At 41.2% G+C, this 288,358-nt stretch overlaps 10 protein-coding genes and 1 long non-coding RNA gene across 33 annotated transcripts; 8 read left to right on the top strand and 3 right to left on the bottom strand.

Annotated features, from left to right (window-relative positions):
• The first annotated feature begins 9,441 nt into the window (after nt 1-9,441).
• Nucleotides 9,442-12,409, top strand: LOC106747968. The gene is made up of 2 exons (XR_001374707.1): nt 9,442-10,491; nt 10,796-12,409. It is a non-coding gene; the product is annotated as an uncharacterized LOC106747968 (long non-coding RNA).
• Nucleotides 12,410-17,431: 5,022 nt separating this feature from the next.
• On the bottom strand, nt 17,432-66,617 carry LOC106747965 (calcium-transporting ATPase sarcoplasmic/endoplasmic reticulum type). 5 transcript variants are annotated; one of them, XM_014626032.1, is made up of 13 exons: nt 58,045-58,162; nt 38,813-38,830; nt 34,403-34,485; nt 33,133-33,519; nt 31,360-31,847; nt 30,212-31,217; nt 29,665-29,885; nt 29,460-29,595; nt 29,235-29,387; nt 28,997-29,130; nt 28,793-28,910; nt 28,236-28,353; nt 17,432-17,617 (listed from the first exon to the last, which is right to left on the bottom strand). In XM_014626032.1, the coding sequence occupies exons 1-13, from the start codon at nt 58,160-58,162 to the stop codon at nt 17,577-17,579; spliced, it is 3,021 nt and encodes a 1,006-aa protein (XP_014481518.1). In that variant the 3' UTR covers nt 17,432-17,576. The 5 variants fall into 5 exon arrangements, with proteins under 5 accessions (XP_014481518.1, XP_014481520.1, XP_014481517.1 ...); XM_014626034.1 differs by lacking the exon at nt 17,432-17,617 and adding an exon at nt 18,116-18,677; XM_014626029.1 differs by lacking the exon at nt 17,432-17,617 and adding an exon at nt 66,338-66,617 and having other exon boundaries at nt 28,153-28,353; nt 58,045-58,236.
• Nucleotides 66,618-66,736: 119 nt separating this feature from the next.
• Nucleotides 66,737-118,923, top strand: LOC106747966 (laccase-4-like). 8 transcript variants are annotated; one of them, XM_014626039.1, is made up of 11 exons: nt 103,845-104,969; nt 106,614-106,774; nt 106,868-107,076; nt 107,629-107,728; nt 110,040-110,160; nt 112,628-112,838; nt 113,915-114,310; nt 114,899-115,264; nt 116,197-116,481; nt 117,936-118,151; nt 118,638-118,923. In XM_014626039.1, exons 3-11 carry the CDS (start codon nt 106,950-106,952, stop codon nt 118,787-118,789), a joined length of 1,974 nt encoding a protein of 657 aa, XP_014481525.1. In that variant the 5' UTR covers nt 103,845-104,969; nt 106,614-106,774; nt 106,868-106,949; the 3' UTR covers nt 118,790-118,923. The 8 variants fall into 8 exon arrangements, with proteins under 8 accessions (XP_014481528.1, XP_014481527.1, XP_014481525.1 ...); XM_014626035.1 differs by having other exon boundaries at nt 103,846-103,954; XM_014626040.1 differs by having other exon boundaries at nt 103,846-103,954; nt 106,614-106,821; nt 106,877-107,076.
• LOC106747967 (poly(A)-specific ribonuclease PARN-like domain-containing protein 1) lies at nt 83,553-92,479 on the bottom strand. Its single transcript, XM_014626044.1, has 12 exons — nt 92,240-92,479; nt 91,914-92,148; nt 91,478-91,762; nt 91,200-91,404; nt 90,978-91,079; nt 90,789-90,914; nt 90,599-90,704; nt 90,111-90,210; nt 89,921-90,007; nt 89,691-89,779; nt 87,388-87,486; nt 83,553-83,777 (listed from the first exon to the last, which is right to left on the bottom strand). Exons 1-12 carry the CDS (start codon nt 92,365-92,367, stop codon nt 83,708-83,710), a joined length of 1,632 nt encoding a protein of 543 aa, XP_014481530.1. The 5' UTR covers nt 92,368-92,479; the 3' UTR covers nt 83,553-83,707.
• Nucleotides 118,924-119,481: 558 nt separating the features above from the next.
• LOC106747962 lies at nt 119,482-121,842 on the top strand. The gene is made up of 5 exons (XM_014626020.1): nt 119,482-119,727; nt 119,788-119,883; nt 120,348-120,601; nt 121,141-121,390; nt 121,747-121,842. The coding sequence occupies exons 1-5, from the start codon at nt 119,482-119,484 to the stop codon at nt 121,840-121,842; spliced, it is 942 nt and encodes a 313-aa protein (XP_014481506.1).
• Nucleotides 121,843-122,724: 882 nt separating this feature from the next.
• On the top strand, nt 122,725-137,213 carry LOC106748005 (sodium- and chloride-dependent GABA transporter 1-like). Of its 2 annotated transcripts, XM_014626133.1 has the most exons (11): nt 122,725-123,090; nt 126,019-126,327; nt 127,205-127,339; nt 127,462-127,590; nt 127,877-128,006; nt 129,356-129,727; nt 130,395-130,611; nt 131,425-131,577; nt 131,679-131,882; nt 132,690-132,860; nt 133,021-133,158. In XM_014626133.1, exons 2-11 carry the CDS (start codon nt 126,024-126,026, stop codon nt 133,156-133,158), a joined length of 1,953 nt encoding a protein of 650 aa, XP_014481619.1. In that variant the 5' UTR covers nt 122,725-123,090; nt 126,019-126,023. The 2 variants fall into 2 exon arrangements, with proteins under 2 accessions (XP_014481619.1, XP_014481620.1); XM_014626134.1 differs by lacking the exon at nt 122,725-123,090 and having other exon boundaries at nt 126,024-126,327; nt 133,021-137,213.
• Nucleotides 137,214-157,774: 20,561 nt separating this feature from the next.
• On the top strand, nt 157,775-267,566 carry LOC106747970 (leucine-rich repeat-containing protein 15). Of its 11 annotated transcripts, none has more exons than XM_014626056.1 (9): nt 157,775-157,935; nt 222,392-222,459; nt 258,673-259,282; nt 260,877-261,099; nt 261,354-261,493; nt 261,765-261,917; nt 262,936-263,116; nt 263,279-263,418; nt 263,804-267,566. In XM_014626056.1, exons 3-9 carry the CDS (start codon nt 258,922-258,924, stop codon nt 264,070-264,072), a joined length of 1,467 nt encoding a protein of 488 aa, XP_014481542.1. In that variant the 5' UTR covers nt 157,775-157,935; nt 222,392-222,459; nt 258,673-258,921; the 3' UTR covers nt 264,073-267,566. The 11 variants fall into 11 exon arrangements, with proteins under 11 accessions (XP_014481542.1, XP_014481540.1, XP_014481541.1 ...); XM_014626055.1 differs by lacking the exon at nt 157,775-157,935 and adding an exon at nt 218,282-218,733; XM_014626049.1 differs by lacking the exons at nt 157,775-157,935; nt 222,392-222,459 and adding exons at nt 257,223-257,269; nt 257,850-257,990.
• LOC106747961 lies at nt 187,292-287,727 on the bottom strand. Its single transcript, XM_014626019.1, has 7 exons — nt 287,656-287,727; nt 287,180-287,288; nt 213,963-214,073; nt 213,731-213,773; nt 212,371-212,603; nt 187,577-187,748; nt 187,292-187,449 (listed from the first exon to the last, which is right to left on the bottom strand). The coding sequence occupies exons 3-7, from the start codon at nt 214,038-214,040 to the stop codon at nt 187,292-187,294; spliced, it is 684 nt and encodes a 227-aa protein (XP_014481505.1). The 5' UTR covers nt 214,041-214,073; nt 287,180-287,288; nt 287,656-287,727.
• LOC106747960 (SLIT and NTRK-like protein 1) lies at nt 270,694-272,748 on the top strand. Its single transcript, XM_014626018.1, has 2 exons — nt 270,694-270,957; nt 271,303-272,748. Exons 1-2 carry the CDS (start codon nt 270,694-270,696, stop codon nt 272,746-272,748), a joined length of 1,710 nt encoding a protein of 569 aa, XP_014481504.1.
• On the top strand, nt 274,643-276,417 carry LOC106747972. Its single transcript, XM_014626061.1, has 5 exons — nt 274,643-274,732; nt 274,989-275,022; nt 275,179-275,322; nt 275,605-275,859; nt 275,945-276,417. Exons 1-5 carry the CDS (start codon nt 274,730-274,732, stop codon nt 275,968-275,970), a joined length of 462 nt encoding a protein of 153 aa, XP_014481547.1. The 5' UTR covers nt 274,643-274,729; the 3' UTR covers nt 275,971-276,417.
• Nucleotides 277,885-282,039, top strand: LOC106747971. The gene is made up of 5 exons (XM_014626060.1): nt 277,885-277,981; nt 278,248-278,275; nt 278,347-278,490; nt 278,630-278,881; nt 280,169-282,039. The coding sequence occupies exons 1-5, from the start codon at nt 277,979-277,981 to the stop codon at nt 280,201-280,203; spliced, it is 462 nt and encodes a 153-aa protein (XP_014481546.1). The 5' UTR covers nt 277,885-277,978; the 3' UTR covers nt 280,204-282,039.
• Nucleotides 287,728-288,358: the final 631 nt, after the last annotated feature.

Here is a 288,358-nt window from a genome sequence, read left to right as displayed (position 1 = left end):
ACGCGTCGAATTATCGTGTCGTTGCATGCAACCAGAGATAATCCATGGCATTCAGAATACCGGAAAATACCGCATGCATATAGTATTCGGAAAAAAAAAAACCGTGCCGGGCAAATCGAAGTATAAATTTTGCAAGATTCACGAAATCTGTGACGAGCGAGATTTAATTAAAGTTAAAACGAAAATTAATAAAATTGTGCCTTAATTCTCGAAAACCGAGACTTAATAATTTTATATTCCCATCTATCCCGTTTTCTCTTCATAGTTTTTTTCCTTTTTCCTCATTTACAAACGAGAAACGAGTTTTACACGCGATTGTTACGCAACCGTAGAGTCGGGGAAAAAAAACCTTTTTCGTTGTCAGCGAAAGCAAGTCTCAATATTAATGACGGCCTCCGGTGGAACTTCATTACGACGCAATAGCACAACGGACGACGTCTAAAATCTTGCGCGATACCGTGTAATCATTCAATCATACTCACATCAGTCGCGCCCGTCGACGCAGATAGATGATTCCAATATCCGTCTACAGACTCGACCGGAAACGCCGGCGGATTAAGATATCCTTCAACGTTAACTCTAGCATGCAAAATCTAATTAATTCCGAGTAGCTCCGAGTTATTTGCTCGGTCGGTGTCTATGGCCGTCGACCGATGATTAATTAACGCTGTTAACGTGCCGTGTCGAATGATACGACGTCGTGGGAGAGAGCGCAGATGATAGAAATTAACTGACATTCAAGTCATCAGCTCTTAGGGGGCCAAGGTGCCAAATTGAGACTCATTTACACCACTGTGATTCCCAGGAAGATGCATCACGAAGTCGCAAACAAGACATTATTTTTTCTCAGTGCGACATTGAAAAATGAATTTGGCTGAATCTACCCTTCGATGAACGATCAAATGCATTTTGCTCGAAGGTAACAGAATTTCTAATTATAAGAATCAAATTTGGTTAATGAGAGCTGGAAATTTTGTTTCTCTCGATCTACGATTACTTTATGAATGCCAATTTTTTTTTTTAAACTTCCTTACCTAATCGGCTATTTATATTTTGTTTTAGTAATTCTCAGGAAATACTAAGAAACCTATTTGGTTGACTAAATACTTATTTGGATATGAGCAAATAAATATTTTGGTCATAAGAACCAAAGTTCGGTTCTCCGAATCAAATTTCTCATAACCAAAACATTTGTTTGCCCATATTCACATAAGAATCTAATTTAAATTAATTAAAAATGGCCTTTCTCACTGTATTTTCCTATTATACGAGATGCGTTGCGAAGTTAAAAAAAAATATGTTGCAGCTTTTAATCTGCCCCTCGCCTCAAGAATTGCCTAGGATGGGAGCGCGTAGTCGCGTAATAAATATACACCGATTTACAGGCTAATCTGACAAGTAGGTAAGTCCGGGGACATCGCGCGCGCAAAAACAAAAGCGACTATCATAAAGCCTTAACAGTGCTTTTTCTCCCGGACGATATCCCCGGGAGCGAAGGACCCACGGCGGTGGGTATCGAGACGCCGGCGGCAAGAAATCCGGACGGAGATGCGCTTCGCGGAGGCAAAGCCGGGGGGCTCGCCGAGAATAATCGTAATGAAGGATCGTGTGAAGAAGCGATATTAATGTCGGGCCGCGACGCGGGGGTGGCGAACGCGAGATCCAGAATCGGCCGGGAGGATCGAGGCAATCCCTATCTCTCTTCCCGCACTTCTCCTTTTCCCTCTCTCTCTCTCTCTCTCTCTATCTCGGTAAAACGACCAGCTGTCGGAAACGTCCGCTGAAGTATCGACTAATGGCACACGAAAGCGAGGACGAAAAGCTCCGGCGAGAATGACGACCCTTCGGCATTCGGGCTCGCCGCCGCCGCCGCCGCCTTTCGTCCTAAATCCCACCCGGATTTCGATGAATTATTCGCGCTGTCCTCCGGATCGCACGTACGTCTCCGAGCCGGCAGCCACCGCGCTGCCATCGGATCCGACTTTGCGCACCGCGGATTTTCGCCCTTTACATCACCTGCCGCCAGCGGGAGCAAATCGGTGAGGGGATCCGCGGCGGCCAAATGAAGGCGGGATCCGTCGATACCGGGAAAAGAGAGAGAGAGAGAGAGAGAGAGACCGCCGCGTGTCACTTTTTGTACAGCAAATATCTCCGCTGCGCGCGCGTTCCTCCTCGAACCCGCGGATTTTTTAATCAATTCCGGAGGAGACGCGGCTCTCGCCCGACAAAAATGCGGCGCCGGTGATCCCCTTGGATTAAAAGCGATCGAAGACGACGTCGCGCGCGCGCGCGTCTAACTGCGCCCGACTCCGAATTATTTATCGTTCGTGTCGCAGTGTGTGTTACATTTACACGGTACATTTCATGGTAATAATTAGATTAAATTAACAATTTTATTGAGCGATGATTTAACAATGACCTAACTTTGTGAAAGCGCACGAAACTGCGTGGTAATTACATTTTCATTAATAATAAAAGCATTTGGGGACCGGTTTATTGCGTCGATGGGTGTTTACTGTTGAACATTAATAATTCTCAGATAACGCTTGTCTGCCATTGACAAAGCGTGTGTACTATGTGAAAATATATATTGGTTAGGTTTCTGTAACACGCGTGATACATTTACCAGTGATCACGCGCACACACGCACAATATTAAACGACGATGATTTGATTGAATACAGTTAACTCTGGCGAAAATGTTGGCAATTTGTAGCAATTTCAACGTGGAGCTAATGCGTAGTTATTACGGTGGGAATTCAATTAGTTTAACGCGCGATACTCGCGGGCGCTTTGACACCGAATGTCTGTCGTCTCGTCGCGTGATTCTAACTTCGAATTCGGCGTGCAATTTCGAACGTTTCACACGTGCAAAACTATGCATGGGCATATTCGTATTGATTCGCATTTCCGATTTAAAGCGGCATCCACACCGATCGATTGCGCCCGACCATTCGTTACGTATAATCCGATTTCGAAATTTGTCAATATTTGAAGAAACTGTGAGAAACAAATTAATACGGAGGACACAACGAAACTATTCCAATAGTCCCTGTATGAAATGTCCCGCACACACGTATACATACACATTTATCAACCTTGCGAAAACAAATATCCCTCGACGGAAATATGCTGTCAAAAAAATATGTCGGATCTCGTAACATTGAAAAAATAATATTCACGATATCGAAACGTAGCGAGGACCCGATCAATCTTTAATTAAATTTCGTCCTTTGGATAACCCTATATTTTCTAGTGTGTGCGTCACGGATATGAAAAAATTATAAGAACGAAACGTATCGATGACGACACGAAAGTCGCCATCGATATGTTTAACGGGCATAATCATTATCGTGAAAATCCCCGTTGATTTTGTGATATTTCGAAAATCTTCCGATACCTCGGAATTATCACGGTCTGATGGTCTGTATACAGCAAGAAACATTTTATTCTTGTGTTAAAGTCGATCCTCGTTAAAAGTTTTGTGTTGAACACCCAACATAGCTATATGTTAATGTAATATATTGTGATTGTGTTACTTGAAGATTTTGTGTTGAATTGATATTCAACATTCTTTTATATTAAAATAACAATTTATATATAAGTATATGTTTAACATAAACATTATATAGCGTTTTATAATTATTTTCCTCGGTAGAAAAAATAGACATCATCTGTTAAACCAACCATGATTTATATGTTAAATATCATAAAGAAATATCGCGCTCTCTCCCATTTTCTGTCTGCCGTCAAAAGCGACACTACTGCGTCAGACCGTGCGCATGTGAAGTGCAAAGCGAAGTTATCAATTGAAGTGTATGAGTGACAAAAAAGACCGGTGTTATTTTGTAAATTAATGAGAATTATGCCTCCTAGGCAACATATTACGCGTCTTAACATCGTCGATATGTTATGTTTATATAAAATTTGCTTAGAAATAGTATCATAGTATCACGTAACTTTTCGTATTAATTTTGGATATACTGTTTGTGTTACATCTTAACATATTCATCTTATGTTAAACCAACACAAAAATTTGGATAGATCATATGGGACATGTGAGATATATTAAATTTAACATAAAATGTTTTACCGTGCAAGTTATAAAATATCACGGGGCTCGCGGCATGTTGCATGAGCAAACAGGCTATTCCCCACTCTATTATCCGTGTTGATGTGCGCACCACTTAAAGGTAAGCTGGCAATATGAAGATATAGGATGTAATTCGGTATGGGCAAGACAACTTCTCCGCATGTTCAGCGTTGTCATATATCACGATTAACTTGACTTAATGCTCCAGCGATGCGTAGCAGCGCACGCGTGTGTGTGAGCCTGAGGTAATGTTATTCGCTACGGCATCGCGGAGGAGGAATTAGTCTCAAAGTCACGCAGTCAATTAAACTATGTTCAACAGTTTTGTGCAAGAGAACGAGCGAGCGAGCGAGAGAGAGAGAGAGGGAGAAAATGTGGGTTACGCGGTGCGTACGACGGAATAGAGTAACACTCCGCCGCGCGGAATATAATCTCGCGAAAATATCCCGACGGAGATTTATAACGCGCGCAATTGGAACGTTTACTTTTTCAGATATCGTCAAGTTAATTAACGGTCCGCGTGCGCGCGTTCAGCACCACGGAGAATCGACTCGAGCAAAGAGTGTCACGCGTTTATTATTATTTATGAATCGTAACGAGTTGTTTTTATGCTCGCATCTCGCTGCCCACGTAGTTGGTGTGAGTCTGCTTTGCGCTTACGTATTGTTTCTCGTTCCACGGATTAGTGCGCTGTTTTCATCCCGTCAACGATCGCATGATTAATTAAACATTAATCTCTGCTTCTTTCGCGGAGAAGCGTGAGGAATGATTTATGACTTGTCGAATAAGTTCTCCGAAAATCTAATTTAATTCACTCTGGCCGCGCGGCCACGGAGCGTCTCGCAAAATTTGTAATTAACATTTTTACCAAACAATCGTACAAACGCGCGTCAGTAATTTAATCAATTCGATTGCGAAGCTCGTTTTCGGCGGGGTCTAAGCTCCTTATTGGAATATTCCGTGATTATTGCCCGCATAGCCGCGCCCACTCAAACATAGTGATGCACTACTGCGGGTGAAAACAAGTAGATATGCACCGGCGCTGTCGAACAAACGCAGATGCCGGTCTATATGCGCAAAGGCGGATTGAATTCTACACACGCGAGGTGATTCGTGACGAATCTGCATAACTCGTGAAAGCGATTTCCCAGCTCTTTGTAATCAGAACCATCCGACTTCGAACGATAACGATAACGGAGTTATGATTATATAATTATGGCGTACACACGATGCTCCCTGTGAAATTCGGAAAATTTGCCAACTCGTGTGCATGTGTGATACGATAATCACTGTAAGCCAAAATCGAGGAAACTGTGCTAATTATCTTATTTATCCTTTATTTGTTTATTTCTCGGCAATTAAACAAGCAGATTTAAGATCACCAAAGATCACCAAAAGATTTAACATTAGAATCGTGTGTTGCGCGAGTCGAGTCGCCGGTAACGTGGGGTGCCCTTTACAGCGCGTTAGAGCGGGAGAAGTCGGTGTAAATAAACTTATTGTTTGTTGGGAAAAACGAACTTGTCTTTATTGCGTTATTACCCAATACACTTTAATGTACGCGTTCGACAGCGGGTCGGTATCCGAGAGTTGGGAGTTAGAGTCGCGTGTTACAATATCGCGTACGCGTCCGACAGCGTGTCGGTACTTGAGAGTTGAGAATTTGAGTCGCACCCGCACCGGTCTTACGTCTCCTTTTATCCTCGTCCTATGATTTAATCGGAGGGGACGGAGTTGATGTGTTAGCGTCATCTAAACGAGGACGCTGACCATCCTGATTTCGATATCTCTATTGCAGGAATGCCAGGTTGCATTTCTGCATAGCGACGTTTGGTAATACGGAGCCGTGACCCCGTTTATAATCTTTGACATTTATCGTTGCGCTTACAACACGTGGTTGGATTATTTTTGACCCACATGTAGATTCTTTCTTTTTATTTCTTTGGATTTTCATCACTGAGAACTGAGCTTTTTACCGTAAAATAATTAAACAATATTATAAAGTTCGAAAAAGTTCGCAGATAATTACAAAAAAAGAAGTAGGTAAAAAATGACCCATTCGCGGTTCTAGTGTTAATTTGCTTATGTTAATTTAAGTGGTTAGCACTTCTATTTAAGCTGCTCGATTCGAGTTGTATATAGGTTTCGATTACAGTTCTAAGAAACTATCGAATCACAATTGTAACGAACGGGCAACACGGAATACATATTTTGGTGTCGCGCAAGAATTGTTAGAAACGGAGAAATTTACGACGCGTTATATCTCAAACGCGAGTAACTACAATGTATTCGCGTTGCAAAGTCTCACGGAGAAGTATAAATATATGCAATGTACATATCTTGCATCTCGTCTTCAGAGTTCGTATCATCACCGTGATTGCTGAAGACAATTTGAATTTATAATGCGCGGGGGCCACCTTACAATGAGCTGCAAACTGTGTCATTTTCATGGTTTACTTTTTCGTGGTTTACTCCGTCGCGAAAATTTATGCGCAAATTCCCACGTCGAATAACCCGCGATTTTAGTATGCGCCGATGTTTGTATGCCGACAATCTAGGAAAGAGAGCACGATTCCTCGAAGCGGTATTGAAGCGAGCGAGATAAGGGGCGCGGTTTTAATTAAACGAAATCAATGAGAATCGCCGGATCCACGAAGGTAAAAAGAGGAAAGAGAGATTTTCCGCGCTAAAGTTCCGAGGGGATTCGAGTAACACGAGTGTTCTAAGAGCAGGCCTAGAAGAGGTACGAAGATTAAAAGTTCTGGAGTTTTAAGGTTGTTGTGTGTGTAAATATTTTATGTTCTTGGCATCCTGAAGAAGATGCGTGCTTGTGGATATCATGGCTCGAAGAAAAAACAAGTTTAAGAAGATTAGCAGACTCGAGAACACGAAACTTTAAAAATCTGGACATCGAGAATAATAGACCCTTAGAAACTGAAAGCTTGGTGGTTCTGAAGCCCGAGGCACTTGAGCTTCGTAGGAATTAATTTACGAAAATGAAGAATATATAAAACGCGCAAATTTGTATTTTCACAGAGACGCAACCCGAGTCGAAATTTTGGTTCTACACGGAAAAAAATAACCTGCTGACATAGAACAAATTTTATACTGTCGCAAAAAATCTGTCAGTTATTGTATGGACAAAAGTCGCGATAGCGATCAAATTTAGTTGTCGTAAACAAATTAGCGAATTATTCGTAATTTAAAGCAGAAACAGTTGCCAGGATAAAAATTCTGAATGAATATGTCCTTGGAAACGTTAATTTGCTGTTAGAACAAAATACTTTCCTACATTTACTCATTTGTTCTTATAGCAAAATAATTTGTATATTCAGCAAAATAATTCAATGAATTAATATTCTTAACGGATCGTTTTGCTGTCCTAATAAATCTTTTTGTTGTTTCAAATAATTGCTGTTTCAAATAATAAAAATATTTTGCTATTTAGTATTAGTGTTTAGTAACTGAGAAATTTGCTGTGCCAGCAAAATATTTTTTCCGTGCAGTAGCAAACAATGTGCGATTTCGCCACAACAGCGAAATTATTTCTCTCCGTGTACATTAGCCCTGCAAATTCCATTAAACTTGAAAGACCAATGAAGAATCTTATAAGATTATATAAACTATTGTCTTATCTTGATGCTGCAAATATCTAATTGCTTATTGTAGTTTCTTTCACATTGAGTCTCGAAGGAGGATTTACTAAAAGTCTCTAGAATTGTTCCAGATCTTGCATTATATATTTCTCAAAAATAAATATTCGGAATCATTCGATATTTGATTATCGTGATATTCTCTACTCGCATTTAATCCATCGCGGCCGCGTGTCGAGATATTTCCGACAACATACTTTTACCATTTTGGACATGTCGTCGACAATGTTCCGACATGCTCGTCGCCGATCGTTTTTTAAAATTCGCGTCGTGTTATATCTTCTGTTATACAGTAAACAGTAAACGCTCATACTCAAAAACATCTCGTCCGATAAGTTTTAACTTTTATTTTTTATTCTAACAAGCTAAAGCTATGATTATTTATTAAATAATAAAAAACAAACTATGAATATCGGCCTAAATTTCGACTCGGGTATTCTCCTTGTTCGCGGTAAGTTCGTTAAACGTCCGTTAAAATTAGAATCGGAAGCAAGCGGCATAATAATTGATTTTTACCTGTAAATATATAATGCATCACCGGGCCGCATTCGGCATCCTGCTTCAGATCCATCTTGCTGCCGGCTGTTCCGTCGTGGCTCCGGATATTTCCGGAACATGGCACTGACAGTGACACTCGCATGGATACGATTCGACCGTAGACATGCACATGTTAATTAACGCGATGCGCGCCGACGAGGGCCCGATTTAATATTTTAAGATCCGATGAAAATGGTTAACACGTCACAGCCGACTGATCGTGAGAGTGAGAATATGTGCTCCATGTCGCGGTATGTGCATCCTTTGTCGACTCGAGACGTAATGACGCGGTCACAGGTAACATACGCACCCCGTGAGAGTATCAAAACAATGGGCAAAAAGAGCTACGTCACCTGCCGCCGATTGCCAGTTGTCCCCTGTTGTCGAATAACACGTATATTCGGCGGTCGAGAAATCAGGACTGCCAACACACGAATTTTTGAAGCGGTTGGAATTATCAGGATTGCAGCAGAGGCGGTGTGCTGTGTGTAGGAAGTGCCCTGCGACGAAATATGGGAATGTAACAGCCTCGCATAAGCGCTAATCTTTTTTTTTTTCACTCCTATTTAGCTTTGTTGTCGTGCCGTATCCAAATTTAAATCTCTATTGATGTGAAAAATTATTGGACCTATATTACTATATACCGTAAAAAGTTTTATGTTGCGAATGGTCCGATATTTGTGTTATTTTAACAAGGTGAATATGTTAAGAAGTAATATGTTAATAAAGTGAATATGTTAATTTAAAGATGCATTGTCCATAACTCTCAGAATAATGGAAAAATTGTGAAAAAATGTCAGATTGATCTGCATTGCGTTTCAAAGTGACACCAAAAGTTTGATAATAATTCACAGCTTGGGTCAAAAGTTATTTCCACTTTAAAAAAGGTTGTAAGGTGAAATGAGTTTCGTAAGAATTCAATGAAACTGCTTGCATCGCGTATACATTAAAATATTATCTAATTCATTACTTGTGCAATTAGAAAAAAGATTGGCCATTCGACGGTTGAAATAATTAAAGTTGATACTTTTTATACGTGTTTCTTGAGATTAACGGGCTGTTTTTATATTCTATTTATAATACCTTCTCAAAACTAAAAGTAAGATTTTCATGAAAAACACTATGGTGTATTAAAGATTAATAAACAGTGAGATGGCAAGAAAACTTGTTGCTTTATTTATCTATCAACCCCATTGATACTGTAACCATATTGATTAGATAAAATCTGCTTGTCCGACATATTCTCTGCGAGTTATCAGACGTATTCGTCCGCGAATCCCGGCACGAAATCTACGGTTTGGTGTGATAGTTAGAATTTAAACGAAGCCAGTAATTAGTAAAACACAATATTCTCTCGGAGGCGCTGTATTCGCTCGAATGCCTTCAAGGTCCACTGATTCTGACACAATGAAAATTCGATTTAACGCTAAAGCCTGAGAAGACGACGCAAGAGCTCGAAAGGCTCCCGACGAACGTGCGGAATTGAAGGACGATGAAGTACAGTACGATGGGGATTCGTCGGAGCTAATCTAATTTGCTAAACGCCCTCCTAATCCCGATGAAGTCTCCGGCGCGCTTCGCATTCGATGCCCCGGTAGTCGAACGCGCACGAACTTTCGGAGCTCCTTCTGCGTGACAAAGACGGACAAAGGACGAGTTACGCCTTTATTAAAAAATAAATAGGAAAGAAAGAGAGGGAAAGAGGAGGGAAAAAGGGGGAAAAAGAAGAAACTGCAGAAATGTATAGCGGGATAGTACACGCTTTGTGCTTCGAGCGAGGCACCGCGACCGCTCGCGATGGCAGCGTTTCCTAGGAAATACGCGTTCCCCCTAATGTACCCGTCGTGCATCTTGCGTTTTATCCTCAAAGACCGCATCATCCCGTGTGGTCGCTGAAAACAATTTAAATTTGCAATGCAAAGCAGTAATAAGTTCTGGCCGGCCCGCGGCGTACGATTTGCGAAGTGTGCCATTTCGGTTTTTACTTTTTAACGGGCGAGACGAAGGCCGCTCCGACTTGGAAATTTACGAGAGCGTACCGTCTGTGCGCCTCTGCGCGAGCGCGAGCGCGCGGCATATTCTAAAATTATACAACGCGACTGGCTGAATGTGCAAAGTAAATAACGCTCCGCCACGGAGCCCGGCGTGTTGCGCGCGTGGCCGCGGGTGAATGAGCAAAGGGTGATACGTTCGTGGAATTTCACGATCGGTGAGTTTAACTCAAACGCGAGGTACACAGCTCGAACACTCCCCCGTATTTGCCTGATTCGGCTCCGTGTGACTTCTGGCTATTTTCAAAACTCAATGCAATGAAACGAAAGCGTTGTATGATGTTATTCGGGACATTCAAAAGGCTTCAATCGCGGTCGGAAAGGCGATTTCGAAAACGGAGTACGGCGAACGCTTCCAAAAAATGTTCAACCGCTTCCACGTCGCATTGACTTAGAAGGAGTGTATTTTGAGTAAAAAAAAAAAAGTAATCGACGTCTTGTATTTTTTGTTTTCGATATCAGTCGCATCAGAGGCTGGACAGAACTGCGTACGGCCGCGGAATTTCACGACCGGTGGATTTAACTCGAACGAAATATACGTATCACCGCGCGCGCTAACTTCTTGAGTGATTTAACACTTCGGCTGCCGCGTCTTAAACGCACGGATGGCTACGCTCCGCGTTTCCTCTCAGGTGCCGCGCAGTATTTGCATATGGGCGCCGACTTTATTGCGATTCGAGTCAGCTACGCCGGAGAGAGAGCGTCTCCTCGTCTAGCAGGCAGAGAAAAAGCGAGTGTTTGACTTGAGGATAACTCCGGCGAGACACGACGAGAGAGCGCGACGTCACCTTGAGAATCCCGATCCCGTGCCGCTCATGATCGAGGACGGTCCGGATCTCGAGATTGAATTGTGAAAAGATCGACGATACGGATTTCGCCCGCTTGACAAATAACGAATAGGCAATAAAAGAACGACACGGCTGTCTCCCTGACGATCTGACGAGTGAAAAATCCTCTTCGGCAAAGTTAGAGAGAAAGAGAGAGGGGGGGGGAGGGAGAGACAGACAAAGAAAGAGAGAGAGAATGGGACGAAGGCACATCACGGCGAGAACACGATTACTTCCAAACCTTTATTCGTACAGAGCTGTCGGCGTACATTAAAAACGTGCTAGGTTTGTCACCGTTTCTCGACGAGAGAGAAAGAAAACGAGAAATAATGAAACATTCGTTCTTACAGAAGTACACATGCTCCAAACGTGTGTGTATGTGTGTGTGGACGAGTCGAGCGAGAACGATTGGAGCGTCAACACGCGGGGCGAGATTGCCTTTATACAAGTACGAACAATACACTCCACGATAAAGTTTGCACATTACATTAAAAATGATGAAGTTTAATTACAGGATGGGCGTGCGACGCGCGGGTACCCACGCGCGCGTCGATCGGCGAACGACGACGCGCGTATCGACACGCGCGCGGTTCGCGCGCGCCGATCGGGATGACGCGAGCGATGGAGCGACACTTTCCGGGGCACGACGTCCCAGAGAGAAGAGGAAATGACGATGACGTCGAAATGACGAGAGAATGAAACTGTGAAACTCACTTTTCCACAATTTTGTTTTCGTCATTTCGACGTCACTTTCACGTCATCGTCATTTCCCGTTCCACCCGGGATGTCGCGCCCCTCGGGTGCGTTTGATTGTTTTTCCTCTTTCTTTTTATATATATATACATATACGTATGTACATAATACGTAACAGATATAATGTACATAATGATATACATATATATACAGACTGTCGTTTATGCTTGACGAATGGCGACAGGCGTTCTCCGGCGGCGCGGGCGCGCGGATGGAACGCTCGCCGATGGAAGCTCGTCGCGAAGGTTCTTACTTAATCTTACTAGCCGAAGTCGGCAAGAAATCCTCGCGTCCCGGCGACGATTCCTTAAACTTTGCGTCGCGGGTCGTTAACTCTTAATTAATCGCTAGTTATGTATTAGTACGAGGGACGAGAGACGACGGTCGGCGAGACGTGACGAACGGACCCGACGTGACGAGAACGGACACTGAAGAAGAAGTGGAAGAAGTAGTAGTAGAAGAAGAACAGCGGTAAAAGAGAGTAACAAGAGAGAGGGGCGGCGGAGACTGTGAAAGGGTGTTGGTAACGTAGTGAGAGAAATAGAAAAATTCTGTGGAGCGCGCGCGAGAGGCGTGTATCACCGGAAGTGTCAACACACGCGATAATAAACCGGCGGCGAGCAGTAGCGAGAAAGGGACGGACGCGTGTCCCGATAACTCGATCGAGTGAAAACTTCCGCGACACCGTACTCTCCGAATAAATCCGAGATGAATCCTCTTCAATCTGCGCGGTGGTACTCGGCGGCGACGTGTTAAGGCGGATGTACGCTCAGCGAACAAACAACGAACGAGCAGCGAATGTGTGTATATTCATCACTCGGAGAAAGAATTAGCTCTAGGGGCCAAAGCTGAACTGCGACAGATAAAATGCGTTTTTGAAATGTTTTCGAAACAGGGCCAGCTAATGCCGTCGCTGTCGAAGCTAAATTTATTCTGAATTTCATGCGCTATAGCGAAAAAGATATTTAATAGAGTACATATAATGATATTAAGATCATGTTCACATTCCCGACGAAAAATTTGTCGCTTTCAACAGAAGCTGTCCTTAAGGTGTTAGTGTATGCTGATTTTGCTTGGAAATTTCGCAAAGTTTAATTGTAATTAAATGCTACATCTGAGAAACGCGTTTAAGCACTGATAGAATCGAATCCGAGAAGTCTGGATCGTGAGTTAATCATCTTGGGTATTGCACGACTTCGTCTGTTGATACAAAAGTGTTTCGTTTGTACGTGCTATAACCGGAAAGAGAGAGCACAAGTAGCCCACCTTAAGTCACTCGTGCTGATAATTTCTGCTAATGAAGCTGTATTTCACAACAAATTGCATTTTATCTCAAACAGTCGACTTTTAGCAATATTAACAAAGTTTAAATTAGCTAACGATATTTAACTGCTATCGCTAAATCGTTTCTCTGAGTGCGCTTATAAACGCGTACGAACTTTTTTTGATAAACCTTACGAGGAGACAAATCAGTCCGAAAAACGTCCAGTTTCGGATTCCAGTTTTCGTGGCGTACACTCAATTGTCACTGGCGTACTTTGTATTGTAACAACAAAAATGTGCACTCGCTATTCGTTCAGTGTGTACGCAGCTTTACCGCTGCGACACCGCAAACGAGTCCAGCTCGCGATATCGAATGATGATCGTTACGCCCGATTTTCCCCGTGACGAAAACTACGAGTCCGAGCGGTAGTTTTTAAGTTGCAAGAGACGCAGAGGAGCGAAGAGGGGAGCTTCCTCCTTCGAGCGAAACTCTAGGAATCCGAATGGATTACGAAGTTCTGTCCTTAATTTTTAAGCGGGGCTTTGCTCCGTGATCAAATTCTGATTTAAAAGTTGCCCGCTGAGTGCGAGCGACGATTTTCTAGGCGAATTTCAATTGGAAAAAAGGAACGCGATTACTACACGTCGCACCGAGCACGCGCGATCACATTTTGGGCGTTTAGCTCTTGTCGTCAAAATTCCGATCGGCGATTGATGCGAAGAGCCGCGTGAGTCGCGAGATGCGCGGAAGATCCGGAAGACGAGACTCTCTTCTTTCTAATCGCCTACTATTAATTATCCTATCGCCACGCAGACTTGCAGGTCCGTGTTAACAATCGTTGTTTGAAACCCGCCCCATGTGAAATACCCAAATCTGAATTTAGAGTTCAGAGAGAGCTGGATTGGAATTTTCCAGTGAAATTTTACAATGCACGTGACATCCTATTTGCAATCGCGATGTCAACTGAAAAATTCAGATCTCATTCTGAATTCAAATCAAAGTGTCCCACTTGAGGTAAGTTTTAAGTAACAACTGTTATATAACACAAGCCCCAAAGTCTTAACCAAAGCGGAGGAGAGTCACCAGGCCGGAGCAGAGATGGCCGTGTTCTCTATTTTCTCTCTCCCTCTCTTCCTAAGTAACAATCAGTTCATCGCGAGGTGGCTAATTCCGCCTCTTTGTTATCACGAAGGATCACGATCAACCGTGCGAATAAATAAAGGTGAAACGTAACGGAAGAAACAAGAAGAAGAAAGCGAAGGGAGAGAACACCACGGCGCAGCCGCGAGCCTCTGCGGTTCGAATCCTTCTCGCTCGAAGCCCGGCTCTCGCGAGGTCGCGTTTCCGCGGCGCGACGATGTGACGTTGCGTGTGTCGGCCCCCCGGTCTGGGTGTGTGACGGTTTTCCTTTTCATTTTCTTCCCCTCGAAACCTCTCCTTTCATTATGTTTTTTCATGGCAACGGTAATACTAACGACAGTAGAGCGATGACGATAATAGTAATAATAATAGTTTATTTTAATCGATAACAATAATTTATTATCGTCCGCAGCGACGACGCGTCCATCTGTGCGCTTCTTCGCGAAAATATATGTAATGTGTGTATATATGTATATGTGACATACCTATATATGTATTTATAGTAATCTCTCCTCCGTGATATCGCCGCGTGCGCGACGGTGTATTTACAATGATTGCTTAACTCCCGCGAGACATTGTTTATATCGGACTCTCCCCGGTGGCGTAAGTTTCGTGCGTGTCCGGAGGCGAACATTTGTTCCGCGATCTCTCGTCGCACGAGCCATCCGTAGCGACCTTGCGCTTTGCGTTATCTCTTCCTCTGTATATTCGAAAGGGTTTCTCTTTTTTTTTCTTCTTTCTTTACTGCCAAAGAACGTCCTTACACGTGTATATGTATATATGCATGTATAGGTGATGGACCGCGAGGTATTGCCAAAGGCAGAACTCGCCGTTGCAGGTGCTGCTATTGGTGCTACCGGATCGGTGGCTCGTGTGAGAGAGGTTTTAGTGATACCACAATGTACTTTTGCGATCGTTCGCGGACACGCCACACTGTGGTACCACTAGGCACGGCAAATCGCGTGAAAGACGCTTCATCACGGCGGCCTCCAGTCGCGAAAGTTACGTCACACTCGCTCGAAGCCGGTCATCGTTCGTTTCTCCCCGCAGAGTCAACACTCGACGACACCCTAACTCCTCGTCGGATTTCCTGCCGGCGGGTCGAACGATTCCTCCGGGCGATCCTCACTCTCTCCGGCTGACCTCCGTGTGTGTGACCTATGTGGCGCACCTTCGGCGCGCGTCGCACGCGGCGATCCCCGAGGGGATCCCGGAACGGCGCTGGTCGGGTTGCTTCGTTCTTCCTTTCGCTCCCCGTGTGCGACCGGATCCTTCCTCCCTGGAGGACGCAAGGACCGTCGAGAGTGTGCTCTCGCCCACCTATCTCCGCCTCTCCCCTCATCATTCTCTCTCGCGACTGTCCGCTGGAGAAACGCGCGCGCGCGGACGGACTGTGGCGTCATTGAGCGTTCCAGGTACGGGTGACCGTCTTTCTTTTTTCCACGTCGAAACGAACCTTCCGGAGCTACGGAGGATTCAGTCGTTCGTGTGGCTGACAGGAGACCGGGTACCTAATCTCTACAGGTGTATCATCGCCGTCTCGGAAGTTGAAGAGGCGCAGGAGGGGAAGATTCCTGATAAAGAGCACGTGATTTCGCGAGGATGACGCAATTTGCGTCTCGACGGAAGATTCGAAAGGAAGACTCGAAGGCGACAACCTTCACACCGCGAAAGAGAAGTCGACTAACCGTGTCGGGGCAATCTGGTGGCCTTCTATTTTTACGAACGCGCTAACGGGACCGGCATTTGCGTGTCGTTCGGGGACGGGGGTTGGCTGTAATGCGGTCAACTTCACTCCGATTGAAAGTGGAGGTCGTTACCGTAACTCGTTCGCGATAGTCAAGGACACGGCCGCCGAGCGAGATCTTCAAGGCAGGCGAGGGCAGATAGAATAAGAAGAAAAGAAGATGTCAGATAAAGAGAAAATATAGAGATAGAGATAGAGAGATTAAGAGAGTAAGAATGTCACATCGATAAAACGAAGAGAGACTCGAGAAGAGACAGAGAAAAAACGGCGAAGAAAAAAAAATAGCGCGAACCTGAGAAAGGAAGAAAGAAAGAGAAAGAGATACAGGAAGACCGGGGAGAGAAAGGGAACACTGAACTGAACGAAAGATTAACGCTCAACTTCTCGCCGCTCTTCTTCGTCCTTCGCGCGAAGAAGATCGTCGAGAGGATCGTTCCTTCGTCATGTCGCGACCACGACTCTCACTTGACGGATCTCGCTCGAAGACCTCGAAGACGATCGTCTTCCGCGCGGATGTTCCCTTCGGGAACGCGAACGACGTCGAATCGATCGGCGGCTAGCTGGACAGGGAGAGGAAAAGGTTGCTGCGTGGCCGTTGCGTTATGCGCGCGCTAACGCGCCATTGTGTACAGAGTTATCGGCGCGTTTAAGGGTTAAAGGACTACAAGGCAGCGGCTCCTCTACTTTCTCGCCATCAGCTACATCGTTCCCCGCTCGGGTAGGAAACTAAGGCTGGGTTGCACCAACGAGTCTCGACTCGGCCAATCCGTCGCCACGATTCCGTCCGGCGCGAGGTATCGAAAGTTAGCGGAGGACGTTCCCGTGGACATACCACCGGGTAACGCGAATGTTTCACGAGAAGATGCTCCATCCGGACGTTAACGTGGAAGTTGAATCGTGCCGCGCGCGAAATCACGACGAGAGAGCGATTCTTCTCTCGCGTTTTCCGCGACGACACCTCGCGCACGGGTGCCGACGTTGGTGCAACCGGCGCCCTGAGAAGGCACAGTCGTTGAGTTAAGAACGTTAATTGCGACTCTAGACACCGAGGACCGAGAGATTTTCCTATCGGGCTATCCCCAAGCTATTCGTTCGCTTCGTTCTCGTCGCTCTCTCGGGCGGCGATCTCGAGTCGAACGAACCCCTCGTCGCAGCGATCTTGCGGAGGGGGAGAAGAGAAAGAGATGATAGAAAAGAAAGGAAGCAGCGGCGGCGAGGCGGTACTGCAGCGCGTTAGCCAGCGACTAAGGGGACCCTGATGGCCGGCGGGTGGTTGGTTCTACGAGTTATCGAGCACGTTGCTACTGGTTGCTGGTTGCTCTACTGCTGTTGTTACTCCGCTGCTGCTGTTGTTGTTGTTGTGACTGTTGTTTTTTTTTTCTGTTGTTATTATAGCGTCTCTAATGTCTGCGCAAGCGCGCCGGTCTATTCGCCACGCTTTGTTCGTTTGTCTTTGCTTTTTCGGGTTGAGCTTGTTTTGCGCGCTCGGTGGCGGCGAGGGCGGATTGGGGTTCAAGCCTGGGGGGCCCACTTGTCGACGACTACCTCATTTACTGCAACATAACACACACAAGAGTTGCGATTAACGACAACGGCCGACAGACGCTGAATGGACGAAACTAAAAAGCGGAAACAAAATTGCTCGGCGTCTCGGTGGCCGCGCTCTCCTGCGCGCGCGGGCTCAACCTCCGGCGTCGTCCTCTCTCCTCTCGACTTCCGGCGGTCTGAAACGATCGGTTCTCGGATCAATCGGGGATGGGAGGGCTGACCGGGCAAACTGACCGGGTTCGTGCGCGGTCGAACGAATGTACGGATCCTCGTGATAGGATGCAGTCACGGGGTCGTCGCGCTCTTCAGAATCGACAGTCTCGCGGAACCGGTCGATCATCCGCGTTACCGCGAACGACATGACTATTTCGCTTGATAAAGAATGAAAAGTGAACGTACACGCTTGTCTCGAGAGAGACGCGACAACGTCGCGTGGTTTCCGATAGTGGATAGTAACGACGAGTGAGATGAAGGTAACCAGCCTCGGAGCAAGTAGAATCAAGTAGAATCAATACCCTTATTCGTTTATCATCACAACCATCACATCATTAGAAACCCGCTAGAGCGCGTACAACGTGTAATAATAAATAAATAACAATATCAGTTATACAGGCAGACGTAGTCGCGTGCGACTGCGATATAATACCCTATACACCATAAAACTACTCGTACATTCGTTCTGTGTTCCTTCTTGTTCGTTTGTGTTTTTTTTTTCTCTATTTTCTTTTTCTTTTCTTTTTCATATCCCGCGCCGGGGGGAAGGTCGGTCTCGAATCACCGTACGCGGACGTGCGTACGTACGCGTGCGTGCATGCATGCATGGTTGGTGGTTGGTTGATGCTTTATTACGGTGCATATGTGCGGGGTACTTTGGTTCAATTGGGATCTCTCGTGATTTTTTTGCTTTTTTTTTTTCGGTTCGGTTATTAAAGACGTCCGGTCCCATCGAGCAGCTCGTGAGTGTCGTGTGAGTGCTGAGTTGCCGATTTCTCGCGGCCGATTTTAGCTGTCTCTCGGATCCTCGCCCTCTCGTTCTTTATTTCAGCGAGGTCACTGGCAGCGCCACTGCAATCATACGAGGGTAACAACGATTATTTCACCACACGCCAAGCCACTCTCGCTGGCTTAGCTCGTAAGCCTCGCCGGTCCACTACGGGCGGGATGCAGCAGCTGCTAGTCGACCAAGCCTGCCAGCGATGGCGATACGGTTGTTAACGCAGCGGTGGATGCGTGTGCGCTTAATCGTGAGGAGAGAAATCGAGTGTCACATCGGAGATATTATTAGGAACAAGTATACTGCGATATATCCTTGAGAAAAAATTCTTAGTGGTCCGTTAATCGTGGAGATCAGAGTGTAATGACGGAAGCAATTGTTATGTAAAAAATGAATCGATAAACACGAGGAGATAGATTATTGTTTTGAATTATACAGAAAATATAGAACACTCGACAAATATTCTAAATACTTCTTTACACGAATGGAATGTCTGTGTGTGTTACATGACCAAGAGATTACGTATTACATGACGGAGAAAATCACAGTCTCTCTCAACATCGGTAAGAAGACACAGCTGTCAAGTAGCTAATGTTCCCATTCGGAATGTATCTCGTGTGGAGTGAGAGTGTGTATGTGTGGGTGTTACGGCATACAGTTAATTAAATGCTATCTCGCGAGTCTTAAAATTGGCAGTTTCAACGTTACCTGTGTCGTCCGGAGCGCCGTAGCCGTTCCCGAAGACCGCTCTTCCATGAGTCCGGTGACTGTACAGTTTGGCACACCAGCAGGCAGGAGTTAGCAAAAGGGGGTGACGAGGTCGCGCGATGTGTCGCGCGGAAAGGGGGGTCTTTTCAACTTCCTCGATATTTTTGGGACTTTGGGTCATTCCGACACGACAGTTATCACATCGGTCTGTTTTCCAGTGAATGCATGCAGAAAAATTCCAAACAACAGATTTCAGATAGAATGAGGAGAGAAGAGGGCGGCGAGACACACAGTAGCCACGATTAATGGAACGGAGACATCGCTGGATTCGCCGAGAGTCGAGAAACAGCATTTCGACGTCACGTACGAGAGAATGGGGGCAGAGTAGTTATTTTCCGAAACCTTGCCTCCACACAGGTGCGACGTGGCAAACTTGTACGACGTGGTGGTCCCCACTGACCAAGTCCTCGTATGAACCTTTCGGTTTGTCACGTTGAAAATTATCAGAGATCCGAGCTACCTCAGTCGTTGAACGAGCGGACCGTATTATTTTATTCAAGTGTGTAATAGGAATTTATATTTTTAATCAGATAATTACAAATTAATGATCCTTGGTAGAAATTTGGATAGGAATAAATTCTCTCTCTATCGTTTGATTATGAATGAAGAGAGAGGTGAAAAGAAGGTTCAATTTTCGTCATAAAATTGCAAATTCAAATCGCTCCGGTCCACCGAGGTCCAAACGTCTCAAGTCAGCTCCGATTACAATGACGGGATGTCGCAGGATGGATAACAGATAATAAGAAAAAGAGACATTAAATTAGAGTGGTTTAGGCGAATCAAACACTTATTACGTCAACGGTGTGTCAAGTGTTCGATCCGCTGTTACACACATACACACACACGACGGCAGCTCAGGACAGATCGAAGCGAAACTCGCTCGATTAGTAGTGAGGCCGAGATCATTGAGAGTCGGTACACGCATTAGTAACACATGATTCTTTTATTATAACAAGTAATGTACTAATCGTACCACCCCGGCATACGTTCGCTCACTTGTTATAATATCGTTCCGTACGAGCTCGTATCGAATACACGACAAGGACGACAAAAATCAGACGATAAATAAAACAAATCGTAAACGGGGACCAGCGTCCAATACAAGGAAATGACGATAATTACATGACGAGATGTAGTTATGCTTATCGTATTATATATAGAACTGCATCGTAACCCGCGTAACGCGGTCGGATTCGTGTTATAATTTCTCTCTGTATTTATACCTCTTTATTTCTCTTTATTTACTTTGTTTGTTTTTTTCTTCGTTTCTGTTCTCGTCTCTACGAATTACCGGAATTATCACCCGGACTCGTGCCGGGCGTCATACGCCGCGAAGCGCGATCTGCGCGGCGGATGTATATATATATATAATATATATATATATATATATTTATTTATTTATTTATATTCGAAATCACTCGATGTTCATAATGCATTCCATAAGTTATTAATATTAACATTATTTTATTATCGTTAGAGATAGGTACTTCCTGCAGGAAACGACGCGATCGTAGTCTCATCGTCGCTGGACACCGCGTTTGTTCGTAAACGACGTCACACAAGGGTCGATGAGAATGTTCACCGAGAGACCAGTTTTCAGAATATAGACTCGTGAGTTGAATTTAACTTGAATTTTTTTCCAGAGACAAGGAGAGGAGGAATTTTTCCCACTCGCCTTTTCCTTCGTTTTGTTTTCTCTCGTCCGAAAAAGTCACGGATTAATAGATTGTACACGTGATATTATGTGAGGTATGCAAAGAGCCGCAGGGAGAACGAATCGTTACCTTCATGGTTCATCGTCGGGAGGTAGCACGATAATAAATAAATTAAGAAAATGTACACGCTAAAATAATTTCACCTTCTGACAAGCGAACACATCGATATTTGCATGACGCCACGCAGTATTCTCTCTTCGTCGAGATGGCACTACTCCGTCATTCTCGATCAACGTAAGATACAATGCACACTCAAGTACTTACAGATACATCGTGGACGAACGCAGAGCGTGACGGGCGATCCGGACGCAACGAGACCTCAAGTCAATACGAATCCCGAAGAAGCCGACGAAAAGCGGACTCCGGACGCGACTTCACGAGCTTGTCGTTTCTCACGAGAACGATTCCGCGGCTACTCATGCTGTTTCGTGTTTGGATTTCCTTCTTTTCTCCTTGTCGTTCCATGGACGACGACAAGACGGAACGGAAAAGCGAAACGGTAAAGATGTAGCGGGAAGTGACCAATCAGAGAGATCGTCAGAAATTCGCACATATGCATCAAAAATAATTAGGATTTACTACTGGAAATATTACACGGGAAAAGAGAATTTTAATTCTTAAACTTATAATAACTTTATAAATTCCTTGTAACTGCATTTAATTTTATAAAACTTTTAGAATTTATTATAGTCATATCTTTCTTATGAGATTATTTTTATTTACCATAAGCAAGCAAATTTGATTTTCCACTTTTACGGATTTCCGTGCACGAGGAACACGGTCATTTAAGATCGGAACAGACTGGTATGATTTATACAGATATCAATAGAACATCTAGACTGCTATTTTGGCTGAAATACATGACTCCAAAAAATATGTGCAAAACCTCATGCATGAGTGTGACAGATGTTTCTGATTGATTGAATGTCATGTCTCTAGGCACATGTAGACATACGTGTGTGTAAGCACACATAGGCATTAACTTTCATACATTTAACTAATAAGACATACGTATCTTTTATTTTACGAATGACGTATATATAATTTCTGGTGCTCATTTTTCTACTTGCAAAGGGTATGCAAATCTAGGTATTATATAGATGGCTGTGTATGAATAAATATGAATGACCACATATACGTTTAATTTTGTGATAATATTGCAATAATCAGGGTTGATTCACAGAAAATGAATTTTGAAATTCCCTGCCTTCCCATGTTTTCCAAACGATAATGGAGAATTTTCCATGAGCAATATGTAATCTTAAACTTTAACGTTTGGAAGCAGGGATTGCCGGAAAGGTAGCTTATATTATTTGAAGAAACATAAACTTAAAAGTCTAATAACATAATATGGCCCTGAATACAAATTCAGGCCAACAAAAAATAAATGAATATTGGAAAAAAGAAGACAGTTGAGGGCATTTAAGAGAATTGTGAGCAAAGTTCAAAATTCCAAGATTTTTTATATCCTTCCCTGACCTTTCCAGGTTTTCTCTGGCGTTTTAAATTTCCACGGATTTGCTCGGTTCGCCAGGTATGTGACAACCCTGAATAATATAATCGATGATAGTGTTTTGATTTGAATTTTTATCAAACGGGGACAAGTATTTCCAGTAGTAAGTCCTAATTTTAGGTATAAATATACGAATTTCTAACAATCGTTCCGACTGGTCATCCCCCACTACATCCTTTCCATTCCGCTTTCTCGTCGTCTACGAGAACGGCACTCTCGGATTTCTCCGAGTTCGATCGAGCGTGGACTCGAAGCCATCTTCGAGCTCCTTCGAGACCCGTCGCTTGCGCCCCGTTGTATCCGAGTGCCCGCGTTTATTTTCGTCGACTTTATTGAGCGTCGCAGAACTGCATTAGACTTTGCACACGGGCGTCGGTTCCGGCGCGCGATACCTGTGCTTCGGTAACCGTGCTTCGTCAATTAACCGACCGCGTCCGAACCGGAAACGCGCACTCGAGAATTCTGCGTCTCGGCAGGGTGAGCGCTTGAAGACTTTCAAAGAAGCTGGCCCGAGAAATTGTCAGATAAGAACGGATCGAGCTCTCGATCTGGCTTTATCTCCTTCACCGACACCCCGGAAGCCTTCGAGTCGGTCCTACGAAGACCGATTAAAGTTAACCGAGTTTTAACAGATTCCCCGCCCGGTTCTCCGTCTCTGCGAAGAGACAGGTAGTCACGTGAAGTCTGGTTAACTTCCACCGGTGTTTACGACGGAAATTCCTTTTATGAGCGGAGATCGCAGTTACTTGGCGCGCGCGTGGAAATCTGGCGCAGCTTGACGCCGCATCTGTCGCCTCCGATACTGTCGTCGCTTCTGCGAGACGCGGAATTCATGCGGCATCCGTGCGGGTATCTCGAGCAAGGATCACGGCGCGTACACACACACACNCACACACACACACACACACACACACACACACACACACACACACAGGTATCAGCAGAAGAACACGTACGCCCGTAGCTTATCTCTCTTTTTCTCTCGCTGGGAAACCAATTGCGTTACTTGCGGAACAAAACACTACTCGAGACACAAGTTCGTTAGTGCGGGGCAGCGCTAACTCGTTCGGTCCGATTAAGTTTAGTTATGCCCATACCAAAAGTATCACGCCTTAACCGTTACTAATTAATTAATTAATTAATTATATTACACTATATCTCTCTCTCGTAACCGCGTGCGACCGCGGCCGACTTCTGAGGTGCCGACACACTACGGCGCAATTAAATAATTATTATTATTATTATTATTATGCGTCGCGCGCCGATAACAGCGGGCGATCCACTCCTCCGCGGAACACATCGTCAGTCTTGTTGCGTTTGCACGTGTTCGAGAAGTGGCGCGCGCTGAATCTCGCGGCGATCTCTACGAAGATCCGGACAGACCCCTGGATCGCGAACTGCTGGTCGAAGGCATCCGCTCTCGCGACGCGACTCCCGATTCGTCCTTCCGCCACCGGCCGATCTCGCTCTCTTTGTCACCGTGCGAGTTTCTCGTCGCTCTTCACGGCGGAGCTCCGGTCGGACGCAGCCAAGAGACGAAGTTCAGAGACACGGCGCGTTCGTGAGACGAGAGCTTCGCGCGTGCCGTTGGGCCGATAGAAAAAGGAACGACTGAAACTGGCACAGCCTGGTGGTGTCTTTCTTTCCTGGCACTTCCTCGATTTCGGTCTTTCCTCCTCGATCGGCCAGCCACGATTACGCTCCCACCAACAGAACACGCTCCGAGGGGGGGTCAACTGACCCGAACGGCCAGGTGCATCGAAGGCCCACGTACTCGTGACGACACCGATATTCGTTTCGAATGTGGCGCGTGTAGCTAAGGCAGTGGCCGAACCCGTGTGCACTCAATCGACAAGTGTCCCCGACCGATCGAAATCACGCGTTCTGCCGGCTCGACGGACGAACTTTCTCGCCTGCCGAGGAACGATTTCAGCCAGACGTCACTCGTTAAAACGGATTTCGTGGCTTGCCGAGACGAAGCTACGGTGTTGAACAATTTATGCGATGGGGAACTCGTTCTTCTCAAATCGGCAATACAATCGTCGAATGTGAGCGAAAAATTCATCCGTCGAGCTGCTTCGTGTATTTGCACAATTTCGTTGAAATCAGATTTCTAAGCGTCTAAGAAGGATGTTTTTTCGTAAGGTTTCGGTTGCGAACAGGTCTGTAACGAACGAATGAATACGAAAAGACTTTCAGGAGAAGAGTGTGTAGAACGCTAAGCGTAAAGTGACTATCGCTGGTATCGGCGGCAAATTTATTAAAAAAATAAAAGAAAAGAGAGAATAACCGTGTCATATTTTCATTAATTCTACGAGGAAAGGATAACAACAACTTGATATCGCTGTCAACACAAAACGGACAATCAATCTCGTTATTGAGTGTTTGCGTGTTCGGGACACTGCTCTGATAATAGCATGAACAAATTTATCAGAAAAACGCATGGACTGCCCCGTCTGTTTCGAGCGCACGAGAAAGGACAAGTCACGACAGTTTCCTCTGTTTGACGGTTGCCTTATTTTTACACTTACGAGCCTTTGCAGTCCATATCCGGAAATTAGCGATACGCAAATCTCTTGCATGGCAATAAATCTTTAGAGAATACATAAAATCACACGTATATGGGGGGACACACATGGGGAGCGGGGTGCGTGGGTGCGTGCGTGCGTGCATGCGTGTACGCAATGGGAGAACTTAGAGAAGATAATCCTGCTGTGCCAGTCACGTTGGCGCTGCGAATAATTTCCAAAAAGAAAACGCATATGTCCTTGCTGAATAACTCCGCGTGACGACTAATTCGTTCACAAGAAGAGGCTAACTTTTTATGTAAAGATATTTACAAAATTTCACTTACACGATTGTCCCGTTTGATTGTGTTCACACAGGATGTGATATGATACGACGCTCATAAACGCGTGACAGAACGCATTACTGCCGCTCCGCGGAAACTTCAACGACGTTGTCGCCTTTCATTCTCGCGGAGGGGCTCGCGAAAGTCGTCGCGCCGGCACAACAGGACTTACAATATGGTAACCGAAGAAAGGCAGATTACAACACAACAAAGTGAGGGTGGATCTTGTAGAACGTGCTGTTAATATCGTACCGTGCATGCATTTAATCACTCCGGGTGGGAGGGAAGGAAGACACGGGTATCGTGGGACACAAAATGAGATCCGTCAATGCGAAGTCCCTGTACTATCATTCTCTTGAAATTTGTCAGGCAGCTTCCAAGTTTTTGACTTCACGCTCGAAGCGGGCACACCAGACACTGAGAAACCAATTAATGCATGATTTATAACAAGCGACACTGAAAGCAACGTAAAATGTGTATAAGCGTAATTTCATGAACAATTATGGATTAATCGCGCGAGTCGAAACGATTATTGCCAATTTGGGCGGCGTGCGTGCATTAGGCTCAGCCTGAAAAGAAAATTAGAAGGGAGACGAGTATAACCACTACTATATAGAGAGAGAGAGAGAGAGAGAGAGAGAGAGAGAGAGAGAGAAAGGGGGGAGAGATTCCATCTATATTTCTGCCGATGGTTACTTATTGTCTTCGTTGTGTAAATGCGCGTATATACTCTAACAAGACCGCCTAGTGACACGAGTCGTGTAGGCGCCATATGTGTGTGTATGTGCGTGCGTGTATGTGTGTATGACCGTCTGCAACTCGCGCGCCGCAGTCGTCGCTTCGCCCGATTAACGAGCAAACTACTTTGTACTTTCCAAATCGATCGGGATCAATCGCACGAGATGTTGCGTCAGCGTACAGGTCAGTACGACCGGGTTGCCTACTCGCTTCTCCAGCAGGCGCACGCGCTCAGACGCAGCACGGTATACTCGTTCGCAAGATATTTTACTAACTTTTTTCTCCAACCAAAAATGTGAAAAGTGTGATACGTTTGAAAAGTTTGTCGACTGAGAAAGCTGGAAAGGACACCGGTCAATGTGACATTACTTGGAAGTTTCGTGCACGGTTGTGTGAAAATGGGTACGATTACTTCTTCTGATTTAAAAAAAAACGAAGTTCATATCAATCTGAATCATTGAAGAGTTTCAGTATCGCTGTGACAAAGTGATCGAATAAGTGATGTGAAAAAATAATCACGATATGTCACTGAATGAAGTTCTTCCTCCTGTATAATGTCACGATCGGATGAACGCTCAATTACGGTGCGTTTACTGAGAAAGGTGAAAAAAAGACCAGCATTGTGACATTACTTAAGAGTTTCGAGCACAGTCGCGTGGAAATGAATACGATTGCTTCTGCCGATTCGAAACCAAGTTCGTATCAATTTGATCATTGGAGAGTTTTAGTATGGCCGTTACAAAGGGTCGTAATCAAAAGGAGCGATATTGAAGATATCGGCGATATCTCGCTGAATGTGACAAATCGTTTTACAAGCGCGCGTACCTCTGAAGTAGTTTCGAGGCCGTGTTTGAGTGCGCGCGCGCGCGCGCGCGCGCCTACCAGTAAAGCGAATAGACAGCCCGTCATATTGGTCCGTACGTCGGCGCAATATCCTGTACGTCGCGAACGTGTGCATGGGGATATAAAAATTTGCGTCGTAAAAACTACGATCCTTCACGGCTCGAGGGCGATCCTCGGCGCGTCCCTTCCCAGCCGTCCGGTCCGCGGTGAATCCGGCCGCTACTTCGACGGCGGACGATATCGCGCGCCGTTCTCGCGGTTCGTCCCGATTCCTTTTCGGCGTCTAACTAACTAACGCAACACATTTACAGTGTGATACATCTATATATGCTAAGCGCGGTACTAATATAAAAAAGATGGTGTTATACACGGGACCCGGCTGGGACGAAACCGCGACGTCGAGCGCTCCGACTCTCGACGTGCAACCGTGAACGACTTCATCGGCGAGAAACACAGATGGAACACGGCATGCGTGGAATCAAGGTAAGTCCTACTGCTTGTTAGTGTCCTACGGAATCGCCACAATTATCATATCGGGTGCTAACTAAGTCAAAGAGTGCGAGAAGAAATGGGAAGAGAAAAGAAATGTATAAATAAGTGCATGGGAGGGAGCGGATTGGGGGAGCCATCGAACATATCTATATATCGGAAAGAACATCTATGAACAAGTTCCGTGTTTGTTGCAGAGGAAATTCAATGTTCAAAAGGCACTCGTAGAAAATAATTTAACGATCACAATCTTTGATTACGACGGGGGTCTCTCTTAGATCACTCGATGCCAGTCGAAACTCGTGATCGTTGAGCGACGTCAGAGGGGGAGGGGGGGGGGTACGGTGTGTATGATGCGGGCATGGTGGGCCTTGGTGGGCGTATTCTTTCTTTCTTTTTTTTCTTTTCTTTTCGTATGGTCGTACTAACACCATGCACAACAGTCAAACTGTGGTTAAAATCTCACTTGAACGCACTCTCTGTTAATAACTTATCTCGCGCCTTCCCGCGTCACGGAGGGAAGAGCTTCGGTTAAATGCAAATTGCAAGTCCAAGGATTTAGTCGCGGATGCTTTTCCATAGGAAAAAAACATCGTCTGCTAGACTAACAATATTATCTCACGGACGTTCTATATGGGACAGATATACAACAGTTCAAAGAACACAGCCCACATTAGAACGATCCAATGCACGGTGTAAATTGGATTCTCACCGTCTGTGATCTTTCTGGCAATGAACTTCAAGGTTTCGTCGAGAAGTACCACTGGAATGGAGAACTTCATAACGGTAACCCATTCTTCACCCGTTAGCGGGGTCACTTGGAATACGGACTGAAACAGAAAGGTTAAAGGTGCTCACGTCCCATAAAGCTTCCGCGTGACGCTCTTTCGCGCTTTGAGTGCCACTTGTCATCGCAGAAATCCGATTGAAAAAAGTGCCGAGCTGCGTTCTTGAAGAGAACGTGCAGATTATGTGCTTGTTCATTCGTTTCTTTTTATATATAAAACAAAAAGAATTGCTGCAAAGATTACGAGAGCAAAAATGTTAGTTTATCGAAAGTTTTTCAAACAGCAACGCCGATGACGCGCTGCGGCAGAATTCAAGCGAACAATTCAGTTGAACCTCATAGGTCGATGTTGCGGCACTTTTCGACAGGGAATTCGAGCTGAGCGATTCGCATTGCGCGGCACTCGAACGGTTAAACTACTACCGGTGGCTGTCAGATCGTTCGCTGCTGAATTTCCGACGCGAGCAGACGCGCACACTTACCGAAAGAACATCGACGTACAGGATGACGAAGTGGAGTGTGAAAGAAAGGGCCATGGAGGCGATGAGCCACATGTTAGACCAAGGCGGCATGGAGATGAGCGACTGATTCTCGGACAAACTGTGTGGAAAATGCAGATTTTGTCGTATCACAAGCGCGGAAAGTCAATTCGAATGCATGGGACACGTCGGGAATCCTCCTCTCACCTGTTCATGGCATTTAACATTTCAATAGTGACCAACACAGAGAGAGCCATCGTCATGGGGTGAGGGTCCGCGAAGATCTTGCAGTTGACACCCTTGAACTCTTCTCCACCGCCAATACACGCTAAGTGATGAGTCTGCGAGGTTCATGCGAATAATCGACAATCGATTAAGTCGGAAAAATTCTTGTCTCAGCGATTCGGCTGAAGTAGCCCCGAATGCGAGCGGTGAACGAACTTACCACTTGGTAGTAGTTCATTTGGGGTCCATTTGGACTGTACATGAACCACCAGGCAGCCGAGCCGACGGTGGCAGCGCCTACGTATCCACCGATAGCCATGTAGCGGAAAAATAGCCATCCAGAAATCAGAGATTCGTCAGCTTTGCGGGGAGGCTGTAAAGACGCACGATAGTTGAGACTTCACATCTGACGACGTGTTTATTTCTTTCATGGCCGATGTCTCACCTTGCTCATGATGTCCAGATCGGGCGGGTTGAAGCCGAGAGCGGTGGCTGGAAGACCATCAGTGACCAGGTTGACCCACAGAAGTTGTACCGGGATCAGAGCTTCGGGAAGACCAAGGGCGGCGGTCAAGAATATACTGCGAAGTAAAAGGCGTCAATGTAGGCGAATGCTCGACGTAAGTCTCCTCGTTATGTCACGTAAATACCTGACGACCTCGCCAATGTTGGAAGAAATGAGATAACGGATGAACTGCTTCATGTTGTTGTAGATGGCACGGCCTTCTTCAACGGCGGCTACGATGGAGGAGAAGTTATCGTCCGCCAACACCATCTCCGAAGCCGACTTCGCGACCGCAGTGCCGGAGCCCATGGCGATACCAATTTCGGCTTTCTTCAACGCGGGAGCGTCATTCACACCGTCGCCGGTCTATAAAGTGCAAACCGTAGAGCAAATATTTTCGGACGATAAAGGAATTGACCGAACGGTCGAGAGATTGAAAGACTGAAGCCACTCATTTATAAGTTTGACGATGACGAAGATGTGAAGAAAAATATGCGAATCTCGTTGAAACGTCAGGATACAAATTTCTTTACTGCTGGAATAAAAAAGCTACCGGAGCGATGGGACAAGTATATAACTGTGAAAAAGTAGGTAAATTGTTACATTGATCGAATAAACTGTTATAAAACTACAACCGTTTGTCTCTTTACTTATATATCGAGTGACCGTCGTAGAACAATTTCAACACTCACCATAGCCGAGATCTCGTTCATGCTCTGCAAGTACTCTACGATCTTGGACTTGTGAGCCGGCTCTACACGGGAGAAGAGACGAGCCCTGGCGCAGGCGGACTTCTGTTCCGACGTCGAGAGGTCGTCGAATTCGCGTCCGGAGTACGACTTGCCGGTGGTGTCCTCGTCTTCACCGAACACTCCGATACGTCGGCAGATAGCCTCGGCGGTGGCTTTGTTGTCGCCAGTGATGACGATTACACGAATACCGGCGGCACGGCACCTCGCGATCGAGTCCAACACTTCCTTGCGAGGCGGATCCAACATGCCTACCACGCCGACGAACGTGAGATCCTTCTCGTAGGTGTAGAATTTGGTGGAGTCGCCCAGATCCATGTCGTCGGGCTTCATCGGGTGGTCGGCGGTGGCGAGCGCGAGGCAGCGCAGCGTGTCCCTACCGGTTCCGTATTGCCTGGTCAAGTCCAAGATGCGGTTCTTCAGGGTCGACGTGAGCGGCACTTTCTGGCCACCGACGCGGCAGTGCGTGCATCTGTCTAGCACACCTTCCGGTGCACCCTTGACAAACAGCTTCGGCCCGGTTCCCAGTTTCGACGGCTTGAGCGGCACGCAGTACGACGACATGGACTTGCGATCGCGGGAGAACTCAAGCGTGAATTCCTTCTTCCACTTGGTCTCCATATCTTGCCTGACCACGATAGCGCCGGCACGGCGGTCCAGACCACTCTTCGGGACGCCGTACGGGTTGATCTTCTCGGCGAGGACGATCAGGGCGGTCTCGGTGGCTTCGCCGACTTTCTCGAACGCCTGCTTGAACTCGTTGAAGTCGATCGCCGAGTCGTTACACATGATGCAGATCGTACTGAGTTCGTGCAGCGTCTCAAAGTCTTGTCCCTTGATCTTTTGTCCCCTCAGGAAGGTCTCACCGATGGGCTCGTAGGTCGAACCAGTGATCTCGAACTCGTGGAAGCTGCTGTCGTTACCCTCGACCTTCTCGAAGATGAACATTCTGCAAACGTTGAAATTTACGTGAGAATTTAGTTAGTCTAAACGGAAGAGAAGAAACTATTTTCGCTTGTCAAATTTGTCGAAATCGATAAGCAAAATCGACAACTACGTGTTAACCAATCCCTCTCGCTCAATCGTCTTACCGGCTAACGGACATCTGATTGGTCGTCAAAGTGCCGGTCTTGTCTGAGCAGATGACGGACGTGCAACCCAGAGTCTCGACAGACGGCAAGGATCGCACAATGGCGTTCTTCTTAGCCATACGCCTGGTGCCCAAGGCCAAACAAGTCGTAATTACAGCGGGCAGACCCTCGGGGATGGCCGCTACGGCGAGAGCGACGGCAATCTTGAAGTAGTAGATAGCACCCTTGATCCAGGATCCACCGTGGGCCGGGTCGTTGAAGTGGCCGATGTTGATGGCCCACACGGCCACGCAGATCACGGAAATCACCTTCGACAGCTGCTCGCCGAACTCGTCCAACTTTTGCTGCAACGGCGTCTTGATCTCCTCGGTCTCCGACATCTCTGTACGGATCTTACCGATGGCCGTGTTCAGGCCGGTTCCGATGACGATACCGCGGGCTTTGCCGGCGGCGACGTTGGTACCAGAAAACAAGATGTTCTTCTTATCCTAAAAAAAAAAAAATAATGTTGCCAAATGAGAGCTTGCAGAAAATATCTTAAAGAGTTTGATATGAGTGTAACGTAAGAAAAATTTTTTTAGACTTTTATTAGGTGTGTAAATTAATTTGGTGCCTTTGATTTTACTACTCACTTCTATGAATATTTCAAATCTAAAATGTTTTTCTGCTTAATTGCGATTTTGCTCTCTGGGTGTATAAAATACCAAAGTGAAACATCGTGAAATGATCAATAATAAAACCTCAGATAACAGTAATGATCTGTATTGCTTGCTATTGATAAAGTGCATATTTGGCATTACATTCGTTTTATATTCAACTGCAAAGTAATGTTGCTGAAACCGTAAAAGTGATTTTGTTCGGCTCTCGGCAAAGACATAATGAGTCATATAACTTGTAAACGATGATATCGGCGATTTCGAGAAGACCTTCACTACAACGTTCGACCTCACGTAGCAAAAGGAATAAAAGACGCTATTTTTAATACAGACTGAGAAGTTATACTGCATCCGGCTTATTCTTCAGACTTTATCCTTTCAGATTTTTACCTGTCTCGATCAAACTCGATCAAACTCGATCAAACTCGGTCAAACTCGGTCGTTGCAATATTTGGTTTGTTCGTGTTGCTTATACTTTTCGCACTCGATCCCCTCTTGCTTCTAGCGAATACGCGTCCGTTCTAAGTACAAAAAGTGCGAAAAATGCAAACAACACGAACATACCTATTATTTTATTGACACATATTAAAACAACTGAGGTCGTTCAAAAATTTATCTTAATCGATTAAAAATTGCCGAGTTTCAATCGCGATGGAATTCGACAGCTGCCCGATGAATAGCATAAATTCATAGGAAATAACGGAAATTATTTCGATAATTAAAATAGTACACCTTCTATTGATAAATAAATCTTGATGTTTAGTAACAAAGGCGTCGAATTAATTTACATATCTAATAATACAATCCCACAGCCTCTAATAACACAGTGTGTTGCATAAATATATGAGATATTCATGATATATTTACAAAATATATATTATTATAGAAAAAAAATAATAATTTGCGTTTTAAAATATCTTTTTCCAAAGAAACTTAAATCGCTTACATTGCTCTTCAAAATTATGTTTCCATTATTACATCGCTCGAGCTTCCGAGCTTTTGTTGCAAAATTCTCTCGGTTACAATTTTGATCTCATATATTACACTGTTGAGACTTGAGAAATGGACGGGTATATGGCGGAGATTATTATTTATATAAATATATAGTTCTACGAACCTGATTGACAGCGCGCGGGTCGGGAATAGGGTCGGTGTGCTTGATTACGGACACCGATTCACCAGTCAGGATAGACTGGTCGATCCTGAGGGTGGTCGAGAAGATCTTGGACAGGCGGATATCAGCCGGGATTTTGTCGCCGACCGATATCTCTACGACGTCACCGGGCACGATCTCTTTGGCCCGGATCCTCTGGACGCCGGACTTGTCCCCTCGTACGACCTTACCCATTTCGGGTTCGTACTCCTTGAGCGCCTCAATCGCGGACTCGGCGTTCCGTTCCTGCCAGACGCCGACCACGGCATTGGCGATAAGGATGAGCAGGATGACGAAGGGCTCAACGAAGGCCGTGAATGCATCCTCGTGCTCTTCAAATAAGGCTAATACCTGGCCAGGGGCGGATAATCGATCAGCGTGACTCGAATAGGAAAGTTGGTAGAAAAAAGAAAGAGGGAGTCTGGAAATTTTTGAGCAGTCCTTTGTTCCTCAGGAGGGAGATGTCGTGAAGAGAACGAACGAACCCCGAAACTTTCGCGAACTCTGCGGAGCTTATATCGCCGCTTTTTTTTCAGACAGATAACAAATGAGATTTCCGGAGAAAGTTAATTTAATTTCCAGGCATCATCGAAGAAACGTCAGCAGTCGATCTTAAATATCGTTAGCAGAGTCCAGCGATGAATTTGAGAAAATCTCGTCTAAAATGTACGATGAGAAAATAGGAAGACCTTTTTCAAAGAGCAACCGTTTTGTTCCCTTTTTGTCAAGGTTTTTTTTATTCGAACTATCATGAAGCCGATTATATACGCGAGCTTGATTGACACGTTCACACATGATGCCCGACGATGCGTAATGATTCACGAGCTCTTGTTTACTTTTGCAATTGATAGATCGAACCCCAGAGAATGAATGTTATACATTTCTCTTATGCGCTGGAAGAAAATCAGATCACCATGGCTACTTGAGATCAATATGCTATTTTTTCACTTCTCGTGGAAGATATATTTAGCCTCATTTACCCTTGAACCCCCGTAAACATATAATTACAGCGCTTTTAGCGGAGCGGCATGCACCGGAAAATTCGACTAGGAAAAAGAATATCCTCCAAGTCACTTCGCGTTATTACATTATTCATGCATATTTTTACAGAAGACGATATGACCTCGATAATTGTACGACAATAAAGTCTGATTTTTTATATAAATTAATGTGCGAATCTTAGGGATGTACTCGTTTTCTCCTTTAGCAACGTTCTGTCGCGTCTTATACTTACAAAAGAAATAATAGCGGCTAATAGAAGAATCTTAACTAGGAGGTCATCGAACTGTTCCAGGACGAGTTGCCAGATGGATTTTCCTGTAAGCGGAAATTATAAACTAAATTAGATACTAGATAATTAAATATGACTTTATTATAATATATATAATCATATATAATTAGATATGATTAGATATTAAATCAGATATATTCAGCATTTTTTTTTCACGAAGAAAGACCTCAATTCGGTATTCTGTCTCGCAACTCGAGAAGAATTCCTGCGACAAATTGGCGGTAAATTTACGTGGGAATGATGAGAGATGCAGAATTATCACGTAAAATTATATATCAGCGTTTACGGAGTGCAGTCTCCTCTCTTCAGCATTCGAAGGAAGCAATCTACTATTTTTAATGCATAGACCACCGTATAATCTATGCAATTGAAAACAATACCTCATTGTTACGCATTCCAGCTACATCGCATGTTATACATGACAGCACGTTCGCGAACGGTACATTTCATCGACACGATTTCGCACGCGCGAAGAAAAACATTTTCCTCGAAGGAGAATCACGCGAAGTCACTGCGACGGGCAAGTTGCCGAATCCAGCAATTTTCTGATCTTTCGTAACAATTTCACGGGACGTTTAACGCGTTCAGTATATTCAACGTAAGCGGCAGAAAAAGAGCAAAGAAGGAAGAAAGACGCGCGTTGCCCGAATGAGAAAGCAGAAATTAAGTAAACCACAAGCGTGCTCGCAATATAATATTTTATTCGCCGTGCCCGTAAGTTCTATTTTAATCCAAAGCAACACGTGTGTTTCGTGACGCGACACACACATACACACAGGGGCACGCGCGCATATATACACGCGAGCACGCTCACGATTTAATTCAGCGTTACAGGGAAGGCACGTTTTCGCGAGCTGGTGGGCACTCTTTTGCGTTTAGGCGCACTTTTGTAGCGTCAGCGATTAACTAACGCGCCGAAAGAAAATTCAGCGTATGCCGTCAGGAAGTAATAGCAGTAGATATTAATTAGGGGCACAAGCCCTGGTCGTCCTTGACGACGAGCGCCTTTTGCCTGCACGCGATTGACGTCACGTCATTGCTCCACGGTTGACGATTTCATTAATTGTAATTTACAGCGGAGCGGCCAGAGACGAGCGAAAATCCGATTGCCCGGCAATTACGAGAGTACGGCTCTCTCTCTCTCTCTCTCTCTCTCTCTCTCTCTCCCCTTCCGTCTTCTCTACTCTTCTCCCGCTTCTCTTCCCTTTACCGCTCCGTGATATAGTTTCCTCCTCGCGTCTTTCCTCTTTTACCGAGACGAGAAGAGCGGCGATACATATAACTTCCACGCGATATTAATACATAATCCATTTTCCTCTCGCGTACGTGTTAAGACCGGCCCTTTCTTCTTTGCGATTTATCGTCGCGTGCGAGTTTCGTCGGTAACACGAATATGTGGCGCACGCGTGTCTTCATTGCGTAAATCGCACGCGTAATACCGCGGTGGTTCACATTCCGCCGCGACTCGGAAATTAATATCGTGGTGTAACGTACCACATCATCATATAGTCGAATACATCCCTCTCTCCCTCCCTCCCTCGTACCTGCGTGCATATAGCAGATGCTTCATTACCGGATTCAACGTGTCACAATAGGTGTTGTCAATCGGTCGATAGAGTATGGGTGTGCACGTAGAGGCACGGGTAGACGTATGTACGACGGATAGAGCGATGGCGGTTACAGGCGGTTGTTACGCGTTTGTAACCGGCCACGCGATTAATTTATGATAGGCATCTCATTAATACGACCTTTATCGCCCGCCGCCGTCGACGTGCGCCAAGATTTCGTCGTATTGAATAAAACGCGGGAATAACGGCGGGATAATTGGAGCGGCGCGGATCTTTCCAGGAAGAGAAATCCTCTCTCGGGATTTCCGTAATGAGAATATTTCGCGAACTTGCATGCTCGTTGGCTATTTCGACCTCCAACATATATGAAATTTGTGCTCTTATACTATCTCGCCGAGCAGCACCGCGGGGTTTATCGAGAATATTCCGCATGCTCCATCGGCTCAATGCCATATTCCTGGCGGCCGAGTCTTCTGAATGCTAATCACGACGAGAAAGAAAAAAAGAGTGAAGGAGAGAGGGATAGAGAGGGGGGGGGGGAGGAAAAGAGAGAGGAGGATCATCAGGCGCAGACAAACGCAATTTCCCGTCGCTATGAGAAAGTCTACTGCTCTCTGTTCGTTTGTGAATAAATTCGGAAATGAATCTCTCTCTCTCTCTCTCTCTCTCTCTCCCTCTCTCTCTATCTATTTCTCTCGAGTTCTCATCGGGAAAATCGCGTTCGTCTTTCGCAAAAGATCGTTACGCGCTCGATAAATAAATGGAAAAGACTAAAAGGGGCAAAGAGAGAGAGAGAGAGAGAGAGAGAGAGCACCTCTCAAAAACCTGATTTCTATATTACCGCGGAAAGCCTGCGACGAAATCTCGTCGCAACTTGAGTATTACTACTGCGTTCGCGAATCGCTATTAATTCAATGACGCCTTCGCCTATCTTATCTCGCCGTCTTCGATAAGGTCGCGGGAATACACACTCCGCGGAAGGGTCATTAGTTTACCGATCGGTGAAATCTACCACGTCTCACGTAACAGGTGCGTTTTAATAACAAGTAATGGGGTCAATTTAATATCCCCGCGATATCATTCGCCGGTGCACGGTGTGTACATGTAGAGCGATGACGCGGCTGTAACACGATATAGATTGAGCGTCAGTCAAACCGACGATCGATCTTGCCGCGTTAACTCGCAGACTCTTAACCCAATTTCGCGGTGACTTAATCTAATTAGGCTCTCGCGGCTCGATCTGCGGGATCGGTCTGCATCTGCGGAGGAAACGCGCGCCAACAGTCGCTCCGCACGGCGGAACCACGTGCGCTGAATTCACTTTCCGCTTCCTCCTTTTTTTTTTTCGCATTTGCACACGACAGCCTCGCGTCGCTCCGAGCGATAATAACGCCGACGGGCAATAGTGAGAGCGGTAACTGCGGTGGGTCGATCCGTCGCCGAAGGTCGGCGCGAGCGAGCGAAGATAGTGCGAGCCTCCACGCGGGTCGAGTGCACCGGGTGCAATGCCGACGCAATTACGGCCGAGTCGAAGGCGACGTACCGGCGGCCCCGCAGTGGCGTCTTGTCGCGAACGGAGAAATGAGTGGGCCCGCACCTCCGAGTTCTACGGGCTTAATCGCGAACAACGGGGAGCTACGATGACGCGCTATTTGTTTCCGCAGTCGTTGCCCATTATCTCGCGGTATTACATTCAAAAGCTCGAGCCGAGCGCCCTTCTTCCCACTATTCGTCTCTGTTCGGTCGCTCTATTACCGGGCGAAATTGTTCCCGAGTAGAAAAAACGGGGAAAGAGAGAGACGACGAGGAAACGCGGACCCGAGAAATCTTCGGCCGGTAAAAAGTTCAGCGAAAACGATTTTAAACGAGAGCACCTTTGTAAATACGAAGGATCTCTCTTTATGATTGTCAGCTAATCTTATTAATATGCGCGTGTTGTTTTTAATATATAATAAGCACACAAATTTGGGAAATTTTGTAATTTGCGTTGAAACGAGCTCGAATAATAGAGATCGAAACGTTTGCATAAACTGGTGGTGTTTATTCTTTCTAGCTAGTCAATATTCGCTTCAATATCAAATTGCTTGCCTTTATACCGGCTTTCTGACTCTTATTCGTCTCTTTCTTTCGTAAGAGAATACCTTTCCCTCGAATTAAGAATTTCTCCGTATTATTACATCCTACTTTCCCGTTGCATTTTCTCGTGCTCCTCCCGCAAATTTATCGGCCTCTCGATTGATGGAGGCCCCTGATCTCGTTAGCAGGGCACCCCGAAACCGCGATGACAACACTGGCGCTCTTGCTTTTATGCGGGCAGCGACGAGATCGGGCCGGCACATCGCACTCACATGTGTATCCACGTACGAGCGTTCGCGAGTGCACGTAATAACGTAGCGCGTGCGACGTTAATGCTCGGCGGCTTATGGAGCTCCAGGAACTGCCTGGCTGGCCTACTTTGATAGCGATGCTTTCGCATGGCGCCTAGTCTTCGCTTCTCCGCGAGAGACGCGAGCTCGTCGACTAGCGCCGGGCGAAGTGAGTTTCGGCAACTCGTAAATTGAAAAACTCGAGACTTCGCACGCAAATCAGCAGTTTACGGCACGATATGAGAGCGAATGGTAAATAGGGAAAAGTTGAGTTTCCAGTTTGCGAGGTTGCCGCGCTCCATCGGGAGCAGACTTGCCACCGCCAAGTACGCCAATTTGTCGCGACCTTACCTGCTCTCTCTCTCTCTCTCTCTCTCTACGTCACGCTACGGCGACAACAGCGGTATGTCGGTACTCACCCTCCTCAGCTGGCAATTCTGCAACAGAGAAAAGGAGGATTCGTTAGAACACGACCATGTCCATTATAAAAATGAATAACGAGAAAATCGTGATGGTGATAAAGGATACACACGTTCGTAAGAAATTAAGTCGGAAAATGACGCCAGTCAGCGAGTATTATCATAAAATACGTTCCGTGATACAGCACTTCAGGCAGCAGTTGAAGAGAAAAAACACTTTTTCAATGACTAATTATAGGTAGCGCGTTTTTTAAACGCTTTACGACATTCACGAACGATCGTGCAAATGATTGTTTACACAGTACTTTGAAAAAAATTCGCCAATCGTTAAACGTCAAACTGAATCGTTTCTAATGTACGCGTAGGAATGGTTTGTCTGATGCGAATCCAATGCAAGAGGTGTTCGAGCGCGTTTTGACGGATCCGCTTTAAGGTGTCCCACTTCAAATTACACGGAGATGTCGGGAATCCCGAATCCCATAATTTCCATGACGCGGACAAATTAGAGGAAACCGCGAAAACGAATTTGGCGTGCAAAATGGGTGTACTCTGGTTGGGCGGAACGTGCAGGTGACAGTCAGTGAAGCGTTAAATCTCCGAAAGGTTCATACAGCAGGCGGCACATCGTGGTGGTGCGCCATAGAACGCCAGACGCGCGCGCGCGCGAGCACCGATTGAATTTGCAGAAACCTACTCGATATTATCGAATCTCGCTCTTGCAATTTCTACATACGTCAACAGACGAGTGTATCGATTACAAAAATGCGCCACGTAGTTACATATTATTTCAAACCAATCGCCTTTTATCTTTTATTTTATGAATTATCAGGTCGCAAATTAATTTTCTCCGATCGTAAAGTAACGGAAGATTAAATTCCCTTATCAGCAATTAGATATATCTATATTTCTATAATATCTATAATTAGATATAACTATATTGAGAATGCAAAGTACGCAGGAAAAGTGGTAGAATCAAGTAAATTGCCTGTTTTCCGGTGTCTCTCATAAATCAAGTAATATTTTTATTGATCTAAGTATATTTTAACAGCTTGTAGTAAATATTTGTTCAAAGTAATATCTTAATTTGTAAATGAATTATTGAATATAAAATAGTTCTAAATTTAAGAGAGTATTTACTAGAATTCTTTTCCATTGGAGAAATCTAGTGGTTTTAAATCTAGATTTCCTGTACAATAAATATTTTCTAAAAATAAATTCTAATCTAATTTAATATTCTCAATATTGTAATTATAATACACAATTATTTTAACACGTACAAATAAATATCTATTTGTACGAAGGGAATATCACACTGTATACAGAATGTTAAAAAATTAAATCGACAAGTTTTGAGGGGAAATAGAGGATTTCAAAATAAACATTTCTTAACCCTTTTAGTGCCGGGCGAAAAAGAGGTGCTTATGCGAAGATAACCGGCCGATTTTACTAGGATTTGGTAAAAGGCTCATAAAAACCAAACGAAAAGCAATATTTAAAAATTATTTATTTTAATTCTCTCGTAATGAAATTAGACTATTTATAACGTATTTTAAATTTATTTTGATAGAGATCTCTCGCAATGCGAATAGTAAAGCGCTACAAGGTGCGGGCCGATATATCGGCTCCCGGCACTAAAAGGGTTAAATACTATTTTACCCTACGACGTTTTATTTTAATATTATACGGCATGAGTAAACTATATAGAAAAATCAAATCCTCCATTAAGACTCGGCTATTTCGTCGCAATTATGTTGGTTTATGATGTTATCATAAGCGATATATAGTAAGTTTTGACATGCAATTTATCACATATTTTTCAGGAAAAACTATAAAATGAAGCTACATGACGCAAGAAACTTACTGTATTTCATTTCTCGTCTATGACGTCATAAACCAATGTAATTGCGGCGAGATAGCCGAATATGAATGGAGGAATTTGATTTATCTGTATTGTCTATTCAGTCTAATTTTTTAGCACCTATATATTCAATAATATTTCTTCTTCTTGTAAATATTTGCCAAGGAATATTAGAGTAACCATTTTGCTTGGATTAAAAAAATATTGCTTAAAGGATAGCACTTTTTTCTCATCGTAGCTTTACGTCGCGTTGATGATTACGCAATCTTTGTATGTAAATGGGAGAATCGCGGATTGCGCGAAGGTGTACGATTTTCCAAGACAAAATGCATCACACGTCCCGTGTTCGACGTGAGTCACGCGACTTCAGCTGAAGGATCGCACCTATATTTTGCCTCAGTTTATCTCCAATTTTATGTCCGACCCAGGGTTACACAACGAGGTCGATTACTCTCCGTCGAGCGTTCATTACCATCTCAAGATTCGGTATGCGCGCGTGCGTGCCCGCGAGTGTATCTGCGAGTGTATCCGCGAGTTTTAACAGACCCGCCATATAAATATTTACACGTACGCAACGTGGAAATATGGATCCTCTCGTAAGACGAGCGTCTCGCTGCCTAATAAAACCGGAAGAACGTGGAGACTGAAATAATCAAGGGTATACATATATGGTGCTCCCCAGGCTAATAATGTGTATCCCTGCGATTCTGCTCCCTCGACTTCACAGCTTTTCCAAATTCCACGATCGACGCGAATTTTTCCCGGGGAGAACTTTTTTCCGGTTGAGAAAATCTCATTAAGCGCGCATCTTGTTTTCCCCTAGGGATGTTTTTATTTTCGAAGAAATTAAATATGCCGGCAATCAAACTTGCATCAAAATTTCATTGCAGGAGAAAATATATTCTTAAAAAAAAAAGAGAAAGAAGCAAAAGATAAACGCGAGACTCCTCGCGAGAAGAATCGAGAGCGAATGCGGGAAAATATCTCTCTCTCGCGCTCGTCGGGAAAACGCTGTCTGTCGACGCGAGCATTTGTGATACGTGCGTAATGACACGTGAGAAAAAACAGAGACACGTGGGACTCATTGATTTGTATACTGGATCCGCATAGATTTTCCGTGAATAGCTGTCGTGCGCGATTGACGTGCGCAACAGAGAGACACGTCGCTTCCCGTGAAACGCACATCAGCGGATTCTGAAAGGCTGCCTGTAATTCTGCAAGTCGCACAAAGGCAGGCGCGAAAGCGTTTGTCGCGTGAATAATGGCTTCAATTTCACGTCGATTTGCGGCGCAAGGCGAACTCGCTAATTTCGCACGCAAACGCTGCGCCAGATTAATATTTATACTGGACAGAAAAGAAAAGAATTATCGATGATATGCGTTATGTCAGAAAGAAAAATTAGTGTCTCTCCAGTTTAGCGGCACCATGATTACATGCAAAATTATTTTTTTTAATAATAATAATAATGATAATAATAGAAAAGAAAATAGTGTTATGGTCCTTTAATTTCTCCACCATTAGGTGGTGTATTCTAGTGATTATTTATAAAATAATTTATTCAGTAACTCGTCGTTACGTAATGACGCTAATATGCTAATATATATTTGTTATAACGCATTTTTACTTTTGAGCATTTCGTAACATTTTCAAGGCATATTTTAGCATTTAATTATACATATTTCCTTATTCTTGTTAAACTTGGGCGTATTATCATGCTAACATATGTACACTTGAATATTTGTTCGTTATTTAACATTCTATTTCGCTATACACATTTTGAATTATGCAAAGTTAAACAGTAGCGTGTCATTTACTAATGTCATTTTGCTAATGTGACCTTCTAAGGATGCTAATAACACAACCTCTTTTTCGAGGTTTTTATATCGAAGTTGTTATATTTGATAAATCGATTCTAATCTACAGTTCATTGCTGCACTTCTGTTTATTATACCGTTGTTCTTTTAACAGATTGTATCTTCTGACAAGTAAGTCAATATCTACATTAAAAATTCATAATTATATTCATTGTTACTCTTTCTAAGTTTATTTTGAATACATATATAATTTTGTAACAAAATACTCTGTGTTACTTTAAACAAAACCAATACTTTAAATTTATTTTAATTGAGGGCCACATTATCGCCCCGTTTCTCTTCAACCCATTATGCAATATCGCCACATTTTTACAAATAATGTCCTAAGTAATAAATATTTCATAACTTTGGGATAATACAAGGATTGTAGATGACAAACATGAATAACGTAACATTATTACATATATTAGCGATGTATAAATTTGAATTAAGCAAAAAAAAAAATAGTTATAAAGTGAAAAATACATAAACTCATGATACATATATAAATTTGCACGCACAACGAAATTAAGGAATTAACGGATTTAAAAGTTGTCAGTAATCTGTGAAAAATATCACATAGTTGAAGAACTAGTTTGATATCATGCACAATCTGCCAATGTGAGAGCTCGCAGTATATAAAGTTCGTGTAACGTAGAATAGAGAATACTGCTTCAAAGGTCTAAGAGAAACATTAGTTTTAATGGATTCAAGTATAAATGAAGAATCGATCAGCTGATTAAATATGCTAAAAACAAATGTAAGATCAAAGATTCATGCTGCGATTCTAAACAGAATTGTAAGACTTGTAACTTGTTCTCGTAAGACTCGTAAGAACTTATAAGTAATTCTGCAATTCTATGCCTTATACGTATTCCATATCGCACAATCATTCGCATAAATATCTATGATTTAAATCGTAGATATTTAAATTTTATGTAAATCATAATTCTTACAGCTGGCAAGAAGCTGTTAATAAAGTTACGGTTTGTGAATTTTACCAACATTTTCAGTCATTATTAACATAATGAATCGAAACATCGATATATTATATGTTGGATGTTTAATTAAGAGAGAATATAATAGAGGTAATATAGGAAACATATAAAATTATTTCAATATTACTGACTACATAATCTACTTTTTAGAAACTACATACATACATAGGTTACATTCTGACTACATAATCTACTTTTTAGAAACTACATACATACATAGGTTACATTTCAAATGAGATATTGTTCAACCTTGCAACTTCTCCTTTAACTCGCAACTTTTAAGTGACAGCTCATTAAGTAAAGATTCACTTGAAGCTACAAATACGTTAGAACACTTAAAGATCAATTCTTATTGGTCTATGTTACACGGAAATATTTTGCAGCATCTAGGACTCTACCTTTAATCAGTAATCGTAACTATGGGTGTGTAATGGTGAACGGTACAGAAAGGTTTATGTAAAATTATAATTCAAATTCTTACGATTGCTTCGTAATCGATTTTACGATTTATTTATATATTTGCTTAAAATTGCAGCATAATTTTTATTGCAATGGCAGTATATTCAATCTGTTTAATATAAATCGATTTTAATAAATATTTTTGACGAAATACACGGAAAAATATTGTAGTAAATTATGAAATTTTGATTTTGTAGATAATTATAAAATTTTGTAATGCTGGGTCATAATTAAGACATAAACATGTACATCACTAAAGACTATAACACACATAATAATTTCAGTCATAGTTTAATCAGAGTAGAAAAGTTTTATAGTAATTTTTACTAAAATATTTTCTCCATATATCCAGTATTAACATCTTATTTTCGGTAATAATAAAATATCATTGCTTATGTGCGTACGTTTGCCGCGTACGATTGACTGAAAAACGCTCAGCACGTGCGTTACACGCTAAACAATTTTATCTTCTCACAAATAATATTAATACTGACAATATCAATATTCTAATTAACATTATAACACCCGAGCTATGTTCTTAATGGTCTATTACATTGATTTGTGGTTGAAAACCATTTTGGAGCTTGTTTGTCTTAATATTTTATTGCTATGTATCATGGTGTTCATCAAACTTGTTTGAAATTTTAATGTCCACATCTGAATAATACCTATTAACGACGTTATTGATAAAAAAAATTTACCGATGCTAAAGTACCATTTTTATAGAATCACCTTAGGTTCTCACCTTAGGCGTCGACACTTAACTAAGATCAAAGGTAAAGAAATTAACGTGGCGGGTAATCAATATCGGTTAGGAAGTATCGGAGCTTCGAACAGTATCGAACAGTATCGAAATATCGCAGGCACCCTTCTGAGTGCACCCCGCGATCTCGTCGGCAGCGAGTGGCATCGATCGTGTTTTACGCACGGACACGAGAAAGAGAGAGAGAGAGAGAGAGAGAACGACGGCGGCGGCGTCGCCGGTACGCCGTACGGAAGCAAATGTGGCTCGCGTCGGACACGATCGAGGACAGGCGGGAAAAAGTGTGGAAAGAGCGAGTTTTCCCGCCGTGCGAGAGCGTCACGGCTACGAATTTATCACGCGACAGTGAACGGCCGCACAAAGCCGATACGCCGTGCGACAAACAAATCCGCCGTCGTGCATTGAACGACGCCGCCTGCACCGTACACGTGCTAACTTTAGCCCGCGAACTTACGTCGGGCCGATTCGCGTGTATTACGAAGTGGTAAATAAGTTCCGACTACGATCCTTCGCACACACGTGTTTTCGGCGGATCCGGAGATATTGGATAACCCACGAAAACGCATTATTTTGGAGCGATGATAAACGAACTCGATTCGGAGAAAGAAATGTTAGTGCGCGGGATTGGAGTAGATGTATCATACATATGTGTGAAAATTGTGTATTCCACTTCCACGTTAAAATATACTTATTATATAAGGTAAGGCAATAGCTACCTTGGCTATATCTTCGAATTATGAGAGCAGGAGAAAAATTTATCTGACGGAAATTGCATTGATATCAACGGTCATCACTTTGATCCTTTCGTAAGTATAAACTCTTTTCACCTTCAACTAGTCGTTAATAAAAGATTTTCTAAGCAACGTAATTTCTATGTATTCGCAACATAATTAGTGAAATTAAAAATCGCTTTCTAATAATAGTTCTAATAACAACGTTAGGGAAAAATGGTTTTTTCATTGGAATGCATTTTAATAACATTACTGGAATTCAAGGATCGGTTTAAGCGTGGAAGATTGACCCATTGCGTACGATTGGCTGAAGAACACTCAGCACGTGCGTTACACGCTGAATAATTTTATCCTGCCACAAGAAAAATATTAATACTATATGGCACTATAACATCCGTGCTTTGTTCTTAGTGGTCTGATTTTACATTTATTCCTGATTGAAAAACCAATTCGGAGTTTGTCTTCCTTAATTTTCTTGATTTTAATTTTAACTAAAATATTTTTATTTTTCGAAAATACGATAATAATAGTTATTGCCTCACTATGTGTATTTAAATTTCCTATTTTGGGAGAAAAGTCATTTCAAAAACAACATAAAATTTTCATGAGTTTTTCGCGGAATTGCATTGGGAAAATGACACTTTACCAGCGACTTCAAGTTCTCGCAGCTCGAACGGTGGTGTTATATTAATGGCGCAACGAATAGATAGCACAATTTACTCGTACTAAGAATGCAACATGCTTCATCCTTGGATCCCTATCTGTCGCATGTACGTGATATATGGAACTTAATTCCGATATCGAGTGTAATATAGTTGACAAATGGAAGTCAAACACGGAGATGGAAGATAAATTCCGCGGTGTGGAATATATGCGCGCGATGCGTTTCCCTCGCCTAAGGTCACCCGTGAGAACTAATCTGCAGCCGCGCTGGTGATAGATGAAACGTCAGTCCACGCGTGAGCAAGCAACGTTAACGCACACGTTAACGTCATGCGATTATTATCCCCGTGTCGTACAACGGTGCTCGAGCGCACGGGAGATAAAGCAACATTGTTTGACTATACTCTCCACCCGGCCACTTATATTATGCGAAAAACTCGCAATTACATTTCACTCAGCCGCTCTCGATCTTAACGTCTCGTTAAATTCATCTCGTGGCTACAATTTGGGCAGGAATTCTTCACGAACTTCGGACATAAACGAGCAAGAAAACCACAATTAACGTTTACGATGCCCGTATGATGTATCGTAAATAAACCGCGTACTTAAAAAATGATATCTCACAATATGAAGGAAACTCTTATTTATTATCTCGTTATTCCCGATGTGGAAGGCGTGACGCATGGTTTCTTTTAGAAAGAGGCGTTCGCGTACGAGAGAAAATAAGAATATTCTTAGAACGATTTGTGTGTGACGTTGCGTAAATAAGCTGAAATAAATATTGAACTTAGCATTGAGGAAAAGGAAACATTTTTGCGCTTCGCGCAAGGCATCCTGCCTACGACGACTATCTCGAGAAGCGAAATTTCAAAAGAGCGATGCATTGAAAGAAATGGATTATAAGCCCATTAATCAAGCGTGCCTTTGTCTAGAGATTATAAAACAACAGAGGGAAAGTTTATCTCAAAGACGTCACAGTGCGCGCGATAAATTATAAGATGTAAAAGAATTTTGTGTAATCGGATTCCTTACCGGGTCCGATGTTTATCTACGCGTTTCAACGCCAATAAGATTTTCTAGACTGCGCACGGTCATATTTCTCTCGTTAGAAACGTAAGAATGAAACTTTTCTACTGTCCGTACAGTTTCTCATATCGATTGGTCGAAGTACTCGGTGATAACGCTCGACGAGACCGGAGTAAACTTTACGGCGTTCGCTAGTTCCCGCTGGAACTTTTAGTCAGCGGCTCGTTCGTTATTTAAGACACGTTTATCCTTGTGGCAAAACGTAATTATATGTTAAGCCCTTTACGCCTATACACGACAATTTAAACTTCCTTTCCTCACAGCTACTGTCGCGTGAAAATAGCTAAACAGAAGCGCGCGTCTCATGGAAAAAAGAATTAGCTTTCGCAGCTAAAAACTGTCTGTATAATCTAAATACAATTTAATTATTTAATTTAGCTAATTTTTTTTAATCACGAGACTTAGTTTTTAGTTTGAAAACTAATTTTTTTCGATATACGACTATAGTCAGTAGCTGTGTATGACTATAGTCATAAGAATTAGCTCCCACAATTAAAAACTAGGTCTGGTAACTAAATTGCAGTTGTATTACATGGATAACTAGTTTTTAGCTGCGTGAGCTAGTTTTTAGTTTTTAGTTGTGAGAGCTAATTCTTCTTTTTTTCCGTGCATGTATTTTATTATACACAGCTGCGCATAAATTGGATTTGTTAGCATCGTCATCCTGAATTTTTATAGAAACTCGAAATTTAGATTCGCGCATAAACGTGTGCGTTCTCGTTCAAAATCACGAAAATACCTCAAGGCAACGCGTCGAAACGCCTGCGTGCCGCGTGTTCCGGGATTTCGGTGTTCTGTCAGTTTTAATGTTAAAGGTTAATTAGCTCTATAATTGAATCTTAAGTCTAAGGAGGACGTCGTTACACTCGAGCGGCGCGTGTCACGCGAGGCGAGAAATCACATCGCGGAGGAATGACATAATAGCAAGAGGAAGGTATCGCCACGTTGAGCAATAATAATTGGACGATAACATTTCACGCGGCGGAGTCCGAACATCGATCGAATAAATTAATTGAATGGACGATAGCGCGTAGCAATACCGAAACGGCCATACGAGTGCGTTCGCAAGTGCGCTAAATATCACGGCACGCCGCGACTTTAAAGAGCGACCTTAAAATGAATTAACCTCACTCAGCCGCGTCAACTCTTAATGCAATTTCACCACACATGTGCGATTTATTAAGCGATTTATTAAGCGTCGAGCGATTTTTGCAGCCTGTCGCTCGCGGCTATTTACGTAGCTCAACTAAGGCTCGACGAGGCGACTCTTTGTGTGATCTAAAATTGGCTTTTAAGAGACACATTATATAACTTTTCTCGCACACACGCATGCGCACAATTCTTGTAATAATGATTCATTGAAATTTTTAACACCTGCCTGCGTAGTAACGTCAAGAGGCGCGGATTAGAACTCAAAAGATGCGAATTTGAGTGGCGCGATAAGAGCGAGAGGGAGAGAGAGTTCTCGAGAGTTAGGAAAGATTAAGACGAAAAGTTGAGACACACTACAATGAATTTAGATGCGAAATAATAGCACGTTAGATACATTGTCAGTGAATTTAAGGGAATGCCACACCTGGAAACTTTATCGATAGAGTACTGAATTTTTTCTGCAATGTTTACGTCTTATTGGTTGCACAGAATTATAAATATTTTTACATAGTGAAAATACGTGCGAAAATAAATTGGAACATTGTTCAGTATATTATTAATTAAAAAATTATTAAAAATCTTGAAGTGACATCTTTAGCGTAAATATTTGCCCGATACAGAAATCTTGAACCTGTACATACCGAATGTGTCAATATCTCAACCAGGAAAATTTCAAAGAACATTTTTATATTTTTTCAATGATATTTAGAGGCTTAAAAAGCTATGAAAAGTTTGCGGAAAAATTTATATATATAGGATGACTCCTAAATAAGTGCAAAAAATTAAAGGAGTATTTCTTGGCTTATTTTATGAAGAAAATACTCTATAAACACATGTCTCAAAGTGCTTTGTTCTCAAAATACATATCAAAGTTGAGAAAAAAATATGAAAACTTTGAAAATCTAGAAAACGCTTAAAGATAGCTTGGTCCGATTTTCCGTTAAATATGGTAAAACAAAATAGCGCATATTCGTCGCATTCGCGTCGCATTCACATTCATCTCGTACTTACATCTACATCAAATCTATATGTATGAGAAATATAAAAAGAATATAATCGTGCTACTGTTTATATAATATAACATTTTGAGAATCGCTTCTACGATATCGACACTTATCAAGTTCATCATTGACTTTGACATCTTTTTAACGGTACGAAAGAGAAGGAAAGAGAGAGAGAAAACAAAGAAAATATTCTATGAGCAATGGAAGTCAAATGAATACAATGACATATTAAATCACTTTCGATTAGAGCGTCGAACTTTTAGCGAAACGCGAGTTTGCAAGAATTGAACAGGATTTTCCTTTGTAAGAATTCGATTTACGATCGGTCGAGGAATATATACGCCCGCAGAGTTTAACAACTTTGTTTAACGTCATTCTTTGCATTTGTCGCAAGACATCTTTCGTACATGATCGCGTGAGCGCAGGTAAGTACTAGTAAAAACCTTTCCTCGTAGAGTCAGCACATTAATAATGAATCGGCCAACGACGTGGTTGCTCTGACGTAGTTGCTTACGCTGAAACTTGTCCACGTCAGTTGTCTTCCGCGTGCGACTCGCAGTACGCTACGCGAAACAAAAGGCCCGGATGTTGAAGAGCGCAATTATCACTGTACAAAGACGAACGCGCGAGGAATATCCTCGCCGCGAAGCGGATTACAGGTAAACAGGATAAAGATTCCGAGCAGCGGAGTTTCTCAATCGGACAACGTCAGTCGTCACTCTTTTTCCCGCTATTCATCGCGCGTCATCGAAACAGAATGATCTCCTATATTATCTATTGTAAAATATATTTCGCAGAATTATCAATTAATTTATCATTAATTTATCTGCGTTCGTTTAAATCCATATATGTGTTATCTATTTGTTTGCGCGTGTGATTTATCTCATCTCTCCCTCTCTCTCTTTATTTTAAAATATTCGCGCGCACGTGAACGATATTTATACGTTAATTTGTCTTCAATTACGTGCACGCGTTACTGCTAAATCGGCAATTAATCCTTGACCCGAAAAGATAAAAATCGCGCAACTCTCTCTCTCTCTTCCTCTCTGTTTCTCTTTTTCTTTTCTCGCTGACGTATCTCGCGGAATCTGTATTCATCAAAAGCATGTGAATGAAGCGCTTGCGATAGATCATCAAAGTGTAACTGCTCGGTACGTTATGCTCGGCGACAATTCAATTCACACGCGTAAATCTAACACAAGGACTAAACTTCTTCGTTGTTTGCACAGCTGATGGTGCGTCAAAACCCATTAATTCACGATAATAGCGCGATTATCGTAATAAGCATTGACTAACAACAAAATAATTGCTTGTTATATCGTAAATTATACTTTTAAACAAATCAGCCTGATAATCAGCTGATACTTATATTTGTGGTGAGTAATTATTTTTCACCTTGCAACCGGTAAAAAATCTCGAAATGGAGTCGAGAACGTCAAACATTGGCAATAAACAATCTCCACTCAAAGGTTGGAAATTATGAGTCGGAAGTTACTTAGCAGTAGAAAAACTTACGCATAAAAATATATATCAATATACTATATTAATAAATATGATATCGATATACCATATTATAATAATAAATATCGTAACACACGCGTCGTGCTGGAAACGAACATTAGCACTAGTTCACACAGTTGAAAACTACCGTCATGCATCAACAATCGACTAACATTTTACAATCGGAAATTCACCCTTGGTATTTATACGACGCGGATGACCGCGTAACGGCCGAGTTTTCCCGGTCTCAAGAAACAGGGGAGCTTCCCCGGGTCTGTTGATGTAATGCAGATTTATGTGGGCGCGACATTTATCGTCGACAATTATCGCCATAGCATGTGCAGTATTCGTCGAGGAGTTCTCAATTTCTCTCTTTGTCTCGGAGCGAAACTCCTTGATAAAAGCGAGTTAGAGGAATCGTAGCTGTGTAACCATCGCGAATTCGTTGTTTACCTTCGAACGGTGGCGAAACACTCGAAGGCGATATACATGTTTAGTGATAAAGGCACACCGAATTATCACGCGCAACGATATCGCCAGAGTCGTCGCTCGCGCTTTTTTTCCGCGAGGCAAATCATAACTCGATACGAATTGACGTCATTGAGTTTCCGAAGATGAGGATTGGAGATCATGCACGGCACATAGATAACGATAATTCTCACTTCGGAGAGCCGATCCCACCGATCGCGCGCAAGTTTCCGTCGCGGCGCGAGGGGGTTTAAGCCTGACCTATGCTCAACCCGTTGTTATACTTCGACGAGCGAATAAAAATACACCGAAGCGATTAAAATCTCGAGATAGCGTGCAGTATCGATTTAGTAATTTTCCGAACGTATTCATAATTGCATCGGTCAACAGAGGGAGAGAGAAAGGAAGAGATAACGATCTCTAAAATTTCAATGAATTTCAACGAGGATACTTTTATACGCGATCGGTCAAAAAAAAAAGCCTCCAAAGAACAAAGAGGAAAGACGCGCGCGAAGCGTATAAAGACCGACTGTTTCGAATTTATAGGTAGCACATTGTAACGGCATATTAATCATTAATTGAGATCGTCGGTTGATAAGTCGGGGAGTGTGTAGCTCCGGTACTGTAATTATCTCGAGGCGGTGGAATATTAGCTACGGTACACAAAGAAATGGTTTCTGACAGATAACGCACGGCACTATGTGTATATTAATAATATGATAACAGTATCGTGCACTCCTAACTTCTTTCCTTCGCATTCGCTTGTAGATTAATATTTCTGCGAAAAGTGCTCAGAAAAGAATTGACGTTAACGGCTCGTCTCAGTCAACACGTGTCGCGTTCTCGATAAATAATCGAACGTGAAAGATTTATAATCGTATTAATTAATGCTTGAATGTACCGAACGATTTGATATATATATATATATATATATATATATATATATATATATATTCGTCAACAATAAATTTTTCACGTATCTCGTTTTTCACGTGACGTTATGTTGACATTATATAATGACGGAAAGTTTCAACCAATATCGGAAGATAAGTGATGCATTAACATCTATAAATACGGAGTTCACTACATAATTCGGATGGCACATCAGTTACGCAATCGCACTCACATATCATAATACACGTCGAGTTCGCCTAGGCTTATTATTCTTATCCGACGAAAATCACGACGGCACATTACATAGGCAAAACAAAAGTCTTCACGAAAAACAGCGTTATCTCGCGGCAGATGTCGGGAGAATTTCCTGCGTGACGCCTGTGTAAACGTATCTTCGACCCACAGATCTGGTAATTTCATCTTTAATCCGTGATCTTTTTAAATCTCCTGCGATTCTAAAATTAGCACAAAACTTTCCAGATCTTCTCCTCCACATATGTACATTCTCTAAATATATTCCTCAGACCTTTTCTATTCTTTGATCAACGTTTGTATTTCTCTTCGACTCAGATTAACACAAAATATCGTAGCCAAAGTTATGCTACTTTTACTTTTAATAACGAAGATTACTAATGAAGACACTCTCTTTTGCTTAAAAAAAAAAAAAGTTTTCTAAAGGCTTCAGTTTTCGAAAATCTGTATTTAATGCGTCATCAAACTGACACGTCAAAATACCCAGTCAGAGAGCGGATCTATTTCGCCTCACGAAACGAGTTTGCCCTAAATTAGATTACATTTTTTGTTCTCTTTAACGCAATTAATGTCGTCCATCAGGCGATTGCATGCAAGCCCTGTCAGATGCAACACACGGCCACATGCAATTGAGTTACACTATCCATCAAACTCGCAACAGTGGCCTGTTCACATTACCGGTTCGATTTGGACCTCACAGTGTTACATTCTCTATTCTATTACTTTTCCAGTTTCTTGCCCGACTAATTGTCCAAACTAGAACGCGAAAACACTTTATATCTTTAAACGTATTAAATTTGTTAATACATTTAAAATTGTTCACTGAATATATGCTAAATACGTCATTCTAACTCTGGGCATATTTATAACTTTATTAATCAAGAGCATTATTAACTACAAATTTAAACGACATGATGCGCTACATAGAATATCTCATGTCTTTATACATATCTTCATATCTTTATTATTCATCTTTCATCGAAGAATTTTTCACTAATTTTCAACCGATGTTGTAATTCTTCTAAAACTTAATTTCATATATCTAATTTATCAAAAATTACAGGTGACTCGATATTCTTGGATGGACATAGTTTTCAAATACGACTTTGGAGACTCGTTAATGAAATAATACATAGTAAATTTCGAACAAGTGAACGAAACGGTGGAATCGAAAAGAGTGAACGATAACGCTCGTAAAATTTTATAGCGTCCTTCGCCAGGCTGCGCAATAAGACGGATAATACTGACGTTATCGTTAGGCACGATTTTTATTATCACTAATATTAGGCAGGATTCGATTACCAATAAAAAGGGGATATAAATTTTGTTGTCGATACACACGTTGATAACGAAGACCGGAATCGAGCGGATAATCAATCGCGTTGATCACTACGTATGAAAATGCTTGGCAACAAGTCGGAAAATGATCGTCGTTGTTTGATTGTCAAGCAGTATCTGTGCAGGACGCGCACTCATGCGAAGATAAACGTCGTGATTATACCCTATACTCCGATGATCAATGCATGTACTGGGTGTCTCAGAACTGCATTTCTTTCGTTGGCAGAATTATCGCATTTTTCTTTTCTTTGCCGAAACATGATGTGCGAAAGTGAAAAATCGAACATCGGCAATTTTTACGTTACGAATTGCAAGCTTTCAGCAAGAAGAATCGAAACATGATCGTATGTTTTGAGATCTCGAGTGGAGAAAATTTTAATTCTAAGAAAATCGTCGAAATAATCTTTCCTCTCTGTGTCTCTCAAAGCCGACGATTTACGATTGCTTACAAATCGCGCTTCCGACAGGATTCTAACCGAGAAAAATTCATGAGTTGAAAGAAAGTGCTATGTGATGTCGGGACACCCCGTGTTATTTAAAACAATCGTGGAATCGCGTCGCGGCGGGCGCGCTTCGGCGGAGTGTCAAAATAGCGACGGAACACGCCAGATAACGTCTAACTATAAGATTCGGCCCGCCGGCGGACTTGTTGCTCGCTGTATTTTATTTTCGTAAACGAAAGACGATACTTCGCCACACACTCGCCTATTTTGTAGCTGTGCCGTAATCCCTCGCGTAATGTTTACCGTGAATACGCACGGGCTCCGAAATTCTGTTCAGATGTCGCGTTCGCGCACGTTTGTGTGCGATGATGCACTTTCACGACGTCCAGAGCAGATAAAATGACAACGGACGCGTGTGGCCGTAATAGATGCAGTTATCACGTTGCATCAAAGGAACCATTCGCAGATTTTATTTATCTCTAACCATTTTCACGAAATCAAGTAAAAGGGAAACAAAAGGCAAACGACCGGGAGCTTTATTTCCGAACGAAATTTGCAATAAAGTCTGTTTTGCTACGGAAAATAAGACTTTTTGATTAAAAATGCAATATCTTCATCGTTTTATCAATTTAAATTACTCTGAATTGGATCAAAGATCTTTGGATAAAGTCTCTTTTAAAATATAACAGATTCGACATATCTTAATCGACAGCTGAATTAAAAATAAAGAAGAAGGAACAAAAATCTGAGAGATAAATTTAATTTCATTGTTTCTCGATCTTTCTTCTACACAAGAAAACGAACGAGATGACGTTCGTGAAAGAGAGAAAGAAAATGTCGGGGTTAAAATTAAAAAGAAATATCAGTAATGCCTCACATTTAATTCAGTTTTGTTTTACACGCAGCATTTTGCGCTTTCAATTGCATTTTTATTACTTCGGACTGCGCGCGAGAGAGAGAGAAAGAGAGAAAGAAACTTCCTACTTTTTACACGGAACTCCGAGAGACGGATAAGCATATCGCGTTAGGTGGTCGTAAGTCATGTCGATTATTTATTATCGGAGCTCCTCGAAATGAGACCGGGGAGAACGTCCGGCATTTCGACCGGCGCTAACTGCCGGCGCGTTATGCAAAAATAAACATGCTCAAGACACGTGCGTGCTCCTCCACCTCTCTCTCTCTCTTTCTCTCTCTCTTTCTATCTCTATCTATCTCTCGGACGATTTGCCGGACAGGATTAACTTCGAAGCCGTTAAACCGATAAAAATTACTATGTGATGCCCGCGCGACGTAACGGTGCGCGTGAATATTTAGCGGGACATCGAACTACAAAAACTACGTTTCATAACGCGGCTTCTTAATTTAATTCCACGGTGGAGAGAATATATGTGCATTTAATATGTGCATTAATAAAAAAAAGTTCAACGAGACTATCGATTATATGTAATTTTGTTGTGCGAAAATAAAAAAAAGTTTATAATGTGACACAGTTACAACTTGCGATTTACATTGCAGCGTAACGCGAGAGAGGCGGAATATATGAAAACTTGAATAATGAAACTCTAATTCGGGCTGATATATAATTATATACTGCGACCTACAAAATTTTTAAACTATTATTTTTAATTTCGAGTCACAATTCGATAATTGACGTTTCGGTGGAAGAAGGAAGGAAGGAAGGAAAACGGAGAGAGTAGAAGCATGCGCGTACTGAAATGGTATCTGATGCATTTTACAACGTGATAACGCGGTGTTGTGTACATCTCGCATAATTTGCTTATCGCGCATGCAAATTGCGGAGATACCATTTCTCTTTCTCTGTCCGAGAACTTTGCAGTGCATATGTCACATTATATCACATGAGAGAGAGGGAGAAAGAGAAAAAAAGAAGAGGGGGTGAAAGGAGGAGAGAGAGGAAGCACGTGAAAATCTAATTTGTATTAAAACGTTGTCCAGAGTTGTCACAGAAAATGAAATTTAAGATTCCCAAACTTTTTCATGTTTTCCAGATGACAGTGGAGAATTTTTTATGATCAATATGTAATCTTAAATTTTAACGTAAAAGAAGTAGGGACTGCAGAAAGGTAGCTAATATTATTAGAAGCATCACAACACTTAGAAATTTAGTAACATGATATAATCCTAAATGGAAATTCAGGCCAATAAAAAATAAACAAGTATTGGAAAAAAGAATGCAATTGTGACGAAAAAGGACGATTAAATAAAAACGCTGAATAAGATTGACCAATCATATTCGATTATTCTCTTTACGGTCGAGGAATGTCATTTTGCCTACTGCTTACGTTTTACTGCTTAAGTTTTTTCCTGTTACACAATCCTAACACGTAATAAACGATAACTGTAAAGTGCGCGATTTTTGAATGTACTTGACTATAAATGTTGATACGTAATTAATTAATAAGTAGTTCGTAAGTATTCTTTAAAATAAAAGCATTTAAGGGAATCCCGAGCGAAGTTCAAAATTCCAGGCTCTTTTATAACTTTCCCTGACTTTTCAGGTTCTCCCCGACCGACTTAAATTTCCATGACTTTTCTCAGTTCTCCCTGTTTTCCAGGCCTGTGGCAATCCTGTGTGTCGCTCATAGCCGGCGGATAAAATGAAAATTGGATCGTGCGTCAGAAGATTAAGGGGATAGACCTTTTATCGCAATATATTTGTCGCGACTCATTGACGCGTTAATCAGTGTCGAGTGCCGAGATTATCGATGAAGAATTACGCGTTGCGTTGCTATCGCGAAGAATTGTTATTCTAAATCTCGGGCGCGCGATTAACTTGCTGACGTCAGCGTGATTCGGAACGCGTTTCCCGAAACACATACGTGGCCAGTACAGGGCGATTCGGCTCGAGGCGGCTCGTCGGAAATTGGAACGTCGATGAGTTAAACGCCCTTCATTATATTATTATAACCTATCGACGGACACACGAAATTACACGTAATAACCGGCGGTCTTTTCGAAACGAAGTGAGATATTAAACATATCGACAGATATCACCGTGCAGTCGACTCGATCGTTCGACCACGAAACAGAGTAGCCGTGAGTGAAAGCCTCCTTGATCGTTCTCGACGAGCGACTACAACGGGAAAGTTCGCTTTATAATTATTATTACGATATTTATGCCGTTTCTATTTCCATCACCTAGATAGATTACGCGTATAAAAAATTTGCCACATGCGCGCGCGTGTGTGTCACCAAGGTGCTTATATGTAAATACGGCGGAATGTCGAGGATAGGTCTTACGGTCGGGATCGAACGATACACGTAATCGTCATCGCGTATGTAGTATGAATACCGCGAACTTCGAACACGTGTATGAGGAAGTGACTGGCGGTGGTAGAGTCGGGGCGTCGTGGTGGTGGGGACGAGTAACACGCGTGGCGTTACACGGCGAACTACCAACCTGATGAAGCCACTTTTACCGCGCTCCTCGACCTCAGCAGGGCGAGCAGGCGCGCGATATTTTCGCGATTTCCGAGCGTGCGTGGGGTACGTAATGACATGTAAATACTCATCATACCACGGAGTGGTTCTTTCTCATCGTCTTTCGAAATAATGAATTGAAATTCGATTCTTCCTCGACGAAAATGAGAAAGGAAGAAGAACGCCAGATTCTCGGCGCGCGACCGAACGCGATTAGTGTTTATCTCAATCGGGCTTTATTTTAACCGAGTGATCAGGGTGGTCCGATATCGCGAAGTCCGCAAATTTATTCGAGGACTCCGAGAGTGTATATGGAAAAAGTACTCACCGTTGAGACCATACTTCTCTTGGTTCCTCTTGACTTGATCAGGACCTAGTCCTTTGTCGGCATCAACGCCGAAATAATTTATTATTTCTTCCACGGATTTACAATGGGCGTCCTCCATGGTTACTGCTTCGTAGATGCTTCACCAATGTTATCCTCTTAGTGATTGTATATGTACATTCACACAAACAGTTTCTGAAAATTAATAAAATTAATATTAGTCTTATATTTATGCATCCCATAGGGCAGACAATTAAATACAGGGTAATTAAAGATATGCCATAAATTGCCAAAAAGAAAAATACCGCAACATAAATAGATCCTTTGCAATTTTGTCGAAGAGATTAATACCCTAAACACTGCATAAAGACCATATGCTTAAATAAGTAAATTAAAGACTACCAGATATTTAATACGTGCAAGATCGTCCTATACGTCATCTTTCTTTTAAAATCCCAAGTTAGTAGATACAAAATTGGTCACAAATCAATTTTTTCCATACAACCTATTCCCTGGTGCCTTCTATTATTAATAGTGAAACATAAACAGACGCGTACACAAGGTTAACTTTCAAATATAAAAATGCTCTCATAATAATCTATGCATATATACAGAATAAAACCTTAAATAACAGTCAACAAAGCCAAAATAACGAAAACACACAGGGATGAACATTTAATTTGCTTTAATTCATGACACTTTTAACTTGTGTGATAGAGAACTAAAACTTGGTAATCCCTAGTTATCCCTTTCCAAATTACATCGTCAGCAACGACGTAGTCAGGTGAGAGGAGTTTAATTTAACCGGGATTTAACGTTATCTGATGTAACGGTCCCTAACAGGATAACAGAGGGTGAAACTTCACTATCGAAGCACTCACTGGGAGCTCGCCACACAAATTTAACACGCACCGCGTACTACTACTACGGAAACGTATGCTACGCGCCAGAGAGAGAGAGAGAGAGAAATAGAGACAGAGAAGAGAGAGAGAAGGGAGAGGGGAGAGAAGAAAGAGAAATAAAATAAATTGCAGTACCAAGGACGCTCTCGCGAGGTGGAGGATCGTCCCACGGTGTTACGTTTCGGTGAGCGCGGAGTTACGAGTCTCGACGGTAGTTTCGCGCGATGAGTCGGCGGCGGCGAAGAGGACGTGGACAGGCACGACGGCGGAAGCGCGGCACGCACTTCACCGCGAGATTTTGACTCACTGCTCGAAGCGCGACGTGTGATCCGCGCAACACACACTCGCGGCTCGTGTTCGCGTTGTCACTGCACGGAGCAGGTCCGTTGCGTTGACGCACGACGACGGCTACGATTGTCCCGTTGATGACGACGTGTCAACCGGGGGAGCGAGAGCGTGTACACGAAAGAGGGAGAGGGAGAGAGAGATACAGAGAGAGGGAGAGAGAGAGAGAGAATAAGAAAAGGACGGACAGAGAAAGAGAGACGGGGAAGGGAAGGTGTGGGACACGAAGAAAGAGAGAGGGGGAGAAAGAGAGAGAGAAAAAATTACGTTACGGCCGCCGAATATTTAGGTTAGCCGCGCGGAGGCGGCGACGGCGACGACTGCGGCGGCGGTGGCAGCGCGCGTGTGCTTCTCCCGCGACGAACTTCACGGTGAACTCCACGTCCTGACGAGCACACGAGTGCACGAGTCTCTGGCGACCGAATGGAAAGCACGAAAGAGCCGTAACACACGGGTGCTGGCTGCTGCAGTGGCGAGTCGCGCGTGAGTTATCACGAGGCGCGGATGCACGAGACGCACGTCATTTTCCACGACGGTGTGACCAACGCGAATGCTAACCTGACCTCCGCTTCCGCGAGACTGGCACGGCCAAACGGGCGAATCATCGCGCGAGCGTCAGCGCCGCCTGCCGGCACGCGGCGGTATCGTGCGGCCGCGAAGCCGCGCAGCGCGAACGATCGCGCCGTCCGTCGCGCAGCAACGAGAACGATTAATCGACGATTAATCGTTGGTTAATCGCACGAGTGAGCCGCAAGGGATGCCGGCGGAAGGTCGGACTCCGCGAACGAGCCGTTTGCGGAGCGACGTGCCGCGAGCGGCGCGCGTTTTCCGCCTATCGGCGTGGCGGCCGCGCGCGTCTCGGCGACACGCGTCGTGGCGTGTCGCGCGGTTAGCGAGCATGTGGAGCGACGCCATTGGCCGAGCACGGCGTGACGTGTACGGCTATTTTCAGGCCTCTGCCAGGCTATTTCCTTGGCGCGTATTTTAAGACCGCGCGCCGGCGGGACCGGCGGCTCCGCGGCGTGTTGTTCTTACGTAACCGCGACGTCGCGGGTGATGAGTCGCCGCCGACTGTTCGTGTGTTGACCGAGGAATGGTGAGAGACTTCGATCCTTCAACTTTTCGCCGAACAATGTCCCTTCGACTGTTCTTCGGCGTTCCCCGTGACGCGCGCATCTCGCAACGCGGAAAAATAACGCGAGCCGGGAATCGGCGCGTTTCGGAATAACACGCGCGAAATTACCGAAAATAAAGTCCGGCTATTTTTTATCTATTTCGAATCTCTTACGCATGCCACCGATACGCGACGTCATCCAGGCTGGGTTTTGACGACGACGAGGGGAGGCAGACAGATTGTTTAAATATCTCACTGTCCGGGGGCGAGACGTGCGTGTATGTGCGTGTATTAGTTCGATCCGAGCGAACGAATTTGTAACTTGAATATTATTATCGCCTGACGCGCGATAAAGCTGGAATTTCTTTTGATAAAGTGAGGTTAGACAAGGACTCACCCCGGTAAATTATAATTCACGGGAAAATGCGAAGGTGTGCCCTTCGCTATCGCGATGCGATATGCATTCTTCCAGCTTTATCGTGGAGTTCCAAACATTCTTTCTCCCATTATTGCATCGGTCACGTCACTGTCGATCGACGTTCAAGATCAGCGCGCGGCACGATCTTAAAATTCGCGTCAAGTTCAAAGGTACCGTATAGGAATTGCACATGTGAGCCAAGGTTACCGTTCGATCACAGCGACTAGAGCGACTTGTCACAGTGTATATCTCGCGATTCCCGAATATCGTCCCGGCGGATATCGGTTCTTGTTTTTCTTTTCTTTTTCTTCTGGCTAAAATTAAGCACATTCGATTTATGCGAGCGATCCCGTTAAACGGGCGTCGCGAACCCCTCGCATTATGTAAGGCCGATCCCGGGGCCGCGCCGCCCGGACACTTCGCGAAATTCCCCCGTCCCACGGAGATTCATATTTCCCACGGGACGTTTATACGACCACGTGCTGCGGCGAGCGGTTAAGTATACACGTCCATAACTCTCGCGACATCCCGTCTACCGGCTCTATAATCATCGGACGTTTACTTTCCGTTACCAAGTTGCAAATTCGAAGCGGAGAAACGGCTCGGAACGAAGAGCACTCGCTTGAAAATCTTGCTAACACGTTGGCAGGGCTCCAAAATGACGTCTATAATGCGTCTAAAAGATGCCGGATATTTCGGACGTCGTTTAGATGTCTTCTGGGTATCCTTCGGACTTTCGTATTGTTTGAGCGGTTAACCACGCGGCTAATACACAACGTGTATGTGTGTGTGCGTGTGTGCAAAATCTTTCTCTCTGCCTTAACTATTTTTGAAAATCTATGATCTATGATCTTGAAAAGTTTCAAGTTTAAGTTAAAGCAATATAAAACACTCGCGAGGTATCCCTCGTATTCATGCGACCTCAACTTTCCGCTCTAATTTGCATAGCTAAAAAAACACCCGTTAATTAAAACGCTCGTTAATTGTTAACAGATCGTTAACTACGTGTATCTGCGATTCTCACGGCATCTCCTTGCAACCGAACGTTAACTCCTGCCTGACTCAGGAATTCAAGGCGAAGCTCATCACGGAAGAGCTCATCGAAATACGGGTGAGTAATTAATTGGACAATTTTAACGACGATTTGTGCGGTTTTCAAATATTCATAATACTACTCGAGTGTCGATAACGATGCAGTCAAAATGAGTGCATTTCAAGATAATTAAACTATAAATAAGAATATTGAAAAAAAGAGTTAATTATCGGATATTAATTATTTGCGTTAATTCAGGAAATCACGCGTTCGGAATAAAAGAGCCCATTGAAATACCGACGAATATAATTTAATTAAACACGGATCATGGTGTCCCACTCTCTCCCTCCCCTCCCCCCCTCTCTCTCTCTCTCTCTCTCTCTCGACGCGTTCTATAATCATCGAGCGACAACTTTCTGCGTTAGATGAGAAGATCGAAGCGAAAGAGAAAAAAAGGGATCGCGGCCGGCGCGCGAAATAATTCCGCTAAAACGCCGAGATAAGTGGTTAATTATACACGTCACACACAATTTCCCGCAAAAGAACCTTTGGTATTCATTCACGAGACTAACACACCGATCCGAAGCAGTACTCCGCGTGAAGAGCCTTAACTCTTCGCCAATATCGGGGTTCGATTTCGTCGATTTTTCTCATCAGTGCACTCACTCGCCGCCAATCCGAGTGCGTTAATCGGACCTCGCGATATATATATATATATATATATATATATATGAACGGGGAGAATTGCGGGATTTTAGCTATTCGTAAAGAACCACTAGGACGACCACAGATCTCGTCACAGATACGTCGACGAGTTGATCCGCGACGAATCTCGCACGCGACCTTCCCCAATCGACTCTACCTTCGTTTCACTACCAACCACTATCATGACTACATCGTCTTTTTCTGGTTAGATTATCGTTAGCGCTACACCGCGAACACGAAACGGGATCTCAAGCCTCCGTTTCGGCTTTCGTCCACCGGAAGTCGGTACTCTGTGTTGGGGTTGGGGGCTCGAAGAGAACTAACCCTCTGGACGCTGGCGCGGCTGGCTATCCCTCTCGACGACGGAGCGCAACCGCTCGCATCAGTTCGGCCTCGAAGGACACGCCGCGCGGTACGGGCTCGGCGACCGGTCGCGCGGTACTGCGGTACCACACTCCGCTACGGACTCCCGAGGACTCTGTCCGGACGACCAGCTCGCTCGAGCGCCCGGGACGCGACTAGCCGGCCAAATCTCGCGCGCGCCCGAGCGAACGTTTTTAGCACGTCTTCGACGACGACTTCCTAATTATTTTGGCAGAGATGCTCGGGTGCCTCGCACCGCTCCGCGGCCGATCGCGCCCGCCGCCTCTCCGCGCGTCCTCCCGAGGACCACGCCGATTTCGAAGTGGTCCTTAGCTCTCGCTGGCTCGTTTTAAAGCGAATTTTGTCTCTCTTTTCTTTTCTTTTTCGAGGAGGAGGTCCCTTGAAAACACGATCCCTTGAAAAAAAACCAGGTGATAATCTATATGGGAAGTCCATACAGAATCCCATGGTTACTCCTGGGGATTTGCACCGAAACTCAGGTGCCAAGTAACAATCCATGCGGATTCCTATACATGGATTTTTAATATCCTGTACAGATTCACCCGAGTTCTCTTGGATTTTCGTGGAAAATCAGCTGGCAATTTTTAACAAAGCTGAATCCGCGAGGCTATCGCGCGGACTAATCCCTTGAACCTCCTGCGTCCGCGGACTTGATTAAATTAAAAACAGGCGCGCTGTGCACTGTTTCGGGCTCGTTTTGACGACGGCCGAGTGTGTTCTGTCGGACAGCTTGGAAAAAACACGACGATTTTGCAAGCCGTCGTTTCTTCCCCGTGGCGATTATAAGAATAAAAGAAATTAGTCGAAATGATTTGTATTTAGTAAATAAAGGTCCGACGCATCACGAGACATTTGCGAATTTGTCGCGAATTCACGGAAACAAATTTAATTAACTTAATTATCTTGGCAGATCGCACAATATCGCGATTATTTAATGGACAAACGGACCGCATTATCGGACTCGACCTTTTCGGCATTCGACGAACCTGTTCCCTGCAATATTAATAGCGCAACGTGTGGATGACCCTGTGTGTTATGCCATTGTGACGTGGTGCCATATGGGCGATTCCCGGCCGTGTTGCGCGGACGGTGCACGCATTAACACGTTTCGTACGCACGACACGGAATCGTCCGTCATGTATTTCCACTGCGGACCAATCGCCAAAGATAACAGAATGCCTTTGAGATTCTTTAAAAATAGTTCCGTATGACAGGCGGTTAGAAATTATCGGAGTACCGAAGAACGTGAGATAAAAAAAAAGATATGAAAAGGCGGGAGGAAGGACCTATCCGCGCGCCTGTGTCGGAACGTTCGACGTTAATCCGCTGAGCTCAAAGTGTCAGAGTTAAAATCCGTTCGACGCTCGACAGCGGAGATTAATAATTAAACTCAATACGCTACGCGCGCGCGCGCCTCCGCCTCGCAATATCGCTCGCGGTTTTCCACCAACGCGCGCGGAGGAAGCAGTTCTGCTGGGACAGCGAATTGTTTGTTAATACAGTGACGGCAAAAAGATTTGTTTGGACAGCAGGAAGACTTGTTGAGAATACCGATTTCTGGTTGTGCCAACGAAATTTGATCGTTTTCGCAACGTTTCATTACAACGGTAAAATTGTTTTTTTTTTTTGCATAAAAAGTCTTTCCGCTGTCGCCACATTAATAAACAATTCGCCGTTCCAGCAAAACCTTTTCCTCCGTGCGTAGAACTACACACGCGTCGTGTCCTTCCTGCGTACAGTTTACGCCGCTTGGCTGGTGTCCTATAGCGCCGTTTAATTATAGTTTAAGATCGCGCGGATTACGCGACGTCGCGCCTGAGATAATTTCCCGGTCCGCGAAAATCGCTCCACGTTGGCGCGCGTCGGTGACCTACAAAAACCAAAATGAATTCTTGGCTCTAGTTATTATAGGTCGAGTAATGCGCGACGGCTGCTACACTTCTCGACGGGGGTGAAGCCGCGGGTTGAATTCACGCGCACGATCGAGGACGCGAAGGGCGATCTCGCGACGGCGTTTTTATTGGCTCGTTCTCTTTTATCGCCGAGCTGTTCGCGAAATCCCCGAGGCGCGCGATGCGCCGGAATATTTTAATTCCGCGCGGAATGAAACGGACACGTGATCCCGTCGCGATCAGCCGCACGAGTGTTCATTATGCAATCGTGTACGTTGCACAATACAACGAAACAGCACGTACATTAATGCAACAGGAGGCCGGAGATTCGTGTGCGTTGCTCCGGCTATTTTGCGATCATATTCAAAAATTCCTTCTCTTTATCCGCATTGAAAAAGATGCTACATTCAAGTAAATAATTACTCCAATAGTTCCGGGCGCAATTTTTACCTGGCTTAAGTCAATTTTAATTGCACCAAGTAAATATATTATTTAATTCAAGTAAAAATTTACTCAGAACTATTGGAGTAATGATGAATGAAATGAATGAGTGAAAATGAAGGGAAAATGAGAATGAACGTAATGAATGTAGCACTTTTTTTCAATGTGAGATAAGACATTCGACAGTGTCCTATAAATAATCGTTCAACTTCCCGATAACGATTCTTTGAATAACAACGTACGTATTTGTACACGATGCAATTTTTTTTCCTATTATCGCTTCATTCCCGATTATTGCGGTTTTCGGCAAATTTTCTATTTCCGGGCATCGATTACTTTCACACTTTCATCGAAACGCGGATCTCACTTCGCAACGCTCTGGAGTGGTTCTCGCCTAGCCAGGCGTTCGAGGGTAGTCGCGCTTCCACTCCGCCGGGCGACAACTTCACAACGGCACGGTTGTTTCCGAATTTCGGAATTTCGCACGGCGTCGGGGCTACGTCGAGAAGTCATGCGAGAGGTCGGCGGTACGCGTGCGACTGTGGAATTCATCATCGAGCAGGGGACGGCGAGCGGAGAGACGCACCTCTCGCGCGGTCGATCAATCTCATTCTGAGAGGAAGCACGTCTCACCACTCTCAAATCAACGGGAGTGATTCCCTACTCGAGTCTCACACGAGGCGCTCCCGAATCTTCCCGATTTGCGATTAACGTCCCGTCGTCGAAATTCCGCCGCGATTAACGGGGCGAACGGAGATTCCAGCACCGCAAATGAGGCGTTTTTCTCCCCAAGCGTCGCGCAGCCCTTGCTCTCAGCGTTCAAACTGGGCGGTTATTCACGCTAACTCAGACGGTTATCTCATGTCATCGGTCACAAACGAGTCTTTCACGGCTAATCCATCTTGGTTTTTCTGTCACTACACTCTTCCGCCTCCCTATCTCCCGGTCGTGTTCTCCACTCCGGAGAGACGGAGGCCGCCGTCGTCACTGATCTCGCGCTTGGTCACACGACGAGCACTATGCCAACTGCACCCCTCATAGTCGCGCGGCAAGTGGACTTACCGGTGCTTCCGTCTTCAACTCTTGCACTCGGAGCTGATGCGGGGGGGCATGGACCACCCCCGGCGAACGTTATCACACCGCTACCTCGGCTGCGTTCTTCTTTTCCTTTCGATCCACTTCGCTCTTGGCTTTTACTCCTCGGTGCGCATCGTCGTCGTACCGTCGACGCGCCGCTCTCGACTCGGAGGACCTTTACGACGTGGAGGCTCGCGACGGCGAAAGGGAAGCGAAACAAACAAACATTCAACAAAGGGAGCAACGCCTGCGCTGCCGAACAAAACGAAGCGCCGAGCGGCCGCGAAATTCTCTTAAATAGTCCGTAAGCGTCGCTACCTGGTGGCCGGACGACGAAAACCAAAGTCTGGCCGGAAGCCAGTGGTCCCGGCGGCTGTCGTGGATGTCGTCGTCGTTTTTTTGTGTTTAACCTTCGAATCCGAGGAGCCGAGGGGGAGGGAGAGGAAGACGAGAGGAGAGACGCGGCCGGTCCGATCTAAGCGCCGCGTGAAGATTCCGTATTTCGAATTTCTCGAGAGCACGACACGTCGAGCTGCCCAGAGGAGGAGGAAGAAGAAAAATGGTTTTTTGTTCGCCACGACCAGGACACACCGTGCATGATGAAGACGAGGTAATCTTCCGAGGTTGTTCGTATCGCGCGGATATATCGCAAGAAACGGGGTTGCTCGGGATGATGGATGGGAAACGTTTTTCTTTCAAGGGTTGCAAAAAACAGCCTAATATGGAAGGAGTGGACGAAAAAAGAAACAAGTAGAGTGAAACGAGTGAATAATTGCCACGATAGAGCGAATAATCGCACGATTTTTTTTCTTTGGGTTGCTGTGTGACCCAGTTTTGTAAATTTTTATTCGCGTGTAGAGAACAAAATAAATGCTCGAGGCGGTCTCGAGGAGTGGCACGTGTCATCCTCCACCTTATATTTTTTTCATCTCGTTGTTAGAATGACGGAGTTGAGAAGACACGCTTCGGTTTATTTTCGGCAGGATTCGGATCCGTCAATTATTCCTGAAAGAATGACGAAGGACAGTGAATTTTCCTCGAGAGATCAACAAGTGGGATATCGCGTAGTCCGTGTTGATTTTTTTAAGTACAATTCTTCCCGAGAGATCACATCATGCGATAGTGATTAAAACTCCTTCGTATTCGCATTACCCTGTTTAGGACGGAATTTTATAAGCAGCACCGGAAAAGTCGAGATCAAAATTGGCAGAACGATGGTATGTCCCGCGGAAATTTAAGCGAGAGATCGCGTTTAAAGGCGATCTATAAATACGCAACTTCGATTCGACCGCGCTCGCGGCATTATTCTTATTAGAATTATACAAGGCACGCGTTTTCTTCGAGAACGAAAATAGGTCTGGCGGATATCCAAATGCGATATCGGGTACAACTCCGGAGACAATTCATCGCGAGCATTCCGCTGAGGAATTTGTTCTCCTCTAAATGTTCCGTCTTTGTCTCTCGTTAATACGATCGAGATTTTCATAACGATCGTTTTAATCCGTTTTAACCCTTCACTGAAAGAAGGATTTGATAACAATTACCAAGATTCAGTTAAATAGTTTCAAGTAAATTGTTTAGTTGTTGCAACCAAAAATTATTTAGTACATACATCGTACTATAGCACTATATGTTACAGTAAAGAAGAACATGATATTATGGTCCTTGATTGTTATCAAATTTCTTTTTAAAGTAGACAACAGACCAGTGCGTGTATTGTCTTTAAATAATGATTCTTATGCTTCTCCTTCTTTACTTATCGTTCTTGTGCAAGATTTTAAATTATTTTTAATAAAATTTGCTCGCGCTGGCTTGTAAGGATGATGTAATTGCAAGTTACGACACTTCGTAATTTCACGTCGAGATAACGCGCTCGTTTCGCGCGTTTACGCACGGGCGGAGGAGGACCTATCATCCTCCCTGCAGCGAGCGACAAACGTTCCAAGTATATGCGCACCTTGCAGCACGTGAAAGAGGGTGCGGGAGAAAGAGCCGGGTCAACGGCCCGTTTCTAGTATTCTAAATACATTTAATGTACCAGTGCCCGCGCGCATGGTCCGTCGTACGTCGGTTTTGCTCGTGAGATATCACTCGTGCCGCGCGCGCCTCGCCGAATTTGCCAAGTCCTCCTCCGGGTTATCTCGCGCACACCACGCCGGGATTGCATCGCGGATTTGCTATTCGAAATGCACTGTAGCATGACAGGGCAGAGTATGGTATAGGATGTCCCAGTTTCGTCGTGCGCAATTCGATTTCGTCGCGCCAGAATCAAACGCGAATCGTTTTGAAGAGTCGCACGGTTTCAACTAACTTCGACGCCGTTTAAAATAGTGAAAAGATATCGTTTAAAAAAAAACTCGTTTTTTTTTCCATTTTTCTGCGAATTTTTCCTTTCCCAAGGATAAAAAAATTCGTTTTGAGAAGATTCGTTCACGTTGACATGTTTGTTCGATATGGCAGTAAAACCTGCCACATTTACTTCTTTCCGTGAAAATAAAGAATTGCTTGCATTTAACTGAAGTTAAATGAAGTTAATATGTTACGTGTTGAGTAATAACATATTATCTGCGAAGAATTACAACCGAATACATTGTGAATATAAATATGTAATATATAATATATAATGATTATTTTTAAACAAATTAATTAACGCATTTTAAACGCGTTTTTCTTGGGAAAGAAACCGAAAAAATCCGCGGAAAGATGAAAAAAGACCGAGTTTTTTCCAAGCCTTCAAAACTGTATGAAAGGATGAATATATGAAAAGATGAATATAAAATATAGTTAGGTTTTCCGATATAATGACGATATATTAACATTGATAAATTCGTGTAATCCTGCGAGAAGTCACTTTTTAATTTCGGAATCGTAGTTGCGATTCCGATGATATTGAATGGAATTGAGATATGAAATGGTAGAGCTACGTAAGTCGATTATTAATAGTAGAACATGAAAGTTTTGCCATATGTGTGATTAACTTGAAATAATTAATAATAAAATATGCAACTGATCTCTTTCTCCGCGATGAAAAAAGAGATTCGTAATCAATAACGGCTTAACACACGCGAATTTCTTGAAACTCCCGTTGCGAAACGAGAAGATGAGAATAGATCGCTTAGGACACCGGAGATAAGTGCGAAAAAGCGTGTCATAAAGGCGGACGTTTTCCAGGAAAACCTCCTCGTCGCAATATACTTCAAAGATGAAGCTACGAGCGGTCTGGACGCTGGATAAACATGTCGGTGCAATATACGTTTTATCGCGAAAGTTGGTGCGCTGAATGCGTTTATTTTCAATACATCAATGGGTGTGCAGTGTTGACGATTACGTCTCGGTAACAGTGTTCTGGAAAAGCTTATTTCCTCGATATCGGAGTGTACGATCGAAGTGATCGACATCAAATCTCGCTACATAAACGAAATTGCTTTCCTTCCGATTCATTCTCTGATTATGAATTATACAGATATGTAGCGAGAAAAATTTACGATAAAATTAATATAATATTATTCTTCGGTATCCAGGATAATGTATTCTCGTTATGAGCCATAATATTGTCTGACATACATGAGATTCCGACTGTACTTCACATATTATGATATGGGCTTTAAATTCTTCATATAATAGATATCTTAGTAGGTAATAAATACCAAATTGCACCTTAGATACAAATATCAGATAAACGATTATTTTCTTAAATTAGATATTAGATAACTTCTTTTGTATCTAGATATGTACCTAAATATAATTATCTAGATATATTCCAACACTGCCCGCCATGAGCTGACAGACAGCAGTCCTTGAATTTGCAACACGACGAAGCACCGTCTCGACTTTCAGATTTCCGAGAGACCGAACTGTCCGAACCAGTCGGACGGACGTCCCCCATGAAATGTCCGTGCTATCAGCATTCTCTCATTATAGCAAACCAAAATAGACGTTGTTACTTCGTCGCTTACTCTGACCGCCGGTTCAAAGCGCGGCGTTATTCTTAGCCGAAACTCAAAGTCTTACGTAAAACGTGGCCCACGTTATAGCGATGTTTTGGAGCATCATTACGTTAGAAACGCTCCTTTCCGTTTCGCCCAGTGCCACGATGTGCCTCGGAGATCTTAAATTCATCAGCTCGGAAGAGGAGCCCCGGCTACGTACGTCTTACAAGTGCAATCTGCTATTCTGAGAGGAGAGCGATATTACGACGGAAGTATCGGTGCGAGATGAATTCAGAACTGATGATTCACGCCGCCTATCGATAACTCGCATGTATCCTGATGTCCGAGGAGAAGCGAGGAAATTCGATGGTTTTAACGACGAATTTCGAAATCGTTGAGACAAAAAGACTTGTAATTATTATTGTGGACCGAACATATGTTTCGCCGAGTTTTATTCGACATTAAAGCGAAATTTCAGAGCGGCTCTCGTACGAATCTAAATACAGACCCTAAATCTAAATGCAGAACTGGAAAACATTGTGGGCACGCGCGTGCGTCGGCGTCGACAAAGAGAACCGTATTTATTTATAACGATTTTTATAAATGAAGTGCTAAACAGTCATGTGACGAGACCACCCAGAACGGGCGGCACGAACGATCAGCATCGTCATCTATCGTAATATACCCTAAAATAAATCCCAAATACCGAGGCGGACCTGTGAAACGCGATGAGACTACTCACGAACATATGTTCCTCTCGATTTGAGATACATGCGAACGAATAATTGCCGCTCGATTTACTCGCGACGAGAAATTTCATTTGTTACACGTCACGTTCAATTTAGATAAGAATCGAGAGAATATCGAGAAGAGCGTTCTTCATATTATCGTCGAAATGGAAGGTTTCATGCTCGATCGATCGTTATCATACAATCAGAGCGGAACCACGATCTCTTCATGATGCAAATTAATGCGCGTTGCTTTTTACAGTAACTTTCACGTTAATTACGGCCATCGCGATGTCTTGTAGAGACACAACCGTGTCGCATGCCATATGTAGCCCCGTTGCATCGATCTTCTCCAAACTGTCACACGATGGCGGATGCTAAATGACCCTTCATACTTCGTCAAAAATTGCTTTCCGGAGGAAGAACACCGCGGTAATTTTAGAACGTCGCCAGTAGGGGACGACATTTGTCGGAATTTATAGGATGCTATCAAAGAGCAATGTCTCATGTCTTCTCTCTATCGCCGAACAGAAGAGCTCTGTTGCTGCTGAAAGCGTCTTCAACGTCTAACAACGTCATCAGTGTCGGGAAATTACCGCCACGACAGTTCGTAAGGGGACGAAATTGGCGAAATTTTACATAAGTTTAAGAAACATTAAAAAATGATGTGTAGGAAGTTAATTTCTGGGTTATTGTGGCGATTAACAAATTTATTTATCATTAGTATTCGGAAAACATAAACATTTCCATAGCGTACGGGATATTCCAAATCTATAGAGCGTCAACAGATTCTTTCATTGATACGATCTTCGTAAATGTTGCGTCGAGAAATGAAAGTTTGTTGATGGTGACGTCTGTTAAATTTTCCCTGAGAAATATCGAGTTTTGAGAGTCTGCAACTGAGATATTCAGCGAGCACGATACACTTTACATACGGCCCTTGTTTCTCTTTCCTCGTCTCTATAATTTGTTTCACGTGCTTCTGCGATCCACGTTTAACAACCACCGATATATATCCGACTAAACTGCAGCGAGGTATTAAACTTTCCTTCTTGCGACAAGATGATTTAGCGTCGTCATAAATCTTCACTGGTCTCTACCATTTCTCCATCGTAGTATAATAACAGTACATTATAATTTTCCGAGCGAATTAGTCGTAATGATACTTAAAATATAACGCGGATATCGCAGTAACAATACCAACGATACACTTGTATGAATTGCCGATACATATTTTTACATTGAACACACAATTCATTTTTATCTAACGTGACACAATTCACGCGATATAAACAGGATAAAAAGATTCTCAATATGACGGCAACAAAGAGTCGATAGGTAAACGCACACGTATCATCGTTAAAAGCGAAATAAATCGCGATACATTTATCTTGCTTCAAGAGTCCTCGAAAATACGCGCGAACTTGTGGACTGTCCTGACATAAAAGCCGTCCGTTTATCTAGAAGAGTTAAAAGTGTCTCAGCGTACATACGGGCGAGCGAATTGAAAGACGTCGCTTCGGAGTGCGGTCTTATTTATATGTGATTCACTACACGGGTCTTTGCCTCGTGACGTGCGTGACATTCCTTCCGGTAGGAAGCCTCCAACACGGTCAGCCGCGTCTGTCAAGCTCGCACGGCCTCTACTGAGCACGAATCAAGAACGTTCGCGAAGCGAACGTAGACGCCGATGATGATGCTATCCGTCGTCGCCTACATGACGTCGATGATTTCTCGCTCGTACGGAATGAGTGAAATGAACGATCAGTTTTTGGTGAACGTGCGATTTCTAGCGAACCTCTATCGGAATGATGACTGGCCAGTCAGTCGATTATTCGTACGGTGAAAACGGGGACAAAAATTGCGCGAGTCTCAAGAAGCAATCGAAGATAAATTTGATCGAGACTAGAGTCTTTATCGGTCGAAGATTAATCAAGAACCAATCAAGAACCACTTAAGGACTAGTCAAGGGCCAGTCAAGAATCAATTTATGCGAGTTTTACATGGACGGAAACGACATTTTTATAAAAATGAAAAAGAAATACGATTTTACACGCGACGATCTCGTAAACATAGAAATGAGAGCGAAATATTTGGAACCGATAGTCGAGGTAGAGTACAGGTTGAGTTCTATCGCACGGCGATCGATCGAAGGGGAGATCGCCGGGCAGAGCGGCAGCCGCGAATACACCCGGCGCACAACGGCGCTTTCAGGGTTAACTCTCCTCTCGCGGAGATCGGTCCTACTTATGTAAAATCTTGAACGAGTAACATTGAGCTAATTATAAACACGGCCAGCTAGCTACGTCCGCGTCTTCGTGAGCCCGCCGCCTCTTCGTTACCTGCCCTGTCTTGCTCTGCTCTGCCCGCGGCCGTGCAATTTGCGATGCAGTCGGTCTTAGGCGGGCCGACACACACGGCTAGCGACCTAACTAAAAATAAGCGGTCGGCCAAGTGGCAGGGGGACGCGGGGGGTCCGATCAACGGCCAACTGGGCCAGTAAAGTAACCGTAGCTCAACGTCCCAAATATAGTCCGACATCTACATAGCTGCCGATTCGTCCTACCTGCTGGCACATCGGTGCGTGTTCTTCGCATGAAAGAGAGCGAGGGAGAGAGAGAGAGAGAGAACATCGATATAATATAATACCGTCTGTCACCGACGGTTCCCGATGACACGCGTTTCCTCGCCGTTGAACCGCCCAAATCGGAGCGAGTTCGCCACGCTAATTCTGGGATGGATTGTGCCGTTGTCGTTGCGGGCGGTATCAATATGGAAAAAAATAATTTTACTAGTACGGCGAATTGTTAGTTACTATGAAGACAACGAAAACATTTGTTAGATGAAAAAAAAGTAATTTTATTGTAGAAAAACGTTATTGCGACAACGATAAAATTTAATTAAGCATAACCAGTTTATTTTGCCGTCTGTATATCCAGCAGAGGCAATTGATACTCTTAACAAATCTCTTTGCTGTCCAAACAAATGTTTTGCCATTCCTGTAGTAACTAACAATTTGCTGTGCCAGCAAGAACTTTTTTCCGTGAACAACGTATGCTATCGTGATGCTTGATTTATTAATTCGGAAGTGACCTCTTATCTCTCTTTCTTCCTTCTTCCGAGAATGGATTTTCACATTTTAAGAACGCGTAGCGCGATGCTGTACTCGCGATCATGTTTAAAAAGTAAATGCGGACGGAGCAGCTCATTTTTATACTTGGCTCTATCAATAATATGTATATATGTATATAACAAAGGAACTTAACGAATCTAATTTGCAAACCAATTCGAACTTTCGATAATGCCGACGTAAGTCGGTCCTTCAAATATCACATTTTATTTTTGACACGTATTTATATATGTATATATACATTTATGTATATATTGATTAAAATATACAGCTAGAAACTTCCGATTGAATTGTATTGACGTGTCGAAAATTAAACGTGATAATCGAAGGACCGACTTACGTGGACATTCTCGAAAATTCGAATTGATTTGCAAATTAGATTCGTTAAGTTCCTCTCTCTTTCTCTCTCTCTCTCTCTCGCGCGCGGAAATACCAGAGATAAAAGCCGGTATAGATTCGAGAAATAATGACTGAGGTATCCCACGTATTCGATATTTCCCAGTCGATTTGCGTTCGATATCGGCGGAAATCGTCATCGATGCGATAATGCTGCCAATGGTAGACGTATATCCCGGTGCCATGCGAGCACAATCGCGGTTTTCATCGAGTCCCCACTCAAGAAGCACCTGTTTGTTCCCCCCGAGCCATTGCAGTACCGATGTACTTAGCCAGCGATGACTCGATGTAATTTCGGCACCTGGTATAATCAACGTAATCGTCAAGACAAAGTGCACTGTTGTACGACTTCGAGTCAAGTGTTACCGCGTTAGCTCCGCATTACTCCCGTTCTCGTCGCTCTATGTATATGGCTGTTCCCTTCTGAAACGAGACTTAAACATCGTCAGCGAACGATTATCCGCGGATAAACGAGACGTTGATTGAGAGGCGTACGTTCTTTAAGTAATTTCCCCTTTGATCTTCGTGGACGACGAAGAGGTTAAAAATAAGGGATGCGCACGGAAAAAAGAATCAGCTTCCACAGCTAAAAATTAGTTGTTCATACAATACAAATGAAATTTAATTACCAGTTTCGTTCATTTAGTTACTAGAATAATTAAAATTAAAGTTAAAATAATTAAAAATTTCAAAGCAACATATCTAGCTGTCAGTGTAAATATTAACCTGATGCAGAAATTCCGCAGCATACCGAATATGTCAAAGCTCCGATCAAGAAAATTGCAAAGAAAATTTTTACACCTTCCCAATAAAATTTAGAGGCCTTGAAGGATACGAAAAGTTTGCCGAAAAATGTTTATATATATCTCGGTTAGATTTTCCGTTGGATATGGTAAAGCAGCGCGCAATCATCGCATTCACATTTACGTAAGATCTATACGTACGAAAAATTCAAAAAGAAGTGTCAGTATTTATATAACATAGTGTTTTGAAAGATCGCCTTTATCGGCGCTTATCAAGTTCGTCAATAGCTATAGCATCTCTTCAAAAGCGAATTTTTACGCGCATCCGATACACACTTGGCCAGTGTCCCCGAAACGCTTGTTTTCGCGTACACGCACGAAATCCTAGCGCTTCATAATCGGAACGTGTGCTAATGAGAGTCGCGCGCTAATAATGCGTAGGCAGCAGGATCATCCCTCAAAGAAAAGCCGTATCAATATAAATAACGGTCGCGACACGTATATTTATCTTGCCTATGTGTCTGCAAAATTGCACACGAACCGTTACAACGGACAGCCCTGTCCTGCTAATGAGCGAACGTTTAACAAAATACGGTGGCGAGTTTTCAGAACTTCGTTTGCTAGTTAGCTTCGTCTTTTGACTTGATAGAAGAGCGTGTGTCAAATTAAATATTTGAGCGATTAAGAGGCACATGCCCATCTTTCTTTGAACGTCGAAGTTAGTTCTAGACGTCTCTTATGCGTAAACGCTACTTAGCTAGAGAGAAAGAGAGAGAGAGAGAGAGAGAGAGCTGCTCAGAGAAAATGAAAATAGAAGACGAATGAAGGCTATACCGAGGTGTGTGTGCTGACATCCCCAGGAACTCTAGTGTACTTGGAGATCGGTCTCCGTCCACTTTGATGAAGGCAGCGCGTCATGGCTCGATGAACGTCGCGGCTGCTGCGTGATACATGACGTCGCAAACAGCCACGTTAGCAACCTTCTGAATTTTCCGAGAGACGAGCGTGGTATAATAAATTAACTCACACAGCGCGCTCGGAACAAAATAATCATAGTTGAAGTGTCTTCAAGTTTCGCAAGTCGCAAATGCGAATGTTCGTCTCAGAAAATTCCGTAAGAATTGAAGAGAAGAAGAAGAAGTGAGGAACGTTCTTCAAACAAATCGCCATAGCAATATTACCACAAATGTTGAACGTAAATTTCGATCAAGAATATGGCTAATAAAATGGCAAACACGAGATGAATTCGTGATTTACTTTTTCGATTGGCCGAAATAAAGGCAAAGGAAAGCTCGATATCCCAATAGTTCTCGGGACTAATTCTAACATCGTATGCAAGTTTTCATGAAGAAGGACATTCTGTCGGCGCCGATGATCACCGACAGCAATCGCGGGAAGCGCACGACATGTATTGCCCGTGATCCTAAATTATTCGCCGCGCTCCACCGCCGAGCCGGGAATCTTTGGCAGGTTCCGCGCGACTCGACGCGACGTCGATGAAACGCAGAAAAGTCTCATCTATCATGTCGAAACGCGTAACGCGAAAATAGTCGCAAGGATACGTTCGGGGCCGGACTTGGCGCGGAGTGTGTGCGACCGACCGTGTCGGCGTGAGTTATCGGGCTTGATTCCGATAACGAGGCTACGTCATAGTTGCAACGTTATCGTAGATATCGGCACTGCTAAATAGATCGCTCAGATAGAGGCGAAGTTTTAGAATACGGAACGCACACGTTGATAGCTCCGCGAGGCTACGAAGAGATTGCCGATTTACTAATTTTATTATACACATTTTTTATTTAATTCTTGCATTCTTGAATTCTTTTTTTATTAACGGGGGTATAGATTCCATAACATACATAGATCGAACAGCACAGAGGACAGAAATAAAAGGAAGAAGCTAAATTGATTAATCAACTATAAAATTGAATATGTGTTCGCAGAAATAATTGGTTTATATATGGAAACGCAAGAATTATAGTGCGCGATGTTACTCATTACGAAAAGCGGGACTTAAATCATCTGAAACTTCTAGAAGGAGCATTAAATTCCACGAGAAGCAATACACCTGGGCAATCAATATAGTAATTATAGTATATCAATATAGTAATTAAGAAGTTTAAACATAAACATCAGATCGCAAATTAATCGTCGCTCTACAAAGGAAAGCATATGTAGTGTATTTCTGATATAGTTAACATAATATTAAATTTAAATTAAATATTATTTTCGTGTATATGCGAGAGAGTAAAAATCCTTATTGAATAATTGGCCATTAACCTTCGTCTTAGACGGACGCGTTTTTCCGCGGGAGAGACCGTACTTCTTGATACTAATAATAAGTACAGGTATCTTACGGACAGTTAACATACGCTGTCGTGCTTCATTGGTTCGTTTTTACTGTGATGCAGAAGGTATCTTAAGCTGCGGAAAAGGGCAAAGTGAGCTCGTCTTAAGGGCGTGCATAAGATGCGCTATTACACAACCGTAAGTAAAGAATTTCGTGATATGATCGTGAGGGTAGAGGTTAATCAGGATATACCGGTTGCTTGAACGCTAAGACCGAGGACGATAAAAATATGCATCGGGAGAGTCAACTTTGACTTCTTCTTATAGTTAATATACGCCGTTTTATTTTCCAGATATAAATCGGAAGATAAATGTCAACTTTTTCTTGAAAAACTTTCCACGGAAAAGCACCATCCTTCAGATTGTTTACTTTCCCCACCTGCATCTTCAATATCGATCGAATTATATTTTTGTTAACGAATCTGTTTAATCACAGACGGGAAATATCAAGACATCCGACGTCTTACTTTGTAGCTTCAATTTTTCATTTACTACGAATTAAACGTTACGCATAATTTCACGTGCACGTGTGAAATGTTTCAGTTTTGACGTCTCCAATCGAGCGGAGCGTTTTCCGCCGTATATAAAACGGAAGACGGAGAAAGTGAGCAAGATGAATTCGCGCAAAGTATTTATAATTCCACGCGCGGCAAGCGCAGGATTATTTTTACGAGCGCGCTCCTCGGAGACGTAATCGTCCGTCGACTATACAATAAAGACGTTACGATTACGACATTGGTACGCGTGATGCCGCGTGTATCATCGCTAGCGTAGAAATGCATCGTACACGTCACAGACAACACGCGGAACAATACTATCTTCGACAGCACTGATGAAACAAGTCAATCGTCAATAAAAAACAATCCATGTGCCAAAGCAGGGAAGTTAAAAAAATCGAAGAAATTGTCTCACATAGGGAAAATATTGCAGTAAAAATTACCACAAAATTTTGTAATGTTGGGCCATATCGGAATTATGACTGAAATTACGATATGTGTGTAATCTTTAGCAACATATATGATACGTACACCACTGAAGATTGCAACACACATAATAATTTCGATAATAATTCCGGTATAATCCAGTATTACAAATTTTTGTAGTAATGTTTACTACAATATTTTCTCCATGCTCGAATTTACAAGTCGATGATTGATTTTTTAGACTATTCGATTTAATAACTGCTAGATTTTGCAAAGGAGAATCGACCTTACATTGACGACAAATTCGCATGACATTTTAATAATATCATGTCAATGTGTAATCGATATCTAGCTATTTGTGATATGTAGGAGACGTCATATACATGTCCAATTATTGACGATCTGGTCGGTACCCAGTCGGTATCCAAGTCAAGTATATCCAAGTCAAATTCTCATATCCAAGTGATATCGTGATGGAATGTTACAAATATTGACTTCAACATAATTTCGGCCGTATTTTTCATCGAATATGTGAACCTGGGTGCATTTCGAGATAAATCATTCCTTGATTTTTCCAAGACAAAATTTTGATTTCCACCAGAGACTACGATGAAAAATATTCTCTACACACGCTTTTATACGACTGGAAAATGATTAAACTCGGCACCTCGCAGCCGATTTCCCTGTTCGTAAAATCTATATAAGAAGTATCTAGATTTCCTGAAATATACTGAATGACACGATGACTTCGGTCATTCTCTTCTCTTCTCTTCACAGCTGTATACTTTTCTTGGTTACTTTAACATACCTTTTTTTTTCAAAGTACCGTTCCGGAAATATAGTCTCGCTTTTTCGGCACGTAGACAAAGCACCTTCTGTCACGCTCTCGATTATGAGGAGAACGTGATCACTTTGCAAGGGATCCTTGAGAAAACCATTATTACGATCGGTTAAGCCTACGCTCTAGGCCAGGGGCTAGGCTAGGCTATTTCCGCGATTCAGCTTATGGACCGAAATAGTCTTAGAGAGCCTCTGTCGGGACTGTCCATGTGGACCTCGGTGTGGTCCGACCGGGGCATGGGATCAATTTTATGTCCTTCCCGCAGAATTTTCATCGTCGTTTGTTTGACACCGAGAACTCGAGCTCTCGCTGTTGCGCGTCTCTGTTTAGTTTTCTAAACTCAAACACCAGCAGTAGGCAGTAATCGGATTATATAACAAGCAGTTTGAAAATAAACAGACAGAGCGGCGAGCATAGATGGGCAGCTTTTGTATAAAGGAGGTCCACCGAGTCGGTGTTGATTGCCGCTGTTGATTACCTCGCCCCGGGAACGTTTTCGGCAGAACTCGCGCGTCTTGAAAATATTAACGATCCAAAACGCGATGGTGAAATCATTGGCGAACCAACGCCGACGGCGTTTTCCATATTTTTTCGCGCGCGCTCAACAGACATCTCCACTTGGATTTTTTTAGAACTTCACTCACGAAAATATGTGGGAAACGGGGAGCGAGGGAGGGAAAATTAATTCGCAAAAGGCAAGTTTCCTCCCCCTTTTTCTCGAACCGTTAAGGCAAACGGTGAGAATATCTCAGCGCGCCCACGCTCCTTCGCGTTCCTCTCGGTGTGGTTGCGCGCGGCTCCGCTTCTCCTCGGTCTGTGTACAACGGCTATTTCCACTGTCGTCGGCGACGGTGCGACAGGTGCTAAGCCATGCCAGGCGGCGCGATGCCGCATCGGCGAGGCGAGGATTTCGAAATTCGTCGACGAGAGAAGCCCGCGACGGAGTATTTTCAATCGTCTCCACCGGTGCTGGGCGATTCCTCGTCGTCCTGGGGAAGCGGCACCGGACCGATAGGTGAAGGCGAACGGATAGGTGGCTTCGCAGAGCATATTTCTGGCAGTCACGAGATACGATTTTACGGGCGGCGAGCGAGCAGTAACGAGCTCGTCATGAGAGAGCAAGAGAAAGAGAAAGAAGGAGAGAGAGAGAGAGAGAGAGAAAGAGAGACTCACACTCGCGCGAGTTCAACGAAGATGAGGGGAGATAGAGGGAGGTTGGTACTTGAAGAGAACGGACTCGCGCCACTCTCTCAGTGGAGTCGACATTGTCGGGCAGCGGCCAATTTTCAGGGAAATTCCATTAATACTCGCGGCTTTGTCCCACTTCGAATGTTGATACGCCGTCGTCCCGCATTTTGGTATAGTCGGGCGGATCGTTTTGCGCGAGGTGTCCCCGCTTTGTCTTCTTTTATTTCAAATATGTGGTACCTCCTCGATGAGCTATTCCACTTTTCGGCGTTGAATATCGCGACAGATTGAGACTCTGTTAAAATACATCGCTTTGCAACCAACCCGAAGATAAGTCTCGCCGTTAGATTCATGATTCCGCAGTTAAAGTCGGCGAAGACCTTCAGTGTTCAATCGAGAAAATGGACGATTCGAAAATGCACCGAGACGGGCTTGTTCGCTTATTTCGTTTTCGCATCGGTTTTTACATTTTTACTCCGTCATTTGTTTTATCGCGATCCAATATCTCTCGTTGGAAGCAAGATGGCATTCCGTGGAGGACGGAAGTTCCCGCCGTACCTGGCCGTTAAAATTGATCGACAATGTATAGGGACACGAGGAAGGATCGCAACAACGAAATAAATTTCACGAGATATGTTTCTACGATGATACGTGACCGTAGATTCGCGTCTCGCCGCGTGTCGAAAATTACGAACTCGTCTTTTAGGAGGACTTTAACTTCCCGATGGATACGCGTCGGCGTGCGCGTACATGTGCGACGCATACGACTGCCAGACGTATTTGCATGCTGATCTGAGCACCGTTTTATAAGTTTGAAAAATGTCGTCCGCCCACGTAGATATTATACTTTCTGTATTTGTGCACGTTGACCGCTCGCCAGGATTGCACCTGTGCGATCGCGGGAGACTGACATCTCAATGCGATTTTGCCGACTTGTTACATTGCTAGACGATATTGAGTCCGATGAACAAGAATATCAAATTGAATCGAATTTCATTAATTATGCCAAGCGTTTCATCAGCGCACCCTTGCACGTCTCTCACGTAGCCCAGGTCTAGCTATCAAACGTCTAATATTAGAGAACGATGAAGAGGAGAGCCTGCATTTTTCATCACGGAAAGATCGCCCGCAAATGAAGACAATTGTATCGCAGAGTGCCGTGTTTTAAGTAACGCATCGAAGGGGCCACTCATCAATTTAGTATTTATCAATCAAAATTAATCTGGTAGACATGTATGTAGCTTTCCTGGACACCCCATCTAGTTACTGTCTGATATTAACACACTCCGCTTAGAAAACGGATAAGAACTCAAAGAACGCGTTTTTGAAATTCAACGCGACACTCCGTCTAAAATGTCAAGTATCAAAGTCTCAGAACGAAAGCGGATGATCTTCCGCTGAGCTTTCAGTGGGGCAAAATCGCTCCCGCGACGAATCCACGTGCGGAAAAGACATCCGGCGGTTTCGCACGAGCAATCTCATTTCATCATTCGCTGATCCTCGTCGGAGACTTTGAGAGTTCGGGTCAAGTATGATTGCGGCGCATCAGTGCGAGGCAGGCTTGCGCGCGAACGCGTCGCAATCGACGCGAAGAACGAACGAACGAACTAACTTACTTACTTCGACAAAGTAAATGGATTAGCGTCTGCGGAAACTTCGCAGTTTGATTAACCCAATTCCATAGCCCTGGGTGCAAGCCCACGCGGCCGACCTTTACCTCGTCTCTTCTGCGGAGGGTACGAGGCAAAGGGTCCAATTCGCCAGAGTCCACCTGCCATCGGACACCAGCGCGAGCGACCAAGCTGACTGTCCGGCCGCACGCCCACACGAATTGCTACTGCATTATTTCGAGTGCTTTGGCCTTGGGTAGTGGCCAGAGAAAACTTCGGCGAGATATCGCGGAACGCGCCGGGCTTCTTCTTCCTCCTCCTCGGGAACGAGATAAGTACGGGGGAGCGCTTCGACCGAAAGTTACAAATCGTCTGATGGCGCTACATGGTGTATAAATGCGAACGTAGACGGTAATAAAGCCATGACGACCGGAGTAAAATGTATTCGTCATACTTACCGTATGTTTCTGTTCCCACCTTCGGGCGTGAAACCGAAGGAAAGATACGACTCGTGAGATTTTCGATGACACCGAAAGCGAGAAGATCTCGTTCTTTTCTCTCTCTTCAGGCTCTCACGGACTTGAACTCCGAGGTGCGAATTTTACAGGCGGCATTCAAAGCTGCCCGTCGTTGTTTCATCGCGCTTATAACGCGGCGCGCCTCGCCCGAGGAAAGTGTCGCTTTCGCCGGCCGGCGAACGGAGAACGCGTGCGGAATTTAAGCGTGACGCATAGCGTGGCGTATATGATTATTCGGGATGGACGGGCCGTGACGAAAGGGAAGAGGCCGACGAAAGGAAGAAGAGAGGAGCGGAGCAAGTAGAGAAAGATGATATATGACGGATGGACGTGCGTGGCGATCGACGGCTCGCGATCTCGCGAGGTGGGGATAATTGGATTTTTCGAGGGAGGAGAGAACGGTCTCTTTGGCAAGCGAGCGCGGAGAGCACTTCCTGCTAGGCCACGAAAAGCGAGCTTCGAGTCTGGCCGACTTAGAACAGCCGAGCCGAGCTCGCGCGCGAGTCATAATAATAACAACTCCCGCGAAGATTTCGCCCGCGAGCTGAATCTTAAATTTAAACAGAATGGCGACAGGCATTGCGGCGGAGCGTAAAACGCCTGTCGTTTCTGCAACGCGGACTACCACCGTGTGCCGTCCCTACGTTCCGCACGCCTAATTTTACAGGGTGCGCGCGAGTTACCTGCGTCGGGACGTGACGTCTCGCACGCGTAGGGCGGTACTCCTGGAACCGTCGATCCGTCGTTAATTTTAACGACGGATTCCTTCGTCAACGCTGAGGCATTTTTCGCGCTGGGACCTTGCCTGCGGCTTTAAGTTGACAAGAGATGGATCACGAAGAGGCTAGAATTTCATATCGTTTCTATTGTTATAAACTTTTTTTTACAGTTTTTTGTGTTTCATCCCAACTCTCACACATACAGGTCTGGATCTCTTATGTTACTCTAGAGATATTTACAGTCATACAGTCGCAGGTCATACACTTAGGAATTACATTTTCTAAGAAGTCTTCTGGAACTTCTGATGCAGTATCCACGCTAAGATCCCACCAGAAACTATCACACCGCTCCTATGGACAGATTAGACGATGCAAAATTATACGATTACACACAAATAAAAAAAATAGCTAACGGACAGTTATAGAGGGTGTAAAGCGGTATGAATTTGATTTAAAAATTCAATGAAACTTGCACTACGTATACGTTGAAATGTTATCTAATTGCTCGTGCAATTAGAGAAAGTTTGACCGTTCGAGAAATGAGGTATTTGCGGCTAAAGTTGACATTTTTTATAAGTGTTCCTTGTGATCAGTGTGCTATTTTTAATTTCTATTTTTAATATATTTTAAACAAGAAATAAAATTTTGACGGAAAACAACTATAATATTGAACACAAATATACATACATTAAGAAACTGGGGCCAGAATTCGCACGGGTTGTTGTCACAAAGCTTATATCTCGGTAAATAAATAAAGAAGCATGTTGTCCTCTACAATGTAGGTTGATGATATTGTGTTAGTTGGGTGTACAAAATAATTCATAGCTAACGCCTTGCATGTGGTACTTATGAACACTATTTTTAAAATTGGACGTTAGTCCGATTTTTATTCCAATTAGTGAGTACATTTTTTCCTGTCTCTATTTTGATTGTTCCGTTACTATTGAAATTATTGGTCGCAACTTCTCTGTATTTATAATAAATATTATAATTTAGATAATTTTTCTTGTAGTTAGTTAACCGTTAATGCAACATTGTTTAGAAATATAATTTCTTCTATTCAAAATTTTGTTCGGGATAAATTGGCTCAAATGAGATGGCTGTGACAAAACTTACGTATGTGCACGGAAGCATATGCATAGATCATCAAATCTTGTTAGAATTAAGTTATCCAGTTAGATTAAAAAATTATGTTTATAGATGTAAAAGTTTTAGGTAGATTTTAGTTATTTTTTTGGTTATTATGGTTCGAAAGCGTGACGTAAAAATAGATAAAAGTAAAACTGCAACTAAAACTTGGACTACATGATATTATTTGTATTATATGGTATTCACTTTAATAATATATTTTAAAAAATGTTGAAAAAAAATGTGTAAATCCCGTTTTTTTTTTTTTATAAAGGAATGTGACAGCTAAACCGGGATATGAGGTGAGTTATCCAATTTATATGATGTTGTTTTGAACTTAATAACTTTTTTATGTATGAATATATATAAGGCTATTATTTCTTTTTTAAGCGAAAAGTTGCAGCTACATAAAAATGTACACGATATTATGAAATATAATATATTTTTTAAATTTTAATTCGAGCGTAAAAAGTGTGACTTCTGGTCCCGGTCTCCCCTACATATAAATTTCATAAATATTGACTATTGTTTATTATTATTATTATATTGATTAACTTTTGTTTTGAAAATATAACAGTGTCAAATTCATAATTTATAATAATAAATCGAAATACACGTATATATGCAAATATTTAAACATTTATATATCTCTTCTTATTATTTGTACATTTCTATTAGATCGACTGATGTATAAATATAGCATCAATAGGAAAAATAAAAAATAATATTTTCTTATTTATAATAATTTGTACATATGTTTATCTCAACTTCGTTTCAAATTAACATTTATTATTTAGGCAGTAAGATAAATATATAGAAACGCAATTTTGCTCGATAAATATTAAGTTTATGAGTGGCTGTCGCTGAAAATACGATACTGAGCCTGACAACCTCTTTAACTAAAAAAAGAGAAAAAACGTGAGTATCATTCTTGTCGAGTATCATTGTCTCGTAATGTCAATATCGCTCGGATTTTACGGAGACAAAAGCGACATTTAAATATCTCCTATCATGCGAGCTGTAAGATATTTGTATTTTTTAAACGACATTTCCGCGACTAAAAAGCAACCGTTTTAAAAAGACTCTACGTCAATGGTACTCCTTCCCTCGTCAAAAGTAGAGCCGTGTCGACAGATCTGAGAAAAAAGTTGCGCGAGCGTTTTCACACGAGGAAAGGTCTAAAACTGGACGGATTCTAAAAACGGAGATCGAGAAAAATCGCGTAAGTCACCGATGCCGGAGAGATAGATAGATAGATAGATCGATAGAGAGAGAGAGAGAGAGAGTGAAAGTGAGTCGCGAATTCACGGTTATACGGGGCGTGCACACATACGTATGCAATATGCAACGCATGTAGACGGGCGACCTAATTATAGCATTTTCATCGCGTTCGAGACGAGCGGGCGGATTGATATATCGATGTATGAATCAAGACAGCCGAGGAAAGATGGCTAGAATCGACGGGCGGCGGGAGGAGGACGGACATGTCTCCGAGTCTTGAGTCTTTCACCCGAATGTTAGATAATGCAACGGCCGGCCGTACGTCGTCATAATGCCTTCGCAACAATTGGCAACGTGATTCGTGGCTTCTGCATCTACGGCAATGTCGGCGCTAATTAGAGACTTTGCGAACACGGCTTCGGCTCGTCCAGAGTCATTAATTTGCCTGACGTAATGCGCTCGGCGACAACCGCTAATACGGATTGGATCGGCCGCATCAACCGCCGATTAAAACCTCGATTACGACACCGCAAGGTGCTTCGAAATCGGTGGTAACCGCACCACATGAGACCGCCCAGAACTGTTGCGCGCCGCTGCACCTGCGGATCCTTCGATCGATTTCGCTCCGACGAATATCCGATTGCACGCCAACTTTTTGCCCGTGATGTTGGACGTCTAGGTGGTTGATTGAAGGACCTTCCACATGAAATCATGTGTTAGGAGAAAGGGTGAAACATTATATCTTAACACTGTTGCCCGAATAGAAATGCATTCAGTCGGCCTGAGTCAAAAGTAAGCACCGACTAAAAGTAACATTACATCAATGTTATAATTTCTCTCTCAACAATATAATTGCAATATAACATACATTGAATATAATAGTAGTAATGTTGAATGGGAAATTATATAATAACATTATTGTAATGTTACTGTTAGTTGATGTTTACCGGATAGCTAGCTAATACAGGCTAAATTTTCTTCTCGTTGCTAATTCGTTACTGATTAAGAATTCATTAAAATCAAATGTAAAGTAAAATATAGAATCGATCTAGCCATTATAAATCAAATATGATAGAATAAATGGCGCTGTCTATTATAAAATATATAATCTAGCTGCTGTACACTCGCCATTAGCATTTAAAAATGAGATAGCAAATCAAAATTGAGCATATATTATGCTAGCAATGTTATTTGAATGAATATGAAAATCCTAACGGAGACGGGAATGAAGAAATATCCTTGAAAATATTGATTAAGAGAAAATGGAGTTTAAGTGAACCGAGGAATTCGCAGATGAAAGAAGTTCCGAGACTTTCTCTCTCTTTCTCTCTCTATAACAATGGTGCAATTGACGAAGGCAGAACCGTGAGACAATGTAAGAGGCAACAATTGAATCTCTCTTCCGAACTCAAGTGCTGCGGTTTACAAATAGCGGGACAGAAATAAATCAGTGAGTTATTTCGGACAAGTTTAAACGAACTGGGGCGTTCCTTTCGCGAATTTAATTTCGGTGAACGATTTGCTCCGGAAACCCGTGCCAGATTACCGATAAGCGATCGTCGTTGATCATTTGCAAATAAATTGTTACTTTTTCCCTTTATTTTATACGTACCATAGAGCAAGTTGAACGGAAGGTGAGTGACGTATCGCACTGTAAGGGGCTACGTACAGTCCCTTATTTTGTTTGAAGCAATGCAATATGTCCCGGGCACTGCAAAAAAACGAAGGGAAATCGTTGATTATTGCGTCGCATGCAGACGAAGACGCACCATCCGACGATCTCAATCGTTCCGCTCGACGAGATAAACGTAATAAAGCGTTAAGCCAATTTCGCGTGACAAAAGTTGCACACGTGTGGTCACCACTGGCGGGTGTAATAATAGATTGTTAATAATAATGTACACACGCCGGTGTGTAGACTGCGGCGATCTTTTAATAAGCTCTGTAAATATATCCGCAAAAGTTCGTTGGTAAAAGCGACACGGAGATGGGAACGGTGCCAATGACGGAGAAAATCTTACGCGTACAATGTGACGGCACGAGTTGTGCGATTATCTGGCATACGGATATATTCGGAAAATCTCCGTCATGGAAATGTATCAGCAGCATCCATATATGCGAGAGATCTATCTGCCGATTTAAGTATATACGCACGGATGAGTCTTCCAAGTGACTCGTTTCTCGCTTCTTCTTTTCTTATTTTCGGATATGCAGGAGTGGGGAAGATATCTCAGTGATTTAGAAAATGATCACGGAGCAAGAATGCTGTTTTTGATAGTTTCATGCACAAACAAGCAGTATTTTGTGTTTTCCGTACTAACATATTCTTATCAAATGTACATCTGTGTGTAAATAATCTGATCTTTCAGGAAGAAAGGAAAATATTTATGGTCCTTCGGGGATATTAAAGTTTTAAGTGTTTTCACTTTTGTTTTTTTGTTCTTTATATAAAAAATGTTCCATTATATATCAGAATCTAGTCGCTAAAACAGTAACGTAATAAATGAAAATGCTGTAAACTTGTAAGGTACGATGGTATGAAATATAAAGATTTAGATCGTACCACATCCGTTACACCTTAAATTACTTACTGGAAAATTGGCCGTAATTTATCGAGTGAGTTACCATCAGATTGGATCACTTTCATCTTTTTACGGGACACCAAGTATCATCCCGCCTCATCAATGAGAACTGGCAATACAAGATGCGTTTTACGCGGGACACCCGCGGCGTTGAAATTACCGCGGTATACGAGGCACTTAACGCGTTCGTCATCTCAGCACGACATGCCAGTGCACGCTCTCCGAAAAACAAGCGAATTCAGTGAATTGCGATATTCGACGGGCGGCGGTTTATGTTTTTAGATCATCTGTACCAGACAAACGCAGTCGATCGATCGCTTGCAGCGGATCGGAGAAATAAACTACAGGCGGACGTGTGTGTTACGCGATTCGCCGGGACCGACGTGTCGCGACGTGACGCGCCCGGAACACAATGTAATCGTAAACTGTGTGGGTAAAAACGCACGTAACTAATGTCGCGATTTGTGCGACACGTCGGCGAGTATGCCGCGGCTGCCCTTGGAAGTGTCCAAAATAGTTCCGCCACCTTGCACCGAAGTAGCTTCATACTATTATAAATTACCAGCCACGCACTCGATATCTAATTGCATTTGCTCGGTGTGGTAGATCGCGGTATCGAGGAAGAGGATGAAATTGTTCCGCGGCTTGTTACGCGACCGTTTGATTTGCGTAACCGCGTGATGTCGCGACCGCGTCGATGCACAAAACGCGGTTATGGTATTTCACAGACGTCTCACAAAAGCGCGGACGCAGTTGGCAGCAATCGCTTTCTCAACATATAAGATCGCGTCCTACTTATCGTGTGCATGAAGTTTGTGTAATCGTGATGTTTAGCAATTCCTCGTTATTTCGAAGTCATCGCGGTTGTTAATGGGAAAATTATGTGTCACGATACTTTCGATGTAACCAATCAGCCGTCGTCTCCCTCATCGCGTATCGCTACTATTGTTTTCTATCCAGAAACTACCGCTCATCAGTTCTCGAATTAAAAGAAACAATTGCTTGGAAAAGTTCGCGTCCGATTAAGATCGAGTTTGTCAATATCGTTTATACTGAATATCTTCGTTGTTGCGGTGGTCAGTTCAATAATGATTGCTCTAAAGAATGAAACGCGAAAGCATTTGTTCTCTGAGTATACTCGCTGTCAATGTATACCCGCGTGTGACGCAGATAGAAATGTTAAACCGCAGTTAATTTCCACTTTAAATTTGCACTGTATATAGTGTCGTTGATTGTATGCTAAATATATTGTAGATATCGATATAGAATGTGCGAGGATGTCGATGAGACTGAATAAGGAAAGGATTCGATAAGACAGATATAGATTACTAACCTTCCGTAATTTCCTACCGCGACTAACATGCGCTTCGATGCGAGTCTCTTCACGTCAATGGCGCCGAATTTCGACATTTGTTCATATATCTGCACAAAAATTTCATGGGAATACAGGGACTGATTAAACATTATTTGTTATACACATGTGTCGCGTTGATATATGTAAATGCTTTACTTTCCGATACTATCGTATATTAAAGTGTTGACTACGATAATTAAATATAATACCTGCGTTTCGGTTATCACTTCCGAAGTCAACGCTTTCACATAAAGCCACTCTGGTCGAGTCGATACAGGCTCGGGTCTGTCAAGTCTCTGGGAAATACATATTTTTATTTTTACAAAAAACACAGCGTACCTTCGATTATGTAATACGTTTAATTTGATGTTAAGATTATATGTCTCGTATTCTTCTTACCAAATGTGAGGTGTTGCCACGAACGATATTTATGCAATTTGCAAAACTTTTAATATCATTCATTAATTCTGTGTGCGTATAGTACTTCAATAAGAAGTTGCTAGAATCCAAAGATGAAGTGTTTTTTCATATTATCATCGTTACGACTATAAGCGTTATATAGATTACAACATATACACTTATGTATGTTAACCTTCAGATAACAAAATTGATCAGATCCAATCGAATCCATATTCTAATGCTTTCACGAACACACTTGTAAAGCGTTACAGTCAGGTATTTTATATATTTTACGATATATTTTATTTACTTTTAAATATTTCCTAACTTATCGCGAGAATAAAAAGTGCCTGATCGAAAAAATTTGTTGAATTTACAAAATGCTTCTATAGGTCGGATTCGATCCATATAAACCTTGTTATTTGAAGGTTAACTAAGATTACAAATAAATAATTATCTTTCGATTGTAAACGTAATGTAGAACTTACCAATTAGAACGCTTTATGGCTATTACATATGCCATTTTTATAAATATGTAACCCGTAACATAAGCATCCCAGCCTGCAGTGTGATATCTTATAGAACTTGCAATAACTGAAAAATGCAAAGTTCTTCAATGCTCTCATGATAACAATAACATTACAAAGTCGACGATACGGATAAGAAAGAAATATTCACCATCCGAGTTATTTGACTCAATTTCATTAAGGAGTTGAATAGAGGGTGAACCCAATATCAAGTTTTTTTTTCCTTGAGGTGTGAAATGATCAAACAGGCCTTCCAGTGAATTAATCTTCCACTTTTCTGAGAAAACAAAGAAATATTTAAAATATTACAAATCATATAAACACATGTATGAGGAATTACCTTCTGGATGAAGAAGCTCCCTCAGTTCAAAGCTTAAAAATTTCGTGTCATAAATTGTTGGAAACAGTTTATGTATGCTATTCTTGAAATCAATATATTTTCCTGGGAAGAGAGTACATTTGCGATTTATCATGGATTTTAACAATTGTTTATTACACATTAAGAATATGAATGTTGAAGTAGCAAAGAATTGTTTTTTTATTTCTATATAATTATACATACGTGGTAAAGGCCTATAAAATTGTTGATACATAAACATTAAATCAAACAAAGCATTATGCCCCACTATAGGTTTTTTCAGAATAACCAAGAGATTGAACACTTTTGAAAAGCCTATATATGATTCCAGCAATGCATTCTCCAGAATGGGACCTTCTTCCTTTTCCAAAATTGTTCTTACATCTGATTGCACTTTCATCACAGTTATCTGAAAAATTATGAAACTGAAAACTTAAAGAAAACTTGAACTCGCTCGACGGAAAACAGAATCGCTAATGTACCGAATTATTCCCCGAGAGAGTCCAAATATGCGGAAAACGTCGTCTCAATTCCTTATGTATGAGATACTGCAAGCTTGGAGTACAGGTATTGATCTTAAACGAACTAGTTTCTTCACCAGCAGTGTTTAACCATTGTGCTACTTCATTAATGTAATCCTTGAGGTCATCCTCTTCCTTAGAGGATAAATGTTGTTCTATGTTGCGACACAACGAGCCCTGTTGTACTTGTTGCTGTAGGATTTCTTGGTCCTTCTCATCAAGGTAAGAAATACCATGATACACAAGCTGCGGTTTTATGACACATGTAATCAGTTTGTTCCCGATAACATAATGAAACACCGCACGTACTTTGAAATATTTGTACCATTTGATCACTATAACTATATTATGATTCTGCTTCTAAAACGTATATTGATCCATGAGGAATGTGATGTACCTTGTTGAAATCAAACTTATGCGTAGCCAGAAACTCCAATGCCGATACGTTCCATAGAAATTGCCTATTTTTCGATGGAATAAATCTTGGGAACAGAAAGAAATTGAAGATTTTTGCACTATATTCATTTTTATCATGTTGTCGTTGGAATGCAGTAATACCAAACTGCACTATTATGTACGGTTGGATAATATTCTTGTTTTTGTTATATCGTTCCTCAATGGAATCGAACAAACTGCCAACATACGAACAAATTACACAAAGTAACACTGACATTTCTTGTATTACTTGAGTATGTAAAAGCATTTAAGGGAACACAGACTAACCTATTTCTTATATTGTCAGCATCGATACCTGAAAGTTCTGTATCAATCGCTATGAAACTCGCGTCCTTCAATGTACGTTCCAATTGTGGATATATCTCTTTAAAGTTTTCGCTCGTAACTTCATTCATATTAAAAATATTCTTTTAAACGTGCGTCTTCGACTAATCACTATTATATCACCGTACTTTACACAGCGGGTCGCCATCATACTTCTTAACTTCTGATCTTTATAGCTACACGAAGTTGCACTGTCTACACTTAAAATGAGATATATATTTCATACCTATTGAAAAAGAGAACGATATAGAAAGATTGCAAAGTATCTCAGAAGGTAACGAATATTAAATACACATCTTAGGTCTGTTCGTTTTCTCTGCACCACTGAACTAGCAATAAGTTGTAGTGAGAAAACATATACTTGTCTCGTTTCAACTTATTGCACTGGTTCAGCGGTGCAGCGAAAATGAACAGACCTCTTATCATAAGCCTTTCACATGTGTCATGTGACAAAGGAAGATTGATTGGATGGCTAAATTTGAAAATATACGCCAGTCAAAATCTCCAAGTTGTACCAATTGTCAATAATGATTCTGTTGAATGCGACAATTATAATAATCTTTTAACAATGTACAAATGTATGTGTAGAAGATAAATACATGTACAGAATATTTATTCAAATAATTCGCACGATTTTTTGAAACTGCAAAAAAAATATTTCATATATAATTATATATTAACATATATCTATATATAATCAGATATAACTCATTACATATTTATATATATTTGCATATAATAATACATGTAACTGTACCACTTCATATATAATTATATATTTTTATATATTCATATATTCTTTATATGACGCCTTACATATAATTATATATAATTATATATCAGTTTGTTTCTGATGACATAAAGAAGCACCATACGTATTTTGAAATATTTATATCACTCATCATAAATGAACTATACGTATGATTTTGCTTCCAAAGCAGTTTTTACAGGATTTCCAGAAACACTTTCGACTTTTTACTCTCAATAATTGCTCCAAAATTGAAAAGATGCTATTCAAGATTAGACATGATTTCTCAAAAAAAATAATTTTCTATTTGGAGCATGATTGTACCAGATTTTTATAAGTTAGTATATCATTTACTTTCTAATAAGGCCTACTAAAGTGTTGCATGTTTTAATCATGAGTATTTTCTGTCCTAAATCAATATGTGAAAAGTTCGATGTGAATCGAACAACTGCTTTCATGACAACACGGTGAATCACTAAGATTCTTGCAGATTTAGCACCAACATTTATTAAATGGCCAACAAGAGACAATATTCGAGAAGTTTAGGCAGGTTTTGAAGCAATGAATAGCTTTCCAAAAGTTATAGGAGCCAATATACTTGCTGTTTCAGTATCCGATTGTGATTTTATTATCAATAGGAGACGACTGGCAAATATCATATCTGAAAAGATGATGAATAATATACATATATGTTAAAGAAGTCACGAATTAATCATGTTATTTTAAACCGATTTCTTCATTTCACGACATTATTTGTCCTACCTTTACTTGACAACACATACTTGACAACAATTTTTACAAATAGAATATTCACTTAATCTGCATCATTATAATTCTCACCGTTAATATTCACCGTTAATTCAGAATAAGAAAGTTTCGTAGGAAGCGTTGCGTGTTGCAATTATACATTATTCATGCATTGATAAGCATCGGCATATAGATAATATATAGAGAAATTAGGAGAAAAGGTTATACATAAATTTATAACGTTCAAGAACTAGGTAATGCGGGCGAGAGTTGAGATGAGTCGAAGCGGCGCTTCGATGCATTGAAGATAAAAATCGCACTACTTACGGCAATTTCTTAATGTTTATATTACGCACAAAACACAGCGCAATTCTCTCAAGTTTCACTTATTTTTGTCTTACTCATTTATTTTATATATTTTCTACTAAAGATCACGTATATATTCAATAATTGCAGCAAAAAATAACGAGAAGTTCAATCTTTACGATTGATACGAAATTGGAAATTTTCATCCATATTATCGAAGGAGATTTTAATGGGGTCGCAGGATGCACCATTTGCCCGGTGATTAACAGATATCACGAGGAATATTATGCCAGCCCGGGCCGTAAACGGGACACGGCTTCCGCATTCGAAAGATCTTTCTTTTAATCGGGAATCGACTCTCTCCCTGGCAATGAACTTGTTGAGCGGTGCTAGTGTGTTCGCGACTACGACACCGGCCAGTCACTCTCCAAGCCTCGCTTTTCCACGCTCTCGCACCTCGTGATCGTGTTCCGACAACCTCGACTTTCGAACCTGGGAATCTGTCGAGCGACGGACGCGAAGATGCTCTTCAGGTTTGGGATTTTCGTCGGTCTGGGTTCTGTGGTCGCGACCATCATCTACCTCACGCCGGTACCAGGTAAACGAAGCGCGATTGTATCACAGCTATCGAAATGACGTAGAGTAGACTTAGCCGACAGTGGACAATAACAGTGTTTGTGTCTTGAAAGAAGGATGCGAAGCCCGAGAAGATATGACGTTTGGTTTTTTTACCGCGATCGCTCTCGTCTATAACAAATGCAAACAGGTTATGTATATGTCATGTATATGTGTATGTGTGCGCATAATTATCCATATTGTTTTGACTTACTCTACTCCTTTTTACGACATCTCGCTCGCGAGTACGAACGCTTCAGCTCCGAGTAAAAGTGAACATTATATTTTTGTGTGTATTTCCGTGTATGTCGAAATATTCGCTTTGATAAATAAACTAGGAAGTTTATTTCTGGAATAGAAAATATTTATTTTAACCTTAAAATACTAACTCCTCATTCTCTATATTCGGCGCTTATGCTTCTAACTTTGTTTTGGAAAAATGTGTAGTGATTAAAAAAGAAAACTCAAAGATTTTAATGTGACATACATATTAAAAGTAATGTGACATACATTATACAAATTATTTTTTTTTTTTTTTAATATAAGACAAGTCGGAAGGTGGGGTGTAGAAGAAAAGAGAGAGGGGGATTCGCAAAAAATATTTACGTCTCGAAGACGCACGTTTGTATTCTAAGGTTAACATGAGATATCTCGTTGTGTAATTTAATTATAAATTAAACCGGACTTTAAACAACCCGATATACATTGATAATCAATTTTCCAGGAATGGTTGAGACTTTCATTCATCTTTGTCAGTATATCCATGAAAATGTATATTCATTAACTTTCTTTAGATAATGTAATTATATCCTGATAGGCACAAAATTGCTCATGGAAATAGCCACGTCGTCATCCAGGAGATGATAGAGTTCGTATGAGAAGATTACAAAGGTTTATTTCTTCATCACATTGCACATAAGGACCAGATACACTGGTACAAGTTGAAATGGAAAGCTGAAAAGAGCATAACGAGTGAACATATTCTAACATGTCGTATCATCGGCTGCCTCATTTTAAATCATGAGTTTGTGGCGGTTGATATGATCACATTATGCCAAGTGATTTCCTATACTGAAAAACCAATTTGGTTCGATCAATATCTAATTTAAATATCAATCTAAAAATAGACAATCAAACGCGTTTTAGGTGAAGGAAACAGAATTTTTGGTTATAAGAACCAAATAGTTACAGTGCAGCGTAATTGTATTGTTACGATAATATGATCCTTTTCAAAGTTTTGGTCAAGATTAAAAAATGAATATTATAATTCGTGTAAAAAGTTTATATAGATTTGTTTCCGATTTCCTTTGTGGTTTGTGTATTCAGATTTTTTTTTTCGAAACATTGTACGTATTTATTTGATAAATCCTTGAAGGATATAGGAGATAGCAAATTGCGCAGAACGTTGGTACAGATTGAACTTTCTGCAAAAGGCTAATGTCCTTAAATCAAGATGTACAGTTACACGAGTATATCCCTTTGATCATTGTCAAGGATGCTGACCGCTACATTCATCATGAAATATGTCCTGAGGAGTATTGTCTCTGGAAATATGCTACATAAAGGTGACTGTTGCGTTGTCACAGGCAATAAATCATTATTAATCTTAATATTGCCCGGTGGAAAAAGTAGGTAAATGGAAAGCAATTCTTTTCACTTTACTCCACTCCTTCGTATCAGGTAATAATTATTTCCTTAATTATTTCTTTACGGCAATACAAACTCATAAAACAATAATATTATTATATATTCAAAAACAACTTAGAAAAATTCATAATTTTCTATAATAGCTTCAAAGAAGTTGTACAGCATTTTAAAGCTATTAAAATCACATTATTATTATTTTTTGAATTTCTGTATGTAAAGAACGCTGAATTTTTATTCGCATAATTTGATTTCAGCGAAACTATTAGATTGTTTAGTCATCGAACGTTCATTATTAATTGTAAATAAAAACAAATTTAATACGATCTGTTTTTCGTTTTCATGTCGAAATAATTATTTGATAAATCAATAATTCAAGTTAAGTTTAAAAGTCTATTTTTCTTGTAAAAACTGTTCTTTTAACAAGTGTGTATCTACTTTCTGAGAAACAAGTTAGTATCTACATTATAAGTTCACAGTTATATTATTTGCTGTTCTTTCCAACAGTTTATTTTGAATAAATATATACAGTTTTAACAAAACATTGTTTTTTTTAAAACAAAACTAATTTTTTAAATCTATTTTAATTAAGGGCTACATTATCACCGTTGTTTTTATTTGACCCATTTTGCAATATCGCTATATATTTATTATAATGTATAATATTTATTTATAAATAATGTTCAAAATAATAAATATTTTACAACTTTGAGTCTAGAATCGATTGAATAATACTTTGACCAATATAATCCAAATATTTCATGTTAAAATATTGATTATTAACAAAGTTATTGTACAAAATGTAAATAGGGAGCAATAATATCACCTCCTCTTCCTCTAAATAATAATTTTTCTTCCTGACTTGCGTCGATAAATAAAAAATACCATAAGGCACTTTTTTTTATTTTGTGTGATTATAGAAAATATCTTGGCATTAAATATATCTTGTGCCTTTATCGAATAAGATAGCATCAAACACCGCAGGCGTAAATCCGCGCTTGCAATTGCACGGAGAGAAATCGTACATCCCGGTGTGTCACTGCTTTTATTTGCAACCCACCATTATTAAAGACATTCGCTTTCGCTCGTCTACAAACGTGATTTTTTGCAGCACCTATGACCTCTCTCAGTGAGAAAACAAGAGATAGAATTGACTTTCATAATATCTCGAACGTTCCGTTTCATGTTGGAGAGATGATCATTTCACTCGATAACAAGATTTATTTTTCTTTTTGTTACAGGTATTGTCATCGGAGAGAATCTCCATAATAATATCTTTTATTATTATTATTATATATAATTATTATACACTATGCACAACAATCAGGGGAGCACTTGATACTTCCTCAACAAATAGACAAGATGCTTCGTCAAAAGTTATCGAAATACAAATCTAAAAAAAAAGGTTTCAAAGCTTCTTTACTTTCAAACTGCCTCTTTCATTTTTTAGTCCTTTCAATTTTGATAATTTTGAGGTACCGAAAACGATTAGCTGGGTAAAATAGTAAATTTTCTCATCACATTTTAGAGCATCAAAAACGGAAGAAAACGCCTGAGAAAATTGTCTACTTTTCCAAGAAAGTGAAAGATTGAAGTTTTCTCTACGATTTACATTGAAACGAAATTTCTCTATAATTTCTTATTTCCGAGTTATCAAGGGTTAAAGAAGAAATGGACAATTAACTTTGATTACTCATAACTCCGTTAAAAATGATCGTATAGCAATTTAGAAAGTAGATTGTTAAAGTTGAAATTTTGCTCTATCAAATAGTATAATTGCCGGTCTTTCCTAAAGATTATATGTACATATTACAAATAGGTGAAAATATCGTAAAAATTTGCAAATTTTCCACTTTTTCATTTAAACAAAAAAAAAAACAATTGTATAGAGCAGTAATAACATTTTTATTTATACGATTTTTTAAACTTTAAGTATACTGAATCCGAAAAAAATCACCGCACAACTATAACATTTTTTTCATGATGGCCAATATAGTTTTATGGGGCACACACACAAACATATGAAAAATTGTGAAATTATTTAATTTCAGTGAAAATAAAGAAAAAATTAAAAAAAGCGTTTATAATAGACGTTAAAAATTTGTTTTCTATTATACTGGCAATACATTGAACTTGAATAAGTGTTAGCATAAACTAAAATAACTTCTTATCAAAAATAAATGTTTTGTGTTTTCCTTCTTTACTTCTTGGTAATTTGGAAATGAGAAATTGTAGAGAAATTTCGTTCGAATTTAAATCGTAAAAAACTTCAATCTTTCACATGGAAAAATAAAAAATTTTCTCAGATTTTTTCTTGCATTTTTGATATGCTAAAAAGTGACGAGAAAATTTTCCATTTTATTCAGCTGATTGTTTTCAGTATGTCAAAATTACTAAAATTAAAAGTACTAAGAAATAATAAAAGTTATTCGAAAGTAGAGACTTCAAATCTTAAAATCTTTTCTTAGATTTGAATTTAGATAACTTTTGATGAGATTGCAATTGCTTGAATTTTGCCTATTTTTTGAAAAAGTGTCAAGTGCTCTGCTAATCGTCGCGCGTAGTATATTTTAGAGAAAAATGTATTTATTATATTTTACATTCTTATGAAGGTATGCATTGTGCAACCGTGTACTTTCTATCAGATCAGTTGCGACAAGGAAGTGGGAAGTATTTTTTTGAGTTGCATAAATCGCAGATATTACCAAAATATGTCAAATTGAAAATTGAAAGTCGACGTGAAAGCGTGTAGGTTCGCGCGGTAACAACATATGTACACAATTACTTTCGCTTTTCGATGATGTGTCGCTTCCGCCTTAAAGAGATAGAATTTCTTAATTCATATTAATGACAATTCATTAATGTGGATTGTTCTAAATATAAACGACTTTTCTCTGACGTGTTCCTAATTAAATATCTTTTACTTTCTCTCTTCTTTGATTTCGAAGAAGTATCTGACGTTCCAGACACGGAGATTCGCTCTTCGTCTACTTGATTTACTTGATCGTAAATTTTTTAATAGCGGGTCTCGATATCGTTTCGTTTCGATACGGAGATTTTATTCACCTAATAAACTTGTCAGTGAACGGAACGTGTTCGTAAAACGTTGGCTGTTAATGTTTTATACGCTTTCAATTAATAATGGGCATTCGGTGACTAAGCAGTCTAATGTTTTGCTGAAATCTACTTTCGCGAACAAGAAATTCAACGTTTCCCGTGTACAGAAATGGGGACAGTAATAATTTGTCCTTAATTGCTTTAAAACTTAGGCTCCCTTGAAGCTATTGTTAATAAAAAACTAAGATTTGCAACCGAAATTTATTATAATAGTCGAATTTTATGAAACGATTACGTGACTGAGGAACTTCGTTTATTAATTTTTCGAGGTTTGATTATCTCAAATAAAACTTAATTTTGTGCGATGCACTTCGAGAAATAAACGAGATATCTCTTTGATCTTTGGCAATATTTCTCAAAAACATACACAAATAACCTTCATTATATATATATATCAATTTTGAATTATTATTTCCACAATAATTTTAGTTTTGAATGAATAACTATATCGATCGTAAAGAAAAATATAAAATGCTTACGAGAATCATTTCAGTTACTTTCAGATTTCCGATATAACCTGTATATGTTCATTAATTCGATTCATGAAGTACATGGAAAATAATTAACGCGCATACATCAAAGATATATAGGATGATTATATAGGCAAGATGTGACAATTACAGCATGCATACACGGATCTATTGCGTCGTATACGTAATGAGTAAATAAATGGCCATATATAATTCTCGTTGATGACCATTCATGATTATATAATAGTTAGAATATCGCGATATTGTATATGTATATTGCGCAGTTATGAATATTTGGCAATTCAATTAATTGAAACGTTCACGAAGTGCATAAGCATAATCTGTACTGATCCGATCCATATACTTCCTGGAAGATGTGATATCGGTGAAACGATATATGACTACGTTTAGTGACTTATGAAAAATGTAAAAGAAGAGTTACGTCGAAGTAAACAAGTGAAAGCGTCAATTATTGCACGATAAACGCGAAGTATCATTCGAGGCGAGTGTCGTGCAAGTATCCTTTTCCATCTGATCACCGATCGGATCCCAAAATTTGGAATATATCCATTATTCTAATAAGTTTGGACTTTGGCACGAAGTAGAACGTAAAATTTAAATTGCAGATATACTATAAGCAGAAGAACGCAGAGAGAAAACGGATAATAGGGAAGATACAATTTGTAACGTGAAAGAGCAACCAAGTGTGAAACCAGTTTTCGGGTTATTGGCACGTTCGCGTGCACTTCTACGTTTGCTTTGTTTCAAACCGCAGATCTACGTCGTGAGAGAGATAGCGGAAAGAAAATCATTATCGCTCTAATTGAGCGTATCTTGCAGTTTACAGACCTTTTATCATATGCGCGCGCGTCTACGTATCTACATTCATTATTAACCTGATTTCTTCCCAACCTTCCTTTCCATCCTTCGGGCGAGAGAATTGCCATTTGATTACCCGGTAACCCACATGAGATCGTCGAGCCGATAACCGCCACAGGATGCAAATTCGAGCAAAACGTTTCAAGACACGAGGAGCGTTTATACGAGTGCTACTTGGAATCAAGGCAGAAAATCTTTTTATCTAAGAGGAAGTGAGACAATAAAACTTCCACGAATCCGAGCGCTACTTGAAATCAAGGCAGAAAAACCTTTTTATCTAAGAGGAAGTGTGACAATAAAACTTCCACGAATAGAATAGAACGGGATAGGTTTTAAAGAGTTGTGTCTTTCACCTATCCAACTCGTGGATGGCAATTTTTATTAGGTCTTGCTGGACTCACGACCGGCTTTCCACTTTGTGCAACGATAACGCCCGATAGCGTTGAGCGATTGAGTGGCTTTCGAATCAGGCAACTGCATTATCACCGAAACTCTCCCGAACGGGACTTCGTGAGCGAGCGGATGAGACACGGAGAAAGTTTTCGACGTAGGTGAAGAGTCGAGCGTATAATTTCGAAGTATGGTCCGTTCGCGTGATAGGAAACGCCGAAGGGGAGAAGCGTTTTCAAAGTACTGTTCACATAACAAGACGTGTCAATTGGCTCGGTCGTAATTTCGCGCAAAGTCGGGAAGCGACATTCGACGTTTAGCATGATAGTGACAGTCACGATTTAATACAGATTGGGTGACGTGATGTCATTATGAATCTGGGTAATGCAATTTCCTTACTCAATGTGTATCGTTCGTTAGATAATCCGTGACACATGTTACGGGGAATATGGCGGTTTGCAATTCGTATGATGTTTACCCATGTTGTCATAATTATATCGTGCGCTGTCTACGACCAATCATCTCACGGCGCCGAAATTTGTTTATATAATATCCCATGCATCTTTCATTCTCATTAGGAAGCGAGAGATAATGAAACGAACTCGAACGAGGGGAATATCGCCGACGCGTTAATTTCGAGGTGCGATAATAATCGCATCTTGAGATTAAATGCTAATCGTTCTTTCGTTTATATACATCGTATCGTCACCCGTCCATCGTTGGACCATCTTTGGACTTCCGACGCGTTTGCGGAGAAAGCTCGACCTAACGTCATTTCGATGGGAAACATCGAGGGCGCGCTAAGAAAACAATTTTGCTGGAAGAGCGAATCGTTTGTTAATATAGTGCTACTAAAATACTTGTTTGGACGACAAAATGACCTGTTAAGATCAATTGTTGATTATACTAAATTTTATCGCTGTCGCAACAACGATTTGCCGTTCCAGCAAAATTGTCTTCTACGTGCGTTTCTTCCAGCGTCGCACACGATGACTTGCTACTGCACGAGGAGAGCGCGTTTGAAACACGAGGTCACGTTTGTAATTATCGAGTCGTTTAATTTCCAGGTATTTAAGTCGATTGCTCGACTTACCACGACACATAACTTATCTCTCATCGTTTAATATATCCCGTACCGATCTTCACCGTCTTTACCTGTCTTTCAATTCACGCCACTTTATTAAATTAGACCGGAAAAAACGGCACACGATGTGGAGCTTGATAAATAAATAAACACGATAACAGAATACGAATGGGCTATAAGCGAAATTATTTTACTGTGCTCCGTCTTTTCTCTCTTAAATTGAATCAGAGAAAGTGTCACTAATTGAATCAATGAAACATAATATAACCTGCCGATAATTAATGAGTGTTCACTAATTTTTAGTGGGAGCTCTTTCACTTAACTTTTTTGTCTAATATTTCACTGATTTTGGCCAGTGAAAGATTCATTACAAATCACTGTTACACGTCCCGTATTTTTCAAATACAATATAAATTTAATTAATTAAACATAATGATATATAAGAATATCCGAGCGAAATCATTGACGATACCTTAAGAATGGGATTAAGATAATAAAAGAGAAGTAATAAATAACATTTTTTTCACTTTTTCTGCAGTTAGACTTATCCGATGGAAACATTTGCTGCTATTAAAATTTTACTGATTTGCTATATTCGCTAGCTACATATCATCACTAGTGACTGTTAACTGCTTTTCCATAATAACATATTGATCACATTGATCACACTGATTACACTTTAGACAGTTGATGGAAAAAATATCAGTCGACGTGAGATCGAGTCCAGCGTGTATCGGAAACGTTACACGTAGCACGGAGCGTGTTAATGTCTTTGCATTCACGCTCTTATTGCGAATCTAATCTATTCGATTCAACGATCCGAGCAACTTTCCTCCTTTTTCCCCGCTCCGATGAAACGACGATACTCTCGGGCGATCGATGAAACTCAGATTGAAAAACCGCGGGTGTATCATTCAGATACATAGATCCAATAGCCCGTCCTCTTTTCCACGCTAGAAAGCTCCGCTCAAGCAGCAATATAGCAATTACAATGACTGGTAATCGAGGCGTCGAACGCGTTCTCTTCGTTAGCGAAACGGCACTTGCTTTCCAAGAGGCGGGAGTGACCGGCCGCGGGACCGGCTATCATTTCCATCCGCTCACGCTCGAGTAAGAGTCGATTCGGCAGCGAAAGCGAAATCGGCACGCCAGCTGGACCAACGACGAACGAGGAGGAGAAAGGTCGGGAGATGAAAGTATTTGCACGCCGGCTGAGAGATGGAACAGGGTCCAGTCGCTGGTACTGGATGGTGGACATTCGAGGGGCGCGGGGCCTTCCGACTGGAACTTTCACTTACCATTACCATTACGTTACGCCGTCTCTGACACATATTTCGCACAGGTCGTCTCGTGCACCGGGGCGTTCGAGAGACACATAATGTGCGAAGCTCAACGGAATATAATCACGCCCACAAGCCTCATGTAGAAAACGTTATCTGGTGGTCTTTGATCACCAAGCTGGGAACATGCGGGGGATCAGCTGCTGGGTACCTCTGGGTGAGGGAAGATACGTCATGGTTAGTCGTGCTCAGTGGCGAACGAAATCGAAACTGCTCGTCAGTAATCCACGGGGTGCGCGTACGGTACCGTTGCCGGCGACGTCTACGTCGGCTCGCTACACCACGCACGAATCTCGCACGGCTAGTGGCCCGACAGTGGTGCAGTGATTTATATGAGACTTAGCTGTCATCTTTTTCGCCTCGATCGCCGATACCTTCATTATCGTTATCCTCATTATCATTATCATCATCACCATCATGATCATCATCATTATCATTGCGAATTTTTAGATTATTTTTTTAGACCTTCAGATCATTATTTCCGTTCCATTGACCTTAGTCGCGTTGCGTCTCCATCAGCTGCTGATAAACGGGCACGTCTAAGTTCTCAGGGGAGAGAGAAAGAGAGAGAAAGAAAACGCTTCGATACTTACTATTCGAACTCGTCTTTATTCTTATTGCCAATTATCGCGATAAGTTGCGTTACTGCGTGTATATAAGTTGCTGCCCGAACAATCTGACGTGCGATCTCAATTAATTTACTAGCAGTTGTGTGTAACCGTGAAACCAGTCTTTTGCTGGCGATGCAGAAAGGACAATTTATATTCGAACAGAGAGAGAGAGAGAGAGAAAGAGACCCGGCGCGCTATCGATTTGTCACCGCTTTTGTCCCGCGAAACGTTCTTCAATAGCACCGAGTAAGCTGCGAACTGGTTCGCGCGTTTCGAGTTCAACTGCGGAAAATTGCACAGTAATTGCGGCGTAATTGAAGGTGTACCGTGGCAATTTGCAGCCTTAAAAGCTTGGGACGACGAGAACACGCGACACGTGGCGCGAATGTAATAAAAGCTAACTCGAATTTTTTCAACTTAATTTTCACCCATTCGTTTCTGCGATACGTGATCGTATTTCATATCCGGAGAGCCGGTTCGTCTCATTGCAGACGGATCTCGCCAATAAAGAAGCGTGCTCCACCCCTTACGCTGTTGGTACACTCTCTGTACTCGGCAAAAAGAAAGAGAGAAGGAACACGGCTCTGAGAAGCGAAAGAGAACGGGAGAGAAGGCCGTTCCTGGCAACGAATTTCGGACTCGGTATTCTCATCAGTCGTCGTCGGGGAGCGCGACTGTGCCCGCGGTTTTGGTATATCGGCTCTACGTAAATGACCGCAGTGGTGCAGTGACATGAAAATCTATATTCTCTTTAATATAAGTTTTCTCACTTTACGTCTCTTGCTTTCGCGCGCGTTGATCGATTGACGAAATCTTCCTCATGATTACTTCTTCCCGTTCACTTCTCTGTTCTTTGTCGTATTTCGGGATGCTGCTGCTTTTCGGCATATTGTTGTTCGTGTACAACGCATAGTGATTGACCCCGGACAACTAGCGTGAATCTATTTTTGATCGATACGCAAATAAAGATTCATGTTTGATAAAAGAAGAATATATAGTTATAGAAATAATTAAACAGAGTCTGGTATCATATACTAGAAAATTTTATGTTAAATTGAGCAAATTTTATATATCTCAAACGGTCCTCATAAATGTTTACGTTAATTTAACACAAAGGATATGTTGAAAAATAACACAAATATATGTCAAAAATTAGCACAAAATTAATATATTAATCGACAGTGAAGTAAAAAAGTTTGTTATTTTAACAATTACAATTATTTTAATACTTACACATGTTAAATATCGACTCGACACAAAATATTGAGATGACATAAATACAATATATTAAATTAATACACGCGGGTATGTTGAACATTTAATACACAATTTTAACAATGACCGATTTTAACACAAGTGCAAACTGTTTTTTATTGTATTCGTTGGGGAATGAATTGGAAAGAGGACTTTTTTAATTCGGTCATTTTGGAATTTTTCTAAATTTTACATTGTCTGTAGATAAGGATTTCATTTGCGGTTATTATCTGTACACCAGCGCGTTGAAATATTGGAAAGCAAAAACATGAAATCCGTATTGACAAGTGCACTTTGAAATGTTAAAGTTAAAGTTTGTATACAATTCTATTGCGTATGCATATCTGTAACGCAAAAGAATATATTCTGTCTGCATGGAGTGTTGCTTGATGTTGCGTTATTAAATAATCTTTCACAGTGAAATTATTTAATATAAGTCTTAATGTTTTCCATTAAAAGATAATACTGGTTTTTGCTGAAAAAAACTATCGAACGCGATAACTAAGTCTCGCTGATGTAGTCAGACATGTGACCGAATTACGTTCATAAATATATTATATGAAGATTATGCAACTTTTTACGTAATGATACTGACTCTGTGCATCTAACAGAGAACGAAAGTAATAGGCGACCATACTACCGTTGATCCTGACCTTCTTTCGTACAATTTCGATAAGATCTTTCTATTTATTTTATGAGATCATGTAACACCGTCGATCATTTGTAATATAACAATACCTTTCGCAAAATAACTGTAACTCGCTGTATTCATTACGGATGAAAGTTTAACGGGTAATTCATTAACAAATCAACGGTCGCTGCGATAATCGAACATGTGCGAATGATTTAACACTTCGCGCGAGTGACAAAAGTTAGCTCGCGAAGGACAGCGTCCGATGATGATACTATCACTGCCGTAATCGATGATCGCTCGCGATCTTGTCGCATTTCGAATTCATTATTTGCGAATCATCCACTTGGTTCTCGCGAGAACGAGCGTGATCGACGAATGACGTGGCAGCTGCGAAATTAGCCTATCTAATGGGGAACGAGGCGGCCAACTGCTGCACTTTCGGTTTCATTGGTACGAGCGGCGTCTCTTTTACTTTCAGGGTCGGCTTTCTTCTTCGACCCCTCTGTTTCATCACCTTCGACACTGACTTTTTCGGAGGCCTCCGGGCGCAGAAAGTTGTTTCGCACTTCTCTCCGTTGAATATCGCCGTATATCGCTAATCAGTGCTCAAAGTGCACGTCGTGCATCCTAAATAGCAGTGTATGTTCGCAGTTTTCATCGACTTTCTCATGGTCGACTTACTCATGGTAATGTTTCTGTCGAATTTTTATTACTGACGTAAGTTTCATCCAGAGTCCGTAGGTAACTCGAGGGTCTGTCTGGGATGAGAATGCCGTCACCCCTTGTTATCGTCGTATAACAACGTCGGTAGACGATGTATCCTCCTAAGCGCGTCCACCATCACGTGGCGACACCAACCACGTACATCTTACGATGTCTCGTGGTTGTAACGATGATCGCGGCTGCGGCGACATTTTTGCATATTAACAATTACAGACCCAGTAAGTTGAAACAATTATTTGATGAAAATTACAGCGCACCGGGACAAATTTAGGGGGGCTTTATATAAGTCGCATTATAAGTCGGCCGATTCCGGCGATCTCTAATTATCCTTCGTTATAAAAGACGAAACTTGAGAAAAAGATCGATTTATATAATAAGGTGGAAAGTACCTAGGTGCGAAGAAGCGATTTTAATCAATGGTTACGCGGCGGTTCATCGATCGGATAGGATGAAAGACTTCTATTGGCACCGATAATGGTCGTTGCACGGTAATGATAACCGAGAGAAGCGCGTAACTCCGTGTAATTCGTATAATATCGATACGAATGCTATTATGTGCGTACACAACATTAACTTTTCTTTCCCGAACGGTACTTTCTATACAGATTGTAACTTTCATCCTTCCCGCCTGTTGAATCGCAATTTTTCTCACCGTTTAAACCGTACATATAAGGAAACCGTACTTTCATCGTCGCGAGATTCTACGAAGGAAGTTCTTTCTTACTCCTGTCTCTTTCTCTTCAGTCCATTTCTATTTTTCTTCTTTCCAGAACAAACATTCCTCTCCTGCGATAGGCCATGTCATCACTTGGATTGGCCCATGATTTGCCGGGTGAAACTCACCTTAGAAGTCTTTCAATCGCTCAGCAAGTAAGTTAAACCACCACTCAGCTGGAACTTGGCGATTTTAGCGCGTGTTCACGATAGTAATCTGCGAGTAATTCACGAGTAATGGTTTCTCATAACTCATAACTCATATAATTCTTCAATGACTTTGAAGTATACGGTGACTGAGAATCAATGAATGATGAATTTAAAATTATTTAACACATAATCTTCGTCTTTGTGTAATAAAATTATTCTGCACACATAAAGCGCTTCTTTTGCATAATAATATATAAATGTTGAAAGCGAATAAAGATGCGAAAGTTCCTCAAGTAGGACACAAGACAACATTATGTTGCAGTTATGCAGTTATGCAGTGTTACATTGTAACGTTTATGTAACAGAAATCTTGAGAGGTGAGAAACTTAGAGGTAGACTTTCGTACAGCAGTAACATATGCATATCCCCATCGCGCGTTAACGTACATAGCACTGTTTAATGATGATTATATAAGAGATACTCCAACAAGTTTTGTTCTAGTTAATTAACCTTCAGACGTATTTGCGTTGAATTTAGAAAGCATTGCGTTACCATTTTCTCTATTTAATGTAATATGCAATATAAGAAATAGAGAAAACAGCACGGCAGATCAGTGCACGCGTCAACGACGCGTATACGCGTAAAAGAAAGCTTGCAATTATAAACTTAATTACATTATAATGATTTTATCTATGTGTCAAACAAAAATCAAAAGCGTAAAATAACATCTCAGTTTTCATTTCGCTTAGCTCTTATGTAACCTTCATTCACGTTGAGTTTCCGAAACGCTAATATTAACTTTATCCGAATACTGGATTCTGTTCGTTCACGCAGAGAGAAGCGAATACCGAGGACGACGTTTCTCTACAAATACATCGTTAAAATGAAACAGCACTTGTTTCACGTAAAGGAAGCTCAACGTATTTCGCGGCGTTTATGCGGTGTTGCGCGCCTACTAAAATGACTATATTATGGACGGTCAGTTTTTGCGATTGCAACATTGAAACGTTATTCTTAGTGTTACGTTAGCCACGTAATCATTACGAAGCACGACGTTCGGTTTCGGGCTCGTCGATGCAATAGCCGTTATGTAATCCTTAAACGTTAACCGGTGTAATGCGGAAGACTCTCATGATTGATCACACGTTAGTTTATCGAAACTAGCGTGCAAGACGAGAATCATAGCGGTTGTAGGTAGCTGCGGTAGCACCCAGTATTTAGGATCGAGTATTACTGAGAAAACCTAACTAGCATACTATGTCTTTCAGTCACTTCGATCAAGACGGATACTGTTATGCAAGAAATGCACATATCCGTTATCGAATAATATAATTCCGCCTTTTGACGTAATATTTATGCATTCCTGAATCTCGTACGAGTGATTCGATTATATGATTCATCTTCCTGAAATATATTTTCATGTAGCTGAAATTTCGCAGCTATCATTTGTTTTCTTATATTATACAGGATGCATCCCAGAATAACTGCATGCGGAGTGCAAAGATTCTTGGTATAAACTAAGCATTTTTTAAATTGCATTTTTTAAATTATTTGTATGTCGTTTAAGCATATTACTTTATTTTATTGTCGTTCTTTTAGAGTGTGTGGCATCGATAAGAAATTCTTTCGTATCAAATAAGTACTATCTGCATTTACCGCTATTTTGAATGAAACTTATTTGATACGAAAAAATTCTTTACCGATGTCGTTGAAAGAACGATTACAAATGAAGTAATATGTTTAAACGACAAACAAATAATTTATTATACGAAGTAATTCTCCATACGAAGTGTTGTTCCAACGTTTGAAAATATTTGTGATCTTTAAAAGGACTTAAAAAGGAATGGAATATTATTTAAATAACTTATTTATGCAAATAAATTCTATTCAAAATGATATTAAATTCATTCAATATAATAGTGTCAAATTCATGCTTAGCTGTGTAATAAAATCTTTAGCGAGGCAAAAGAAAAATAGCTTACACGACTTACGTGATATTTTGCGGTTCTACGTTTCTATTTCACGATCAGTATAGTACATCGATTCGACAACTTTGAATAGTTCTTATCTAAAAACCATCATTCCAATGAAATTTCAGTAAACGAAAAGTTGCTTTGTTTGGCACCAAGAATCCCCTGGTGCATTCTACATGCAGTTATTCTAGGAAGCCCTGTATAATTAAAAGGGGCTCTTTACATTTTCATTTTTGTGAAAACCGGATGAGAGATCTCTATTTAATGCGAGGAAATAAACTATTATATTCGAAATTGCGTGAGTTTCAGCATTGCGTATTATTCTTTTGCGCTGTTTTCAACAGATCATGCGGGGATTGTCCGCTGAATCAGACGGCCTGCTTGGCAAATCACTGTGTCTCCACGGATGGACAGAGACGGGGCATTCTTACAGCCAATCGTCAGATGCCAGGACCAAGTATTCAGGTATGACCTCGATATGTACCATCGATCAATAGCGCGAGCGCATAACAATTGCAGCTGGGGTTCAATAAATCGTCGCGAGACTTTTCTGATGTCGCTCATTACTTTTCATCACTCGTTTCATATTCAATTAGAACTGTTTCTCTCGCATAAACGATTCGTCGACGCTTCAAGATATTTCCTTATATGATTCTCGAAGTATTCTATATTAAGTTATACGATTTTTGCGTTTTTTGGTGTAGAATTTTATGATGTAGAATTTTACGAGTTGAATTCAATTTGATAAAATATGAAAGATTTCGTGTTCTACATTGAAAATCGAGATATTCTGAAAATAATTCTTTAATATTTTGACGATCTTAGGTATATTTTTGATAATAATTTTCGAGAGCTGTTGCATAGATTTTACATAACCGAATGTGACTCAACTCGACATGGCTTCGTCATTGAAACCCCAGCGTGCTGTTGCAATCGGCAACCTTCAACCGCAACGAAGGTTGAGCATTCTATGTAGCATCAAAATTAATCCTTGCGTGACATGTGATTGAGGAGTGTACACAATATATCCCCTCTGTAATTAATCACTCTGCTTGAATTCACGGAAACAATCTCACGCGCGTGTCTTGTTTAAACCTCGCGAACACTTTGAAGTGAAGGAAGTTATGTCAGGCCTCTGATTGATGTTCCTTGTCTGTGAAGGTTCCGAAGCTCTAGAAACGTTGATCTCGAGACTAGATATTTTATTTCACTTTGTCGAGTTAAAATAGTTAGTCTGTCGAATTATATTCTCTTAAATTTTAGCTGCATATTGATGAAAATATTATTTACACGTCTATAAAGTTAGGAAACGATTGACTATTCAGAAGCTGAGATATTCACAACTAAAGATGATACTTTTTATATATTTTTTTTTTGAGGTTAATGTCCTATTTTGTACTTTTGTATTTTTAATTTCTTCTAAACTACTTTTAAAATTTTAATGACAAACTACTGTGATAGCAAGAACTGATATAGAAACTAATATAGAGGCATTCTATAAAAAGATTTTAAAATTATCTATCATTTTGTTTTGCAAGTAGCCATAGGAAATTTATAATTTATAGTAATACTTCTGCGATGTGTGTGCATGTATATACATATTTACATATTTAAATATTTATATACCATTTTCTATAATTTATGTATCTCTAATAGCTCATAGCGTATAAATAAAGCATTAATAAGAATAATGGATAATAAATAATATCCCTGTGTAATATTGTGTGTATGTTTGTCTTAATGTTGCTTAAATTTAACATTTATTGCTTAGATAGTCAAAAAAGTAGGAAAGTATGTTTTTTTAGTAAATAATAAATTTAAATAGGGATTATCGGTGGCCCATATTGGATTTTTTTTTCAGGCTGCATAACGCATATCTCACATTATTTCTTCGCTTCGTAATAATGATTTTTGTGTGTAGCCTAATAAATATCATAAAGATATATAATAAAAATATATAAAAATGCAGTAATCGTGGATTATTAGTGGTCTACATAATATGAATGGAAAGTCTTGTGAAATGGCGCGGCACTTAACGTGTTAATATCGCCACTGAAAATCCAGTATTTTACGAACCAATTACTTTAACTGTTAATGCCTGCATTTAGCGGAAAGAGCAGCTCAGGCAGCGCTTAGTGATTATCGCTCCTGATTGTTATATACTTTTTATTTATCGAAAAGAATATGAAAGAATGCTCCAGTTGCAGACAATAATCATTGAGCGCTCACTGAGCTGCTTTGCTGAATGCAGTCTATTAGTCGCTTTCAACTATTTCTTATGCTAAATTAGATACGGCGCGCTTGATAAATATTTATCTAAGATCAGTCACTTCAAACGTCAATGATATTGACATATGTTATCAATATTATGATATTGAGTAACTTCCAACGTTTTAGCCGTCGCTCATTATTTATTAAAAAGTTATCAATAAAAATAGTTTGAAAAATATAATAATTATTAGTGCTGAAAACATTTTTGCTAATGTATGTAGGAACAGTACGTGTGTAACATTGATTTCTGGGAGAATTTATCTTACCTACACATTTATCGCGTATATAGACTTGCGAAAAAGTAAATAGCAACTTTCTAATATAGCTTCTATAGTTTACGTGTCTTCATTTATCAACAGATTCCATCGCTTCAATTTATACAACAGCGATCGATTGGGCTTACACGTGCATTAGGAATTTCCTCCACATGATCTTTTAATCCTCATAAAATATTAAAAAATTCACAATAAAGTTTCGGATGGAAGATAATTACTGGGTATACTCGCTCGCGTGTTTCTAAGATTCCAGTTGCGCTTCCCACTTGAGCGGATTAATATCTCAATGAAGGAAAAGTCGCGGGAAGATTTTCAAGAACGGCCGGCAAGTCGCGTTTTCCCTCCGACTAATTGTGAGCCGTCAGACACGCTATGCGCTTTTACAGGTCTGCGAGAACGACATCCTAGTTGTGGATGTGATCAACCGTCTTCCGGGTAAAGCCATGGCGGTACATTGGCGTGGACAAACGCAAGTGGAAATGCCGTACATGGACGGCGCGCCCTTGGTGACACAGTGTCCAATACCGAGTTACACGACTTTCCAATATAAATTTCGAGCCTCCATGCCCGGAACACATCTCTGGCACGCACACGCAGGTTCGTAATCGTTACTCATTACGTAGCTATTCGTGAATTAGTGATGGGCGATTTTTTTGATTTCGAAATTGATTTTTGAATCGGTCTTGAGTCAAAATAATTGAAATCGATCTACCAAAAAGTCGGACTGCAAGAATCGATTTCCTAAAAATCGCGTGCAATGAGCATTTAAACATATTTCTTATTTGATAAATATATCTACTAAATCTATATATAAAGTTAATTGGCCGTACTCATGTACGAAAATGATTCAACCCACACGAAATATATTTCAAGAAGAATAAAGTGGAAAATTTGATATATGATTGAAAGATAGCGCAGAGATTTTTCATCACAACGATTCAAAAAGATAAGTATGGTAAATTTTTTTTTTTACTCTCGATTGCTGCTAAACGAAAGTTGGCAAAAACGGAGGGAATATATGTTTTACCAATGTTGCACATTTTGTCGCATACGTATGCAATAACCGTAATGTGATTCGAAATCAAGCTTCTTACATAAGCTTTTTATGTATTCAATTGTCAACGTGTCGCGTCGCGTGAACGCCGATGACCCACGCAGGAATATCCGCCAACGTCGGATATTTTTGCTGTTGAGAGAAGCGCAATCGCACATTACCGGTGATCCACGCGATGCGAGTGAGAAGTTCGCTGAGATCCGACGATTTAAGATCGCTGAAGCACGGAATAACGTGTACATTCAATAAACTGTTAATTACGACGATTAATTATCACAAACTGTTAATTAAGACGTTATCAATCTATCGACAAGCTAAGTTCGTTTTAGATTTCATCGATCGAAACTTCAGAACGTAGAAGCGTGTACTTTTACTCCGAATGGGGTTTAAACCTGCCGTGGTAATGCGAATTTTGAATGTTATATATAATTTATATATTTATAGAACAAATCATTTAATGTATATATTCGATGTAATGGTATCGGTGAGCTCTGACGATCAAAGAACCCGAGATGCCGATATGCGACCTTTTATCACGAGTCTCACAGATCTTATCCAACGGATTACGCAATAACCAGCATATGTGAGACGGAAATCATTCCTCGACGGAACTTTTCAGGCGCTGACGTCAACAACGGCATTTTCGGCGCGCTTATCGTGAAGCAAGCGGACCTTCGGGAGCCCCATCGCGCTCTTTACGACATCGACGACCCTAATCACGTAGTCCTAGTGACCCAGTGGCAACACTTGCCGGAAAACTCGTTCAATCAGGGTCACATGAAACCGGCGATTCTTCTGATCAATGGAAAGGGTCGTCAGCCTAGCGGACCTACGGTACCCCTCACGACATTCACGGTCGTTCCCGGACGACGTCACAGGTTCCGCGTCGCTAACGCTGGAGGCGCCGGTGCGTGTCCCGTGACGCTGTTCGTCGACGGTCACACGCTTCTCCTGATTGCACTTGACGGACACCCCATAGAGCCGCGGCAAGTCACCTCGATAACGCTGGCCAAAGGTTAAGATCCCGTTAAATCTTTCCTTTCTCTCCCCTTTTTCCCTTCTCTCTCTCTCTCTCTCTCTGTCTGTAATAAAATCTCTCTAGACGCTAATATGACACGCACGATGTTTCTCGGGTTCTACCCAGCGTTGGCGTTAGCGTGACACCCACGTGAAAGTTAAGCACGTACATTCTCTATGAAACTGGTTTTACTTATTTAGCTTAAGTTTTTTTTTTTTTTAATATCAAAGACATAGTTGAAAAGTAGAAATTCTGCGCTGTCTCGTCGGTCGGGAGTCTCTAGTCGTAAATCTATTTCGCGTGTCATCCGGCGGCGCTTCTTCCTTCTCTCGACCGGTCGATTGCACTTTCGAATAGCGAGTCTCAAAAAAAACGTGACCTGCAACTTTTTACTTTCTTGAGGCGCGCCATCAGCCACGACGTGAGATTTATCGCAAGAAACCCGGGGGGATTTGCAGTTCTACGTGTAAAATCGATGACCGCAACGTTGACTTTTCCTAGCGCGCGCGAGATGAAACTTCATGTCCCCGTTTCCCCGCCGCCGCCACGGCGAGAATGACGTGCGGTTCTTGATATTCGTTAAAGGTGAAAGGGCGGACTTCGTGCTGAAAGCGAGCAAACGCATCGCTTCCTACTGGATGAACGTTCATACAGCGAAAGAATGTGGGACGAGCGCGATTAATGGAGCGGCGGTGCTCAACTATAAAGGCAGTTCGGAGATCCCGGCGGCGATGACGGCGGAGCCGTTCGATCAGCGGGATGTCGACGAGATGGAGACGAGCAGGTTGGCCGCGACGACGAATCCCGTGGAGAAATGCGGCAACCGCGAGAACCTGTGCGTCACCGACATGCAAAACGTACGCAAGATGCCGCGCTTCCTGGCCAAGCCCAAGATGGACGTGACTATGTATCTGCCAATTAACTACAGAATGCAGGTGACGGAATTGATAGGTGAGTAACGGTGCAAAAGGAGGGAAGAGAAAAAAAGGGGACGGAGAAGAGCAACAACGTTTCTGATGGGAGTGAAAGTTATTAATTAAGTCGCGGCCCGTCCGTAATTTACCAGCCGTTAGGTATTAATTAGCGCGAGCAGGCATGCAACGATGATTAAACGTGGAATAACAATCGTGCCGCATAAATTTCACCGGTTAGAAATCGCGTTTTCTGTAGGATTTTGTACAACATTCGAGTCCGGGTTATTGAAAATTTCCTCTGTTATGTGATAGTCCACGGATATTCCGGTTAAGAAGACGCGCGCGCGCTTTCACTGCCCTCGAAATCGCTTCTCGTGCTTCTTCTTTTGCAAATTTTCAGACGCGATTAATGTCTTCGCCGAGCGACGGGTAATTGAAGGTGCGCGCGTAACTATGAAATTTCCAAAAGACGAAAACGAATTCTAAAGAAGCTCCATCTGAGGACTTTCTAAAGAACAAAACGATATTCGGAGGATACAGGGAGTTTCTTCAAGAATCGCTCGTTAAAGTAATGAGTGGCGGGAATGAAAAAGTCCGAGTATCGCCGAAAGCAACAAATGTTGATTTCTCATTAAACCTACAGGCATATAAGATCGCGTATAAGCGTTGGAAATGACCAGCTATTCACAAAAGTATCGGAAGTAGGGCAATAGCAGCTTATGCAGTCATCGTCATTATGTATCGGAATCATTACGCGTACGGAAAGAAACTTCGGATGCTCGCGGATCGAAGAAACAACGGTCGCAATTGAACTCGTATCGAAGTGGTCGTGCGCGCTTAGAAACGGCGCGAAAGTAAAGTGCGATTAACTTCCCATCGATGAGACGACAGGCGATTAATGTGAAGTCTACGCGGCAGAACTGGGCCGGACCTCCAATTGCAGAGCGAGTGCCGTTTTTTTCTGTTCAGGTAACAGCGGGACGGAGACACGAGTGCTGAATGTGGACAACGCCACTTTCACGTTTCCGTCGTCGCCGCTGTTGACGCAGGGTGGCGACGTGTCCCCGGGGATGCTGTGCTCCAACAGCGAGCACGACGGCAACGAGGACGAACGCGGTGAGAGCAACGAGACTGTGCCGCGACGTCGATGCCGTGCTGCCGGCGACGCCACCGGCACGAGCGACATGTGCGAATGCGTGCACGTGCGTCACGTGCCGCTCGGAGCGACCGTAGAGATTATTCTCTTAGATCAAGGTAATTAGTCTCATTCCGAAGTAATCGATATGTCTGTTCGCAATGTGACACGATTGTCCCGTATTTTCCCGGATTTCACGTGTGTTTCTCCTCACATGTCCGTTTTTCCCCTCTACCCAACGGCCATGTTTATCGTCTGCGTTTGCTTTGTGCGGGACGTAGAAAGCGGGAAACATTGCAGACGGAGAGTGCAGATTTTTCATCCCCGCGGGCAAACGAAACTCTCGACTCGATTTCGCGAGATCCGCGCAAAAGTCTAGTTCTCTTCGTTCGCTGATCATAAGGTAGATATTAAAGGCTCATGATCGCACGCTGTAGTAGTCTTGTTTGATGATGTCGGAAACGAGAAAACGCATGCCGAGAGTTCTTGCGGTGTGCGTTCAAATAGACAGATATATCCACAAAATAATATTTATGATCGATTCAGCACACTAGCAAAATACTCCGAATACTTTCCTCTTTTTGCTCTAACGATCAATAAGTAACCGTGAAATTAATATGACATGCAAAAATTAATATGACTTTCCTTTCTAATCTTTTGATTTATCTATTACGATATTACGATTTTGTCACATTTGCATACCATAGTAAGATAATTATGCATAGACGTGAAATTCTTATAAAAGTAGCTTGCAGGACAAACATTTCTCTGATTTTTATATTTCCTCTGATTTTAAGTTTTTCTAATAGATTAAATTTCAATACCAGTATCGGTATCAATACTTTCGTTCTGATACTGGTATCATTAATAATATCGATTATCTTGATTGGATACCCGTTTCAATATTAATACCGATATTTTCATTGTATCACAACATCCTTAATCAGGCGAAAGAGTGCTTTCTTCCGTGCAAGGTCGCGCGCGACGGCTCGTTAGATCAATTATTACGTAAGTATTAATCGATCGCTCACACGAGCTTGGGGTAATCTTGTAGCGAGAGGGGCGACGCATGAGATAAGGGAGGACGTTAGCGCACAATAGCATATAGGCTTGACCGAGGGATCTCGATGTCCTTGATCTACATCCAGCATTTGCCGCAAGAGGAATTATTGATCGAAACTTCCTCTACTTTTATAAATCATTCCTCGGCAGAAGATACATTGTACATCACTACTTTCCTTGGGAACGATATTTGGCGTGTCATCGCGATATTTTGCGACACCACGCGACGACACTGGGATTAAAAGAAAGCCCGTGATTCCCAACGACCACGCACGAAACAATTGATCTCCTTTATAAAGCTTCGCAATTAAAGCGTGTGCGAACTGATCGTCGCATCAAGCACCAAGTTTGCAATGTCTCTCGTGAAACCGTATTTCTACTAACCTTCTATCTAATGACAATTTTCAGCCTATTAGACCTACGCATTTATCTTTGTTCCGTATTTTTCTAAATAATCAGGTAATACAATATAATAATAAGTGTATGATAATTCATCGTCATTTTATGATAGGTGGTCTGGACGATTTGGTTTATCACTTGCATGGCTACAGTTTCTATGTGGTGGGTGCCAGACAATTCGGACGAAGTATGTCACTGCAGGATATAAAGAATCTGGACGGGAGAAGGCAACTGTTCTCGCGAAATCTTGACTGTGCACCGGCCAAGGATACCGTAATTGTGCCCAAATTTGGTGCCGTGGCACTGCGATTTAAAGCTGATAATCCGGGTAAATTATTCACAATTAAGTTTCTTTGTAGGTTTCTGTCTTGATACAAATTACATTAGATGACAAGATTACGGGGTGCCTTTATTTTATCAGATTGATTGTTAATGATATATTGGAGCAACAGTTCTAGTTTATAATATAAAGAGCTTTTGTGAGTTATCGAGGGTTGAAAATAAAAATTTCTCGTGCGAGCCAAACTTTGCCGGGTTTCAATGGACGATAAAATATGTCCTTTCAAAAGTGAACTTTACTTTGATAAATTTATATATAACATTTGTTCCAAAGAGATATCCGATATGCATACTTGGAAAGCTGCTAAAAATAACGAGTTCTCCGTCAATAAGTCAATGTTAAGGACGATCAATTGCAAATTCGTCAAACATTTTGATAATGAACGACTGACCTGATAATGTAAAGTAGTTTACATAAGAGCACCGGTTTTGCGGAACAATTTCATGGAATTGCTACTTTCACTTGGTTTTATAGGTTATTGGATGTTACGAGATGAACACGCGGCTGATTGGACTCGCGGTTTAGATGTTATCCTACAAGTCGGGGATCCTAGCGACATGGTAGTTGCGCCGCAGGACTTCCCCAAATGCGGATCCTTCGTTGGACCCGATTACTTCCTTATATAGACTGTTAATCATTTAAGTCGATTATGTATATAGTTGTATATAACAATATCGTTCCGAACACATATCTAATCGAAGGTAGATGCATTTTTACGACCATTTTTTTTACGAATAAATAACTGCTTATATGTTTAATACTTTGCTCGTGAATATCTTTCCTTCTTCTTCCTCTCTCCCTCTTTCTTTCACACACATACACACCCACACGCGCGCGCGCGCGATTTTCTGCATCATCGTAAATTTCTTCTTTGTAAAACTCGATTACGCGCCAATCTTTCTTTACTTCATTTTCAATTTCAATTAACTCGATATAACGGTGAATGAACGATCTATTCCGGAAATTTATGCATAACTGAAGCGCGCAGTTTTGTAACTTTCAACTCAATAATTAATAATTAAAGTCCATTTTAAATGACAGTTGCATCATAGCGATGCGTAGCCAACGCCTGTACTTTGGGCTCGGCGAGTTTTTGGCATATCCTTCGCGTCCATCGCGAAGTTCCCATTCGTGTCATTCGCTTCCTCTTACGAACAGATGACAGACGCCGCTTTCGCGGTTCATTTCAGCGCGCACGTCACGCATTTCCGCGCGCGCTTTGACATGACTGGATGCGGCCGCGACTGTAACCGTGATTCATTTTTTCGCGGTGTCGGAAAACCCCGAAGGATCGAACTGACACGTGGCTACGTCTGTGATGTTCTGCCTGAACGCACTGTATTGGCAGATAACGACCTTGTTCTCGGTGCCTCAGGAGCTACTGCTTCTGCGACATAAGGTCTTCCGCGAGTACGCTAGGATCGCGGTCGGGCCGGATTTCATCCATACGTTGCCCTCCATCGTGATCCTGACGGCAGCGATAGTCGTCCTGTGGAAGCATCCGCCGGCCAGTAAGCGGCTCTCGCACCTTTTAGGCGCGACTTCCGTGTACAGAGGTTTGCAGGTATGGAGACTTGTACGATATGCAGTTAACGATCCTTCACGTACTCGCGTGTCTTTCAAGGTATCGGTCAGCTGGCTCACGATTAATGTGCTTTTATGGCTGTGGCTGATCCTTCAGAGGATACTCTACTGCAGCGTCTGGCATTATTGGAGTTACGTGAGTAGAATCGTTCCACTTATAAGTTGAACCGTTTTCTCTCGCAAGCGACCTAGACTTAGGATCAGTCAACAATTCGCTTTTGTACAAAAGAGACGAAGGGTCTCTCTGGGTAAAGCAAGAAATAGCTTTCTGGAATTATATCACCGGAGGAGAGTGCGTCTCAAAGTCTCGTAAAATAAGAGCGCGAGTAACGGCCCGGCAATTTGACCTGATCTGTTTAATAAAACAACTCTTAACTCAGAGTTTCACTAATTAAAGACGGACGTTACCTATCTTTTATCCCGGCTTCTTAATGGCATTTAGTATTCCAATGTAGAGTACGGTAACATAAATATTTCCGAGACGCGAGAATTTTTTAAAAATATGTTCGACTTAAAATCATCGAGATGCTCGTCTTATTTGACATAAGGCAGTTATTTGTCGAATATGGTATCTTGAAGAGTCTGTTATGATCGACGTAGGAATCTGAGCATCGAGAGATTCTACATCGCGCCTGGTGGCAACGCCTCTGGTCCTCGTATTACCCGGCTCATGTGCAACCATCGGTGGTGTCGACCGAATTTATCAGCTGGATCATCGCAATGTCGATGACGCTGACCGCACTAGGATTTGCGGTTTATATGGATCGCGTGGGAACTTTCATAAAAAATGTCCTGACCAAAGTGGGAAATGCACTCGTGATGATAGCTTGTTACGTGAAATTGCCATGGGAAGAGTTAGTATCGCCTCTGATGGTGGTATGATGGATTGTTGCTTGGAAAATATTTTCTCCTTTCGTTATTTTTATCTTCCTTCACTTTAACAATTTTCGATCGACGTACAGTATCCAAATCGAAATATAAGCGGCCTTCGAATTGAAAAAAATCACAATTTCAACGCTAATGATAGAAACGTAGAGAAATTCTCTGAATGATTATGCTCGAATAACAAGATTCATGCAGTCACGTGTATAACAAGGTGGATCGAATTCAAGTGGTAGAAGCATGTTGTAGTTTTTTCAACTAATTTTTTCGACCAGGCACTTTTTATTCTCAAAATAAATAAATAGAAGATATTTAAAAGTAAATAAAATATGTCGTAATATATGTGAAATATCCGAAATATAACGCTTCACAAGCGCGTGCGAGGAAGCATTAGAATACGAATCCTGCCGGATCCGATCCAATTTTGTTAAAGCTTCAAGAGAGATATTACAGACGGATAATATGTTGATATCACGCAGTGATAGAAGTAAAATTTTCATACGGTTTTCAGGTTCGAAACGGAAGAGGCAATGATAATGGAGGAGAATATGGCAATGGAGGGCAGCGAGATCGGCTCGATTTCCGACGATACCCCCTCGGAGATGTCGGTCGACATGAATTGTCCGGCGTCAGCGGATGTGCGTCCGATCTCCTACAGGACTAACTGGATACCACAGGCGAATTTCGCCACGTTCAAAGAAGCCCACCGAAAGATATCGATGAAGTCCTTTCACACGGTGGCAGGTGTAAACGACATTCAGGTAACGGTAAGCGGACAAAAAGAGGCGAACTTTCTTTCCATCGCTCGAGACACCTCCTTCCTCTCAATGCCCTAAATGACTAACACCGCGACCATTTCTATGTTAAAAACACAACAGTCTGCAGCTTTCGCCGCTTTTCTCCTAGCCGCTTTAAATAACAATATAGTCGTTATGTTATTTTCACGATTGAAACAATAAGCTTCGATTGCGCGAACGTTCGCTGACGTAACCATTCTATATTCGAAGCAAGAAGCCGCTATTCCCTGGGAATTTCGTTCAGATTCCGAAGGAATTCCTGCTTCTGTCGGATAGCCGAAGACGCGGCGCATAACTGTAACGCCGGTTGTCGTTTTCAGGATTCCGATAAGATCGCCGCGAAGCAAGCGCGACATCGGCGCGGCTGTCACACCATAATACCCAGCAATTCCAGCGAACAGTCGAGTGAACACTGAAAGGATCCGTCGGTGCTTGCCGAGTGCTCCTCGTTAAATGTGTCTCTCGATAATTGAATCGTACTTAACGCGAGGCAAATTTATACACGAAAGCAGCTCGTAAACATTTCGGTTCAATTCGCGTAAGAACCGCGACGTGGCTCGTATATCGCCAAGTTCCGTGTAGTCCCCCTCCCTCGATATTTTTTACGCTAAGTTTACACGAAATTTTCGAAGTACTTTGCAGAAGAATACAGAGCGTGTATTTTTATGATCCCGTTTTTCTTTGAGAGAACGATATTGCTCGACCGTGGGTTTCGCGATAATTGCGAGCGCGGTGAAAAATGTCCCACATACGCTCGATGAGCACACAGTGAAGCGCAGTCGTTACGTAAAGGGCGTAACGCAACGTTACGTAACCCCAAGATCGCGTGCCGCCTAATGTCGATTGTATTGATAGAATTATGTATACTTTATACAAACTTTTTATAAATAAACGCGTGCGAAGTTTTAGCGAGCGCAGGCGATCGATACGAAAGTTCGCGACTCTTTCGCGACGTTTCGCCGGTCAGTGCGTACACAGACGCACGGTGACGATATCGCGAGGGAATCATATTTACTGCGGATTCCACGGCAGCGAACGGAGAAATAAATGAAAAGCCAACTATTTTCTCGGTTCAGCATCTTTAAAAGAGCGCTTTACGAAGCGCGGTGATATCGCGCAGCAGCTTTCTCGTCTTCTTTGATTATTTATCGAATAAAAAGTCCTGCGCCTCCGACCGACCTCCAGGACTCCGCTCCGTCGTTTGGTGGGGTGGAACGGCCGAAAGGGCGCATGCGTCCGACGGGGCTAACATACCCCATCTTGAACCAGAGCATTATTCTGTAACTACATCTCTTGTGGGGTAGGTCGCAGGTATTCGTGATAAACACGACGTACGAAACAAACATCGGTCCACGCCGAAAGTGCTCCTTCGCGAACGTCGCCCTCGGAGAAGCGGAGCCGCACGAGTCGCCCCGGGAATCGATTTTCCAGTCTGGAAAACTTGTCCGGGTGGAATTCAGGGAGAGAGATTTGGTGCTGAAGCGAAGAGAGAGAGAGAGAGAGAGAAAGAGTCGGGCGTCAACGATCCTTCGCGGCGTAACGAACGTCCGCTCCGTCGAACGATGTAATTATTACGCGCAATAGCAGATTGTGCGGCCATCATCACGAGACACGGAAATTCGACGGTCACGACTGTTACATCGGAATTCTGCGCGGACTCTTTGGTAAGGAGCTCTTATTTAACTAATTGGAAGACGAGCGTATGTAATACGTAAATATTCACGTTCGCTTCGCTGCCTGAGGATGAAATGCGAAATTTCTAAACTTCAAGTGAAATTTTATATTTTGCAACGCGGGGAGGGAGAGAGAACAACGACCAAGGGATCTCCCTCCGACTGAAACGTGCGTTATTTTCAGATGCGCCTCTCGGGAGTGAGATTACGTTTCAGTTATCGCGGAAATTGCATGTGTGCGAAGCTGCAAATTTAAGGGTGGCGTATATTGCACGGTAATTCGCAGCTACGAACGCCAAATCGCCTCGCTTAACGCATAGCTGTCTTAATCGATAGGTACACACGCGTCTTGTAGCAATTAAGATTATATGCGTACACGACCTACGCCATTCATTTAACGAGCATGTATTTCCTACGCGCAATTAGGCGTACGGTGTAAAAGCAACTCAATCATCCCGTCCAGAGGCACCGTCTAGGGTAATTATCGGGCTGGTATGAACGTGGTGTCGCGTAATATGGCCCTTCGACGATGAACTCGTCAATCATTGCCTCTAAACGCGTATCTGCCGTATATTCGAGTAATAAATACGCGCGATTATAATTTCTCTTGCATTATCCGTCGCATCATTGGAAAACGTCGCTTCGGATGAAAGCTTCAATACAATTCGAAAGAAGCATTTAAACGCTAAAAATATCGAGACTAGGTAATTTTACTTCTGCCAATATCAAGTAATGCCCAACCTCATTAATACACGGCGCGGATATCAAAAGTCATTGTTAGCCACTAACAGCCGGCTTTAACATTTCTTCTTGTTCTAAAATTAGACGTACACCCACGTTTCTGCGATTGCCATTTCTCGCCTCGTCATTCGTTTGTTCAATTTACCGTGTTTCTTCATTTTCTTTTTCGCATGTATATTCATCTCCGGACGCGAGGTTTTTCCATTTTTAAAATATTCGCGTGTATCTCTCATTAATGCACCAGCACGTTTTCTGACGCAATCGCGAGCCGATTCAACGCCCGCTCGCGTTGTGTCGTGTACGAATTTCACGACGGGATTCACGGGATCCACGTGTATGTACGTAGACGCGATGTAAACTTGATATTGATTTTGCGTTCAGCATCCAGCGCGTGGAGTGAAGCGCGCGCACAGCCGAACGGCGCAAATGCGCGCGTACGGACGCGAACGTGACACACACGCGCACCCACATACGTATTTAACGCACGCGCGCGCATGTGTGTGTGTGTGTGTATATGCACAACTTAGCACGTGCACCCTCTTCAGCCTCGGCCCCGAATTGGTCCGGCACAATGAGGAAGAGGCAGGGCGGGTTTCGTTAAGGAGGGGAGGGTTTTCAATGACCGGACGCGCGAGCTAACGAACGCGCGTTGTGGTAAGGGATAATACGCACGAATGGTCGTGATACGTGGAATAAGAAGGAACCGGTTGCGTACTGCTATTGCTGGGTCTACTACCGATGAAAGGTGACACGCTGAATGCGCGTCGTTGCTAAGCGTGTGACGAAGAAACGTGTCGAGCGACACAATGATCCGGGAAATGTCTAAGCCTTTTTTAAGCCGCGGCACCCCGGCATTGAGCCGGCCTCTTGGCTGAATAATTAGCTGCTTCTTTTTTCGGATTGTAATCTCGCCCGTAACGGTGCAAGAGGAAACGAAGAAATTCTAGTTAATTTTAGCGACACTGGCGTGAAAACCAATACGAAAGGTCGAAAGGTGCTCAACGACGCAGGTAAAAAAGAGAATTATATTTTCCGTAAATTTTCCAGGTGGCCTTTAACGAAATTTTTCTAGAACCGGGAAATTTATTATTAAAATGTTTGATGTCGAATATTAAAAATCCGCTGAAAAGAGAGAGAAAATGAATAACAATGTTCAATTGGTTTTTCGTGGAGGAAAGCTCCCTTTTCAAAAAGATAGTCTTCTTGTTTGGAAAAATGAAAACTATTATTAAACATAATAATTTAAAAATTATTATCGAGGTTTATTGAAATTACAATTAATCGTTCCATATATTCTAAAAATACTAATACTACGTATTACGTCATTTTGCGATATATTACCGAAGGTCAACGAAATGTACAGTCGATACCGTTTCCATATCGAAAATCAGCGAGGTGGATGAAACGAAGCCGATTATTGGAAAAGCAATCCCCGAACGACATTCGTAATCGACCGGCTCACAATTGTGTGCCAGATCTTATCGGAACGTGGGCGGTAATATTTATCAAGCGCATCGCGTTTTTCTGTGAATGCAATAAAGGTCACAACAAAATACTGCCATTTAGAATACGTTATTCACATTAAATGACTTCTCAGAAATCCGCCATTGCCATAAAAACTAACTGGACTGATTCACGTCGGAGGTAATTTAGTAGAAATACAGCAAACAGACGAATTAAATGAAACTAATGGGCATTTTGCAGAATTTCATGAATGTACAAAATTATTATTGTTAGAGAAAGGTTTAAAGAATGAAGTAAAGATTAAGGGGACATTCGAGAGTATTTGTGGAGAAATCTAATAATAACGAAAAAATCTGGAAGAAATAGGAGGGACGCTGAAAATTTAATTTCATACAAATTTTGTCTCTTCCTGACTTTCTTATTAGCGATTTATTTTTAGAGAAACTATATACGGCGGCGACATGAAGTCTATTCACATATCGTGTAAATATATGAATCTTTTATCGTTTACCTTAGGACATCGCGTGCGTCCTTTTCAAAAGAGCGGGATTACTTGAAAACATCGCAGCAAGGCGGAACAATTTTATAATGATCGATTACACGAAATCGATTATCGCGCGAAGGTCACGCGAAACTGCGTCTCATTCTTCCAATTACGCCCAAGCACCGCCGCGCTCCTCTCTATACTCGGTGTACTTTTTCGACATGTTTCAGACTCCATGGCGGAAAAAATGTATTATTGGGGCGAGGAGAAAGATCAGGTCGATCCCGATCAGACCTTCATAGAGTTCAAGGCCAAGTTGGTGGGGACGGAGAAGAGACGCGAAGCGTCCCGCTCCGTGCCGAAGATGACGGTGTCCTCGCCACAGGGGAAGATGACCGAGATTACCGAAAACCGAGAGCAGGACGCCGAACGCGGTGGTTGGGACAACAAACTCGACTTCCTGTTCTCTTGCATAAGCGTTTCCGTGGGCTTGGGAAACGTCTGGCGGTTCCCTTACCTTTGTTACAAAAACGGCGGCGGTAAGTCGACGTTTTCGAATTCACGTAAAAAAAAATTTGCGTAAATAACGGCCCACTGAAACTTTGGCGTTACTTCAACAAGGTGAGTGTGTTAGAAAGTAATATATTAACCAAGTGAATATGTTAATTTAACGTGTATTTGTATACTTTTGGACAAATTTCCATGTTAAAGTAACACAAAAATTTCAGTGGACCGTTATTTACGCAAAGTTTTTTACCCTGCACGGACGAGCAAATTAAACGGTTCTCCGAAGCGTTCTACAAACCTTTCATGAATTTATAATTATATTATGTACTATATCGGGCATTTATGTATTACTTCATTGGAATTTTTTGTCGAAGTGTAGCACAATTGTCTCGGGGAAAATCATATAGGCATATTTTTATAGTTGGAAGAAATATAGAAATATTGTTTATAATTTAAAACCTAATTTTGAAGACGTCTCTTTTATGTTAATGTAAGGTCATCAAATCTGTCGTATCGTTTAGCTTCGTTAGAGCTCAGAGTTCGCTGCTGTAAGTCGAGGACGCAGGAAGCATCGGATTTCAGCGGCGTGCGATGCTCATAATTGCTCCTCTGGTTTACGAAGTCACGCAATCCTTAATATGATGAAAGCGACGTGCATTAAGATTTAGTATCTTTTCCCGAGCTTAATTACCTCACCTTTAATTAAGTCTTTTTATATTCGTTATTATCTACGATTATTATCAGAAAAATATATTCGATAGAAACGAAAAGAACGGCACGATTATATTTGTACATTCGGGTTACTAATAGCGGATAACAAAATTACTTATATTTATCTTGGATGTACGAGAGTAAATAATTATTATTCAGCAAGTTGATATTTTTATACAACTTGAAATTTTGCGGCAGGTGCTTTCTTGATTACATACGGCATCGCGATGCTGTTCTGCGGAATCCCTATATTTTTTCAAGAAGTCGCTATCGGACAATACCTCGGAGCTGGCGGAATGTCGTTAGTGGGCGAACTATGCCCCCTTTTGCAAGGTATTTTATCTTCAGACATTATATATCCTTAACATGAAAGTATATGTCAAATGATGAAATAGTTATCGCGCAATATGTCACTGTCGCGACACGTATCGTAATGTATCGACGACGAATTTCAGGTGTGGGGTATGCCACGATGACTATTGTATTCTTCCTCGACGTGTACTATTGCATAATTATCTCCTGGACACTTTTCTACCTCATAAGCACGTTTGTGAATATACCCAGAGTACCTTGGAGCGGATGTAGTGAGCGGCATATTTCTTAATTATTATACATTTATTAAGAGATGAAATTATTGAATATTTCGAAATTTCCTAAATATACTCGGAATATATATGATTGTATTGTGATATTTCATATAATAGGGTCACTTAAAAGATGAGAAAGAGATTTATAAAAATATTTAGAAATATTTTTTATTACGTCTCCGAAACCATATTCATATAATAACCATCATAATACGATATTAGAAAACGACGATTGAATGTAAAATGTAAGTTTGTTGCGAAACGTCTCATTACGTTTCTCCAGAAAATTGGTGGAACACGGACGATTGTTTCGATGCGGCCGAAGAGAGCGATGGTATGCACGGAAAAACGAACTGCACGATTTCTGGAAATAATACCTGCCACCACACCACACCGGTGGAAGAATATTGGGAGTAAGTAAAGCACTTTCAAGAAATAATCGCGACATATCGCTCACTGCACAGAACAACGAAAATACTGATCAAACAACTTCAGGTTTTACTTCTTTTCACTCTTCTCTCCATTTTCATTTCCTTTGAGGCCGGAAAACTGTTCGAACCCAGAAATTTCTTGATTAATAAAACACTACACAAATACGTATACACAACGACCATACGAGTCCCTTGAGAGTTTTGGAATGCTTGTGATGGAAAATGTAAGGTACTATGGGATTCGACGTAAAAATCAGAAAACACGACATTGATTTTCTTAAATCAGGTCAAAGCAACTTCGCTCGCATATAAATGTACTTACGTAATGATACATAATATCGACGACAATATCCTCGGGGGAGCACGCGTTTGTGCGCATGCATCGCGAATTTGCGATTTTTATCAAGTTAATATAAGCACGTTGGATTAGATGTGCTTCGTGTAAAAGCCATTTTTAAGCTAATTACTTCGCATCGGTAGTAATATACGGCACGGGCAATCATTGCGACGCAGAAACGCAATCAGTTGTTCCTATTTAATCCGATAATTGCGCGCATCTTATTATAGATATAATTTGCAAAATAACGATAGAGATTTTTCACACGTTGACCATCGTCCTTCACACCCTTCTAATATTAACCTTTTGCAGTCCTGTATCAAGGCCTACGTCGACATTGCGTTTCGTTCCAGTCGATTTCGTTCCTCTCAACTAATTTTTCAAACGTTAATATTTTTCACACATTATTATAAATATTGCATTAATTAGGTGCTTAACATTTCAAAGTAAATGTAAATAACTATCTGTGAATTTCTCAGAATAAAATTTCATTAGAAACAATTAAAAAATTAATTCATAGCGATGATAAAAATACTGCCACTCGAAATCACAAGATTGAATGTATCACTCAAGCTTAAAGTGGATTCTCACTCCATGCGAATGAATATTTCGATCGATTAGAGTGGATTTGTTCCTGTAACGGTGGAGTACATCAGGTCCGTTTTTCAATTCAGAATGAAAATATTTACTCAACGATTTAGAGTGGAGACTTCATTCTACATAAGTAAAACATTCGTATTCGAATAGCTCGGTTATCACTTTACTTATTGATTGAAATTTCCCTCTAAGGAATTTAAAGTAAATTATTTTTAACGATATTTATATATATTTTTTAACGTTATTTTTAACGATATCGTTTAAAAATAATTAAATTTTTACGAGTCGGTGGGAAGAAACGTCGAACTGGCAAGGTTGAATATCAGCGTTATTTTTAGACTTATGTGTACTCCAATCGCGGAGGATGGCTTTGAGTTTTTGATTTCTGAATTTTCAGGCAACGAGTTCTCGGCATTACCTCCGGCATTGAGTCCATCGGCAATATCCAATGCGAGCTACTGGGCTGCCTAATTGTCGGCTGGCTGCTCGTTTACTTTATCATCCGGCGTGGTCTTCATCAGAGCGGTAAGATCATCTGGTTTTCAGCCTTGTTCCCGTACGTGGTGCTTTTCATTCTTTTGGGAAGAGCGGTGACGTTGGAGGGTTCCTACGACGGTTTGCTCTACTATGTGACGCCGCGATGGGAGGAATTGCTCACGCCCGGACCATGGATAGACGGCGCTACCCAGATCTTCTTCGCTTATAGTATTGGCACCGGTGCCCTGCCCGCCTTGGGCTCCTACAACAAGTTCCACCATAATTGTTACAGGTAAGAGACGCGAACCCGTTCGCGTACGATCGCAGCCGTCCTCCTCGACAGGTCGCTGTCGTGCCACAGCGGCGATAAATCCTCGTAACGGTTCACTTAGCCGATCGGAAACCGATTTTTCATCGGCTAAAGTATCGATGTGTTAAAATAGTTTTCATACGATTAGCGAGATGGAGAACAAAGAGCGTTCCGCAAACTTGGATAACACACGAAAGCGTGGGTTGTGCACATGCATTTTAGTTGAACAAAACAGAATTTCTGGTTATGAAAACCATTATTATTATATTTCATGCAACTATAATAATGGTTCTTGTAACCAGAAATTCGGTTCCCTTTAATCAAAACGCGTTTGGTTGTCCACTTTCTGGTTAATTCAATCAAACTTTTTTCCCGTATATCCTCGATGATAGAATCGAATTAATTTGTTCGATGGTGCGATTGTGCAGTTTTTCTCCAAAGAGCTCCAAACCTCTCGAGTAAGCCACGTGTGTCCCCTTAACGCTAGTTACCACGGATTCCATTGATCCGTCGTGCACATCATGAATTACGAGTAGAGAAAATATCGGTAGAGTCTATGTGACTTTTAGTCTATTCTTTAATCACGACGCACACCCCACACAGTGTCGTCGCTGTTGGAGTCTTTCAAAAAGGGAGTTTTGTCTTGCAGAGACGCAATAATCACTTGCGTAGTCAACACCCTGACGTGTCTTCTGGCCGGTTGCGTAACCTTTTCGATACTGGGTCACATCGCCCAGGAACAACAAACGCAGGTGTCCGAGGTCGTCAAGAGCGGGCCTGGTCTTGTGTTCCTCACGTATCCCGAGGTCGTTCTCAAGCTACCCGGTGCTTCGTTGTGGGCCATTATATTCTTCGTTATGCTGCTCGTAAGAAATTGTTATTCCAACGACGGTATCGGCTGCCGCCGTCTATGTTTGTTAACGTCGCTAAAATAGGGACACCCGTTGTCGCCCTCGGCGGGTAATTTATCTCGACGCGTCACGATTTAATCGATATCGTATCATTTTGCTCTTCCGCCAGGAATAATTGGCGTTGGTATGTTTATATGAAACGAAATCAACGACAAATTAAAGAGCTCCGAAAGATAAAAAATAATAATAAAAAAAAACACAATAATAAAAAAATAAAATAATATTCCTGTTTTCGATTCGATTGCAAATTGAATGATATTCATCGGGGCGTCTTATGAATGAAATCGTGCCAATGTGATAAAACAATTCGATAATGGCACTTGTATCTTATTTCCTAGTGAACACCAACTGACAGTAACATAATATCAATATTATAACCTCCCACTCTATAATGTAAATGTTACGTAACACGTTATATTGCATTTACGTTGTTGAGCGGGAAATTATAACATTAATGTTATGTTATTCTTAGTTGGCGTTTACTGCGTATGGACATCTTTTGTAAGTTACATCGATTTGTAAGTTTCACATAACGAATGTTTTCCAGTCAGATCTGTTCGACTTTTTCCTCCTAAGAATCCTGAGAGCTTGCCTTTTAATCTGTGGCTCATATTACTGATCTCTCATGAAGAATAATCTACTCTATATATCCAAGATCTATTAATAAAATAAGGAACCATGGATCGATTAGAATATAACAGTGGTCGTAATTTCAGTGTAACATTTAAAGTGTACGAAGTCTATACAAATTGCTTCACTTTCATGCAGATACTCGGTATCGATAGCGAATTTTGCATCGTGGAGTCTTTTATAACGGGCATGGTCGACTACTGGCCGGATCAACTTCGTCCTCACAGAATCAAGTTCACCATCGCTATCTGCTTGGTAATGTTCGGCCTGGGAATTCCGATGATCACGAACGTTAGTATCGCATATAATGTGAATGTATAACGAACCTTTTGAGGTTCTAAACACGTTGAAAAATTCATCGAAAAAAGAACAATCGAGCTCTGGCATTTCAGGGCGGGATTTACATTTTCCAACTGATGGACTTTTACTCCGCGAGCGGAATGTCTATTCTGTGGGTGTGCTTCTTCCAAACGATCGCTATTTCATGGATCTTCGGAGCGCAAAAATTCTGCGATTGCGTGCATCAGATGATGGGAATTCGATTGAACAAGTTTTGGTATATATCCTGGGTCCTACTCGCACCGATCATCATGGCTGTAAGTATCCTACCGAATCTGTACTAATTAGAGGAGAAAGTGGTATTATGGCCTCTCTTATCTCCGTTGTTAGGTGACAAATTCTAGCGATTACTTATGGAATCATTGTTGATTTGTTTAGTAACCTAACGTTACACAGTGGCGCTAATATGCCAATACATAATAGCTGGCATTTATTATAACGTATTTTTATTTTCGAGCATTTCGTGTCTATCACTTGATTGGACGACAAAAATAACAATCGGATACATCATGTAATCGGTTTATCCGATGGAAGTTTTTCTCAATGTATAAATTTGTCACAAAACACTGTATTTTTTAAACAAAATCAATTTTTTAAATTTATTTTAGTGAGGGGCTATATTACTATTCCCTGTTCCTTTTCGACTCATTATGCCGTGTCGCTACACTTATTTTATAAGTAACGTTCTAAATAATAATTTAAATATAAATATCTCATAACTTTGAGTCTAGAATCGATTGAACAACACTTTGACTAATATATTCGTTAAATTTTCAACTTAAAGTATTGATTATTAACAAATTTATTGTACAAAATATGAATGGGGAGGGGGGGGCTATAATACCACCTTCTCCTCTATCAAATATATAATAATAGACTGAAATAACTACGTGTTCATAAAAAGATTAATTTATGAAACAAATTATTTTAACGAATTTACAGAGAATATATATTATCATCGAGCCGTTATCGGGTAAATTAGAAAACACAAATGATATCAAATGATGCAAAATCATTTTTCTTACAGACTTGGTTATAATTATTTCATATCTTTCATTTTCCAGTTCATCTTCGTGTTCCAATGTGTGCAGTATAAACCGCTCAAATACGGCAATGATTACGAGTATCCGACGTGGGCAGAAAGAGTTGGTATGTGCCTGAGTTTCTCATCTATGATGTGGATACCGGCGTATGCGATATCTTACGTATTAGTTACACCAGGATCGATTAAGGAGGTAAATAGATTATAATATATTCGCGCATGAGTCGTCACGCACATGAAAAAGTCATTACCACTCGACGTATACAGAGTGTTTCTTGAATCTAATTAAAATTATATATTTTCTTTAGAGTTGCAGAAGTATAATTTATCATCGTTGCATTTTCTCCTTTCAGAACATCCTAAAGGGTTTGCAGCCTAATATCAAATCGCACGCGAAGTTACCGAAAGGCGATAAGTCGGCCGTGATACCAATGTCGGAGAGTAGCGCAGGTTTAATCACGAAAAATAACAGTTTCCTGAGTCAAACATGATTGGCGCTAGCGATCACTTTTAACTCGTGTTAGGTTACATTTATCTTAAAAATAATATTTATAGATAAGATAAATATATATATATATATATATATAAGTGAGTCCACACGCGACTGGGCGTTCAGTAGTAATTTGTGTCAAAGTGGACGCGTGTCAAATCGAATTTAGTTTTCATCATCTCGTATGCTCAGTTCCGCAGCAATCGTCACACTATTATTTATTTAACGATAAGTCGTATAGTTTAACGTTCATTTATTGACGTGTTTCTGCTAAGAATGTCAAAGATTCCCCTTAATTCTTTAATGGCTGGGATTATGATCGTTTCGATATTGAGACAATTTCGAGAATTCTTTTATTTATTGAGTTTCTTTACTTGAAAAAAAGCAGGGTTTATTTTTTATTTCCTTCTCATTTTTTAATTATACTGCCCATGCGAAAGAAAACTACAAGAATACTGGTAAAAATTATTAATGGAAAAAATTACTGATATACTATGAGAAGAACAATAGATTTTTAATAGTATATTAATATTTTTTCGTATTCTTGTATTTTCTCTCCGTACATATACGACTATATTTATAGTAAAAATAATTATCTCGTAAATCGCGCTTAAAATCCATCGAATTTTCCGTTAACACATAACAACTCGTTCTAGCCGTTAAAGTTTTAGGGTGGAGAATTTCGACTGACGAGAAATTTACACGAGGGATCGCGATTCAATGATTCGTATGTGTTGACCAAGCCGATAAGATACTCCGACAAGCCGATAAATAAAGAGCGTAATAAGCATCGGAAGCAGGGCGATGGGGGGAGGGGGGCGGGGGAGAGTGTACTTTAGAAATAATAATAGTATACCGCGCTAGTATTCAAATATCTATTTATGGGGACAATTTAAAAGAAGTATATTTTTATATCGCGATCACATCGCGATAATTATATGAATTTTTAACGGAGAGATCGTTTGGTTGATAATTCGACTGGTTTAATGGAACTCACGTTGACGAAGATCTCTCAAGTTCTCGCATCGGGAAGGATCTCCCGCGCGCGCGAGCTCTTGAAGAAAGCGAATAGGAAACGTTCTCTCCTGTGATCGCGCTCGCATCCACTCCAAGTGGTGGTGCAACTGGCGAGGTGTTCACACGATCGAAGACTCGTCCTCCCGGCGGAGCGCATCGAGGGGTTCGCAGCAGCTCTACGAAGTAACATAGAAGCATAGCGCGTAGAATAAGTATGGATATACTGGCAGTTACTAAAATATACTCAATACATACCGAAGTACAAGTAAAGTGACGTAAAAGTCTAATTTTTGCTACTCGCGTTCGAATCTCGAAGTGACTCTGTGCGCTCGCCGGGACTAGCCGAATCTCCGATTTCAACCAGTCGCAATAATCAACTGGACCGTAGCAAGAAATACGAGATATTTCTATTGACAAAGTTTTAGCAGTTTATACTGCATTCGACTCTTCGACAGCACAAATTTTCGAGAATGTTTCCTTTTTCTACGTGTTTCACATTTATAAAGCGTGCATTTTGATGACGCGTGACGCGATTGTAATGACGTGTTTATGATGTGACGTACGTACGGTTAAAGCGAAGTATCATTTTCACCATTGTTTTTACGTGACTGGAAATTCAATTTTCTTTCGAAGAACTCGATTTCTTCGTGCCAACTTCCGTTCCAGGTTTATAGCAAATATTTCTTTAAAGGCGCAAAAAGTGCAAAAGGGCGATTGAAGTTTGCAGTTGACGTCACAAACGACAAGCATTTGGTGTCTGAGGACACGTCTAACAGTATTTGATGAAACTGATGTTACATTTAGAGAGTATGTTAGAATTATTCGAAAGATACTTTTATTCTGTATGCGATGTTATCCTGTTTAATCTTCTGAAGCAGAGTTTTAATCTATTTGATCGATTCGAACGTCAAGGTATCCTTTGCGAAAATTCGCCACTGTACAGAGAGAGAGAGAGAGAGAGAGAGAGAAAGCGTAAACTTAATTTTCCTTACTATTATTTCTAATGCATTCTTTATATCACTCGTTAATATACGATTATTCCGCGTTTTCATTTCCCGACGCACACGTAAAAGTGTTTTTTGTTTTCGAAGGACTCTCACGTATTTCGCTCGAAACACAAAAGCAATAACGACACACAATACGAGGTGAGCGCTTCTTTAAAAACCGGCCTAATTCAGTGCAGTATTTCTCCTTTGTTTAGCCCGTAGGGTACTCTTAATCGCGTACGCTATTCATCGAAGTGTTGCAATTGTTGACGTTGTACAATACTGAGAAATGGCTGATAGCTTAACGCGACGTTCGTTTCTATTTTAGTACCATCATTGTTGTGACGCAAAGTACTTCCAATAGTAAAGTTAAGAAGCGAGCGATATTATAAGCCAGTTGGATCTGTTTGCGTTGAACAACATGCATTCATAAAGAAAAAAAAATATACGGTACGATTGGTTTGTAATTGCGTTTCGACAGAATTACGATATGTATTTAAAAGTGGCTCGAGACTCGACGACGATAGTTTCGCGAACGAACGACGGCGCATCGAAACGTGGCGTTCGCACGTGCCGGCCGCGAATCGAGAATTTCGTTATTAATCGACGAATTATCCATTGACACGCGAACATACGTAAGAGGAAGATTCTTTCACACCCATCTCACGAGAGCAAAAGACAACCCTGCGACCGTATATGTAACGTTACAAACACACTTGTTCAACGCAATGATAAGCATAATAAACATGTTTCCACGTGACTGTATCTCTTGTAGGTGATTCAATGTGACGTACAAGCACAACCGTGTGGTGTGTCAGCATAAATTTCACACGATCGTTTATTTGTTTCACGGTGATATCTGCGCGTATATTTGTGCGCGCGCGTGATCGCCGAGCCGTTTGGCCGGTCGACGCGGGTAATTCGATTAATAATGGCTCTACGAACCGGTGTTTGCAGTTAGAAGAATTCGTACAAAGAATTAAGTGTTGCACGAATTATATTTCTATATGCACATATATATATATATATAGATATATATATTACGTGCTCGTTTTATACGGCGTATAAGAATATATATGAGAATCAAAAACAGAGAGAGATTTAAACCCAAGAAGTACTGTTTTTGTAAACGGAAATTAAATGCAATTACGAAGGAGAAACGAAGCTTCCCTTTCATTGCCGCGAGATTCGTTCGGAATCTGATTTCGTTCGCGCACATTCGATCGAATCCTCGATTCTCCGTTCTTCTGCGTTCAACGCAGGAAAGGAATCGCTTGAATCGTTTATGTTGCTCGTTCGCGAATAAGTAGGACGGTTGGAGGAATTAACGCACGTACATTTATTTTTAAGTATCTCAAAGCACGTATACGATTTTTTATTGAATCTTACTAAGATTGCGAAATTTTGTTAAGTATGAAAAAATATCCTTAGATTTAGATGATGTAGATGATGTAGATTTGTCGTCATTTTAGAAGATAAATACTCGACATGCGTTTTATCATGGAACGACAATATCTCATCTGTATTTTTAAAACACCATTCTTTCACGTCAGCGCAACACGCTTTGCGTCATAATACATACGGATTGATGGATTTATTAAAAAATCTCTCCTGAAAATCTCCGACTAAAATTTCTCGCGATGTTTTTTCGTATCGTAAAACCTATCGAATCGCGTTATGACGCATTTACGGCGTACTTCATATCTTGAGAACCACAAGCATTTCTACGTTTCGCGGATTACGAGGAACGTGTATGTAACAGAGTGAGATAGTGTGTAAGAATTTTTAAAACGTTTCTAGAGAGGTAGAAATTTGAGTCGCAATGTTGTACGTTCTCGAGAGTCACGAAATTCATTTAAATTCGTAATTCAATTTTATTTACTTTTTAAGCGATCTAATCTGAATTGGAACGCGTTATTCTGCGATGTATTATTTACGATATGTAAATTTACGAATGTATGCTTGCTTAATGCATTGAATGTTTCGCATATTTACGAAATTATGTATACGTTTCCGGCTAAATTGTATCGATATATGTACTTCAATAAATATACTAACGCCTATCATTGTGTGTTTGGTATATATTTGCAGATAGCAATACAAATATTTTTCATATTATTATTACAAGTATTTCTACATATTCATGCATATTATATTCGTTTTCATATTGCTCATCTGCCCTGTCTTCTCTCTCTCTCTCTCTCTCTCTCTCTCTTTCTCTTTCTCTCTCTCTTTCTCTCTTTCTGTCTCTCTTTCGCTTTATAATCATTATAGGTAGTTACGAGTGACAAGCGTAAATTAGAAGCGTCTGTTATTAACCGCATTATAACTATTAACATCGCCATTCGTGCCAAAATATCTTGATTGCCAATAGAACCGCGTGTAGAATTACGCATAGTGATTAACGAACGCGAACGTATAACAACAACAATTCAGTTTGCAGCGACGGATATTCATAACGAATGATTGTGATGCCTTTGAAATTTCGGCCCGAGAGAGCGATCGCCAACTAAACGCATAGCTTTGCGCTAACGACGGGAACGTCGAAATAATTACGTCAAATTAATACACACACAGTTTCCACGTTCTTCCGAGCAGGTGAAAGCACTTCTAATTTCCGGTGAACCACAATATCTTGTCGCCGACAAACGTGACTTTCAACGTGAACGCGAAGCGTTCGCGGAAAGCCGTCATTAAGTTCCTATAATAAGAGTTGCGACAAACCACCGCCATTTATAGACTCAATAATAGAGATGTCATTTTTCTTGTCAACGAATTTTAATCTGATGCTTATTTAATTGCGCAAACTGAAATTCTTTTGGTATAATAATAATAAATTAAATAGTACGCACATAGCAAGTTGTTAATTTCCTCAAATTTAAATTGGATTTACTTACCTTCAATATATTATTGACAGCCTGTCAAATTAACACGATAGAAATGTCTAAAATATATTATAGGAATATCCTAAAAATTTCCTAACGTCTGTGGGATATTTCTATTATGTATTTTGAAAATTTCTGCTGTATGGGGAATATATTGAAAGAAATTAGCAAAAAGACAAGGAGGTACGAAAAAAATTTAGTTGCATTAGCCAGAAGAGGAACAACCAAAAGCTTTCTGATTGAAGGAGACAGAATTTAAAGAATAACTCTCCAGTTACGCTGATCCACCATATGCAATAACTTAAATAATTAAAAACCCACCTCTATGTGGCAACTCTTATCATGGGAACTCTATTCCTCATCTCTGGCTGTATTCCAATATTCATTGCCAGTACTGAAAATCTATAGTTCGTGTTACGTATATTGCAAATTTTTAGTACTGGCAGTGAATATCGGAATGTATTCTAAATCGCTGCTCTGACAAACGTCGACCAATTTGCCCGACACGATACCTATCGTCTTATCACAACGATAAAAATGCATTTCGATCGGCGATCGCGGAGAATCACGCGCGTCCTAGATGAGAAATGCTCGTATCTCTGCGGATTCACTTCATTTCGAGCCCTGCATTACGCGTCTTTGGCGTGTCCTCAGCCTCGATTTTCCCTCATCTCGTGGAATGACGCGTCGTTTCACGACGTGTTTTACGACAGCTAAAGATGACGATGGAGGCGGAGTGCACGGGCGGTGCTATGTGTTCGCGTCGTCTGCCGTGTTGAACCCGATCGTTAAGCGTCCTTTTATTTTGCAGCGGTGACTATTATCGCAGCTGCCAGCGCATCCTCCTCCATGGCCCACCTATTACCGTCGTTCCCCCAGCGACATTCTCTTTTACGTAGGTGCACACCGTCGTTAAGACTTCTTCCTTACACTCGGGACGCTCCTCCTTGACCGTGCGACCCGCACGGCAGGATAAATAACGTTAGTGTAGCGGAGAGACAGGAACAAGAGCCAGGACAAGATGAAAACGAAGAAGAGAGGGCGCGAAGTACATTGCTCTCTCGGAAAGGCGCGTCTCGTGTTTCATGCAGATTTTTTAGTTTTTAATCCTTGCAACGCGAAAAGACGGGACTTTGATGAGTATGACACTTTTTTCTACGTGCTTTCTGAGCAATGAGAACGTACCGTTTTAAAGAATATCTCTGATACGCCGATTAATTGAACTTTACGCGAGAAATAGCACCGAAATCGGAATTTGTAAGTCGTAAAACTTTCAATATTGAGAAAAGAATCAAATGTCGAGGTACAACTTTTATCCATTAATTAAACTACTCAAAGTCTCGCAATTTTATCCCTTAATTTAGCCTCTGAAAGGTTTGAAAAATTGCATAAGCCAAAAGTTGGCGCATAAAGGGTGTCTCGCTAGTCGTGTCATTTTTTTAAACTAACGCTAACTAGGATCGATGACCGGAGAATGAAACAGAAGCGAAACCTTTCCTCCTAATTAAGCCAAGCTAATTGCTCCAACGGTAAAATACGAGGCTCAACTTTCATCCGCAAATTATTTTTCGTTTATTTTCAGTCAGCAATTGTTTTTATTGCTATTTGGGCGGAAGTTAGCAAAGATTATTACGGATAAGAAAAATAGAGCTCTTTCGAGACCGAAACCTAGCGAGATGAAATTTTAATTCTACATTAATCCTGCAAATTCTTTCAAACCTGTAATTGTTAGCTTAATTAGTGGATAAAAACGGTATCTCGACATTTGATTATTTTCTCAATATTGAAGGTTTTACGACTTACAAATTTCGATTTCCGTGCCATTCCTCGCGCAAAATTTAATTCATCAGCGTTTCAAAGATATTCTTCAAAATGGTGCGTTCTCTCCTCAGAAAATACTGTAGAATCACAAAGAGAATCTATATTTAACGTTATGCAAGTCTTCGTCCATTAATTGTATATTAATAACATTACAGACGCTACTGTTTTCTCCATGTTGAGTTTTAAGGAAAGATTCATTTCAGAATAAGTAGATAAATATATATTCGATTACCTCAATATTTCACTGTACTTATTAAAAAATAATTTTGCTTCTTAATTTCATTCCGAGTTATATATTAATTATATAATTTGGTGGAGTACGTAAGAAATAATCTAATAAAGATTTAAAAAAAATGTATTAAAGTTAATAAAGATTAATGGATAACTGAACTGAAGGATTTTTATTCTCATAATGTATAATTAAAATTTCATCTCAGACTTCCGTTCTGGCTCGTAAAGAAGAAAGATGCAAAAAGCACGGTGACGTCAGTCGGGCATCGAAAATCTGTAAATCCGCTCCAGTCTAAAACGAATGTAAATTCGTTTGTTAATCATGAAGTGCGGTAGTTGTTGATGAATATACATTTCGCAGTGTCCGATGACGTCGCGTGTTGCGTTTCGTGACGTGCATATCTCAAACCGGCCGTCTCTGTACGAACGATCGGATAAACACCGTCAATGCGTCCTCCTTTGCGCTTGCGCGCCACATGAAACGGGTCAAACCAAATGATATATTACCACGTTTTTTATCAAAATATCACCTCTCCGCGCACGAAAGACTTTTGGCCGACGAATTCGGGGGATGTGAACCTTAAATCAATGTCACATTTTTACCTACTTACAGCTTAATTCAGTAGTTTAATTCGCGTCAAATCCAATTGATATCCGTTAAATTTTCAGTTAAATCTTGCACGATCGGCTTCTGAATGAGGGTGGAAAACAACTCGAAATTCGCGCAGCGGATTGATAAGCACGAGAAGAAAGCTCTTGAATAGTTTGAATTAACGATGAGTGATCTTTTAGAAAAAAATTGATATTTGAACTGTTTTTTAATCGGGATAACTAAAATTGATTTATTACAAAAATCGGACTAAAAGAACTGATTTCCTAAATCCGATTGATTAAAAATAATCAATTTTGGAGGGAAAAGATCGATTTTTTGAAAATCGAGTCGAGATCGTCTATCACTAGTCGGAATACACGCGCATTGCGTTCTTTTCATGTGTGGTATATTGTTAACGAAGTGGGAAATGTTAATAATTGCATATATGAGGTCGTCTTAATGAAATCGTGCGTTAGAAACAACATTAAATGTCTTCATTCCATTTGTTAACTTTGTCTCTTTTCTCTCTTTCTCTCTCTCTCCTTCTCTTTGTTTATGCGATTTGTGAGGTACATTCTTATGTTTAAACGTCTCATTGAAAAGTAAAATGTTGCTTTCAGTGAGACACCCGGCGCAGTTGATTTCACGTTCGAGAGATAATCCATTCTCCGCAGTTTCAGAGAAAAGTATGCAATGTTCAAAGCGCCATTAGTCCACTGCAATGTAAATTGTATTGTGCGTTATGCAAATTTCGCCAAGTAATTACGACATTGGCCGATAATGATCGTGCGTGGAGAGTACACGTGATAAATTATGGTGTGTCAAACTATTCAGTTTCCGCGAAACGCGAGCGACCGGATAAAATTTCAAAGTGGCACCGTACTTATCCTGCGAGAGAATTCAGATTGTAAAAATCTGTACTGTTCATGTTAAATCGAACAAAAATGGAAATATTTAATTCATATCTCATTTTATTTCTCATAATTCATTTTTATGAGAATCCACGCCCGTGGCCGACATAGTATAATTACAGTAAGTTTTCTAATGATATTATTTCCGCCCTGGAGCGGATAAGCTACGACACAAGCAAAAATAGTGGTTCGGCTGCCGTTTTCATGCGGCCACCGCAAATGGTTTTCGTGCTCTATATCCGTTATAACTCGCCCGCTAAGTTTAGCTATCGGAAAACCGAGCGAAGGATACCGCGGCCGGACTATCGCATTATAAGATTCGCGCTTCGAAAGGGCAGCGAGTCTCACTTTGCCTTCGGTTCCCTTTCCGCTATGGACATGCACTCCGTACTGATCAGGCGATCTGGCGTTTATCGCGNTTAAAAAAAAAAAAAAAAAAAAAAAGAAATAGAAAGAAACGCGTACATCGCCAATTTCCACTTACCACGAATCCAAAGCTACGTTATCCGCTAGTTTTCGTATGAATCTTATTTCTCGATTGGAAACAAAGTTGCATGAACTTTAACGACCAGTTCTCCAAAGCGGGGAGATCTCTTAATTACGATCCTTCGATAATTCGATTCGGTTTTACCTCGCTAATTGCATGAAAAAAAGGCAAGAAATGAAAGAAATAGAAAAACTGAAATTACGGCGGTACAAATGGAGTTGGCTTCACGATAATCGCTTCGTAACAATGCGAAGCAATATCCGTTTATCTTATAATTAAATCTGCGCCTGGGAGTCCCGTAATGTCGCAAGCCGCGTTGCAATCGGCGGACCTCCAACATGAGAAATGTATGGAGGGGGACAGTCGCTATTATTATATAACTTGATGAAGGTGACTCATCAGCAAGCGTATACGTTAAATCGCGGGAATGTCGGGTGGTCGGAACGAAGAACCGAAGTAGTATCACGCAATGCGTGGCGCAATCAATGATTCAGTCGTCCGTGTAAAAGCGCTCCTCGGATTGCCCGTTCGAATCCCGTGGTACCATAACGTCGCTTCCATATTTTATACAAGTTATCGCGAGTCTACAAATAGACGTAGATAAAATATACGGGGTGTGTATGAAATATAGTGTCGGGGCCAAAAGTAAATGCCACTTTTAATGTATCCTAGCACGTCACAGTCGACGAGCATAAATTAGAACGCGCGGCTGACAAGAACGAAAATTTCACGTGCTTAAATTGAATTTTCACCGACGGTGCAGGTCGAATAAGTAAAAAAAAAAAGAGAAAAAAACGAAAATGAAAAAGAAAATGATATCGGAATCGATGTTCACAATAGATTTCGACTCGTGAGCGCGCTTATCGTGGCGAATATGAAATTATCGCCAAGAGTGATAATCCGGATAATCCGCCGGTCAATTTAATTCGTTTTAATTCAACTCGATTACGGAAGGTACCGGCGCAACAGGGGATGCCCGTTTCAGGTAGACTCTGTGTAATACGGTAGTATCGAGCAATTAACGACGCCCGTGCGATACACACGCAGCGTGACGTTGAGGCATTGCCGTGTGTCTCGTCGCCGGTTTCGGGTAACCTACTCATTGAACACGAGCTTCGCATTCTCACGACGATACCGGCAGTAAAACGCAAGGCTTAAGAACCTTTGGCAATGTGACGCTACTTTAGGGCGTGAGCCCGCAAGGCGTCGCCATGACGACACCCCTTACGTGTATATACGTTTCTGCTTCAAATAGTATATTCGACGGTACGGGGAACGCAGTTTAAGCCCTTCGTCCTAAGAAAGCACGCCACCCGGCAATCGGGTTATTTTCACCTTTAAATGCGCGTGATCTTTCGCACGTTCGGATGAATGAGTTTCCCTCTTATCCGTAATCTGCATCGCGCAAAATAGAGAGAGAGAGAGAGAGAGAGAGAGAAATAACGTAATAGCGCAATAAATACTGCCGCTTTCTCGCCCGTCGCGGGGGACAATGGGCGCGAGCCTGTTTTCAGATATATCGTGAGGCCACGATGGACGAGCATATGAAGCTCATCTTGAAATATTCAACCCCTTTTCACACCGTGAGCAACGCGGTATTTTAAAATGCAGGAGTATGTAAGAGGCTAAAGTGCACTTAAAAAATTACCACGGATAAACTCAGGCGGCGGCGCGCCATAAGTAACTGTTATGAATCTGGCTCGCGACGCCTCTCGTAATTTTTTACAATTTTTGCTCTCATAGACGTGCGCACGCCTATGCATACGTGTGTACGCCTAAACAATTTCACAAATCGCGTTAAACGCAATTTATTTTAGTCACGAGCTCGTAAGAGTAATAACATTCTCACGTTACATCACACGGCTTGTTACGAGTAATATTGAACATATCGTGTAAAACTTGTTAAGTTTCGTCAACTCGTATGAATAACGGTCCGAGAACCGCCCTTTGTTAATACTCGTATCGTTATTCGCCTCACCGTCATCGGGCTTCTTTATTGTACAGTATTATATCACTGAAAGTTTATTTACGTTATTATCGCGTCTTATGCATAATTCATCGGGATTGCAATTATTTCCACCCCCGAGGAACGCCTTCGCCTCCCACGGCGGAATAACGCTGTATATTAGGACCCTTTCTTTTTCTAGAAATTATTTACGAACTTTTGGTATTCAAGACGATCAGATTAAAACATAATTACGGCCGCGAACGAGAAAAGATACGGAAATTTACAGGAAGGATGCCGCGTGCCGAGAAATGAAGTTGCTATGAAAGAAATAGACGCGTAGAGCAGACGGTGTTGCAATTAAAATCCCCCTCGGATGCTTCGAATCACTTTCTCTCTCTCTCCACGCATCTTATGAATCAATGAATTAACGAATACGTGTTATTTTAGTAACGTTTTTGCTCGTGCAAATGCTCAACATTGCACGTAGAGGAAATCCTTCACGTATCGCGCATTTCCTTTTGTTCTGAGCACCTTACTGTTCATGACACTTCGTAACTCCGAAAGTTTCCGGCGAGACTTCTGAAATTTCCCCGTATCCACGGTTGCAAGGAGTATGCGAGCGGAAGCGAGAATGGACTTAAGGAAGAGATAAGCTCGCTTCAAAAGGCTCCTCCGCATAACGAAGATTTATTCCTCAGACGATCGTAACGTACTCGCGCTCACTTCAACGTTTCGGGCCATTTTCGCGTCCTGCCTTTAAATTTCCATAGTTTCAAACGAGAGGTGCCACTTCAACTATATTGCATTACGTTAAACATCTAAAATAAGTTATCGATGAACGTATCGTGAAATGGTTCTCATTTTTTTAAATTAGGAAGAAATATCTATAATTGTATGAATTTCTGATAAATCAGATTAAGATTACTTCAAAAACTCGGGATTTTCATGGTTTAATCTCGAAGATTAAAATGTAATTAACATAAAGAAGAAGATGATCGATGAGGAAAATGCAAACGTCGACATCGTAAATGCGAAGTTCTCTTTTTCTCGCTACGTGAAAAAAGGAGGTTGTTTGTCTTCAGTGGAGAGAGTACTTTGAAATTATCTCAGCGTATACATCTTGTAATATACACATACATATATACACAAATATATACACTTCACTTCTCAGGGGATCGTTTTAACAGTCAAGGTTATATCGAGCTACGATCACTCCTCCGACATGCGAAAGTCGAAAATGAAGCTCCGTGAACTTTAACCGCGAGCCGAACGCTTTGTGCTGGAGAATCGCGTGCAACTGCCACTGCTGCACATCGAATAACCAATAAATGTCAGCAGTTAGCGTGTATTGTCGATATTTACGAATATCTTAATATCGTCCGGCTGCACATAGGTGTACCGAGGAGGATTAAGATTCAGATTTAATATCTGTATTGCAACTTCAATCACCGCCCTCGACGTCCAACACGCCTTTAATTTATGCGAATAAATTTCGCGTATTCATTTCTCGTTCTATAATTAATTTCGTTCGTCAATTGACCACCGGTTGATTGTTTGGCTGAGTCACCGCCATCGAAGTGCGACAATCGAAATTTCGAGGTGACATTATGACCGCGTGCACAGTTCGCGGAAAACAAAGAATTAACTTCCGCAGCTAAATACTAGCTGTTCATATAATGTAATTGAAATTTAATTACCCTAGTTTCTAGCTGCAGGAGCTCATTTTTTTCCCCGTGTACAACTATAGTCATAAGAATTAGCTTCCACAGCTAAAACGTGTGGTAAATAAATTTCAGTTGTATCATATGGACAGTTAGTTTTTAGCTGTGGGAGCTCATTCTTTTTTATTTTCGCGTTAAACGAATGATTTCTGCGGTAGCAGGAAGGCTGCTCGTGAATAAAGTAGAGCCTTTCGTGACCTATAAGACGAATTACACAATCGTATAGAGAGTATATCCGAGCATTCAGATGACCAGTTAGCGATTGTACGTGCTTATTGATCTGGAGTATGCACTATTAAAGTAGCCCCGAAGGCTCCTCGCAGTCTACCGTCTTTAACCAAGAACAATGTCGATAGAAGGCTTCAGCTAAACCGACAACGACGGTTTTCGTCGCGCAGTCAGCTTCTTACCTCGAAAAACACGAACTGAAAATAGCGATACTATCGTGTGTGTTCCACCGGGTTGCGCGTAATTCAAGAGTTTTTCGCGGAAAATTTGCGTGTTTTTTACGGCCAAGTCGGCAACGTGCTTGGAATACATGCACCGTTTCGTCGTTATCGTCGCGCGCTCACGTCATTTCGGAAGCCGCGGTGGCGGAGAAATAACAAAGATCCTCTAACGGCAGGGTGCTCGCTCAAGTTTTTATAGAATGGACCTTAACTCTCTCTCTCTCAGGTCGGGAGGAACTTTTCTTTTATTGCATTAAAAGTTTAAGATGTAAAGAGTGAAGAGTATCTATCCCATTGAGTATATTACGGTACATCGTTCGCTAAAGAGAAAAGATTGGGAAACGTTCTCGCGAAGACTTTACACTATTCGCGTCGCGAACCGACGGAAATTCGACACGACCGCCGGCTATTTTTCACGAATCGAAATCTACTCGCCGGAGTTCGCGCCGCGCTGTCTACGCGTGAATAAAGGTAAGATTACGTGAGCGGAAAGTTCCTCGAAATACGCGTAATATTAATCCTCGGATAACAAGGTTCATACGGGTTGGATCCAACAAGCATTGTGCAGTTGTTTCAATTAATTTTTTCGACTAGGCACTTTTTACTCTCATAATAAATTCGGAAATATTTCAAAGCAAATCAAATATATCGCAAAATGTGCAAGATACCTGAAATACAGTGCTTCACGAGCATGTGCGCGAAGCATTAGAACGTAGTTCCGATTGTATTCCACGCAATTTTGTTATTTGAGGATTAGTGAAGCAACATTACCATTCAGTCTCACCGGGACGAAAAAAGTGAAATAGTGACTATTTCCAGGCAGAAAAAGTGATCTCTCAGACATTAAAATGATTCGTACTTTGTGTGTGCAAAAAGGTTTTTAATTTTGTAAAGCCATTTCGGAGAATAGTGGGACCTGTAATGTTGGTAATTACTGACTATTCCAGCGTCCTCTTAAGTTACTGGGCGGCAGCGCTGATAACGCGATCAGATTTCGGCTTTGTTTGCGGACGAATCGCCGATATAAAGATATCAGATTTGTGCATGAAGTATGTTAGGCATTTTGCGATACACGGGGCCGTTGCACGCCTACGCGTGATGCACGTGAAATTCTTCTAATTCATACTCCTTTCGTGATTGCGAAATCGTCCCATCTAAGGCGGCTAGTCGCGAACAGTTGAACGTAAAAAATTTTACATCGGTCTACCGCCGGGGAAATAGGAAACGCGTCTTTATTCCGCGCGCCGCACAGTGGACCGGATGGGCGTTCCAAACGGTAGTTCGATGTAATTGAAACGCGACATTTTTCGCGCGACATGACTTGCGTGCGGCATTCGTGCGGAATAACACGCGGAAAATCGAGCTCGCGGTGATCGCGCCGACCTCAACCGCTAATTATGAAGTGACCGATGGCGCATTTGTCAGTTCAACAATTTCACACGTTAATTTCCGAGAAATGCGCGCGAGTACTTTCGCTTTCCGGCATTTCGGCGCGCTCGCTGCAAATTTACGCGATCCGTGATGTGCATCGCGTTACGCCGTTGTAATTTCGCCACTGTGATTTCGCCTCCGCCAGCACGGGCGCGTAATAGCGTGCAATTATTTAACAATCAGAATCGGGTTTCCGGCGCGCGCGAACGTATCTCGGAAGACCGGTGGGAGCGAGAGCGTCTTCCGGAGGAATTCATCGCTGTAAAGCCGAACTACCGTACACTCCGGCTCGAATTACGGAAGAAACGCTCGACAACCAATCGGAGAAGTTCAAGACAGAATGTTCATTCATTCTTCTTCGCGACGCGCTCTATCGTGTTTCGTTTATTTTTTCGCGAATTTGCGAAACTAGCAAATCCCGGATGCATGTAAGATCTGACTATGAATATCGGCCATACACATTTTAACGGCTTGATTTTCCAGAAGTGTATGTTTTTGTTGCACGTTTTTTTGTTTTTGACAACTACATTGTCAAATATTTGATTTAAATATGATATAAAGAAAATAAAACGATTTATGACTTAATTCCACTTGGAACGCCCACCCGGTGGGTCCAGTGCGCGGCGTGCGGAATAAAAACGCGTTTCCTACTTCCCCGGCGGTAGACCGATGTAAAATTGTTTACGTTCAACTGTTCGCGACTAGCCGCCTCAGATGGGACGATTTCGCAATCACGAAGGGAGTATGAATTAGAAGAATTTCACGTGCATCACGCGTAGGCGTGCAGCGGCCCCGTGTATCGCAAAATGCCGAGCATACTTCATGCACAAATCTGATATCTTTATATATATTCGTGTTGCACGCGAGGGACCTTAAAGAAGTTTGTTCATCGTCTTACGTCGCATCAAGTTTCAAAAGTCGGCCCGCCCACTACGGTGCAATAAGCGCTCGAATTTCAACATCGAGAGACGAGAGACGGACACTTCATGTCTCCTTCGATTTCCTAGCACGTCGGGATACTTATCGAAAGATCCGCATCGGTGCCATGAACTGCCACTAGATATACATTCGAACGCGCGTTTGTATACGCTCGCTACCTGTCATTCGTATTTGAACTCGAACAATCGCACGGAAATAGGTACCAAGAAATAAGTATCTCTATTACGGATTCACGAGGCTTTATCGATTTATATTTTTGATTTAGGAACTTTGAAAAATATTTTATGCGTGCATGTCCCACCGAAACGTTATTTTCCAAAGACATTATTTAATTTAATAACCCGTAATAAGTTCTTCTTTGGTGAAATTATTTCCGTTTCATAGCGCATCCGCAGAGGCATTATGTATATCCTCGTTATGTTTTATAAATCTGTTTGCACTTCTCAAAATCAAAATGGAGTTATCGGTACCCGACGATATTTAAAGACACAAATCATAGGATGGATACATTTTTTCAATAAACGATAGGTCAGGGTGCAGGAAATGTTTCCCATTTTTTTATATTTAACTGGGTGAAACACGTGAGATATGTTGCGCATTCAATACCAATATTTAATCCGTTCGAAAATACTGCGAAATATACGTTATCGCTTAAAATTAAACTGGGCTTTGTCAAACTGAAATCCCTTTCTCCGCACGATAAAATCAATAAGTCGATGAAAATTAAATTTACAGTTGTCACAACTATGAAAACTAGCGACATTAATTATCAAGCGTGTGTAAGCTTTCTCTCTTTTGCATGAATATTTATTGCAAGGCGGTGTGCTCTTATCCACATTTCTTATAGAAGCTTTAGGTAATCCGTTAGCGATAAAAAAAAAGTGGTGACAACGGTAAGATGATAAAGATTACTCGACGCTCTCAAGAAGAAATCCTCTCGCACTGCATTAACGGAAAGTACGGGAATTTGTCCGCTTTCCGTTGGATAAGCACTTAAATGCAAATAGCGTGCTTCTAAAAAGTTAGAACAGGAGAATAGTGATAGAGTCAGAAAAATGTGCGTTGAGGTGCGTAGAAAACGTACAGATGAGAATGCACGGTACGTGTTACAGAAAATGTTTATATATGAAATCTCAAAGAACGCGAATACACGGCAACTGGCAACTGAAATATTTGAATTTCAGTCTTCGTGAACTGCGGTTACGATAAGAAATATAACACGCGTCGCGTTAAAATTTATTTGTAGTAGAAGCTGCTAGATATAACAGTTACGATAAAAATATTATATGCACGGAGTGTTTCAGAATTAAAAGTAAAGACTTAAATAGCAAACAGAATTTATAAAACAAAAATGAAATAACTCTAATAAAATAAATGTGCAAATCGCTTTTGAGAGATATTCAACTATTTATTTTATGAATTTTTTGTACAATTACAATAAAATAAATAACGAATATTCCAATGTCAATGTACAGACAAACCTTATTATATAATAAAATATTATATAATAAATATATAATTTAACGACGTGGGTGAACGACGTGGGAGTAACGAACGTCCCGAAATTTTAGATGGTCGCAGTTTATGAATGAGTCGACGTAGCCATCTGAAATAAAAAGCGATCTTCTCGGCATATAAAACCGAGTATGTCTGCGCTACAAAGGACGAATGAAACCAGGCGTTATGATAGATTTAAGTCGAAACATTCCCTGTAGGAGAAATATTTCCCCGAATACTGAAATTATTTCGAATTTTGCACTGTTATAAACACCGTTATTTTATAATAACGGTATGACAACAATTTCAATATATTACTGATATTAGCCGTTCAATATTCCTGTCATACCGAAATTATAATGAACTATTATATATAATATTGCAATTAAAATAATTTCGGTATTTAGTCCTTGATTCCCTATATAATGTGGTTTGTTTCGCTCGAGACAGAACCTTTTACATGTATACTGCACACAATATATGCCCGTCATTTTTATATTTAAATACACAGAAATATGAAGGCAATTTCAATTAACAATGAGATTGAAAGAAACATCTACAACGTTATCATTAGGAAAAGAAATAATGGAAAGGAGCTATTTAAACTTAAACAATAAATGAATCAAGTCAAAATCACTGCTGTCGAATTTGAGAAAAAGATTACCACATGTCTAGGTCAATTATAAATTGTTGATACTTTCAACTTTTTCAAATAGTATCTGTCTCACAACTTATATATAACTTATATGTTTATAAAATATAACTTATAAATGAGAATGCCCCGAGTATTTCGAAAATGGTCAATTTGCAAAATTTTATATTTATTAAGACTTAACTTTACTTTACCATTACGAGTTCTATTAGCCAGACAAGTCTTCTTCTGTGATCCCCAAAAATATCCCGCGCGCGATAACTAGAATATATAAAATACGTATATATTTTCCTGAAAATAACGCTTTCTAGCTTTTTTAGTTTCGTTCACAAGGAATTGCCCGTTCTATGTTGCTCATAACTCCAAGTCTCGCTTCGACGTTTTTGGGTCATTCAGTATTTAACGAAGCACGGATATCGAAACGAAATCCATTTCTCGTACGTCGTAGCGAGCAGTCAGAAATTTCGAAACGGGCCGAAATAGCACGACCGAATGCCGGATGCCGGGTACCGCGGTTTCCTCCGCGTGGCTAAGAACCCGAAGACAATATAACACAAAAGTCTCGCTTGGCTAGTCACTTACGCTTCCTTTTCCTTGAATTTTATCCGAGAGCCGCCGCCGGCGTCTCACCCTTCTTCCAACCCCTTCGCACCTCGACTCTTCCGTTTTTCATCGTCACGGCGGCTGGGTTACACACCCCGGGAAAGTATTACGTGCATCCTGTTCGTGATGGAGGAGCCTCGGTTTCCTCCCAGCCGACTCTACTGAAGTCTCGCCGGCATCCCTCGGCGAAGCGCAGGGATTCGGGATTTCGGGATGATTCGAGGAGACTTCGAGGGTCGCGCGCCGGTTTCCCTTTCGCAATTAGCGCCACGACCGCTCTCGCAATTATCCCGATCGCGGCGCGCGGAGCCGTGCGCGCGAAAAAAATTCACTATCGCGCAAATCCGCGCCCGAGGAATCTGCGCCCGAGATATTTTTTTGGCGAATCTCAAGCATTCCATATATCACGAGGGATCTCATGTGGATCATGGTTCTCTGTACCTGGAGTCTTACCCCAGTTGGGTCAGAAAATTGCTCCGCTTTATGTTCGTTTACTCGGCTCGCCGAAAATATCTTCGTAATCTGTTCAATGTGAGGCGGAAATTAGGGAAATTTCCGACTTAAAACGAAACTCAATCAATAATCTATTCGACGGTGCATATTTTATGCGACAAAAATAAATGCATGTACGATTTATCGTGACGTTTCACATTTGGCTCGCTGGATGCGCTGAGTGTCTTTTTTATGGGCAGAAGAGTAAAATATTACAATAAATCACGCATGATTTATGCAGCCACCCATCCACTTTCGTCATTCGTATTTCTGGTGCAATTTGCTTCTTTTTTTTTCATTTTATCTTATTTGCCCCGTTATATAATATATATAAATGTGCTCACGTCCACGGCTAGGACATTTCTCCGGTAAAAGCGAACGAGGTCTACGTAAATAATAAATCCAAATTTCTCGCTGCTACCCTTCTACCTCATTTATGCTCCGAGGTAACTACAAAATAGATGAACGATAAAAAAATAAAACAATTTCTCGCCCGGCAGAACTGCAGTTCACGTAAGAGAACATGCGCGCGAGCGCGTAATTTTATTTTATTTAAAATATTTATCAAGGACATCCTTACTTTCGTAGAAGCGAGACTGTACTTTCCAACGGTAAGTTCGAGCTTGCTCAAGAGTCGTTCGCAAAAGAGCACGACACGGAGAGCAGCAAGGGTGCAACGTTGGCGCGCGTGTTGCAGTTATCATTATCGCGTGCCGATAGCGGAGTGTCCCGGCTTCGCATACGCGAGAACAAGGAGGTAGGAAGAAACGGGGTGGCCGGCCGCGTCGGTGGAAGCAAGCGAAGGACAGGAGCGGCAGTATTGACCCAGTTGGCGGCGCTCGTTGTTGCCCGTCGTTTGTCCTCTTCGCTCTCTCGACGACCCCTCGCCTCGCTCGGTTAGGCCAAAGCCGCTGCGGCGGACGCGAAAACGTGCGTGCGTGAATGCGAGCGTGTGAGTGCGTACCACGGTCATTAATGATACCTATGGTCGCATGGGATAGCGGGTTAGCCACGGCTGTCCCGTGGGTTAGGGGTGTTAAGCCTTATGCGTGTTAGCCCGAATAAGCTCTTCGAGAGAGATTTTTATGCGCATGGTATCCCGAAATCTCGCTGACCCCCGAAATCAAGCTAATCCCCGCTGAACATCTCCGGATGTCAGGGTGCGGATGAGAAGAAACGACGATTGTCATTCGTTATTCTTATTGGAATTAAAATATCTCACCAGCTCTCGCTCGATGTACCTTGCTCATACAAGTCAGTGGGAAAATTCGATTCGACTCTTTAGTCAGATTTAAAACCGGTTGTTCTACATTCGGATAAATTTATCTATTCTAGTGAATAAGTATTTTAAAGACGTTCCCATATTAAAGGAAATTACAAGAACACGAAGAAATTATTAGTACTATTGAAGAATAATAATATTCCAATAATTTTTGCGTATTCTTGTATTTTATCCCCGTACGTAATGCTCTTCAAATGTTTGGCCATTTGATCAACTTATCCGAAAGTAGGACAACCGGCCGTTAATAGGAATAAATTATTCGTCGATCAAGTAACCGTGAAAATGTTATCTTCATAACTATATAATACATGAGCATCATCAGAGTATTGTTGTCTGCATTAAATATATGTGACGTCACTTATTGAAAATCGAGCCGAATTTTCTATGACTGATCTAATTTTTCTATCATGATTTTAAGTCGAGCGTTACGTTTAAGATTTCATGCGACAATGCCAAGAAACGGATTTCGTCGCACAGTATGCATTCACCAACGATTAATTCGTGCAAAGCGATGCCTAAGAATATCTGCGGGACAAATGACATTAATTTATAACGCTATACTACTTGCGCATTTAGCAAATGGTGGGCGATGGCGCCCGATTTCTGAAGATTTAAAATATCCCGAGTTATCGTGTTTAACGTATTCGGTACATAAAACGGTTGAAATTGATTTTACGAATTTAACGTCAGCTGTAAATCGTTTCATGTGTTAACGCGGAAATTTCGCAATGATAGATTCACTAAAATATGGGGTGCCTGCAGCTTACCATGATGAGCCATATTATCATTTATAATTTGATAAATATTATCCGTCCTCTCCCGTTATTGTACACTATTTATCTCGAAATCTTCCGTTATTAAACGTTGCTTTGGTCTTGTAAACATATAAATTACCTGACATTTCAGTACTCGATGCTATAAATGTGACAAGCCATTCGAAAATATAATTTGTGTTTCATAAAGTTTAACGGATAAATTTCTGATACTGGCGTAAAAATCGACTGCGTCATTTGCAAAATTTACCTAAATGGAATGCCGGGTTTCGCCAAGATAATATTATATGTATGCAGGGACATTTATAATTAAAGAAATAAAACAGTCTTAAGTAATCGTATAAAATTGTCAATTCAGGGTAAAAAATTGTGTTTAAAAGTTCATTATGTTAAGAAGCTCGATTATATCTTTTAATTCATTGATTAAAACGGGGTATACCCGTGTACATAAGTAACGAATTGAATAAGTGAAGAGAAGCTTGGTTTCGCGAGCCCCGAATGCAGTTACTATAATTGACTTATAAACGAAAATTAGGTATCTCCGGGGACTGAATGACGTGTGCCAATAACGTCGAAAAGCGATACACGGGTTTGACTTGTCACTTACCATTTGTCACGCTACATGATATATATATATATATATATATATATATATAATCGTGATCCTGTGTTCTTTATCCTCCGTTCGATACGTACGACATTCAGCGTACCGTTGAATGCTCGTTCATCTCTGTATAGATATTATTGCACACACATGTACACGTCTACGTAAAGCAGATATAAAAAATATTTGCACGCGACATTTCTTTTTGGAAAAAATCTACAAAAGAGAAAAATATTTTGCGAAATATCCCTCTCACGATTTGTCGTTTTCATTGATATCTCAATATATCGGATAAGAACGTGCAGTAACAGTATTTCCTTTTATAGATTTTCCTCGACTTGCCCGCTCTTTTTTTTAAAATAAACCTAAAAATACACGCGACATAAATCTATCTTATCGACTTAGTGATCTTATCCCGCGCATGTTGCGAATTATTTTAGACAATCGCCAAATACTTAATTCCGTCAAGTCTATATTTGTGTTAAAAAAAATATTCGAGTTAAAAAAAGAAAGAATAAGAGACATTCGTAAATCGATTTAAACTCATATTCGGTATTCAATGACAATTTAAATTTGTAGTACGGCTTTTGTCGTGACGATAAGTTCTGCTTTATGTAAGTTGACGCGCCTTTCTTTCTCGGCAGACTGAAATGGAACGAACTGAATGAATGATTCAGCGACTCTATTGATTTCAGTTTATCGGAATTGAGCGTATAAGTCGAGTACTACATCGCATACTTGTCTAATTCGTGCTTTTCAAGTCAGTGACTAATAATACATTGTATATCTCTGTCGTCTAGTCTATCTCACATATTAGATCGTATATTTCAACATACCTCATGTCACCAAACTCAATGAAGAGAAGAAGGACACGACAAATTAATTTACGCGTCAAACTAACGTAAAACGTAAAACCTGAGAAAAATTACTGTGTCAGTAAAATCTTCCTGTCAGTAAAAAGGAATATCAATAAAAAATTATGCAAAAACAGCTCGTGAAAATTTTACATTTTTTGCCGGCAATAAACGCGAGCGCTATTCGGAAGAGGTTAATGTCACACGGAAGCCTACGAGTCACGACATCTTCGCGATACGCGCAATTTAGCGGCACGAGTTCATGCAAAATTCCCGATAATATTAAGCACTAAAATAAAATAAGACGAAGATGCTTTTCGTGCATATGCGAACGAGTCTTACGTCATCCAGCGAAATGTCGCTTCGACGAAAGAGATCAGCCTTTTACGATTTTGTGGACGTGAAAACTTGGCGATTTACGGGCTTCGCTTCCTCCTATGCGAAAATCCAATTTCGAGCGCACCGTAACCGCGCAATTAACGCCGTCGGATTAACGATATAATGTGTTCAGCGCTGTGCTTAACACGGCTGAATCAAATAGCAAACGCAAATGGAGGAACGGCACCGAATACCGTCTGTGTAAACAATACACCGTTGAATCACCTAATCCCTGTATAACCCCGCCACATCTTCGACGAAACGTTAATTGCTAATTAAAAAACCTCAGCAGCCCCGTGAATGTGACATCGCGGCGAATTAAACGTTCCACTTGAACTTATCAGTCGGGGGAGCGCTACGCTCGTACTACTTGCGTTACGGCTGAAACGATTCTCTCCCGCGTTCCCTTCATTTTTCATCTCGCTACGTGCAATGGGATATTGCGCGTTGAAAAAAGTCTGAATGGAGCTAAGCACGCGACATTGTGTGTATATACGCCTTCTCGATGTATATTCTCTTTAACCCTGACGGTAACATATTAGGCTTATGAGGCCTATACGCATTTTTTCGTTTACCGCCTCTTTCACGTTTTGTGTAAGACGTTATGTCCCCTATTCCTATTCCTTTATTCTAAAAAATGTTAGGTCCATGTGACCACTCCTATTATCAAACCTGATCCAATGAGGTAGCCGGTTTCTTGGTGACAACTTGTTTATAAAAACAATAAATAAATTAAACATATATTAACACACATATTAACTGCGGATGGGTCATTTTTGATCCACAGTTTTTTGTAATTATTTGTGAACTTTTCTGAACTTTATAATATTGTTCAGTTTTTTATGATGCAAAAGACTCATTTAGCGATGAAAATCCAAATAAATAATAAAAATAGAATGTGCAAGTGGATAAAAAAGTACTTAGACGCGGTTCAAAGGCTATGAAGAACCAAGCACGAATATTAGTGCTATGAGGACTAAAATATTCGCATTATAAAAAGTCTAGTTAAATCTTTATTAAATTAAACACCAAACGTTTCGGTTTTTACCCGGATTCTCTTCCCTCACTGGAAAAGTATATTAAATTATTATAATATAATATAGTATTATAATATAGTATTATAATATAGTATTATAATACAGTAAACGAAATTATTGTCAACATACATATTGTCAATATATACATAAGAAGGACTAAAACGTCTGGTTTTCAATTTAATAAATGTTCTGACTAGACTTTAATAACTTTTATAATACTAATTTATTAGTTTTCATCTCATCGCGCGCTATAATATCTATACTTGACTCTTTATTACCTTAATGTATATTTCATTTCGTAATAACAATAAATACAAATAGGTAATAAATTTAATAATTCATAAAAGACCAAAAATAAGGCAGAAACCACGATTTTTGCCATTTTTCGTGTAGATCTGAGAGACCTAAGATATTACTTCAGCGTAAGATCGTGGATGTGTTACTGTCAGGGTTAAATATACGTCCTTTCTCTTTAAATACGCTCTTTCTCTCAACAATGACCTGCATACTGTCGAATCATCGACGGGAATTTTCAATCGATTCGTCGGACCCCCACCCTCGCTCGTATCCGTCGCGGAGAAAAATTTCAGAAACGCGATCGCTCCTCTTATCACTTTTCCCGGCCCCCACACCTATCCCACCACCGTTTTCTATCATCCGTATTTCTCTGGGATTTCACACTCCCGCCCGCAGCTTGCAACTCGAGCCCATACTAGATTCCTGCCAAGAGAATCGTCAGGTGGCAGTCATCGACTTCATCGTCTCCGCCGGAGGATCCGGAGGAACTTTGTCTCAGGCGTCGGCGGGGACAACGGGGGAGTAGGCGGCTGCTGGGACAGAAGCTCAGGTGTCCCGGTCGCTTGAAGGTGGGCCCGGGTTTCGCGTTCGCGAGCCGCGCGCGATCAAGGCGCGCAGGTGCGCCGTGACGCTGGCGTCGGCGTCGTCGGTGCCTCCCCGCCGCCCCCGCCGCCTTCGAGTACGCGTCGCTTCAGGTACGCGCGTTCCGCGACGTCACAGAGCGCGGCAGGAGCCCAGAGGATCGCGAGGTCCCATCGTTTGAGAAAGAGAGAGAGAGAGAGAGTCGGTTCTCCGCCGGGTCGTCCGCTGTTCGTCGCTCCGCTGACTTTGACATGAGCCTCGGTTCCCGCGCGTTCGTCAGCTAGGAAGGTGGACCCCCTGCGGAATCAGGTCAGTGAGAGAGAGAGAGAGAGAGAGAGATTCGTCACGATCACCACCGACAACGTCACACGCGGTTGCTCTTCGTCGTCGTGAGCGGCAGAAAGCTCTCTGTCTATCAGTCCGTCTGTCTGTCTCGCCCGATGTGGTAACCGATCGCACGAGTCGAATGAAGTGAGCGGACTTACGAGCGTTCCGTTGATCCGATAAGTCGAAGGACGAGTCTCGGGCGCCTCGAGGAAGTTGGAACAAAAGGCAGTAGTGGACTAGTGAGCACCTTCGTGAGGGAGAGGACGTTCCTCGGGATTGTCGCTGGAAATAGTGAAGTGAGAAACCGCGGGTGATGGATTCGGTGTTGCACCGCACGAATCCGCCGGAAGTTGGAGCGCGCGTTACTCGCGCGACGCTCGTTTGAGGGAACCCACGGCCTCCTGAGGAAGGTTCCTTCTCCTTTGCTTTTCGAAGGTGCCTGCTTGTTCACGGGCGAGACGACGCGCGGAAGTTGGACACCTGTTAAACTACCGAGCTCCGGGCGCGAGCGGGTGAGTTGTCGGTGACGACGTTGAAGTTTCCTCCTACTATCGGGAGATTGGGCTGTGATCCTGCGTAAACTCGATTAATAGGGCGCGAAGTTGGCGGCCGGGCGATAATGGTCCCTTCTTGCGGACGCGTTAATCCGAGCGCGGTCTTTTGAAATTGAAAGATCGAACGGAACTGGCGGACGAGCGCTTTCCGATCGATCGCCGAGAGATCCGCCGTCTCGCGATGTTGAGGAGGTGTTAAACATTCGTGCGACGAGTCGTCAGGCCGCGCGTAAAATCGCGCCCCGTCGGCGGGCGGCGCGCGAAGCAACTTTATTTCCCCCGCGACGCCGAAATGAGAATACTTCGTTGCGGGTAACGATGAAGTTTCGATATGTAGTTACAATTATTCAAGCGCGCGGGTCCGACGCGCAAAATGGTGCCCGGGCGTTGCAGTTTCATGGCTTTAACAACGACAATTTGAAACAACAACGACGTAGGAAGTTTGATTGCGGCTTGCAATGAGTTTTGCACGATGGTCATCAAGCGGTCGGATGGGTTTGCTGTTACTTCAAAACCTTACGCTCGAGTCGCGCGCCTATTCCCGCTTGTCGCGGAATCGATAGGTAATCTCGCAATGCGTTGCGGGTGATACATGTTCGAAGATGAAAAAAAATAATTAAAAAGAGCAGGAAAGGAGACGCGTGCCGTGGAGATTCGCGAATACTTCGTTGGGAATGGCCCGTTGACGTGACGCGGCGTATCGCGAGTTTCACAATTAACACGGACAATCATTAGATGTGAAACATTGTATCACGAGTATTACTCTCGTTTAATTGGCCTCACGTGAAAGTGGCGCGTGAGCACGTAACCGGGAGCGTTAATAAACATGCAATTCCCCCTGTATTTTCGTCACGCGGAAACAAGTCCCGTCGGATTCGAAGGATCGTTCCTTCCACGAACATTACGGAATTGTGCACAAAACACGTAACAACTGTGTCGTTTGCTGAAGAAATCTGCAGTGGCGAACGTATAATGCGAGATGCATTTTCCTCTCCGAGTTACCGTACATGCAGTTGGATAATGTTTTGTTAATACACAACGAGCAAAAGCGCTTCCTGCACGCATCAACAATTCCTCCAACAAAATTGGACGTATCTCCGTCCCCACCGGAGGAGTCTGTATTTTTGAATCAACCTCTTATAAATATTCCATTCTGAGTTTATGATATAGTAATCTTCAGGGACCCGGAGGTTTCCTTGCTCCTTTGGCTCGATGTCGTCTCCTGTGAATTTTTCAAACTACTGTTGCGCCATGTGTACATCGATCCGCGCGCCTTTTCCTTTTGCATATTTCGCGTACGCCGCTGTGGCACAAAGTACGCAATAATCACAGTAAGACACTTCCCGATACGCCGTCGCGTGCATTTCTACTTTTACAAAATCCACGTGTCTCTTCTAAGGAAAAACTAATTTTCACAAAACTAAAAAGTTTCTTTCATCTTCACAGCGGTGGCCGTTCGTTAACGCCGCGTCAACGACGAGTCGATGCCAACGATTGCAAAAACAGAAGCTAAGAAATCAAAAAAATTTCTTTGACTTCTTCCTAAAGCAGATCACATTCCGGGGGAAAAAATTCACAACGCGCTGTAAGGTATATCCAGGCTTAATGTCCAATAACCGTAGAGTGCATCTCAACGATTCGCGGGTAGTCGATATGCGACGTCGGCGGTGGAACGTTTGTCCATCAATTACCGTGACGGAAGCTTACTTTTAGGTCTTTCGACCTACCTCGGGCGATTGCACACGAGAATGAGCGCAATATCGATCGGCAGCCGCGATATTCGTGTGAACGTACGATATATGCCGGCCGCTCGAGGAAACAATTTCTATCACATTACGCGTAACAAGTGGCTCCATTCCGGTATTCCCGAGTCATGGGACTTACCTCCGGGTCGGTCCCCCATTATACCGAAATTCCCGTCGCTTCGCAACGGGCAACGGTGTGCCGATGATGACGGCATTTTACCTCGCCGTCCGTTATACAAGCCGAGTCTCATTTGGCGACAATGGAAATGGGTTTCGCCCAGGACCAGCCGTTGGCTCTTCTCACTGCACCAAATTAGATAAAGGGGCTTCATCAGACTCCGTACGAGTGACGCACGTCTGACAATGAAATTCCGGGGCTGATTTCGTATTGTGAAGTTAACTAGCGACGACGAATTTAGAGACACCCAATTTGGGGCATAAACTTGGAAAGAAGTTGACTTAGAGGCGAAGTTACCTCTTACTCGTCTTTATTTTTCTTCGGTGTAGGTGATTCAGGAAAGGAACACACAAGAAAGGAGGAAACTTTAATTCTAATTCGATCGCAGCGACGAGGCGAACGTCGTGAGTTAGATATGTGTCTCAGCGGGGGGATTTAACGGGAAAATTCCCGTTCAAAAGCGCATTCGCGGAGAATCTTAGCACGGCTCCAACATCCGGAATAGTTGGCCGTTCCCGTAATTCTGCGCGCGCGCTCTCGATGTAGCGGTCGTAGCGACTAAGCTTCTTTCCTTCCTACGTCACCCCTCGACATCCGAGTGAAACTTTGACGACACTCGTGCGTGGTCGGAGGAAGCTGGCCGTCGTCCACTCGGATGTACCTCACGAGGGAGGGAAGTAATCGCATGTTGTCGAGCGAAACAGACATAGGTGGTTACGAAGGATCACTTCGGGCAAGCGTATTGCTCGTAGCTAGCTTCTCGGGATTTGCAAACCAGGACAACGAGTACGTAAATCGGGGATTTCGCGAGGAGGGATACGGAAAGTGCCGCGAAGCAAACCGCGATTATGATATTAATCTGGCGCGAATGGCGCGAACCGATCGTATTTCTTCCTAATATCAGCGTAGCCAAGATTCCGATACATTCCGCGTGACGATGGTACACGTTCGCGATACGATACTCGAAATTACGGGGCCGTAAATTTCGGCAGTACTCCCTGCGGATACCTTATTTGCTCGCGCACATGCACTCGCTCGCACACATGCATCCACGTGATACGTGCGCGCTCGAGGTCCGAAATTTCGGGCGGCGATGCGCCGCAGAGTAAGAGCAGGGTGTGTCCAATTCGACTACGCGTGTTGGCTCAGGGTTGTTTACGTAATCCCACGGGGATGCTACAACACGGCTCCGCTCCCGAGTACCCGTCCTGCCGAGCATCTCCCTCTTTTATCAGAGTAATCTCCTTCTCGCGCGTCTTCGTGCAGGTTTCCTCGACGGTGCGCCCTTGTGCGCCTTTGCTCCCCCGCGTCGTGCGCCGGAATCCTTTCGTCAATTAATTTGAGAGGTTGTTCGGGAAACGCAGTAAAATCATATCGCACGCTGTCAGGGGAAAAGGTTGATACGCTCTCTCCAAACATGATATAATACACGGGGAAAATAGCGCAGTAAAAATTAATACGAAAATGTGTAATGCTGGGTTATACCGGAATTATTATTGAAATTATTATTACGTATGTTTTGTAATCTTTAGTAATGTGTACACATGTGTACACATGATATACATCATTAAAGTTTATAAAACATATAACTTCGGTCATAATTCCGGTATGGTACAGCATTACAAAATTATGTGGGATAGTTTTTACTGTAATATTTTCTCTGTACGCGGCAGTGCCGGCGCTACCGTTAATTCACGCGCACGGCGTTCACGGCGAGTTGATAATTTTTAATAAAAACGAGCGATCTACTGGCGAACGCGCCCGTACATCAAATAAATAATTAATTGAGCAAATCATTCCCCGATGAAAAGTAAATATTAATTCTCGTCTCGGCAGGAATTGTCTAAAACATGAAACGTTAATTTACGCGATTTACGTTCCTTCACGAGAATTTAATTTTTCGCAAATGTTGACATTTTAATGGCCGGAGTAGCCGGTGAAAAATATCTCGATCATCACATCACGAGTTCGAGGGTAAGATGCGATAGAAGTCAAGTGTGACATACGTAAACTTTTGAACATGCAAACATCTGAAGTGCCTTATTAATTAAATGGAAGAACGGCAGGTGTCGAGAGTTTTTCCTTAATTTCAGTGAATTTTGCCCGAAGAACATTCTCCTCTCTTTGAATGATAATGTCCACGGTGTGCGTGCGTGCGTGTATGAGCGTGCGTATGAACAAAGTCAAGGTGATATAAAAGAGGTGCGAATCAACACGTTAGAATATGAATTCACACCGTCCGAGTTGCTACCACCGCGGTTATACGTGGATGATAATTACGAAACGAAGCGTTAAAAGAACTCGGAAAAGCGACGCGAGTCAACACTCTCGACCACCACTCGCGGGAAAAAAAAAGATGTTGCTACCGCGGCTAATCATGATTTAACTGGAAAAGTTTCGCTGCTGTGGTTAAAAATGTGCTTGTAACTAAAACTTTAATGACTGTTGCTGGGTGTACAAGTGTCATGTTTGATGTATGTCTACTGTAATTAAATTTGTAAGTGTCCATATGTTGGGCAGACCAAAGCTGTTGACTAAAGGGATAATTGTTGGGCTAGTAAATTGGCTAATCAATTATTTCTGTTGTTTTCTTTTGTCGTTCTCTAACAGATTACAGAATCGATAAAGTAGGAATTTCATAACCATCTGTGATATGAAGTTTAAAATTTCTGCTTGTTCGATTCTACAAACTGTTAGAAAACCACAAAAATAATCAATTAGCCAATTTATCCCTTTAGCTGACTACCCCCGGTTTCTCTTACATACGACATTGTCGTATTTACGAGTTTCAACAAGGAAAAAACGCTGCTAAAACGTGCGAATCGATTTGTTTTGTTCTTGGTAAAAGATATGATCCCATAACATTTGCAAGTATTGGTTTAGACGGCGAGTTTAATGTTAATGACCGAGCTTATACTGGTGGACCGCGCAAATTGGAAACCAAATAATAACAAACATTGTTAAGTAAAAACTCGGCATAAATGCAAAAGAACTTGCAACGTAATTAGAAGTTAATCAAGCAACAATTTTCATTGCACGAGATGGGAAAGATTATGAAGTTGGAGAATTGGATACCGCACGATCTCTCCGAAAACAGCATTAATCTACAACAGCATAAGCTGAGCGCATGCGTTTCGCTGCTTGCAAAACAAAGGAAAAAGAATTTTTTTATGGATGATTGTTATTCGGCGACAAAAAGTGGATTCTGTGCGATAATCCTAAACGTCGACATTCATAGGTAAACCCCCGGAGAGTTTTCCACATCAACGGAAAAACCGAATATCCACGCCAAGAAAGTTCTTTTCTGTGTCTGGTGGGATATAAAAGGTGTGCTCTACTACAAACTGCTGGAGCCGGGTCAAACTACTAATACTACAGCGACCAATTAAAATGTTTGAGCGAAGAAATCGATGAAGAAAGGCCATTTTACGGACAAAGTGGCCATAAAGTCATACTGTTGCATGACAACGCTCGATTACACGTTGCTGTTGTGACTCAGGAGACCATTTTTAACTTGAGATGGGATGTTCTCCCTCACGCAACTTATTCACCAGACTTGGCCCCTTCCGCTTATCACCTGTTCAAGTCGATGTAATATTCATTAGCTGCACAATACTTCCGAGATGTGTCTGAAATTTCCAAATTTTTCGATGATATCAACGCCTCCAAACCGATTCTTCCACGACGGAATCTATTAACTTCCCGTAAGATGGAGGAAATTCATGGCAAACAACGGCAAATATTTCAATGGTTGGATTAAATTGTGATATTGAAAAAAATAAAGTTATTTAAAAAAAAATCTACACGCTCGAAGAAAAAGAAAGCTGTGCCAGTAAAATTACTTTATCCGTGCGTACACCTAACAACAGTGACTAAAGTGTTAATTGTACAGCAGCGAATTTTTCATTACAGCAGTAAAATATTTCCAGCTAAACCATGATCAGCTACGGCGGCAACATCTCTTTTTTTCCGCGCTACGCGCGCGCTACTTTTCCCTCAGTCATTTTTAACGTCTCACGTTACGGTCACTTTCACGGGTTCGCGTAACTCCGCATAACTTTGCGAATACATTCCCGTACGTGCAATACCGAGTCGTCGCTCGCACGTTGTCACCAAGTGTAAGTCCGATCGCCCTCCGTGGTTACCTGGCTGCGCCGCGAAATGCCAGCGGAACGGTCGGGGGTTACGACGAGCGAGCGAGTCGATTCATCCCCTCGTTACACGTCGCTGCGTGCAGTCGCGGCTATAATCGCGACCCTAGATTTCGCTCACCGTAAAGATATATCCGCCGCCCTACGTAGAGAAGGTGCCCCTTCTCCCTGCGTATACATATTGCGCAGTGCATGGCAATATCGCGTGTTATCGGCCGGCGTAATCGCCACTCGTGCCACGTCATAATGCGCGAGTCGTGCAGCCACCCCCCCTCCCCCCCGTCGTCGTCTTTCACGCGAAGATTTGCGGCGACTTGACCTGAAAATGCGCATCGTGTCTTGCCGTACATCCCGGAATTTGCGACTGAAAATTTACGATGCACGCTTGATACGCACCCCGCCCGCCGCTGTTGACCCCTGTAATTCCTGCGCCGGAAATGCGAAACGAGCCGGCGCTCGTCGAACGTAACTCACACTTTTTCGTGTTATTACTCTTTCTCTTATGTGTACCTTCCGATATGCAAATGGGCTTTATTGTGCTCGCTTTCAGCGTTATTAAGATAACGCGGGAGGTAAGCGTGCGAACGGTGTAGGAGAGCGCTCGCGGCTCCTCGAAGGAGCTCGATTATGTTGTACTTACGGGATGAGGGAAACACCACAACGACGATGCAGCGGGATCGGTTCCTTTTTAAAAGGATGCGAAAATAGTGCGCCGTATGTATACGCGCAGCTATCCTCATTTACTTTATCTCTCTATCCAGTTTCTATGATTATTTATGCAGCATTTGTTTTCATTCCTGCATTCACATGTTTTACGGTGTAATATATTTGGCCCTGTATCGCGGTGGGCTCGTTCCCGGTTCGTGCAAATTCCTCCGGCCGCATTTGCAAATTAAATTTTAGATTTAATTTCAGATTCAATGCACGAAAATCTGACGAGGAAAAATGCACCGTCGCGTCGTCGATAAGAGAAAGATCGGGCATGGACTTTCGCGTAGCGTTGTCACGTTGCGACGTAGGCACGGCAGGAGAAGGACGCGCGTGATGCATCCAGCCGAGTGGATAATTTTTTTACTGGAAAATCCAAGACTTATCGCGTTTGTATTTATTACACTTTACGATACGCGCCGCCCGGACTCGCATCTCGTTCAATTCAAACATAGAATCCCGTTGCACACGCGTATGTGTGTGTATGTAACTCGTATCATCCCCTATTGGGAGTCACGTCACGCCGTAATGTACCCACTGCACGCGTGCACTTTCATTTTTTTTCCTCTCACATAGAAACTCGCAAAGGATGCAAACCAAGACTGCCACGATGCCAAGTTCCGTGGGTTTACGCTGCGGTGAAAACGTATTGCACGCCACTTCTCCACCTTCGCGGCCGCGGCACAAAGGAGAAGGCTCGCGTTGTTTGCGAATATACTACTCGCGCGCTGTTTTACCCGTTCGCGGTTCTTGGCGTATTTCCTCCAGTTTACGCTTCAAAACGGCATGGCGTTTTCTTAACGCTCGCTTCAAAAAGCGTTTCATGGCAAAGTCGGCTGTCGTGCGGCTTGCTTTAGAATCTCGGGGAAACGTTGTTTCTCGGCGCAGGAAGAAGCCGCGAGGGCGAAAATTATTTACATGCGACATTCTCAGCCCGATGGAGCCGCGAGTCGAGAGAGGAATTATGGATTTTATCGGGTGATAAAAATGGCAGGAAACCTACGAGCTCGATTTTTCCGGGGGAATTTTCGACAGGATCCGAAGAACGCATCTCTCTCCTGTAAATATGCTCGCTCCATATATTCCGACGTATTTTCGAAGCGCTTTCACAGAAGTTGGAATATATGGAAGTCGAATTGCAGTTGCGACGTACTTGAGGCGTTTCCGTTTCGTTCCACGCCGCTGACGTAAAGATCCGGGAAAAAGAATTGATTAAGATTTCCAAGTGACCGACTCTCAGCCGGAAAATTACAAAAAGCTCGTTAATTTAGAAGCAGCAGGATTATTAGTTATAAAGTTCGTAGAACCTCCCCGGTCCAATTAGGATTTACTCTATTAGTTTCACCATTATGTCATCGGAAGCGGAAGAATTAACTCTTTAAATGCCGAAAATTCTCGCCATTTTGGACTTTGCGTTCACACCCGTGAAAATGTATTTTCTTATCACGAAATATTTTGTTATATTAGAATCCTTCACTGATTTTGTTATTGAAGCAAATTGTAACTAGGATGTATGGTGGACATGATTTTACTGATTTTCAGTCTGATTTGCAAAATGGTCTCAGAAAAAATGTGACTGTCAGAAAAATGAAAATTTTTCGAATTTTCGTATTTTCTCGTTATATTATGAGATCTCGTGATGTTATATTAAAATTTCACAATTAATTGACGACGAGATATATTTAAAAATTTTTGGATGTGCCGAATACAATGTTTATATATTTTCTAGAAACTGCACATACACACATATTCTTGCACCTTTACATACACATTTATACTACCTAAATATATGATATTTAGACAGTTTAAAAAACTTCTACATTTATTACAAAGTAACATCAAATTTCAATTAAAATTTGCTATATTAGCCGTCATTTTGAATTTATGACAAATATGTTTTGAATGGCACAACCATTTTTACTTGCCGTTTCAGAAGCCAAAATTGGCCTATTTTACCCATCGTCATTTCGTTAATTTTCAAGAACTTTTTGTTTTTCATATTTTTGGACCAGTTAAAGAAAACGTTGTAACAGTAAAGGGGTTAAAGTACGCGAACAAGACTCATTGGGAAAATGACGGGCATAGCGTTACGGGGAGAGGGGACTTCTACAATACCGCGAGTTTTTCCGCCATATGCGCTCGTGGATTTCCCTTACGTGTGGCCAGGATTACCCTCCCGAGATGCTTAACTAACTTTCAGTCGCGCCATGCAGAGCGGCGCGACGTCTGCAGGGCCAGGGAAAATGCGAAGCCTAACTTCAGCGTCGTTTCGCATAACGCCACCCGCGAGGATCGCGCGAACGATAAGCGACGATTCGCGGCGGCGACGCGGCAATATTTTTTTCCGCGCGCGCGTGTCGCCTGACACTCCTGATTAAAGCGCGTCCCCCGATCGATTGTGCGCCGTCGCTGGGAAATTTTTGAGCGCTATTATCTTTGCATCCGTAAAGCCAACGAGACGACGTCGCTCGTTAATCCGGCCGCTCGTTTTAAGGCAAACTCCACTGTCGATACGCCGATCTCCCGTCTTTTATTCTCATTTTCCGCTACACCGACCGCCATTGCCGGTGTCCGCGCCTACTGCGGTTATTTCATTACAATATGTCGCCGGTAGTGAGATTATTCCCGGCTTCCGGAGATACATAGCGCGCGACGTTGTTCTTCGCAGGAATAACAATCGCCGTTTTCTTTCGCTCGATTAGCGCCCCGCCGCATCGCCGTACGTATGAATAATAATGTCGTGTTCGATGCGCGTTATTTTCATGCGTCTGTCTTTTATATTTTTAAGAGAAATCTTCTCCGGGGCGGTAAGTGGGGCGAAAAAGATGTTCGAAAGGAGGAGGAAGAAGAGAGAATATTCCTACGTTTCACATCGTTCGCGAGCAACGGTGCCGGATGCATCACTGCCCGGCTAGAAGTTTATCCCATGGTCCAGATTAGGTTAGCCTTAATTGCTTGTCGAATCCATGTAAGGTTATACTGTCCTAAGAAGCCATATAACGCTGCGTGGTAAACAAGACCTTAATCACGTTTTACCTCAGATAACGGAGAAGATTATAATTAAATTAGAATTTATAAAGAGCAAGGAGTGTTAAACTAATGAAAACACCTACAAAATATAAATCGAAGAACAAATGTTATTAGAATTGGACGATTTTTTACTTTAATAATGCAAGTGATATATATAGAAGCAAACAAGTCATTTGCATTATTAAAATTGAAAATCGTTCAATTCTAACCATGTCTTCGATTATATACATACAGAATGTTTGGAACTTTTTTGCCAAGCCGAAGGTCAATCGGATCGAAATGAACGATAAAACGTATATACCATTTTGCAAAATTTGCAATAATTACTTAATAATTGCAAAATAGTACATGACTTTTATATTCAGTTTAATCCGTTCTACCTACGCGCCATGGATATACCGAAAATTTTCAGACATCCTACATATAATGAGTTTTGAAAAAATGTACAGTCGATGTGAATGACAGTTTATTTAAATTTTATATAAAATATATGTAAATTCATTATAAAATTCTTTTTTAATTTTAAATTAGAAAAATAGCAAATATTTTCATAATAAAATTATAAAAACAAAGTTTTTATTAATCAAACCTACTCTGTAGTAAGTTTGCTATAAAAAACCTGTATTAGAAGAAACTGATAATGCAAGTCATAATAGATAAAATGAGTAAGATCCCGAAAAGCATCTGTAAGGGACCGAAAAGGATCAGTATAACTTTATAAAATACATCAGGATAATACTAAGGTTATAATATGCACCTAATCATTATAACCTCACAAAGGTCTTCCTTATTCAATTTTTATCAATACATAATTAGATTTACCATAGTAAGAATTATTTTGCGCTCACCTAGTAAGGATCTTGTGAAATATCATGTATATCTAATCATAATTTCTATCTAGTCGGGTGTTCAAATACTGACGCTAAATAATTCCAGTGAATTTTCATTCTCGTCGTTCAAATAACGCGCGTGGAAATGCACGCGTGTTTCTCCCCGCAAAAGTTCCCTCTTCGCGCTGCAAACCTCGTTATACTCTGCGTTCTATGTGAAAAAAGAGGCTTTCAATAAAAAGCGGATAACGCGCAGCTCACATTGCGTAGAATATATCGTGCGGGATGTGCATTTTCAAAGAATATTTTTCTGTTATGTCAAATCTCTAAGCAAAAAGCTCGAAATTATCGGCAAAGAAGAAATGAACTCGGGCCATTATTTTTGCCGGTGAAAATATCCTGTTTTCCGGCTACACCCTCGCGCTCGCCATTTACAACCTGACCGCGTTTCGCGCGGAGTTTATCGCGCTCGCCGAAAAGTTGCGGTAATCGTGCGTTCGGCGAGTATCCGCGTTCATTTTTAATGCGTCCCGCGAAGGATATCAGCGAATGCACGAGAATAAACAACCGGGTCTCTAAGTGGCTACAAAGATAAAAGTCTAACGGGGTCAATGGCTAATATGTGCTGCGGAAGTTCCTTCCGTGTTCTTTTCCGTGCGCTGCTGAAAATTTCAACAGGGTGAGACCGGCGCACGACCGCTCGCACGCAATTTTAGCCGGCCTCGGTTGGCTTCGCCTCGTTAAAAGTTTCAGGAGCGCGACAAGCGGTCGGAAAAAAGGGACGTCTCTGTCGGGACACACATTTCCATAACTCCGAATACCCCGGGTAGACACAGCCACCGATCGTACTCCTTCGACGCGCGACCGTCGATGCGCACACAATATAACTTTAGCCCGTCGTTCGTTTACGTACTTTACCGCCGCGCCGATGAATAAATCGTGGTCCTGATATTTTAGTGCGCCTTCGAAGTAGCGACGGCGCGAAATGTCGGAGTTTACCATCGCGTCGGCCGGCCGTTTCTTATCGCGGTCTGAAAATTCGAGTTTTATAGAGCCATTAAGCGGAAGGCATCCGAAAACTTGCACCGCCAGCATGACATCCCCGTGTGCGTGACTCTACATAATACTGACGAGGAAGAGGGAGATGTGGAAAAGAAAGGGATGGAAGGGAGAAGGAGAAAGATTTTATTATACCTGGGGGGCAATGTCCGTCGAGGCATGCGGCAAGATAATATACGTATACGTAAGTACAAACTATACTGCCGGAGAATTTACATGAGCCCGTGCGAAAGTGTCAAAGCTTGATTAATGCGGTCGGTTAGCCGTGCCCGTAGATCGAGAGATCAGATTAATCGCACGAGTCAGATAAATAATTTATAAGTAGACACGGAGGATGAATAAATACGTGATTTACGCTGTATTATTCGAGGTTTAGAAAAAGAAACGGAAGGACAACGGAAAGAACAGTATCCGATAATGTGCGAATAGCACACGGAGAAGATATTGCGGTGAAAATTACTACAAAAGGTCGCAATGCTCGATTATACCGGAATTATTATGTGTGTTGTAATCTTTAGTGATCTGTACATATGATGTACATCACTAAAGATTACAATTCACATTATAATTTCAATTATAATTCCGGTGTAATTCAGCATTATAAAGTTTTGGAATAGTTTTTACTCCAATATTTTCTCCGTGTACATGATACAGTTGTTCGGCCGCGGCCAATCGATGAAACATCGTTGAGTGTTGAGCAAATAGCGGTAATTATTTATTTATTTATAATAATATTGTTAATTTCATCGCAGAACTTGATTAACCTTTCGATCGTACACTTCTGCGAAGTCGTTCGCACCGCAAACAAGGTCATATTAACTCTAAGCGATTTTTTAAATTCTATATCTGAAAAATTGTGAAAAAAGAGAGGTGAATAAAATTCTAAAATAAATTTCTAAAATAACATGTAGCTTTTCTACTTCAATATTCGATCATGCATTCATAGAAAATCAAGTTTTAAGTAAGTAAAAAATATTTGAATTTAGATAATGGTCTCGTAAATGGTAGTATTTTAGATAAAAAATCGTTATTTCATGTTTTACTTAAAAAATCATTATTTCATTACCTTTTATTATTTTGATCTACAAATGTAAGACGATGAAGTTAAAAGATAACTCTAACAGGCAAAAATATGACTCTAGTATAAGTCCAAAAAACATATTTTTTGGAAACAAGATATTTTGAAGTGCTGAAAATAGGTGTTTTTTACGGGAAAAAGTATGTTTTAAAAATATCAGAAATAGTTTTTTACTTGCAAAATGACAAACGGCATTGTAAAAAAAAAAATTAATTATTTAGAATCACATTTTTTGCAGAACGCGCTCGCGTAGTTTACATACCATTTGACTCTAATTAGAGCTTCCAAATTTTCGTATAAATGACTACCCAGGTATCCGAGATCGAATCCACATCAAAACTGTATTATTCGAGTTATCCGCGGATAATCCGAATTTGAAGCGTCACATTTGTCCACTATCCAAATAATCGGGTATCCGGATAATGTCAGATCTGAACAAATATTAAAGCCCTAATCCTAATATAACACTATTATTTATTATTTAAAAGAAAAATATACATAATCACTGTGTTTACTTACGTTCACACAAATTTTCAAAAAAAGAAACACTTCACTGTGGCGTCAAATTATACACCGAACGATTATGGGTCTAATTCGGACTTGCGTCAAATTCGGATGGCTCTCCAAAACATATTAATCGGCTTATAAGATCTGCACCGCGTCTAACGGACGGAGCGACTGTCCGAGACAAAATTTTGATTCTACATTAAGTCTTCAAATAGAAAAAGCAGAAATAACTTCTCATTTGTAGCATCAATGGATCATTAATAGCGCTCCTTTGATGTTATAGAAGGAATTTAGACCTCCCAGGGGAAATTTTAAATTCTATATTAAGTGAAGAATACGGAAATAACTTTCCATATGTAGCATCAAAGAAGCACAATAGATGGCATTTGAAGTATGTGCTTAACGTAGAACTAAATAAATTTACAACAAAAATTTCGACTGGGGTCTTTAAATTTCGGGAGTGTGGAGGACTCATAGATCACTCACTTCTCTTCGCTGTGGCTGTTCAAACACAACTCATGTGTCTATCTGGGCCGTAAAACAATCGAAAGTTTTCATCGCGGAACTTGATGGATCAACGGCGCGTGTGTCTACGTTTTCCGAACTGGGACACATCGCAACGTTGCTCACTTTGCGCGCTTGCACACGCTCGTACGCGTACACGTACGCACGTGGCACGTGCATTGTGGCATCATCCGGCATGGAAAATTACGTTTGTCAGGAGGAATTTCCGCGGACGTAATGCGTGCTAATTCCGCGAGACGAGTCCGTATAATTAAACGTGAAGGATGAAGGGCGATATTGCTTTCCCTTTGTGGGACGCGCTCCCTCCTCCATCTTCGCGATACATTGACAGACAGAATGATGATCATAAAGTCCCGCTTTGCCGCGGTACCTTCGCTTATAAATTATTTGTCGGTAGCGGAGAGAAGATTATTTCGCTAAACGGTCGCTGAACGCTCGCGAGCTGAATCTCAGTGGGGGGAAAGACAGTTTAACAACTAGTTAACAGCACCGTGTTAAGCGTCAACGCGGCGACGCGGTCTGTTACGAATAGATGACATTCATTAATGCGGAACACGTCACGCTGACGGAAGAAATAAATTGGGAGGTTTTGTTTAGCGGAGCGAAAGACGAATGCCGTGTAGATATCGTGCGGTGATTACAGATTTAATTAATCCGAAGTAGTCTCCATGTTCGGCCCAAACGTATCTATTCGACTTGGCGTCACGCAGGGTCCTCTATCTCCTTTATATACGACCACTTATGTAAAGTTATTCTGGCGATTTGTAGGGAAAATCATGTATTCAGCTGTACATTCGTGAACCAGTGAAACAACCACGTCACGGTTTTACACGCACGAAATCGCAGTCACGCACGGAAGGCAACGCGGAAAACTCTGTTATATTCGATCCGATTTGAAGATCTAAAGCTCGACGGTGAGAAAATAAGTTCAATTTTCAGTGTCAGTGGAATTTCAACTGATGTTTAAAAATGAAAAGATTAAAGTAACGTGCTCCCCTGGGAGACATATATTATGGATGTCCTATCGGCAAACAGCTGACGTCGCGACGATATATAAAATGCATATTTGTGAATGTCGTGTCTGTTGAAAAAACAAGCGGATTGAACCGTTCTACATTCTACGTCCGTACGAGAAAAACTTGTCACACAAAGAGCGCAACATGCGTGCTCCTTTAACCTTTTCACACTTGACAATGATCGCGATGCAACCTTTGCTGCAGTAATATCGGATATTGATTGCTGACGGGCTTTTTTATAACTTTCAGAAAACCTCGTCGCGCGTCTTCTAAGACGACGGATCCTTGAACGGTCTTAAAATACGACGGTGGGTTATATAAATATACGGAAAAATTGCATCTTTCTCTCTCACTCTTTCGTTGTAAGTATGTCTTTGACGTGGCCAAAGTGTCATTACGCACACATGCCAATTTGCTAATTCAATCGGATCTTTTACGCCAAAAGCAATTTGATATCGTTAAGCCGCGGTTAACGCGATGCGTACGATATTATAGTTTCTTTAACCCCACCGTAACTTCGTCTACGCATCGACTCCCGAACTTATTTAAACTTGCCCCGCTTGCCCCGCCCGTTTTTCGTTAAAAACACATCAATCGCGGCCGTTAACAACGCAGCATCTTAATAAGACGCCAACTCCCCATCGCGTTATACACGTAACTTTCCGCGGTTCTCCCCGGGATATTAGTATTTTGCATTTGCCGCGCGAGAATCTCGCTCGCTTTGGCATAATTTATCCGGGCGCCGGAACTGCCCGAATCGGGGATTTCTTTTTTCGGAATAATGTATTCGCGTAATGTAATCGCTGAATTGGCTCAATGCAGTTTTACAAACGAGACCGTCGATCCGAATGGAGCGTCGAAAGTTTTATCGCATTAATCAACGTCGAGCGCGGCACTCAGCCGCAATTTAATTCCAAAAATTTGCAAAGTGATATGTGGTATATGAAGCAATTTTTAAACGCACAAATTATCAATGTAATCCGCAATTTTTTGAAATATTGGATCAAAAAATGTATAAAGTCGCGTAACGAAGATAAAAAATGCTCTAAGGGGCCATTCAACAATTACGTCATATCATGAGGAGGATCTATTAGCTTGCTTGACGGTTTGTGATAGCAGAGAGGGGAGAGGTAATAAAGGCCATGAAACGTCACATTAAATGGCATAATTTATAAATATGGATGTGATGGTGAAAATTTTGGTTTTAATAGTGTGTTAATAGTCAAAATGTTAATTTTTAAGTATTTCTTCTTTTAAAAACGCAGTTTTTACTAATTAAAATTATAAAATAAATAAATTAATTTGATATTGTATACCTAATAATAATTTGTATTTTAGAAATAGATATCATGCAGTTTAGTAATTATTATCCACATTATGGTTATAAGCAATATTTTCATTTTTTGTTGGTGAGGGAGAGGAGAATAATAGTATAGTAATATTGGAAAAGAGCAAATACTTTGTGACGAAATAATTACAAAATGGAGGGGTAAAAAATACCCAAATTTAGTGACTTATTTATTGAATGGCCCCTAACATTTAAACATCTTCATACATTCTTATAGTATAATTGTTGCTTAAAATAATTGGATTCGCCTAGATATTTGAGAGGGAGAGAGAGAGAGAGGAAAAGAGAGACTGTTAAATATTTTTAAAAATTTTTCATTGGCAAATTTATCTACACAATTGCAATGTTTCAGGTGCTTATTTTTTATATTTGTTTCAAGCTGCACAACTAATCAACAAAATGATGCAAATAACAAAGCGAGTTCACAATTCTTTTCGATTCACGCGCGTATATAATATTATTTCTTTACGTGTGTCAGTATATAACATTGTTATTTCTTTGAAGAAACGCACAATGGAGCCCTTTTCAATCTGCACACGCGCGTTCATCATTTCCATTTTCTCTCACGAACATGCAGAAATCTCAGGATATTGCGGTGCATAGCCTGGCAGCGGTGAGGCAATATAATCCGGTATATCCTGGAAATATCTACGTATAGACGGGTTTCCACATATTTCGATACTTCGACGATATCCCGCAGGCATTCACGGAGTATCCGCGGCAACACCCTCGCGTATGATAATATTACACGTCGCCTCGGTTACAACAAACTGCATAATAATTGCCGTCGACGCAAATTCGCCGTTATTTCCTGATTAATTCATTTCCCTTCGCCGCCGCTAGTTTCCATGTGTGCGAGACATGCGATGTACTTTCAATAAATAATGCGGAAAGCAAGGCTTGCCGAACGCGGTTTGCAATGCGCAGACTTAATCGTAAAATAATAACGAACATGTCGCGAATGAGAATAATGATGAGTATAATCGATTGATTTATTTACAAAACGCCGATACTCGCTAGAAAAAAAGAGTATTTCCTAAATCCGTTCCGATACATCGTCTGAGAAAGAAAAAAATACTCGCGGATGATTCTAAGCTCTATCCTGCTAAATTGTCCGATTCCGAGTATTCGTCTTCAATTTTGTGTCATACTCGTCTGGTAAACATTTATATTCGTCGATAGACGAGCTTTCCAATTCCAAAGAAACAAAATAAATAAAATAAAACCTGATATATAAGCGATTAAGAGAGAAAAGAACCAATGCACTTCGTTATAAACAAATAAAAGACTCTTTTTACGTTCTCAAAGGAAAGTTGTGCGCTTGCCATAACGTAAAGTAGTCACTTTGGTAAAGTAGTCACATAGCTCCACACATAGAGATTCGTACGTGTGCACGCGCGCGATTGCATAAGCGTGTCGCGATACATGTAAGAAACTCGTTGAGGCTGAGTCGACTGTGAAAACAGAAATATAGTCCGATTACAAATTAACAGCGGGTCTGAACAATTTACCGCGTTACGGAAGGAGCGTAGTTGCGCGTGAAACTTGAAAATTATAACAGGCGACATCTCGCACGGATTTATGCTAAAGAGACACGCGTTGCCGTGTTTTTCGCGTACTGCGTTCTCCTAATCACGCCACGTGACGAAGTGTATATATTCTCGATAATTAAAGTTTCGAGCGAGTTAATTAAGGTGGCACCAAAGGGGCGAGTAATTGAGAATATTATTTTGAAGAAGAAGCATTATCTCAGAACTTCCTATTTTTCATTTTATACAAAAACTTCGCGTAAGTAGTATTATGTAACTTTCGCTGACTGTTAATGGAGTTGTAGATACAACGTAAAAGTACGCACGAAAAATATACACAATTTACAATTCTGTTTGTTTTCTGACAGCATTCGACTTTATCCTCATAAATTCATTCTCTCAGATTATAGTTTTTTGCGTGTCATATAGTGTACTTTTCGAAAACTGCAAATGTTCAAATTCCTGAATATGTATTCCTAATAAATATCGCTGATATTCGTACGTCTATTTTAAGACGAGTTCCCCGATCAATCTGTCTGAAAGCAAATTATTAATATTCAACGTCCCAGAATCGTTAGCGTCGCGCATTAGATACACGGAGTTTCCGCGCCGATAAGCACCCAAAAAAGAGAAAAATAAAGAAGCACATTGAGACTATAATCGTTATATATACATAACGTGCGCAAGTTTATGAGAAGGATCCACTTGGCTTAGTAGCAAAAGGCTAACTCGGCTTTTGTAAGAAAATGGAGGGCGAAACGATGATGGCGAAACGTGACAAAAAATTCTATTTCTACCCTTGCGAGGGATTCTGCTTCGCTCCACAATGTTTGATAGAGCAGTTTTGGTTTGCTCCAATTTTCGTATACACACCTGTCCCTTGTCGACAATAAGCGCGTCGGCTTATCAAGGGTCAGGTCGATACTGTCTGCCTCTAGACTTTGACGACTATAGAAATGAAAGTGAAGGTGTGACTTGCCTTATTGAAAAATTACAGTTAACAAGATATTGAAATCTGGTAAACTTGAAAAAAGAACGCGAATGAAGTTCTCTGAATCCACATGTTGAGATAATACGAACTTATCTTCCGATGAAATACAATATTGATACAAGAATTGTAATTTTTTTCAGTTTGCGAACCTGGGATACTGAAATGAGATTTGCGGCATGACAAGTTGAAATGGTTAAAATACGTGAGAATAGAAGCGGATTTTTTCTCGCAACACGGCGTGTAAGGCCGTCGAGGGGCCAATAATGATAAATAATACGACGTCGGGTACACGTTCGTCGATGTTAGCAATCGATAGAACCGTTCACGTGGGAACATTGCGTTTGCAGCTTCAGACAGAACACACATCGATATACGCGCGTACGTTAATGATAACTAATGTGTGCAAGCTCGGAGTAAATGTTGCTACTTCAACGGTGTAATACCGTCCCAGATAGTCGGCCTGTTGTTGTCACAATAATAATCGCGTGTACTCTGCACGCTTCATGATCGAGACAATGCAATATGTAAATTAATGAATTCCAATTTATGATATCGTTTTAACGTTTCGCGTCGTAATACGCGGTATAACGATCGCGAAAATGTTCGTTCGGCGCACATAATTATAACACGGCGACGGGTGAATACTTCTTTGTGAGTATAATTGCGTCGCAGACGCGCGACATCGTTAGCCGAAGTTACTACATGCGTATAATACGCGCGCAAGTTCATGCGGGGCAAGTTTAGCGTGAAAGCTGGAATTCGAAATTACTTTCGCCCGAGGGACGTTGTCAGCTTTCGATAAATCCGCCGACAAAGTCAGCCTCCCGAATTTCCGCGTCAAAAGTAATTCGACGTGTGTGTGCGTGCGCTAATATCGCTGCATATTCTTACACAGTTCGCCGGCGCTCGTCGATTGAAAGACTAATGAGTATGTTGCCTTCTCGTTAATAGATCCGCTCCTCGTTACATTCGCCGCCGATTGTCACGTTCGATAGTTCTTTGAAACTCGCCTCAACGATCGTCGGGAACAGATACGACGGGATGAATAAGCCGCACGCAAACGAGCTATTTTCATGACGGATCATTAGAGTATCGATCACCCAGAGTATTGATTACCTGGCCGCAAATGCCTCCTTCCTTTTAATCACCTCCTGTCGTTTTCGAACAGTAAATAAAAGTGTCGATCTTCATGGCAGTTTTACTCGCGATCGTGAAATATATGTTAGGTCAATCAAAAAGTTTTGTTCAATTTCCTATCCTCTCTGACATTTAAACCGATTATCTTTTATGACGGAGGTGTACGAATGTAGTTAAGAGAATGTTGTTCGAAAGGTTATAGACAACGTTGGTAATTATTCAATCGACGATTAATTCCTTTTCATCGCATACAATAAAGTCAAATTAGTTGAAAGAATCGAAACGAACTTTTTGATTAACCTTATATTAAAGGATATTATGACGCGTTCGCTCCCACGCGCATTTCTACGCAGAAATACTAAAAAATGTTGTATTAAATTTAACATATTTCACATGTTCTAAACGGTCCATCCAAATTTTTGTGTTAATTTTCGACAGAAACTAAATATGTTAGAAAATAACACAGATATTACGTATATCAAAAGTTAACGCTAAATTAACGCAAATTTATCCATAATACGTTAATTGACACTGAAGTATAAAATATGCTTTTTAATACTTATACATGTTGAATATCGGCTCAACACAAAATGTCGAGACAACGTAAACACAATATGTTAAATTAACGCACGATATGTTAAAAATTTAACACACAAATTTTTAACAAGGACCGACTTTAACACGAGTATAAAATATTTTCTATTGTGTATGTCCAGGACTATAACACATTTCCAACATGTACGTTTTAAAATTTCATCGGAAACGATTTCCGCACGTGTCGCTTTGCTTCACCAATTTGCAATTCGCAGACGGAGAAAAAATTAATTCGGTACTAGCGACGGAAACGGATCAAGAGCTGCACCCACGTCGCAATTGCCGCAATAACCGCGTCGCGGTCCGATATATCGCGCGGAACTTGGAGCCGGCGAATTCGGTACAGAAGTCAGAAAGCGGAATTACTTTCCCGTTCGGGCGACGTAACCCGTTTCCGCGGGTGTTCCGCCGTCGTAAAGTTGCGCCGTGAGATGTTGCAGTCGGGAAGCGACCGAACGGACGACAAGTAGAGTTGCGAGTTGCAATCGCGGATTCTAGCCTCGTGTATGCGGGAGCGGTCGTGCCATCGATGTATTACACACAGAAGTTAGGTCCGCTCTCCTTCGACGAGCTTAGCTGGCAAGTTTCGTGACTCCCGTTGATAGTGTCGTTTGGTAGTGTTGCCGCGGTCGGGGCGAAATCGGCCTTTGTCCGGGTTTAAACGCAGTTTCGCGAGCACAATATATGCGCGCGCGCGCGTACTATCGCCAATGTTTACGCGTTTGATGATTCTTACGGTAACATGGATCAACCCGATTCCAACCGAGGCTAATCGAGGAAACTAGAAAACGCGAGTTCGTTACTCCTGCGAGTATTATTCTTTCGGTTTCCAGCGCGCGTATATAACAATAATCTTTACCAACCGTTCGATCGTTTCATGACTACCGATAGATTGGTGTTTGAAGAGCTACAGCAAAGAAAAGTGCATGACCTATGAGTTCTCTTAATTCCCAAAAAATTGTTAGAGAGCCGCTTTATCGATTAACGTGATGCGGATCTGATAAGCCGATTAATGCAGGAGCCATTCGAATTTGACGCAGAGTTAGTTAGGCCCACAGTGTGCGGCCAACGTATAAGTCGACGTCACAAGTGAAATGATTTTTTTTATGAAAGTTTATGTGTGAACGTAAGTATTATGATTACGCATATTTCTTTTAATATAATAAATAATAGCGTTATTATGGTTATACAAAGCCAGAAGATAGCACGTAACCTACGCGAGCACGTCCTACAAAGCGTGATCCCAAATATTTTATTATTTTTTTAATCGATGCATATTACCATTTTTCAAATAAAAAATAAATTATTTTTTATATTTTATGTTTTTCATAACAAAAATGAAGAGAACATATTTTTTCCCTTTAAAAAACCATTTTTGACATTTCGAAATATCCTCTTTTTAGTGGTTTAAAAAACACCTATTTCCGACATCCAGAAACATCCTCTTTTCAGTGGTCTAAAAAAATATATTTTTCGAACATGCACTGGAATCATATCTTTTTTCTGTTAGAACTACATTTCAACTTCATCGCTGTACAGTTGCAGATCAAAATAATAAAAAGTAATGAAGTTACGATTTTTTTAAGTAAAACACTACTATTTACGAAGTCCTTATCTAAATTCAAAAATTTTTCAATAACTTAAAACTTAAATTTCTATGAATACATGGTCAAACATGAAAATAGAACAGTTACACTTTATTTTAGAATTTTGTTCACCTTTCTCCAAAATTTTTCAAATATGGAATTTAGAAAATCGCATAAGTTTAATACGGCCCTGTTTACGGTGCGAGCGACTTTTCAAAAATGTGCGATCAAAGGGTTAAGCTAAAATAAGTACCGTATGATGTACACGATGTGGATTCATATAAAAAAGGGGAGATACTTAAAAGTATCAGAAAACCGGATAATTCAAGTAAAAAGCGGACGAGTGGCAACACTCAATGAATCCTTTTTGCGACCAAAATGAACCACGTTGCACTTATCAAGATTAAGTCTAAGACAGTTCCCTTCGCAACAGGCTTCACATATATACTTGCTTATCTCGCTCCATCCCATCGACTCGTCCCTTTAATAATTGACACCGGTGCGCGTCTTGTTCTCGCCGGGCAAAACACAATTAGCCAGATTGCCAGGCGCAATTAATTACGATACCTCTCATCGAGTACCTGTACTCGAGCGTGCTTATGACGGATCGATAGCTCACTTGAGCACATAAGGATCTAACTGGGCGCTTTACGTTAACAGCATTAGCGAGACACGATGGAAGCTAATTCAGCCGCGTCGCGCGAGATCATTTGTACAAATCGTACCCTGAAAATGTCACGCCTGCGCGTTTTCTTGCTTCTTTCTACGTCAGTCCAATGAGAAAAAGCGGGAGTCGCATCCTGCGCAAATAGACCTCGACGGTTGCGTTAATAGCACCGACCTATACACGGAGGGGAAGAGAGCGAGAGAGAGAAAGAAAGAGAGAGAGAGAGAGAGAGAGAGACAGAGAAAAAGATTCCGAGATATCGCCAAGCGATATTCGCGTGAGACAAAACGCGGCCTGTTAATCCTAGGAGCTCTTCTGCAAATGGAACAGGACGATACCAGTTAAAGTGACGAATCAAGGCGCGCGGAGTACGGAATGAAATCCTCTCCCGTCGTCGTGAATCGTTTCGGTCGTTTCCGGCGAAACTATTCACGGTCGTAGACATCCAGGTCGTCTAATCAAAACTTTGGATACGATAACAGGACGCATTCTTCCCGGCCAACGTAAACGCGCAAAACGTACAATAAATATTATTCACCACCAAGTTGAATAATATTCCCCGCAACGCGAAACTATACGGGGATGGCGGAAGTTGCTCGCACCTTACTCGGGACCCCGTTTGACGCAGCTACGTTTATGCAGGATGCGAAATCAAGCCGATGTAACGGCTCCGCAAACTTCGGGCAGCAGTCGCATAAGTCGTTAAAAAGTGAATGAAAATTAATCTCGCGTCCATTTCACTTTGCGAGTGAGAGCTTTATGCACACGCGAGCGCGCACGTGTAGAAATATCGTTATTTCAATGATGCGCTCACGAAGCATAAAAAGTGCGGGGGAAATTAATACAGGACGCGGCGGAGTTGCAAGTTCGAATTGTGTATGCGTTTGTTCGGAAAATGCGAAGCTCAATAAAATTCCAATTAAATATTAATAGCTGCGGATGAAATAAAATTACCGATGCGGATCTCGCCTTCCTCCCTCCCACCTTGTAATATTAATCGTGTATTCCTCGGTATTGCCGCGTGCTGATTTCAGCACCGGGGATTAAAACAATTTTTGCCGCTGCGTGCGCAGCGGAAGATTCGCACGCGTGTACGTAACGATGCAACAATAACGAAGTTCCGAAACCCGTGGCGTTTTTCGTTTGTTTATCCGTGCCTTCGCTGCGTTTGAAACAAACATTTAAATTTCCTATTCCGCCGTCGGTCCACACCGAGCGGCCGAGCGAACGCCACATCGCGTCGCGCCACGTCCGGGCCGCCCGTTGGAAATCAATAGCTCCTTCGTCTCGTTATTTTCGCACGGGGAATTCCTCCGCGGGTGTTCGACGGCTTTCGACGGAATCTGTCGTACGCAACCGTGCGAGGTAAGACGCAGCGCCTGAATTCGCGTAGGCCGGTGTATCGCCAGCGATTTCGCCTCGAGTTCGCGCCGACAATGGAAAGCCGTGGACTCCCTCGAAGAGGATCGATCGCCTGTCCAACCCTTTTCACTCGGATTTATGCCGTGACGAAATTCTCCATTCTCCGGTACGCCGATTGCACACGTACCTGTGCAGCTCGGCCATTTCTATCGTTCGCTCGTTCGTTCGTTTACCCGTTCGCAAAAACAGACAGGGTGGGAATGGCCGAACCCGCACACGTAACACGACCATGTTCGCTGTCGCGTCAGCGGTTAAACGTGAAATCCTGTACTTCAGCGCGCCGCAAGAACCGCGTCATTTGCGCGCAGGCTGTCGCATCAGCTGTAAATAACGCCGTCGTTGAGCAGGAAATATTAGGCAAACGCGTTTTTACTAATTTCCCCTGCAGCATGCGTGGGCGCGCGCAAAAACGTTGTGCTTCCGGCGCATCGTGGGAAAGCGCAATATCCTGTCCGTGTGTTCAGTGAATTATAAAATCAGCACGGCGTTTTATGCGCCGTTCCGTCCGAATATGCACGGGCGTTGCTATTTTGGTACGTTACGACACGGTATTATTCTTTATTACCTCACGCGAGATGCCCACCCTTCCTCCCCCTTCTCACTTTCTCTTCCCCTCTCACCCTTCCGTTCTCTGCCGTCTACGTTCGTATTATTTATCAGTTCGTCATAAAGATTGATTTAAAGCCGTATTCCTCCAGCGAGATGTCCGCCAAATGCGACGCTGGGGATAGGAAGACGCAGCGACGGCAATTTTGCATAGACGCGCGGATCGATGCTGGCGAGTCCCCTGGGAGATGGCACACGGTAATAAGTGTCGCTAACTTGACGTTCTTCGCCATCCTTTCCGAGACTGTTCATGTCGTCAAAATGGGCGAGATACGATACGTCTCAATTGCTCAAACACACTCCTGCGACGGACACGCGATTCGACATTTCGCTCGGTTTGTATAGTAGGAGAAAATAAAAACGGAGAAATCAAGCGGCGACGAAAAGTTCACTTTGCTATTTGTTCGCGTAAAACTAATAACCGCCGCCGTACGACCCGGAAAATTCTCGGAGACGAGGGAGGACTTAACTTCGGATCTGCAAAATACCATTTTCCGGAAATGCACTTCCTGGAGGAAAAATATTTGCGCACGCAGTCAGATCACCTGCGCTAAGCGGCATCCGCGTGGAAACGAGATCGCTCTTCGTATCATATCCCCTTTTTCTCAATATGGCTCGAAATGTATATCCGTTAAACAATTAAACGATATTTAAAGGAATGCGACCTATAATTGATAAATATCCTTAGATATCCTGAAATAATTTCGTACATAATCTACAATCGTTGCGTCTTTTTCTCTTTTTCTTTCTTGAGACTGCAGTTTCAGAGGATGAACAACGTGAGTTGTTTCCTCCGGAAAATCTCCTTCGTTCATTTCCAGTGATTACAATTTGACTCTCCTCGGTATGTAAATCCCTGTCAAATCTCGAGTTGCTTTCGAAAACGGTTTCGCGAACGGTGAACAAAAATCACTAAGCACTTTCGAGCTTTAATCCGAACTCCATGTATTTTCTCATTTAATTGTTTTCCTAAAGCAGATTATCACGATGGCGCAGAGTAAAGGGTAGAGGTTTCCGCGGATTGTTTTCTTTCAATTCGGCGGTGCACTCGCGCGGATAGTTTATCTTCTCCTCTGCACCTTATTTCCCGATAAGCCAAATCGAAATAATTTACAGAGGGCACGGCGAATCTGTTACGTTGCTCTTTTTCTATTAAATATACGTTACACACAGCCGATGAAATGAGTCGGCAAAATATCGGTTTACGTTTCAATTTTCACTTATTTTTATAAGTAAACTCGGTATATCCCGATTTCAGAATTTCCGATATTAATCATTCGATCAAATCTCCGTTGCGTTTACGGCGACCGGTTATCGATAACGGGGTTCCGCGCGTAAATCGAGAAAGCATCTCGCATATTTCCGCACGTCTAGACAGTATATTCTTCAGGTTCCCGTACTATTTACCCTGTCTCCGCGAATATTACAAAAACGTGCGAAAATTTACGTCTTTCGCGCGCCCGCGTTGAACCGTGCACTTCGTCGCGGAAATTCCATTCATCCACGATGATATATTTATATCGTATATCTCCTGAAGAAATGCACAAGATGGGAAATTAAATTTCATAGAAGAGTAAATGGGTTTGAATACCAAGACGAAGGCGCGACCGCGTGATACATCGGCGGGCGAAAGCGGCAATTTGTACTTCGTCTCGCGCGGTGCCTGAAAAATTTGCGCCGGTGCGGGCCATTTCCGCGGCATCGATTGGCCCCGCTAACATAAGTGCGCTCGGCGGCGAATTTCCATTTTTATGGAATTCTGGATGTATACGAGACGCAGAGTTCTACCGAGCGGCGGTTAACCGAACGAACGAAAGTTAATGGCGAGATGAGCATTTGCGATAGACCGCTTTTACGTATACGTAACCGAGCATCTCTCGGAAATAGATGTGCTATTACAGAATACATTACAGAATTAACAGACTGCCATATATATACCCACACATGTGTACACACACGCGAGCGTACATTATAATTACAAATAACACAGAACGTTTATATTGTGGCGTTCCAATATTTCCCGATGGTATATGTATTTGTGGTTAAATTACAAATCGCTTTTTTCCTGTCGCTGACTGTTACACGTCAGTTGCATATCAATCGTTTTATTAATTTTACGTCGACCGAGCTGGTAATTTTTACATCGCAGCGGTGTAAAAAGTCAATATTTTTGTTCCGCTTCACTGTTAATCTAATTTCGACATTTTTACATTCTCCGCATCTGTCAAAATCGATGCGGATCTGTCGAAAAAGGGAACGTCGTGTAAATATGGGACTTTCTGTAACATGATTTGCAGTGTAAATTCATAGGGGAAGGAATATTTATATACGATAGAACCGGGACGTTGAAGTCGAGCACTGAGTGGTTTATATCGTAAACAGCTGAATATTAATGGGGTTCGATGAATTTATCCTCAAGCTGCGAGTATTTTCGGTTAAGGTTCGATCGTTGTGAATATTTTTGTCGAATTTTCCCGCACAAGATATTTTAGGAAGATTGCTACTTGGTACCATAGTGACGCGGAGCGACAGCACTAATTATTGATACAACTTGCGATAATAAAAAGTCGCGACTTCGATAGAAATGAAACAGGCCACCTATTTTCGCAACGGGAAAAAAGTTAGAAACAAATATAGCGAGATCTCTCTCTCTCTCTCTCTGTGTTTTACGTTAAGCTCTATATTTTACAACGATCTCACGAATTTGTGATGAATTTGAGCGTAACGTTGAGGGAAGGTTGCTCGGGTGAAAAAAGAGGGCTGGAAGAAGACCCGCGTTTATCCGGTTTATGCACCCGTGAAATTCAACGTCGGCGACTAATGGTCCGCGTCTCTCGGTTCAGCTCTGACAATTTTATTGACGAACGAATTCCGAAGCGCGCAGCTTCGCTACGTTGAGATCAAGACGTCCCGACGTTCCCTCTTCCGCGTGACTTACGAACATGATTTATTGTAATAGCGCTCTAATGTGAGTATTCCATCAGCTTGTAGGTATTCCATCAGCTTGTAGGACGCTGACATAGAAGATTGACGTGGGCGACATGACGTTTAGAAAAAATATAGAAAGTTCTAGGGGATTGTTTTGCGTTACAAAAAAAAAAAAAATAGAAAAAGCGAGAAGTAATAAGATTGAGAGAACACGCGGAGGAAACAGATTTGATAAATTTTCAAACATCTGCTCTCTCGCGATATATGAGTCGCTCTCCGCATTTCTCGCGGTTATCGAAATTGACGTTTCCACACACAGTGGTGGCTTTTATTTAATTCACAAGCTTCGCTTCAATAACAATTTGACATCACCGTTAAATATAGAGTGAAATTTAATATTGTGCATTAAAACGCGAGAAAATCGAATTCCAATCAAATTTTCTCCGAGAAAGCGAATGACTTTAAGCGATTAAAGAAACCGGACATCAAAGAAAACGCAGAGGAGGACTTGGGACACATTACGCGCATGAGGGAAGATAAATTTTACGAGACACGTCAACTGGAATTAATTACAAGCGATAAAATGCACGAGAACGTTTTCTCAAGTAAATTAACATTTTCTCCAAAAGCTTCTCTCTCGCGTATCTAAACTCTCATATCTTAAAAATCGTAACATTTTCTATCCCGCGTTCCGCAAGTTTGTAAAATTATTAGGAAAATTATTATTATTTGGCATAATTTTTAGTCCATTTTTTAAAATCTTGGGTTTTATTAAAAAAAATTGAATCATAGTTTAATCGTTAAAATATCGTTGTTTGCTATGATTTTTTTCCATCTTTCGGCTGGCAGATTCCGTCGCGGAAGAAGTGTGGAGGCGATGAAGTTACCGATGAATTTTTGGATTTCGGACGTATCTCGGAAATGCGGTGCAGCCAACGAATATTGCATCGACCTGAACAGGTGATAATCGGAAGGGGTCAAGTCTGGTGAATAAGCTGCGTGGAGAACGTCCCAGCTCAAATTAAAGATAGTCTCCTGAGTCGCAGTAACAACGTGTGACCGAGCGTTATCATGCAGTATTATAACTTTACGATTATTTTGTCCGTAAAATAGCCGTTTTTCATCGATTTCTTCATTCAAACATTTCCATTAGTCGCTGTAGCGTTGGACATTAATCGTTTGACCTGGCTCCAGCAGCTCGTAGTAAAGCACACTCTTCGCGTCCCACCAGACACCAGACAAAAAAGAATCTTCTTGGCGTGAATATTCGGTTTTGCCGTCGAGGTGAAAGACTCTCCGAGACTTATCTATGAATGTCGACGCTTAGGACTGTCGTATAGAATGCACTTTTTGTCGTCAGTAACAATCTTCCACAAAAATCCTTTTTTCCTTGTTTTGCAAACAACGAAACGCCGATATCTATTTTTAACTAACAATATCCAATTTCCAATTTCATGATCTTTCTCATCTCGTACAATCGTCTGGAAATTGTTATTCGATCGACTCCTAATTGTGTTGCAAGTTTCTCTTGTGTTTGTGCCAAGTTTTCATTTAACAATGCTTGCAATTGTTCGGTTTCATTTGCAAATATCATGGGACACCTTTGCTGGGAATAGAACAAATCGACTCACACATTATTAATCATGTATCGTCAAAGTTAGAGATAAACGTTGAAATAAAAATGTTACGTAATAATGAGGTACTTCGAAATATTCATCATAATTACATAGGGTTTATATTTCATGTGCCTCCAACTTTGGCGTTGTACGGTTAACAGTGAATGTTTTAGTAGCGTTCTTCCTTTATTGATTGATGATTTCAATGAATACAATGCCGTGCGTAGTTTATTATCAGCTATCATGTTCTTTACTTTCTCGGAAGATTATATTTATCGTTGCCACACGTTAAGTAGCGTTTAAACTACTGTTAAGGCAATATTTCAAAACTGCAAAAGGACAGCGAATATATTCCACGTTTAAGTAACGCTTTATCAAAAGCGATTCAAAGACAACATTTAAAAAATCATGTATATCCCTAATAATATCTAGACTACAGATACAAAATATGCGAAAAATTTTGGAAATTTTGCGAAAAATTTCGGAATGTTAATAAATTATTATTAATACACTTCATAATTACATTTCGCGTAAGTATTATAAATTTAAGCCGGGTACAGATTTGTTGCGTACATTTTCATAACGCATGTCAACGTATCATAAATATTATACATAAATACCATACATAAATAATCAATCCCTCCCCCCCCCCTTTTTTCACATGCGTCAAAGCAAATGTGGGTCGCGGATGTTTGCCGTTCTAAAAGTGAGTTGTGGTTTACACAAATTTAGGAAATAATCCAGAGAACTATTAGTTCGCGCAGCGACTCATGATCCGCCGGTTAATTCGTTTAGCAAGCGGCGGCAGTGCTGATTCCGTTGTCAATGAGAATTCGAAATACAACGATATGCGCGCGATCTCTAGCCGCGTAATAAATTTATATTATTTCGCGCGGGGAGACGCGCAATCAACATTCCGTATAAGCCTGCGGTAGTTTAATCGGGCAATCAGCTGCGTCGCCGCCACGCGACAACGGAGCATTCGATGCATTCCTCTGTAATCGGTTCCTGTCATGTTGAACACAAGCACCAGCAAGTCCGTTTATGTATCATTTACCGAAATACGTAATGCCGATTCTCACACGCCAATAACCGCTGCTCGCGATTCAGGCTAGATATTTCGTCGCCTGACCGTCACATTAACTCCAATTTGATATACACGCTGTGGCGTAGTGGTCAATTCTGTCGATTTAGCCACCGGCTAAAGTCAGTTTTCATAAACGTCGTGACATTTTACTCCGTCTCTGTTCCGTCTGTTTTCCTGACGAACGTGACATTGGTAAGATACATACAATTGGAAACATACAATTTTATCTGTTTGTTGTGTCGCATCGCCTTCTGTGAAGTCGACCGAAAGACCAAAACAATTTTACATTTAATGTAATTCTTTGTTGTACAATTCTCGCTGCATACAATGCTTATTTTAATCAAAATTATAATTACATCTTGCTAAATCGGCGAATCGTCGTTACACCTTGCGTTTGCGTGGGTAATTTAATGAATACGGGTTAAAACCGGAGAAAGCGAGCTCGATTAATGACTGCTTTTACAATAATTCTGCGCAAATATGGAGCTTAAATACGGCATTGCTGTGCGCTGCGAAGCCGGTTAGGTAATTTCGATAAATTCTGTCCCTGTAAAATGCATCGGAAAGAATTTCTCCCAGTTAAATAAATGTTAGTCGCAAAATCACGCGCGCATAAATCATAGATATTCTGTTATTCCGTACGTACCTATTTCACTTATTTTCTTCACTTATTTTCTCATAAATGTCACATTCACTTCACTTATTTTCTCATAAATGTCACATTTGCATATAATTTCGCATTTGCTGTAGATTTCCTTCAAATCGGCATTTTTCAAGGTAAGGTCAGGTCGCGAAAAGAATTAACAACTACGTCATCCCGCCGCTGTCGAACTTGATGCACATCCGATAAAACCGAGACAGTATGTTTAATCGATCAAGTATAACGAGTGCTTTTGTAATAATTAGATGCAACCATGCCGTGGTATTTGCGTTGCGAATTGTTAGCCCTTAATTATTATGCGAGGATAATTACGATGCGCATACGGTACATAACAGTACGTCATATTCGAACATCACGAATATCACGTCGCTTTACACGGATATGTTAGTGCCGAACATAAACGTAAAGCACAGTTACATGTTAATTGTGTGGCAGTCGTGTCGAAAAATGCAAGTATCGTGCCGATAATTAATACATGGCATAATCTTCAGGCATGTAACGATATGTCTTCGTGTGTCTGCTTCGTATCATCATAGACATAATAGCATATCGAATGAAGATGGTTAACTTTTCCATTTTCAAGGGAACGAATAAAATTTCTCCGTGTAGCAAAACAAATTTGACTCGGAATTGCCTGTTAAGATTAAAATGAATAATCTGTATATATGGAATGTTCCTTAAAATTGGAAGATAAAAACACTGCAAGTTTATCCTAGAATTTATATACATAAACTTAGAGTAGAAAATCTCAAAAATATAGATAAAAGCTATTATTTATTACAGTTCTATACTATTTTCTATCTCATATTTTCGAACCAAGAAGCTAATTAGAACCTTTTAAATCAACTCTATATGAAATTTGCCACAAAATAGCTTCAGTTTCATTTGGCTGCCAATAATTTAGTTCACAAAAAGTTTATCTATTATTTATAACTCTGAAACGCTGCACTGTAAACCCAAGTGTGTTATTTTTACATATATCAACGCCTAAAAAATAAAAATTTGATTGAAGCTCTTTTTAAATGTTTTTTGTTGTTTTAGATTACGTCATTTAAAACATTCAATCGTGTTATATTTTAAATTAACACGTCCAATCGTATTAAGCGTGATTTACAAGAAATATATAAGGAAAGCCTCAGCTAAAATAACACACACACTTGAATTTGCAGTATATTAGTATACATATTTTTTGCTCTAATTAACTACTAGATTAAATCATATTTTTGCCTAATTAATTTAGGATATTCCATATAGTTGATAAGTATTGTCTATATTTTAGCGACTTGAACTGTAAAAAATATAACATTTTTTTTCCACACGTCCAATTTTAACTGTGAGGACATAAATGAATAGAGATGTCAATAATCACCGAGGAATATTCTGCGAGGGATTTCAATTTTCCAAAAGTTCGGTGATTTTCAGCATACGGCAGAAACCGCCATGGCCCTGAAAGCAGGCGGATCAATTATAAAACGAACTCTATCGCTCTACTAATTGGCAAACTTACGAAGTTATTATTAGTAACCGGAGAATTTTGAAGAAGAGCGATTTTATAGAACTTAATTAAATTGCGCTCGATGTTCATACATATCGAAACTAATAATCATTATCGTTGAAGTGGTTCTACTGCCAAGCTGATTCATTTATCAGAAGGCGGCGGAATAATCTTGAAATATCCTACATTTCGAGGTGAAAGAGGATATAACGATTTGTTTGGCCGCGGTCCAAATGACATAAAAGCGTAGCGATGTTCGTTACAGGTTGCTTCCAATTCAACAACTGTTTGCCCAGTTATCCTCTGATAATAGCATAGATCACAATATTTTTTTTCGAAAACAGACTACCAATACATTTCCGGAAAAAGCCAAGTCTCTCGTCGTATGTGAACTGTTCAAAATATATTAAAATAAATTCCTTACATCGGCATTGCTTGTAAACAATGCTTGTAAACAAAATAAAACAATGCTTGTGACAAAATAAAACGGAGAAAATATCGCAATGCATATTTAACATGTGTTGTTTAACATGTAACTTTGCATGAGAGGTGACAAGTATCTCTGCGCCAATTTTGGGAAATAGGCTTCCAAAGCCCCACCTTGTTATACGGCGAAATTTATCACGCCCAATTACGCGAATGATAAAACATATAAATCCTGCGATATAATCCTACACGATCACGTTGAACATGAACAGTGCATATTGATTAATACGTATTATACTCGGGGTTGAACGTAGACATAGCGAAATGTAACGTGAATATATTGCTCCCCATATTGTAACCTGTAATGTCCGCCGGGATTCGCATACTTTTATCAATCAATCGATTAAATAACGGATTTAGAGCGTTTCGGTAATGTCAGAATAGCTGTAATACTAGGTACGACCAGTCCATTTAACCATCAACATTTATATGTATTACTAGACTGTATGTCAGATATGATAAAAAATTATACGAATACGTTTAGCGTCGGGACATGTCGCTTATTCGTGAAATGCAACGACGACGTCGCCACTGATGACAATTAAATCGGCGCAATTAATCCATCACCTGTTTTGCACAATTCTGTCTACGATAATTACGCGAGGTGAAAATAGACGTTTTAATACAATTCGCCCGTCGCATACAAACGAATTAAACAATAGAGACCCGGCTAGATCCCGAATTTACGTTAACTATGATAAATGCGATGGAAAGAAGAAATGGTAAAGATTCGGCACGTTCGCTATTCGCGCGCGGGCGGGCGAACGGCCGCGCGGAATAAACGACAATGACGGGAGGCGTGTTGTTGCAAGATATCTTTCGCGTACTAGTATGAATACATTACTCCTCGTATCTATGCAAGGTAGTTGGTTTAAACACCGTCGGTTTATCGACCAAGTCGACCTATATTCACGGCAGCATTATTGTTTAACGACTTCGCGTCTTGCACGGTCGCGGTCGAAAAATAGCGGCCGCGAGACCAACTCTACCGAGAAACGAGAATCGAAAGAATAACGGCGCCGCGATAGCTTCTCCTCGTCCGACTCGTCGCTTTTATTTCGGTGAACGTACGTGTACGTGCATGTACACGTCGAGCCTAATGTCAAAGGGAGCTCCGACAGGTTCAATAATGTCGACAGTAAGTCGACGTAATTCTCCAAGTGCCCTGGAAATCGCGAATCCCGAGAAACGTTATGTGATATACGACGAAGCGTGGAACATTCGAAATCCTATAAAATTCCGAATATTGAAATCGCTGGTAATTTCGGTGAGTGCAAGTTCGCACGATATAAACGTCAAGCGAAAGTACGACTTCTCTCGAGTGTTGCGATTTTATCGTTTCACGCGCAGGATTGACGAGCGCAGAACTTTTCGTGCATTGTCGAATTGCCCTGAGAACTGCGCACTGTGAACGCGTCGTAGCTTCAAATTCCGCTTTATAAATACGAGAAGGGAAATGATATTTTAAAACATAAATATATAAATAAAAGACTGGGGGAGTACACGCATACATACATAGAGCGTCGCGTGTTATCAGTCCTCATATCCGTGTATCGATATCCATTGATGTGATATTTATGAATGCATTTAAATGCACGGATTTGCGTTTGTATTAATTAAAGCGTATCAATTGTAAATTATAATTGTTCCGTTATTTATCGGCATAGATTAACTATACGCATATGTGTGCGCGTTGTGCATATTTCACGGATCGTTTGAATATTCGCGTACAATTTTTACAAGTGAATATGGTATGCGTTTAACAACGCGGCGAATAATATTCGTAAAATGTATACGGAAAATACATAAAATCTCTATCTCCTCTCTCCCTCGCTCCCCCATTCACCCTGCATTCCCCTAACATATGCACGTGCGCATATAATCCCTGTCGGTGAATTAAAATATGAATAATAAATTTATGGTGTTGGCAGAATAACACGGGAACTTTCGTCGTTATTCTTGATGCATGGGGAGATGCGTTTGAATTATACGCGACGAAACATGTAGAAATCGCGTAGTTACTTACGAACGCGCGAAAACCACGCTCGGGCAAATTAGAATTTGCACCAGCCGTCGCGTGTCGAGTAGAAATTGCGAGGAGGGAACAATCGGTAGAAGAATTATGATAAATCTTCCCCGCCGAGTTTTATCGCAACGAGGAATCAATTAGTCCGTCGAAAATTTCGTCGTTCGTTACGCGACCGGTAGTTCGCGGACGGAAGTTTCCCTCCACTTCGGACGGATAATCGATATTTCTCGATAATTAGTATTGACGCGTACAAAAGAGAGGAAAAAAATGCTACGGTTTGCTTTCGAACGATTAGCTTGCGTAAATAGGCAAACGTCCTTATCAATTAGAAAGATCGTCGGCGTGTTCGTAACAAGCGCAACTCGCTCACGATATCTCGTGATCGATATATCGATCACGCCCTCCGGTAAGAGTCCGGCTATCTTTCCGAGCAGGGCTCTGACGTCAAGCGCACTCATGCCAAGGACCTGTGAATTACGCTCAATGTATGATATACGTGGACGCGGTGCTTGATCAAAGGGCAACTCGAGAGCGTTCAGTAAGCGTGTAATCATAAATCATGCGAGATATGTGATTCGGTGATGCGGTTTAACTCCGGGCGAGCACCTGCGATTGAGATCAGTGAGATTCGTTATTCGTGCTACTTGATAGACGCGTTGCGATATGCTAAAATTATTTATTTCTGATTAGCGGCTTTAACAGGGATTTTACTGGCTTACGCGAAGATACCGAGCGAACTAGCCGTCTTCATTACTATTTCATTATATCTCTTCCCTTCACGACGAAATACGTTACAATATTAAGGTAGTAATCGGATTACGGATTTGATATTTCCTTAAAACTTTTATATCAACGTCTACTGCATGCGGTAACTTGTTTTTCGATACCGGATATTTGCACAATTGAAACACGGTGTCTTATTAAATTTTTGCTAAGTAAATGCAGCGCAAACGTTGATCGAGAACTGATATTTCGTTATCTGCCTTATTAACGCTTAGTTTGATATTCGATCATTTTCAATATGAAGTAATGAAATAATAAAATGTTTAACTTAATCTTACATTTTTGGTTAGGGATCCATATTCGTTAGAGATACAATCTTGCTGCTACTTTTATTTTGTTTCGCTACAATTTTTACCGAACAGCCTCATAACACGAGCGTTCTCTCAACATTGAAATAAAAATGTTTACGACTTCCCCCGAAATATAGCCCGGTCGTATATTTTTGTTATTTTATACTAGCCCGAGAGTTTCTTGCGCAGGGCGTGCCATCGATCTCCTCGAACGATTCAATAAATTTCACCGTTAATCCAAGCCTCGAATAAACTTGGAATACGTTTCCAATTTTGGAGAACAGTTTTATGCGAGACCACACGGTGATATCTTCACGCGTGACATTTGAAATACAATATAAAAGTTTGAGAATAGATGACTCGTTGTGATGGAGTATAATTCGAGTCACGTTTGGCCGTCCAAAAAGCGCACAGAAAGATTACTCGATCTCCAAGCCCGTTTTATCCATTAAGCATCTATGGGCGCAGTAACTATCTAAAAAACATCGCAGGTGCCGCAAAAATTTACAAACACAAGAAGTTTCACATACGAGAGATGAAGTTTCAAATTAGTTAAAGTTAAACGTAACATTATGTTAACTAACAAGAAACATTTAATCATATCAACCCGAATCGAAATTTTCATACTCTTAAGGATAATTTGCGCTAAATTAAACAGACAATAGACTGATAAAAACTTACGTTGACGATACTGATACTTTTTAATTTTTCTCTTGAACTTTTAATTCTATAGGTTGAATTCATTGTTGAAAATAATATTTTCAACAATCTATTTTGACACTAAAACAGTGAAAACAGAAATTTAAGATATCACCTGAGTCAAAATAGGAGTTATATTATATTATTAAAATTGAAATTGAACTTATTACTTTTAGCCCCTATCACTACGTTCTAAAATTCAAGATCTAATATAGGACCAAAATTTTGACTCTAAAAACTATGTATATCTTTTACGTTGGTGAAACCTCATTTCGAACGTAGTTTCTTGCGATGACGTCGCGTTAATAATGATTGAAATAGTGCGGAAGAAGAAAAATTGTTTTCATGATCGATCGGACGTAAGAGAAGATATACTTTAAAGGAGTTCCAATTCCAGTTCTGAGATAGAATACTTAAAGAAAAGGAAGAGAAAAAAGATGGAGTATAAACCTTAAAGGAAAATTTAAAAATCTATTCAAATGCATTTATGTTTAGCATCCAAATTCTTAAAGCCTTTTTATTTTCGACGTAACGCTCGCGCGAACACGCAAAACTCGACTTGTGCAGTCGGCGTGTGAATTATCACGCGGATATTCGATTTCCCGCGTTTGAAATGGCTGGCTGCAATTTTTGGATACGACGGTAACGAATTTAACTATTCGCGCCTGCGACGGAAGGAGGGTGGGGGTCACAGGGGTGAGGGAGAATTTCGGTTTAGCACCCTACGTGTCTTCGGGTCGACGTGCCCGATCGTTTCGGCCCGCCGCTCGTTCGCTCGCTCGCGCGACAGTGCAAATTTGACTTGATTTTTTGTATGTTCCGCGCCAGCTCGTTACGCTCGTCGCGAGCGTTATGACAAAAGGTGCGCGCGTGATGGTTACAAATCAAGTCGATAAATTAAGGGATTTCGCCGAGCACCGGTTCCACGAGCGGCGTTCGATCATCCTGATTCCTCGTGCTCCCTGACGGCGGATGATAGATGTTGAAAGCTCAGAGGTTTCCCGAGCCTGAGAATATGTTTGCGAGATATTACTAGTTACCTCCTATAAGAGTAATAATAAAAGTATGATGCATTGTGTTTAACGGGCAACGCGGAGAACGTGCAATCTCCGGGGATTGGAGAACTCGTTAGAACAATTATAATTTCGACGAGATACGCGCGCGCTTTTAACGCCGGGGCCATCCGCTGTAAGATGAATAAGCGTCTCGAATTTCAGGGAGAGAATGTCCTACATTTTTTCGCGAGATCTTTTTCCGCCTTGTCCCACGTGTGGCTTTCGTATTCCGCGGCAACTCTCGCGGTACTCTCTTGCAATTTTTTATTCTAACGTTTTACCTCTTTCGTTGAAGCAAAGCTTGGAAAATTCACGCTCGGCTTTATTCGAAAGTTGTTCGCTTTACGCTGCAGGATTTAATCCCTGCATTTACTCGTGACAACGGAAAAAAGCGGGGGAAATTGATGCAAGTTACGTTGCAGAATGTTGCGGGAAGTGCGCGGCACGGACGAGGTAATCGAGCTTGTTGAAATTCGCGAAACAGAAATTTCGTTGCCGGCGGCCCTAACATTTTATCGATCAGCAGAAATAACAGTGCGCCCAAGTTTTGACCCGGATGCGACGCGAAATCATCGCAAGCAAGCGGGCATGACGCATTAACAAGAGGTGCAACATAGAAGACGCGAATAAGCGAAGGGACGGCATTTGAACTATGTTTGCGCGCGCGAGAGGTGTCGTTGCTCCAGCCGTTCGACGAAGAAATCTTCCGATCGGGTTTTTAATAACGTCTGCGAGCGGATAAGTTAAATCCTTATCGCGACGGAATATCATCGACGGACCTTCTTTGCGTCTTATCAGATGGCTCTTTTGCAGAGGTGGAAGGTCACATGTCCGCCCAGTGCCCCGGCTCGTCGAGCAAATTGCGGGGCCGAAGTAGGCTAGCTCGAGAAACGCGAATTATTATGCAAAGCAACAGTGCATACGGTGTCGTGCCGTGCGGAAGAGTAACGCGCCTTTCCCGCACGTGTTTTCTCTCTCGCGGCCCTTCGTGCGGTTTTATCGCGGGGAAAAAAGCGTTCCCGCTGCGCCGGGAACGATTCCCGGGCCGAAGCCCGAAGAGCGGCCCGGTTATACACGACGACGTTACGGCGCTATCGAGATCCCAATGTTTTCGTCCGATTTATCTTCGCACGGCCACCACTGTCACGGTGTGTAAAAGCAACGCGTTCACTACCGGACGGAACCGTCTGCGCCCGCTTTTTCGGTAGTAATGCGCGCGCCAATATTTTATGATCTTTAATGGTCGGAACGGTAACGATACCGGAAGTAAACGATAAATTTTTAATGCAATTGGCTACGTGGGCACGCAGAAAAGAGGAGGGGAGGAGGGGAGAGAGAGAGAGAGAGCGTGTGCATGCGCGCTCGTAAGTCGCGTCGATGTGTGATGAAAAATTTAAGGAACCCGCATACATATTGTCGAAGCCAGTTTGTGCCGATGATCGCGCCCCGGCATGCGTTTCGGAGAGGAAGGATATTGATCCCGCACTAATTTTAGGAAACGGACGGAGCGTTACATGAGGTCACCCTCTTATAACCACGGATCTATGACTTGGCACGATCCGACGATGGAAAGCGCTTCAATGTTTAATTATGCAGCCGCGAAATGTTGTTTGCTGAAATTACCTTTTCGCCGCGACTATATCCCAACGGTGAAACAATGGATTTGCGAGTGTTTAAACTGCTCTTACGGACAATTATCATTAAATGGAAACATAAATGAGAAAATGCAGGTATATGAAATTCTTTTTTTTAATACTGCAAAGAGAGAGAGAAAAAGAAAGAGAGAGAGAGAGAGAGAGAGGGAGGGAGGGGGAGAAGGAGAGAGGAAAGAGGAAGAGAGATTCTATTCGGTTTATTAGTTATTTCATCGCTTTAAAAGCGAATCCTCAGACGGCACAAGTAAAATCTTTATATTCGATTAATCCTAAAGTGAACTTCGAGTGCTCGTAAAAGTAACGAAGCGGAGACCAAAGGAATCTCGAGCTCCAGCGAAACGCCGTAGCGCGGCCGATAGCTTTAATTCTCCGAAGGCTCCACGGCAGGAGTAATTTCCCATGCCACACCTGTTAAATGTGTGATTCGACTCGTAGCGAGGCTCAGATTAAAACCCCGCTGCATAGATAATGCAAGCTCATTCCGTACCGCAGGATCTATTCGGCGCAACTTTTGAAGCTACAATTTTCCTTCGTCCTCGCCAAATCTGACGTTATCACGAAAATGAATGGCTGCCTATAAAAATTCCTATGAAAACATCAGTTGAGTATGTGTGACACCAGCTGAAGAGGATGAATGTGCGAAATATCGAACAGCAAAAAACACAGAAACTTGTGTGTACTGATCAATCATCGTGACACGTAACATATTGCAGAGCGGATATATTTTCTGATGTCGCTCAGGTGAGATCAGGTTGATTGTAATTTAAATTTAACTTCGCGACCTGTCTCGAGTTCCGTCAGGTTTTAATATAAATTTTCCTCGGTGCGTTCCCACGCACATGCATGTATCTAGAAAATTTCGAATTCGCTAACCGTAGCGCTCGTCGTGCGGACAGCTGGTTAAAAATGCCGAGGACTCCCTTTAACTGTTGTATTTTTCGTCGCATTCTCTCTTCTTCGTGCGCTTATGTTTTATTCTTTCGGTTTCACATTCGTGTATCTGCAACTTGGCCCCAAGGGGAACCGTGGGGATGCTTCTTGGGGCGCGAAAGAAACAGAAGCCGCGCTTGCCTCGGCAGTCCGTTTACATTTATATATTTCGATTTGCCTTTATATCGAAACAATGCTGATACTTTACTTTGTCCCCCACCTCTCCCCTCCCCATCTCTCTCTCTTTCTCTTGCGTTCGACGGTCTTCATTCAACGACAGATCAAATTTCACATTGATATTACTTTCCGTTCGCGAATGCACGGTTGTGCAACGGGCTTGAGAAAAAATAATCAATCATAGATATAATCTGAGACCCAATGTGCCAACGCGGATATGTCGCTCTGACGTGTACGAGGATGTGATTTTTCGTAAGACGACCGTTCACAGCTTAAGATCGATTACGGTAGACCGAAGAAGCCGACGTCCCCGAGGAAGCTAGAGGAGCAATCGGCTTCTTGCTTTTCGAGATATTCGTTCTTTAATGTGCATTCAAGGCAAGATTCATGACGTTTCTTAGTCTTGCCGAGGAAACTTCGGATCGTGCAATTTGCAGAACGGTAAAAATTCAATAAAAATCTGTGCGCCAAATAACTTTATCGTATAAAATTACGGACATGCATGTCAGTTTTTACATCAGCCATTATAGTTGAATTTATTAATTCACTTACTTATTTCAAAATATCTTGTTCCAATTTTATTTTAACAACTTTCACGTCTAAATTTATAATTCGTTACATTTCGCATCTCTATTTATATACATATGACATTTTTCATTCGAGACCTAAACGTTTATAGTTTACGTTTTAGCTCTTAATTTCATCTTAATTTTAGCAATTTATTCTTTTGATAGCTCATGCACGCGTTTCCAAGTTCCGTTTCTTTTCGTTTTCCGTTTTATATGCTCGCCCGGTTTGTCTATCGATTCGTATCTCGACGATTCAAAGAAGTTGCGGCTGTCACAATGTGACCTAACAGATAAGGAAATGGTTCTTTGTGCCAGCATTTCTCGATATGTAGGTGCGTATCCCATTTTCCGCATGTCCGTGTGCTGTCCCGTCGTATCTCTTTTTCATCTAGAAATTTACCTTCTCCCATTTCCACGCGATGCTCCTGCAATTGCCTTTTATATGCGATTCATATAAATTGCTACTTTTATCTCCTCTCTTTTGTCCTTTCAACGAAATAATAGAGATTTATTTGCTCCTTTACTAAATTGCTGATGCAACAAGAGGATTATTAAGCAAACGAAGCTCTTGAACAAATACTACGTTATGCGTGGATTAATTTTCTCGAACGAGGAAGGAAAGGGAATTATGTGTACATAATGTGCCGCGGCCATTGCAGCTGGAAAGCGGAACATAAGATATTTGTCTCGATGGAATTCTTATTCATCGCGGAAGATAACATGATCAAGCGCTACTTTACGCATACAAATCTTGTAATTGGACCAGCTAAACTTATTTCTAAACATTTCGTCGAAACGGAGCTTACATTTGAGATTGAATAAAGGAGAAGATTTCGTTACTCACTTGCAACTTTGAAGATCAAAAAGAGAAAGGTGTTTCACTTTCAGTCGTCCAATCGTGAATCAAAGACTACCGATTGTTCGACATCTTCATTAATAGAAAATCTATTTCAAGTTACTGAAAGAATCTCCACAAACGAAAGATAGTATGTCTACACGGCTGTTGTATACAACCCGTATATAAGCTAATCGACTTTCTTTCTTCAAAGAAATTCTATATCGTGCCGAGGGATAGAGAGAAACAGAAGAAGAGAGAGAGGGAGGGGGGAGGGGGAGAAAAAGCTGCCGTTTTATTATATACATCCTCGTTGGGGTGAGGAAAAGACAACGCGTGAGAACGAAGGCCCTGGTTGGAATATACGAGCACTATATCTCGCGCGAAGCTGCTGCAAAGCGAGGATAACCTCGGAGGAAGATTCATTTAAGAGTTTTTGTCGCCTACTCCATCCATTCTCCTTTCACTCTGCGTCTTGTCTCTGGACAACTGACATTCCTGCTCCTTCGGTCTGTTTATTGATCCGCGCTTTCTTCATTCGACGAAACCGTAATATTAGCTTCGAGAGCTTTAAAAAACCGAAAACAGATACGCTCCGGTGGATTACTCTTCGCTTGCTTTTCTTTCTCATATCGCGCCAATCAACCCTGAACGTCTCGGCGGGCAGCGACGACGCATCGTTAGTCTCTCCCGTTTCTTCAGATCGACATATTTTTGGCCCGTAGCCGTCTGTTTTTTCGGTTAGTCCACATTTCCTCGCTATTTCGCTGAAGAAAACGTACATGGCTGCGCTTCGCGTCCTAATTCCGAATAGATGGCCGTCCTAGCTTCGGTTATTTCTTGCCGGTGCAACGAGATCGCGCTGTCCGTATTGATCCATTCGGAGGAAACGTCGCCCATTGCGAGCCAATTTCAGGGAAGATTAAAGTCAAAAGGATATCCACAAACTTACTTTGCAAAGTCAAAGCGGGACTTTAATGTACGGATGGATAGAAAAGGATCGACAGGCGCAACTTCCACCAAAGTTTTCCCGCCGCGTTTCTCCCGAAGCTACGTTGCGTCCCGTTATTCCATTCCACTCTCACGGTGTATCTTCCCGCGACAAGATTAACGACCGGAATCCTCTCTTCGTTGCATCGTTATTGGAAGGGATTACTATTGTCTATTTTAAGTGGCACCGAGATATTCCTGTCGGTCAATGACCATAGCGTTAGAAATATCACCAGCATTAATCACTTTTACTCATTATCGTGCTTGAAAAACAAGTAATTGAATAGAAATAGAATTCCGCTTCATTTAGCTAATTTAATATCGGCTTCTGCCGTTATTATTCACTTCAATGATATCGCCGGAGCAGAGATGTCAATGTTTCTCTCATCTTTTCTCATAACATAAAAATTGACTAGTCAGGTGATAAAGTGCGCGCATTGCATAGCGGTGAATAAATTAAACGCAGGAAACTAAATAACAAATGAATTTCCATATTTGACGTTAAGTTAAAAGCCAAAGACTCGAGTGGGAGCAAACCGCTGTTGTTAGATTTTACGGTAGTTACAATCTATATACGCGGAGTTACTTCTTGTGCGCTATGGTCGGATAGAATGTTCTTTTACCAGCTCATTTCTTTCCTTTGTTTCTTTAACGTGGAAGTCGTTCGAATACAACGCTCTTTGCCCAGAAAGCAATAAGATTTCAAACCGCAGCGCTGCGCCGCGGCGGTATTTCAAGTAATAAAGAACGAACTCTCGGAAAAAAATCACTCGCTTTCGCGCTCAATAACACCGGCATCTAATTGTTCCACTCTGTTTTTATTCAATCACTCCCGTATACGAATATTTTCACTGTATTATTATTACGTTTTATGTTTTACTGTATTATTATTACGTTTCCCGGTAAATTTTTTTACGGCACGCGGCGAAACGTTTTATTGATATTGGTGCAGTATTTCCCCTTGGCAAACATTCGTTCGTAGACCGTCGAGTCTCGGTTATTCATTAGCTTTTAACATCAAATACCTAAACAATTGAGCTTCGAATAAAATATTTATTGAAACGGGATCTTCCCTTGGGTTCGAGAGGAAGACATGCAGATTTTAACGCACTCTATACAGATGGAAATTTATTTCCATTATCAGTGTTGTAAATTTCAGAGAAACATCAGAGTCGCTTCATGCATTTTTTATCTCGGTTAATGTTAATTTCACGAGCGAGAGTTTAAGTTTCCAATGCGCCACATTCGCCTGACATTACCGTTTTATCAAAAGTAAAACGATTCTCGTAGCCGGGCAATGTTCTGTTTAGACTCAGCTTCCGCTGTACTTCGCCATCGTGGCCCCTCGGCGTGTGTACACTGTCGCGCTTTTACGTCTGAGAATTTTCTTTACCTTGTCGTCATTTATTAACGTATTTTCCCACTGCGCGCATGTTCCTCGTATGTCCGTTTTTTCGTTGTATGCCGCGGTGTTTGTTAGATGCAGTGCTACCTCGAAAGCAGTAAATTCGCTCGCTCTAACAGTTACCAACTGCCTCGAAAAATACAGAGGAAAGCTTTCAAAACACTCGTCGCGATAGTTGCGCGCGGTGTGCTTTTTGCGTCATTTTATCCTGCTTTCTTTTGTGCACAGGATACGATCCTGTCACACGATCCTAACGCTCTGTAACTTCGTAACTTACGATTACGATTTCGTAATTGCCTCACCCGATCCGTCGCCCACAAGTGCCGTGGATCTTAAATTACCCGCGCGAATTTGAAAAGATCGCGGATGTAAATTAAAAGAAAAAAAAAGAAAACGGAAAAAGACAATCAAGGCGAATAAATCGCACTATCTCGCGCGGCGTCGCATATGTTGAGCGTTTTCAGGCGGAAACGGTTTGCGCGCGGGAGAAGTTACAAGGGTGCTCATTGGTAAAACTAATATATCAACTCGATTTTCTTATCAGCGTGACGTAACCACCGTAGCGACGTAGCTCATCCGACGCGCTTGAAAGTCCATTAAATTCCGTGTTTAGCGCGCGATGAATTTAACAGATACCTCCCGAAAACACACGGCGCACGTGACATATATTTCGTCGCTGCCCCGCCACCGTCGTTCAGTTTGTCCTATCGATTTTATCGCCTGCCACCGTGTGTGTTCGCGGTCTACGTCTTTGTCATACGCATATTGCAACACGAACGCGCCGGCTTGGTTTTGTTTCTCCGGATAGTGTTACCGTGCCTTTGTGCACCTTTGAGCACACTATGAATATGCGCATGCGTGCGCTTTGTGCCGCGGCAAATTTCGCCCTTTTGATTGCTTTGTCACTCATCGCGATTGTCTTTGTCGCGCCTCCCTTTTTAGATGCTTTGTCCCTCGTTTGATTCCTTCATCCATTACTGTTGCCGCTTGTTTATCCTCGCTCGGCGTTATTTGCTCCCTCTCATTATACCTCCCTTTCCTCCACCTCCCCCTTCTCCTGCGCCGCTTACTCTCCCAGCTCTACCTGTGGGCGCGCGCGCTACCCTTTGTTTCGCGTTCTATGCATTCGTTTGTCCGTCTGTCGGAGATATCTACGCCATCCTTCGCCGACGGCGGCAGGAAGGAAAGTCGCTGAACGGATAATGTATTTCCATACATTTATCTATTTACGTATCCATTATCTGCGTATCGCGTGGTACTTCCGGCCCAGCCTTTCAGCTCGGTGAAACGCGAAGTAAAGCGAACCGTCATATACTCTTTCCGCACGCGGACTCGTACGTTGTCCGCTGCTTTAATGAAATTCTTGGTTGCCTTTCGTCAGCAACGTATTCGCATGTCTCCGTCTAAGTCCGCAATTGTCTCTCTCGCGAGCCGGAACAAACGGGTGAGGCAGGAGGAAGCGGGATGCATCGTTTTCGCGATTGCTAAACGACCGCGCGAGCTGAGATATCGTCTTAAGGCCGTTATAGTATCAGGGATTTATTTGCGGCGAAACCCCGTGCAATCCACGGGCATTCTAGTCACCGTGCTATAACGTGGTTGTTAAAGGGCTCTCGATGTATTCTCGTTGGAGCGTATCGCAGGATAGATCGAACGGAAAGTTGATCGAGTCCGGAAGAAGAAGCGAGACAAATGGGAGTAATGGAAAATTTCAAGAGACCAGTGTGCAGGACTTAGTCTTTCGATTACTCCGAAGCTCGTATCACGAACCATCGCGTTGTAAAAAAATGAAAACCATTCAGAGGTGATGTAGATTGTAACTGTTCAACCGTTGATCAATCGTTCGGCCGGTCGACTCGAAACCCTTTTACATCGCCGTTGTGCCGCACGTCAAACGTATCGCGTTTATCAGAGTACAACGCTTTTTCAATATATTTTCTGAAAATAAAGAACGTTCAGCGCGTGAATTTTGATTTCGGATTACCGAAAGCCATGTGCGCGCTGGAAATGACATTTCACCGCAGGAAAAAGAAAGCGGGGCCCGATCGGCGGTCATATCGGCGGCGATAAATCCACTTTTCGACGCGATATTCATAGCGGAAATCGCGAAAGAGGGAATGAGAAAGGAAAAAAAAAGCTCGGATATTTGTGTACAAACGGCTAAAAAATGGAATGTTGGAGAATTACCAGGGAACGGCTACTAGCATTCGATCGAACTTCCATCGAGGAAAAAACTGGCGCCAAAGTGGCCGAGAAACTTGTCGACGAAGGAAAGAGTGAGTGACCTCCCGGCGTATCCGCTATATGTACGTGGTAGAACGAGAAACGATCCGAGTAGGCTATCCAAGTCGTTTTCGTCGTCGGCGACGTGCTCGTATCAGACTCGCTGATCGTCAATCGCTTCGAACTTCGATCGCGAATCGAAGGAATGAAGAAACAGGCTCGTAGCGGGGAAGAAAGTACAGCAAGCTGATGCGAATAAGACGAGTAGAGAGCGGAGAGACGCGGAGGGAGAGAAGGCGAGAAAGAGAGACGAGGCACGCGGGCTACGTCATGGAAAATCGATAGGACAAGGGTAGCGCATACCTGGGGGAAAACGAAGGCGCAAAAGTTCGGCGATAAAATCGCGGCTGCGAAATATAGCGTACCCCGGGCCGGACTATACGCGCCTCGCTAACTCGCATATCGGGCTTATCCCGCGTTGAAATCAGAAAACGCGCTCGACTCTGGCCCGGATTGTAAAAACGGCCGATAAGATCCCCTCGCACGATCCCGTTATGAGGGTAAGAAGTACCCAAGACGGCGCCCGCCTACTGCGAAGTGCCCGCGAAGCTTAATTCTGAATAGAGTGCGGCGGAATGAAATTGAAGTTTCTTTTTTTATTTCAGCCGCAGCGCCGACGGCGAGCAGACGACGCGATCTGCGAAAATCTCGAGAAAATCTTTCGCTTATTTTGCATATTCCCTTTCACACGGTCCTTCGATATGCGTGTATGAGAAAAAGTAACTTCTCCGTCTTCGTAGCGAGAAATAAATTCCTAGGTTCGATTCGGTGTATCATCTGCGAAAAACTTCAACCAATGAGGATAGAATTTTATTTTTCTTAAACCACTCAGCTTCTCTAAGAGTTAACTCTGAGACAAAAGTATGATAAACTAAAAGGGTAAGAAGTTTTTATAGAGTGCCGCTTGACATAATTGAGACACTCTTCAACAATAGCGTACGCTACTTGGGAAGTTTATGTGAGAAACAAATTTTAAATAAACTCTCCCTCTCTCTCTCTCTCTCTTTCTCAATCACTTATTTCGTATGAAAGAATATCGCTGTTTCCGAACAACAAACGTTATTAGCAACTTCTTAGCAAGCTTCATTATCGTTACATAGTAAAAAAAACATTTTGTATTTATATTAAAATCAGTCCTTTTAAAGATTTTTACATTCTATTTTTAACATATTCGTGTGTTAATTTAATATATTGTATTTATCTTATCTCAAAATTTTGCTTTTTATCGATATTTGACATGTATAAGCATTAAAATAATACATTCTATACTTTATTGTTGATTAACGTTTCTAATTTTTTATTAATTTTTCATATAATATTTCTGTTACTATTCAACATATTTACCTAACATTAAATTAATATAAGAATTTGAGTAAACCATTTGGGACATATAAAATGTGTTAAATTTAACACCAATTTTTTTACTGTGTACAAGCTACGCGTAACAAGAAAGACGAGAAATTGCAAACTGGCACATTTGCATATTTATCATATTCCACGTAAAATCTCTTGATTAAACTGATATTTTTTTGTCGAACGCCAGAGGTGTCGTAACGGTGTTAACTTTCATGCCGAAATCGATCCTCTCGAGCGTTAGCGTGCTATTTTATTCTCCGGTCTTCCGCCCATCTGGGATGGTGTCGATGTGGGGGCGAATTAACGATTTTCCAGTTTGAAGGGAAGAAATGCTCCAGAGAGTGTAGAATGATTGAATGTCCCCGGGGATAGCCCATCCCTTGCGTTTCATCTATAACCTAATGCAGGAAGTATGCCGGACTTTCTCGTCTCTTATTCTCATTCTCTCTCTCTCTCTCTCTCTCCTTCTCTTTCTCTTTCTTTCTCTTTTGTGGATCTCCGTGAAATATATTTCAGGCAGAGAAAGATGCTCTTTATAGCAATACCAATTCGTAATTCCGACTACTTAACAAAGCGATTGAGAGGTGAATTTAATACTTCCGGTGAATCTTTACGAATAAAGGATGTACGAGGTTGGATGGAGAAATAAAAGATACGCACACATACACCCACAGAGGTTTTACATTTCAATACTTATGTAAAACTTCGAGAAGAACCCTGAATATTCTGTGCGAGATATCTTCTACGGATGGTATTTTCCAAACCGAAGTAAAGATCTGTACAATTTTTATTTTACTTTTTAAAGAGTATAGGAAACTCATAGATCCACTTTCTTATTCTGCCTTGTGCTTAATGGCAGGTAAGTTTTCTCTCGAGTAAGAAGCAGCATTTTGATGACGGTGGTAAAACAATATTGCAACATCGTCGTCCGATATTAGAAGCGGCCGGTGTTAGTTCCGCTACGGCCTCGCGTGTTTCTTACCTCGTAAAACACGTCGGTATTTATCTTGCGATAAAAATCTAAAGATCGCCATCCCGGGATACGCATGTTTAAAAATTGATTTTTACACGGACAGAAAAAAACGCGCTCGTCACAAAGATACTAACGCGTTTCTCCCTTCGGCACAAAATCACGCAGAGCGAGAAAACGGATTTCATTAAATGAAAAAGAGAGAGAGAGAGAGAAAGAGAGAGGAGAGACAAAGAGACAAAATAAAGGAAAGAAAAAAGAAAAAAGGAAAGAGAAAAGAAAATAAAAGAAACAGAAAAAAGGCGTAGAAACGGCGGAACTTTAATTACTTCGGTAAAGTTTTCACCCTGGCAATTGCTTCCAATTCGCACGTTTACTTTATCGAGAAAGATATCTGGAGAGTATAACACAACGCGACATGAGAATTGTTAATTTTTTAAAATCATCGTCACATACCCGCGCGATCTTATACACATATACTTCTTCGTCTCGTTACAAGTTCAAATACTTTTGTGTTTTTTTAAGAATCGCCCGACACAGGCTTCACGGCGGACAAGCACGACCGCGCAAGCCCGCGCTAAAGTGATATAACGTGTAAGAAAATAGACGACCCTGCCCGCCTTATATTTCACCGTGATGCGAGTCTGTATGATGAAGTGCGGGAAAGTCATCACTACTGCCCCTGTGTATACAGGGTGAGCCACTTAGCATCACCGTGTGGAATAATTCCTTTACCGCCTACGTGGCGTCAAAGAGAGACTTGGGAAAAAGTTTTATGATCATATTAGGGACGCTCGTTGCGCGAAACAAAACTTTGAGCTATTCTACGTCCACTGCGAGATTCTAAATTAAATTATCTCATAATTCAATATTTCATTTATACCAATTATTATACCATTTAATATTGTGAACATTTTAACAATAAAAATTCGCGTATGAAGGCGTGCTAATATACGTGTTCTTATAAGAATAAGTGGTTTTTCCATCGATTTCAGAATAACGACGAGTTATGGACGAAAGTAATATTGAACATTAATCTCTTATCATTACGTAATACACGAACTGCCCCTTTCGTCTCGCTGACTTCCGCGGGAGAGAATGAAGATGTATGATTTCATATTTCGCCGCAGTTCATCATTTCACGCCTGAGGCTCTGCAGCTATGAAGCACGGCAATAGAAGTTAAATACTAGATAATAGTTAACGTGCACAAGACAAGCAATTACTGCGTAGTCTTTGTGATTCAATATCATAAGTTTCCACTTGGAAATTATTTCCGCCGGTTACGTCGCGTTCAAAAAATTCGATAAAAATTCATACGTAAATGAAAGTTTCGAAATAATTGTAGGAACGTTGTTAACGACTAGAAAAGAATAAGAGGCCAATTTGGAGCGAGAAATTTAATTAACTTCTTTGGAAGTGGCGAAAGCGAGAAGACAAAGAGAGGAAAAGGGGAGGCAGAGAGAGATTCTCCTTAAATTCAAAACAAAATTTAAATCATTGGAAAGATCAAGTAACAGATAAAAGAATAAATAACGTTATAAAGTAACTCGGATAATTCCAACGACGAATTAATTAGGAATCGTTTAAAGAACCAAGAGAGCTTTTCAAGTTCGAATAAAGAATTTTTTTACGATCTATAAGCGTATAAGAGCGCACAGGAAATATCGTGATCGAGAATACGTTAACGCGACGGGGCATTGAGCGAGCGATAGAAGGCGCACGATAAAGCGCCTCCGAGTGCGTTGAAATGAAACGTGCGCCTTAATAAATCAGGTGAAAGGTGATTCTGGCCCTTTGTGCATTCGCAATCGTCGGCACGAAAAGGAATGAAAAAGCCGATAAAGGAAAAGCCGGTGCATACGCGGCATATAAGTCTCGGGAGTACCAACGTTCTTGGATCCATTCGACATTCGATTCCGCGAAGTAATCTCGAGTGGACGCGTGATTTAGGGAGGGAAGTCGCGACGTCGAATTTCAAATCGGCTTGCCGGAGTTTACGATGAGATACGCGTAAACCCGCCACTATATATGGCAAATTCATATGTTGGAAAATCGCCTTATACCCGTAGTCACATTCGCAAGCTAAATTAATCGATAGCAATGATCAATTCGAGGCTCTTCTTAAGCTGAGTATATATTGAGCGAACGAACAACGGATTCAAACATTTGCTGTTACGGTTCGGAAAATGTGTACACTTTAATCCGCACAGAACATTTATGTGAATATACTCAGTGAACGTACATCAAACGAACAGCGAATGGCCTGTTGTAAATATGTATACCTTAAGGTAGTTGTATCGTAGAGTGCTTTTCGATGGCACATCAAGAGAGCCACTCAAATCTAGTATTTGTCAAGCAAAATTACGCTCCTATATATTTAGTTCACCACCCAAAAAATAAATGTTAATTTGAAACGAAGTTTAAGTAGACATATATAAACAATATTAAAAATATGAAAATATTATTATTTTTTTATTTTCCTTATTAAAACATTTATATTTATGTTAGTAGGTGGAGGTTCCCGCGCCTCATGCGCAGTGAGCCCTTGGATCTGATTGTTACATACTTTTGGTTCTAAAAGTACAAACAAATCATAGCTGTAGAAGAAACGAAAGAACAACGAGCGCCAAGGCGTGCATTCAAACGTTCGCTTTCGATATTCGTTCGCTGTTTGTTCGCTCAGCGTACACCCAGCTTTGCGCGACAGTCGTTCGAATGCGCGTGTTCCGATCTCCTCGGCAAAGGGCGATTTCGTGAATCTCTCAAAGCATCGTTGTGAAATTCATTTTGCACACACACCCAAGGTTATACCAGCGGTTTAACACGCGCTAAACGTCGCGAAAGAGAATGTACGATCATATCAACTATCCTCGGATCCTACGATCTATTGTAGTTTCACACCACGTCCCGATGCTTTGTCCGCCATCAAACGGTACGCCTCGTTTATGCCTCCAATCATGCTATGATTCGGGGATTTAGAAACGACGGTTTAGCAAACGACGGGATATTCGTCCGATACCACGAACGATGCCGAGATACTGCGCTTTATCTATGTTTCATGCTCGTTCACCAATTTCGTATTTCGCGTAAATTACAAGATCGTCGCGGACACGTAATGCTCGAATTTCCGAATACTGAAAACTAGATCCCGAAACTACGTGAAATGTGCGCTAATGCGCATGATAGCCGGGATATTTTCCGTGCGACGCAGGCAGATCGTATCCCGGAAAATCACGTCAAGTAGTTTCGCGGCCGAAAGTGGCGCAAGCGAGCGCATACCGCGGCGCGAGTTTTAGCCCTGGCGGTTTACTATGCATGCAAATTGGACTCGCCAATTCCTGTAACTTCATCTTACGTACAGATGAAATACTCCTGTTAACTGAGACTCCTGTGACATTCCTGTGAACTTCGCCACCTTGTATTATATTCAATTAAAACTTCAGGCCGGAAGTTTCTTTCGCGCTAAGAGATAGTCAGCAAGTGACGCGTTTTCTTCACGGAAACTCCAACTTGTAATTACAGGCGTGAAGTCTGATAAACACTCGAGCTAAAGGTACGTATTCATCGTATGCGCGCCGTTTAAACGATTCCCAAAGCTGTCTCGTTCCCCGGCAACGTTCCGTCCACGAGGGCAGGAATTTCCCTTCAATATTTGCTAATGCTTTCTACCTCGAACTCCGTCGCCTCTCTCGCTTACTTCGCTGCTCCATTCTTCCCATCAAATAAGAATCTAAAGAATTCTCTTGTGCAAAAATACAAGTTAAATTGCTGAATTTTTTCTAGCGCAGTACTTCCATTTCTCTAAGCTGACGCCAATTCTACCATACGCGCATCAACCCCTGTATTCTAAGTCGTAACGTTAATCGCCTAGACGTGTAGTTGCTGTAACGAGCACGTCTCTTTCTCCTTCCTCCGGGAGTGCGCGAAAGCATCAACCGCAACCGCGGCGCTCTCAAATAAAAACGTGCCTTCGTGCGGAACGAATTAATCCCGCTTTTCAGGCAAGACTACATTTTTGGCTCGTCTAAGAATACACGTTTGGCTAAATCAAATAAAGAGTGTCAAGATAAGAGAGAAGAGATATTTTACTCGCTTTATGCTCTATACACGTAATTATACAAGTGTTACAAAATTGGCAAGTTATTTTCATTCATTGAGACGTTCAGCTCATCCGCAGCCCCGAAATAACGAATTAAACGATATGTAAGTTTAATTCAATCCCGAAAATAATGAATTCATCAACACGCCAGCTTCATTTCAATTAGATACTATAAACACGATACGATCTGCCGAATGCCATTGACTTTTAAATATACCTAATTTTTTGTATATGTTAGTTTTAACGAGATGCCATACATTAATATTCCTAATAATTATGTACGAAAACATGCGAAATGTCTTAAAACTCGGGGGCACGTCGGGACATTACTTAGAATTTCATGGCGGTGTAAAACTGTCCTTACTGTTTGTTCATAATCGATGCGATTTACATTACTACGTAAAACTGCACTACGTAAATGCTGAGATTCAACACTCACTATTTCGCGATGAAATTCACCGGCGATGTCCAATAAGGTCCATCGACGAAACTCGCCGTTGCATTCCGAACTGCGTAGCGTTCTCCACGGTCCCATGTCGACTGTAATTTCACTGCACTCGCGACGCGATTGATATATTTAACGACGTTTTACGAATATTTCAACGACATTAACGAACGATTTTGATCAATCTCGGAACGGAATTTACGAGTTCGCTTAACGAATTCGTTCAATGAATGTTAAACGCCGTACAGCTAGTTCCGTCATTTCGCGAACACACACTCGCGGTTAATAATAAATTTAGTTCAGAAACGTACTCGCCAATTCTGTAAAAAATTCATGAATTGAAAACTAGCCACGCCGACCATAAAATTGCTCAATACCAAATACGTGAGTAATCGAATGTGGCATGAAGATCTCACGCACGATGGCTCCGCAACAGCCATCGAAGAAGCCAGCTTAGGGAAGATTACTCCCTGGTGCAGCTTCGCAGTATTTTTGCGAAGTTTACTCCGCAATACTTTTGCGAAGTTTATGTTCGCAGTAGTTTCTGTAACGTAATTTACCGAATACCGTGTATGAAAGACAATTTCACGACGCTATCGTAAGCACAGACAATCGAAAACTAAAATTCGTGATAATTTTAATTCATTTTGAAGCGAAAACTACGAATTCGAATAAAACAAAAAATTCGCCTGTTTTTCTAATAAATGTTTATCGTCATACAACTCTCTATTTCTATCTTTTCGGAAACATATTCGCGATATGATAAATGTGGTCGTTTCGGAAATACGCTCATGACTCGCGAAATGTATGAAACAAATTGCATTAAAAATTGACCGTATGGATCAAGAAATCAATCATGCAACTACTAAGTTAAACTGCTTCGCGATATATTGTCGTAGTTTGTCTGCGCCACATTTAAATGAATCTACTTTACGAGATTCTTCTTTACAAAACATAATAGCAATATTCATACATAGAATTCTAAAATAACTAATATCCACGGCGATTACTAAATTTATCAAACGCGAACCAATAATAGCTCACGTTTCACAGATAATAGCACAATTTTGATTCACATAATAATATAATGTTCGAAGCAATTATAGGAGATCATATCGAGTGAATAATTCTATTGAATAATTCTGTAGATTAAACTAAATTTGGCAGTAAACAGCCAAACTTTCTACATTTATATAAATATATTCATTAAAGCTCACATAAAAATTACATATGAAAAGAGTTATTCGATAAGTGAAATAATTGCTAAATAATACGGCATTTGAGAAAACGATCCCCTAATTATTTTGAGCAGTATGTTTTGTAGCGACATATATACACTGAGAAAAATATTTTATATTTATAATTATAATTACATAGTGAAATAATTATAGTCAGGAGAACAATTTTTTATAGCATGTATTGTTATAGCGTTAATAATAATATTAATATACACACATTGTTTTTACTCATTTTTGTTAAAACAAGAAGAGAATATATTGTTGACGTCGAAAATAATCATAACTTTAAAGAAACTGTATTCTCTCAGTATATAAGTGCAAAAATAGAATATGTAAAAATCTACAAGTAAATCGCATCAATTTCAACGAATCTTATAAACATCAGCCATCTTAAGTCCCACCACCTTTCAAAAATTTTGTTTCCTTCACTCACCGAAACACCGAAGATCAGGGCCGGTCACATTTTGCTTTCGATTCTGTAACAAAAACATATAACACTGCTAATTAAATCCAAGAGTTCCGAGTAAAGAAGAAATGCGCGTAGAAAGAATTTGTTTACGATCATACTTTGAGGTTGCAATTCAATGATTTTTATTTCAACAACTAACGCTCAGCTTTTAATTATCAAAAACTAATCAGAATATATGAATCTATACTAGATTTACCTGGAGCTGACCCCGCTTGGCCCAAACCGGATCCTCCAGTACGGTATCCATCAAAATTGAATCCCTCAGGAACCACATCCATTAATCGTGTGGCCACAATTTCCATTAAACCTGAAACAAAAAACAAAAGTTTTTTGGTTAATAATATATAAAGATGCAATCATATTAATAATAAAGATATTCAATATTATACATTTCTCTTGTGAGCTAATAAAAATGAAAAGTGGTAATCAGAATACTGGAATGATTTTAGCGCTTAAAATTATACTATACAAAAAAGAAAATTCAGTTGAATCAATAAAATTTCCAATAGCAACACGAATGGAGTAAATCTTTTTGATTCAATGGCAAATATCATTAAAATTACTATGTTATATATTACAATTATTATGTTATGTTTCAATAATTAAAGTATTAGTTCAATGTGTTCAATTCAATAGTTTCAATGATATCGGCATTGAATCAAAAAGATCCATTCCGATCACGCGTGCTGTTGGAAATTCTATTGATTCAACATTTCATTTCATTCATTTTTTTCCGTGTAACGATCATACAAGTGAACTAACGTAACACGTCTCACGTACGTTTCGATCGATTTGGAAAATACGGGAATGTCTCCCGACCCGTCTACCGACGCGTTAAAAACTGTTGTGAGTCGTTCGGCAATTTCGTACATACGTATATTTTTAATTCCCGCGTCAGGTGACCTTCAACTGGCGGAACACGCCCGAAAGCACTGTTACATCGCTAATTCGTTAATTTAACGTTAATTATATCATTATATTTTATTATCTTAAAAAAACGCTATAATTATTATTATATAATTCCATATAACAATAGACATGCTGAATATTATTTTACGCGAGAGAGGAACTCATGTATAATGCAATATAAATTATTGTACGGCGTACTCTTTCCTGTTCAATTAATATTTGCTATATTTATCTTTTACATATATTATTGTTTCACGCGCACAAATGTGATTTGTGTTTCGAGAAATGTTGAAAATAAATCACATTCTATCGTCATTAACTTTGTAATTCTTCTTTCGATGTTAAATAGATATTTTCACGGAGCGCAGCTGCTCCATTCGCGCGGCGGACGAGATGTATTTGTTGAAAACTAGGCAATACGTTTCTACGTTCTTGTTCCAATCCGATTTATCTGTCTCGCAGTCTCTTATAAATTCTTGGACTCCCGCGGGGATCCGAAATCGCGAAAACCTACATCTCCACTGCATCGTACCTCCCGTGTTCGCCAAAATCGCATTACTTCACGTCGCCTGTGTGATTTTCCCGGCTGACGGAAACTCGGAAGATCTACCATTACATTTACGTACATATACATACTTGCCACATATAACGTGTTGCTTAAGGACTGTTGTGTAATACAGCTATCTTTCTCGACTACGATTAAACGCTTATAGAATATATCGAAAATAAATAATACCCAAAGAAACAAAAAGAGATCGTGATAAAAATGAAAAACAATATAACATGTAACTTTTGATTAGCTTATAATTTGTTTACTATGTTTATTACGTAGCAACTTTTCTATTCTTCCAATACTCTCTTTTCTATATGAGAATAGTTTTCTCGTATTTTCTCTTTTGCGGAGAGAAAATTTATATGAGACTAGAACAAGCTGTCCAAGATTTTTCCCGCTTTTTTCCAGTGTGACATTTAAGCAAAAACGAAAAAAAATGAAAGGTGCTAAAATTAAAAAGGAGCTACGTGTTAAAAATGCCAAGCTCTACTGATGGTAGAGACCAAAAATAGGAAATTTTCAAGTTTAATCTAATAATTTTTATACTTCCCTCCGCGTACGTATGGGCGGAAAATATGAAAGTGTCACGCGTCGTAAATTACTTTTTCCCCTGGTTACCACTTGATATATTTCAAGAGGAACATAAATGCGCGTACAATTTCTCAAAAAAGTCGCATGAGCGAAAAAATCCGATGTAAATCATTTCCCTGGGTAGTCTACATCATTCTCGCCCGAAATATTAAAGTATATCGATATCAGTGATAACAGCGCATCGATAGCTCGTCTAACCCATGTCATATTACGTGGTCTTCTTGATATGCTGTCGGCCAACACCGATACGCTTACCCGACCCGATGGAGGCATGTTAGTGGCTTCAGAATGAAATTCTCTATGATGGATCTGAAACCGCTAGAGAATATATATATATATATATATCCACATCATCCCGCCACTACGTACATCTCCAAGGAGTAAACGTCATCCACGTTACGCCGAAAATCATCCGAGTTCTTACCGCGGCAGATTTGTAGTTGCATCAAGGATTTTCTTGAATATTGCGATAATATCGCCGAAAATTATGCGGACTTCGCGAGAAAACGGAACTCCCTTCTCTATCGTCGCGTCGAACCAACTTTATCGCATACTTCCTTGATATCCGTGAAAAGACTTTTCTTCGCGTAATCCGCGCCAGCGGAGCCGGCTTATCTTGCATTCCCGCGCGGGTTGCCTTTTAAAGCCCGAAATTAAATAAAGTTGCTAAGACCAATCGCTTCCGCGGTTTTCCGCAACTTTTTCGCGGCGATTGAAATCCGCGAGATAACTTGCGCTGCCGAGCCGCAAGCGCAATTTTGCACGGTAACGGGCTTTGGGATTATCGAATTATTCTAGATTTTTATGCGGAGCAGAGACGGCGCGTCTCTTGTACCGGACTTCTTGCCAGTTATCAACGTCGCGTTTATTCCGGTATTCTTTCTGGTATAATTGACACAGCGCGTAATTAAACAGCATATTATTATATATTATAATGCGCTAGATATTCAAAGTAAAAGTATAAATCATGAAAATAGAATTACAAAGATGAAAATAATTAATAATATCAATCATGAGATTTCTAATTTTCCGTTACAAAAATGTGAGTAACGTGTCGTTAATAAAAGAATGATTAAAATCTCTTAAACTGCGAAAACTTACTTATCATCAAAAGCTAAAATGTTATATCGCTGTAAACCTAGATGGTTCACAAAAAAAACAGCGAAATATTTTCCCGCAGCGAATTTCGGCGAATCAAATGGCAGGTAGGTGTTTCACTTCCAAACGATCTCATTTATTGTTACATTATCATGTCAGTCGCGCTTCAGCGACTGTTCGACACTCGAGTTCGACACTCGATTCGAAAGAGGAAGAGAGCGTTTATTCTAATATAAACCAAATATTTCGTATTCTTTGCAGTGCGATTTGTTTCATTTTTTTCCTATTTGCTCAGATCCAAATTGAAATCGCGCTTTTAACTAGAAATTTACTTTGAGCCGAAGAGATTATGAAATTTCTCGATGTAAAACGATCGCTTTCTCATCGGAAGAGGAATAGCTTCAGCTTTGGGATGCGATTTGCTTCGCGTATCTACAACTTTTCTACGCGGAGATATTGACGAGCGGCGAATCTCAGCCGGGGACTGTGGCCTGTCGACAATGTATGCGGCTCCTTCACTTCAGTCGAGCGCGCCGTCTCTGAACGAGAGGTGTGAAGACCGCGATGCGCGAACGTATTGCAATTTGTCACGCGAGCGTCACCGCAGTCAACGACAAAGACACAGAGCTGCCCTTTGAACATTTCAAAATCATTGAATGTCTATATCTCGGCGAAAAATCGAGATATAAAAACGAAACAAACGGCGTTTCTCTCGGCATCTCGCGTGTGATGCGTTTACGCTCGTCGCGTGTGCTCTTGTCATGATACGTGTTCACATGCACGAACGCGACACGTGTTATATGAGATATATGTGCAAAGGTGTCAGAATACATTTGGCTAAAGAAGCAGGGAATGCTGGAATTTTTCATCAGAATAAAGTTACGCACACATTTTACAGATTCCTATGCATCTGACATTTTTTCCAAGAGCATGCGCGTGATTTTAAGGATCTCGACCGCTATTATATAACAAGTGTCATAGCAACATATGTTGTACGGAGGAAAAGGAATTAGCTGTCCATATAACACAACTGAAATTTCGTTACCGGATTCGGATTTTAGCTGGGGGAACTGAAAACTAGGTACAGGAACAAAGTACCGTCTTCGATCTGTGAATGTCAATCTTCAGTCGAAAGTTATCTTCAAAGTGTTGAATGTGACATTTTCCATGAATTGTCAACCATGAATTCTGATCCACGGTGTACACATCCGACATGTAAAAACTAAAAAGTAACTTAAAAGAAAACAATTGAATCGCTGCTACAGTTATCTATTTGTTACGAACTTTTGCAAGCAAGCATTATATATAAACATTATATGATATAACAAACATTATATGGTGAAATTTATTATTATTTATGTAGGATGACGAATAATATGGTCATCAAATGTATTGATTGTCCAGCATTGGGTTTGAGTTATCACTCGGTTGATAACCGACAATCCAACCGGTCAGACCGGTATTGGCTGGCGCAGCATCGAGCTGACGTTGAGAATCTGGCTGCTAGTAACATCCGTAACATACAGGACCGATCGTAAAAGCATGGCTTCGTGCGGGTATGAGCCTTTACATTCGCGCGGCCGGAATCAGTGAACTCGTGACTGTCGCTCCGGCCTCACAGGGACACGTAGCACCGAAGAAACTCGAGGCTGACCTAGCTCCGTAAAACTGACTCCTTCGGATACGACTGCTGTTTCAGCGGGCACGTTTTTCCATTGCTACGTGACGGCACTGCCGACCTCGAGAGCGCAAAGGACGAACGTGGACGCAGGGGCCAAAGGTTACAGCGCTACAGGTGTGCCGTAATACCATTTCGGTACGAAGCTTTATGACGCACCACCGTCGTCGTCCCGACGGTCTGATTATTACGGATTACTGGCCCGATCTATGCGCCTGTCGAACGAATTCATACGCAGCGCTCCTTCGTTCTCTCTAAAGCGGCTTTCACGGCAACTCTCAGAATCAAGATTTCGCGCTTCGTACGTCGCGTGTCTGTGTCTGACGTATCCATTGAAACGCATTAATTGTCCGCGCGATTGTGCACTGGAACATATTCACGAACAATGTGGATAGGGCGTGGACGACTAATTTAACAAAAAAAAAATTTATTATTTAGCCTGAAGCGATTACGAGAGCTCTTTGTGAAAATAATCTTGCGATGCATTTACACTGGCGGGATTAAAAACGCGCCGATTGAAGTATCGTAGCGCCGAATGCTTTTTCATGTCGCAGTTCTATTTTGTGAAACACCCACTGCACCGGAAGCGGCCGCTTTTATAAGCGCACCGGCATTGTATGCGGCGAGTAATGCATGGTAATAATTTTACACGCGGCGGTACAGCGCACTTGCGTATAGGGCGGACGTTGCATTTAGTGTAACCGTTCGAGAGATTTATCACGCGGCGCGGCTTTCTTGCTCTCTCGCGGTATAAGCATGCAACATTCACGTGCTCGCGGCAATTAGAGCGTAAGAGCGTAATAGGGTATTCCGTGAGTACTTTTATTCCCGAGAACACGCAGACAGTCTTTACGCGTTCGTTTCTTGCGGAAAGATATTGCCCATTCACAAATTCACGGGAGAAGTAATAATCATATTTCATCGGGGAAATGGCATGCTCGAATCGGATTTGCTTATTCGCGAAACTTCAAAGGTGGTATCAATCGGTGAGGCGAATGTTCTTCGGAGCTCTCTGGTAGATTCCTTCCCTTTGATCCCGAAGTTTCGATGTAAAAATGGGTCATAGGTGAATATTTTCCTATATTTTTACCGTGCGCAGTGCATCTTGATGCACGAATAATTAGTATACAGAAAAAAGCGCTAGATTTAAGTAAATAATTATTTTAATATTCATTGGCCAATTTTTACAGCAGCAATCGGTACGACAAAACTTAACCCTCAGATAACAAGGTTCATATGGATCGAGTCGGCCGACTGTAGAAGAATTTTGTAGATTTTCAAGTAATTTTTTCGACCAGGCACTTTTTATTCCCATAATAAATTAGAAAATATTTATAAGTAAATAAAACATATCGCAAAATATGTATAATACATGAAAGCTTTACAAGGGTGTCCGCGGAAACATTAGAATATGGATCCGGTCGGTCCAACCAATCTTGTTATCTGAGGGTTAAAACTTTTTTTATTTGACCTTTTTTTTACCTCCGAAACTTCACAACTCGAGATTTCCCATTGGTTCTTCAAATTCGACAGAGAGTTTGCAAGGTTTTTTATATAGGATAAAAATCTCGACTCGAGAAAATTTCGCTGTCGTCAAAATGGCGCAAAAGTGTAAACAGATAAAACAGGAGATGAGAGTTGGTTGTAATCACGTTACTATATGCAATTGTAGCCGTAAAGCATAATTTTGTATGAGTAATGTGCTTGTTGGTCTCTTCCCAACAGAAAATGTATTTCAATTACAATTCGTAACTTCAAAATGCGACATACGCGTTTCCAATGTATTTTTACTCCCAATGACAAATTGAAAATTAAAGAAATTTACAAAAATCACATGTTTCTCTATTTATCAGATGACAACAGATATATTTATAACATAATATTCATTATAAAAAGTAAAATATTTAATATTTATTATAAGTATTTATGAATAGAATATATATAAATATATATGTGTAGAATACATAGTCAAGTAACGTTTTGCGGAAATATGTAATGTAATGCATAAGAAAATCCATTTTCGCGAGAAGCAAGAGGAAGACACACTATGACACAACCGGTGAAAATTCTTTACGCGAGATGAGAACGTCATGTTTCGCAAGATTGTATTTTAGATCGTGCGAGCAAAATATCATCCGCGTAAAACAATTCAACGTAAAACGTCGCTACGTCGAGCAGAAATAAGGGATCGGCACATTCACGCTTAACGATCTCGGTTGATATAACGATGGTTTCTTCTCTTTTGACGACAGATTTAAGGTTCGCATTTGAATTACAGCATCGCCGACGTGCCTTCAAAGGCGAATACCAGTTTACGGTGAAGCCGAGCGTACTCGGAAGGCATAGCCGGGAAACCAAAATCGCTCTTAATATAAACGTCGCTATGTTTACCGGCTGCTCATTAAGATTTATACATCCACTCGTGTCGCGCGAGCGCAAGCGTGCTCATCATTATATGAAATATTTTCAATACACCGTAAGACCCGCAACGACAGTGCGGCTTTTGAAATAGCTCAGAAAGACGTCTTACAGATTCTTCGCGGAAAAACGAGCTTAAGGCAGAATATTCGCGCGTGTTTCTCATCCTTTTGCATCGGTATTGCTGCGTTTGGATTGCACGAATCTTTCTAATGAGTTTCCTATATCTCTCTGGACGTATTGCTGAAAAAATTTCCACGACACGATGCGCGTCCCTTAGATTTATTATATAATGCTTCTTTCACAAATAAAATGTAATAAAAACAAAATACATTTAGATTCTTTAACGCTTCGTTTATAATCACTTTCAATAATTTAATTAATTTTATTCTTTGTTAAATATTTCTCTATTCCCTTTTCATTTAATCACATTTGGTGGAGCCCGTTCGTATAACTAATTGAAATATAACACAAATTAATTATATATATTTTATTTATACATTGTAATAAAGCCGAGCTGGCAGAGAAGTCCGCAATTTTCGACAATTTAAATAATTCAACGTTTAAATGCGACTTTAAATTTTCCGAATTACAGGAACGACTCTAAATTCGGTAAGATTATATCTTTATAATACTATCCCGCATATTTCGTCGTGCCGTGTAATTTTCCTCTTTCTAAACGCACGAAATTGCGTTCTCGATCGTACGTCGCCGTGCAATTTATATCGCATTGTATCGCGCGTGAAATTGTGGTTGTGTGAGTGCGAGTTGGCGCTGCGTGTTTTCATCAGTATGAAACGCTGTGGGAATCCCGCCAATAATTATCAGTTGTTTGTCGAAGTGAATCTCGGCAGTGAGTAGCTACGCCCTGGCAATCGTCTAATTGAAATTGGATGTACATCACTCTCCGAAACATCTCCAAATTTCCACGCTGTTGCATTTACGCAGAGATCGGCAACAACTGTTTGATCGTGTTTTAGCAAATAGTAAACAACCAATACCTCTCTTTAAGCTTTAAATGATGCACACGCTTCTCGTGCGAACGCGGTAATTATAATTTCGACACGAACAACGAGATAATGAACATTTCAACAGACTGAGTAATTTGACACTGCTGAGGTTGCGATCAATGAAACGCAAACGTAAATTACACGGATTTCCTTTTTCCCCGGCGTATAATTACCTGAAAACATTGTTCCTTAACATAACAGTTTCAGAATATTTCTTTGGCTATTTGTTTACCGATGCATTTCCAATCTTCGTGTATGTATGTGCTTGCATGTACTTATTTACCGTGTAGATTTTTAATTGACATTTCAAAATAATGCGTATGTTGTATTGCATATTGATTCCATTTGTGCAATCTTTTTCATTGCAGGTACGTACCGCGCAGAATGTAAGCTCAACCGGCGGGATTCCATTAAACGAAACGTCCGCAACAATCCGGTGAGTAAATATTTCGCCACAGATAAAATAATACACAATCGCGAATTCGAACGAGATAAACATATTGTTGGGGTGCACGGCTCCGCTTTCCGTGCATCTAAAAGCTTGAAAGTGCGACACGTGGGAACAGTAACCAATACTGTAATATGCTGCGACTATGTGTTGTACATTCAGCTAAATGCAATATGTATTTTCCCAAATATATATCAACTGCGTAAAAAAATGGTTTACTGACGGATTATAGAAACCAAATGTCCGAACAAGAGCTCCAATTGTCGTAATTCCAACGTTTCGATTGTTTATACAATATAAATGCGTTTCCACCGCTTGGAATCGATTATATTGTCCTGTGTGTACCTACTCGATTTCCAACATCCCGTGTTTTCAGATCTGCCAAAAAGCGAAGCCTTCCCGAAATACAGATTTTTCGAATAGAAATATCGCTATGATCGAGCATATATAACTCCACTCGATATACAGGTTTTCATCTTGCGTATGCACAAACAGTTTTGATTGCACAGTGATTTCGCAGAATTTAGTGAGTGGATGGCTTTCACAGCTTTCGAAATGATTGGCAAGCTCGGATTTTTCCATTACCGCGTGTCATTACCGAATACCGTTTGAGAGAGGTAATGCCTCTCGCGATTCGTGCATTTCACGAAAAAAATTACAATTATGGCGTGACAAAAGGTGCGGCTTTCGCGACTCGTAAACTTTATTTATAGTAACAAATGAGAGTTTGCGACGTAATTAGCGGAGGCACAAATAGAGGAAGAGTCAGGTCGGACTGTGTGCATGTTTAACACTTCGCTGAAGTGAATAAACGCGAAGGAAAGGACTCGTATTAGCGCGATTTTAATATTAGTTTTAATCTAACGTAATATTGACGCAGTATACAACGTTCTTTCGGCGCTTGCAATAATTCAGATTCGACAAAGCGCGAAGGAAGAGAAACATCCATTTCATTATGCACGTATGTGCTATTTTATTCTGTTCACCATGCCGCTTTCATGAAGAATACGGTTTCAAAGATTGGCAAAGTAAAGCTAGCACGATAGTAAGAATGGCAAAGGTATCGGTCCGACGAACTAGAAAATGAAATTCTCACAGGATAGTCCCGAATGATGTTTCGTGCATCCATTTCTTCGGCAAACGAACGGAGTTTCACGGTTGAGGTGTTTTAGAGACACGGGACGTGGAATTGAAGAGGGAGAGATACACGGGCGGCGGAGAAAAAAACATCCGCATGCAAGCACCGCCGGCAAATTGTTTTGGGAAAAATTCCAGATAATAAAATTTCACTCTACCGCGAAAGCTATCATTAAATTTCAGCCTGAACGCACGCGCTATAAACACTTCGTTAGCAGCACACCGATAGGTATTGGCATGGGCCGGTCCCAGTAAAAAAACAGCAAAATTAATAAAGAGATATTACAAGCACTTTTATGACACAATAAACCCGGGGGAAACGCGATTTCGGTAGTTTACGTGGCGATGTGCGCGAGTATATGTATGAGAGTGACGTTGTAATCGGCACAATTCGAGCCTCTTAAACCTCTTAAACGAAAGTATCCGAAAATTACTAGCACCATCTAACTCATTTTACTTTCGCAATTTATCTATCTTTGCACTTCTTTGCGTCGCCCAACGCGCCATGATTTTTGAAGTTCGCTCTTCGCTCTTTATAATTTTAATTTATATGTAAATGGAATTTAGCGGTTTCGCACTGTTCTTTCGAAGAAATATTCGCGCAGCGGTGTGTTTCCGCATACAACAGTTTAGAATTGCATTGACTTTCCAATCGTTATACGATATAACGAAGTAAAATAAAAACATATATATTTAATTCGGTACAAAAACGGGCAACGCGCGAATCTTAAGGCTCGCGTCCGTTGAATTGCAAAAATTACGGCCGAAATGCTGCATATTTTTAGAAACACAGTAAGAACAAAACCTGTCAAAGGAATAACGGGGGCGCAATTGCATGCATATACATGTATATTAAGCCGCGGTGCAATCGCTGTTTACGCGAAGGATTTATGAGCATAAATGCACCACTATTACTGGAATTCTCTCTTACCCACATGTCGCTTTGGGAAAAACAAAAATTTTAATTTCGCGCATGAACACCGAGAAGCTCCTTTTTTTTTATTACGGCAGCGTCGAATATAGAAAGAAATGCGGTAAAGTGAATTCCTTTCACGGCTTGATATTGAAATTTTCAGACGAACTCGCTCGTGAACGAATGCTCGGCTTACAATCCTTTCGCTCATCGTGCGATGTTTACAATTACGATTTACACGTCCTTAGAAGTGTAGACGATTTTACTTTTTTAACAAATTTTATTTCCTAGAAATATCGTGCAACCGGCGCACGTATACGTATTGGTGCAAGGAACGCCGATGAATCATCTGTTTATGAATTTGCGCCCGCTGTGAATATACATCAGCGACGGATCTTCCATCGTTCAAAGCGTATAACGTGATTTCACGTTAAACGCCATGTTAATTAACGAACGTTAATCGAACTGGGAGGAATTGTCGTGGAACATCGAATACGCGTGTACTTTGATATCGCGAATCAGGCGATGTTATCATACATAATGAATGAAATTCTGGGAACAATCAACTAGAGCGAATTCGTTGCGCTGTCGAACATCAGTCGCGGGGATTTTATTACAATTGCATTTGTCCGCATAAACCTACCGGAGTACGTTGCAGTTCCCTGATTTCGCTTTCCCAAGTGTACGCTAGAATTGACGCGGAATACATTTCGCAGAGTTGAAGCTCCGCGGAGGAGAGAATATGTGCGCGCGACAAAATTAATGGATGAACATCAGGCTCCATGAGCTACGCGAAGATCGGATTGCTGAAAGGAACCTACGCGCGAAATACGCCTTTTGTGACGTCGCGTTGTACAGTGCGCATTTACATAACGATCTGGCACGACTATAGCGCGACTATCGGTGTCTATATCCCCGTAGGAATTCCGGAAGTGACGTCCGGCGATACCTCAGGGCGTCTTTGGCAAAAAGTTATCTCCAGGGAACGGGAAAACGTGCATTCAATAAATCAAGAATATTGTTTATATGTTCCACTTTCGCCCCTTTCCTTGATTAACGGCGATTTATTAATAACTCAGCGACAACAACGAGAATATATCGCCGTTGTCCGTTTAAGTTGATTAATTTACTCGGCTAGACATTCCAATCCGTTAGAGTTCGCGCGTCATCGTCATTCTTGTAAGCGTATTATGAATGCATATAAAGACGCGCGTTTATACTGTGAAGATTTACGCACGCCGTTCCGGAACTGCGACATTGCATATTACATATCGTCGATCACGCTGTGGGCGTCACAAAGTGCGCCCACGCGGAATCTTCGAGTCGCAGGAAGTGGGACTGTTCCAAGACACTTGGAAATTGTTGAGTTCCCTGTAGGACGATGCATCGCGAACAGTCGAAGCGATTTTTCCTCTGCAAAAGAGGTCGTCTATACCGAAGGAGAGAGCAAGAGAGAGTTTCAAAGTTCTCGAATTATTCATGGGAAATTACTACGAGCGATTCTCTGCCATGCCCGCAATCTGCTACTCTTGAGCAACGGTATATCAATCTACCGCGCGGTGCGCTCGATGTCATCGAGCGAACACGCAATTTCATCCATTAACAATAGGGAAGGAATTAACTATCGCGCATCGGGTTTATTTACACAGAGTGATTGGACTGAAATTTTAATAAACGCGATTTGTATTTCTCGCGTCGCGGGCGCGTGCACGCGAGTGCACGAAGTGCGGCGTCGAAAATTAAATTGACTGCCGCGGACAGCCGGATGCGTGACGCCTGCACAGTCTACCTCTGTGATTAAGCCTTACACGATTATTTAATGCAGAACGACGTGTAATTGGCGTTTAATTAAAGCGAAAACTCACACAGTTGTATTTTATATCGGCTCAACTGACCCGATAATAGCTGACCCAGATTAACGCAATGATTATATCGCTAGATTAATTCGGATGCGTATTCATAAAATATATCAAGCGCGTGCACCGCGCCGCCCTCGAAATAAATTCGTCTCCCTTAACCGTCGCAATTCTATTCGGCCACACTCTCGTTTTCCTATGTTTCCCATTTCCTTTCTTTTTCCCGGTTGCGAGTTAGATTTGCCGTTGCGAGAAGCGAAAACGCGAACAGTTACCGCGAACGTCGATGACACGTCGGTGATAGGCGAATATTCCGTCGAAAACGAAAACACTTGTGAAAAAAACACATGCCAGGATGTTTCTATATCGTCGACGCGTGGAAACTACGAGTTGTCGTACACTGACGATCGATGTCGCGCGCGGGACTGAATTTATTTGTCTTTCATCCGTTTAATAAGTTTTTCTCTCATTCGGACTTCGAGGACTCGTGAATTTATGTCCTCGAGGGAATATCGGCACGACTAGGTATCTTGAGATAATATTTGCTCAATATGGAGCAGGACCAAACCCATTAACCGGGCGCATTAATACCAGATTACGATGGTGCAGGTACACGAGCGGCGCGGTACGGCAGTCAATTTTAGACTAATTAGGACGCAGTACGAGTCTTACGATCTCCCGGCGCGCTCACCAGCCGGCGGTGCCAGCAGGCGGATTAACATAAAGCCAAGATGATAACTTAAATTATCGCGGTGTTGCGCCTTCGAGTGGCCGATGTTAAAACGTCAGTACGTTAATGCAGCTCGCGCGAAACTCTTCATGCGCGCACACTCGCAGATCCCGTTCGGAAAATTGGAAACGCGCGTATAATTTGTTGCCACGAACTCTCGCGAAAGTTCGCCGTTTATTCGCGATAACTACCGCGCTACAATGTGACATCGCAGATTGGAGAGAGTTACGCAGGTGAAGTAGCGGCACGCCGAGGATAAAATAGAAATTCGACCCGCTCGTCAGCCCGACGACACAAAAGAAACCCCGGGATTAAATAAGTGAGTGGACGAGCGATGGAATAAATGACGACGTTCCGTAACAATGTTTAGACTCATAGAAACAACGCGCACGACGGGGGATTCAGGCGTCCTCTGTCTTCAAAGGTAAAAAGTGACCTATAGCCTTCCTCCGAATCGCACGTTTCATTGTGAGGGCACTTTCATCTTTCTTAATTTAGCGCAATATTTTAATTGGACGAGGCGACCCCACAAAGGAGGGTAAATAATATTCGCGCAAGAAGGCAAATGAATATAACAGTTCAAAGGCGCGCAGCGCAATCGCACAATCCCCGGGCAGTCGACTTCATTACCGGAATATTTCCGCAGCGGTAACGTCGATTATCCCGCTCCTTCAAACGCGAAAGTTCGAGAGATTAATGTCTAAAATCGGATATGCCGGCTCTTGTTGGGCAATCGATACGGCGTCTGCTGCTCTTGCTTGTGCTTCCACCGAGTTCCGTTCTCGCGAGAGCGCTTTCGCTCGTCGACGAAACCTGTCGTTCTCCGCGATCTCGCGATATATCGGCCGTGGAAGTGAGTAAATAAAAGACCCACCACTGGGAGAGCGTACGAGAGTATCGCGTAGTGCTAAGTACATCACGCACCTGAATGTCTATTTTTGTAGTTAGGTACACTACCGAGTTTCAACTTTGCCGCTCCGGGCAAACGTAGATATGGAACTCCGATATCTTGTACATACCGAACGCCCCTGTTTTAATCACGTTCCGTTATAACGTAAAAGTCAATCACGATTAATTCAATACAACTTGATAAACAATTTCATGAAAATAAAGACCTTCTTTTCTTTATTCCCATAAAGCGATGCCTAAATCGAAATAAAATGCTCTAACTCCTCGACCGAAGGAGAACAATCGATTGTGATCGGTCAGTTTTCTTACTGCTTAAGCATCGTGGACTGTTTGATTTAATATATTAAGGCTTATAACTTATAGCTTAGTGTTTATAGGTTAAAGCCTGAAAGCAAGGTTGTAGACATCATACATTGCAATCGTTCAGTTCTCAATTTAAAATATTGATCGTTGACAAAATTTACTGTACAAAACAGAGGCTAACATCACCTTTTCCTTTACGTGCGATTTTCATGACAAGTGGTTACAAATTCATAAAGGAATCTGTAATCAAGAGGAAGAGTTTGCGACACAATCTCGAAGACTCTTTATAATTCGCTCGCGTTACGAACGAAACAATCAAGTCGACGAATGTACACGTCGATATTTAACGCGCGGATGGCGTTCTTGAATATATACTGGGGTGCCGGCTATCACCCATAAATCGTCCGGCTGGATCAAGCGGATCCATAAAAAAAAGTATTTTTCACGGTGCACACGAAGCGGCTTGAAAAACTCGTATCGATCTCGCATGTGACTGGTTATCGCGCGGGAAACGCGATCCGTGCTTGTATAATTTAGCATAGTGCGGGCCGGGTTTTAAAGAACCATGCTGGGCTGCATATTTCATCGTTTATTGTCGCGCGCAGATAGCGGCGCATGAAAAAGCACGAATGTTTTTTAATCCGCCGAGCGATGTTACCTACGTATCTCGTCGACGAGCCGCCTCCTCCGCCGCTGTCGCGGCGATTTCACCATTTTTCTTCCCTTTCTTTTTCATCATTTACTCCTTCCTCGCGCTTTACCGGGACCCGCCTTTATCTCCTTTCCTCTTTTTTCTTCCTCGGTCGCACCTCGCTCGCTCGCTATGCCCACGCGGAACACTTTAAAACTAATCCGAAAATGAAACCAACCCCGTACCCAACACCCCGCGCGTGATACATTTCGTGGCCGGCCAGACAACGAGCAATCTCACAGTATCCACGAGCGAGCGAGCGAGCGAGGTAGTGCGCGTTCGCGTAAGCCGATATTTATTTGCCGGCTCTTGCAATTTGTGGAGGAATGCGAACGTAAACGGCACCGAGTCGCGGTAGCCGAGGGCGGCAAGAGCGACGAGGACGTTCGCATCATCGAGTTTCTCGCTGAAGCGCGATTAATTCCGAACAGAATTTCCTCCCATTAATATGTACAATTATATAGACAATTCAGCGAGGTGTTTGAACGATTGAATCAATCGATAATACGTCGAGTCCGCCGGAACATTAAAAGGATACCTGGTGCATTGAATTTCTAGTCTAAACGATCTCGGGTGGTGGAAGAGGGTCGATGCGATAACCACCGGAGCAAGGGAGGGGTGGGCGCCGCGAGACGTTAAAAACGGAACGGACCGATCCGCGAGCTCTCCTATTGATCTCCTGTCGAAGCCCTCCGGCCTCGTAATTGTGTATCAAAATTACAACGGAACAAATGAAAAGTACACGCATCAATGTAATATCAGTTGGCCGAACGGCGGTGGAATCGTAAACAGGGTTATTAGTTCGCGGAAGACACAGTATTTGCAACGCAATTATCGCGAGCGGGACGCGCTCGCGGTAACTCATATCGTGCATGTTCTATTATTCAGATAAATGAGGTGGAAGTGAATTCTCATTTGACCGCGCATGCGCCCCGTGTTAACTCTGCGCGTGCATATAATGTGATAAAGCCGTAGGGGTCCTCCTGGACTCGACGCGATAAATAATGTCGCCGCGTAGTGTTAATTAAAAAGTTCTGGCCGGTCCTACGTGCCGGACGCGGCGATCGCGTGCTCCTCAACTTCTCTCGTCCGCGATTTACATAAAACATTACAAAACTGTGCGTCTGTCTGTCGCACGCGCGCAAGCTCGCTCGTTGCTTCATTTACCTTCTCTTAAAGTTCTCAATCCCTCTCTCTCTCTCTTTCTCTCCCTCTTCCTGAATCTGACTCGCATCGGATTCGTCGTACATCGCGGAGTTCTATGCAGTAATTATTTGGACGGGTAATCACGTCGAATTATTCGAAGAATATATAATTAATCGTGGATAATAAATATAATTATATCCGCTGAAATTACTTCGACGGAAATAATTACTCGGATAAAATGTAGCCTTCTCGGCTTATCAAGTATCGAAGTAACACAATGCTACGGCTTGTTATTAGATTATCCGACACGTATGACACGTTGGGTTATTCGAGACACTCTCTCCTCAATGTAGTCGGAGATGCGAAGTCGCATTATCAATGACGAGAGAGGATCCCGCATTGTGTGCATGTTACGGGCGGCGGATTACGGTATACGCAGTTTCGTCGTCGTTTGCGAACCACTCGTCGCTCTTCGCGGGGAGAACAGTTCACGTTTAGTCGATAAAGCCGTAAGGCTCGTTAAATACCGACGACGAGATAAATCGAGAAGATTAAATATTTGAAATTCCGGTTACATACACACACACCCCCGCATTCTCGTTTCAACATCATCCCGACGTAATGGCACACACGTGTCCGGAGGAATGTATATTACGGTCAACGATATTCCCTTTGTAAGACCGAGTTTCCGTAACATGCAACGTCTCTGACACGTGCTCGGAATACGGCGGTCCGGCTGAGCGAGAGCGCGTGACAATCCTCGCGGAACGCGCCTCGACGGAAGGAATCAGACCGTCGACAGTCCAGGAATACGTTACCCTCGCGCCGTGCGGAAAGGTTAACGCGTTTATTTTCGCGGTGAAATGCCGGAGGTCGGCCATCACGGCTGGAATAAGCGGGGATGACCGGTGTAATGAGGTAGCTAATCGCTTTCGCGCGATGCCGCTCCGCTATTTTGTTTCTGCTTGCGATAACAAAGTCGGCGAAATTACAGTCGGCCTCGCTAAATGTATCTTACCGAGATGAAGAACCATCTTCGCCTGCGCCCTCCAATTTTCACTTTGACGACACCCTCGGGACATAATTTGCGTTGCCCGAGAAAGGTCTTGTCAGTCTCGCTACATACTACCTGAACATTACGCGATGTCTATTTAAATATTTAACAGGGAACGAGTGGGCGAGGAAAGTACATGGTTTTGGCGAGTCGGTACATAGCTTCGTGCTGGATGCGACGAGGAGAGCGACTCGGCCGATGAGAGTACGCGACATCCTCCGAGCACGCGAGCCATTCGAGAGCCAGATTCGACCGGCCGCGTCAGCTTTACGACCGTCGAGTGAGCTTTCGCACGAAGATGATCGAGAATTCTCCATCCAGAAATACTATACTCTCGTATGTTATGTCAATTCCTTTTTGCGAAATGTGCGCGCAATCTTTTTACGTTGGCAGATTTCTACGTGTATATGTGTGTGTAAAGAGAGACTGCACTCGGCGCGGAAATGGTTATAAGGTATAATGCATCGTATTTTCTTCTTACGGAGAACTTATCTCACGAACTCTGTGGAATTTGGCGTAATTTGGCTTTTCGAGGTAGAGCTGGGCGGACTTAATTTTGTGCACGAACGCGGACATTCGTTTCTCCTATTGTTCTTCGTACGAGTGTTTGCGTCACGCACTACGAGAAATTTAATCGTAACCGAGGATTGTAGGAATCACGACGCGGTTGTGCGTAGAATTTTTGGTTTAACAGGTGATTAAAAATGTATATATCAAGTTTTCCGCTTTAATTTTCATACATTCAAATATTTTATCAAAAATGTTTTATCGATTCATCCGACACACACACACACACACACACACACATGCATACTCGTACACACACAACGCAAAATTCTCTCTATATAATATACAAGATAACTCTATATAATATACTCTATATAATACCAGCTTCTATGCGCCCTCGGGAGAGATGTTGTATTTTGCTTTTGAGTCACGTGAGCGAGGCATAAATGGATTAATTATATCCCAGAATATAATCGAGCAGTTAATTCCATTCGTCCGGGAGGATTTAGCTACGTGACCACCATAAGTCGAAGGACGGCGAAACCCGGCATAAATACGGGAATACACTGCGGCGGTTGTTGCTGCTGCTCCGTCTCGGTATATTTTGCGCCTTCAACGAGCGAGGCTCGGCTGTTCCTACGGGAATCAACCCGGCTTGCCGCGTTGCTATTCAACGGGCTTTTGTTCGTCGCTTCGCGAAGTTCCATCGACCCCGTCTGTAACGCCCAGCAATGTTACCTCGCGCTTCAAATAACGACGCGCGCGTATATTAATTTTATTTTTTGCGCGTCCCAACGCTTCCTAATAATTCATCATTTAGAACAGACGTTTCTCTATTCGCCCGGAAAACAAATTTTGTACGCTCTCCTGTTGCAGTTTGCATATATTCGGCACCGGACGAGATTCAGATTTATCATTGTCATGTCAGCAACGCGTATACACACACGCGCGCGCGCGGCTACACGTTGATCTACCATTATACCACGTCGAACTTTAACGAGTCTGATCTTCCATAGTGGAAATTCATAGAGCCGCTTGATTATTTAACATTCGCTACTATATAATAGAAGTTGGTTGAGACTGGTTAAGATAGTTCCAAATAAAGAAGGTAAATCCTGAATGGTTTTCTGTTAAGAATTACTTGGTTCATCATTAATGCAAGTATGTGTCTCGGAACCGACAGGATTCATAATATAATTTATAATGATTTTGTAGCATAAGAGTAGAGTCATTTAATTGCTTACTAATCTAGTTCGTAATTGGGTAAGAGTTTTTTCGGAGAAATCATATTTATAACGAATAGTATTTGGAGGTATCAAGGATCGGTTATAAATGGAAGGCTGTCGCGTTTCGTGTTTCGCGTTTCAAGCCGAAAAAATTTTGGTAGTTTTGCATATATTGTGAACATTTCATCCTCCCACATTCATATTAAAAATTTACCATCATTAATCAAGGAAATATGAGAATTGGCCAATGAGAGCCTCGATGCGGTTGTGCGTTGCGAATAATACATCACGAGAGTCCATACATATTTAATTTGTTCATATTATTAATATTTAATGATAATAAAACATCCGTGCTCAGCTCCTAATAGCTTTATATTGGCAATATTTATTATTTTATTCCAACTGTGAGAGTTTCGAAGAGAGAGAGAGAGAGAGACAGAGAGAGAGAGAGAGAGAGAGAGACAGAGAGAGAGAGAGAGAGAGAGAGGGAAAAAAACCTAAAAAAATGTCAAAACGTTTCACAATTTTATATTAAAATTCAATAAATTTAAGCGACCATCACTTGCAAATTTGACTTCTAACATCTATTTTATTTGATAATAAGGTAGTTTATCTTATATTTTCGTTGGTTCGTTTTCAACGAAATCCTTAAAAGAAATTTCATTCGAAACTAAATTGCCAATATAGTAACGTACTGAAAATTTAACGGCTTTAATAAGGCCTATTAAATTTTCATTAAAAGCATCTATTCGATATTCGACAAATAATGTTATTAAAATGATATTCAGGAACACCACGATTTCAGCTCGCGTGAAGCCCGTACTAACCGTTAACCTTAATGCATACTACCAGCAACGTTACCGCGTATAATTTTCTTTGAATTTCAAAGACATTCATCGTCATTGGTATTGTAACGCCCGCGCGATCAATACAGAGGTGGAGATGTTGCGATATAATAATAATTCTAATATCGATATTTTTTTTTTAATACCAAATATTTTTGTATCGACGTTTTCTTTTGATATTCGTACCTATATCAGTACTGCTTTGTTTCGATACTTTTTTAAATTTTTTATTAAGTCGATTTTCAAGATATCATGTATTTGTGTAACGTACAATTTACCTTTAAACCTATCTTTTCTTATGATTTCCGTTATATTAATTTTGTGATTATTTATTAATTGCTGAAGTAAAAGGAAAGCATTCGGACATTTTTACAAGTATATAAAGTCGATCACGAGTGTCATCTTGTGCGTATATTAATTTTATTTTCACGTGTACTGCAATAATTTACGGCATGAAATTTTTTGCTCCTGACGTCATTAAACAAGAATAATAATAGCGAGAAAACAGGAGCTTTAACGCATCTTATCTAAAGTTTTCAAATCATAAACCATAGAAAGTCTAGATGGTAGAAAAATATATTTACCATAGTAAGATTATACGTAGACGTACGAAATCCTTATATAAAAGTGGCTTGCAAAGACAAACACTTCCCTGATTTTTATATTTCCCCAAGTTTCAAGTTTTTTTTTTAAGTTTAGATACTAGAATCTGTATCGATATTTTTGTTACTGGTATCCACTAATGATATTGATACTCTTGATTAGATACCCGTTTCAATATTAGCATCGATACTTTAATGGTATCCCCCCTATATAGAAATTTCGCAACACCGCGTTATATTCCTCCAAAACGAGTCGGAACTCGGAGATTTTTCAAGTTGCGCCCCTTGAAACTCATCAAACTTTCTCGTGAGCGATGCCTTTTAAAACCCGATTTAATCCCGATGAAATTTCCGAGAGGATATCGTACGTGTGTATGTCGGCACAGAGATCGCTGTCATTACAAGCGCAATCGTTCCTCCCTTAATTGCGCTGGTATCTCCCGTGACACGTGTCGTTTTCTAACTATGTCGGCTTTGCTGCGTTAGATGGCAGCTACCATACAGCTACCGTCTCATGCAGTTACGTGATGCTGATGTTGATGCTAAGCGCGGCATGATACGCGTCAATCCAACGATCCTGCGAGTTTATTGCACGCCATCTTCTAACATAAAAACAACGAAAAGATTTTAGCCAAGTTCCTCGCGAGCGTGGAGAGCACATCATTAAAATAACGGCGTGAAAATAAAGAAATATACGGTTATTTCTACATTTACTTTCTCTGCTCCTTCGTTGTACGAAATTGAATCGAATTTATCAGTATCACGCAAATCAGCTTCTTTCTCCGGGCAATTTGAGGGAAGTACGAGAAGTCGGGATCGATACTTGAAGTACCACACCGCGAGATTCCTTCCTACATAACCACATCTGTTTACGTTCGTTCTTTTTCACGCAAATATAATATCTGTCGCGCTAGATGCGTTAGCTCTTTCTCCTCGCAGAAGCACAAGCTGTCTTCAGACGTTGTTTGGGAAATTCTTCGTGAGCTTTGCGGGTAAATGGCAAAATAAGACATAAAGTGACATTATAATTCTCATTTTTCGATGAACGTCCTCATTCGTTACAGCCGGCGGCCGTTTCGAAAATTATCGTACACGTTTCACGTACGCGCCGCGCATTTATTTCCAGCTCGTCGCGTACAATGCGATAAAGAAAAAAACATAATGGCGTATCGATTTCTAATTACTGCGAAGCGTGTGACCACCGCCGCCACCGCCTGCCGGTGGCCTAGCCTCGGTAGTTGCTGAGCTCGTTTCTATCTCTTCCACGTACATCCATCATCACGGAATCGGTGCGCACGTTCTCGAATTGCGAAAATCACTGATATTTCGCAGCTGAAATTAATTCCCGCGCTACGTTCGCGTGTTCACGCGCGTTCATATATACACACACACGCATACACATCACACATCACTATCTCCGCGGAAATCAATGCCGGGTGAGGCAATTAGGATAATCGGCTGTTTCTGAGCTATACCGCGAACGATTTAATATGCCAGTTATAGCGATAGATATCGTTCAGTTAATTCAGTTGTTTTACGTGGGACGCGTAGCGTACACGACATTCGGTGGGTTAGGCGAGTCAGACGGATCGTTGGTCGCAATAATTGGAACTACAGCTTCGTAAAAGGCACACAAGTCGATACGTCAATTGCACCGGACGTTATCGAAACAACTGCAGTTTCTTTTAGCCGCAGGTATTTTGAATAGTTTAAGCCCAAATGTCCTGTAACGGAGATCGTTACTAAATTTTTTCCAGACCAGACAGTAGGGAAAGAACCTCGCCCATTTTCGGCCAATCACGTACACGGAGGAAATATTGTAAAAATGATTACAAAAGTTTGTAATGATGTAACATACCAGAATTATTCTTGAAATTACTATGTGTTTTGTAACTTTTAGTTATGCGTATCATACGATTTATTGAATATCGTCCATTCTAGGCTACATGCTCTCCATAGTAAGATCTGACATGAGGTGATATTTAGCAAGAGCTATAAATAGCCGAGCAAATATGTTTGAAAATAAATCTTGTGGGGGAGGAGTAAATAGAAGGATCCATAAGTATTTTTAACTATATAATAAAAGAAGACCATCAGTTTATTGAAAGCATCCTGCACACATAAACATAAGTAGCAAAATAAATATACCTTACACACAAAATTGATGAGATCCTAACACTAACTATCGGCAAATGTTTTAGCTATTGACACAGTAATCCACTCTTTATGCTCTATAATTTGACGTACGACTCACCTCTGTACGCGGATGGCGCAAATCTATATAAAATTGGCGAGATTCTTTTATCGTGCGAGAGACATAAATGTATTTGAGAGAAATGTATTTGATGAAACGTCCGATTTACCAGCGATTGAGCGCGAAAGGTTATAGGTAATGAATTTCAACGTTGCGAGTGCACTAAAGTTTACATTGTCTGTACAAATTCAAGGGGAACTTAAATTTTAATTACCGTGATGTTTAATATTCAACAAAATTACCAAGTTACGCGCCCACGCGCGTGCGGGCGGATGCATTAGGATAATTAAAAACAGTTTTTTGTTCCAACCGCTTTTGTTAAAACTTTCCCATCGAGCTGAAAGGAAATATCGCGTGTGTCGCGACGCGAAATACTTCGAAGCCGCTATTCTTGTCGTAACGCGCGCATTTCTAAAAAGATTTTCTCGCCTGGCGTGGAGATAGAATCATCGTTATGGCCGTAAAAATTGCGACGTGTAATTCTAGTCACATTTCAGCTGAGCCCGGGATACACCGCGACGAATAAAACTTGAACGGCATTCGTGTCACACCTATGCGCCGCGTTCGTTATCGGAAATCGTTATGGCTTACAAAGCTCTCCGAAGAGATAAATATGCGAGCGGTTGTGCACGCCGAGGCGCAATTGAAATTATAATTTGCGCCGCGGAACAGTCATGAGATTCCGCGCGAATTCGTAATCCGGAACAAAGACTCGCGCTACCCTGTGGTGGTCCTCGTTATTAACCGCTTTAACCTTTAACCACCGCGATTAAATTTCGGTAACGCCACTATCACGTTGAAATCGCTCTAACAACTATTATTTATGACGGAAAGTAATATTAATTCCGTTTCTCATTAGCGCGACGAACAGAACGGAGAAGCCGCGAGAGATAACGAGGGCATTGAAGGAACGATGAATTTCGCTCGCTCGACGAAGAAAATTTTCCCCGAGTTTTGACACTCTCCCCGGGCCACCCGTGCTCCGATTCGTGTCACCCAGTCAGTAGTTCAAGCAGTCTGCGCGCGCACTAACTTTAAGCACGTCTCGTCGAAGCAAATTTAATAAAATGCACGAGAGTTTTTTGCTCGTCGGGCATGTTAGGTCATCCATACCGTAAAACTCACCGACAATCTTGTTCCGCGTAATTAAAAACTTAGTAGCCCCTTATATACGCTGCGTAACAAATTTCATCAGACTGGCTCGTCAATTGCGCGTCTACAATGAAGCTATTAACCACGCCATGTGACCCATACACACACACACACACACAACATATATATATATATATATATATATATATATATATATGCAGCGTGTCGATTATGTGGATATTACCGGAGCCGGCGCTTTGCCATTGCGCTCGTAGTAATCGCGTGGCGCAAACAATAGCTATGCGCGACAGGNCCACACACACACACACACACACAACATATATATATATATATATATATATATATATATATGCAGCGTGTCGATTATGTGGATATTACCGGAGCCGGCGCTTTGCCATTGCGCTCGTAGTAATCGCGTGGCGCAAACAATAGCTATGCGCGACAGGAGTATAAATGAAAATTACTGTATTAGCACGCTATATGCTGTGTACTAACACTCGAACGGAATGATTTCTGTTAACGACGTTATTAAAGTTCGAACCGCAAGATATTATGACACGGCGAAAGGTAGCGTTTTATGTATAAGCATTCCCTCCTGATGACGATGCCCATCATCTTCCCTCACGGTTGCGTCGTTAAGCGCTTAATATCGCTCCACCGTATCGGCTAAGCAGCCGGCGATCGGATAAGTATCGTTTAATGCCTGAAAAAGTGGTTCGTTAGTTCGGATATTCATGAGATTCCCGGGTTGCGCACGTGCGAGAGGAATTTTCTTTGAGCGACGGTCGCGCTCACGGAATTGCTTTCTTACCTACGCGACGCGCAAAATTACAGCTCGCGTTGCCCGCTGCGAGCTCGCTCTTAAGAGCGCTTGGTAGTTGAGTAATTCAATTCTCTTGGCGGAGGTACAAGCGGAGGGTCTAAGTCGCGTTCTCGTATCATTGATCAATCTTATCGTCTCTATCCCGAGATAGTGGAATTCTCTCTCGCGGCAACCGCAAATGCGGTGGCAGTTTGCTCCCGCAATTAGTTTGCGATCGGCGAACAGGCTTTGGCAGCCAGACGCGCCGGCTAATGAATGCCCCGCAATTCCAGCACCATTATCGTGGACTGTACTGTCGTCTCTCGGTACGGTGCAGCGCGTGAACTCGCGTACGGAGGTGGAGAGTCCCGTAAATATTTTACCTGTCTAATAAGATTAGCCGCAATGCGGTGAAGCACATTTGCCATTAACCGAAGTGATTCGCGGGCTATTTTCAAACCGCGTAGAAGTTAGGAGAGCGATCGACATTTATCATTCACACCGACCGGAAAAAGCAGTCACGTGCAGGTAATGTGTGCTATTTTGAACGATTAAATGATATACGGAATACTTCGACTATTGATAGATTTTTATTCAGAGGGAAGTCACTTTAATACGCTGAAAAATCCAAAAATTATCAAGCGCACTATCTATCCCATCTATCTAGACAATCATCGAATCGTTTGTTAGCTAAATGTATATATTGACCAATAAAACAAATATTATTATTATTATTATTATTATTATTACAGTAGAAGAGGACGGGATAATCGCAATCACCTAAACGGTAACTCTAATAAAACTGGTAAAAAATATAGGATTCTGGATTTGTTTTATAAAATAGACATTTACAGAGATATTCTTTTATATAGCCTATTGCAAAAAATTCCGTAAAATATACCAGAGAAACAAATGAAAAGTGAAAAAGATATTTGATCGAGATTACCCCTTCTTTGAGTTCGCCGGTCAGCGATTTATCTTGTATGTTTACAGTGTATAAGATCAAAAAAAACATATGTTACTGAAAATTAAACACATTTATTCTGACAAAGGTTTAACATCTAATGTATTGAAAAATTAGTCAATTGTTTATTCAATTGCATCCATCATAATAATAGTCCTCGGAGGTATCTCAATTAGCAATCCTTGTATACTCAAAGTCCACAAAATATGCAACGAAACCACATTTCATTACCTCTCCTAAATTATCCATAAAGAAAATATAACTCTTAATCCCGGTCACTTCAACACCGACTCACCAGCATTGCCCAAATTATATGTTTTCACACATAGATTAATTGTTATAACGATTCATCACTTCAGAAAACTAACACTCTTACCGTATACTAGACTGTTTGAATGATATTGCAGAAAATAATGCAATAATTTAGCATGAAGAAATGTGCCAACTTATTACGGCTGTTTAGCAGCGATTTTTAAATCACAAAACTACGAAACACATTTTTCGCAACGACTAAACCGTGGACATTGATAAAATAGCGATTTATTGACTGGCGATTCCTTCGGGCCTTCAGAGACGACAGATGCTTACAGAATTCGATTCCTACCGATCACAGTCCAGATATAGAGACGACCGGCATTACGCGCTAACCGGTATTATCTCATTCTCCCCTATTTGTTATATGATAAAATACACACGTCGTGTGTTCCGCTGAAAGAATATCTTACCCGCTATTTCTATTTCTCTCCTTCACGGTAATAATTTTTACGCTAGTGTGGGAGTATTCGATAATACGGTTGCACCAAGTCGTGCATGTTTTACGATATTGAATATGCAGCGTACCAATTACTGTATCGGGGAAAACTTTGCTTAGCCAATAATTAATTGCACGGTCCAGTTTCGTATGCAATTATTTGGTATGTTGGAAGTGATATGTATTTGTAATGTCAATTGGGAATCCGGTCGGTGCGCGGAGGGACGTTATAATTGGACGCCGCATTGGAATATTTTAATTTTACTCGCACGGGAGAAGAACGGCCGTCGCTAATCCTAGTTTAACATCGTGGAGAGTTCTGAAGTTAATTATTATTTACCGCTGGCCGGAAGCACACACGCGTGAGTCGACTTTTTCAACGACGGCTCGCGACTACGACGGTACGAGGCTACAATTGTAATATAAAGCGTATGCTCAAAATTATAACCGTACGATTACGATCGTGACTTTTCCCAGTTAAGACTATGCAATATTTCCCCGCCGGGAATATTTTTGTAAGGTGCGCAGGCGTTATCGCGTTAATTACACAGAGGAAACACAAACTTTACTCGTTCCTGCTTACCGCGCTACGCGTTTACGCTCCCATTACTCATAAGCTTTCACGGTAACGAAATGAAGCAGCTTGCAGCTTACATATTTTAACAGCGAACTATTCCGCACATTAATTATCGATTCGTTCAATTAATGTATCCCCAGACAAGGAAGAACGTAGCTGCAGTGAGCAGATATATCTAAGAAACTATATAATATCGTAATCAAGATGTGTAGCACGATGAAATTATGATAGATTTTTCTCAGAGAAAATCTAATTAGATCGAATTCTTCATGTGATTAACGAATGACATAATAAATGGTTTAATTTGGGAGAAAGAGAGAGAGAGAGATAGAGAGGAACAAGTTATTCCGGGCGGATGGAAAAAACATTAGAAATTTCCACGACACCGTCGACTTTCCGAACGTGGAAGATCCTCGCCACGAGTCCACCGGCTCTCACTATGAAATATGAATGCCGGGATCAAAGCTACTAACTCCCGCAGCAAATCTAAGGTGACCAGATGCTTAACCCGAGACTTAAACTGGAATTTAACCCGGATTACCATCTGATACTCGGTCCCCTGTAGTTACGAAGTTGCTCGGCGCACGGCGCACGGTGCAGTATCACCTCGCTGCTTGAAATGCCACCATTTCTAGAAAGCGCGGGTGCTGATGTGTAATTACGTCAGGTCGAGCTTTTCATAAACGCATATCTCGAATGATATCGCGCGACGCAATGTATAACGCGTGAGTGACGTTCAGACGCGAGATCAGAATTTGGAGCGTATGCCGAGAAAACTTCGACTAGTCGATAATTACAACTTTCATCATTTTTGTAATTATAACATTTGTATGTTCGTGGAAAGAAATATTTTTGTTAGTACAACAAATTGTCATTTACTATGTTGACAGTAAAAAGATTCCTTTGGGTAGGAGAAAGATTTGTTTGGACAACTAAAAGGTTTGTTAAGAATATTAATTGCTACTTACTGGATATATGGACAGCAAAATAATTTGGTTACGCTGAATAAATTTTATTGTTGTCTCGCAACGATGTTTCGTTACAACAGCAAAATTATTTTTTCTGTGTAACGAATTTTTTTGTTGTCACTATAGTAACTGACAATTTGCTGTGCCAGTAAAATATTTTTCTTCGTGCAAACGAACTAATAGAAGCGCTGATTAGATTGATCAACAGTCCGGTGACCAGAGAGTAAAAATGCACTATTTTTACGAGAAACATTACGAAGTACCTATTGTTTCTAATACCCCTGCAGCTACACGAATTAGAGCAGCATCGTAATTCAACGTTTCTGATTCGCGTGGGATTTCTGATACGAGAGTTTCTCTGCTCAGTTTAATCGAATCCACGGGCTAACTTACTCGCGGAGGACATCACTATGCGAGTATTCTAATGGTAGGTATCTCGCATGTGCGTGTTTGTAACGTTCCGCGTTCAGCGACGACATGCCATTTCCCACAGAACGAGACGAATATTTTTGCACGGACAGGAAGAGAGAGAAAGAGAGAGAGAGTTTTATTTGGGAATGTCAAATATGTAACTGAAAAAACGCGAAATGCTTCTCCAACATTTCGTCCGCAAAAAAAAAAACGTTTTATGTCACGATAGGAGCATAATATAAAGCAAGTTTAAATCTAATTGAGAGAAGACATCTACTTTAGTCAGTTTTATAAAATATATCTGACTCGTGGTAATAAAGATTGACTTCTTTTCTATGGCGGCCAAAAATTGACTTTTCTTGGGTCCTTCGTTGACAAATTCCACGTTACTCTTCGACCATTTTCCCTTAACGGAACTACGTTGTACATCTTCGAAATTCGATTGCAGCCTTCTTTATATTCGTGTTACGTTTTAGTGGGTACCATTTGTTTCCCGAGCACCTCTTCGATCAAATTGTTTTACCTTTTTTGTGGCTTTTCCAGCGTTTGGTTAAACCATAGGGAATACCACCGAGAGAGAATTTATTTTCAACAATTCAATTACTTCCGGAAATTAGTATTATCTAGGTGGAAAGTGGTTCTATAAATTACAAATCACGCATACGATGTGCATTTAGATAATGAAAGATATTTTCAACGAATAAGTATCGCATGAGATTTTGTGTCACTGTTTTTATCTGGAAAGCACACAAGCGAACTGGTATTATAAAATAACTTTCCGAATTCTCCAACTATGAAAGTATCCTTTTATTATGGGAGTGCCTCTGTAAAAGTGCTACCATAGCTCGGAAGAAAAATGTAGGGTTTAACGTTGTGATGCATGGCCAGAATTGTCTGGAGGGTTAGAATTGCGATAACACGTGGATAAGAATAAAGGAAACAGAGACATTAAAACAACAGCAAGATATAACGTAACGCCAGCTATATAAAACGCACAGAGCAATTTCATTTTCGGAGTTTCATAACGTCGTGTCGCGGATACGACTTGAGATCACTTTTCGTCCATGATGCAGCCGACATGATAAAATCGAGGTACTCAGCGAGTTTTTACGCGACTTCGTAGTTTTCACAAACAAGCAAATCGCATTGAAATTTCGTAAATTATCCGAGTTTAAGTTAACGCGGTCATAAGAGCGTAGAGAATATAAATCAGTCCACCGTACCTTCTAATTCGCGTGATTTTTCCTAAAATTCTGAAAAAATATCAGGCGTTTTATCGCTCGACGAGTACGGCGTTCGTAGCTTCGATGAGATCGTAAACGTTCGCGTATATCACTGGAGCGGCCAACCAGGTTAAGCCTCGTAACGATATTTCGCGAAGCTCGTTGCACGTATGCGATGCATCTCCACCAGGATGAGATTATTTCAACCACGATATCTATCCTTTACTTTGATAACATTAACTCAATATCGTGAGATTGGTCCGATATAATTTACAACTGTTACCATTACTGTCAATAAGGACGATTTTCCGTCACTATTAACATGATTGTTTTAGATCTTTTTCGGAAAATTTAAGTTGGCAGTGAATCTTAATTGTAAACTGAGGCGAATGTGAAATCTTGAAGTTCCATATATTTGCAGTTAAAAAACTATCGAATAACAATAGATATTGTATCATTAATTGATGAGATAGTGTATAAAAGAAAAAAAAAGAATATACAAACACTGTTATCTTTATAATTAGAATTGTCGGCTTTACATCTGACATGTGAGCAATAAAAGATAATATTAATTAGATTGCAGTTATTTGTTTTTTTTCGATTTCATGCGTTTACAATGTACAAACGCAACGTATTGTACTTGCGATTCACGTAACGGTGCACCGTTATTTTATCTGGAAAGAGAAAAATAAACGCTGTCGATTCAACGATACGAACATTGTTCAGTTTTTATTTATTTATTTAACGATAGTCAAGAGTCCCTTGGTTTACGTAAGTTTACTTTTATGAAAGTGGCGAAGACTGTTCCCGCAAAAATCTAGCTCGCTTGTCGCTGAATGTTTTTTGCTTTTTGTCGTGGCCAGTTGAGACTGATTGCTCGCGTTACGTCTTGACGTTTCTTTCGCCGCAGTTTAAGTGCATCGCGTGACACGGGTGGAAGCAGCGGCTCGGAATCCGCGTGGGCGAATTAAATAGGCCGCGAATTCAATTCCGGCGTGGATAGTTAAGCACGAGAAGCATCGCGACTAGAAGTTTACGAAGGCTTGTTTCTTTAATCTATGCATCACGGACGCAAGAACGGAAGACACGGAAACGCGCGATTAGATCACCGGTGATCTTAATATTTTCACAGAAGCTAAAGGGTTGGAAATATCTCTCCGGATACTGCATACATCGAATGTGCCCCTATTATTTCGCGAATGAATAGGGGTGCGTTCGATGTGTGTTTCCTCCAACGACCCGGATTAATTCCGCTATCCAGCGTTTAACTTGAAACGATATACGTACTACAAATAGTATATACAAGTAGTAAACACACACATACACACACTCCCCATTTATTACAGTATACATCAGTTTAGCGCAAGGATCCTCCGTTCCTCCATATTTTGCGATATGCTGCAAGGGGAATCCCGGTGCTCTAATCCCATATTCTTGGTGTTGTTAATACGGGATGCAGCAGCCTGTTCCGAGGCGTATAATTGGCCAATCTAGGGATATGGGTCGTCTCCTTACAGGGCCGCGCTCTCGGCACTCTCTTCCTCAAATATCAGTCAGCGCGATCGTGATTACACGCCCCGGTCACGTTATACTCGGTTGAGGTCTTGCAGGACAGCCGGAACCTACCTCTCGCCTCTCCGCGCGCGCGCTGGCCGATCAATATTACGTATATGTTGGGAGGCCAAGCGAAACGTCGAGCAACCAACAGGTGAAGTAACATCGCGGCAGACTGTAGAGGGGTACGAGGCCAAGGGGAGAATATAAAATTACCCTCAGTGGATGGAGGGAGGGTCGTCGTAGCCGACCTCAGTTCGCCGCGGATGGATCACTTAATGCATGATCCACCTTGGATTTTCTCTCGTGGTCTCGACGCGTCTTCTCTGCCTCCTATTCTCTTTCTTTCTCTATCACCTCTCTGTATATCGCTCTCTCTCTCTCTCTCTCTCTCTCTCTCTCTCCCTCTCTCTCTCTCACCTCGCGCCCTGTACTCTTTCCCATCTGCGGCCCTACTTCCGCAACTTTTGCCGTATATCACGACGTAGGGCGAAACTTTAAATAAATGTTCTAATTTCATCGCGATTTCGTAGATCGAGGGGATCACTGCGATGGCGCGAGGGAAAATTCGCGGAGAGTATCGATTCCAGGTACGTAATGAACAAGCCGATAACGCGCGATAATCGGATTCTACGTTTATTATACCTGTCGACCGGCGAGATCACTTTGTCAATAGGACGAAGAGAGTCTAATCCTAATGCTACCGGATATTATAACGTGCTATTTATAGATCTTTCCATTGCATTTTTCATTATTTTATTATGGAGCGAGTGGTTTGATATGAAAATAATCTTCTGTAGCAAGAAGTTTCTTTCATAAATATGTTACAGTTATATTTAAAATTAAAACTTACTTGTCTTTCTCTCTCTCTCTCTCCCTCTCTCTCTCTCTCTCTCTCTGTACAGATATATATTTCCTTTTCTTTCTTTCCCTACATATAGTAAAAGATAAACAACCTCTATTTTTAACATTCATTTGTAGGTCAACTTTGAACTATACTATATTAAAAATTACTTTATCGCACATGGCGCATCTTTTGTGTCTTTGAATATTTTCGGGAAAAATATTCATTTAATTAACATAATTTTAGCTTGCTCATATTTCATATTTTCCAGGTGACCTACTTTCAGGGATTTTTTTATGAAATCTTGATAAAATATTAAAAAATCTTAAAGGTATGAATATAGAAGATGTAGCATCTCTTCGTAACGTGCCAAATATTGAATTTCCCAAATTGAAATTCAGTTTATTGAAGTAATGTAATTTGCTTTAAGTTTAATTTGTGTTATACGAGCTGCTTCGTGCAACGATTTTATTTGACTTTAAAATCATATAATAACTTCGTCAGAATTTCGCGATGGGTTATGCTTTAACAAATTCGTCGCAACAAAACGGAGAAAAAAAACCACCGAAGAGGTAGAATATAGTATTATAACAAAATGAAATTACACGTACACACATATATATACGCATAAATAATTATATCGTACGTCCACTTTTAACATAACATACAATAATTATCAGGAAATATTTGCCTTACGGAACGTTCCGCAAAATCAATCCGACTCGATGTTTCGACACACATTGCAATTATTTGATATATAGCGCAATTATCAAACCAACAAATAACACACTGTTCAACTCAGCTCATCGATTTTCCGTCTAAAATCACACGAATCCCGCTCATCATTATCGCGTCTCGCCATTACCGAGGTTTCCTTTATTAATACGCAATTGTCACGTCTAAAAATCATATTTATAATTATCAAAATTATTAACAGGAGCGTATTAATGCGGTCGTGACGGACGTGTGCCATTGTGCCGTTTATTAATACGCGGGACAGGACAATGCCGCGGCGTATGAACCAGGTCTAATTAGGAGTCCGCTGTTGGGCGTACGCATGGTTCATTAGGTCACTCAGCCGTTATACCGACGCTAACGAATGCCATACTCCGCAGGCGGAACCGAACCCCCGACGTCGGCGACGCGTCCTTACACGATGCATTCGTCCATGTTGCAACGCATATATATGTGGAAAATATGCAAACTCTCCCTCCCCTCTCTCTCTCTCTCTCTCCCTCTCGATGCAACACTCGCCGTTGTATTACCGCACGCCGTGTGTTCCATATTTGCATACACGCCTCACGATCGTGCGATGGCTCGATCTCGAAAGTCCATGACGATTGGCGCGGAAAATGCCGTCGGATGGCGAACGCGCCAGTCCGCGAAAGAAGAGGCCGTTTCTCGTGCGATAGTAAGCTTAATTATACGTACTTACGCGAATTTGCATATCGCATACCGACGAATCGATGCTTCCTTTTTTTCTTTTTTTTTTCTATAGCCTTACACGGGAAAGCCGGAAGCCGCCCGCGGCCACATACGATTTACGCAGAAATTAGTTTTCTGCGGCGGAATATTTTTCGGGACGGGATGTTGTGCAGTCTCGCTGTTTTCATAATGGAATGGAAATACTATGTACACGCGCAGACACGCGCAATATGTTGACCGAATTTTCATGTATCTGATAATGTAATTTCCGATAAAAATTTTTTTATTTTACGCGTTGACGACCCGATATCCGGCGATTCGTATTGGAAAATCGGAGCGTAACACCGTGATTTATTAAAGAACGGCAGTGAGCAAACGGGTTCGCTGAGTTATACGCGTGCGTTTGCTGTGTTTGTGTTCGAAAATAAAAAAAGCGCTCTTATTTTTTAATCTTTTTCCTCTCACGATTTTTGCGAAAAATAGAGTTACATAGGTTTGTAACTCTGCTACAAAGTTAATATGTTCCGCGCAATTTCTTTTGAATAGCACAGAACCCGTCGTAGGAACGGAATGAAATACGAGTAAGTAAAATAGTTCGATGATGGAATGAACAACGGGAAATACACATTTCGTAGAGCAGCGATAATTGGAAAGCGTCGTACAGTCTCCCCATTAATTTTGTTCCGTCAGAGAGGTTGAAATCCAGTGATTAACTGGGGACATACCGTACACGAGGTTGAAACGCATAGAATGTCGAATGAAACGTGTCACCTCTCCGACACAAAGATCGGTGCTGCACGGCGCAAAATACTGGCGCATTCAAGTCGAAATTTTAAAATCCACATTAAGTCTTGAAATAGAGAAAACGGAAGTAAGTTCCCATTTGTAGTATCAAAGGAGCACAATAGGTGCTTCTTTAATGCTACAAAGGGAATTTAATCTTCCAGAGCTTAAATTTTAGTTCCACATTAAGTCTTCAAGTGAAGAAAATGGCAATCATTTCCCTATTTATAGTACCAAATATTTTCATATTAAAATACGATGTTCAAGCATTAATTTGAGTCCTTTTCAAAATCTCTCGCACATCGGGTTCGTCAGCTATGAATTTTCAAATATAGTTAAAAACGCGTTTTTGGGGCGTTTCAACCACATTTTTTTCATAAATTTAACGATAGAATATTTTTCCATGTGGATTTGGATTCGACGTACCAAAAAATTGTGGGAAACTCTTCTTTTCCAGACCGCAAAAAAATAAAATTTGATAGACCTGTGTAATGGTCACGAGTAGAAAGAGCACGAATAAAGTATATAATAATTAAGTCATATACGATTTAGAGATTAAAAATATTTGAATTTTAAAACAACGCACCGATAAATCGAAAGAGGTGGTAATTATTTAATATGCGTACGAACACTCGTGAATGAAGTTAAAAACGCAAAGTGTGTCGCCGTTGGAGCAAAACTGCTGAAATAAAGAAGCAAACTGCGACGTCTTTATGCAGACGACAAATTGGACAATCAGAAAAATCGGCGAATCGTTCGAGAGTTTGCACGATCGAGGCGCGAACGAAGAACATCGCGATCGTCCCTCATTTTCCTTCTTTAGTATTTGAATGCGAAATCCTCTTACGAACGCCACCCGCGTCTCGACTAATGGTGTACCATTAGTCGAAACTGGGAGTACTTCATTATGCCAGATCTATTTGCCGCGGGCGAAAAACCTGACGGACGTATTCTATGTCTGTCGGCCCGCCTTAGAACTTATCCGGCTATTATAGCGGGTATGTCGCGAAAGAAAGAGCGCCTCTTTTGCCGGAGACGATTTGTCGAGTTTTCGTACCGTACTCTTCCTTCCTGCCCCAGACATTCGTCGACCATTTGTCAAGTTGTTGACAGAGCGTCGCGACGTATTTTTACGTTAAAATGCACGTCAGTATGAATTACGTTAAAATGCAATGTCAGTATGAATTTATTAAACATTCATGACATTACGATTTTATGTTATGTTAAAAGGGAAGGCTATTTTCGCCCCAATGTTAGCGTGTGACGAAGTATGACAGATCGAAAGCATTTCTTCTCCTCGCACCACCATAAAATTGTTAAATTAATTTATCACATAATTCTCTCTCTCTCTCTCTCTCTCTCTCTCTCTCTCTCTCTCTTCCTCTTCCTCTTTTCTGTCTGTATATATGTCGTTGTTTCATTACACGGAAAATGACACATGGGAAAATGTCACGGTTTCGGACACATTATCGAATCCAGTTAAATTGTACACAAAAATATCTTGTACAATATTATTCTCTGCCTTTTTGAACTGCTTGGAGATATTCTAATTCGGGGTTTTCGAGACAGGGGTATAAAATCTAGTCGGCGGCATATGTAACATTTGCATTATACAAAGTTTCGTTAGAATTGTCAAAGTTGACATAACGTAATGCAAACCTGTTATTTTTTCACTCGCGGAACAAAATATTTGGTTAGAGTTTGTCCCATCTCGTCATGTTGTTACGGGGTTAAAAGGTGAATACACCGTAGCAGTCGGGAGCAGTATTAAAAGTGGATCACGCATGCAACGATTCTACTACTCGCGTTGCCAAGAGTTCAGCCTTGCATGGCGCCGCATTTGGACGCCGTGAAGCGAGAAGCGCATTCGGCGTTCGCATTTCCGCGTTCGCGGGAGATGCGCGCCGCCGGCGCGCACTCAACCTCACGGGAAGGTCCGATTCTCCAGCCACATCGGGCAACGTTCCGGGATTGTACGGTAATCACGAGATGCAAACGCGCTACTTCCGTTTCTCTTTATCAAACTAATTTCTACACAGCGCCGCGAAAATATCCGCCGGATATCAGTTCGATCTTTTACCGTTATTACCGAACGGCAGGCCAACGTGGTATCGCGCGAAACGCCACCGCGTGGGAACGGAGAGCAAAGCATACATTGGCGCACGTCGATACTTTTCCGATATTGGCGCGCGCGTGTGCACATTAATACCCGACGTTTTGAGATTAGAAAAGAAACAGCGTGCGTGTTACCTCGTCGTTTCTTATAAATGCAGTTACGTCCGTTCCGAATCCTCGACAGACGTTATGTACGAGGCTGAGTCAATAATCGTCCGCAATATGTTTCTAAAAACTTATCACAAAGAAGTGGAGAACTTACAAGCACGTCATTTTCCAATTTCCAGTTCCTTTGCTTTGCAACGCATTTGATTCAGCGTTCTCTAAGTTTGTTCATACCCTTGGAAGATAGTGATCTCGATTGGTTTGCAAACTACCTGTATACCGCTTTTCTCACACGTTGGTCTACAGCAACACGACGACATCGCAATCTTCTTCATCTTTGAGGAGTCTAGTGATAATCTAAAGGAGCGAGGTCAAGACTGCGCGGAGGATGCTCCAATACTTCGAAATTCAAATTGTGAAACGTTTTGCTACGAACAACGTGTAAAAAAAGCGGTGTACAAGTGGCTTTCAGACCAACCAAGAACATTTTTTCCGAGGGTATGAACAGACTTACAGAACGTTGGACTAAGTGCATTGCAAAGCAAAGGAAATATATTGGAAAATGACGTGCTTGTAAATTCTCTGCTGCTTTGTGATAAGTTTTTAGAAACACATTGGGGACAATTATTGACTCGTATATGTAACGATCGTTACACCGTGAGTAAAGTTTCACGCGAAATTTCGAAGGGAAAAATGCGCGAGATTAAAATGCATCATAAGCTCCACCGGATGCGCATAAATCTCGTGCCGCCCCTGAGCGAGCGTAATCTTCGCTAGCGTTAATATAAGGGCGAATCGGGTTAATTAGGGCTAGAAACGACCGAAATTGTGAGGCGCGTGCAGGAAGGGATGTGTGAATAACGTATTTCCCATGTGTATTCAGCGAAGGGAAGCTCCACGGACCATAATCCCTCGCGTAATCTTCTTAGGGGAAGGGGTATCTTTTTTCGGGAGGCAATTCCAGTTCGGGCGGCGCGCAACGCGCGTATGAAAAGCCGACGATTTAACGGCTTCGCCAACTTCACGTTCTCTTTGTTGGCTTAACGTCGCTTACAAGCATCTTTTTTACCAATTACACGCCGGACGTTGCCGGACTTGGCAAAAGCCGGGGTTTCTTCCCGTCCTGCCACGAGGAACGACCGACCGGGCTCAATTATGAATGAAATCTTGTTTGCAGAAATCGTGCACTACGGTAGGCAGCGGCATTCGAGGAACGGCGCACCGAAGTTTAACGATCTCCGCCGTAGGAGAACACGTAGCCTCGCTGAGTTACGCGGAGGAAAAATAAATGCGCGACAGATGGAAAAGCACGGACAGTATACAAATCTGTCCTTCGTATTTCATGAGTGCGACGGTGTAATGGACAATTCCGGAAATGATATCGCGAGCCAGGGAACAGTCGCGGGAGTACGCGGTCCGCTTCCCCCGCAGCGTTGCGACTTAAAGCCTACGCGACATGCATAAAAGATTTATGCAAATATCCAATCAGGTCTGGATTCTGACGCCCGGATCCACTCGCTAAACGCGAAACATCTCTCCTTGGAGATGAGATCATTTGAGATTATTACCCAGTCGTGATTAATGCACTAATGATGCAGTATTCCGTCCGATTGCCGACGCGTCAATTATTCAAAACGCATAAATGGGAAATTCGGTCCAGTTTCGTAGTCGCGGAATCGATTTCCCATTATTGCCGGCGCGAGACGATTTCCCTCGATATACGATGAGCGAGTCGAATGATGAATTTATAACAGATAGGCGTTTAAGGGAGTGATTTGCTTGAGCAATTATTAAAAGCTGAACAAATATATATCTGCCACTTTATTCACTGATATGAGCTTTTCGACATCGCCATACATTATCACGACTCGATTGAATCAATAATTCTTGAAAGTCTGGATAAAGATTTCCCGAACCTGTGTGAAACGCGACCCACTTTGTAGAATGGCTAACACCCGCGACTCACTTAGCTCTAGTGGATACGAAAATGCAAGGGCGGGAGGATGTTAAATTGATTATTTATTTATATCACTTTATTTATACTCCACCGCTCTTACTTTTTAATTTTTTTATCGAATATAATTTTATAAATCTATTTTTTAGATATATAATGTATGTGTAAAGAACGGGCTTGTTTCCTATTTTTATTGATGAAAGTTTGTAGTGAAAGCTTGAAAGTTTGTAAAACTACGCGAAATAATGAAGTGTAATTTAACACTCTAAAATTTTTGGATTACTAATGGATCGCGACCTATATTTTGGGAATATCCGGTCGAGACCACTTAATGTACACGTCGCGACGGAAAATGCATACAGATACGGAAGCGTAATTATATATGTCTGTTTTCATCGCCCGTCTGTATTAAAGTTACCAATTACATCGTGAATGTTGCTTTAAAATGCCGTCTGTTGTTTTTGGCACACATTGTACCGTTCCGATATTCCGAATACGCAGTTTCCGATCTCATCGATCATGGTATATGTATTAATCACCACGCGACGTCCGCTATCAATTTGCCGCTACGCGAACGTGTGGCTCTCGGTGGGTGCGTAGGTACGACGCATGCTAATCGTACTTAACATATACTAATAAAGCGTAACAAGCTCGTCATATATATTTAACGCTAAGCACGTTGAGGATTTTCGAGATTGAGAATTCGACGCGAATCGAATCGCCATGGTTCACTGGAAGTGGAACATCCCATTGCTTGATTCTCGCAACGAGATAACACGAGTCACGGATCGCCGTGAGATAATGTAACGAAATCGCAAACATGATCGTGAAACGTGGCGATCGAAACTGCGGGGAAAGGCCGTATAATCGTCGAATTTAATAAGCCTCCTGTTTTCAAGAACACTATGTTAACAATGCTATGTGTATATATTTGAGATCCATTTGGAGAAAGATAAAAAGAGAGAAAAATTGCGAACGAATGTACGTAAGGAAATGAGAGGCGGCTTCATAATAATGTCAGGAACAATAACTTCGCATATTCGCCCTGGGATTAAGATGCTCGTAAATCAATATATTTAGAATTAACACTTAAAATTCGACTCATTAACTAGTAAGACTACCTTTGTGTTACTCGCCGAATTTATTGGAACTCAATACACTAATTGTAGAGTAGTCAAAAATAATAAACACTTTTTTTTTTATATCAGCAATAGTGCAATTTTTTAAATGAGGACTATCTCTTGTATTCATAAGCACGAGTAATTAACTCGTTATATTTAAACTCACGGTATATTTTTGAGTTTTTGGATTTCATTTATATGTAGGAAGTGCGAATAAAAGCAGCGAACCTATTTTGAATCGCAAAACTCTCCGCTCTCTCTGTAGCTCATTTTTATTTATTTTTGTATTAGTATCATAGAGTGATATTCAGACGTTGCGCGCATTATATGTTGGGTACTTAAATTTAACGGATGTAATTCGTTAAAGATATTCGAGAGTCTACAACGCGAATCCGATCTCTATAATTAAACTGAAAGCAGAGCGTCTGTTGTAGTCCCCTAAGAAGATAACATAGATGCAGGTCATATCTTCCAATTAGATAATTCGATGTAATGAAATTTTCGTGTAATGAAAATGTAAACACGATCCGGCGATGAATCACATCACAAAAATTCCGCGTGACCCTGAGGACATGCCTCGTTCTGTTATTAAGACACAAGTTAAAAGCTTCGCTGCGTTTTCCGATATCGCGGCACCGTCGAAAGGCATCGATTTTCAAGGTTATAATTGAGGACTCTTTTTTTCGATACGAGATGTACACACGTTTTCCGGCGAAATTGAATTTCACAGTTTCTTTTTCTTTCTCTTTCTTCCCGAGATGAAAGTCAGTCGCTCAAGCGCGCCGGCGCGGAAAATGAAGAAAAGCGTAGCTACTGCGAGCGTAGTTGAACCGCGTTATCGAAGTGTCGACGTCACTCAATTTAATAGAGTGTTCCTCTCCCTCTCTCTTCTCTTCCCTCTTGCGAAATTGTACAATTTATTCTACGTCAACCGTCGTGCAAACAAAACGAGGCCCATTGTCGAGCGAGCGAAGATGAATCGATTCGGGCAACGTCGACCGCTTAACGAAAAGTACTTGTGTGTTCAGGTAACCCACCGAAACATTTGATCGGTTAATTAACATTCTAGTATCCCCATTAGTGAACGTTCGTTGTGACCTCATCACATAATTTGCGCTTTAGAAAATGCTAAAAGCGTGTCCCAAAGATGTGTCGTAACATGTACTCGATGCGTTTTATAATAAAAATAAATTTATTGTTCACATGATAATTATGAACTGTCTGTATGAGGACAAAAAAACGATTTGTCGTTCCGTCACCGCTCTTTCATAGTGTTATTTCCCGTTATTTTGCGCGATAACAACGTATCGGCAAAATTCCGCCTCAATGAGAGCAATGACGCTCCGCTGTATCAATTATAGATTTCTAAATTCAATTCTGGCCGGCGTACCGCGTCAACTCTTTGAATTTTACGCTCATTGCATTAGGTAAAAACGAAATTTAAGGAATGTCACTCGCGGTAGAAATGAATGCTGTAGAAGCTGGAAGCTCTTAATACTTTTTCAATTGAATCTTTCTCTCCGCGAACACAACTCACTGCCAAACTCAATTAGCGGTCGGGCGATATCCACCGTCTTAGTTTCTAGAACGTGAAAAAGCCTATATTCGGAGTGCGTAATAATGCATCGTTCTCTCTCTCTCTCTCTCTCTCTCTCTCTCTCTATTTTACTCTTTCTTTCTCCTTATCTTCAAGATTGGTTAATCCGAAATTACGACGTAAATTAATAGTCGCTGATCGAAAATATATTATCTATAGGTAACGACTGACGGATGAAACAATATTAAACAATTTTTATCCTCATTATTAATTTTGAAATACACATAAGATTTGGACAGGCGTGTGGAAGATCTGTAGTTAAGTATTTGATAAAAAAACAATTCAATTGAAAAGTTGTTAATTTGGAAATACTAACGTATATTATCGTTAATTATATAACCAAAATTTAGAATTAATGTGCTTCTATTTCAAAATATATAATGTGTTTTTATTTCAAAATGAGACAGAAGATATTCATTATGTTGAGTATATTCTGTTTTAGATACATTCATTCATTCATTTTTCATTAAAATATAAGCATTAAAATTGCATATTTTATGAATATTGATTAAGATTCATATCTAATTCCCATCGATAAGCAAATTGAAACGAAGTACTTTTCCATGTTGATTTTTATGTGTAAAATAGGTCAAATAAAAAAATTCGCACTCTCTAAAGTAACGTCTCTTAAAGATATAAATTAATTCGTTTTCTTAGTTTCTTCGAGCAGCGACGTCGTGATGATATTTATTATGTGTCCTGAAGTTACTCTAACAGGATTAAAGTCATTATTTACTGAAAGTAATCTTGGGGAAGACACGTTGCTGTCGGAAATAACGGAAAGACTTTGAGAACCGACTGCTGCACATATGCGCAGCATTCTACATTTTAATCTTCAATGTCGGCGCTTTGAGAAAATTTCCGCTTGGAAATTCGAAACGGCTGCGCTAAACCATTTCTCACGCAACGCGTAGCACGAAGTGGTGAAAGAAGAAGCATCAGCGAGACATCACAGCGCGATGCGGAAGAAGTTGCCAGGGCAAGATACAAAGTTTTCCTCCCGCAGACTGCTCTTTGTCCCTCCATCTTCCCTTTACGACAACCCCGTCGCGCGACCTTCTCGTGCGAAACAAACGGGTTCGCGTCGACGATCAGTATCGTCGTAGTATCGCGCAGAAACGACGTTGGCCGATATGTTCCCGCCACCGTCGTCCCCCGAATCCCATGATTCCAGTGCCGGAAGCGGCCTATTAGCCGCGTAATAATGACGCCGACGGACACCCAGGTCACCGGCAACGCAGCCGCAGAGCTTAGCGCAAACTGTGCCGCCTTCGCGTCTCGTTAGTTTATCTTAGTGGCAACCCCGCTATCGGCGCCGTCGGTTCCATCGCTCCATACGACCGTGTGGCCAACACGCTCTTTGAATCCCTCGACTTCCGGGGTTACGTTGGGCCGTACCTTTGTACTTCCGGCCGTAAATCGAAAGGAAGACCGCGCGTAATAGTGTTTCTTTTTCAAGCGACGTCGCGTTCCTTCCGGAGGTAGATCCGGACGAGATCCGACAGGTTATCGAGTCGGTGGTGTCCCGTCGATATCGTTATCTGAAGAGGTCACCGACGATGACATCGTGACACGACTACCGTGCGCGATACGCGCGGCGCAATTGCGCCGGATAGACAAGGCGCGCGCGGATATTACTATCAAACCGAGCAGGCAGTGAGCGATTACTTTGTGGGTGGAAGCGGAAGCGCTTCGCGACGATTTTGCCGAACGAGTTTACGGGTGTGCGTAGGTGAGGCGAATAGAGGACCACGGGCGAGAAGAAGAGGTGTTTATCGGCAAAATAAATCATTCACACGCGCGCAATGATGGGATCGTGAGCCGCGGGAGTTCGATAATAGCGCATTCGTCGTCGTTGTTACTTCGCAGTTGTGCCTCGGAGATCCCTCGTGACATCCCGACTGTCGTGACGACGATCTCCGATAGTGTGTGCACCTGAAGTGAAAATCGAAGGAATTTTGATTCGCGACGCGCACCGATTTCACGAATTCCGCGAGGAATTCGCGGCTACTGCGAATTTTTTCGTTCGGTTACTTGTTACGAACGTAACGAAGATGCGCCAGTGTTTAAGAAAGAGATGATGTCGCGCGTTTATAAATATGCGATCAATGCAGCTATCGCGCTCACAGTGACATAAGCGATGCCTAGTGCATCCGTAAGCACACGTAGTCACTTCATTTTACGTCTTCCGTTGAGTGTTTTACGCGCTAGAAGAAGATACCATACATCCGCCGCATGGCTCGGTAGGTGCAATCGCTGATAGCGCAGTTGTGCAGTTGTGCGCGCTACAGCGTCGTCGAACTACACGTCTCTGCTGAGTACAATACATAAAAGTTTCGCGAAAATGCATCGAGAACGCTGTACCTGATCAATTCGGAGTCGACCTTACGTTGACAGATATCTGATCGTCAATTTCTGAGAAATATTATTTTTTTTATTTATTATATAAAATTAATTAAAGTGTAATATACGCGTCATCAGCTGTTTATACCGTTTAATTACATAATATGAAATATTTTCTCTATGTAATTAATTGTCGCGTTCAATGTTTGATGAGAAATTGATTTCGAATTTATCGAGAGAAATATTTTCTGTAGTGTTTCGTATCTTTTCGCAAGCTATCCATATTAGCCCTTTAACGGTAGGATCAATTTGACCCTACGCTTTGTCTATTTTACAGTGTGCACGCGTTGTTTCTCTCCTTAAGGGATGTTTCATGTTATCATTTACTTCTTCTATCCTTTTTGTACATTGATTACGTGAAAAATGAACAAAACAGAGCACGAATTCGAGTCCCAATTTACTGGATACGTTGAAAATCTACTCTGCTGTTAAAGGGCTAACGTTTCATTGACTGGAGATCTATTAATAAATCAGTTCCACTTTATTCGCGAGCAGTAAGTGAAGTGTTAATTGACAAACGTGCGGATACAAGTGGAGTGCGAATGTAACTCGTTGGTTCTTCGTACGCCGGATTTTACAAGTGTTTTTACGAAGATGGTAACGGCGCTGTAACGTTGCACATAACTGCATTGATGAGTACTGAAATTTAATGTTACTGCTGTTATTAACCTGTGTAAAAGTTTCGCACAGATGCCGTAACTATGGGCTATTATGAATACTTCCACATTACAAGATTTTAATATGCCGGAACGCAATCAAAAAAGCCACCCGAGTACGCTGCTGTTATTTCGGCATATTAAAATATGTTGTAATCCCACGCAAACAGTAATTCCAGAATAAATCACTATTCGCCATTTCTGCGCAAACCGCTCGGTTATTGAATCAATATCAAATCGAAGGCAATTGAATATTATCCTATTTTGTCTCTAACAATGGAACAGCATTTTTCTGTAACTGAAAATACTAACGGATATTCCGAATTATTCGTTAAAAGGTTATAATAGACAAATCGATGATTCAACGTGCATTTCGTATTGTCGTTTCCGTCGTAAAACAATGAGATTTATAATATCGATGCGTGGAAAAAACTGCACCTTTCTGTCGCTACAACAAAGAGCGTAAAAAATGTCATGATAAGCACGTTGAAGCGCGAATTCGCGAAAGTTAGACGCCACATTTTCCCTTATATCCTGTTAACAGGAAGTTATCCGATACCACGGTATACTCCTGCCGGATCCGCGTTCTCAACTAACCCGCCATGTTCCTTAATTCCCCGCGTACGTACGGGAGAAACTTATGGAGCGTCGTTTGCTTGCAGACTCGGTGTACTGGTACACCGTGGCAGAGCGAACAATGGATATGGGAAAAGCAGAGGCTAAGTAGCAGGCTGCAGGTACAGGAACGGAGACGGCGCGAAAAGTAGATTGGCGAGAGGCGTGCGGCCGACAGAAAGCGAGAGTGGTGTACGCCAGGAGGACAGGCAGTACGGCGGAGGGCGAACGAAAGGTACGGGAGGGTCGACCGTTGTGACGAAGTCGCGGGGACGAAGTGTGGAGCCGCACGAAAAATGAGGGAGCACGGTCTGCCGGATGTGTGGCGGCTGGTGTGGTTGCTCTGCCTCGTGTTGACGACGAGCTTGGCGCAAACATCGCATCTCTGTCCGACCCCCACCGAGATCTCGCCCTGTTCCTGCAGCGTGAAGAAGGCCGGCCTGGACATCGTGTGCGAGATCACTGACATGACACACATCTTGAAGGCCATGACCTTGCTCAAGGGAAAGTCGAACATAGTGATATTCTACCTTAGGCTTAGGCACAACAACTTGCCCAAGCTGCAGGGATACGTGTTCCTCGGGCTCAACATACATCATCTCACTATCCACAACAGTAGCCTCGCGGTGCTCGAGGAAGCCTCTCTTAGTTCTCTCGGTAAGTGTATGGATAATACTCGGAGGAAAGGACAGAAATATGATAGGATAGAGAGACGGTCTATATCGAGATTCTGTTCTAAATTTCTTTTCTATTTCTCGGGAAAGACATGGGAATTTTTTCGATCATGTGATAACTTCCCATGTAGAATAGAAAATCACAATAATGACAACATGGCATCAAAATGACGAGAAAGTGATCGAATCATGATCGTAAAGTGAGTTATTCATGTTTTCATCGTTTTGCCGTTACCGTGATTTTCTGTTTTAAACTTGGGTTGTGCAGTTTGTGCTTCGTTGAAAGGCAAATAAAATGCATAATAATCAAACCAGCCAGTCAATGCCGGAGTCGAAATTTTGATTCCAAGACTTGATGAAATAGTTACTAATTTTTTGTCTAACAGTTTCCAAAATAACCCAATACCATGTTCATGTATACAAATGGGTTGAATCTCTAAAGTTACATCCGGAAACAATGGTACAGAGAGAAAAACGCGAATTGAGCTCACGGCGATTGAACTAGCATACATATCGACGGCATTCAAGCCCGTAATTTCAAAGCCCATTGGCGTTAGTGCGCGGCGCGGTAAAAAATAGGAAAAAATACAACAACGCGCTGCCACCTCATGCACGGTCGTGTAGTAACATTTTTTACGGCACAGAACCAGCACCTGTCTTCTGGCGTCAAAAGACTTTCATGGAAGATTTAGGATCAGTTTTTATATTAAAGCCAACATTGAAGCACTCAGCCTGTCACGCGAGGCCCGCGTTAAAGTCGGCTGCAAATTTAACCCGCCTTTAAATCTCTTACGAAGCCCCGGGCTTTAGAGCCGCGACGCCGCCTTTGCGGCCACGCAGATTCGGAATAAATTACTGTAAGGGACTAGAAAATACGTTCTTTTTACACCTGCCGTATTCGAGATACGCGGGGATAACTGCGTCGCGTGGTCGCCCCATATAGGGGAAAACCTTAATGAGAATGCAGCGCTACGAGCCATCTCAGCGAGACATCGCTCGGTCGCATTAACTCGCAAGAACATTACACATGGAAAATGTTATTTTCCAACGGAGCTTTGAGTTCCCGTCGTGTTTTACGGCAGGTTGATTGTAGACAAAGCAGACAGACAGATTCGATGCACCGTACAATTAGCTAATGCGATGAACGTCGTCTTAAGGTACAAAACAAAGTTGTTGAATTTATAAATTACGTTGATTCTTGCTCACGTCAATAAAATATTACAAGGTTCGTTAATGTTATAACAATTCTCACGCAACTGCATTTTCATAGGGATTCACCGGAACGGTGCATCACGATAGTTTGAATTTTACCAAGTTTAAATTCTTTCAAGACGTGAGGTATAGCGTTAAGTCGCATACGTTTATTATGGAAATGTATGCCGCATTGGAGTTAGCTAACGGAACTGACGAAATCATCGCGGAATTTAACTTCTTCGATGTAGGGTAGATATCCAAAGTTACTCAATTAAATTCAGGAAATCCTTGAACACCACCGGCTAACATTTACGAGAGTCGTGCGTACGATCGCGGATGCAAGCATAACAGCCGCTAGAATTGAATAATTCACTTCCTTGCAGGAACGGACTTGACACAGCTGGATCTCTCTCAAAATGCACTGATTTCCGTCCCGTCCCCCGCGTTACGAGACCTCCACCATCTTCTGATTTTGAATTTGAACCGTAATAAAATCACAGCCATCCACAGCAAGGCTTTCGAAGGTCTCGACACACTCGAAATTCTCACCCTTTACGAAAACAAGATCACTAACATAGAGCCAGATGCGTTCAAAGGACTTGACAAGTAAGTCGCTCTCGTCGACTAAAAATTACAAATTCAAAGGGGAAGCTAAAATAAAAATCTCCGATTTTTATATTACCACGAGTCTTGAAAAGCGGATTTTGCTAAGCTAATAGTTGATTTAATAAATTATTTCTAATGTCGCGAGTTCGTTAAAATTCTTGATTGTCTTAAATCGTTGAACATAAAACGGACGCCCCGATATTTTAGTCTAAAGATCCTCCTCACTCTCGCGATTTTATTCTATTTAACATTAGCCGGAAACTCAAGAGGCTCAATTTAGGCGGAAACGAGCTCACGAGGGTTCCAACTCAAGCATTATCGTCGTTAGATTTGCTGAAGAAATTAGAGATGCAAGAAAATCACATATCAAGTATACAAGAAGGGGATTTCGCAGGTGAGGTTAACAGGTTTATCTTATTTAAAACGTATCTTTTAAAAACACGTAATATCCCCAAACCACAATTGGAAAATAGATTGACTTTTCAATTTCTACCCACAGAATCATTGTGATTTCGATTAAATCATCTTTTTCTAACCCAATGCACCTACTGGCTATATACTAGCTCTATATGTAAATAAAAATGCTTTTAGTAAACGTGTATGTAACGAACGTTCCGTAGAATTAAATGAAATAGTCTCACCGATAAAACGTTTCACCCTTTCAGGATTGAAAGCACTCGATTCATTAGGATTGGCGCACAATCTCCTCCGTGAGGTCCCGGCGCGTGTATTCTCCCACTTGACGCAATTAAACTCTTTGGAACTCGACGGAAATCATATTACCCACGTGGATCCCAATGCATTTATCGGTCTTGAGGGTGAGTGCAATCACAATACAGATTTTTAATCTATTAACCACGGATACACAAATTACCCTGAAGTACTTAAATTATTTCAATATTACTTTTCTCTGTATTTCTTCTCCTTTTTGGCATTTTCCCTAAAATAGGACATTTAAAAATACGACAGGTTGACGTCCAACGTACTTATGTCATGAAAAACTTTATCATTAATATTCCACATATATTTTTCGCATAATGATTCGCAAGCTTCTCCGCAATATCGGCAAAATATCTTCTCGATTCTCGATTTTGATGCAGCCGTGGAATTCGTGTAGTTTTGTGTTCAGTTTACCATGAAATTCTTACGATCTTTGCAGATCACTTTCTGCTTTATTTATCGTTGCAAGCGTCACAGCTGCTTAGCATTTAAATTTACCGCGTGCCACGACTGCCTACCAGCGATGCAGTAGGTTTCTTTGAGTATGAGGATAAACGAACGAACGACACTTTACAAACTATTTTTCGTCCCGTTGCGTCTAACGGACATGAACCCAATTATCTAAATAGGATTTTGACAATTACTTTCTTTTAGTAAACAAACGGCTTTGGTGTTTACATCGATTTTTACGAATTACACTTGAAGCTTTCAAGCACTTCGAAGCACTTGATCCACGCTTGCGTAAATTCATCCCGATTAATTCATATTTATTTGCCGCTACAAACAACTTGATTTGATTACCTACAATCGATTTAAAGAATTTCGTTTGAGCGTGTCGCAACTCTTGAGAGTTGTTGTCGATGCTCTTCCCGTAACAAAGCTATCTACTGCGAGGTAAATTGCCACTATTTCTTCTAATATGCGTATTACATACTCTTGCAACCGTTTAATTGCGTTACTCATGCCGTCAAGCGACAGAATCAATTCATTTCTTTACGAGGAACTAATAACCAAGAAATTTTTACGAGAGATTTCCGATACAACTCATCTTACGCGCTCAAATTATCTACGTTGTCTCCAGTTCTTCCTTGTAATCGTCTCGATCGCTCCTTTCAGAAAATCTGCAGTATTTGCGACTGGGAGATAATAATTTGCATTCAGTACCGAGCGACGCGCTGCGACGCTTACATCGCTTACGGCACCTGGACTTGCGATCGAACAACATCACTGTACTTGCAGAGGACGCTTTCACGGGCTACGGAGATTCCATCACTTTCCTCAACCTACAGAAAAATCTGTAATACACCTTCCTCTGTATGCCGCGACTTAAGGTTTTTGATCGGAGAAAAACGTTTGAATAAATCGATTAGTTATGCGTTGGAGGCGCACCTTTTAAAATTCTACGACAACAATCGATGCATCGCATATCAATGTAAATATAATTACACTATTTTTTCAGGATTAAAGTGCTCCCGCCCCTGGTATTCGAAAACCTCAATTCGCTAGAAACCTTGAATTTGCAAAACAACAAGCTCACGCATATTTCAGAAGAAGTCACGGAGAATATTGTCGACACTCTACGTCATATCGATATAACAGGTAACGTATCACTTCTCCTGCGTAACGCTAATACTAACATTACTTCCTCCGGTACAACTTATACGATAATCCTTTTAATTTTCTCCGTCCGGGTCGCACCGTTAACATTTTAGAGTATCACAAAGCGCACGAATAAAATACATCGCAGAAGTCGCTGATATATATTTCTTTCGCCGCATAAAAGTCTCATTAAGTAGCAGAACTAATTACCGAATTAAATAACGGTTACATTAACCGTTGCGCATAATGGCAACGGTTAATGTAACCGTTAGTTAAAGGGCCGCGGAAAGACGAACGTTTTAACGAGAGGACGAATTTCGCTAATTCCCATCTCGGCTCGGCGCTCATTTTATTTCCTTATCGTCCCGTTTCCCTGTGCGCGCAGATAACCCTCTGATTTGCAACTGCGACTTGCGGTGGTACACCGTGTGGCTTGGGAACCTGCGCGACAAGGACGACGAGATGATGTCGAAGAAGCGGACCGCCTGCATGATGATCAGTGAACACCGCGAGTACTCCGTGCCGAATATCCCGTTCGGGAAGTTGGGCTGCGTGGGCAAGAACGCCGGGAGGATCTCATCGGCGTCTGTCGCGTGTAAGATGTACGTTGACGCAACGCTAACGCTGATAGTCATCGCTGCCGTTTTAGCGTAATCCCGCGGGAGGAGCGCGACTTCGCGATTGGAGTGCGTCATCGACTTTTCGTTTCGACGCCGGCGAGACGTTTAACGACATGCGTTCGCCGTTAACGTTTCCACGGAATGCCACCATGATTGAGCCACGACGAGCCACAGCGACGAGTCTCGTCGTTCGTTACTTTAACGAATAGTTTGCAATGACGGGAAGCATTTTCCCCTCGCGTTTCTTGCTATTTATTTCCCGGGGTAATCGTGACGCGACAGCGGAGACGCGTCACGATTCCACGCGATAGACTGCGCTCGTCGACGTGGTGGAACCAGCCTTCTGCGGAGACTGACGTGACTCTCTCGCACGCGTGTCATCGCGCGACAATACGCGGCCTGTCGTAAAAATGACAGAGGAGAGCTACGACGCGAAAAGTCGGTGCCTTGAATCGTAGGAGATCTTGTCGAACACCAGCTAGCAGTTGACGTAAAAGGCCCTCGAGCATCCGGCATCGTTACTCGAAACGGCATCATTAAACGAATCGCTATTGTTCGGTGCGACGGGGAGGAATGACCGATTGATTCCTCCGCCGTTCGGGAAGTTGCTTTCTTACTTTTTTTCGCCAGCAGGCGTACAAGAACCGACGTCCGTCTCGTTTCGTGTAGAGATACGTTCAGGCATACAGTAAATCGGAGTAGATCATTGCTTTCTCCTACAGACACGCGCCCATGCGATGCGACCGCGCATGGACAATCAGACGTGACGCGTGGTAACCCGCGACAATCGACTTTTTGAGAACCGAGTGCTTTAAATTCTTCCGGACGCTCCCGCGGTATTTACTTTCGCAGTCCGATCAGACCGGAAGATTCTCCGTCGTTCACTCGATTCGATTAATCTTCAGCACACGCGCACACGCGATCATCTATTTTATTGGCCGAGACAGTTTGCCCGAGATATTTGGACTTTAATCGAATCGACAAGAAAATTCGAACCTCTCTTAGACGCTCGAGGATCTACGAATTAATTTATTTTCGCGGCGAAATGCGCTTAAAGATTCGGCGTCCGCAAAACACACGGATTTATTCGCAGCGTTCTTGATCGGGCCCGCGGAATATGCGAGTCGCGTGAGTACAACAGTCGCGTTAACAAAGTTAATCATCACTGTAAGTCAGCTCGCGACAAAGCACCACGAGCGATCCTTTCGATTGCCGCGTGTCGAAATGATATTCACTGACGTAGCATGGCCGGCCGCTAAACGTAACGACGAGCGTAGGAGACGCACACGCTTGCTGTGACGGCGGATTTATTGCTGATGGAATCACTGTTATTAATGGGACTCTCAGACGCTCTACGATCGAATTGTAAACGACGCTAATCGCGACCGCGCACGGCGAACTGTTTTAACCGCGACTTCCAGCCACTCAGTACGATAATGAATTCATCGGAGCGACTTTCCGTCTAATCGAAAACAGCAATAGGACGCATATCCGATCATACCCGATCTTTATCATCCGGCAATAAAATGTCACTCGCTCGTACAGTTCGATAGTATAGAGTCTGAGCGACTACCATGATCGAACGTCGATCGCACGATCGATCGGTGGACCGAAGAGTGCTCGTTCGCGAGGAGCGCGCGAGTTTTCTTCACCGGAACGTTACATATCAACATCGTTGCCAATTATTTCGTGGTTATCTGTTAAGCTCGCGGCGCGAGACGTAGTATACTCACTAGCGGATTCGAGCGGCCGGAAGTCAGTCGTCACTAGGCGGTTCCGGCCCGCTCGTCATATACATATCAATACGTTCCTGTCGAACACGGGTGCTGCAGATCGTCGGCATGCCGCGGAATTCTCGCGTCTCCCCCTCCCGCCCTGCTTCCGTGCGCCACGATCTTCCGAGGTTTTCAAATCGTTATTATCTATCCTAAAATCCGCGGTTTGGTAGAGCTTAGATACTCACCACGATTGCTCGAAGGTAGCTCGATAGGATAATATTTGACTAATCGTATAATTAAACTTTCAGCAGACGAATTATTTTATTCTCTTTCTCCCTTGAATTATTTAATTATTTCATACATGAGAATAATTTGTATAAAAAATGTACGTTTGTTGAGATATCGATTAGGAAGTGAAGTCGGTCGATTGAGTTTGCGTAAAACAACAAAAATCAAAGTGAACGAAGTTGGACGATACTCGTGAGAAGTCTCTCGTCGGCTTTTCTGCCGGACTGTCTCTGCGCAGTAGTCGCTGCTAACATCTTGAGATCGCCCCGATACTTAACTCGATTTGCAAAGGCCCGATCGCACGAAATGAGATAACGACTGCTGATGACACGTAATATACTCTCGGCAGGAAACCGACACTTGTTAAAGCCGGTAGAGCACAAACGCGGCCGTTCGGCCGCTCTACGAGCTTTACATTCGGGCTACTTCGTCGCCGGCGTTCACGTGCGTGAACTAAAATTGCATCGCCGTCTCGCGAGAGAGGAAGCGTATGCAACGCACGTGTCCGTCCTAATCGCGATGCACGAAACGCAAACGGTCCGGAGGTGCATAATTTCTCCCACGTTTATAGAATATTTCTTCCTTCGCTCAGTACACGACGAATAGTGATTCGCGCTCACATCCGGAAGATCGCGACGTACGAAAATACACGTTGCGCGCGCTTCGCTTCGATGCATCATCGGCGAGCGCGTCCGACGGTGCATCGGGCGAGCAGACGCGCTTCTCAGCGGAGGCTGAGAGAGCCTGCCGCGCGAGAGATCGATCGTAGAAGAGCTGTTCAAGGGACGTAGTGCTGATCACAGTGCTAACATGGAAAGTAACATGTGTTTTGCTATTCGATACATATAATAAGGATAAAGTAGAATTAAACCTAAGGCATTATCGTAAGACATACATGCCGCTTGGTGGCATATTAACCGGTACGAATTGTATGGCGCGCCGAGCTTGACTCTTCGGAAAAGAATTTCGAAGCTATCGATTTCGTCGAGGATATTTTAATCCTTTTGTTGTCGCGTTTATCTTAATTTATGACTCAGCGAGTGTATCCTATCTCGCGGACTACCTGGCGGAGAGAATTTGTACGAATGAAAATTTCGTGGCGTTAAATCATGGAACGACCGGCAGAAGAATTTATTATTTGACGTAAAGTAACCTGTTATTTTAGCGTTATATTTAGTAGAGTGTAAATTATACGCATATTGATGAAAAAGGAACGAAATGTCATAGGATCGATAGAACGCGTTTTTTAATTCGTGAGCGAAGATATTCTCCTTCGAATGTGCGGGCAACGGTGCGCGACGGTATCATATACACACATACACATATCATTTATACGCCCAAGTTTAATTGTAAGATAAACTGATTAATTAAGTCGATTTAAGGCTTGACGAAGCTATAACGACTAAAGATCGTATACATATCGTAAACGTATGAGATTTAAGAGAATTTATTTGTTAACATATATACATATATATATATATATATATATATACATATATGTACACGTTGCATATAATATATATATTATTATGCATTATTACGATCATAAAAGATATATATTATATACCTATATCTTATATACATATATATATATACATATACGCACTGGATGTTTTTTCTAAGAAGTTACGTCGATAACAATACGAAGCTGCTGTGTGCATACCGCCGTTTCTAAAGTTGCTTTCTATTTCAGCCTATGATGTCCGGTTTTCACGTTTTAATCGTACTTTGATGCGTACTTTGATATTCATGATTTATCGTTAATCATAGAGTAATTGAGTCATTAGATATCGGTAAGTTGAAAGAAAATTAAAGATACGCCGAATGCGATCCTCTGCAGGCCCTACATTTAGCTTAGGATTCGTACGAGGCATATCTGTATATCTAATAATCAAATCTTATTATTTTGTTCGTGTAACTGTGTGTACATAATTTACAAACATATGATTATTCAAAGTACAACGTACGGTTAAATGAAAAAACGGCAGTGTGTGAGCGGCAGTAAGTTACAAAAAAAAAAAGTTAATAGACTTGAAAGTAAAACTAGTAAAATAGCATAATCACCTGAGTCAGAAGTTCGGTATACGTCTTCGCTACCGAGCGATTGAGACGAAAAACGCTCTCGAAATATTATGCAGAGACCGTCGCGAGGGAAACTCTCTCTCAAGACCACCTTCCCTAAGTTCTGCGTTATACCAGCGAATTATTCCTCGAGAACGTTTCCGACGACGTTCACGTCGATTACCCAACAGTTCACGCGAGAGCTTAATTCGCCGAAGAACTTCCGGCTCGGGCGTTAGAACGTATCTTTAGGCGGTTTTTAGAACAAGAGCAGAAACGGGAGCGCACAGTTCGCGCGACTCTAATCCTTTCGCTGCGGAACATCGCAGCGACTCACGCTGATACCTCACATCTTTCGGTTATCTAAAACATCTAGCCGTACGACGAACGTAGAACTGTTCGCACCAGCGCGTAGCAAAATCTGCTAGACAAAAGAAAAATTCGCGACGTGAAATCACGTTTAAAATTATGTTAAAAATTAACATGAGCTCCGTCAAGCGCTGATCAGCTTGACACAGCGTTGCAGCGAAAGGGTTACGAATCGACGGATGTCGAGCCTGCAGAACCATATCAAGACATATCGCTGAGAGCCGACGTTAAGCTCGTCGGGCGCGCCGTTTATTATTACTAATTATTATAAGCGGATATTTTTGTACAGCGTCTTACAATGTGGTCGGATCGTTGCCGGCGCACCCGACAAGCGTACCCGGTGCCGTAATTACTTCGTATGATAACGCGCGATACCCTGAACGCGAACGCGTACGCATCGCCGACACATTCGTACGTGTCCAGCGGAACGCGTGAACGAAATTGACGGTCCCAGATGGTAGGTGCGTGTGAGGGACGACAAACGGAGCTTAACTCCCGATTTAAGGATATAACTTCATAATCTCGGTGCTCGCCCACATGTCGCTTTTTCGCACGACTTGAGGAACCTGGTAACTCTGTGTTAACATGCACCGACGTACACACATGTACACACATATATACATCATATACACATACACACACATATACAGAAGCTGACACGAGATGTTGATCTAGTATGAAGTATTCCATCCCCATTTCTTCACTGTTTTCTCTTTAAGTAACAAAATCATGACTCTTACGTATTATATAAAAGGACTAAAGTTCGTGTAAAATTAGACATAAAGGAGAAAAATTAGCTATTGATTCAATGTACACACAAACACAAGTGCGTCTGCATCTTTCGGCGTAAATGCTTTTAGACACGAGACACGTTATACACGGACAAATACACGCACACGAGACTAAATCACGCCTAATGTTACATCGATGTTATAAATATATATATATATATATATATAAATATATATATGGTTATTATGCGACACACCTACACAAACTTCGTCTGTATATGTCTATACATAATGTTACGTGTATATGGTCATATTATGATAACTATTACGTGATATGTATGTATTATGAAACATTTTTCTCGTATCGGACCGCAACTCGGCCGTTTACTCAGATTCTAATGTCTATATGTCATTGTTTATTATGTCGTTAATAATTAACGTGTATATGTGAAACTTTCAAATGAATAAAATTGACATAAGCAAAAACATCGTTCATTGTTATTTGTGTCTTTCATTACGTATCGTAGCTTGTTATGCGAAATTTCAAAAACGTTAATGAATATTTCAATACATATATTTCTTGTTCTATTAAGTCTTTTTATTAAGTCTCTTTATAATTTCAATAACATATGATATCCAAGTTGACGATCTATCGACACGTTGCTATCGAATTAGAAGAGACGCGTGAATGGGATAATATATCGAAATTCCTCCATGGCAATCAATACGAGATATGTGCATCGATAAGCGAATACGATAACGTTAATCAATGTCAACTGCAAGCAGACCGCGATTCTAGATTCGATGAAATGTTCCGCACTCTGTCAATCGTACTGTGTCGCATAGTAAGTCTGGCACGCGACCAACGATATTAGAGATGTTTTCGGCGTTGGTAAAGAGATCTACGTATTTTTGGAGGTACTTGCGATTTTTGATACATATTCTGTCATTTCAAATTTAAGTATTTTGGTCGGGTATCCGTGAGTCGAACTAGTAAAAATTATTATATTAAAAAAGTACAGCGACTCTTTACATATACTAATGAAGTATCTAATTACAAATAATAAATAAATTCAAGTGTATCTTTTAAGTTCGTGAACTCGTCGGAATTCATTAACGATAAGTGAACTCTACATTTTCTGAGGATATACGCAAAGTATATTTTAGATACCTATACTGTGTCGATTTTTATTCAATTTAGACAATTACGCGCACAAAATTATATAAATTCAAGATTAATTTCCTCTAAGTTTTTCTTATGACGCGAAGATCTTTAGATTTGTCTAATTTCTTCCTTTGTCAAATAAACATCGGAAAACATTCGATCCACGGTTATATAAAATTTACATTTATTCATTCTATCTACAATATATAATTATACATTATTTCAAAATGAATATAATTGAATGCAGTCTCCGTGCATGTCGGGTGCTTATAGCGGTCTTATTGCTACTCGCTGCAAGCAGCTATTTCACTGCTGAAAACGACATGGGAGAAACTATAGAGGGATTGACTCGCGACGCAAAACACATTTTAAATGTGACATCTCACATTGAGCAGGAAGAACAAACATCGCCATCTACAATTATCTACAATTATGGACTAATAAGATTTAATAACAATGGGAATTGTGACGTTGATAAGTATTGTCAAATTAAAGCATGCGAAGCCATAAGCTGTTCTAGGATAAAAATTTGTGGAAATTTCGATCCAGGAGAAGCAATCAGTATTTTTATCGAAAAAATTTTCAAGGTATTGTTATAATTCTAATTTTATGATATGAAAAATGATATCAATAGTGTAATATAATTTAACCCTTTCACTACTGTGGATATTAGAAAAATACAGAATTACTAATTTTATATTATAGTTAATTGTTACTAATATTATTGCCTAAAATACAGTAAGTTAAAATTTCTATAAATAAATAAATATATAAACAAGCAATTATTTTAAAATAAATTATTATTAAATTAAATTATTATTGAAAAACTAAGATATATATTCTTAATTATTAAAAAACATGTTTAAAAGTGAAAGGGTTAAGTTAAAATATACAAAATCAAAATTTTTATTTTACTATTCATTATTTGTTAGGTCAAGTGCAGTTCGAAAAGTAGCATAAACTTGATACTCGAAAAATCGACATTTTCTGATAACAAGCTTCAGGAAAATTGGTTGAAAATAAAAGATATAGAGATCGTGGAATTAATTCTGACTAACTGCCTTCTGACTACGTTAAGCGACGGAGCATTTTCTTCATCGATATTTAACAGAATGAGAAAATTACAACTGCAAGATAATAACATATCTATTTTAAAGAAAGCCACATTTGATCATCTTCCAAACCTGGAAAAGTTCTCTATCGTGAATAACGAGATAAAAGAAGCCGAGAAAAATTTACTTCAAAACGTTAAAAAAAATCTGGCAACTATCGAACTCGAGAATGCTATCACTGACACTGAAGTTCTTCGGAATATCACGGGAGGAGAAAACGATTTATTTAATGTAAAACTGTTAGCATTACGGTACAATCGTATCACGATTCTCGACTATCGACTCTTCACTGGTGTGCCTAATATAGAGAGTTTGTACTTACATTTTTCGAATATAGAGACTGTTAGTGGCGCGGATACATTCAAACCGATCTCCGGAAGTATAAAACAGATATTTATAAACAACAACAGAATCACTACTTTGCCTGAAGGCTTATTCGACTTTATAAAGCAGAACTCTTCTTTCTTCGAGCTGTCAATCCACGACAATTGGTGGCATTGCGATTGCAGCCTCAAATGGATGCAAGACTTGATGATACAACATTCGGGAATAGTGAAAAATATCCCAACCTGCAAAACGCCCAGAGAAAAAAACAATCAATCTTTCCTTGAGGTGAATTTTTGCGATCAAACAAAGACGACTGAGACAAGTTCTAGTAATACGACACACAGTAGTGTAACATCGACATCTCACGACATTTCAACGAGCAGTTCATATCATTCGACTACAGAGATGCCCAATTATCGTCCTGTCGACTATCACGTGATTATCCCCGTCTTTGTCAGCTCATTGATAGTTATGGGTTTTTTGAGCGCATTGTTAATGTTCGTCATAGTGCGACGACATCCTACAATATTGCGAGGAAGCAAACGAATCGTTATAGTAAAGCGCGAAATCCCGGACGTCATGATACTGCCGAAAGGAGTTTCGAGTGATGCTATCGAATCCATGAACAAGAACACGATATCCACAATATCGCGGAACTTGAAGGAGGATGAATACATCGTACCCCTGCCACCAATACGAAATCCAACACGTAAGAATTCGAGAAGTTCGGCGTCGAGTGTACCAAGTGATACGAGTTACATTTCCAGCATTGAGCCGACCTTGTCACAGCTGGACTCATGGCAACTCAAAAGATCCAAGTATACAAGCCGAGAAACCGAATCGCCACCTTTACCGCCCTATCCGCATCCTAATATCGCGCAACCGTTATCGATAGTACTAGACATGGACGAGAATGATTTCAATTCTTGTACGGTGTAACATGAAGCGATACAGTTCTTTTTTTAGTACAGATTTTTAGTACAGATTCTTCTTAAATTTTGTCTCGGAAAACTTAATTCGGCATAGATTATAAGAAAAATGTGTCAAAAAGCGAATAAAATTGTAAAAAAAGCGAAAATTATAAAATTATAGAAATATTTTTCAAGATCATACATTTACATATGTTAATAAAAATTCAAATATCTTTTTTTGCTCTAAAGAATTAGCGGGTCACGGAATGAATATTAATAAAAATTAAAAAATATAAGATTAAGAAACTACAGAAATATAAATATGTTTCTTAATTGTAGATACATATAGTTGTTGAGAGAAATATTCGATACTTGAAACATCTATTACAAATTGTGTAGGCGTTTGAAGAAGTGCTCCTCTAATTACTCTGAGCTGCGTATATTTCCACTTCAAACGTACTCTGCGTGACGTTAGATAATGGATGTGTCAGAAATCTCGTTTCGCTTTGGACTTGGCTAATTCTGGCTAATAGCCCAAAGTCACATGGGCCAATGTTAGGTTCCGGGAACAAGCACAGTGGATTACGGTAATAATATTGTGTGTTCTTAAAAAGAGCCAAGAGGAAATGGAGGAGAAAATTAGAGATATAATTGATAATAAAGGTACGTTCAAGATGTCAATTTATACAGATTTTGATATTTTAAAAACCATCTAATTTGCATAACTCAAAAGCATAAAAAATGTCTTACTTCGAAATTTCTTTTACGCAGTTATCGGTATAATTTACAGTTCAATCTGGAATGAATTTATTTCGAAAATTTGATTAGGATATTCTCATAATTCAATCACTAAATTAATGTAATAATCGTGATTTTATTGTTTGTGATATCGTGCAGTTATATCTAATATTATACCTAATGTTTCAAAGAGTAAACTGTGTGTTAATTGAACGGAAAAAAGGAAACAGCGGAGAAAAATTTTTTGAAAAGATTTTGAGAAAACATATGATCATAAACAGATATAGAATAATATCGACACGATCGGCAGGAAATCATGATTTTAACTATCCTAAACTTAGTAATCTGCAATGAGTCGGTTATTATGATATTGAAGCGATTTCCTCTACCGAGGACTATTTTTAGCCGTTAGGTCAGTAGTTCGATTTAACGTCGAAGCTTTATCTGATTGGCCAGTGGAGATTAACATACATATATCGAGGTTAAAGATAGTTGCCAGACGATTTTTTCGCTCAGCGGCCGCTCGGCAATCCACTGCAATCCTCTAAAAGGATGCAATGCCAATACTAAACCGCTATATCTATGATGCGCGCTACGTATAACTGCTTTCATGTTCGTAAATAGTTTTACCGTGCGCAGCGTAAAAACTGATTCGATATATGCGTTCATATACATGCCAGTTAAAAATATTATAAAGTATGTTATGGATTCCGTCCAGTTATCACTTCTGTATATAAATAGAACAATAAATTCGTACGTATCAACTCTACTATAGAAATCCAGTGCTATTTGAAAATCCGAGAATCGAAATAAAACTATACAGAGATCGATAACAGTGCAATGTATCCGATATTACAATTTCTCGCGGTTGCGACTTTTTCATGTGAACGACGACGTTATTTATATATTCCTCACAGTTAATAATGTTGCATAATATAAAGTTTTCGAAAAATTTATAGTTTTAATTAAAAACCCATGTATTCATACACACTGCATCAGTGTGTTAATTCTTTCGCAAATAGACAGCTGTGAAAGAGCGTTCTAAATAAAAATCTTTTTATAGCGAGTTTGTCCGATCCCCGATACATGATACATGATCAGTGGTGATCTATTGACACCGAACGTACGTATGCAACTGTATCACGCTGCTAATTAGTTCACTAAGGCTCAGTATGACTTTTTCACCGGCACAGTGAGTTAGTTGCACGAAAGAGATTCGTTCGAAATCGTCCGTCGTACTTCGTGATTGTCTTAGCGAGAACTTTAACAATATGGTAATTATCGTGTAAATTTATGTGGTAGTGAATATTCGCAGACCACGCAAATTCACTACAGAAATATAATCGCGAAAGTTTCTCACAGTGCTTTGTGTGTGCGTGTGGTTCTTTTTTAAATATATATTTCCAATAATCAAAATATAAGTTAAATAGAAAACAAATATTAATTTTTTATTCAAATAAAGCGTTACGTTTTCGAAATTTAGAACAACGAGTAACAAGTTAATGATTAATAGTGTTCGTTCAATTGTAGGAGGAAATTCAACTTAGCAGAGATCAAATATCCCGTAAGTACATACTTTTCTGCATTAAATTAATATCATTTTCATGGTATTGTTAGACATCACAAATAACACGTAACTTTTGTAATCAATTATTAGTTTATCGATTCGTACTTAGAAACATAATACATAGAAGACCTAAGAACTAATTTTCACAAACAGATTTGAGAATGGCATTCGATGCGTTCGATCACGACAAGAAAGGATGTATCAGCACAAGTATGGTGGGCACAATTCTAGGTATGCTTGGTCATGAAGTTCCACCGGACGAACTTGCAAATATTATTTCGGAGATTGACACATGGGGTAAATATAAAATTATGAATACACATGCACAGACAAGAAAACAGACTGAGAAAAAAACTACAGTTATACGTTCGCCAACTACATTCAAGTCCTCGTTATTCAGCTATTGCAGTGAAAGCCATATCTGAAAATATATCTGTTGCAAAAAAAGTTATTCTTAAGTTCACGTTTTATTCAAAGCATGATCCATATAACATAATTCTTTATTACAAGGAGATTTTACGAATACTTCGAAGATACGCGATCGGAAGAGTCTCATCGAAAAATTATACTCGGTTTTAGGAACTGGCGAATTAAAATTCGACGAGTTCTGTAAGTTAGGATCACGCTTTCTCGAAGAGGAAACCGATACCGAGGCGATACAGCAAGAGCTACGAGAGGCATTCCGATTGTACGATAAGGAAGGCAATGGCTACATTACTACCGACGTATTCAGAGACATCCTTCACGAGCTGGATGACGCGCTATCTCCAGAGGAGCTCGATATGATCATAGAGGAGGTGGACACTGACGGATCTGGCACGCTCGATTTCGAAGGTGAGAAATCGTGTGTAGCGCACAGGTGCTAATCCACTTCGTCTTCGCCTATGCATACCTGACGAATTCGGCGTTTACATTTCAGAATTCATGGAGGTCATGACAGGATAAATTACGACTTTGGCACGATGTGGACGTCTATCGCCCACGTATCGAACACAGCAAGTGTGTCTATGCAAACAAACCGAAATCTCCTGCTCGAGATTGTACGTGACGCTGACAGAATATACAGTTCGTTCGTTTATCAGATAAAAAAAGTAGCCGTAATATAAATTTTTTGTGAAATATCGTGAAATATCGTGACTCGAAGATTTTAACGTAATAATACGCATTAAGAATATCTGTGAATATCTATGTCGAATATAAATTAGAAGAGAAACTTTCGGATATTTGAGATAATGTTTGCGGTATTAGCGACAGTTATTGGTATCGCGGAATTTATAGATCTATTAGCTTGCCAAGATTGCACACTATCCTATGTACAGGGATTTTGGCACTGCATCGTCAAATATAAATTGTAATTCAATCAAATGTCGAAATATTTTATAATACACTTTGCCCACATGACGTATACTAGACATACAAATTTAAAAAGCTATAAAGCGAACTATATATGTGAATAAAATGTCATGATTCGGCTATATCAGAACATGTATAAAATATTAAAAACTCAAAAAAATGGCATAGAGAAGTGTATTCATACAAATAATAACAATATTTTAAAAAATTAGTTCCTGTTATATTTCCTGTTATTTATTATATTTAATTTATTATTATATTTATTTGTTATTATATTAATTATTATGTTTAATTTGTATCGTAATTTTTCTCTATAAAAATAAAATTTGGAATTAAAATTAAACCTATTATTTAAACTAATTAAAATGAAATCTATATTGTGGAAATATTTGTAAATTAATAACAAACTACAATTGTATAATTATCCACACAAGTATCTTCCTAATACCAAACTGCTTGTGAAAATTACAATCATTTTTTTACCGAATTCAGTTTCTAAATTTATGAGAAATCGCGGTGCTTCTATGAACCTCCGTAATCCCTCACAGTATCGTAGAGCTTATAATTAATTGTAGTTGTCATCGATGTAAGTCACACCTGAAAATATAACGTGCACTTGTTGGCAGTGGCAGTGCACGTGCTTCGCACGCACCAGACGCGACGTTATACGCCCGATTCTGTAACAGCAACCGTAATCCATTGTGAACTTTCGGGACGAAATAGCGCGTGCCTCTTAACGGGAGAGCTCGACAATGCGCGCGACAGCAAGCCGTAGCATTCCGAAATGGACGATAAAATCGTCTAAATATAATAGCAGCCACCGGGTTTTATGAGCTTATAATTAGAAGGCTAAGAATAAAGACGTGCATGGTTGCTGTATAGAACCGTCTTAGGTCTGTCTTATCCATGCCATCTCCGGCCATGAGCCAAATCTGTCTGTCTATTGTTATATAACCAGCGCACAACCGGCCACACATCGTGTTGCTCATAAATTTCTATGTTCCGGGACATTGCAAAATTCCACAATAAACCGCTTGTGAGGTTTCGATTATTACGGCGGCACGTACACATCAATAGTAGCGGCATAAAGCGTCTCATCAATGGCTTTCCGTCGAAAAACACGAGGCTAGTTTATGGTAATTGACGTTTCTCAAGATTAAAGATTAAATAATTTTTAATCAAATCGATGCAGCTGCATCTGGATGCTGAACGACTTGTGATACGGTTAATTATTACGATCAAGATGAATCGCGCGCAACGCGTCCCTATTAATTCGTCAAGTGCGGAAGCGTCGGGATTTTTGAAACGCTCGTCGACAAATCGAACGAGCGACTATTAGAGGCATGGATAATTTTCGAAATTAGGTATGTTACCGAAATTTGCACAATTGAAACGCTTTCATTTAGTCGGAGTGGGGCGAACGTCCTCGATGAATTTGAAAACCGCTAGACTCGGGATGTAGGTACTACCTGGTCAATCACGTGCCAGGGATCAACGTTATGACCACTTAAAACAGAAGTACACAGCCAGAATCTGGTGCATACCCGGATAAACCGTCGACACCAACGTACCGTGGAAAGCGCGTACAGTTAACATCGCTATGGCAAGTCTTATAATTTTTACAAACGCAAGCGTAAAATTTTCTAAACGTGACGTTTTTATGACACAAGTTACACTAAACAAACGCACGATTAAAATTCGTGTAACACAATCAAAATGCAAATTAATAAATTTTTATACATAAAGAAATCTATATCCCAATTTCTTTTTTGAAAATATAATTTCTATGACGAAAGTGAGCTGATATTATTTTTATTTTGGATAATCATAGATAATAAATAGTAATTACTATTTCTCTCACGATTGCAGGAAGACCTAACCAAAGACCAATTAGCTCGTGAGTATATTTTTGTGAAATTTATCAGGGTAAAAATATCTGAAATATTGAACTATCGCTTCCCTAAATAGTTCTGAAGAAAGCCTTCGACGCTTTCGATCATGAGAAGAAGGGTTGCATCGGTACCGATATGGTGGGTACGATATTGACCATGTTGGGCCACGAGCTCAGCGAAAGCACGTTACAGGAAATCATCATGGAAGTAGACGAAGATGGTGAGTGAAAAGTTACCAGTCTCGCGACGATGTCTTCTCACCACTTTAAGCGAGAGACTTACTGAATGTTCAATCGACTATGCTATTATTTGCTATTGCATGCTTGACATTTTTATGCACATATCTTTACCGTCGACAGGCTCCGGAGAACTCGAGTTCGAGGAGTTTTGCACGTTGGCTGCTAGATTCTTAGTAGAAGAGGACCAGGAAGCAATGCAGCAGGAATTACGCGAGGCATTCCGATTGTATGACAAAGAGGGAAACGGCTATATAACCACCGCCGTGTTTCGCGACATTCTTCACGAACTCGATGACAAACTATCGCCGGAGGAACTCGACCTGATGATTGAGGAAATCGACGCCGACGGTTCAGGGACCCTTGACTTTGACGGTATGTCCTTTCATGGAGTTTCCTATATTTTTTAGCACTGCATGATATTCATTAATCCCGAATATAAAAATTTAATCTGTATGACAATCAGACGCAATAAACTAATGAGCTAACATTTAAACTAATTATTGAAAATTTGATTTTTAAACTCGATATTTTAAAGATTGAATATAAAAAATTGATTGTATATTAACCCTAGGACACCACATTTGGGTGTATCACACCCATGCTACTATTGAAATGCCCGTCGTTTCTATATAGTGAAAGGCAGGTTAAAATTGGAAGAAGAAAAAACTGTTTTCTCTCTATGACTCCCCATGTTGCGTTTAGTAGCCCCATCGGTTATATAATAGATGTAGGGGACTCCATTAAAATTAATCTTAGGTACACTACATGTGTAATATGGATGCTTTTGCGCCATATCATTGTTTCTTATTTTTTCTGAAAAGTTTATATAATACAGCTTTATAAAAAATACTTTAACTTTTTTAAACAAATAGCATTTTTTTGTGATTTAGGAAACTTCTACACAGGCCTTTTCCAGAATAACTTTTTCTTAAACATCAATTATAATTGCGATGACACAAGCGCGTTTCTGACATTTGGTAGTTTAAATTAAAAAAACAATATGTTTAAAAATATTCACTTTTGGAAAAGTTACTGATAGTTGAAAATAGTTGAATGCAGTACACCTAGATTGGTGAAATCGGCATAAAATGTGACGTCCTGGATTAATTATATATAAAATATGTGCATTTTGTTTTCCTATAATGAAAGTCTTCACTAAATATATATATAATAAAACAAGTTTTGTATCTACCGTTACCACTTCTGTTAATTTTAAATGACACGGAAGTTTTTATACACTTAACACTACATATATCACACAATAACCCATACTCAAGAAACATTTCTAAGTTGACGGTTACTAATTGCAAAGAGCATGACATGTGTTTAGAATCTAAGCGACACTTAAATAGTATGCTCGAGAAATTCCATGGGCTTTACTCAACAAATGTAATTTGCAAGATAAAACAACGTACTACACGTCTCGAGAGCCAAGTAGTTCATTTAAAATCCACTCGAGTTACGGAGCCCCGAGCCAAGGGAATTCGATTCGCGCACGTCAATGTCGGCGTTGCACTCAGCGTAACTAACACTAATAGCAAAGTCGATCGAACGTTCAATAAGTCTCTCGCCTTAGGTGGTTCGCCAAGTTCGCAACTGCGAGAAACATGAGGCGCCGTCTGATTATGCTAACGCCCACTGCGTTTTACGCGTTTTCAGAGTTTATGGAAGTCATGTCGGGCGGCGGCGACTAAGACGAGCAGAACTGATAATGAAGATGGGCGCACCAAGGCCGGGATTCGCCATGCAATTGGCAACACCCGCATGAGTGCGTTCCTTCTTCATCGCCTTCAACGTACGCTTCTGCAAACTACTAAACTATAGCCGAGTGGAAAATTAGGCGTTTACGATCATCCGTGGTATCGTTGGTGGACGGTTGGCGGCTTTCATCATCTGAGATAAAGACCGGCAAAGACTTCCAGGCGCTTTCGATCGACGCCAGAAGCAGTGAAAATGGAATCGCCTTCGGAACACCTTGATAAATCGGAACAGCGCCCAGCGCGAATAAAGTGGCAGCGATGCAAATTTCATCGTCGCGGCGAAACGGGTACACGGGCAAAGCTCCGAGGCAATTATCCCTAATCGCTGATTACGTTCGCGTGGAAAGTTATAATTTTCCCGTCGCACGAATATCACCGGGATTTCATTCCGTGAGTTTACGCGTGAAAGTATCGAGAGGCTTGGTAATTACATAAATCGTGTGCGATAAATTATTAAGTATCTCGTGTGTCTGCGCAGATACCGCGTGCTCTTTAACGCGCGAATGCGGCGAACGCCTGGACGATATTTGCCCTGTGCGCAAAGTAGCGCACCACATTCAAGTGCGCAAGGCGCTTTCTTCATAAAGTCTCCGCATCAATCGCGTCACCGTGATACATGCCCTGTGTTTTTCCAATAAAAAAGAAATTAGATCGACAAGTTGCAATGTTCTTTCACCGCAAATTACTGCTCGGCGATTCCAACGTTCTCTGGATTGCTTCGGTTCGTAAAAAATTTTGCACTTTAAAATTAACGATCGTAAATAATCCTTTGTACTTTGACTTTATACGTTATTTCAAATATACATAAATGTAATTCTTATAAAAAAAAGAAAACACACTTTTTTATTTATGATCCCTATGTAACGAGACCCGCGCAACACGGTAAGGCGAATAGTATAATGACAAATAGAAATAGATTCATGCGGCTAAAGTAAACTAGAAAAACCGCAAGCGTTCATAACGTTTACCAGCTGTCCGACCGGTGGCATTTCCGTCCTGAGATTGAACCACGTAATAATAAGTATGGCAGTAAACGTCGCGGCGCAATCACGCTGCGCGAGGTCTTACCAAATCAGATATCTGAAATGTCTCAGTCACGGAATTATATCGCGATTCTCACGTCGCGCACTAATATATTTCGCATGAAAACGGTCGACCCGATAATCCCGCGCATTATACGCAGAAATTTGTATCTCGCGCGGAGAACAATTATTTGTTGGAGTCAACAAAACCGAAAGTGTCGCAACTTTTTGTGACTCGATAACCCAACGCGTGTCGAAAAGTAGGAAAAGATACGATTATGAAGATTAGTTCCAACGCGTAATCCACTTAACGCCATGAAAATGTAGTTTGTGGAAGAAGTAGAAATATTTTAACTTCATACGCTTACATGTTGAGAGAGCGCAATTTCCCATGCGATAAATATTAACACTTTAATGGCCGCTCACACAACATGTGTGTGATGTTACCGCCGAAAATTTTTGGCCAGTACCACACCCTCTGTGTGATGATTTATGAATGTAAACAAGAATTATTTCGTGAATTTTAATATAGTTTTTTTATATTAATTCTTCAAAAATATTGCCTCTGGCGACGTTTGACTGCGTAGACGTGCGGCCATTAAAGTGTTAATAAGGTAACGCAAGGACCACCTAATTTATTGTCAATCTGATGTGTCTTGATATTTTTGTTGTATCTTGATGTTTTCGTTCCAGCATGTACGTAATAAATTGGTGACTTTAACAAGTAATAAACAAATTTTGAAAACAATTTGATAATATTCATTATCAGTGATTCAACATACTAAAATCCTTTCTATATCTAAAAGATTTTTACGGCTTCAAAATAGAATATGCAAATTTTGACATTTATATTGGAAATATAGACAAATCGAGTGTATTATTTTTTAAACCTTTAAAATATGACGATCTAAAGAAAATTGTATTTCTCCTGCAAATTGCATTTTCGCGTTTTCTTAGCTTATCACCAAAAAGAAACGTTAAGTCGACCTAAATAATTGTTTCACGTATTAATTTCAGTTTGCAGGCACATAAAATATCGTATAGCAAGCATATGTTTATTTCCTTTAACAAAACGACAAAAATTGGAAAATTGCTGGTCTGGATTCCAGACTTCGTGCATTGATTAAGCGTTAAATTTTCCATCACAATCGTAAAGATAAGAGAAGCGATCACCGTCTTTGCAATAGAAATTAAACCTCTGTTTTGCCGTGATTCTACTTCCGCACCGATTATCCGAATATTTCGATAAATTGCGCACTATTTGTAATAATTTATACGGAAGAAAAGTCCCCCTTTCACTGCTTCAACTCGATCAACCGATGACTATAAAGTTTCCATTTTGCACTTGAGATCGTGTATTAATCGCGCAGATGGATTAAATAACAAAAACGGCCCGGAATCTCGTTACCAAAAGTCGATATACGCAAAATGGCATATTATCTGCTTCGGCAGTGCAATAGCACGCCACTATTACGAAATTCACGCACCTGTTCCCCTTTTATTTTTATCGGTAATAAATGCGCTGATATTACGTCACCCCAAAACGGGCAACGTGTAATAGCCATGCGACAGCGAATATCGAGTTCAACGCGTGTAAATCAAGTGTTAATCGCGTTAATCGAACGTAAATCGCGAAATCTGTGTCGACTAAATGAGTGTAATTTGTAGCTATTATAAATCTTATACAAACAGATATAAATAAAATCGAATTGAGTAAGCGCATCCATTTTGTTCTATATATATCAAATATTGCCACTTTTTATCTTTATCCTTTTTTACTGATTAAAATTTTCAAAATAATACGGTTTTTCAAATGACAGCATATATAGTAAAAAATTTTGTGTTAAAAGCAGTTCATTGAATTTTGTGTTACTTTAACATGGAGAATATGTTAAAAGGTACACGAATATAATATTAAATTAATATATTCATTTTGTCAACATATGTTAAATGTGTTAATATAATATATTTGTGTATTTTTTAACACATTCCACATGTAATTAAAGTAACACAAACTTTCAGTGGACTGTTTTTAATATAAAATTTTTTACCGTATACAGAAGACTGCGTCAAGTACAATAATTTATTTTACTTTTCATTTATAATTATCTTAGAAATTAGAAAATATATATCTATAAATATAGTTAGGTGAAATAAGTCTATATTTATTCAAGAAATCTCGGTCGACACGCATTTATGATCAACTGAGCGCGTGTATCAACGGAAAATAAGCGATTTCGATACATGTCAGCGAGGAAAAAATGGCATAGCGTAAGAAAGCGTGCAAACGGCGTGCATTCGTCAAAATTTGAACTGCGCTTGAACTGAACTGTGTTGTTGTTTCCCATATGTGAAAGCGGGATAAATTATTATAAACGTCTGACAATTTTTCAATACGTTGACAAGAATCGAGCGCGTGGGCTGCTCAAGTAGTAAATTAAGTACTCTGATTTATGATGTTACCTTAAGAAACCGTGTAGCTTTTCTGCGCGGCTTGAATTATGCGAGAAAGTTTATCGCATGATAATGTTGCATTTATCGATAGACTAGAGTCGCTTCCGGAACTAGCTAATATTTTTCGCGAAATAGCGGGCAATATTTCACTAAAAATATGTAACTCACGTGCGCTAAAGATAAGAACATCAGATGTGTTTTGAAGTTCCTGTCTGACAGTTCTTACGACTAGTTCTTGCGCAATAAGAAACGCAATTAAACAAATTTTCAACTTATAATTTACTCGATTATCGTTACAAATAAATTTTCAAATTTGAATTGTAATTTATACGCGTAAATAATATTTACCTTGTTTATTCTGACGCTTGAGATAAGAAATATAATCATCAGAAATTTTTGTTTAGTATACAGATAATATACAGTAACAGATAAAATCTTTTCAAAATTGTAAAGCACCAGTTGCAATAATGGACGGCACGGTATTATTCGATGAAAGAATGATTAATTAATCGAAATAACTGCCATGAATATTACATCAAGTTGTCGTATTTATCAAAGACGTATTCGCACGCGTGGCATAATAATGAATTACGTATCATATTTGTCACTCGCATATGATATACGATTCGAATTAAAGCATGACGCGTTCGAAAGTGAGTTACGGCATACCTCTCATCGTGTAATCTCGCTTACAAGCTTCTTCAATAAAATATTGACATAGCTGCCGTGTTAAGGATAAGTTTCGTTTTAAATATATTATGCGCATGCAATATCACGATATTAAAAAAATAAAACACGAATAAATTAAGGATTAACTGTATGATGCATACGCGCATATGTTTATAATATATAATCTCATTTTATAAACATACACTACCATACAGATTATTAATGATAATCCAAGTCAATAAATATGAATAAAAATGCGCAACTCAAAATTTAGAATAGAGAGATCAAAGTTACATATATATATATATATATATCGACATCTCTCGAGATGAGAACAGTTCAAATTGTATTTAAATTATTATAATTATTATAATTCTCCTCAAACATCTTTAATTGGTTTTCCTTCTATTATGTTTCGGCTTATCAAATCGTAAAATGGAAAGCAAAATCGAGACGTAACACGCAATACAAAGAACGCATATATGTACTTCTTCATCGCGTCAAATATGTCGGGTTCACCGTCATTATAGTTATTCGCAATGGTCCCAGGAGACGAACTATAGCTCTCAGAAATGTGCACACTGCGATTAAATGCTCGCTTAATTACAGAGTGCGCCGTTTGACAGGACTTTCTCCGCCAATTAGGCATCCAAGTTGAGTTAGCTGTTGCGAATTCGATAACTAATTTAGCGTTGTTTTAAAGCGTTAATCGACGCTTTGCGAACATCTTATTATAAGGTATACGCGTAATGTATAAAGATAAAAAAGAAAATGTCAAATACGTACAAATCTTTAAGACAAATTAAGAGAACGATACATATATGTGTGTGTAACGATGTAATAAAAAGTTATATAATTATAATAAGTTATATAATTATTATAATATTGTCGGTTAGAAAATACGTTTGCGTTTACTGAAATTGCAATACTAAACAGCTCTTCATTGTTTATATACTAAGTTAATTTGATAATTTTTATTTGAATTTTAAATGATCATGGATAATTAATCATTAATTCCAATTATTGCTTTGAAAATATTATTGATGACATAACACAGAGGAAAATATTACATCCTATTGTGAAAATTTCAAAAATATGTGTTGAACCGTTCATGTTGTACTTATCTACAAATTTTTAGATTTAATTCTTATTGAATGAGTATATAAAGATATATTATAATATTCTATAATATACTCTTTCCCTGCAATTTTCATGAAACAAATTTATTTATTATAATCAAATTTTATTATAATCGTTTGCGCTTCCTCAGTATGGTATGTCAACTTATCTTTTAGTGTTACAATTTTAGTAAACAAAAAAATTATATACTACACAAAATTAAAAAAAAATATGTATACATGTAATTGTTCTCAACTTGTCCGCCCGATATCAGTGCGATTTATGACTACACCCATGCATTACTCTACGAATATTGAAATGTGAATATTATAATTCAATACTCACCATGTCGCGTCAATATTCTTCGATGTCTAGTAATCAAGTCCATCAAACAGCATTACCGGTCCTACTTTCGCATGTCGTCCCACGTCGATTGCATTTCACTTGCAACGCGATATAAGTACTTAACTCGCGACGCGATATTCGCAATTCACTCGCGACGCGACATTCGTACTTTACTCGCAACGTGATATCTGTACTTCATCGCAATGTGATATTCCTACATCGATTACAATACGATATTTGTATTTTGCTTACGATGCGATATTGATATTTTAACGGAAATTAATGAAATAAAAATATAAAAGCTTGTAATATAAAGTTACAGTTAAGTAATAAGTTATTGTAATTTTATTTCCATCGATTTATTTCGTAACAGAATATGCAAGTTCTTTTAGTAAACGTTCAAAACAAAATCGTAGTTTGTAACTTTTTTAATCGTAGTTTGTAAATTTTTATCTATCAACAGCATTGCAGAAACATATTCGTGATTAGCATATAAAATATTACGAATTCGTCCCATATTATTCTATATGGACTGTACTTCATTGCACTCGCAACACAAAGGTGTATATAAAAAAATTATAAATTGACGACTGATGGAAGAATTTATTAACGCGAAAATAAGAAAAATAATCATCACTATTGCAAAATAATTTCTATTTCTTTGATATAATAGTGATGCACAAATGTATATAAAAAACAGCTGGTGAGTAAATTAATTAGATGCACGAAATTATTTATTATATGATCTGTCATATCATGACACCTCTTCAAAAATAATTAAAAAGAATTTATATCACGCTTGTAAAATAAGCGTGCTATCATGCTGCAGATGCAAGTATAAAAACCAAGTATCGCGAAATTTATTAACAAGAACGAAATTACCGCACGTTTTACATGTAGCAATAAAATTCTAATACAGAACTACTTTACAATATATTTCGCGAAATAATTACATATACCATTATATTTCGCTCAACGACTGGTATTTATATGCATGAAAAAAATTAACATGAAAATATCTACAAAATAAATCGCACTGATTTGAAAACATTTCGGAAATAACCAATCACCTAAAATATTTAAATCCATTTTTTATTGCATTCACCGAACGGTAGAACCGGTTTTGCAACCTCGGTTTATAATAAAAAATATTTTTTTGCGAGATAGATTTAAGGACACGACAAACAAGTGCGTAGAGATCAAATGAATCGACTATTTACGATCATAATTCAGGTTATTCTGATAGCTACATAACGATTTTTTATCACGAAATGTTAAAAATATAGAATGTATGATCTTACCGTCGAGGCGATTCCGATCGACCTGAACCGGATCCTCTGGTACTGCACCTGCGAACAGTCGAACTGCAACTGCCTCCTGCATGCTGTGCGGTTATAAGTCCTACCAGATCTGAAACATAAAACATAGTTCCTCTAATTAGTATTACAGTTATAGAGTTATATAGAAATTGCTTATTCTAATGGATTAATTAAGAATATGGAAAGAGGCGAGATGTATTATATGTTAATTTTCTTATTTTCAAATTGACTTCATATATAAATGTATAAAATGTGATAATCATTCTTAAAATTTTTATATTTCCACCGATCCAAATAATTATAGCGTTATAATCATGGCATAAAAATATCGTAAACTGTTTTTAGATACAACTTGAGCAATTTAGTAAAATTTAGTAAAATTAGAAGTAGCGAGTGATGTCATATGATTCGTTTACTTCTAAAACAAAAACTACTGATTCCAAATACATCATATTTACATGTATTCTGTTGAAGGTCACGCAACCTTCGGCGAGTCATGGATAAACGTCCTGCGACACACTGTGCTAAACTTAAGAGAAACATTATATCATAACTTATACAATTTAAGAAGCTTTTTGATATTTCGTATTACATTATATTATAATATTTAATTATTTATAAAGCGCATTCCATCGATAACTCCCCGCGCTCTGCTCATTGTACAGACACTGATAATCAAGTTTTAATAATTTTAATAATAAGCATTGAATTCTTTTCTACACCTTACATTAACAACCGAGTCTTATGTGTATACATTGTAATTCTTTTGTTAAGGGGGATGAGCGAGATAAAAGGATATAGATGATGTGACAAATACGTGTGTGCGCGTGTGTGTTACTATATTTAATCAATAGTAATTTTATGAATAACTCGAGAAAATTGATACAACATACTCTAACTGTAATATGTTGTAAATAATGGAACATGGGTATATCTCCGCGTTGTACTATGCGCGAACTAGTCTGGCTCGACATATTTAGATCCAATTGTTAACTTAAACTCGGCCTATGAAAGAGAAAGTGGGTGAAGGCTAGAACGAACGATTTGCCACAATTACTTGCAGTCTCCTTCGCGTATTACACTTCGCTAACGAAACAAGTCCCGCTGCGAGAAAGTACAAAGTGCCTAAAACACAATCGGCCAAGATTGGCCCGATGCACG

This window comes from Dinoponera quadriceps, unplaced genomic scaffold (genome assembly GCF_001313825.1).
Source record: "Dinoponera quadriceps isolate SergipeBrazil2010 unplaced genomic scaffold, ASM131382v1 scaffold2167, whole genome shotgun sequence".
In the NCBI taxonomy this organism is placed as follows: Eukaryota; Metazoa; Arthropoda; class Insecta; order Hymenoptera; family Formicidae; genus Dinoponera; species Dinoponera quadriceps.
This window is presented reverse-complemented; position numbering and strand designations above follow the sequence as displayed.

Excerpts from the sequence above, each read along its gene's own strand:
- LOC106747965 (XM_014626029.1), bottom strand. The coding sequence starts at position 58,162 with ATGGAGGACGCCCATTGTAAATCCGTGGAAGAAATAATAAATTATTTC. Across the intron at positions 29,596-29,664 it reads AACATTGGCGAGGTCGTCAG|TATATTCTTGACCGCCGCCC; the intron begins GTATTTACGTGA and ends TTTACTTCGCAG. Across the intron at positions 28,911-28,996 it reads ATGTTAAATGCCATGAACAG|TTTGTCCGAGAATCAGTCGC; the intron begins GTGAGAGGAGGA and ends TTTTCCACACAG.
- LOC106747967 (XM_014626044.1), bottom strand. The coding sequence starts at position 92,367 with ATGAATGAAGTTACGAGCGAAAACTTTAAAGAGATATATCCACAATTG. Across the intron at positions 90,915-90,977 it reads GGAGCTTCTTCATCCAGAAG|AAAAGTGGAAGATTAATTCA; the intron begins GTAATTCCTCAT and ends TTGTTTTCTCAG. Across the intron at positions 87,487-89,690 it reads GCGGTAGGAAATTACGGAAG|TGCCCGGGACATATTGCATT; the intron begins GTTAGTAATCTA and ends GTTTTTTTGCAG.
- LOC106747966 (XM_014626039.1), top strand. The coding sequence starts at position 106,950 with ATGTATCCTCCTAAGCGCGTCCACCATCACGTGGCGACACCAACCACG. Across the intron at positions 107,077-107,628 it reads TATTAACAATTACAGACCCA|AACAAACATTCCTCTCCTGC; the intron begins GTAAGTTGAAAC and ends TCTTCTTTCCAG. Across the intron at positions 112,839-113,914 it reads TCTCTGGCACGCACACGCAG|GCGCTGACGTCAACAACGGC; the intron begins GTTCGTAATCGT and ends GGAACTTTTCAG.
- LOC106747962 (XM_014626020.1), top strand. The coding sequence starts at position 119,482 with ATGTTCTGCCTGAACGCACTGTATTGGCAGATAACGACCTTGTTCTCG. Across the intron at positions 119,728-119,787 it reads CCGTGTACAGAGGTTTGCAG|GTATCGGTCAGCTGGCTCAC; the intron begins GTATGGAGACTT and ends GTGTCTTTCAAG. Across the intron at positions 119,884-120,347 it reads TCTGGCATTATTGGAGTTAC|GAATCTGAGCATCGAGAGAT; the intron begins GTGAGTAGAATC and ends TGATCGACGTAG.
- LOC106748005 (XM_014626134.1), top strand. The coding sequence starts at position 126,024 with ATGGCGGAAAAAATGTATTATTGGGGCGAGGAGAAAGATCAGGTCGAT. Across the intron at positions 130,612-131,424 it reads TATTCTTCGTTATGCTGCTC|ATACTCGGTATCGATAGCGA; the intron begins GTAAGAAATTGT and ends ACTTTCATGCAG. Across the intron at positions 131,883-132,689 it reads TCGCACCGATCATCATGGCT|TTCATCTTCGTGTTCCAATG; the intron begins GTAAGTATCCTA and ends TTCATTTTCCAG.
- LOC106747961 (XM_014626019.1), bottom strand. The coding sequence starts at position 214,040 with ATGTGGTTCCTGAGGGATTCAATTTTGATGGATACCGTACTGGAGGAT. Across the intron at positions 213,774-213,962 it reads CCAAGCGGGGTCAGCTCCAG|AATCGAAAGCAAAATGTGAC; the intron begins GTAAATCTAGTA and ends TTTTTGTTACAG. Across the intron at positions 187,450-187,576 it reads GAAATTGGAAATTGGATATT|ATAAGTCTCGGAGAGTCTTT; the intron begins GTTAGTTAAAAA and ends CGACATTCATAG.
- LOC106747970 (XM_014626054.1), top strand. The coding sequence starts at position 258,922 with ATGAGGGAGCACGGTCTGCCGGATGTGTGGCGGCTGGTGTGGTTGCTC. Across the intron at positions 259,283-260,876 it reads AGCCTCTCTTAGTTCTCTCG|GAACGGACTTGACACAGCTG; the intron begins GTAAGTGTATGG and ends ACTTCCTTGCAG. Across the intron at positions 261,100-261,353 it reads GCGTTCAAAGGACTTGACAA|CCGGAAACTCAAGAGGCTCA; the intron begins GTAAGTCGCTCT and ends ATTTAACATTAG.
- LOC106747960 (XM_014626018.1), top strand. The coding sequence starts at position 270,694 with ATGGGAGAAACTATAGAGGGATTGACTCGCGACGCAAAACACATTTTA. Across the intron at positions 270,958-271,302 it reads TTATCGAAAAAATTTTCAAG|GTCAAGTGCAGTTCGAAAAG; the intron begins GTATTGTTATAA and ends ATTATTTGTTAG.
- LOC106747972 (XM_014626061.1), top strand. Across the intron at positions 275,323-275,604 it reads TTCGGAGATTGACACATGGG|GAACTGGCGAATTAAAATTC; the intron begins GTAAATATAAAA and ends ACTCGGTTTTAG. Across the intron at positions 275,860-275,944 it reads TGGCACGCTCGATTTCGAAG|AATTCATGGAGGTCATGACA; the intron begins GTGAGAAATCGT and ends TTTACATTTCAG.
- LOC106747971 (XM_014626060.1), top strand. Across the intron at positions 278,276-278,346 it reads AACCAAAGACCAATTAGCTC|TTCTGAAGAAAGCCTTCGAC; the intron begins GTGAGTATATTT and ends TTCCCTAAATAG. Across the intron at positions 278,882-280,168 it reads AGGGACCCTTGACTTTGACG|AGTTTATGGAAGTCATGTCG; the intron begins GTATGTCCTTTC and ends ACGCGTTTTCAG.